The 234,459-nt window shown below is 38.6% G+C and overlaps 1 protein-coding gene across 1 annotated transcript; it reads left to right on the forward strand.

Annotated features, from left to right (window-relative positions):
* The first annotated feature begins 1,372 nt into the window (after positions 1 to 1,372).
* Positions 1,373 to 204,168, forward strand: LOC139689673 (hemocytin-like). The gene is made up of 88 exons (XM_071586862.1): positions 1,373 to 1,410; positions 1,824 to 2,014; positions 8,583 to 8,640; positions 8,747 to 8,874; positions 13,005 to 13,164; positions 15,116 to 15,243; positions 16,916 to 17,011; positions 18,604 to 18,795; positions 23,315 to 23,579; positions 25,701 to 25,858; positions 25,942 to 26,087; positions 27,688 to 27,850; positions 27,955 to 28,085; positions 34,186 to 34,351; positions 39,257 to 39,509; positions 43,379 to 43,571; positions 44,100 to 44,292; positions 44,547 to 44,635; positions 46,276 to 46,495; positions 49,119 to 49,289; positions 53,471 to 53,729; positions 56,383 to 56,533; positions 58,958 to 59,139; positions 59,227 to 59,407; positions 59,544 to 59,674; positions 59,811 to 59,931; positions 62,554 to 62,697; positions 62,783 to 62,901; positions 64,829 to 64,959; positions 67,621 to 67,749; positions 68,941 to 69,097; positions 69,201 to 69,432; positions 70,115 to 70,316; positions 73,994 to 74,045; positions 74,361 to 74,473; positions 76,829 to 76,938; positions 78,776 to 78,898; positions 82,582 to 82,731; positions 84,116 to 84,272; positions 90,199 to 90,492; positions 91,073 to 91,250; positions 91,958 to 92,142; positions 92,830 to 92,892; positions 95,750 to 95,869; positions 97,192 to 97,307; positions 102,631 to 102,822; positions 106,053 to 106,197; positions 106,500 to 106,606; positions 110,144 to 110,204; positions 114,190 to 114,344; positions 114,753 to 114,924; positions 115,936 to 116,008; positions 116,598 to 116,722; positions 126,049 to 126,245; positions 127,869 to 128,070; positions 133,351 to 133,535; positions 133,700 to 133,846; positions 137,526 to 137,673; positions 140,258 to 140,435; positions 141,799 to 141,904; positions 144,936 to 145,089; positions 147,991 to 148,530; positions 150,251 to 150,369; positions 150,454 to 150,576; positions 150,678 to 150,889; positions 151,935 to 152,176; positions 153,134 to 153,322; positions 158,493 to 158,617; positions 162,604 to 162,720; positions 162,834 to 163,035; positions 163,174 to 163,278; positions 164,957 to 165,072; positions 166,979 to 167,159; positions 167,291 to 167,400; positions 171,591 to 171,705; positions 173,670 to 173,789; positions 175,179 to 175,292; positions 176,828 to 177,085; positions 179,666 to 179,769; positions 181,903 to 182,193; positions 186,822 to 186,944; positions 188,166 to 188,324; positions 190,720 to 190,863; positions 193,991 to 194,104; positions 195,013 to 195,177; positions 199,733 to 199,847; positions 200,029 to 200,187; positions 203,480 to 204,168. The coding sequence occupies exons 1-88, from the start codon at positions 1,406 to 1,408 to the stop codon at positions 203,716 to 203,718; spliced, it is 13,854 nt and encodes a 4,617-aa protein (XP_071442963.1). The 5' UTR covers positions 1,373 to 1,405; the 3' UTR covers positions 203,719 to 204,168.
* The last annotated feature ends 30,291 nt before the right edge of the window (positions 204,169 to 234,459 follow it).

Raw genomic sequence — 234,459 nt, forward strand, 5'->3', positions numbered from 1 at the left:
GTAGGAGTGAGAAAGGTGAAATGCATGTACGATGGAGTTAAATATCAAGCTCTTCTTTGGTGCGTATGATGTATATTTCTTGGCCTTTTGAATGATTTTCATAAAGTTCTTGATGGCGGCTAGAGTTAGATAAGAGAAATCACATCAACTCCTAGAATGAAATATATGAGAGCATACAGAGGAGAGAGAACTTGCCTGCATGATGCCAACCCAATTTTCTATAACTGCTGTATACATGTATAAAATGGTATTGATTATAAGTTCCTACTGTCTGCTTATTTATGACAGTGGACGTTTTCGATATTCTAGTGGTGGCAGTGTCACCTTTAATTGCATAAATAAATGATCATTTGCAGTCCACATAGTTGAAGTCCATGTAATGAGAATGTACAATGATAGAGATTTTTCTTTGAATGTTCTGAATTGTGATTATTATATAAACTCATATATTACATCATGACATTAATTAATTTCTTATCCCTATTTTTTAATATAAAAATAATTTAGAGCCAGGATATCTGAAGAAACTAGTATGCACCTATGTGAATATAAGCATGTATACATACATATATATACTGATCTAAGACTAACCTGGTGATGATTAATATACAGATCGACTTATCTGGTTCAAAAAGACTAAGGAATATTCATCATAAAAAACTCAAGGATTAGGCTTTTATCTTGTAATGACTTCCTTCATTTAATTTGGGCATTTATTTATATCATATTTCGTATTAATATAGCATTAAAGTTGACAAAGTCAAAAATGTTTTATATTGCCACATCATTGTCGTATCTTGTAAATGAGATTTTTGGAGAATTGAACATTATTATTATTATTATTATCATCATCTTTAATTTCCACCAATTCACATACTTTTTGGGTTTATGAATTACTTTCCACCCAAATTAAAAATATACGAGCGGCAGTGATAGTGCTATCACTTCCTATTTCCTGTTTGCCGGGCTCTTTAGAATGGCCTCATTGGATATAATCATCACTTGGCGGCAGACACAGCCAGAACGAAGGATCCCCTGGCCCGCAGAAAAGTGAATCTTGCATTCTTCCTCCTCTCTTGCATGGTGCGGAGTGTATCCTCCCACCATGAGTCCTGGTGCCAGTGGGCACTCGTCTAGCCTGTGGCTGCTGCTTGTGTTCCTTGGGGCTGGAGCTCTTGGCTATGGACCGCATTCTCCAGACTCAAGGCAGCATGGGAGAAGGTGAGGGTGATTGGTGCCATCATGTTATTTGAATTTGTGCACAATAGGATAATAATTAATTGTCATTCTGCATTTGTTTATCAGGCCAATACCGGATCTAGTCGGAGCATCTGAAAAATACCTTGGCTCCTTTAATTGGGGTGGGCCTGTTTCTTCCGACAGCATTAATTTTCCTGATCAACCAATGGAGTAAGTATTTCAGTAATTTTACAAAATGAAAGCCTTGTTCATCCTATCTTTTGTAGAAATGACATGGGTCTCATCACTTTATTTTCAATGGGTCCAATTTGAGTGACTTCTTGAAGTGACAGGAAAATAAGTGATCTGAAATCATCATAATCATAGGGCTATTTTGTTTCTGCGGGTATGAACTTGGTCATGATTTTGTTTCCAATCCATAATTTGACTAAAGATAAACCTTATGTTTGTGTGCGTGTATAAATATATAAAATAGGTGTTCTCATTTCATATTTTTGGTTGTTATCAGTCCCTGTTACACGTTGAGAGTTGAACAAGGTTTTTATTGTGTATGCATACATGTCACGCAATACTGCTTTCACTTAAGGCAATTGCTAATGTGTGAATGGTTATTTATGAACCAGGGCTTCATCCAGTAATCATGGGAGAGAGATGGTTAGGCGTGAATTCAGCGGTGGCACCGATGTGTCCTTTAAGAAGAGTGGCCGGACATCATATGGGGCTTCATCTTATGGGGCACCATCGTATGGTTCCGCTGCTTCAGGGAAGTACTCGTCAAGCCATTCAAGCTCTGCTGGTCGAGGATACGTCGGTGGTAAGTACCCTTGATCATGATATATCAGTCAATACCATTGCTATCATCAGAGGCCCTCTGAACAGCCTGGAAATCTCTATGGATGTGTAGTATATTTTTTATACACTCTAAATGTATGGAATAAATGTCAGGGTAGCAGACCTTGTGTGAATCCAATCATTTGTTCTTGCTACATGCTTGGCAAGTCATCCATTCCTCTAAAATTTGAAATTTCAATGGCATTACTGTGCATTAAAGTTGTCTAGCAACTAAGATACTGGACTAAGTACTGCTATGATTCACCTTGAAAATTCAATGAGATTTTGGAAGGTTTCTGTGTCTTGATAATTCCTTGAATGGATAGAATATTCTTTCCTGAAAAATTAAAGGAAGGGATTGGATGGGGAATGAGGGACTGGTGCATGCACCACATCCTGCAAGAAAGTGGTGTGATGCGATGACCCTTGACACAAGGGCTTAAGGGATAAAGATTTTCTTCAAAATGTCTCTGAACAAAATTAATTTGATTGACGAAACAATAAATTTTTTAAAACTATTAATAGTGCCCCAACTATTCTTTCTCTTTCCCTTGCTTCTTACCACGAAGTCTCTTTCTTTAATTTAGGACTATTTATTTGAAAATAATAATGATAAAGAAATCAATAGAAAATGTTAAACCATAAAATATAATGCATGATGGTTTTTATTGACCATATCTTGATTGGGTGTTACATCACAGGGTTGCTCCCCCTTCCCTCTTGCAAAGTGCTCCAGGCCTGAGACAATGCTCTTGAATCATTTCAAGGAGGATGTGATTTCTAAAAAATGATCCCCACTATGAATGATAAGAAGTGATTTTATAAAGGTTTTTGGATACTCTGAATATGACAATGATCCAGTTGATGAGCAGCCAACAAATCTGGAAGGTTTGCAAGTAGTGTTGCAATCAGGGAGGACTTCTTGCATTAGGCCAGTAATGTTCATGCAGCAGATTTCTTGTGTTGGACACAGTTATAGGTTTAGGAGGAAAAGATCCTTTTTCCTTTTCATGAATATTTTTATGGTTATCTTCTTTATATACCCACTTTATTGGGATGTGAAGTTATTTGATTTTTATAGATATTTGAGAGCAATTACACTTGGGATAACCTATTAGTTGAATAATTTTTAGAGGCGATACAATGGAACCTTACTTAACGAACATAGTTCATTCCAGAATCTTACTTGTCACATGAAACACTTTTTAAGCCAAACAATTTTTCCCTCATTAATTAATGTAAAATCTAATAATATGTCCCATGCAGAAAAAAAGGGTTTATGTATAGAGTTTAGTAAAAAAAAAACTATTTATAGATTGTTTGCAATTGTGAGTCATCTTTTCTTCTACTGAAGAATGAGGTGACTGGAAATGCAAACTCAATTTGCAGAAAACGAATCACATTTAGCCTGCTCTTCTGAACTTGACACTACTTGAGGGTTTATGAAGTTTCTCAGTGATAAACAAGCAGGGATTTAATATTCAAATCGCTGCTTGCATTGGCACGAAATAGCAGTGTGAGAGGCCTTTCTTTGGCTTATGATGCATTCTCGTAGTAGTAGTATTTAGGGGTTGGTAGCTGAGGTCATTTGCGCCATAGGCGATGGACAGGAAAGGATGAAGGGTGAAGAGAAACCTAGTATCGGCAGTAGCCTACTCTTAGCGAAAGGCACCAAGGGGTTCCCATCTGACAGGTGGTGCACTCACTCAAAGTGCCCTCCACAAAGCACCTCAATTAGGGACTGGGACACCACTGAAAAATATTTGCTGCCGCTGGGATTCAAACCTGGGCCCTCTGGGTGGGAAGCAAGTACGTTAGCCACCGCAACATCTCGATCCCAGTGCATTCCCCTCTGCTGTTATGTGTACATATTTAGGTATCAATGGGTTTCTTGACTCTCGTGAGAATACATAACCATTGCATAGATATTCTTGTCCCTCCTTTTGAAGCATCCAGCTCCTTAATTGTACCCTTGTTCTTGAGGTGCATGCAAATCTTTGACGTCGACCTATTGTGTGTGCATTCTAGATCAGCTTCGCTCACACCTCTCAGTTTTGCTTTTCAATGATTTTACTTTTCATTTCTACTGTTATTTTTATTCCTTCATGGGTGTCTGCTTGTGACTTTTTCTTCTGGGACTTGTTTAAAACCATACCCAAAATATTTAACTTTGAAGAAATAAGTCACAAATAAAATGCCTGAAGACAAGTTTGGAAAATTGTGTGATCAGTAAGGATGCTGAGTTGCTAGTTGAGCGAGTGCTAAACGCAAACGGAAGCCACACACTCATTCCGGGAATCCCCTCAATCCCTCTCTCCTCATCACTCGTCAAGTGAGTCGTTTTTCAATAAATATTTTTGCTCATTATGCTAATTACTCACTACGCTGGTGTTCGTTAAGTGAGGTTTCACCGTAGTTGAATTTAGGCCTCCTTTTTATTTGCTAGTATTTGAAATTTTAAGGTTCTTGGGTGGTAAGAAGCTGTATTCATCAGTTAAATCCTTCATAGAAGATTGAAAACCTCCCTAGTTTGAGTCAGTTTTTTATTATTCCTGCTGTAAATATCTGGGAAACGCAAGTCATTAATTTGGAGAAAAGGTTACAGGTAACGACATTGAATGATTTTGACTTACAGGTATCTAGGTATGGTATTGCGATCAAACCCTAGAAAGTCTATATGCCATACTAAAACAGTGATGAATTAACTTAATGAGGAACCCACGCTATGTATTGCAGATATCTCTAAATGTGTTCTTTCTTCCACCACAAGTAGAATAATGTGAACAGGTATTCGAGTTGGCAAGATATTTAAACCTATTTCAAAAACCAATTGACTAAGATAATTTCAAAATTGAGTGAATGATATAAGGCATTGGAACATACCATGTACACGTATACGTACTTGATTACTCTACCTCTCTACTGCTGGAAAACCTTCTCTTTAGAAGACATTAACATTACAAAACTTCGATTTGTTCATGTACTTATTTGACAGCTGTGAGTTTCCCAAGGGGGCGATAGTAATTTTTTTGTGGTAATTTGTTTACATGGTGCACTTTTATGGGAACATTCTTGTATTGCATTCATTCATGTGAAATGTTGGAGTCATTTGTGTTTCTCAGGTTAAGAAATGAAATGAATGTTTTTGCAATTTGGCATGGTTGACATTTTCAGAGAAATTCATATTGAGGTAACAAGAAGAACATTTTGAATATTATATGAAGAGGATTACATCACAGATTCAATTGGTCATAGAAACTTAGCTGCAGCTAAATATGAAGACGGACATGTATTGTTGGAGGGGGGGATTTACAGTAGTCGTTGGTGGAAATATTTTCTCATTCATCCCCCCCCTGTAATTTAGTATACTTCACCTGAATCTCATCATCTCTGTTTTGCAGCAACACATTGCTTGTTGCTCTTTCATTCTGCTGATGTGAGACCTTTCATTTTCTATTCATTTCAATCAGGTACATATATCATTTTTACAAAAGCCCTTATTGGTGCAGCATTTTTCTAATCAATCTGGCCTTTGTTTAATGTGATTTTTGACTCATGCGGATGATATTTTTCAGTAAGACTGTGTGTAAAATTGGGGACTATGGGACACTCTCCATAGGGATTTTTTCAAATTTAGCCAATTGAGTCTATCTCAAGGACATCTCAATTTGTGGCATCCAGTTTAACATAACCACTCTGAAATACATTGTGATATTATCCCTTCTGCATCAACAGAATGCAATTTAAAGTGCATTAATTTAATAGCAACTGTAATTAGAGAAAATTCAACTCCTTCCACCTTTTTTATCTTTTCTTTTCCTTTCTAATCAGTCCACCACTCCCTCGATGGAATGCCATATGCGTACCTTAGCAGATGATAATACTGTTAATCAAATGTCTGATTATTGGGAAACCCAATTGAGCCTTTGCTAAGAGAATGATGCTTTGCAACCAGCCAAAGTGCTGTTTTACCCTGAGAAAATTCACCAATAGTGCCTCTTCATCCTCTGTTTTGGCATTCTCACTCTGCAAAATTGCATTATGAATTAAAGTATTGCATTTCTTTTGTGGGTTTTAGTTTTTTTATTCAGATATTCCCCATGAGATTAGCACCTGCCATAGATGCACAGGCGATGATGTTTCATAACAGAGCAATGCACAGTCCATGAAGGATTTGTCAAACAGTATGTAGGTATTACTGAAGAATTGCAGTGCACAGGGTGTCAGCAGCTTCCAAGCTAGCAAGGGGCAGCTTAAAATTTTATAGAGCTTAGAGGGAAAGAACCAAAAAACATTTCTATCGATCAGGAAATGATTTTAATTTTATATTTAGAATAGAAAAGCATATATAATTCAAAATACAATGAAAAATTGTACATTTGAATGCAATGCAATACAATGTGTATTTTAAAGTATAGATTCTTGTAACCAATATTAATTAATGAAAAAAATTAGAATGAATGAGTAATTAAATGACAAAAAATGGGTGAGTGTGTACATCACACTTGCCATATGTACTTTGAAATACCCGTGCATACTTCCAGAGTATTCCAGGATTCAATCATATATTTTAGTAGTATTCATTACATCCTTTAATATAAATACGTACATGTAATTATTTATAAGTATTTTATTTTGTCTGTTCTCAATTTTATTTTTCCTTTTATGTTATTTCACCATGAATTTGCCTAGGAAGCAGCTGGCCCCCTCCCCATCCCTAATTATGCCCATGGGGTGCATACTTTTAATCTTAGGTACTGCACCCACCAAGAGCCTTCGATCATTCATATCTCAGTCTTACTCCTTTTCCAAAATCATATTCAGGTGAATGGTAGAAAGTTCTTTAGATCTTATAATGGTAGCGCAGTTGTTGGATGTGAGGGGATCTATTGCTTGGGAACTCTGGTTCAGTGCCTTCAACTGACTTTATCCATAGTTCTCTGTTCCTCAAGATCTTTACTCCCTCGTCAAAGAAATAGGCATAGAAGAGAAAAACTACCATATAATGCTGATACTGAACAAAAACAGCACAGAATGGAAATTATAAATACAAAACCAGAGAAAAGCTTTGTAACACAGACCTTCAAAAGATGATATAAACTTCATATAGGCCAAGAAAGAAATACCTCAACTAGACTAAGCTCTGCATGCCTCTACTGTCTTAGGTTTTCTGGCAAATCACTCTTTCACTCAATATTTCACCTCATCTTTAACCTAAAATTTATTTTTTAGAGGACAATAACTATAGTAGAGGACATAATAATAGTATTATACATAATGTTCCTTGATAGAGCAAAAGAAAATGAACGTTAATCTAAAAACCATACCGTCCACCAACCTCTACTGGCTGACTCATCCGTGAAATGCACGATACAAATCCAATATAAATGACTGAGACATAAACTTTATTTTGAGCTAAGGCAGCTGAGACATTGACCACTCCCATTGCACCCCTACCAGTCTTAACTTGTCAGTGCTGGTGAAACATTAATACATGTCAAAATAGTTACCATTTAAAATACAAAGCTGATTATGAATCCAATTAATAAAATGGTGATTGATATTAAGATGTCCAACGTTGGGTCATTTATTTTTTTGGGCCTAATTAGGCTGGAGTGTTTGGTGTAACGTCATTCACCCTGAGCTGGACAGTTATCATTTTTTCCCTTAGTTCAACTGTGCTGTTCCATGTCCCTTCAGCAGTCACATTTGTGAAATTCCAGATAATCACCTCTTTGTTTTTTGCATGTGAATAGTTATTTTTTGATCTATTAATTATCTTCACTCATTATGAACTAACTCTGTAATTTTACTATGATGAATTTCACATTCCATGCAGTTTATGTGTGCTATGTCCTTGGTGGATGTTAAAAAAAAGGCAATACCAAGGGTTCAGCATTTAGAGAAAAAACAGGACACAAATATAGGATACAAAAATGAAGATATTTTGTAAATTCAGACATGCTCCAAATTTTATTTGTTTCTTGTATGTTAGTTATGTGTTTTAACTCTCTAAAATCTCCCCGAAATAAAGGAGGGTTTGACCTAGAGCAGTCAACTTTGAAGTCGCTTGTCCGGTGGAGATTTTTATATCAGCAAAAAATAACAAGAATTGGAGCCTAGCAAGCTCTGTTGGGGTATTATCTTTTGGCTATGCAGGCTGGCCCAAAATGCTCGGCCTGCATTTTTGATAACAGACTGGGGAAATTCTCTTTTCCAAGATCAGACCCATATTATCTGTTCATTCTCTGATGTATTTTTCCCAGGAATTGATGTTTTGGTACATCCTTTTCATTACTTCCTGCCTAAGATTATTTTAAGCATGAGTGAATACTGCTTTCATAGAAGAAAGTTAGCCTTACGAGTATTGTTTGTTATTTGAAGTATGTAATGGTTTCTGTGATCTATGCTTTGTAAAAAGAATAATGGGACTGATAGTTTTTACTAAAAAATATTTATTTTAATCAAATTGCAAACAAATTATGTGTAAAATTTATTAAAATAATGTGTCTTCTAAAAATCAGTAATGTTTATCATGAAATTGTTTTTAGGGTGTGCTTCAAAGCCAGAGCCTCCCATGAATGCTGTCCTTCGTTGTTCTATGTTCAGGTAATGAATTCGTTGCTATCTTCTTCTTAAAATGATTCCACTAATCATTTCCATGTTGCCTTGAGTGGTTCTGCATTTTGCACAATATTTTGGTTTGATTTGGCAGTGGCTGTCATGCGACGTGCCAGAAACAGCACCAGTTCCCCAACGGAGAGACGCAGCTGTATATTATTTGCAAGGACGGCAAGTGGGAAATAGAAGGGATGGAGTGGGATGTGATCCCAAGCTGTGAGCGTAAGTGAACTCCTCCCCTGTGGTGCTAGTCGCCCGTCCCTCCCTCGTCTTGCCTGCCTTTGTTCCCAGCCTCTGTGAGCCGACAGGAAAGGGCACTTCCTGTTGAGAAATGTAGCAGGTCCATCTGATAGTGAGGCTGTGATAATTCCTTTTGCTTTAATTGGTTGTTTTAGTGTTTTTTCACTCACTCTCAGGGAAATCTGGCTAATTACCAGCGCCTAGTGCAACTTTTATCTTGGCAGGATGTGAGATAACATTGAAGAAGAGATTCAATTCACACAATTAAGTTGTATTAAGTGGCAGTTAATTTGGTAATGAGAGAGAGGGAGAGCTATGTAGGATTAAAGATAATGAATGATGAGGCTGCTTACAATTTAAATTGAAATTCTAGATCTCCACCTCTCTCCTCAAAGTAACCGAGTCCCTTTATGCCCCAGTGTGCATGCCCGCGTTTCATTTTTTCCGTTTACTTCTTTATTATCAAACAATAATGATAAAATTATAAGTTTTACAAATGGAGACAAGATAACCTCTATTATAAAGTATCTCCACTTGGATGACATTAAAATCACAAATTAAAAATTTTTCAAAGTATATCTATTTTCAAATTTTCTTGGTTTATTCAGAAAGATCTTTGTTACTTAAAGTATTATCATATTAAGGGTTGTGGTAATTCATTGGGTAGAGCGCTGGACTGCTGACTGGAGGGTCCTGATTTGATTCCTGGGCATGCCTCTGGACACTCTCAGGTTTACCTGAGCTGTGTGATTTTTTGGATACCAGGACTTTCTGGGAAACCCTGGATTCCAGAGGGAAAGGATCTGGCCCTCCTTAACACTCTGATGCATGTTTTTCACATGTCTAAGGACTTATTATTGGCTAAACCTTACCCTTACTTATCAAGTCAACCTGTAGGTTGTTAACTATGAACTGTAGAGTATAAGGGTATATATTCACCAATATGTTTGTGATTTTCATCTGAAAATGACACGAAGTGTCAAAAACCCAGATTGTGGGAATAAAAATTGTGTGGCGGAAATCACAAATGTTAATTATCATTTCGCTGCAATATTGATAATTGTTGGATTGTTGTTCAGTGTGGCTGAAAAAAAATCTCCCGCAGTCTTCATGGCTCAAGACTGCCTGTTTTTGCAAAGTCAGGATGGTTTAGAGAAATTCCCTGCAGAATACTAGCCGGATCCACTTTTTCATGCTCCAAAATTTGTTTTTTCTCTGAATTCTGTAATTATCTTAGTTGTCTGGAAAGTATATTCTTTCCCTTTAAATTAGAATTTCCATAAAATGATGTGCATGTATTATATATAGTGTAACAATGCACTTAAATCCAGATATGAATTTTCATATTGGAGCAGTACATCAATTTGATTCAGTGATTGTTGCATGCAACATGTATTACTCTGAAAGAGGTCCATAGCACAATCTTCCGTCTACTACAGAGTAAAACAGTTGTCCACTATAAATCTCAAACTTCAGGACACTTAAATTATGTTCAAAGGAATGTTTTACTGTGCAATAAGGCAATTTCAAAATTATCTCAGTAAATGGTTAGATTAGTACCAGAAAATGTTTCTATTTGGTGAGTTATTGTGCCTCTCTTTTATCTGGTCATCTGCCGTGGACATTGAGGAGGACTGGGCATGGGTAGGAGTTGAAGCAATGGCTCCCTATTAGACCATTAGGTAATCCAACCATTCAACTGTCCATCCATTGGATAATTGACTCTATTCCCATCAATGCATTCAAAACAATTGATATCTAAATATTTGAAATAATCCATTATTAATTAATGTTTAAGAAAAAATTTATTTTTGTGTGTCTACAAAACAACTTTTGCGTTTGTGTGTATGTGTACAGTAGACTCTCTCAACTGGAATAACCCAAAAAAACCTATTTTACAAAACTGCTTCAATGAAGTAATTAAGAATCAGAGATTGTGTCTCTGGGAAAAAGATTTACAAAAGTTAGTTGTTGACCCATAATTTCATTCATCATGGGTGTGATGAAGATACAATACATTGGCAATCCGCATTGGTGTGCTTCCTGCATGAAAACATGTCGTAAACTGTCCATAAATTATTTTAGTGAGGAAGTTGAACACTGAAAAATTATGTGCAAATGTCAATCGTGCTCTCTTAGTTTAGCCTAGACTGTCTAGTAGGGGTGCACATATAACAATGCATCACATTATTTGTGGACACTATGCATATTGACATCCCATAGATTGCATGGAAGTTATTATAAATCGGAGAAGGTTGATACTAAAAAACAATAATCAAAAGGCAGTCACACCTAACAGTATTATTTACTGTGTATTATAGTTTGTCAATTTATTCATAGCAATGGTCACAGCAAGAAGAAATGGGTGTTGCCATTCATACACACTTAGGAGGGTTAGGTAGCTGGTTTTTAAGTTGACTAGTTCTTAATGTCAAACTTTAGAAACCCTTATGCCGATTGCAAAAGTTCCAGAAAAATCAGTTTCCTGCAGTATAGGGAGCCTGAGGTAATGTCTTTTTGTGATTTGTCAGTGCAATATGCTGGAGAAATGTTCATATCTTAAACAGTTTGCCTAGTCGAATGGTCATAAGTAACACTTGCATTCTGTTAGCAAAGAGTGCATTGTCTTTAAGTATAATGAAATAGTCCGAAAAGAGATAGCCATTATGCAATGCAAAATGTCTGCATTTTTTGTCTGGAGAGTGGATGTTTGTTAGTTTCATTGTCCGGGATAATTATTTCTCTTTCATCCCAAATAATAGAAAGTCTGCCATACCCCACCTGCCATGCCTACCATAGTCAAAAATTTAATCTCTTATCCAGATATATGGGCCGTAATTTTACATGGTCGGTCCAAACCAATTAGGGTTCAAGCTTTTCAAAAATGCAGGTATGATTGGAGATATGGAATTATAAATCTCTTATTTATTAGCTCATCAGGGCACTGTCTTTAGTGGTTGAGTTCTTTTTTGTTTGAAGAAGTGCTAATTAAAGACCATTAGGTCTATTCTAATGAATGAAGATTTATTTGCATATTTGCAAATTGATGGTTCCCACAATCTGTAAAACTCAATTCATTCCATTTTGGATTAAAAAATACCGACTTAGAATGTTTCTCTCAAAAAAGGGTTTTCTTGGCTATGGAATATCTGGACACGCTTGCTATGCATAAAATATACTAGAGTCTGCATTTCATATACTTGAGTTTTCATGATAAGAGTTAAATAAAATATAGGAAAATTAACCATTATCTAACTATTTTAATCAAATATATCAGAGAAAATAATTGGAGTTTACATCTGTATCCATAATTATGTGCTATTATCTTTTAGTTTTTGAATGTAATAAAATATTGAAGATTATTTGTAAAGCTTTGAAACAGTTTTTAAAAATCTCATGAACTGTATGTTTAAGGTCAAATATGATAATAATCTGTGTGATGGTGATCAAAGTTTTGTTTACTGTTTTCATTCTTGATAGCTTAATATATATTTACCGGAATTATCAGAATTTAGAACAAGAACTGAAAAACATGGGCATGACTTATTGCTTCTTAATTTCATTCTATTAGTCAAAACCTTTGCGTGTTACCTCAAGATATTTTCTCTTATTTTAAATTAGTTTTATGAATGCTTTATCTTTATGGAATTTAAATCAGGTTACTTGCAGTTAAATGTTCTCGTAATTTCATATTTTTTCAAACATAACATTTGTGTTTATTTATTCAATGATCATGAACTTCTCAAAGTAGAGCCTTAAATCATTAAATGCAGACAAACTTATATTCATTGTTAAATACTTGAGTGTTTGTCATCATCAAAGGATTTAGATTTTAAAAATGTATATGCATGTATTTATCATGTAAAAAAGTGGATACATACTTTATAGTGGATATATATATATATATATATATATATATATATATATATATATATATATATATATATATATATATATATATATATATGCAAAATACATGTGCATATGAAATGGGTAAATATGATTAGTTGACAAATTTGAAACCTGAAGGAATTTTAAAATTTAATGTGCTTGCATTATTAAATAGTGGAATACTTTATCTTAAATTAATCTTTTAATTGTATCCTTTTCAGCAATTTGCCTGCCTTCATGTCAGAACAATGGAATATGCATTGCCCCTAATCAGTGCAACTGTCCAAATAATTTCCGGGGTCCTCAGTGTCAGTATGAAAACAGGCCATGCCTAAATCTTCCACCATTGTCGCTTAATGCTATGAGGAAATGCAGCCCAACGTAAGTCTATACAAGCCTCTCTGGGCACCCTCAGCTCTACTCAATCTGTGTCATTTTTTTCATACCAAATCTTCCTGGGAAAACGTAATCGGCACATACCAGCATAACCATTCCTGTGTACCACACTCCCACCACAGTGTATTACAGCCCTAAATATTAGAATTAGTTACCACCATGCCTCAAGCAAGAATTCTTCCCACTTTGGGATGCTTCCAATCCCAAGGTACACCTTCTAGCATAACACTCCCTCTGATAAATGCTGGAGTGTGTCTCTATTCTAGTATCCCTCCCACCCTCCACTCAAACTCAAAACAATAGAACAGGCATATACAGGTACTATTTGGCTCCTCAATTCATGGAATAAGCCAGGAATCAATATCAGATATTAATTGCACCAATCTCCTGATATTTTAATTCCCCCTCCACCCCCAAAATCTTCCATCCCACACTTCCAAGCCTTCCCCTTCCAACTCTTCCCCTCCTAAACCTTTCCCTGTCTTCTCCTTCCATCCAGCATCCTCCTCCTCTTCTCTTGAAACCTTCTCCTCAGGTCCTTCTTTCCCCAGGAGAAGGTGGTCATGCCACCGCAGAGTTCGGAATACATATGGGTGTCCTTTTTTATGGGTTCTTCTATTTATTTGTTGGCTAATAACATCTTACTCCTTCGTTTGAATTATTTATTTAAAGGTTCTGGGTTCAGGACCTGGTCTTGGGAAATTTTGTCCACTTCTACACCCTTATACATTCCCCACCAATGGTAGGTTTATCTCTCTTGTGTCTTCCGATCCTTTTTCCTCACATCTACAACCAATTGAATATGTATTTGCCTTTTGGCAGATTTTCGTGTTTGAAAGTATATACTATATATAGTCTACACTGGATGGTTACTGGATTAAAAGATACAGAGTATATAAAAAAAAGGTGGAGAATAAAATTGTTTGAATAGCTCACAGAATGTTCTACCCACATGATATAAAATATTAAAAATCAATTTTTGCATATTTTAATCAATAAAAATTCAGAAAGTATTAAAATGACCCCACTATCCTGTATTCATATTTCCTTTATGATTCCAGGAATGATAACAACACATATTTCAAGTGATAACCGGACTGACCTGTTTTCAGAAACAATTGAACAATATATAAAATTTCTCTGTTAGTATAACTATCACTTTGAAAGCACCGACATGATTAAATATTTATCAACATAAATAAGTGTTTGGATAATGAGAGTGGTGTCTATTTATTTAGTTAGTATCTTCTTCTTTTACTGCTAGTTTTAGAAGAAGTATTGAACTCCGGTATTTTTTGTGCATAATATTATATGAGACATTCATGTAAATGCTTGCCACTCTAAGAATGCCAAAAGTGAAATTAAATTCCTGGCCTTATTTGACTTTGTGCAGCTTTGTAGCGGTGTGAAGGATGCATAAAGAGCATTTCTTTTGCTCATCGCACTGCCTTGGGATATGAATGCATGTGTAACCACTTGAATCAATTGTGTGTCTTTCAAGTGATTCAATTCAAAATGACAAAATTATTCAAACTGAAATTAGCCTGTTATTTTTGTTTTGCTGTGAAATGAAGCAGGTTATTATATGCATTAAGTAGGCAGCCATTAAAAAAAAATATATGTACTCATAGGGGATTTTAAATACGAGCAACATTTATAGGGCACCATGAGAGACATGAATGAATGAAAGTATAAAGCATCCCATATGTGAAAATTGTAATGAAAAAGTTATAGTCTAAGTATATAAATGTTAATATATATTATTGCAAAAGATATATGAAATGAAATAAATCAAAGAAAAATATTGTAATAACCATGTTACATTTTTTGGCATTGGGAAGAAGTAGCTTACTTGTCCATTCAAGTTTATGAATTATTTATTAATTAAATTGGCTTAATATGTTCTCTCACTATGCAATATATAATGTTTCTCCAGGAGTTGCACAGTCCAGTGTGCTCCAGATCATCAGTTTCCAGATGGCACCTCAATAACCAACATGATTTGTAAAGATGGCAGTTGGATTCCAAGCAGACCTGATTGGGTGTCTGTCCCAGATTGTGAAGGTAAGAGATAAATGATTGCCACTCTCCATTTATATTTTTTGTTTCTAATGTATATATGCTTTACTTTGATGTAACTTAGTTATCACAGTTAAATTCTGTGATTGTTGTTGTAACATCCTAAAGGGCTGGAGTATCTAGGAGTTATATATGAAAGTATTGAAAAGGTTGTGCATTTCACCATCAAGAGTTTTTTTGCAATGTGGTCACCGCAATATTTTATTCATTTGATGAAGGTTGGCATGCTTACATTAAATTTATTATTTGGTTCCTAGTTAAATAACCCATAGTCATTAATAAAACTGATGAAATGTATACCAAATATGTACTAGATGTACAGAGGATATGAGGGGGACCCAAAAGTAACGGGAATTTGGCTGTGATGGGGAGCGAGAGTGGGGGAAGCCTTTGTTTGGCTGGTCGTACATCAGGCTCACGCCACCTGCATCAGTATGTGCAGCGCCGACGCTGTGACTGGATCGGTCCGTCCGTGAGAGCTGTTTCAGTGAAACAAGATTTTGGTGAAAAACGTGATGGCGGATTATCAAGAGCAACGTGCTGAAGTGAAATTTTGTTTCCTGTTGGGGAAATTGGCTGCGGAAACTACTGTAATGCTCAAGACTGCTTATGGGGAAGCTACCCTAAGCAAAACCAGAGTCTACGAGTGGTTTACACGTGTTAAAAATGGTGAAAAGTCAATTGATGATCAACCCCGTTCAGGCCCCCCTTCAACATCAAGAACTGACAAAAACGTCGACAAAATCAATGCCCTCATTTGTGAAGACCGTCGCAGAACAATTGATCAACTCTGTGAGATGTCTGGAGTGTCACGGAGTCCAATTCAGAGGATTCTAGAGCAGATCTTTGGCCCACAGGTGACTGGTTCTTCCATCATGACAACACGCTGGCTCTTACCGCCCTTCCCATGATGCGGTTTTTGACAAAAAACGGCATGACGTCAATTGTCCACCCCCCTACTCACCAGATTTAGCTCCCTGCGACTTCTCTTTGTTCCACAGACTCAAAAGGGACATGAAAGGAAAGCGTTTTGATGCTGTGGAGGAAGTAAAACAGAAATCGCTAGGGGGCCTAAAGGACATCCCGATAAATGAATTTCAGAAATGTTTCAAACAATGGAAGCATTGTTGGGAGAAATGCATTGTGGTCAATGGGGAATACTTTGAAGGTGAACAAAATTTAATGTAAATATATTGAGAAATAAAGAATCTATGACAAAATTCCTGTTATTTTTGGGTCCCTCCTTATATGTTAGAAAAAATACCATTAATATGAAATACCCTAGATACTTCGTAATGGAAATTTTTAAAATTAAGTGTGCATCATTGAGAGTATTTAGTCCAAATATTGTGGCTGTATCCTTATTTCATTCATTCTTGGCACTATTCTGACTCATCAATTATAGAGAAATTGTTTTATTTTGCGTGAATGACTATATTTAATAATATTTCCTTAAGCAGTAAATAGTATTTACTTACCCTTTATGGCTTAAGGAAATATAATTTAATATAATCAGTCTTAGAAAAGGCAGTAAGTAGCCAATTTATCCTTTCCATAATTTGTGTGATCTGAATTTATCTAACCTATAAAAGTATTTAATTCTCAAATGTAAGTAATTAATTTTGATGTATGATGTTTCCTAATCATAATTTTCTAGTGGTCTGTAAGCCTCCCTGCAAGAATGGTGGCATTTGCTTGTCATACAACATGTGTCAGTGCCCAGAGGATTTTCGGGGTCCGCAGTGCCAATATGGTAAGAATACAATGCCCTTGCTCATCATACTACCTACATATTATGTGCCAGTGGAGAAAAATATTTTAGCTTAATGGTTTTATGTGTAAAGAAGGTGGGTAAACCTTTTGCCAATGTTTTTTGTGTGGCCAACAAACGTATGGAAACTTACCGCATTCCCATTTAGTGTAATGCTTAAAGATTAAATTAATTATAGTCATGCAGTTGTAGTTTTGAGATGATTTGCCACTCATATATGAAAATCATATTCATTTGAGCATTGAAATTATACTTGAAAAATCAATTGTAGAGGAATTTTGTTCCTAGGTCCTAAAGTCTGGACCTTTCAGCATTAATTACATATAACTTGTCCATATACATGGGTCATTTCTCAGGAAAATTTAATGTAGTAAAACAGTCACTGTTTGGTCATGTGCTTTTATGGTTATTATTGATTATGTTTGCATGAACTTGGCAGACCTCCTAGGAAAATAAAACAAGATGCAATAAATAATTTAAATTAGTTGTCAAAATATGCTTTTCTCTGTATCTCTAAAATATTTCATATTTCAATGTACAAGTGAGTTTCTAACCTATATCTAGCGTACCCCTCCCCAATGGGCTACACCCTTGATGTGGTGGAAGGGCTTATGTGTTCTGATGACCCCTAGTGTTGTGCTGGTGGGAGCAGCGTTAATCGCTCCTTGTAGAGTCCCCTTTACCAAAGACTAGGAGTCAGATGAAAGGTAGCCCATGCAATATTTGCACTTTAGAGAGGTGGGTGTATCAGACCCCAGTGGGGAGACTATTTCAGGTGTCACATTAAAAACGCTGTAGAGGAAGGCAATTGACCTATTACAATGACTGCCTTCATGAGGAAGCTGTTCAAGGTCTTACCAGCTAATAAGTACGCTGTTTTCCATTGAATTTGAATGATGCACCCTTGCATGCTGGAAAAATGTGTGAGAGGATTGCAGCTGAAGGTTTTCTCCTTCTCTCTCGCCCTCCCTTTTATATTAGGGATGATGTTCTCTTTATCTCGTGGAGTGATGGTCTTAAACTGGCATATTCTCATGGGATGCTCGTGGTGCCACCTCTGGGTGCAGTGGTGGCACAGCGCTCGAGGTCCACTGACCTGTTTGCTCGCTGTTGGCGGTCTCCTGTGACTGGGTTGCCCAAATGGGTCACCGCTGCTGGGACACACTCCTCCGCTGTTCCTCCTCTGCGAAAAGGTCCCCCGTGTCTTCGTACCTTACTTCTTTGTTTCTCACAAAGGACGAAATCAATTATTAATTTGATTAAAAACTTGAAAACGAAAGTGAAAGTCAAATAGGAATATATGCATACATGGCTGGTGACCTATTAACCCCCTGCCACACGCCCTTGTGGCAGCAGTGTACAATTGTTGATGGTTTTGATCGGACTTTTGTTAGATGTGTGCATGACTCAGTAATACAAGTGTACCTGTGCCTTGTGGACTGGTCGTTTGCATGTCATGAAAATGTAGGCTAAAATATTGGTAGAAAATATACCTTAACTTGAATTTGAGCTGAACATAAAGCTAATGAATAGTAGGCTGCATTTTAATCTATCTTTCTGCTATTCAATTTCAGATGCAGATGCTTGCTCTGCCCAGAAGCTGCTATTTAATGGAGCTTACAACTGCACTGCAAGTGGGATATCATTCTCATGCTCCCTCTCCTGCCCCGTGGGAATTGAATTTGAATTCCCCCCCGCCAGCATCTACACCTGCAGCTACGAAACAGGAGAGTTCTCACCTGCGCCCATTCCTCAGTGCAAATATGGTGAGTGAGGAGGGATTGGAGGGTTTAGGTGAAAGAAGCGACTATCAAGTCTCACTCTTACCCCTATAGTCTTTAAATATATAAACAAATTAATGAAAATTGTCCTAAGTCAGCTACTGCATGCACTTGAATTCCTCATCTCACTGTGACCATGATTATGAATTCTTATTCGTACATTCATTATTATTTAATGCTCTCGTATGGAAAAGAGCCTGCTCAGTAAGTTCATGTACCCCCTTATTGGAATGGAGGCTCCTTCCACTGCTGCCACCTCCCTTCCTTTTCTATGCACATCGTTTGTTTAAAAGGTATCGGGAAAGGTTTTGGAAAAATAGATTTGTTTCAGATATCGCTACAATGCCTCTTAATTCTTCAAACTATATCCCTTGATTGTCAAATCACTTTTGCCAGTGGCTTTTCCATGACTCGAAGGCTCTCTCTGTAGGTGGTTTCCAGAAGGCCCTGAAGGGTACAAGCGTGCAAGCTTCCTTGATGGCACTTAGAGTCCTATGGTGGTGCCCTTTTAGGGAGGGAGAATTTCATTTTTGGGAATGGGAAATAGTCTGCTGGTGCCAAGTTGGGACTTTAAGAGGGTTGGGGAATCGTCGCAATGCCTTTCTAGAAGGTCTTCGCGAGCAGATACTTGACTCTGCTCTTGGCTCTCCATCAAGACCTTCAGGATGAGTTGAGCACAGATCTTTCGCATCGCCAAATTTTCAGTGATAATGGTGTGCACTGTCATCTTATCAATGTCAATATACGATCTGTGATCATGGGCACACTAAAACGATGGTCTAAATTGAATCAGCACTTTACACATATGTCAGGAAAAAATTGTTACTGATGATTTTTATTCACACCTTGTAAGTCTCAGGACAATTATCTTAACATTGTTCTAGACTTTTGCTCTCTCTGGTATTATACTTGGTGTTTGCATTTGATTAACATATTCTTTTGGTTTTGATGTGGTAGTTGATTCGGGGTGTAGTAGAATGATGCTAAAATAGAGAGGAAGCCATCGCCTGTACATTTCTCTAGTAATTGGCCCGTCCGCATTGCCTTTACGCATGGAGAGGTGAGTTGGTCACTTTGAGGTCAGGAGGTGGGAAATCTGCATTTATGTGGGTTGTTCAATAAGTCCTTTGGAAATAGAGAAACTGATTTTGGGTAGTTTTTTATTTTTGACTTTATTTCTTTTTAGTTCAATATATTTTTCCCAATGTTTCTTCAGCTTTATTTGCCATCCAAAAAGTAGGAATTTGGACGGCTCTAAAAATAGGCATCTATCTGGGTTAGCAATGACCGCTTCACTGAGCGTGAATTGTTTTCCCTTGTGCCATTTTTCAAGTTGGAAATTAAAAAAGTCACGAGGGGCCAAATCTGGTGAATACAGTGGATGTTTTATTTGATAATTCAAACTTTAATTCTATAATTTTTGCCATTGAAACTGCGCAGGTGTGCACTCGTGCGCTGTCTTGATGAAAGAGAATGTTTTTTTTGGTCAATTGAGGACTTTTTCTTGATTTATTTTCTCAACTGAAGCAATAACAATGCATAATACTCTCCATTTATCATTTGTCTTCTTTGCTAGTAATTGATGTTTTGTTTGTAGTTATGTATCAATGTAGAAACTCCTAAGGATTGTGATGTAAAAGCACCAAACCAGCCTCCAAATTGATCACGCAATTGCGTTTATTCTCCCCTGAGAGCAAACGTGGCACCCATCGTGCGGTAAAAACTAAACCTTGTGATATGCCTGTGGCCTCAACTTTCTCGCAAACTTTGATTTGTTGATCACTCAAAACCACATTGTGGATTTTGTCAATCATTTCAGAGGAAGTTGCTACCCCTCAATGTCTCGAATGATGTTTGTCACCAGTGGATATATTATCACATTTAAACTAATTTACCCAAATGTAAAGAGTCGCAAACACGGGGTAGATGAGCCATGAACTTCATCCAACTTGACTGTGGTCTCTTTTGGTGTCAAACCATTTATATAGAAGTGTTAAATCACAGCACAAAACTCATTTTTTTACATTTTTCCAAATAAACTTAAGTTTGTTTTTTTAATTGATTTTGAAAATGAAACTACATGATGGATATATCTGAAACTTCAACTGAAGTCTGGCGAGAGGTGACAATTGCTAAAGGCAAATCTTTTCCGTTACTAAAAGCACTTCATCCCTTGAATTTGCCAAGGAATTATTGAACAACATACATAGCTCCTACCACATGCAGCCTAGAGGTTCATTTATAATGGAATCAGACAATGGTATACCCTAGCTGTACATTGTGTCACATTTCAGCACCCTGAATACTGATAGCTAGCTTCAGTTTCATGCAAGCTCAATTTAGGCAGTGGAATCATTGGTCAAAATTGTCTGTTGGAATGAGAACATTGGGGGGGTTTGAATGATGCCTTTCCATGCCTTCGCCCTGTGTCTTTTTTATTCTGCTCTGATTTTCAGTTGCATTCTGACTTATGCAAAGTACAAAGAATGGCTAATATTTAGTACACTAACTGATGAATGGGATATAAAAAAGTTGTTCCGTTGCCAGTGGAGGAAGGGTAAATTTTTTAGTGTTCATCTTTCTTCCACCATGCTTTAGTTAATTTACAAAACTCAAGAGCAATAAGGATCTGAGCAGTCATGTGCCAACCAACTACTACCGCTACAGTGTACTTTGTTATCAGTCATGTGCACAAATGGCTGTGCTGAAAATACCATAATTTTCGCATTATAAATTTCAAGCATAGTTTTATTTTTTAAGCGTGAAAGTTTACCAATTGTGACACCATGTGGTGCATAATTGTGATGGACCTTGCCAAACCCTCCTGCTTGCATGTCCCCATCCCCTTAGTTGATCCTCCCGGCAGGGAAAGTTTTCTCACTTTGCTGCAATTCATGTCTTTTCACATGTTTTGTTTACAGAAGATTGGATCTCTTATTTTTTAGAATCTATGTAGAGACAGTCTTCCTTTCATTATTCCTATCTTTTTCTGACTTAGCTTACAAAATACTCATGGGCTGGCCGGGTGGGTGGGTTACCAAAAAACCTCAGCAAAGGGGGTGGTCCACAAAAACTTTCCAATCATCACTACCATGAATGGTATCAAGGTAAACTTCATTGCTGTGGATCACAGTGCCATGGCATGGCTTAGAATTTTATTGTGGACGTATTAATTGCGCTAGGCAAAGAGGCTTTCACAAGGAGGAGGGAGTTGATGACAGGGGCATTGAGTAAGGATGTTAAGAAAAGACTCGTAAAAACTTTGATATGGAGCGTAGCTATGTACTTTATGTACGTTATGTATGGCGAGGAAACATGGTCGTTGAAGCAGGAGGATAGACATAGATTGGAGGCTTTTGAAATGTGGGTGTGGAGAAGAATGGAGAAGGTAAAATGGACAGAGAAGAAAACAAACGAGGAAGTACTTGGTATTTTGGGCAAAGAGAGAGGTTTGTTGGGAGAAATCCTATGGAGGCAGGAAAAGTTGGTGAAGGGGGTATTGACCGGCAGTGGGATGTGGAAGACTGTGATAGAGGGGAGAATGTTGGGCAAATGAGGAAAGGGAAGGAACAGGATAGGGATGTTGGACGGGATGAAGGGAGGAAGAAAGTACTCAGAGATGAAGAGGGACCTGATGTAAAGTAGGATGTTGTGTTTTGCTAGGGGCCACAAATTATTTAATTAGTAATTATGTCCATCCAAAAACCTACCTTAACCGGTAGATTACCTAATAATAATAATATTTCAAGGTAATATGGCTAAAATTTTTTTTAAATCTAAAACCAGAATGTTTGATGGTTGAAATGGTATAATTAATATTTTAATGAATGAATGAGGCTTTATTCCATAAATCATAACATTTTTATTTTTAGTTAATATTATGAGTAGGTACCTGTAATCCATATTGCTGTAATTGGGCTTTCTATTATTGCAGAATTTCTCAGTAAATATTTGGTTATCTGTCTTCTTTTAATTCACAGAATCAATAATTCAGAGTAGGCCTGCTTTTTTACCGCTATCATCTGCTTGATTACAGAATTAGTCACACCTCTAATGAAATGAATTGATGCACTTTTATTGTAAAAGCAAACACTAACAATGAAAGGCAAGATCAAAAGTAGAGAAGTGGCTATGCTCTTAATCTCCTTTCCTACAATGGCTGCAATGTTTTAGAGGAATTGTCACACTTATGACATGAAAATACTTGTGTAGTCTATATCATTAAAGTTATTTGATTGCTTATTTTCATTTTATTCTCTCTTTATGCAAGATTTTAGTGGATTCCACAAAAAAGTCTCCTCTCAATGCAGAATGTTAGTTTCCATAATAATAAATAATAACTCTAGGCAGAGTGCATGTGCATGAGAAATTTTAATTTAATTTTTGAAACCGGCATAAACTGTACCAATGAGCAGTGGGTATCTTGAATCCAACTACAAAATAGGACTTACTCCCATACTCTCTGTTTTAAATGGTGTATTGTTTTTGGTATACAATCACGCAGGTGCTGGGTACACTAGTCATTCTTCGTACAGCCATTCGTCGAAATTTGGAAGTAGCTCATCTTTCAGCTCAGGATATTCTTCCTCCCATGGGTTTTCCTCCAAGGATGGATTCAAGAGAACGGGTGGAATGAGCACCACGTATGGAGCGATGCCACACAGCCTGACCCCAGAGGTCATGGTCATAGAAGAGAAGAGGCCAACTTCTGGTACATGCTTCACTTGGGGTCACTCACATTACAAAACATTCGATGGGAAACTTTTTGAGTGAGTATTTGCTTTGATGATTGTTTTTTAAAAATTAATATTACTTTTTGAAATCTTTTTTACCAATCTGGAATTCTCCCACCAACTTAACTGAGGTAGAATGTGTAGCCAAACACTTTGTTTTCGTGTCAGTTTATCTGAGGAGTTGAGTCATAATGTGCTCATTTCTTTGGCGTTGCAAATTTTCATTGGTGTCATTCATCTGTAGGTTTGTGCTGAGTGGAACCCCCAAAAACACCTCTGCTGTGAAGTGTTTTACTTTAAGATATTGTTGCCATTGTCCAAAATTAAGACGTCCTTCCTTTGCACAAAACATGACAAAGATTCCAAACAAAGTTTTCTGGTTAGCAATCTTTTTTTCAGCTGAATAAATGAAATTTTGCATCCTATTAATTCATTTGTGTTATTAACGCACTCAACGAAATATTTCCAGCAGCAATGCAATAGCCCATAGCCCAGAAGCTTGTGGTAACTTTTTCAGCATTGGATGGAATTTCAATGAGAATAATGGGAAAATTCTGTTATGAATGGAAAAATGTGTTACTTGGACTTGATACGAAGAGAGCTCACAAATTGGGGTCTGCTCGAAATCACTTGCTGTATCAAGTTCTGATAATTACAAATATTGAATTAAAAATCACTTGTCCAATAATGCCTATGACTTTTCAAGGAAGTATAGCCATCAGTGCTGGCCTTTTAGATTTGATAGTTGTAATGTGATAACTTTATTTTAATAATTGTAAGGATATCAACAAGGAAACTACAAATAACAGTTATTTTACATTTTTATTGCCATGTGGATCAATCTCTGTGACCACACTAGTGTGATACGGTGAGCATGGCATGTCATTGGCTACTCCATCACATCTTGGAATGGGTTGAGATTGTAATCTGTTATTGTAAAAACTGAGCATTTAAATTTTTGGTCTTTCTTAAATTTAATTTTTGGCTTGTTGGTGCAAAATTATGAATTAATGAAAGAATTACAAAAAACTTAACTACTATGAAAAACATACTGCAGAACTTACTCATGCAATCAAATTAAAATACTATGATGTTTAATCGCTCACTTCCTGGCCATTGCTTGATGTATTCATTAATACTACCATCCGACTGAATATCTACGAACTTCTTGAATGTCATTTGCTGACTGGTGATGGCTTTGCTGACTGGTGATGGCTTTGGCAACCAAACCACACTTTTTTCTGTCCCAAGTTAAAGGCCATCAGAGCATTTTAATTGCACTGATCCACTCATTTTTGCTTCAATCTGAGGGCAACTCATTCCAGTGATATATGGGATGCACAAGGGTACTTCATTGAATCAAACCCTGTGTATGCTCAAATATATTTCAAGCTTCTAAAAAAATTCCACATGACGAAAGCTCAGGCACGTATGTGTACTCAAAGGAAATCATCACAAGCAATGTCTCTTCTCCGACACTATGTCATTTCCCAATAATCCATAGGCTATATTGCTCAGTTTCCTCTACTAAGTGTGGAGTCAACTCAAGGACTACATATTTCAAATATACACAAAGGAAATTTGTTACTATGAAATTAAATCTTTAGTCATTGGTGGTTGCCATATGGCTGCATAAAAATCAGTAACCCAGAACCATTGGCAGCCTTTTTGAATGACATTACAATTCTGCAAATTTTAGTTATCATGACTCCAGTCATCAACTCCATTTTATGAAGATATCAAAAGACTGCCAGTGTCACAATGAATGAGCATTTAGTGGTTGCAGTTCATTCATGGTAATAACTCACAATTCCTTGTCCTTTTACATGATTTAACCATTGATTTATTCATTGAATAGATGAACATGTTAGCAAATGACATGTGACAGTCCTGCTAACAGTTTATGGCGGACAAGATTGAGGAGAAGCTATTGGTTTAGGAGTTAAGAGGTTGCCCAAAAATTTGTCATTCCAGCAAATTAAGTGCATAAAGTTTGTAGTTAATTTAATATTAAATGAAATAACAGCAAGAAAAGGAATGAAATGTCCATCACGTAATACTCATCTTCATGAGAAATGCTGTAAATCAAAAGTCAATTTTGTCAAATGAATAATTTTCATTCATGAGATGTGCAATTTTTTTAATGCTATTTTTCAGCTTTACAAGTTCCTGCCTTTACACTTTGGTTCGCGATGCAGTTGATAATACTTTCAGTGTTGGTATAACTAATAATGAAGGATGCACCCAAGGCAGAGAATGCTACAGAAATGTCACAGTTTTCATTGAAGAAAAGGAATATGTCTTGGCCTTGGACAGTATGTTGACGATGATTCTTGAATTAAAAAAACTTAACTATTACCTTTGAAATACTATTGTGACGTTTTTCTTTATTATTCAGCCAAAGGAGATGCTATGATGGCATTGAATGGATTTCAGCGAATTTCTATACCAAGCACAACCAGAGAGTTTACTGTTGAAAGCATTGGGAATTTTGTTGTGCTAAGGTTACATTCCTGTGGCATTACCATCAGGTGGAACAGCAAGGTAATTTAAATCAACTTCACACTTGAATTGATCAAGTACTATATGCATTAAGACAGCCCCGATGCATGGCTGCTGGGAGATTCCAAGAGAGAGATATTAGTGCTAAGGAAGTGTGCCAGTCTGGACACTTTTTCTGTGTAGCAAAATGTTGTACGGATTTTGAAAGCTCTATGCACTCACTAAATATGTGCTATAAAATCATTAACTTAGTATTTAATTTAGTGGCTTTTAATCAGGAAAACCCATGCTAAGGGGCAATAAAACAAGGTTACATGAATTTGGTTAACATTACATGTCCTTAAATTGAAAACTATTACATACATGATGATGAATAAATATCATTTCCTTCAAGAGATAAGCATGCATTCTTCAAGTCTGTATCACACCTATAGTGGCCTTATAAGTACTCCACATGGTTTGTGTAAAAAGTATGAGGGTAAAAGTTTCAGAAAAATAGATTTATTTCATATATTGCTTCTATAACTCAAAATTCTTCAAAGTATATTCCTTGAGCATTGACACCCTTTTGCCAGCGGCTTTCTCAAAGGCTCCCGGGTAGGTGGGTGGAAGGTCCTTGAGGTCAGGCGTGCAAGCTTCTTCAAAGGATGACTTTAAAATATAACTTTGAAATAGATTACTTGATGAAGTAGTCTATTTCAACTATTTCACCACTAAACACACATGTTAGGAAAAAATTGTTACTGTACTTTGTACACAGATCTTGTATTTGGGAGGGTTTTGGACGTTCAACATTGAACCAAACTTGACCCATCCATTGAGGTTAGGAGCATTTGAATTTGGGCAAATGAGGGCCCATTGATGAGACGGACAACAAGTGGCCTATGATAGGTGACCAGGGTAACACAGTTCTAAAGTGCACGGATTTATCATTTTGAATCAGACACTAATGATGGAGTTTCAATAGATCCTGTTGGTGAATTAATTGTGCAAGATATATTTTGGACACTAGTTTATCAGTAATGGATTTAAATCATGCAATAACATTCTGGAATTTATGTACATTTCAACATTTGTTTTGATAGTTTAGTCTTGGGTCATGCAAGACCTGACCCGATAGAGAATACGAGAAACTTTTACCCAGATTATTTGTTGGGAAAGCACCAGGTCATTCTAGTTTAGCCTATTTTGTAAGAATTTCCTTAGCTATGCACTCAATTCACTTCTGCAGAGAAGCTTAGTTTCCTGTTGGCATTTAATTGCAGAATCCAAATGGAAAGACTATCTCATTCGCAGCACAAATATTATATCATAAAAAACATTAGAGCATGAAAGGTCTTTCATTTCCTAGTTTTCAGCTCAATAAGTAAACAATATTTGGAATATTTAGGAAATGGATTTTCAGCATTTTTTAAATTATTTGATATTCGTAGTTCAAAAAATACCCTGAATGTTACAACAAAATACATATCTCTTTCCATTTGATTTTTGCTGAATGCATTTTGTTAGGCCAATGTGGTGCTTGTTGCTGTGGGTTGGGTGTATGGGGATGGGGAAACTTAGCTGTGTCTAAATATGATGCTCTTCCTGTTTATTTTGTTCTTAGACATTTTTCACTTTAACATGCCAATGTCATCCCTAGGACTTCGTGCAAGTGGATGTAAATGAAAACCTGTGGAACAAAACAGCTGGATTATGTGGTCTATTTGATGGCCACTCTGACAATGACCTTCTGAAGAAAGATGGCAGTACCCCCGAAAGTCTGCTTGAATTTGTGAACAGTTGGGAAGTGGATGACCTTGAAGGTAATTTTATTGTGCACTTACCGCAAATGGAAATTAGTAAATATTGCGAATGAAGTTATCATTTATGGTTTATCATATTTGTTTTTTTTTAATTCTTTGTGCAGATCATTGTAGTGACGTGCCATCAGATTTGGATGCATGTTCAAGATCCATACAAGATGTGGATGTGGTGTCAAAAGCTGATGATTTTTGTAAAAAGTTATTAATTGATCCAAAGTTTGCAGAGTGCAGGAAGGTATGGAGTTTTAAATGATACTCTAAAAAAATGTATTATACTATGCAAGAGCAATTTTTTGCATACATACATATATATATATATATATATATATATATATATATATATATATATATATATATATATATATATATATATATATATATATATATATATATATATATATATATATATATATATATATATATATATATATATATATATATATGTATATATGTATGTATGTATATATATATATATATATTTTTTTTTTTAAGTAAATCTACCGGTTAAGGTAGGTTTTTCGATGGACACAACTACCAAACAAATATTTTATTACTCCTAACAAAACACAAAATCCATCATCCTACTCTATATCAGGTCCCTCTTCATCTCTGAGTACTTTCTTCCTCCCTTCATCCCATCCAACATCCCTATCCTGTTCCTTGCCTTTCCTCTTTTGCCCAACATTCTACCCTCTATCACAGTCTTCAACATCCCACTGCCGGTCAACACCCCCTTCATCCACTTTTCCTGCCTCCATAGGATTGCTCCCAACAAACCCCTCTCTTCGCCCACCATACCAAGTACTTCCTCATTTGTTTTCTTCTCTGCCCATTTCGCCTTCTCCTTTCTTCTCCAAACCCACATTTCAAAAGCCTCCAATCTACGTCTATCCTCCTGCTTCAATGACCACGTTTCCGCACCGTACATAGCTACGCTCCATATCAAAGTTTTTACGAGTCTTTTCTTAACATCCTTACTCAAAGTCCCCGTCATCAACTCCCTCCTCCTTGTAAAAGCCTCTTTGCCTAGCGCAATTCTTCTCCTTACGTCCCTACTACTTTGACCGTGTTGGTCCAAAACACTACCGAGATACGTAAACTGTTCTACCTGCTCTAGTTTTTGCCCTCCTATTTTAATGTTAAGCTTGGCCTTTTTCTTTCCAGAAAATCGCATAACCTTTGTTTTATTAATATTGATTCTCATCCCATACCTGTCGCACTGAATTTCCAATTCACTCAGCAATGCCTGCAGCCCCTTGGCTGACTGACAAACTAAAGCTTGGTCATCAGCAAACCTAACTGATTTTACGAATTCCCCGCCCACTTTCATTCCTACCTCGAGTTCTTCCCATGCCTCTTTAATCATTTCCTCTGCATACAGGTTGAACAGCAACGGTGATAATGGGCAACCCTGCCTTACACCCCTTCCTAACACTGCCCATCCTGACTCCCTGTTTCCCACCCGCACCCGAGCAGTCTGAGACATGTACAGGTTGCGGATTAGCCTCCTTTCCCTCCAATCTATTCCTATATTCTGCAATATACTCATTAGTTTTTCCCAATTCACTCTATTAAACGCTTTTTCGAAATCTACGAAACAGGCAAATACCTCCTGGTTGTGCTCTATATTCCTCTCGATTAATAATCTCAATACTGCAATGGCATCACGCGTACCTCTCCCCTTCCTAAACCCAAACTGATCATCCCCTAAGTAATCATTTGCCCTACTCTCTATCCTTTTGTTTATGATCCTGAGAACAACTTTAGCTGCGTGGGATATCAAACTAATTGTCCTATAGTCCTCACATGACGTGGCCTTTACCTTTTTCGGAATAGGAACTAAAACTGATCTCACAAAGTCTTCCGGCCAGATTCCCTCCTCATAAATGCTACGGATCAGCTCATATAGCCTCTTCCTCCCACATTTTCCTAAGCATTTTAAAAGTTCCACGGGAATGTTATCTACCCCAACGGCCTTATTTAGTTTCATCTCCTTTAATGCCCTTTCTATCTCATTGTCTAGTATGCCTGGACCTAAGCTGTCTTCCTCTACGTCATTTTCTTTTTCAATGTCTAACTTTGTTGGTCTGAGTTCTTTACTATACAGTTCTTCTATATACTCCTTCCATCTCTCTTGGATCTTTCCTGCGTCAACTATTACCTTACCCGCCTTATCTCTAACTGTTAGCATAGCTCTTCCTTTCTTACTTCCTGATAACGATTTAACTTTACTGTACAGCGCACCGATTTCGCCCTTCCTCTGCAGACTTTCCATATCCTCGCACTGCGTCTTCCACCATGCTTCCTTTGCTTTATTTGTAGCCCGCCTCAATTTATTGTTCAATTCTTTGTACTTTATTTTGCCTAATTCTGTATTTATATTCTTCCATTTTCGCCGCTCATCCATCTTTGTAATCATCTCATCCGTGATCCATGGTTTCCTAGTCCTTATAGCGTTAACGGTTCCAATAGTGTCTTTTGCGGCTTTAGACAACCCTTTCTTGATCATTTCCCATTTTTCTTCGATAGTACTAAGCCCTTTACCATCCTCCATGATTTTCTCTACCGCCTGTTTGTATTCCTTCCTTTTCAACCCATTTAATGCTTCTACATTCCATTTTCTAACTCGCCGCCCCTGCCTTATCTTTTTGAAACGTACGCTACATTTCATAACAACTAAATTGTGGTCTGAGTCCGCATCCGCTCCCGGGAAGCTGTGGGAATTTATCACACTGTTCCTAAACCTGTGTCTAACCAGGATATAATCTAGCTGATATCTTCCTGAGTCACCTGGCATTTTCCATGTATACCTGCGTCTTTTGTGGTGTCTAAACCAAGTGTTGGTGATGACTAACCCCTGTCTCCTGCAGAACTCAACTGCTTTCTCCCCGCGGTCATTCCTCGTGCCTAAACCGTAGTCCCCCACCTCATCACCATCTCTTCCTTTGCCTACCGTCGCATTCCAATCCCCCATCACTATCAAATGTTTCCCTGCAGGAACACACGCGATCATGTCCTCTTAACTGATCGTATATCCTATCCACCTCTTCTTCCTTATGGTTGCCCGGTGGCATGTATACCTGAATAATAACTAAGTTCGTCGGTTCTGCTTTTATCTCCACTAGTAGTATTCTATCCGTTACCTGCTCTATGTTGAATACGCTTCTTCCTACCTCTTCATTTAATACTATGGCATCCCCTCGTTGACTCTCGTCCCCACCGCTGTATATTATTCTATACTTATCACTCCAGTAATCCCCGCTATCTTTCCATCTCACCTCGCATAGACCTAAAATATCTATATTTCCCCTTTCCATCTCTCGCTTAACATTCTCCAATTTCCCTGTCCTCATCATTGTCCTAACATTCCACGTTCCTATTCTAACTAATGTGGTCTTCTTCTCCTGCATCTTCTGTCCTGCTGCTGCTGGTTTTCCCTTGCAAGGGTTTCGTGGGATGACGACCGCGGAAGCCTTGCCTCCCCCGCTGCCGGGCACGACACACGGCCGATTGGGCCGAACCCTGTGGTTGCCAGGACTCAAAATATCTCTATTGTCCATCATATTTTTCTTGGGAATGATAATTGAGGTGGTTTCCCGTTGCCTTCCTCAATAGTGTTTTTAACGTGACACCATCACTTACTGGCCGCCCCACTGGGGTCAGACGCCATTGCAGCCGCCTCACTGAGGAACAGACGCTGCGTGGACTACCTTTCGTCTGGCTCCTAACCTTCGACCTATCTGGCATGGGTGACCCTACCAGGAGCAATTTTTATTACTCCCGCCAGCACAGCTCTAGGGGTCATCGGAACGCACAAGCCCTTCCACCACGTCAAGGTTGTAGTCCGGGGAGGGCCCGGACTACAACCTTATATATATACCTTATAATATATATATATATATATATATATATATATACATATACTACCTTGATCAAAAAGTTCCCGGAATAACCACCGTGTGGCGCTCCCATCGTTCCGATTTGAGTTCTGTTTTTTTGTTAAATTGGTACATCTGTTGTTGATATTCCCTTTAAATCTTAGTGTCATAACTTGACATTTGCAAAAGTTACGGTCGGTTTTCGGTATGTCCATCAGTGCTTCCTGCGATTTTTCCATTACTTCCTCTCGGCTGCTAAAACGCGTTCCCCGTAATGGTTTTTTAACTCGATTGAACAGAAAGAAGTCACAGGGAGCCAAATCAGGTGAATTCGGTGGCTGTTGGATGGTATTTGTTGCATTTTTCGTCAAAAAATTACGAATAATGATAGCACTGTGCGACGGTGCATTATCATGGTGCAAAATCCACGAGTTTTCTGCCCACATTTCTGGTCTCTTTCGGCGAATTGCTTCACGCAAACGTCTCATAACGCCCAAATAATACTCTTTGTTTACTGTCTGGCCTTCTGGCAAAAATTCATGATGCACTACACCGTTGTAATCCATGAAAACCGTCAGCATTGCCTTCTTTTTTGACTGAAAACGACGTGGTTTTTTTGGTCTCGGCTCATTTGGTGAACGCCATTCACTTGCCTGATGTCTGGATTGCGTGTCGTACTCATAAACCCACGTCTCGTGTCCAGTAATGATCCTTTTGATGAATGTGGGATCGGATTCAGCCTCGCAAATCATGTCTTTTGCGACGTCAACACGGTCTCTTTTTTGCATGAAATTGAGGTCTTTTGGCACCAACTTTGCTGCTACACGACGGAAACCCAAATCATTAACCACAATGTCTTGGGCGGATCCATAGGCAATGTTCAAGTCCTCCGCTATTTCTCTGATGGTTAATTTGCGGTTATTGACCAACATTTCTTTTACTTTATCAATTTTTTCACCGACTTTCGATGTCGATGGTCTGCCACTGCGTTCATCATCTTCGATTGACTCACGACCACTTCTGAACCGCTCGTGCCACTGGTAAACGACCGTTTTTTTTAGAGAATCGTTGCCGAAACACTTTTCCAACATTTCCAACGTCCGTGCGCCACTAAATCCGTTTTTTACGCAAAATTTAATACAAGTTCGTTGTTGCAAATTTAAATCCATTTCTGAAATTGTAAAAAATCGCCAACACACACAGAGATAGATGTACTCTTGGCTACGTAACTTTTGCAAATGTCAAGTTATGACACTAAGATTTAAAGGGAATATCAACAACAGATGTACCAATTTAACAAAAAAAACAGAACTCAAATCGGAACGATGGGAGCGCCACACGGTGGTTATTCCGGGAACTTTTTGATCAAGGTAGTATATATATACATATATATATAATATATATATATATGTATATATATATGTGTATATATATATATATATATATATATATATATATATATATATATATATATATATATATATATATATATATATATATATATATATATATATATATATATATACATACATACATCTTCGAAATGGAACGCTCTTTGGTGATGCACAAATATATGAAAACACAGATGTAGATTTTTAAACCATAAAGACCCAAAGCAAGGACACTCACAATATGTTGTTTTGACGTGTCGACGGCTTGGCCGTTGTCTTCAGAACCATCATCTATCTGAAGACGACGGCCGAGCCATCGAAACGTCAAAACAACATATTGTGAGTGTCCTTTCTTTGTGTCTCTGTAGTTTAAAAATCTTCATCTGCGTTTATATATACATACACACACACACACAAATATACATATTCATACATATGTATACATACCAAAATACTACTATATTTACATATTATTTGGTTAAGTCAGAAGTGATGTGTAGTGACAATTCAGTGTACAGAGTTGGTGAGGAAAGTGGAAAGATGCAGATTACGAGTGGGAAAAAGTCTCCTTGACCAGGACTTGAATCACAGACCTCTTTCATTTTCTGGGCTAACGCTCTAATAATTAAACTTTCAAGGAAACATTACCCTGATTGTTTGGTCAAGAGGTGGCGCATGGGAGTTGTTTCACCCATGACCAGGGAAATGTGGTTTCTTCAACAGTTTAATTGGTAGAACATTGGCCTGGTAAGGCAAAGGTCAGTCATTCAAATCCCAGTCAAAGTGACCTTTCTCTGCTGGTAATCTGTACCATTCCACCTTCCCTACCTATCCTTGTGTTTGTCTTTTATGTGTGTTTCTATCCCGTTTCCTCATATCTATATTCATGTGAATTTATATTCTTCATTTTGTGGGATTTCGTGCTTGAATGTGTGTATGGAATAAGAATCATAAGAGATGCAATAAGGCTAGTAATTATGTATTATGTGCTTAAGAATGTGGTCCTACCTGTCATACCCTACTATGTGTTTGGCATAATTTTTGTTATAATTTTTCTTTCATTCAGCTAATGGATGTGGCTCCATATTATGGGGCATGCAGGTGGGATTACTGTGCGTGCCAGAAATTGGAACCAGCAGAATGTGGTTGCTCAACCATATCTGTGTTTGTGCAAGAATGCAGTCGTCTTGGAGTAAAAGAAATGCCAAATTGGAGGGATAAAGTCACTTGCCGTAAGTACCTCACACTTCACATTATTCTACAGACCTATTCTATGTAATAATGCAATGAAATCAATTTATATTACCTAGATCATACATAGGAGAAACTGTCACTGTAAGCGGCAAATGTGGTACAGATTTATTTGTCAAAATATTCATGAAAAAAATCCCAGTCAAATTTAATATTTTACCTTTGAAGTACGAGAGTCATTCAACAAGTTCTTGGGAAAAAATGGAAAAATACATTTTTATGGGTAATTTTTGTATTTTTCAACAAAATCTCCCAGAACTCCATACACTTTTCTCAGTATTTCTCCTAACTTCTTTAAGCTATCCAAAAATTAGGATTTCAGGAGGTTCTCAAAATAGTCATCTGTATATACTATATTCAACAGATTCTGACGAGATGTATTGGAAGTTTGTCATTATGAGGAAAACAAAATTTGCACTTTTCTGGTACCTCAAGATGGTTCGATGGACTGAAACGTGTTGTACGTTACAAATAAATCGATGGAAAAGTGCAAATTTTGTCTTTCTGATACACATCTGCGTTGTATTATTTTCCGCAGAGCCATTTTTCAAGTTTGGGAATGAAGAGTCACTGGGGGACAAATCTGGGGAATATTTTGGATGTTGTGATAGTTCAAACTTTTATTGTTTTCACTATAAAACAGTGCAGATGTGCGCCCATACATTTCCTTGATGGAAGAGATCCTTTTTCTTTGCCAAATGAGGAAGTTTTTCCTTGGTTGCTTGGCTAAACCAGTGCAATAACAACATATAATACTCTCTATTTATCGCTTGTCCTTTTTGCCTGTAACTGATATAGACGATGCATTGGTCCTCCCAAAAAATCATTTCCATCACCTTGTGAGGCGATTTCACCATCTTTGCATTCTTTGGAGCCAGATTGCTTTTAGAAACTAACTGTTTTGACTGCATCTTGCGATAGGCATCCTGTGGCCTCAACTATTTTGTAAGCTTTGATTCGTTGATGCCTCAAGAGCATAAGGTGGATTGTGTCAATCTTTTCAGAGAAAGTCACTTCACATTACAGTTCTTGTTCCACTTGTTGAATGGTTTTATTTGTCCAGATACTGGGCCTGCCACTCCACTTTTCATCTATACAGTAGTGTGGGCATCTCTGAGGAGTCAACACCGCTGCGGTCTAACCTCTCCTTCACTCATTACTGTAGGCTGTCCATAGCCTAGGCACAAGTCACAATGAATTTGGACAGCTGATGATCCTTTTGCGCACAAAAATCAAATCACAGCATACAATATGCAACTAGCGGGAGCAATGATTTTCATACACACATGTTATCCTAACTCACTGACAGGCTGACGACATCTGAATCAAAACAATAACTTCGGTGGGTTCAGAAAATTTTAATTGATGACACTCCTTCTTTACAACTTTGCTGTGACCTGGCAATATTTAAATACTAGAAAATGGCCCTTATTTGTTGATTATGCCTCATATTGTTAAATTAACAGAATGGTGATGCATTGATTGAAGTTTATATTTTGTGCTTTTGCATAAATTAATTTTACAAAATCAGTTTTAAATTAAGAAGTATGTTGAAAATTGGGGCACACATATCTTTCATACATGCATATGCATCTTAATAATATAAATATGAATAAATCATTCAATGAAATGGCAGATATCACTTGAAAAAATGCTTAAGTGACATTTTTGCTATTTTTAACAAGTATTTGATGTATTAGTATTTTTTAAAAGTTTTTTGATGATTTTTGGTATGTCATGATTCCTTAATTTCTAATATTTTACTAAATTGAGTGGAAGATGGGTGGGAATGAAAAATTCCTCATCAACACCATGTGTTATTGACCCAAGAATTGGTTAGTGGTAGAATTCCATTCTTCTGCAACCTGCCTTCATTTTGTCATAGCTCATTGCCCTGACGTCTGCCATCACCTACACCTCAGTTTAATTCACTCTTGTCCCTCCTCCACTCTACCTTTCCTTCCGTCCTCAGCAATCCATCGCAATATCATGGTGCTTCAACTTGTTTCATGACCTCCATCTATCTATCTATCCATCTATCTTCAAGTTGTTTCCCCTCTACCTCTGTGCCCTCCCTCCCTTTCAGGCATCACCCACTCTTCAAGGGGCTTACTTCTCCACGTGCCACCCTATAAATTTGATTTTAATCATTCTGGTGGAAATTGTATGATACCACACTTTCATTTCCACTGATCTCCTCTTTTCGCCTTCTCCTATTTCCTGGCTCCTAAATGTTCCTATGATAGTGAAATATCACCTTTTTGAAGCTTAGATTCCAGATTGTGAATTTTGGCTGGGAATTGAGTTACAAAATCCCAATTAATTAAATAGTTTAATGTGAATTTTGTTACCTAGTGCATAGCATTTATTCCCATGCCACTCCTTTGAATGGATATCAGTAATTCACATTTCACCTTTCCTGTGTAAACCTGTGTATCACCGCCCCACCCAAGCCATGAAATGAAAGAAATAATCTGAAATACTCAAATTGACTGAAATAATAATTTTAATGGATGTAAAAGCATTTACTTTAACATCTTTGGTTACAAACATAGAATTTTCTGCGAAAATACTGATAGTGTCATTTCCCCCCACTCTTCCCAATCCATTCCCCTTATTATGATATATGTAATCCAAAATTTGCCTCTCAGCTGAATTGACTATCTCTGATGAACAGTTTGTGGCAAGTAAATCATGAGTTGCCTTTGCCAATGGCAGAAATATTTTGTTATTTTGATTCTATTTAATTAATGGATGTTTATCAGAACCCTGTGATGACTGTTTAGAACCTCCATGGACTTCAATTTGAAAACACGTCACACCTGATGGCATGCAAGCTCATTCTCGCCCATTCACTCAATCCTTCAGATGTGTTCGGAGATGGGGACCTTGGCGTGTCACATGCGCTCATACTTTTGGGATTTACAAGATATCTCCTTTGCCAATGACCCGTCATTCACACAGAAATTACAAAACAGAAGAGGAAGGACCTAAGCTAACGCTCAATCACTCGGGTGTCTTAGACCTTTGTAAATCGCACTCACTCACTTGTTCAGGGTTAACAGGGATTCCTCCAATGCCGCTGACCAGTCAATCACGCAGATGAAAACAAAAAGATGCTATGGAAGATAGTAGGCAGTGGGGCTAGGCAAGCGCCGAGAGAAAACCTGACAGCATGTGCTTCGCTTGCCAAGCAGGCCTCTTCTTCTTCTCTTCATTAATTCCCAACCTCTTCTTCAGAGCAAAAACTTTTCCATTCCCTGAAACTCTTCCTTATCTCTTTTGACTCATTTCTCTTCCAGTGAATGTTTTGCTTCCAAATTTCTCATTTTAATATTTTCTTCATCCTTCTCTAGACTCTGAATCATACCTTCATATATTGGCATAGGTAGACTCATCAAATAGAAGCATGCTAGAGTTTGATCTAATGCCTTGGTGCCAGATTTAGCCCCCTTCCTGTTCAGACCCTCAAGTTTTGCAATATAATCTTGCACACTTACATCAGTTTTGGTTATGTTTGTTGGTTCCTTTGTGAAATTAATGCATGCATTTGCCTAGTATGAGCGAAATATACTTTGCGCTGTCACACTTGCCTATATCCCCAGAAAATTGTCGCTCATGGTTAGTAATAAAAATGATGAGACCTTTGAACTTATTTTTACTTCTCCTGGCAACATAGTCTCACTATTGAAAACAAGTGATAAATTAAGTAGTTTCAAATTGAAACTCAATAACTTTCTCTCGATGAAGTGTTGTTATTCATTGAATGAATTTTTAAATGATAAGCAGTTGTAATGCATTGTGTTCTTATTACATACTTTAATGATATGCTCTTTTTTTGTGAAGCATGTTCAGAGTGTAGAAATGTACTTATATTGTACTTTTGTTTGTGTTTGACGTCTCCTACTCCTACATGATGTGTTTGGTCAGTGGACAATAAATATATTATATTATTATAACCTGACTCAATTCTATTGGTAAACTGTTTCTGATTGAGGACTGCGCACTCATTGACCACATAATACTAATTTTATTCTTCGAACCTTGGGATATCGAACCCTTCATGTGTCCAAGACTTATTTGCTGTGATCACCTCATTACTTTCTACCAATAAATAAATATATATATATACATATATATATATATATATATATATATATATATATATATATATATATATATATATATATATATATAAACACACACATATATATATATATATATATTTATATTATTATTATATATGTTATTATATATATATGTTATATATATTATTATATATGTATTATTATATATTTATATTATATATGTGTATATATATATATATATATATATATATATATATATATATATATATATATATATATATATATATATTCATACTAGTATCAGAAAAAATTTGTTAATGGTTTTTCGGAACGAGATAACCACACATTAATAGAAAAAGCACAATAGTGGTATTTCGGAATGAGTCAAAGAGAAAAATAGACTCCTCTAAAAAGCTTCTCCTTCTTAAATAGCTGTACTATGCATGAAGTATTGAATATTAGGGAATTAACTCTATGAAATTAAAAAAAGGTATCTTTTTCTCAATTGGTTAGACTTCACCTGGATAATTCATTGAGGATTTAGGAGGCTTCAGAGAGGATCTCATTTCTGATATGGGCAAGATACCTAATCTGCCTATTTCTTAATAAATAATTGTGCCATGATTATGGAAAAACCTGGGAGTTTTCAATTATTTGCTGCATCGAAGCACAAAGAAATATTGAACTTGGACTTAAATGTGTCAGTGATGAGTACATCCATGCTGTGGGGTGTCTTCATGAGTTGTATAGTTCTTTTTCTATCGCTCATCGTAATTAGCTTTCAATATTTTTTTTTAGCCATGAAATGTGAAGATGGCAAAGTTTATTCAACATGTGGTCCCACAATTCAGCAAACTTGTGGATCGGCAGTGGAGTCGTCCTCAGTTTCCCTCTCAACCAAGTCTGTGTTTTGCGTGGAGGGATGCTTCTGCCCCGAGGGGACTTTGCTGCACAATGGAAAGTGCATCCAGCAGTCAGAGTGCCCGTGCCAACTCAGAGGCAAACAGTTCTCTCCTGGGGAGACTGTGCCGAGCGATTGCAATACATGCAGGTAAACCAGCTAAGAATAATGTAAGTTAGTTCTCCACGTACCATTTCATGTGTCATATGAATCCATTGGTGCCTGGCTAAGAGTCATACGGTAAAATTCAAACTTCCTTTGGAGAAGGAAACTACCTTTCTTTCATACAGTATTTTAACTTAATATCTTACTACATATGTTAGTCCTCCAAGTTTCATTAAAATTCAGATAGATGTCAAGTATTTTAAATAAGATCTCTTTTAAAATCCTGGTGTATGAATGGTTTTGTATCCGACGAAATATGCCATTGATAAAAGTCATGCAATTTTAAATGCTTAAGCTATATTATCTTGTTTCTACTAAAGTGAATCTTTGGTTATGTTTCCTGTTCCTCATTAAATTTTGATTCTGAATAGCGCTAGAATTAATTTATCACATCAGAGATTTGACTTTTGTTCTATATGATTTGGATGTTTTGACATTTAATTGGGAAAATAATTTTTAAAATTCTAAAATTTTTATATTTCCATTCATATAATGTGTTCTTGATTGGTATGTAAATTTATATGAATGATTAATACCTAAATTAATTATGCAAAAAATACATATTTCACAAAAATTTATTCGAGTAGGCCAATAAAATTTTATTGATTAAATGTTTTTTGAAAAACCATGTGAAATAGAATTTGTAACTAGCGAAGAAATGGACCCAAAAATGTGAATTGTATTGATTTCCTGTGGGGAGTTGGTTCTCTTTTATTCTGTGATTGTTGGATCCCATTGTATATACTTACATCAGTATAGTGCCGCAAATATTTTGCTGCGATATTTGTGTGGATGGTTGAAAACATAACTCTTATTATATTTAAAAAGCATCACCAAAGTGCCTGGTCGATTGTCCTCCTCTAGTCATATATTTTTCTTGGCATATGCATTCTTACAATATCTTTCAACTGTAATTTATTGTTACGATGGTTTCAGGCTTCTTTTTGTGCAAAATATTGTGACACATGTGATACTCATTGGTAAGAAAAAAGTACAAAAGATAGATACGAGGGTGGTCCTATAAGTACCCGGCCTGACCTAGAGGTGGCAGTAGTTGTTTGAAATATATCACTGTATTAGAAATTATGCAATCTGTAAAGCATATGTTTCAAGTTTGAAGATGCTACATCGTTTAGTATTTGTATGAAAGCCATCAATAGTGAACATTTTGAGTGAATTTATGAAAATGGAGAAAATTGGTCATCATAATATGATACAATACTTTTATTTGAATGGCCTCAGCCCAACCAAGATAAAAGCTGAACTGGATTCTACTCTGGGTGAGTCTGCTATTTTGTTTACAACAGTCAAACATTGGGTAGCAGAGTTTAAACAAGGCCGTACGAGCTGTCAACACGAACATCGCATTGGTCGACCAAATGAGGTGATGACTCCAGAAACGGTGAAGAAAATCCACAAAGAGATACTGGATGATCGTTGACTCAAAGTGCACGAGCTAGCAGACGTAGTAGCCGTTTCAAAAAGCGCGGTACATCACATTTTAACTGAAAATTTGGACATGAGAAAGCTGTGTGCAAGATGGGTGCCACGTTTGCTCACACTCGAGCGAAACCAGTGTCGTGAAGATGTCTCAATTGAGTGTTTAGCAAAGTTTCACAGCAACAAAGGAGAATGATTTTTGCACCGCTTCATAGCCATGGATGAAACATGGGTCCATCACTTCACACCGGAGACAAAAGAACAATCAAAACAATGGATTCAAAAGGGAGAACCGCCTCCAAAGAAGGCGAAGACCGTTTCATCTGCAGGCAAGGTCATGGCGTTGGTTTTTTGGGATGAGCGTGGGATAATTTTCATTGACTCTCTTGAAAAAGGAAAAAATATCAACGGCGAGTATTATGTGAACTTATTGCAATGCTTGAGCAAAGAAATAATGCAAAAACGGCCGCATTTGGCATCAAGAAGAAAGTGCTGTTTCATCAAGGCAATACACCAGCTCACAAATACGTTATTGCAATGGCCAAAATTCATGAATCCAAGTTTGAATTGCTACCTCATGCCTCACCCTATTTGCCAGATTCAGCTTCCTTGGATTATTTTCTGTTCACAAACTTGAAAAAATGGCTCCTCGGTGGTCAAAGATTTTCCAACCGTGAAAAAGTGATGTCGGCAGTTAATGGCTATTTTGAGGAGCAAGACAGCTCTTATGATAAAAAGGGTATCGAACTTATTGAACATCACTGGGGAAAGTTTATAGAGCTGAAAGGAGATTATGTTGAAAAATAAATACATTTTTTCCAAAATTTTTGCATTTTTTTTGTTGGGTCGGGTAGTACTGAGACCACCCTCGTAATTTCAATTCCTTATTATTTATCATGAACTGCACCCAATTATTTCTCATGCATGCCTTTCATGGAACTGCCTCTTGCTTTGCATTTGACAATTCAGACTCATAAGGTTGAGCCACGAGTAATTTATATTATTGCAGTCTTTGTTTCTGCTCTAGTCATGTGTCATAATAAAGCCTCCCACTGAGTAAATATGAAGTTTAATGTATCAAGGTTCACCAAGTTATTATTAATTTCATATGGAAGTGAGAATTGGTAGAAGAAATAGAAAATGAAGATAAATGATAAATGCTAGCTCTTGTCATGTTCTCTATGAAATTTAATGTTAAAAGCAATTGAATTTGAGCAAATGGCGATATGTACACTTCTCTTGTGGTAACTTGTGATAAGAATCTTCAACTAATTTCTCTTTAAATTAAAAAATTGCACAAGTACGAATAAGAAATTCCCTTTTTTCATGCTATGCCTCTATCTAGATATGATTGCTGATTCAATATCTGATTGCATTTGAAAAATTCATTTCATGAATTATTTTTTGCAGTAGCATCAATTGGTATGAACTACTTAGGTGATGGTGTAATTTCTTTAAATGGAATTAAAGAGTCACTTAATCATCTTCATGTAAATTTTTTTCCTCATTTCTCAATTTATTAGACATCATCATGTGTTGTTTTTTTGTTCCACAGTTATTATTATTAGGTAATCTACCGGTTAAGGTAGGTTTTTGGATGGACGTAATTACTAATTAAATAATTTGTGGCCCCTAGCAAAACACAACATCCTACTCTACATCAGGTCCCTCTTCATCTCTGAGTACTTTCTTCCTCCCTTCATCCCGTCCAACATCCCTATCCTGTTCCTTCCCTTTCCTCATTTGCCCAACATTTTCCCCTCAATTACAGTCTTCAACATCCCGCTGCCGGTCAATACCCCCCTCAGCCACTTTTCCTGTCTCCATAGGATTTCTCCCAACAAGCCCCTCTCTTCGCCCAACAGACCAAGTACTTCCTCATTTGTTTTCTTCTCTGTCCATTTCACCTTCTCCATTCTTCTCCACACCCACATTTCAAAAGCCTCCAGTCTACGTCTATCCTCCTGCTTCAATGACCACATTTCCGCTCCGTAGATAGCTACGCTCCAAATCAAAGTTTTTAGGAGTCTTTTCTTAACATCCTTACTCAACGTCCCCGTCATCAACTCCCTCCTCCTTGTGAAAGCTTCTTTGCCAAGCGCAATTCTTCTCCTTACGTCCTGACTACTTTGACCCTGTTGGTCCAAAACACTACGGAGATAAGTAAACTGTTCTACCTGCCTTAGTTTCTGTTCCACAGTATGCATGCACTTTTGTCTCATATACCTATTCATTTGACTGATGCTGCACTCCAATTCCATTGCTGTGTCTACCACTGTTACACTGTTTTGAGGTGCACAAGTGCAGCCAGGTCACAGAATGGCCTCCTACTGTCCTCAAAAGTTTCAGCATTGCATTTGCGCTTCCTTTTAATGACCTTGATTGTAATATCCTGATTGTCCTGCTCTTGTCAGATGCGAAGGTGGGATGTGGACGTGCACTCAGGCCAAGTGTGGAGCTAGGTGCTCTTCCATAGGTGACCCACATTATGTGACGTTTGATGGTCGACACTACAACTTCATGGGGAAGTGCTCTTATCACCTTGTCAAGGGAGACAACTACAGCATTGAAGCGGAGAATGTGGCTTGTGCTGGTTCCATCTCTGAGGTAAAGATTTTGTGCCCAAATTGAAATGATGATGGCAGTAATTATTTTTCTATTTTATTGATTGCCTTAGGTTTTATCATTTCATAAACTTCAGTCTGCAATATCCCTTATTTATCTCTTACGAACACCTCGCCTGATGAGGATGGCATTGCTGTTGAGGTGGTCTTGTGCCTCCCTCCTATTCTCTCTTATTGCCCTCGTCCTTTGATCCTTTTTCTCTGACACCTTTTGTGCATCACACATCCTGCCCCGATCTCCCTTGACACTACATCACCAACCCTGTGATCACCTTGTGTTCCTCCCAAACAGGTGCCTCTGTTACCAACACCAAACTGGTCCAGCAGGTCCTCATTGTCTGCAGATTTCTCCAGTGGGCAACCAAGCCCTTAGAGTGGCCATTTCTTGGTTTCTCGTGACTTCCCATTGACAACACCCATAATTTATCTTATCATTGATGATGTACATGTATTTTTACTTCATTGAACTGAATACCCTTGCAAATGTAAATGAGCTTTTTGTTGTCCACAGGCTATGAATTTTCCAGTATCCATTGCTTCTGGTCTCCCATCTTGTACGAAGGCATTGAAAATATTCTATGGTGGTCATGTGATCAAGCTTAAGCAGAACAGGGAGGTAATCTTAAACGGAGAAGAAATCACCGAAGTCCCTTATTCACAGGATGGTATCAACATTCGAATGGTGTCGTCATTATTTTTAATGGGTAAGGAACATTTTTCAGCATGGGTAGGTACTATTTTTAAATTCATGAGAATGCAGAGATCAACGCCATGGGAATTTGCAAATATAATTCACGTTCAGTCAAACATTGAAGACTTGCTCTCAAAAGTCTATTTGCATGACTCCAGTCAATTACACACCCCTTGTAGAAATGAATATGAAGGGATAATTTTTCAATTTGTTTGGCATATTTGTGAAGCATGAAAGTGAACTGAATTGTTTTGCACCTGCTTTCAGTGGAATTGTCTAATGGTCTTGAAGTTTGGTGGGATGGAGTGACGCGTGCCTATGTTGATGCTGCTGCAAGCCTTCAAGGACAAACCAAGGTACGAATTATCACCTTTTTAATTCTTAAAATGTGATTTTAATTGATCAAGAACATATTTTTATTTTAGAGTAAATTACTGACCGAGATAGGTTTTGGATGAACCCAGGAGTACCCCTGATACACTTTGAAGTGCCACCAGACTCAATGCTGAGCACTCATCGTGGCATTCCATCCCCCTCCTAGCAGACTCAACCCCATGTGGGCTTAGCTCCAGGGGACTTGTGCTCAAAGGACAAAGGTGGGGGATGAGAGGCAAGACAGGACACAAAATGTTGGCCTCAAAAGGCAATTTGGCAGTGCCCCTGCAGCTGTCCCCCCTTGCACCTCATTCACATAGCGCACTCACTCTCCCTGGGTCCATCCCTAACTGTACACTCGTAGCAGCTGCTACAAGAGGAAATGCAGATCTGTGGCTGGTTGAAGTGTCACAAAAGGCCAAGATTTTTCTGCTGTACCCAGGGAACACAGGAAATAGTGCTAGCATTAACTCTACTTTAACCCGCTGGCTGTTTGTGCCCACCCCTGAAATACAGTGGAGAGAGGCAGGTGTGCCTTTGGCATGGATTATGAAGTTTTCAAAGTTTGCTTGGTCATAAATACATTTTCGGAGTATGACCAATCTAACACATGGCAGTGTGATGACTTAGCAAATGTTTACATTTTTTCAAAACTCGTTTTTTGAGATGTTTAAGGAGATGTTTTTGTAACTGTCCTTTGGATTGAAACATGCTTGACTGTTTCTAGTTAACTTGCTCCCACCCACAATTGCTTAAACTGAAATTGGCTCAGGAGGGATAGTTGCCAGTAAGTTTCAAGGGAAAAAAAATCCAATATGCTTTAACACTGGCATCCCACTTTACAATAAACCATTTTGTCAACTCCACATTCTTCCTATGTCCCTTCCTTCTGTCCAGCACACCCAATCCCTCCTTCCTTCTGCTTTGCTTATCTAACCTGTTCCTGTATCTCAGTCTTCAACATACCCAATCATCTCTCAATATACTCTGCATCCATGTTTCCTGCCTTCCTCGAAAATCTCTAAACGACCTTCTCTCAGGCCTTTCTTCATTTTGTAAGATTTGTGAGTTCATGTGGACTTGGCAATAAGAAAGCTATGATAATCAACCCAAAGGATGACTTGAGGGTAGAATGCTAAGCCCAGCAGCTTGTGAAATGAACACACCAGAGTATAAAGGGGGCCAGTCCCTTATCTCCTGTGCCACTTGGGGTTTCGCAGGAAGATCTTGTACCTGGAACATCACGCAGCTTGGGCAAAGCTGAGGGTGATACCTGGCTTTGAGCCGGGGCTCTCCAGTCAGTAGCCCAGTCCTCTACCCACTGGACTACCACACCTCTACTGGATGGATAAGACACAAAACACAGAAATATTCTACTAAGGTCATAATGAAACATTTGCCATTACAGCCATTGGAGATTAATTCCTATTCTCAATTTTGCTTCTTTGTTTGTTTTTCTTTTGATTATTCTTCACATCTCTATTTCAAAAGGCTCCAATATCTGTTCATCCTGTTGGCTTAATGGTCAGGTTTTGGAGCTCTACAAAAAATTCTCCATGTCAGTTTGCACTTGTCTTTTCGGCATTCTGCATCCGTCTATGTGCTTCTTGTTTCTTTCTAGGGTCTGTGTGGTACTTTCAATCTGAACCAGAGGGATGATTTCCTAACACCAGAAGGTGACGTCGAGCAGTCTGTCACTTCTTTTGCCAACAAATGGAAAACATCTGAAAACTGTGAAGATCTCCCTGAGAAGTTTTTAGAGAGTCCATGTGATTTGAACATTCAAAAGAAGGCATTGGCAGAGAAGCACTGCAGAAAATTGAAAGGAAGCATATTTCAGTGTAAGTAACAGCTTCAAATATTACATTATTTTTACATTTATTCTTATTAATGAGATTTAAGCTTCTAGAACAATTTTCTAAATTTGGATTTTGTGATACTTAAAATTCTCGTCTGCATTCAAAAGAAATTATTGATGCATATTTCATTATAAGGAATTGTAGTGATTTATTTCATATGTGTTATTCTTCATTGTTTCATATTTGTCTGGTTTATCGTTGTGAAATCAATAAAACTGAAGTATGACCATTGCCTTTCTCTATATAGACACAAGTAAAACTACTGAGGAATATTTTCTCTAATTTATTGATGAACATGACACATGTTTCAACATTTCAGCATCAGCTTACAGGTTACTTCATTTGTCTGTATGCTGATGATGATGATGTTGAAATTTTGGAATGTGTTGTGTTTAAAAATAAATGAACATTTTTACGCGGTATTTTTATTTCTGTTATGTAGGGACAAAATGTAGCAGAGTTAAAACATCTACCGTCAAATTCCAAAGAAACTGCGAGAGATGCCGCAACAGTAACTTTTAATGAAGTCATCTGTTCCTTTAAAAGCCCCCAAAATTTCAGAGTTTAAGAGGACGCCTCGGTAGCTCTACTGGATAAGGCACTCTACCAGACATTGAGGGATCCGGGCTCGTATCCCGGTCAAGGCAAATGATTTTTACACTGTTAAATTAATGCATTGATCTACCATCAACTTTATTTCATTTTCCATTTCAAGTTTCTCACTTCCATCCCTAGGTGGCGTTTATTTTGGTCAGCTCTGAGTGGAATCAAATTTTGCATTTACCTTAGCCTTCTTTATGTTGAAACCCCTATTTGATAATAAACCCTTAATCTGCTATCCTTGTCTGATGATGCCTACACTCTTGCAAGATTATAGTCACTTTTGGAGGTCATAAAGATAAAAAAGGATAAAAGAATACCAAACATATGTAAAAAATAAGAACATAACATTCTTCTTTGCAAAGCTCCTCATCAAAAGTGACCACAAAAGTGACTTTGTAACTTTCGGTGTGACTGTGTAATTCTCCATTTTGAAAATAAAGGTTGATTTCCAAACTTGATGCTTTGGAGCAGTTGGAAATTTTGAAATGCGTCTGTTGCAAGGATGAATTTGCCGATGAAATATTTTATCCCTCCCACTCACTCCCCACTCCTAGACCTACCCACCCCTCTTCCAAGTCAACGATTGACACCGAAAGATGTTATTCTCTTTTCCTCCCAGCTATATTTTAACCTTTTTACCCCTCCACCCTCCCTTACCCTTTCTCTCTCTGACCATCTCTCCCTCCCTCAATCAGAAGGTATATATAGCAAGTTTGCTTCTAGGATGAAGACCTGATGATGATGTTCAACGTCGAAACCTTGGTCATGTTTTTAAATAAAGTGTGTGGAATTACAAAGTCAATAATTTCATTTCAATAGGTCCTACTACTTTTGGGACAGATCTTGTATGTAATGCACAAAAGTTATCAGGGACCATTCAAACCAACCTTCAATAGATAAATTACCTTTGATTGAAAAAGACCCATGAAAGATATATCTGAGGAATTTTCGAAAAGAATCAAGTAACAGCAAAACTTACCCTTTATAACCCCAGAATTATATTCTCCTGCCTTGATGCCATGGCCTGCTGGTCATACTAGTTTACAGTAAGTGTCAAAGGAGAATGCATCATAATTGATCTTTAGAATTGAATATCACTTGTTTAGATGATTATGTAATCTTCTAAAAGTGAGTCAAAAATAAAGTTACTTAATACGTCTGATGATTATTTAATCCCAGGAGCCCGAAAAATATATGATAGTCTTGTAAGAGCATGTTTTCTGAGCTGCCTCAGAGAGTCAGCGACCAGATGCGTATTAGCAAATGACACAATCACACAATGAATGAATGAGATGGTGTTTCACCTCTTGCTAAGGCCTTTGAAGTTTTAGAGATTTTATTTTTCCCATTGCCCTGCAAAGTTATGTGATCCACCTTGGGAAGGAGTTTTTTTCTTTATCCTTTTTCATCCCACTACATTCTAGTTAGCTTTAAACGAGCTTTTACATTTTACACTTAACCTCCATTGTGATAACGCTGTCATGCAAAACTGTGAATGAAGTTATGGTGACTGTTTGTTCTTACTCTCCGTGGCAAATCTTTCAATAGTACCTTTATTAAAGGTTGCCATTTACTTTCATATCTAGAATATTCACTTTTTGTTGTTAAGAGTAGTTGTGCTCACATTATTTAATAAAATAATGATAATATTTGTTAAATATGGCAGTTAATATGGGCGTTAATGCATAATATTTGGAATAATGTTATCTCGGCATTGATATTCACAATGAGTGAAAAAATGAATGTGTTGAAATCAGCTTTTCCAGAAAAAAAGACAATTCTTATTCTTTCACCTGTGTAAACCAACATGGCAAGCAAAACAGGTAAAAATACCATCATTAAAAAAAGATAAATTCAGTATTTTGCATGATCCTAATTCAATTATCAACTGTGAGCGTTTTTGAGTAATATTATCCTATAATTGACATGGAATTTTGTTGTGCTAGAATTCGTTTCTAATTGCACTTGTAAAATTTTTACATTTGCATTGTTATTATTTCAGCTTGCCACTGGTTCCTTGATCCAGAGCAGTATTATCAAGACTGCATGTATGACATGTGTTCATGTGAGGGGAAAATCAGTGCATGTCTCTGCCCCATTTTCTCTGCATATGTGAAAGAATGTGCCCGGCAAGGCATGAATCTTGACTGGCGCAAGGAAGTGAGGGAATGTGGTATGTATGTAAAAATAGATTAAGGTTTCAGTTTCCTTATTTAAGATATTTTTAATCATTTCAATGGGTTCCATTCTGAGTTATTTTTTTATTTAAGTCTGCTCATAATTTTCCTGAAGAATGATTTGTAAAACATTCATTGAGTGTTCATAACGTAAGCTGGAAGTCCTGAATGAACATTTAAATAGAAGCTCTTTTCTGTACTGAATGTTTGGGAGGCTCCTTAGCGGTCTGGGAAGAAAACCAGTCATGGAGGAAGGCTCTGGGAGAAGAGAGAGTGTTGTGGTGGGGTGGAATCGGGGGCTGGTACTCCTAGGGCCTTTGAAAGTTGATTTTACTGAGAGGAGTATGCTACCATCTTTTGGGGATTGAGGCTACCTTCTCTGCCACCGTTTGCTCAACTAATTATCTCCTTTTGGGAAGGAGGAAGTGGATGCCAGTAGTTAACATCACTAAGAGCATTGCTAAACTAATGACTTAACCTCCAATATTTAAATCATTTGAACTTTTTCCCAACCTATTCATATATATATATATATATATATATATATATATATATATATATATATATATATATATATATATATATATATGTATATATATATATATATATATATATATATATATATATATATATATATATTTTTTTTTAAATATATATATATAGTACAATACACAGTAACACACAATATAGAAACACAAAAAAAGAAGAACACTCGCTCGTTATTTCTTGATATTTTGACAGAAACACTCCATCTTCATCTGAAGATATAGAAGTAATGACTGCTGGAATTGTAGAGGTGAGGGGTGCAAGAGAAAGGGAAGAGGGCCAGGGGAAGGGGAGAACGGGAGGCGAAGGAGGGGTGAGAGGAATGGTTGGGGAGAGGAAAGGGAGAGGAGAGGCTAGAGGGGAGCGGAGATAGGCAAGGAGGGAGAGGAAGGAGGTGGAATTGACACAAAATTGGAAAATAGAACAACATGCTCACCGCAACTATTGCAACATACGAGACCCAGGTTTCAACCTACAAAGTATTGATCAAGACTTCGCAAGTCGAAACAAAGGCCACGTACACCAAAACTCATGCGGAAAAACATAGTGTCCACCCTCCGATATGCATCGCTTACACAAAGTAACAATTCTAGGCCACTCCCATCAGTGAACGACATTGAGGCCCGGATGCTGATAGGCCATGCAGGTGTAAATGAATGCCATTTCAAGAGTTTTTAATTCTATAGGGTTATCGGATGGGGGAAGGGCCGCTAGGACGGAAACATTGTAACACTGGTATATATACATATATATATATATATATATATATATATATATATATATATATATATATATATATATATATATATATATATATATACATACACACACACTCATATCCAGAGAGACGAAGATTTTCTCGTCAACATTATTACCTCAAAGGATAGCTCAAAAGCAGCTCAAAGGATATCGGTTCCACTCCATTGAAGTGGTGCAAGCGGTTACAACAAAGGCTCTCAACAGTATTCCAGAAACTGGCTCACAGTGGGCTTTTTACGAGTGGCAGACAGGCCGAACTAAGTGTATCGTTGCAGGTGAAATGCACTTTAAAGATTATTAAGTAGTTGTCATAATAACTGCAATGAATTTTGATTCTTCGAACCAGTCCCAATACTTACTGTACCGACCCTGTGTACCTTGGCAAACCAAGTCTCCTTACTCACAATCAGATAAATTTCTCAAGGCTTTAGACTGGTAATGTGAAATGTATATGAATATGCATGTAGGTACTGTTTTGTGTTTTTAACATTTTTGGTGATATGTATCTCTAAAGGTATGGAACCAATTAATGGTAAATAAAGATTGTCATCATTGTCATATTTTCAGTGCCATTTTATATAAAAGTCTCACAGGCTTATTTTAGCAAGTTATTCATTTTGTACCCTTTCATTGATTGAATTCTTTGTTCCCACTTCTGAAAAATTTCATACAGCTGAAATTACACATACTACTAGTAGGATATCTGCAGTTCACATACTCAATCAAGAGAGTGCACAAAATTTCATCATTCACAAAATCTGCACAAATCTCTTTCCCTTGCTTTCCCTATACTTAACTTCTGTGTGGCAGTAGACACTTCAAGTTAATTATCATAACTTATTGTGTTCATTTTATTTATCCTTTGAGGTAATAATGTTGATGAGAAAATCTTCATCTCTCTGGAAGCAGTCCAAAATTTCTGGCAAAATTTCCACCCACGACAGTTTGTGTTCCTCGCTCTAGTCTTTCGGCACCAGCTTCGCGCACACTTTCCTCATCGTAAGATTCTCTGTTACAATGGTGTGGACAGTTCTGACTGAAAGGCCGGTCTTCTCACTGATAAGGGTGATGGTCAAACACCTGTCAGAGTGCAAAACTTTTTCCACTTTGACCACCGGAGCATCAGTTCAAGCTGTCGTTGGGCATCCAACACGGTGCTTGTCTTCAACGAGCTCCCGGCCTTCCTTAAAAATTTTGTGCCGCCCAAAAACTCGTGTGTGGCTTAAGGCATTATCCCCTTAAGCCTGTTTAACGAGTTCAAGGGTCTCCGACGTGGATTTCCCCGGTTTAACTCAAAACTTCACAGCGTGGCGTTACTCGACGGTGTGTTACATGCTGGCGCGACGACACCACAAACAACCACACGACACAAAAATCCACCTCCTCTCATGCCCGGAGGCGACTGAACTAAAGTGCGCCTGAGTGGTGGGGGACCCCTCTACCGAGCTCTGAAAAGCTGCTCAGCCTGTTAAAAAATAATAGCTTCTATCCTGAAAATGAATTTCTGGATTTATCACTGCACATTCATTCTGACTTATGCAAATAATATATAAATATTGGTACATTGGTATGTGGACATATGTATGTATATATGATGTGTTTTTTCTAAAATTGTGTATTTTATATCTGGCTATACATTATTATTATTATTATTATTATGAAGCCTAATAATATAACAGGTTGGTTATATTTTCTGCCATTTTTTGGAATAGGTAAACTACAGATGTTCAAGGCTTTGTACTTGCTTAGGGAGAAATTTTTGGTTTAGGATCATTTGTGGGATTGATCAAGAGTACTGTCGGATGAATCCTTAGTCATGTATATGTATCTATATGTAATAAAAGTGAGCAGACAACATTGATTTACAAGTTTTGCTACTGAACAGATCATTAATGTTAGTAGAAATATTAGATGTCTCATGACTCGAGGATCACTGTTAGGTGTATCACAATCGATTGATTGTGTACCACCAAACTTAATTTATTGCTTTCTATTTGACAAATAAAATTTTATCAAATAAATTTGAGAGATAAACAATCAATAATAGTTTAATTTTTTTGTATCAGATTGGATGAAATACCCAGTCTAGTGCTTAATGTAGATCGCATAACTTCAGGTAAACCTTTCCTAATCTTCAAAAGAAATTTTGATTTTGCTAATGAAAGATTCTTCAGACAAGGTCGTTGATTTGCCATGTCAAAGTCATGTTGAGAAATGGAAAATGTGTTGTTGGTGTCAAAGTGTGAATAGAGCTGTTCTTGAATAATGGTTTCAGAGTGATGAGGAAGAGTTGGGAAAATAGATATTGAGCAATAGGTGGTTGAGTTGTCTCTTTATGTGTGAGATTGGTGGGTGCCTTGGGTGGAGGGAATGGTGCCAGAAAATGCTAGAAAATACAGAACAACTTTAAGTATATTTTTACCTGACTCCTCAAATATTATTGCTATAAAAATGCTTTTGCGTAATAATTTACCAATCCTAAAAAATATATGAGCCAACTTCAAAATTGAATATTTGTGAATATTGTTTTAACATTATATTGACAACCATTTAAAATATTTTTAAAAATAATTACTAATAATGTTGCACACTCAAATCACTTATCACATTATATTACTTTTGATTAAATTTTAATCAGCCTGTGTTAGAAATTACAATTTAAAGATAATTATTTGTGTAACTTTGAATATTATATATAAACAACTACAAAAATTATCCTGAAACATTTTGCGCTCATGATGGGTATATAAGATTTGTTTGAGGTGAATGAAGAACTGTGCAGTGATGTTTAGTAAAATCTATTGGGTCAAGGGAAAATGATTTGTTGGGCTTCTCTGTATCATACCATGGTTATATAATTTAATTTTTGCAGGTATTCACTGCCCAGGAAATCAGAAATATCAGGTTTGTGGAGACAGCTGCACCCGTTCATGTTTTGATATCTCGTCCAGGGCAGAACAGACTCCTTGCAAGAGAAGGTGTGTAGAAGGATGCAATTGCCCTGAAGGCGAAACTCTTGATTCTCGGGGTCAGTGCGTTCCGATCTCACAGTGCCCTTGCCTCCACAAGGGAATCAAGTTCGACCCAGGCCATAAAATGATAATGCCTGGAGCCAGAGAACCTGAGCTATGGTTAGTACCACCTTAGTGGAATATCTGAAACTTATCAAAAGGCATGTTTTATCTATGCAGTTAAACCTTTTTTGAGTTTAAAGACGGCTTCAACTCCAGAACTGTAGCCCTTTTGTTGACACTACCAATTTGGTCGATACAAATGTCATGCAACAAAGTCAAGATATGTGGTGCACTTAAGCCGTTCATAGGTAAATCATAGTTAACTACCATTGCCTGTAATATATATTAGCATGGACAAAAAATAATCGTCTTTACTGTTTTTAAAAAAAAATACTGTGTAAAATTTCACAATGCTTCATTCATTTCTTCTACAGCTGGTTTCATCATGTATGGCATTGTTTAGTATATTGCTTTTAAAATTACCAGCAAGGCCATAGGTATACACTTTATAGTTCGAGAAAGTGGGGATGTATGGGATTGTGGGAAGGCTGTGGGGGAAGAAGGGGGTGGTGGGTTGGGTGAAGTCATTTGTTGGGGGGTTTGGGTTGCCGGGAGTCAGCATTGGAGGAAGGTAAGCAGCAGGGAGGGGGCACAAATGTGTGGGGACACCTAGAATGGCAGAGGAGGGTATTCATTTGTTTAAATGGATAAAATGTTTATTGTGGAAAAGGATCTTCAGTTGTTCTAAACTGTCCATCACCCTGATGCCTTACTTTTCAAAATTACGTGGAGTGAGTGGTACAGATTGCTGGAGTTGTCTTCAATTGATATAATGCATGGGAACATTTGGACTGAAACTTCAAATACAAGTGGCAATGGAGTTCTCTGTATCTAACTGAGAAGTTTTTCCCTGTTTGTTTGATCTAATGTCATCAAAGCTCCCAATTTGTAATTCATAGATCCCTGATTTTTCAACTGGTTAATGATTTTCTTTACCATTTTTGATTACCCTCCGTAGATTTCTATATGAATATTTTTGCCAGAATTACAAAATCTTACCCATAGAAATTAGCAATGTAAGAGGACCCCCTCGGAAGCTAAATTGGATAAAGCACTCGACTGGAAATTGAGACATCCTGAGTTGAGTCCCTGTCAAGACAAACGATTTTTATTATCATTGTATTTTCTGTATTTTAATACATATCAGTGGATGACTCCATTAAAGTAACCATTGTAGCATCTCTCACAGTTCTTTGAACTTGATCAGGTTTAAATTTTTCATGTCAGCCCTCCGCAGAGGTCAACACACTTGCAATATTGCAAATTTCTTTTATTGTCCTGTATTTTTTGTGAATATCATTCAGAATTAAAGTATATATGTACATATATTAAAATTTCAAGGCATATACCTATTTTTTGTCCCTGACCCCAGCTTGAGAATTTTAGACGGTACTTGAGAATTGCAGATGGCAACTTAGTGTATTAATTATGAAATGTCATTGTGTAATTTATAAGTGCATTAATAGTAAATTCCTATTTCAATGCTGGGAATTTTTTGATTTTTCATTAATAAGGAAAAATGCATTTATTAGAAATTTTCAGAGCTTTTCTTATGTTATGCAATGTTCATTGTAAAGAGAATTAGTTCGTCTACTGTGACATTTAAAAATGCCAATATGTAGCAGTGTCATACAGCAATCATGTGGGATATTGTGTCACTTCTGCATGCCTCTATCCTTCAACGATCTGAAATCCTGCCAGAATTAATAATTGTATCAGTGTTTGCGGATGATTTCAAGCACAAGAGAATGTGAGATGTGATTATGAATGTTTTAAAGAAGATTAGTCATAAAAAATATTGGGTGGATATTGGTGCAAAAGATCACATGTATGCGAAATAATTATTGGAAATTAGCCAGCTCTGTGGTGATTCAGGAAGGCAGTGGGCAGTGTTTAGTATTTGGCTAATACTACTCGTCCAGATCTGTCTGGTCGTTTCCAAGCTCAGTCATTATTGCTTGGAGCTGACCATGGAGAATTGGCAACAGGAGAAATATGCTCAGTAGGGAAGCAAACAAACATTTTGCTAGTGCTTGAGGAAAAAGGGGTCACGTCAAAGTAAATGCAGGTAGTTGTGATATTTGTGAATCCTTGCCTTTTGCTTTTTAGCCCAATTGGTTTATGCCGATAATAAAACGTTTGTCAAGTGAATATTCAAGGGGGACTTTCAAACATTCACCAGAACATTAGTTTTTGGCTATTATCTTTTTTGTTATATCTTGAGACATGCTTAATTATACTCTGATAATTGCTGTAATAATTGAAATATACTTGTCACAGGAATAATACTTTCTATTGTTTTGCTTCATGCACCATAAAAATATTTAAAGCATTTAAACTACTTATTTATGTTTCACATTTCATGCTTAATACTGAGTTAAATTATTTTTATTTAATTCCTTGAGCTATCATTACTCCTACAAGCCCTGATAAATGATTATACGAAGCTGTTGGAATACTCTATAAACTTCTTTCCTTTCATGGAGGATTGTTGATCACTTCAGGTATTGATGATTGAAGCTAAATTTTGTCATATCCTCATTTTATATTAACTGATTTCTTTTGTACCTACTTATTGGAGTAAAGTGAAGTATTCAGTTTGATAGGCTAATCAGCTAGTGGATAATTCTACCTTATTTACTATACTTAGTATGTTGTGATAACCTCATGTCGTACATGCATTGTTCAAATTCGATTTCATTGGACACAGCACTTGCAGCAATGCTCTCTGGGACTGCCACTGGGCCTCAAAGCAGGATTTAAAGGACTTCCCCTCTACTGAGCAACTCAGGACCACTTGCAGTTCCACTAACAATGAAGAATTCACAGTCTGCGAATCTGCAGAACCAGTCACATGCAAAGTAAGTTTGAATTAATTCACTGTGCATCTCTTCATTATTTTACTCTTACTTCATTTATCCTTAAACAAGTGATTTCTTCAATGGACAGTCACTCTGGGAGACTTGTTATATTTATTCCTTGTATTTTTCTATTCCCATTCTTTGGTGTGTTTGGTAGCCTAGTGGGTAGAGTGTTTGACTGCATATCTCAGGGTCCTGGGTTGTAATCCTTGGTAATGTCTTTGGAACACATCATCTGAAATCAAAGCTTTGAGATTTTCCAATGAATAGGACTTGGTTAGTACAAGTGAAAGGCACTTCTCTTTGTTTTGATTTACAGGATATTCAAAAAAACTGGTTGTCCTTTACCTGCCTGCTTTGCCATTCAGTCTTGTGAAAGAGAAGAGGGGTTTTCAATATCCCAACATCCCATCACCAATCAATATATTCTGCATCCATGTTTCCTGTCCCCTTATGATATCTCCCGACAATGCCCTCTCCCCCCCCTCCATGCCTAGCACTTCCTCATTTGTTTTCCTTTCTGTCCACTTCACCTTCTTCATCCTTCTCCCCACCCACATTTAACAAAAGCCTCCAATCTACGCTTGTCATTCTACTTTGATGACCATGTTTTCGTGTTTTACAAAACCACATTCTAGATGAAAGATTTAACAAGCCTCTTCTTAACATCCTAGCTCAATGTCCCTGTCATCAACTCCCTCCCCCTTTTGAAAGCTTTTTTGCTTTGTTCAATTCTCCTAAAGCGCCTACTACTTTGACCATTTTGGTTAAAAACATTTCCAAGATATGTAAACTATTCCACCTGCTCTAGTTGTCACCCTCGTATTTGAACATTTAACTTAGCCTTACTCTTTCTGGAAAACCACATAGCCTTTGTTTCATTTAAATTAATTCTCATATCTTGTCTATTGCACTGAATTCCCAATTCACTTGTCAATGCTTCCAACCCCATGGCTGGCAGACAAACTAAAGCATAGTCATCAGCTAAACTTAGCTGATTTTATGACTTCCGCACAGGCTTTCATTCGTATCGTTAGAGCTTCAAATGCCTCTCTGACCATTTCTACCAGATATATATTGAATAACACGTTCAATAATGGGCATCCTTGTCTGCCTCCTCTTCTTAGCATTGCCCATACCAACTGCACATCCACCACTTGCACCTGAGCTGTATGAGATAGATGCAGGTTACAGATAACCTGCCTATTCCTCCAATCTACTCCTATTTTCTGCAATACATTAATTTATTCTACCCAATTTACTCCACCATATGCCTTCTTGGAATCTACATAACAGTCAAATACAGTGGAAACTCATATAATGAGAAGTAAGATTTGGTGCTTTCCCGGCGTATCTGCTTGATGAAGTTCTCTCGGGTCTTCCACCGGGTCAGGGGTTCCATGTTGGCCGACGTTTCGATGCCCGACTCGTGCATCGTCCTCAGGGATGATGATTGCCACTCGGTTTTTGGCCACCTTATATACATGCACGCTCGGACTCAGGTGACTTCCGATTGGTCCGACGAAGGGGAGCCTCCTGATTGGTCGCCGGGTCGTTGTGCTTTTCTCCTTCCATGGAACCCCTGACCTGGTGGAAGACCCGAGAGAACTTCATCAATCGTATAATGAGCATAATTTGTTCCAGAGTCATACTTGCAATGAAAAACACTCATATTGCAAAACAAACTTTCCGTTGTAAATTTATGTAAAATATTCATTACTTGCTATGAGAAAAGTCACTCAGCAAGCAAGACATTTAAAAAAATACTTTTTGCTAACTATGCAAAGTACTTGTTATGTGAGCTACTCGCTAAGCAAAGGTCCATTGTACATCCTGATTGTACTCTCTCTCCCTCTCTGTTAGTGACTTTTCGGCTCTGGCATCATTCATAGCTCTCCCCTTCCAGAACCCAAGCTTTTGATACCTATAGTAATCATTTGCCCTCCTCTCCATCCTCTTGATGATACTTGACAATGCCTTAGCTGCTCATGAAATCGCACTAATTGTTCCATTGTCCTCACAAATGAATGGCTTTATCCTTTTTTGGGATGAGAACTAAAACTTTTTTTAGAGATTAATTGTAAGTACTTGGAGAGATGACTGGTAACTAAGGCCATTTGCACCCTCACGGATTGGTTGGTAGGATGTTTAGAGAGTATTGGAAAAGCGTGGAGAGAAACCTGGCATCAGCCTTCTCTTAATGCCAGAAGTAGCATGTGTTGAAATGGATTGAATGCTAAGCATTCTATTCTTTCCAATTAAATGAATTATTTATTATCTAATGTCCATCTGTACATTTCTATATTTAATAAAAATTTATTGTTATTATACGTGTATGTTACCTGAATAAAAATATCGTTATGTTTGCTGGCAATAGACTTGGTTTGCAATGTTAATGTAAAGGTTTGCATTTAATGTTTCTAGACCATGCACAAGGCTGCACCCGCCTTCAGTCCAGCCAAATGTAAACCAGGTTGCAAGTGCAAGAGAGGCTTTGTGCTTGACACTTATAGTAAGCGGTGCATCCTACCTGCAAGCTGTCCTTGTCACCATGGAGGAAGGAGTTACTCAGAATCAGAAGTGATTCAAGAAGATTGCAACACTTGGTAATTGCAGCATAATTAAATTGTAATTGCATTCACCTTGAGATTTTGAGAATTTTCTGCATGCATGTTTTTCCTTGATCATTTAAGCACGTGTTCCACGGGGAGATGGAACTGTACAGAAAAGATATGTGCTGGTATTTGCGTGGCCTGGGGAGAGTCACACTTCAAGACATTTGACGGGAAGATCTATGATTTCCATGGCTCCTGTGATTACATGTTTGCCAAAGGAAAACTCAACAGTCATGATGCTTTTGAAGTAACAATTCAGGTAATTATCACTTATAAATAGTATGTATCTTCAAGCTAGATTTGTAAAGAAAGCTTTTTTTTTACTATCACAATTATGTGTTCAATTAGATGTTTATTTGAGATCTGCTCGTACGACTACTTACTGCCACTTTCAGAATGTACCCTGTGGATCTGGAGGGGTCACGTGCTTCAAATATGTGACTCTGAAGGTTGGCTCCAAAGATAAATTTGAATCCATTACATTTACAAAGGATAAACCATTGGCAACAGTTTCGGGACTGAAAAGGTAAAATATAACATAAATAAGTGGGTTGATGATTTGCGTGAGTACCTGAAATTATGGATGATATGTATGCAAGTATATCTTTGATTTTATGATTATAATTTGTAAGTGAATTGAAGAGCTAATTTTTCCTTTATAGAATATCTCTTCGAGAAGCAGGTCTTTTTGTGTTTGCTGAAGTATTTGATTTAGGAGTAGTGTTACAATGGGACAGAGGGACTAGACTCTACCTGAAAATTGATCCATCTTGGAAGAATAGGGTAAGTTTCTTGGTTAATAATTAACTTATATTTAAACTAAATGGAAGAAAATCCTGCAGGGAGTACTTCAAATGTCACAAAGTCATGACCATTCCCTGTATCTATATGCATAATGTGATTTTGTATGCCTGCACCAAAACCCCTTCACTGGTCAGAAATAGGGATGCTCACAAGTACGACACCAGGGGTAAGGATAATCTTCAGAATGGCATAATTGCAGAGTAGCAGCACTACAGAAAACTCCAGAAGTTTCGGGAAGACTGTTGTTTAATCGACTCTCTGAGAAGCTAGAACGAATACTCCCCCAAGGAAGTAAATTCAAATAGCGCTCAAAGACTTCTTCATAAATAATGTTTTTTATAGTATCCTAGAATGCATAGAAAGAGCCAATGCAAGGAAATCTGTTTTTTAAATCTTTAATAATCATATATTTCATGTACATTATTATTCCTATGAGTTTTTATATATGTTAATGCACCCATAAATTTAATTGAATCTTAACAAAGCCCATACAATTATGTATTGTTCTATGGCGAAAAAATCTATCTATCTGTGGATTGATGAAAAGTGAAACTCAATTAGCACATTAATGTCAATCACTTTTCCATCAACTATAGTTGAGTGCATATTCAGTGACTAATTAGTACCTAGCTCCATCTGTTGTACAATCTTACATGAAACGGTGATGTATTTTCCTCTGAAAAATTTTGAGTGTGGCAATGTTTAATGAATGATTTGGGCTGTAATCTTTTGGGTAAACAGGGAATGTTTTACTAGGAAAGGTCAAGGATTTTCACTAGGGTGTGGAATTATTGGTCGAAATTATACCCACATGTACCCCTGGCCCATTAAAAGACACATGCTGATTTTAGAGCACATTTTAGGGAAAAAAATTCATCTTATGGCCCGGCAAGTGCAGCAGTTCTTCATCAAGTCTTTCCACTTCATGAATAGCTAAATAAGTTACGGGCAGTGCAAAATTTGGGAAAGAAGCATAGTTTATCATTTTATTTTCCAGTGAAGGTCAAAAAAGGGATGTGAGAAGGCTTTAAAGATATAGGTAAGTTTGCAGGAAGAACTTACTTATTTTTGGGCCATTAATGAAAAGGTTTGATAACAGCAACTTTTTAGAATTCCAGAGGTTAGCTTAAGTTACATGATGGAAATTTGATTCAAAGCTTATTTCTGGTAATATGAGAGTAATCAATAGTGCGTACAAGTTTGGTTGGTTCATTTTAATATTATACACATGTATTGCCATCATAATGGTATCCCTGCCAAAATGTGTTTTAATTTGGCATTAATTATTGTCATAGACTGTATTTTAGCCTTTTTTCACAGCATAGATTTGTATCAGTTTTTTAGTAATTGCCTACCATTCAGTTTCACAGCTAAAATGCTAAGATAAAGTGCAAATGAGCGTTTCTTAGATGGACCTTAGGGGCTTTGCAATGCAATCACCTCTTGATATTTTCTAATGGCATCATTCATTTATTTAATTCAGTGATTTTCATGATACAAGGTCTGTCCCGAAAGTAGTATGACTTATTTTTCCCGGATAGATGGATGGATGAGCCTTGGTTTCTTCGGCGGGCTTCGAGGAATGGGAGTCTCAGGAAAGGCTGGAGACATTTGGCTCCCAGCCTTTGTGGAGTACGGATTGTTTGTTTGCAAAACCTCTTTAATGTGATGTCATTATGCTCTGTCATAAACTGGTTATTGCAACAGCACTAAGCTATCAAATTTTGCATGGAACTGGAGAAAACGAGAAAAGGGACTCATGACATGCTCAAGGCAGCTTAAGGTGATAACACCATGGGTAGATCGAGTGTTTTTAAGAGGCACAAGTTGTTTTGGGAGGATAGAGAAAATGTTGAAGATGCCGAAAGCTCAGGATGCCCTTCGACCACAAAAAGTGATGAACAACTTGCAAGAGTGAAGGCTGTGTTGGATAGGGATTGCAGATTAGGTGTTTGCATGATTTCTAAAGGACTTAGAATCCCTAAAAGTGATTTGCATCAAATTGTTAGCAAAAGCATGGGCATGAGAAAGGCGCATGTGCATAGTCGGTGCTGCAAGTGCTCTCGGACAAAGAACAAAAAGAAACTCGCCCACGCGTCTGCCAAGAGCTTCTCCGCCATGTGAGGAGTGAGGATCCAAATTTTTTAGACAATGCCCCACCAAACTTCTTCCTCTTTTCTCGCCTCAAATGCATTATGAAAAGACATCACCATGCCTCAGTGGAAGCATCACAATAGGCCATGATGAGGGAGCTTAGCAGCATTCCAGAAAGCATACATACAAGGCGTGGAAAACCCATTGGCAGCAGTGTGTGGAAGCTCATGGGTGCTATTTTGAAGATTTTTGAGTGAATGTATCAATTCTGGCAATACATTTTTTTTAATCAACTCAGTCCTACTACTCTAAGGATAGACCTTGTGTGTTGTGTCCATCATTAAATATTGTAATGGTGTCAGTGCTGTAATAATATGATGCCTATATTAGTTTTTGATCATAAGCTATGCGTTAGAAAATGGCTAATGCAATACTTATACTATTTGTTCCTGTGATTTTCTTATTTGCAAAATTACTGTAGCAAGTATGCTTCTATCCTTTATTCAGATTCGGGGACTTTGTGGAAATTACAATGATAATGAGCGTGATGATTTTCAAACTCCATCGGGTGGCATCAGTGAAGTGTCCCCTATGGTGTTTGGTGATTCGTGGAAGATGCAGGAATATTGCCCTGAATCGTTTGAAGTGAAGGTAAGATCTACACATTTGTCCATCAAATGCAATTGAGCTAAAGTTAATGTTTCATATGACTGAGCAATGCTTTATCTTTTTTCAGGACACATGTGTCACACACCCTAATAGAAAAGTTTGGGCATTGCAGAAATGTGGTGTCTTGAAGTCTGAAATCTTTCAACCTTGTCACTCAGAAGTTGCCTTGGATCCATATCTGGAGAGGTATTTGTGAAATGATTGCTTCTACTTATTTACATCATTATCAGATTTTGAATGATCGATATTTAATACTGAAGCTGTTGGTACCCCAATTTCATGCAACTTCTTCTTTATTAGTGGGAAAGAAGCAAAAATGGTGCGTTTAGACATTTAATTATATGTTTTGCACTCATGGCAGATCATCAACATCAGGTGGGAAATAAGTGATGTTTGCAATGAATATGTAATGGTTTTGGGGATATGGTAGTCCAGGAGGTAGAGTGTTGGACTACTGACCGGAGGGCCTGGGTTCGCTTCCTGGGCAAGCCTCTCTGGGCACCTTCAGCTCCACCCAAGCTGTGTGATTTTTTGGGTACCAGATCTTAATGGGAAACCATAACTGGCACATGGAAAGGAACTGGCCCCCCTACCCTGATGTGTGAATTTCTCACACGCCATTGGGCTTAGTACTGGGTGAACTCCACCATCACCTATCAAACCGACCTTCGGGTTGATTACTGTGTTTATGGTTTCATTTATCTGATGGACGAAATTTGGATGTAACCCTGTAACATCACTAGTGGGGAATAAACTCCCTGTAGAACACAACTATCTCATATCCATTCTGTTAGCTATCTCAGAGATATCTGAAATGACCATACATAACAGGTTTTTTTTTAAATTGTGCTGACCTGAATAGTTATATGCCTGTCTCTACATAGTTTCATGGCAAGAAAATCTGCAATATCTACTGTCATCTTTGGCCAGAAAAAGTATTGACTGGTATTGATTGATAAATTATTGTAGGTATGTTTTTTCCCTATGCTTATTTGTGAAATATCATGGTAAACCAAAGAGAAGTTTGATATTGGAAGGGGGCTTAAGTGTAAATTATAACACTTTCAATATATCCATGAAGAATCAGATTGTAATTTTTTGTTTTATAAATATTATGTGTTCATTAAAATGTATTTGTTAGGAAAAAAACCATAAACACAGTAATCAATCCTGGGGTTGGTTTGGTAGGTGATGGTAGAGTTCACCCAGTACTAAGCCTGATGGCATGTGATATTAACACTTAAGCATGGTAATAAGGAGGGCCAGTTCCTTTCTTTGTACCGATTATGGTTTTCCAGAAAGATCTGGTACCTGAAAAATCACAAAGCTTGGGTGCCAACAGAGGCTTGCCCGGGAATCAAAACTGGGGCTTCCCGTCCAATGCTCTGCCTTTGGACTATGCAACCCACATTTGTTAGAATAATTAATAGCATTTTAAAAGTAAATCCGTTGGCCCATTATTAGTTGCATGATTTTTGTTAGCCTCAAGGGTACAAATGGAGCCACTTGGCCCTCTTTCAATGGTTGTGGCAAGAGGCTATCTTTCAAGGACATATAATTAAATATACTTGTGGTCAAGTTAATCAATATTTGCACAAATGAGAAAAAGATCTTGCCTAATTTTTATGAAGAAGTTTTCTCATTTACTCAGGGCCACTTTAATAGTTTCAGATCATAGAGCAGAGCATGGGATCTTTTGAGGTGAGCTTGCTAAATTAGACACTTGGCGAATCATGGGGGTGTCCAATGTTTTGTTGATTATTAATTGCAGCATTAAGAAAAATCACTAATTGAATAGGGGAAATTTTGTATGGGCTAGTGGGCTGTCGAGTGCTGTGATAGTGGGGTGGTGAATATGTAGTTGGTAAGGAAGTGGAAGGAAGAGAATGGGCTTTTCAGATGGCATAATAGCAGTTAGAAGGGTCAAAGAATTGAAAAAGGATAACATTGAAAAATTTGATGCCTGACTTCTCAATTCTGATTTTCTGTACGGTTTCCTAAATGTGCATATATGCAGACATATTAGAATTTCCAGTTTTTGCTTGTTTTTATTCCTCTCATCTTTTCATAGGAACATTTTTCAATATTGAAGTAACTTATTGTTCACTCTTAGGTGCATCTTTGACACATGTGGGTGTGACATGGGTGGCGATTGTGAGTGTCTCTGCACTTCGATTGCAGCTTATGCTCATGAATGCAACATAAGAGGAGTTCCAATAAAGTGGAGGACACAGCATCTTTGCCGTAAGACTTCTCTTCCTGACCAGTTGCTGGCGCATTTTCAATTAATTTTACCATCTTCAGTTAAATAATTCTTGAGGCTTAATTTTGACCGCTCATATCAATTGACCTTTGAATTATTGTTCTTTGTTTGCATGGCAGAGTCCTCGGTAACGAGGAAAGTTTTTGCAGCATCGTTGAATGTGTGTAACACTCGTGCTAATTATGCATATTTAGATGGTGCTGTTAACATCGCCAGTTGAAATGTGAGCCCACTGCATTTCAGCAATATTAAATGATAGGTTTATTATTTCAGTAATAATAATGGCACTTGCATTTTGTTTAGTTGAGCGGTGAGATTGTTTTCACTGCAAGCTTGTTTTAACTGGATAACTTGTGTTCTTACATTATTTATATATGGGTACTTAAAAACTAGTATCACAAATATTTATTTTGGTTCATAGGTGAAATTTGGCAATAATTGGAATGATAGAATATAAAGTTTACTGATATATTCACTAAATTGTAATATTTTTACTTGAAGCAATCAGTTTGATACTGAGATAGAAATGGTGATTAACAATTGTGATTTCCACTGTACATTTTTATTCACACAATTAGGGTTCCATCACTTTGCTTCATCTTCAAGTGATGAGAGGAAAGAGGGAGAGGGGTTGGGGGGTGGGTGGGAAGTGAAGACTGATTGGTTTGGTGAAAGGGTCAGTGTACACAGGAGACAGGGAAAGGCAAGCACCACACATGATAGTTTCAGGTTCTACATTGTGACAATTCATGATCACCACTGACACCCCACACCACCTCACCAAAATCCACTTTACCACCACCGGTCTCGAACCGCAAGTGACATAGGATAACTGATAATGTCGCCCATGTGCCAAAAGCACGACAATAATTCACACGCAACCCATTTATTTAGCGAAAGAGAAGTACTGTTTTCCACATGCTCTTCTTTCAATCTTTGCTCCCTCGGCAGGGGCGTGTTCTTTGTGGCTCCAAGGGCCAGGATGGGGATGGGAAAGGGGGCGTAACATGAGCTGGAGTGCAGCCACAATAGTGAGTGATTTCTCTCCCACTCCCATCTACATTGAAGAAGAAGGAAGACCACTGGACCCCCTTCAATCTCTAGAAATAGTACTTCATACAATGAACAAGGCAACCCTAGTGAATGAACAAGGGTTTCCCTCCCACTCCCCCATGTTGTTTTCCATCCCCCTATCTATCTTTTGCAACTAACAGATCTCGATAAATTGAGCTAAAACACTACCACACTGATGGAGCACACATAATTGTGCAGCCAAATCATTCACCATCACCAAGGACATTCCTCGAATGTCTATTCTTGGCCCACTTTCCTTCCTCCTCTGCCCTAATGATCTATCATCCGAGGTATATAATTATCAATTGGTAATTATGTAAATGACATGAACCACACAATCATAGATCAAATTTGAAGCAAACAAGGCTAGAATTGAAATATTTAGTTGGATCTTCCGAAATAAATTGCATTGAACTGATTATTTTACCTGTCCAAAACTTTCTATGCTCTTTTTCATCCATGTAAGAAAATGGTCAAGTACCTTGCACTCAAGTTTAAACCCTTTTCAGATCACTTGCAGTAGTGACATGAAATCCCTTAGTGTTACCACCACTGAAACCCTTGACTGAGCAAACAGCATCAAAATTACATCCGTGTACCTAAAGAAAACTACACTCCCATATTTACCGGTTATAGATCTTAAATGGAGCCCTATGTCCCAGTATTCCACTAACTATTTACTATGCATGTTTCCTTTCCCCCATTAGATGTGGGATAATGTTCTATCATGCCACAGTGACAGAATGTTTAAGCAACAAAAAAGGGTAATGAGGACAGTTGCAGGTATCTCCAATTGAACTTCTTGTAAACCATGGTTTGTAAAATACGACATCCTGACTTTCCTTTGCATCTTAGCTTTATAAACTGTCACATTCACCAAATCTTCATTCAGTTTATTTATGTTTAACAGTAAGAATCATCACCACTATTCCAGACAACAGAGTAACATACACTGCTCAAGAAAGGAACTTTATCTCAGTGGCTATATCCCAATTCACACAACTTCTGCCATTGACAGTAAATGACCACTCCACGTCAAGGGTATCAGCATTATAACTTTATTTAAGGATAGGATAAGAACTACCTAACAAAAACTCACACTATTCTCTCAAGGAGAACATTAGATTGTATATTTTCCTGGTTTCTAAAGCTCCCAAGCAACCATTAATACTGACCTAATACATATTGAAATTGAAAAATAACCAACTTGGCTTTTCCACGTAGAAAATTTTGTGAATTCAATACTTTGTAATTATTTTGGTGACCTTTTGTTTACCAGCATGTATTCACATGGCCAATGATATAAGGCATTAGTGTATTGTGCTTTATTTATTGTATCCTCTTATGTACCATATCTGTGATAGTGAGTAACTGTGTATCTTAATTTTGACTTGCGTTATGTTTTCATATCTACAAACTTCTATGACCAATGAATTATTTCTAATATTGTAACAATCACTGCACTGAAATTTGAGGTAAAGTTATGCAGTAAAAACAATGCGCCAACTCATGAGTGATGTGGATGTTAATTTTCAGACTGAAAACAGTTTTAACTTTTTCTTTTTCAGCTATGCAATGTGATGAGTCATGCTCTCACTATAGCCCATGTGTGCAGACTTGTCCCAAGAAAACATGTGACAATCAAGTTTTCAGCAAAAAATCAACCCAACTGTGCAAAGAGGATGCATGTGTTGAAGGTTAATATTTTAGAGTGTTTAGTTATATATTGACTAGCATCCCTATATCCTTTCTTCATCATTCTTGGATCTCAATTACTCAGAGCAGTGCACTATTGTCTCTTTCTATCTTTAACATTCCTCTCTCGCCTCTGGGAGGGTTGATTCGGCCCAAAGTCCACCCACTTCAAATTCACCCAGGCGTAGCCATGCACAGTAATCACCATGCAAGTGACCAACTCCGCCAGGGGATTATAGACATGAGGTGGAGGGTTATGTCTTGGGCTGGGCCTATCTGTATTACTGCAGTAGTTCTAGGAAACTCAAAAATTGCTGCACATGATTTCTGTTGATATTCAGAGCCTGTGGGGCATGGCTTATGGAGGGAGGGGAGATGCAGATTAATTTATTTGTTTCTCTTTTATTATTATTTCATCTTTCAAAATTGTAAAATATAAGATGTGTCGTATAAAAAACAAAAAAAATATACACACATGGTTATAATGAAAAATAAATGGTTAAAGCTTGTCATACCTTGACAAAAGATATTCATTTAGGTCATAAAAACAACTCTTGATTAGAAGAGATTTTAACCTCGATTTAAGCACGTGATAAGAGTTGGTATCTTTAATGCCTGCTGGTAAATGATAATAAATTTTAATGCCAGCACAAGGGGTCCTTTTTGTAACAAAGAAGAGGAATGCTGTATTTAAATGCACCTTCTTCCTTTGGAGTTTTAGCCGTTTATCTGATAACTCTCTTTTTGCATGATGAATATTTTGTTAACTTGAAATTTGAGCCCCAAAAGATAATTGCATGACACAATTGAGATTGCAAATTACCAAAGTAGGCTGTGTTTAAAACTGCCTGATCTACAACCTTTGCTAGGTTTCTTAGGGCATAGGAAATTCTGGGAGAGTTTACTGCATAAATACCTAATATGTTTATTCCAGTTTAAGCTTTCATCAATCATTAAACCTAAAAAGCAGATAGCCCTCTTTTTGCAAATTGCAGTACACTGCCCTGCCCTCTTGGCTGAGTGGCATTGCGAATTGCTCTCTATCTTATGCAGAGCAATCAATGTAAGGGGGAAAGGCATTCAAAGCATGGCCTGTCGTCTGCTTGGAGGATGGATTGGGTGAATTTCTTTTTTATTGAACTCAGTTTTTATATTTGAGAATCAGATGTTTAAAGATGATTTTGGTTCCAAAGGATGCGAGTGGAAGCAATGTCCTGATGGGGAGGTGTACCTCAGTTTGGAAGACTTGCAGTGTGTGCCGCTCAAGTCTTGCAAAATTGAATGCTTGATAAATGGCACAAGGAGATACTCTGAAGGAGAAATAATTGAAGAGGATGCTTGCCATTCTTGGTAAGGCCACCAGTGGAAACTGAATTGAATGAAAAATTTAACAAGCGTATTTACAAAGTTTTTTTGGTTTAAATTGATTTATTTTGATTTCTCTTTTGTGTAGCTATTGCTCGCGGAATGAAATGGTATGTTCAGGAAAGCCATGCATTAAAACCACTTCATCGGCAACCACGGTAACATCACCAGTGACCACAACAACTCCTATGACAACTGTGCATGTTCAAGAGGATACGACATGTGTAACAGGCTGGAGCCCATGGTTCAGCAATGACAAACCTGTTGGTTTGAAAAAGCTGACCGATGTGGAATTGATCACTAATATTCCTAGACATGTGGTAAGGAAATATTTTTAATTGTTCTCAAATGAACAACATTTTGATCTCTTTAATATCTGGGCTCTATGGTGATGTATTCACATTGTGTGCAACAATCTTAACAAAAAAGAACTTACCCAATTTGGAAAAAATATAAAATTTGTTTAATTGAATGAATTTAAAAAGCCATTGGTTCAATTTTGGAGCCAGTCTGGCATGAAAACCCACAATATGGGGACTTAGCATTGTAAAGAGGACCAGTGTTCATTACCGTGTAGCACCTTTGGTTATTTTATACAAGTGCCCATTATATAATCCATAAGACAGCTCATGAAAATCCTGGTATTGCTGTCTAACCAGGATATTGAAATGTTTTAAAGAATCACTGCAATAATGCTGCTGGCTCACGCACTTTTGGGCAGTCTACCTAAGGCAACTGGTCCAACTTTAGTAGTCATGAATTACCTCTATTTCAAAATTTGAATGATAAATTATAAATTAATGCTTGTAAAAAAAGATAGCCAAATTTGGCATCTTAATAACATATGGTAAATGGGCTAACTATTATAACTTGATTATTATTTGATATCACAATTAGTACTAGTTTAAGGTCATTATTTTTAACCTTTTTCAATATATAACACAGTTGCACCTCATAGAATAAATGTCTATAGATATTCTGGGAATCTGCCTTTTCTTTCAGATTCAAAAAGATCAGCCTTTCTGTGAACTCAGTCATATGAAAAAAATTGAATGCCGAACCATTAAAACTCACATCAATTTCAAGGAAACTAAGCAAGATGTTGAATGCAGTCTGGAAAGAGGTCTTGTTTGTCAACCTCTAGTGAAAGGTGGAAAGCCAACACCCTGCCATGACTATGAGATTCGGGTGTATTGTGAGTGTGGTAAGTATGCTCTCATATCCCTTAGAATGTTTGATCTCATTACTTATGTCCAAATGGAGGGTTTCAATTGGAGGGCTAGATTTCAAATGTTGTCGGATTATTTCTCTCTTCACAAACAAAGGAATTACAAACACATTTAAAGTGTCAGAGACAAAAGTGTTTATGTAAAGTGATTTGAAGCTGGTATTAAATTTGATGGGATAAAGAAAGAACTGTAGTGATGATTTTAAGGGCCATCACACGTGACAGCTTTACAGACTTCTCTCTGACAAACTTTTGCATAATCTTACTTAAGATACTTAAGAACAATAATAGGAACATACTTGCACAATAAAACTTGTTGTCAGGCGTAACTTTATGGAATTTGCATAAAATATTGAAATGAAATGAAATAATTGACTTTGTAATGCCACTCACTTTATTTAAAAAAAACATGACCCAGGTTTCGATGTTGAACGTGATCATCCTAGAAGCAAACTTGGTACACATACCTTCTGATTGAGGGAGGTTGAGTCAGAGAGGGAGGTTGGAGGGGTAAAAAGGTTTCAATGTAGCTGGGAAGAAAGAGAATTACATCTTTTGGTGTCAATCGTTGACTTGGAAGAGTGGTAGGTCTCGGAGTGGGGAGTGAGAGGGATACAAAATTTCGTTGGCAAGTTCATCCTTCCAACGGACACATTTCAAAACTTCCAACTGCTCCAAAGCATCGAGCCTTTGACCTTTACTTTCAAAATGGATAATTTTTGTCACAAGGCCACTGTTGTGGTCACTTTTGATGAGGTGCTTTGCAAAGAGGGATGTTATGTTCTTATTTTTTACACATGTTTGGTGTTCTTTAATTCTTTCTTTAAATTTCCATTCTGTTTGCCCAGTATACTTTGTGTGACATTCTGAGCACTTTTATTCATACACTCCACTCCTCTTGTTTTTGGGGACTTTGTCTTTAGTGTGAGAGATCAGGTTCTTAAGGCATGAACCACTATGAAAGGCACAATTCATTTTTTCTTTAGTTAAAATTTTAATTCCATTCCAATAATGACCATTCAGCTGTGCGTATGTATCTAAACTGGGAGAGGGCTCCGTATAAGGGGCTAGTAAACAAAAAGATAGTTTGGCAATATAAACGTGGTGATAGGGAAGGGTTCCAGACCTTTTTAAGGGAAAAGTATTCGAAATGGGTAAGTGGTGGGCAGAATGTAGAAGAAATCTGGAAAACATTTAAGGGGATAATGGAGGAGGGATTAAATAAATTTGTCCCGAAAAAAATTCTTAAAGAAAATACTGATCCAGAGTTCTACAACCGCAAAATTAGATCCTTGAAGAAAAAACTGAGAGTGATTCACAAAAAACGGAACGAGAGCTCGGAATGGCTCACAATTTACAAAAAATTAGTTCGTAAATTAAGTAGAGAAAAGAAAATAGCTGAAGAAAGTTTCCTACGGAACATATTCGGGAAGGATAATGGAAATAAATTTTACAAGTACCTCCGGAGGAGGAAAGACAACAGGGAAAACATAACAGCTTTAAAAAAAGAGGATGGAACACTAATCGTTGATGATAAGGAAAAGGCTAATACGTTTAATAATTGGTATGCAAGTGTATTTAAGGTTATGGTAAATAAAAAGGATCCTGTAGATACATCTCTGAGTCAACAAGGAGGCGAAAAAATATTAAATACCAAAAGTATTAAAACGACGAGCGCAGAAATTTATAAAAAAATTATGAAAATGAGGGCAAATAAATCAAAAGGTCCAGATAGTATCTCAATTGACTTGCTTAAATTGGGTGGTAGTGTAGTTTCAAATTATAAAAATCATTTATTCAATGTTACCTTAAACAATAATGCCCTGCCAAATGCTTGGAAGGAGGCATATGTTACGTCAATTTTCAAAGGAGGAGATAAGGCACTAGTTGATAATTATAGACCGGTAAGCTTGACATCAGTTGTATGCAAGCTATTAGAAAAGATAATGGCTGATTATATCTGGGACTTGTGGGAGAGTGAGAATTGGTTGTATAGTCGCCAATACGGTTTTAGAAAAGGGCACTCTTGCGAAACTCAGCTATTAGGGTTCTGCCAAGAAATGTTCGACTCTATGGATGCGGGAATAGAGGTGGATGCTATAATAGTCGACCTGTCAAAAGCCTTTGACAAAGTTGACCACGATCGCTTAATGCTTAAGATGGGCCAATTGCCACTACACACAGATGGAAGAGTAATCTCTTGGGTCAGAAATTTCATGGAAGGTCGAACACAAAGGGTCAAATTAGGAGAAGTGTATTCTGAAAAAGCAAGGGTAACATCGGGAGTCCCACAAGGAAGCGTACTTGGCCCGCTTTTGTTTTTAATTTATATAAATGATCTCCCAATAAATATTAATTCTCAGATAAGACTTTTTGCAGACGACTGTATTATCTACAGGAAAGTCGAAAATGACAGAGACCGTGACAAACTTCAAAGGGACATTAATAAAATGGCAGATTGGGTGACAAAAAATGGGATGGATATTAATGTTAACAAATGCAAATCCATCACTTTTAGCAATAAGGAAAATGGAAACAATAGGGAATATAAATTCTCAGAAAATGTCATTCCTAGAAGTGATACTGTCAAATACTTAGGTGTATATTTAACTAAGGACTTAGGGTGGGGGCTAAATGTGGAGCACATCTTTAAGAAAGCTTTCAAAACTCTTCATTGGGTAATGAGAAACCTCAAAGGGAGCGTTAGAGCAACCAAGGAGAAGGCTTATCAGACCCTAGTAAGGCCAATTTTAGAGTACGCTTCTCTTGTATGGGACACTCATGAAGAAGGTCATATTAAAAAACTGGAAAAGGTGCAAAGAAAGGCTGCCCGATATGTACTGGGGAAGCATGGGAGGATGGAGAGTGTGTCTGACATGCTAGAAACGCTGGGCTGGGAACCTCTAGAATCTAGAAGAAAAGTAAGCAGACTTTGTGGAATGTTCCGCATTCTGAAGGGGGAGAAAGCTTGGGCAGATCTTAGGAATGAGGTGGGGAACCCAAGTTTTATAGGCAGAAATGATCACAAATTTAAGATAAAATGCCGGGCACAGAGAAAAAATAAAAAAAAATTTTCTTTTCTAAATAGAACAATTGTTGAGTGGAACACCTTACCTGCAAAAATATTCGAGCCCTTTCCTAACAGAGTGTATACTTTTAAGAATAGATGTAAGGCATATATGTAATAATTTGATTGATGTGTGGTGTATGGTATTATATGTAATAGCTTAATTTTTTTTAATTTATCTTTTTTTTTCTTGCTGATTAATGGTTGTAAATGGGATGGGGATTCACTTGTTTTGTTAAAGAGTTTTGTGTTTTGAAGTCTGGTTTTATGTACTATCTTTTGCAATTATTTGGGACTTGTGTGCCACCTGACAATGTCTATTAGCACATGTGTATTTTTAATAATAATAATAATAATAATAATTACTTTTTGAGAAATAGTCCCTAGATAGAGTATTTGTTGCCATTTGGCAGTGGGATCTTTTAAATGTTCGGGGTCGTAAATGTCACGTAAGGCTCTTTTTGTTAGCTTAGCGAGTTATGTCTGTAGTGTCTTTGTATTTCTGTGTTGATTTATTTTATAGGTTTAGTCCCATTGACTTTGGTGCTAGGCTTGCAGCTTTGGTTCAATTGTGTATGACTTGCAGGTTTGACTGAGCCCTGGTATGGTGACTCTGGTAGTGAGAATTTGTGTGAAAGGTTAACAAATGCCGTTTAATATAGTTTAATGTGAATAGATTGAATGTGAATGGAAATGGTTGGAGCCTAGATCTGGAAAGATTGAATGGGCGGATGAAATTGGAGGTGCAATGGGATGCAAATAGCCTTCTTTTGCAGTTTAAAAATACTCGGAAGAAAGGAGATGAGCCCCAGATAATGGTAGTATATGTCATACAGGAGTTAGTAGGCTCTTAGCAAAGAATTAGTGGCACGTCTTTTCTTGCTGTTTTCTTCGAAGTTCTTAAGAGGAAATATGCCAAACTTACTTGCCTGATATGTTGCCTTGCCTTGCAGTTTATATGGGTCTCTCATGTCAAGTTTGGATGGCAAGATGGCATGGATGCCAAGAAATTTTGTGGATGTGATAAATAATAAAATTTGGCTATTCACTGTTGTTGGGGGACTGGGTTTGAATGGGTCGGGACAGAAATTTATTGCGTGGAATTTTTCATTGTTCAGTTTCTATTTCCTCTGCACCAGTGTATTTTCAGCTGAATAGAGACAGTATTTTCATGATATTTTAAATATGACTGAATTGGCAGCCTTGGTACCCCTCTTATTCCATAACACTGCAATTTTTTAAAAAGAATGTTATGATCTATTGATTCAAAGGCTTTGGTTACATCTGAGAAAAGGCCAGTTATAGTGACCAGAAGTTTTGTCCACTTCTTTGTAAATCAGGGTCCCAGGGTTTTTTGACCCAGGGAATGAAAAAGATCTGTATACATACTACATACATATATAATGTGTTTTCTGATTATATTTATTTAGGACACCAATAATCATGTTTTACTGTCAATCTGTTATGGTGAGTTTTATTCTGAGGTTAATTTTTTTATAATTTTCTGGGGCTCCTTATACAATTCTAAATGCAGTATTATTTAATATACAAAAAGGGGTTACATTATTAATGTGTAAAAAATTTCTCAACGCTCCATGTTGCCCCCTCCGAAAAGCTTTGTATTCTATCCCTTCCAGATGTGTACATTTATGCTACAATTGTTCATGTTAAGCACAATCTTTCTAACTATGCAACAGATGACAGTTATCAATGTCACATGTAAGAAACCTAAAGCTCTCTTGAAAACTTAATTGTCTTAGTATTATAGCTGTTCATTTGACGTGTTCAACACCTATTCACTCGAAAAATTAGTACATCTTTATTAATATTAAAAATGCACCTACGAGGGGGGGGGGCCCAAAAGTAATGGTAATTGGGCTGTGATGGGGAGCGAGAGTGGGGGAAGCCTTTGTTCGGCCAGTCGTACGTCAGGCTCACACCACCTGCATCAGTATGCACAGCGCCATTGCTGTGACTGGATCGGTCCGTCCGTGAGAGCTGTTTCAGTGAAACAAGATTTCGGTGAAAAAAGTGATGACAGATTATCAAGAGCAACGCACTGCAGTGAAATTTTGTTTCCTGTTGGGGAAATCGGCCGCGGAAACTATTGTAATGCTCAAGACTGCTTATGGGGAAGCTGCCCTAAGCAAAACCAGAGTCTACGAGTGGTTTACAGGTTTTAAAAATGGTGAAATGTCAATTGAAGACCAACCCCGTTCAGGCCACCCTTCAACATCAAGAACTGACAAAAACGTCGACAAAATCAATGCCCTCAATCGTGACGTTTATTCCCCCGGGTCAAACTGTCAACCAGAAGTTTCACCTTGAGGTTCTGAAGAGATTGAGGGGGAGTATCCGGAAGAAAAGAGCAGATCTTTGGCACACAGGCGACTGGTTATTCTATCATGACAACGCGCCAGCTCTTACCGCCCTTCCCATGATGCGGTTTTTGACAAAAAACGGCATGACGTCAATTGTCCACCCCCCTACTCACCAGATTTAGCTCCCTGCGACTTCTCTTTGTTCCCCAGACTCAAAAGGGACATGAAAGGAAAGCGTTTTGACACATCGGAGAAGGTAAAACAAAAATCGTTAGAAGGCTTGAAGGACATCTCGATAAATGAATTTCAGAAATGTTTCAAACAATGGAAGAATCATTTGGAGAAGTGCATTGTGTTCAATGGGGAATACTTTGAAGGTGAACAAAATTCAATGTAAATATATTGGGAAATAAATAATCTATGACAAAATTCCTGTTATTTTTGGGTCCCCCCTCGTATGAATGGTGTTTTATATGTGAGGTATGGCAAGTGTTGAGCAGAAGAACAAAATTGAATCCTCAATTCATGTAATGGTTCATGAAGTCATACTTGAGCATGGAGGAATATTTTATATCTGAATGAGAAAAATAAAGTTGTGCTTTATGGAAATTTGTAACAGTGTTAAGAAAAATAGTTCTTACAGTTATCTCTATTCAAATGATATTTTTGGAGTCACATCGTGATCAAATAATTAGTTCTATGCTGTCACATGTATACTAAATGGTTTTTTTGTAGCAATGATGCTGACACTTAGAAAAAAGGCCGTAACTGTCACCTCTGATGGGTGGATTTTGTCACAGATTTATTTGGCTCTTAAAACCTTAACATAGATGTTACTGAGAACATTTCGTGCCACTCAGGGTAATAGTTTTTGAATTATTGTGTCCACAACAAATATATTACATACACGCTAATGTAAATAGCATGGAAAATGGCCAGAATGTGTTCATGAGGCTTCAAAGCATGAATTTCTGTTGAATTCCCAATGCTGTAAAGCATAAATCAGGTCTGATGACATATTTATGTCTTCACTTCAATATAAACATGCATACACTAGTAGTACAATATTTATGCCTTCACATTGATGTATTTTTTTATAGAATACGTGACTGAAGTTACTGAACCAGTTGTAACCACCACCATTACATCAATGACTGAAGTGTTTCGGGAATGTGAAGATGGCCTTGGAATGGAGTCTGGTGCAATTCTGGTAAGTAGTAGTTGTAGCAATTTATTTGTCCCAAAGGCAAAATGCACTAGTATGGAGGTGTTAGAAGGAAGCGCTAAGAAGAGACACTACAGAAATTGGCACCATTTAAGTATGAATGAAATACAATAAACAAAATAATTAAAAGAAAAAGCACTTATTTGAAGACAAAGTTATCATTAGTAGTTGGTAGTGTTTATGGAAGGCGACCGACCGCCAGGGCCATTTGCGCCATCAGGGATGGATGGGAAAGGAAGGGTGGAGAGAAACCCAGCATTGCCATTAGCCTACTCTTGTAGGAAAGGTGAAAGGCACCAAGGGGTCTGCAGTTTAACATCCTATCCGATGGACGCCGTACTCAATCAAAGTACTCTCCACAAAGCACCTCAAGTAGGGATTGGGATACCACTGAAAAATATTTGTTGTCTCGAGGATTTGAACCTGGGCACACTCTCGGTGGGATGCCTGTACCTTAGCCACCACACCATCCTGATCCCTCCACAAAGTTATTCCATGTTATATTTCATATACTCACAAATATTCTAGAGCAATTTTTTTGTCGAAGATCTTTTACATGCAGTTTGAATTTCCTCCATGCTCCAAGCATTTGATTGCAGTTGTTAGTCTGTTGATGAGTTTGAATCCTTGGTGTCTGATGGTGCTGAGGCCTCTTGATGTTCTATGGCTGTTCAACTCAATAAGTTCACATGATCTTGGGCTGCAATTATAATAATCTGATTTTTTTGCAGGAATTATAGTTTTTCTGTGTGGAAGTAACTGTTTCCATTATGTAGATGCATGGTAGTGACAAAATGCTGAGTTTGGCATATTTATTTTTATTGGGAGTTCTTAATGGAACCTTTTTCATTATTTTAAAAATTATTTTCTGCATCTGAAATATTTTTTTCACATGAATTGAGGATCCCCAAAGGTAATTCATGAGTGAGTGGAAACACCCTTGATAGGGATCCTGAAGGACATCCAGGGACGTAAATGTAGCTGAAACACACATGGCATAGCAGAGTGAGCTTGATTTTCTTGTTGGTTCTGTTACATGTTCTTCCCATGATAAATTAGAATCAAATCAAACACCTAGAAATTTATCATGATGTTCTTCCTCAATAGAAAGTCCATCTATTGTTATACTTATTGGTAACATCTTGTTCTTACGAGGGATTAAGGCCTGTATTGTAGATTGAGGGAAAGTCTTTGGTGTTCCTCCCATGCACAGATTGGAGAATGAAAGGTAGCTAACCTTGATTTATGCTTTTAGCTACAATTTGGATCATGTAATCCTTCACAAATAGCGACAATATGAGAACATGTAGTCTTATAGATGATACATTTACATTAGCAGTTGAAGTCAATTTACAATACACCCTGTAAAAGTGCTGTAGGATAGTGCTTTAAAACTATGTGAAGAATGAGCATTGAATTACCCGCATAACAGTTTTATTTAGTCTAGAATATTGTCAATTCAAAACTAATTTCTTTGGCAAAGAATTTTTTTGGTTTTCGCCAAAGCCACTTTTTTCTTCGTTTTACTCAGCATGAAAACATTAGTTGGAAAAATACTATGAAAATAATATAACAATGACACAAGGTATAAGACTCATTGCTTCATTATTATCATTGAGTGCATCTTAAGCCCTTGATGACATTCTTAAAAATGCACAAGATACAGCAGATTATCCTAAAAGGTATACGGCAAAAATTAAAAATCGCCGCAAAACCCTCAGTCAAAAGTAAATGTTTTATCAATCATGTAATCTGTATTTGTAATGCCCAAGTTTTTCATTGGAATGGCTTTTAATGTGGTAGTTCTTGTTCCATTGTTCAGGATGACCAAATCAGTGTGTCCAGCTTCAGTACTCCAGGTACCCTTGGGAACCACGCACGGCTGAATGGTGGAGGGGCCTGGGTCTCGGGCAAATCCTCAAATGCTCCACATGAATGGATTCAGGTGAGCCCTTGAAATGGCAACGTGGCCTCGCACAGGTGGGTGGGCTTCTTCCTCCTGCCGTGCTCCACTCTCCTGGGGTGGATGTTTGTTCTGCGCTGGGAGCCTGGGATCATGGCACGTGAGATTCCCAGGTGTTCTCACCAATTCCATGGACTCTCCTCCCCCTCTGAATTGATTGATACCATTTGCAATGAGGCAGTGCACATGGGAAGATTTGTTCTTATTTTTATCCTATTTATCCATTCTGTTCCATAAAATGCCTGCGGAGCACGGGGAAAAAAAGCTGGGGTTAGGAAAAACAAGTAATAATAATAGTAATCTTTTTTTAATCAAAGAGCAGTACATGCTACTAAAGGTGTCATCGAAAGAAAAACGCATAGAGACGTGCATTCATTACTGTGGTGAAGAGACACACATGCACTCTTGAGAAGTCTAGTTCAAAATATTCAGTTGAGGGATACAAGGGGTTTGAAATCAACCAATCCTCAATAATGTTTTTGAACTTATTATAGCTAGACAGTCCTGCAGCACGGGGAAGTTGGTTATGAATTTTAAGGCAAGGTTAGCCCGACTGATTGAAGGTTATGGACAATCTGCATTGGGTGATGTCTAACATATTTCTTGACCTGGTTTTATGGCTGTGTATATTGCCTCTTAATACACAGTTATTTACATTATCTTTTACATGAATTAAGTCCTGTTAAATGTGTATGTTAAAGACCGTTATCACTCTTAGCCTGGCAAATAGCGGACGACATTGATCATGATGGTCAGAGCTGGTTATAATGCTAACTGCTTCCTTTTGCAACATAAGCAGAGTTTTTGTTTCACTTGCATGTCTCCAAAGCCTTGGGCCAAACTGAGGTGACTTAGGAAAAGGCAAAGTATTCAATTCTCAAATGTTCTTCACGAACACAAAGATGGGAGGGAGTACATTATGTCAGTCAGGAATTCCCAGAAATGTGTTGTGGCCACTGGCTTCCCTGTGAGCAGCGCAATACAGTTGTCATTCCATTTGGATTAGCTGCAGGGTGAGTGGGCCACAACCAAACGAGGTGAATACAAGATGAACCATGGGAAAAACAGCTCACCCGTGTTTTCTTGTCTCATCAGGAATTTTCAGTGATGAGGAACTCTGATATTCTCCACTTTTGTTAAGTTGAGTGCTCTTATTCCATTCACCACTTTTAAGTTAAAACTCTCACATTATTGTTCAACTTGTCAATGGAAATAGAATAGGTATCACAATTTCACTTCCCGATTCCTTTCTCCCCTCCCATCTTGCCCTTCTCTTCCCTTGTTAGACGTGGATGTTTTTTATTCAAATGTCAGTGATCTGTATTTTAGATGGGTAACATTTGGGCATAATGATAAATATAAATGTATCTCAATGATGTTTACTGAGTGTACGGCAAGCAAAATATTTTTAATATATTTATACTACAGTATTGCTTAGTAATTTTTTACAATTTTATCGTATAATGATAATACATTTTATTCATCCAACGATCAAGTTGTTACAACTGTTACACGTGATGTACATAAGACACGTCAGGGGAAAGTAACGAAATACATACAATGGATACAAGACACATATCAGGCATTATCAAGAAATTCAGCAATTGAATGAAACATTTTTAATTTTAAGAACCTAACTAGACTTGACTTTAAATGCAGCCAAACTATTATGGGCCCTTAATCTCAGCTGGGAGTTTATTTTAAAGTTGAAGGCCCATAACATTTGGGCCAGCACCTGCATTTTTTGTGCATACATGTAAAATGTAAAGCTGCGCATTCTGCCTTGTAGAATATTTGTGGATGTCACAATTTTTCACATACTGAGATAGATTTCTTATTACGTGTACTGCTACATGAAAAATATAAATACATGGCACTGGCAATACAACTTTGAAATTATGTGAAGATATTGAAATTATAATTGATTTGGTATAGTTTTGTTGCGTTTATCATATTTTATTTTAATCATCATATCATATTTTGTTTCATATCTGTTGCGTCGCGGCAGTACAAATCGTCCCAGTTGTCAATCACCAGTTTTTGTTGTGATCACGATTCATCATGTTTCGCTCAAAGTCATTTTCTTTCATCCCTCATAGTTTTAACTTATGTGCAAAATGAATAGTTGTTATTACAATGCATAAATTATGCAAATAACTCCAAGCTGTACACTGTATTAATTTCAAAGCCCTAGCATATGGTCATGTTCGGGTAAAATTATTGTGGTGTGTATTCACCCCCTGCCATACACTCTGGCGGTGGCTTGCAGGGTATGTACAAATTTTGAAAAATAAAATAAAAAAAACACGAATCTTTTCCTTCTTACGAAAAGTGAAGAGTCAGGCGTGATATTGTGGAATCGAGACATAATGAAAACTTCGTTGCAATTTTCCACAGTTAAAACTTTATTGCCGACCATGGTTTCGATACACTGTATCATCTTCAGGTGAGGAAAATACAAGGAGAAGGGATATATATACAAGTTACAAGAAGGGGTGGCAGGGGAGGAGGGAGCGGGGGGGTAGGGGGGGGGGGTTGTCATAAAAAGAGAAAGGCAGGAAAAACCAATGGAACCCCCGAAGTGCGGGCAGCTCACTCTTCGTGGGGAGGAAGGGGGGGGGAAAGGTGTCGTCATGAAGGGCACTGAGGGAAGTTAATGGACAAAAGTGGGGAGGGGCAGGAGAGGAACTGAATGTCGTTAAGTAGCTCTATCTTCTGGTTTCTCCGTTGGATAATCTCTAAACTCTCGAGAGCGTCCAATTTCTTGCTCTTTTTGAATTTGTGCAACGGCTTAAATTCAAAATCCGGGGAATGGTTCTTCTCCAAAAGGTGGGTGGCAAAGATGGATGTGGTGTGGCCTAACGTATAACATTTCCGATGCTCCTTGATTCGTGTGGCGAAATTTCGTCCAGTCTGTCCCACATAAGTCGCATTACATTGGCACTTTAATTCATAAACACCACACTGTTTTTCGATGTCAAATTTATCTTTGTTTAAGCAGAGTGATTTGGATATGGAAAAAGGGGTGTAAAATGAAACACGGAATTTATCCTTGGGTAGAATGTTGGCAATTCTATAGGAAAATTGCAACGAAGTTTTCATTATATCTTTTCCTTCTTGGCAGACTGAGGGTACTAGTTCAAGTAGTTTACATTTCTGTCTCTAGTTGCACCCTGCATTGCCGTCTTATTAAAATTTTTTGCTTTGACAATTCACATTTCTGCTCTCTCTCTCTTATCTTTGTTAGTGATACATGTAAGTTGGAAAAAGAGAAAATGGTATGGGCCGTAGTAAAAATGTAGTAAATAATGGGAAAATGTTAATTCCGACAATGCAAATGCAGGGTTTCACTGTGTGTTAAGATATTATGTTTGCTGGGAAGCTTTGTAATGCATTAATGGAAATTGCTCTTTCCCTTGTCACACAAAAAATTAGATAATTTTTCTCATGTACCTAAGCCTAAAGCATTCATCACCACCTTGCAGAAGTATGTATTAAAACAGTAGAATTTCATGGACTACTATCTTGAATCATTTTTTTATATGGTCAATGGGATTGCTGAGCCTAAAGACTTCCATAAGTGCATTTCTCTTCTCAAGCCTCCATTTTGTAAGCAATGATTATTCACATTGTCCATACGCTTAAATATTCCCTATTATTTTCAGGTGGATCTTGTGCAGCAGAAGCAAGTCACTGGTGTTGTAATTCAAGGGAACCCAAGGCATAAGGAGTGGGTGACTGAATTCCAAGTTGATTGGAGCAACAACGGAATAAATTGGAATGCAATTAAAGATGAAGGACATTTATTACCGAAGGTATTACATTGTCAATATCCTATCAGCTATGCAACAGCATCTTTATTACACTTGTAATGATCTTTAAGAATCAGCTGGGTAGCCCCCCTCTGTGATTAATAAACGTGTGGTGAAACCATGGACTACTGGCAGTATTAGTTCTTCCACCCAGTGAGAAAGTAAAGTTACCTTTTGAAATACCCTCCATAGAATATAGTCCCCCCAATTATTTTGTAATAATGCCGAGGAAAGTATCGGGGGAACTACATTCATGCTCAAAAGATAAGCAATCAAAAATGTTAATACCAGTGTTTAGTTCAAGTAGTACTGAAATGCTCTCACCTGTTTATGGTATTTGCAGTTAATATCTTGTCTCATATGTTTTATTAACTCTTTGATTTTTGTTGCTTTCATTCACTCTATAGAATTATGAGCATATGTACATGACATGATAGCAAAATGTTTTGTTTAAAATGCCAAATAAGACAGGGACATTAGTTTTATTCTATTAACCAAAAAATGCATTGCATGATGTTCCTCAAGTTGAACACCTTCTTATAGATGAGAGCAGGTGTCATTAATATCATGTTTTATTGCTCTTTATGTCGGTATTTCCCAGGAATTTATAATTTCGAGTATTTTAATAGCTATTAAAAGTTTCATCATTATTTCATACATTTTTTCCTGTGGAAGTTCATGCAAGCATTTCTCCTTCTCAATTTGTAAACTATAATTATGGATATCAAACCATAAATGGTATATTATGATAAATAATTATTTAGACACTCATCCATTCCAAGTGATTGAGGAAGTCATTTATTTTACATCAAAATAGTGCAGTCATGCTTGTTTAAAATCAAATCATTAGATTTTGGTGGTTGATTTATTTATATGAATTTTATTGTCTGAAAAGAAAAAGGAATGCTATCAATATGTGGTGCTGTGATTTTGTTTTATTCACTGGCAGCAACTTTCCACTATTGATTGTGAAAAATTTTCTGAAACTGCAGGAGATGCCACAACTGTAACTTTTGATGGAGTCATCTGCTAAATGCATATTACGTATAATGGTACAATTTCAAAATGTATCCCTAACAAAGGGAATGATTTTTATTCTTTGAAATTGCTGAATTAAAATTGAACTGTTATTTATATTTATACATTTTTGTGTCTTGCAAATTTGAAAGAGATAAATGGGCATGTAGAAAGGAGGAGGAATGTGGAGTCATTATTTTTTAATAAGTGATAAAAATTCCTTTAGAATTGGATGGATATTGTGAGTATTGGGGAAATAGCTGGTGATAAGACTGTTTTTCAAACGTCCTGCAAATTTGTGTGACGTAATTGCATGACTATTTACATGATCATCAGTTCTAAGCACCAAATTTGTTCTAATACTTTTCAGGTTTTTGAAGGAAACAGTGATTCCTTGTCTGCAAAAAGAGTATTGTTTCCTCATCCGGTGTTTGCTCAGTACATCAAACTGGTTCCTATCACATTTCATAAGAGAATTGGCCTTCGCATGGATATCCTAGGTTGTGATATTAAGGGCGATTTAAGAGGTAATGCATTGCTTATTTCTTTTCATTGGAATGAATCTTTTCAAATAAATTAGCTCCTCCTTATCCCTGATCCTTATCCCTGTTGATGAAGTATTTTTGACTAAACTTTTTTTTTCATCTTTTTGTTAGAGTTCACATGTCCATTAATTATAACTTTTGTTTATTCACCCTTAAAATATTAAAGGGTGCATAAAAATTCTGGGCAAATTGAATACGTTTACTATGGCCATACTAGCAGTGGCTGAATTTTTTAATGCTTTGCTTATTACAGCGTTCAAATCATTGATAGCAATGTAGGAGAGATTTCAAAGAATCGTGCCTCATTAACCCAAAAAACACTGGAAAGGACATATCGTACTTCTTATGGCCTCATTTTGAAATGACTCCATGAAATAATATTTCTTAAGCCATAAAGGGTTTAAAAAACTATGGTAAATGTGAAAAAGAAGGGGAAAATTTGAAATTGGTGAATTCCAGGGAAAGTTAATTTTTCTTGCCAGTGATCAGACACCCACATTCAAAATATTAAGACGTTCACAATAATGCAGAGTTGGAAGGTATTTCCCGAAATGTAGGTTTACAAGACAGTTAATCCTATTGCACTGTATTTGGGAGCTTAAAAATACACGCAGAGTCATACTGGTTAACCCAAAGTGGTTTACGGGTAAGTGATTCCCTTGCCAGGGACCGGCTCTGGGCTACCTTAACCACTTACGTGTTAACAAGGAAGAGATTGAATAGGCTTTTGAAGAAGTTAAGGCAGATGCTAGGGACCTACTCTGAGCAAACAATGCACACACTCACTTGGGTATTACGGCAAAGCAGTATCAACACTTGGGAATATGAGTAGGACAAAACACTGGGAGGCCTGATGGTGTTGTCAAAACCAAAAATGGTAGAGAATAAAGTACTTCAGTAAAAAGAAGAAACAAATGAAAAATAACGGAGGAATTATTGACAAACCTATGCCACAAAAGTTGATTGACTGCCCAAGCAGGCAAGTATAAACCGTCCCGGTGAGTGAAGTCCACCCTTAACCGGTCATTGTACATAAGAAACGCATGGCATTGAAGGAAGAAAGAAGCATGGCTGAGGTGGAAGTGCGGTTTGCGAGAAAGTGAAACTTAAAACTAGGAATAAAATATGAATTCTTAATCTAACAAGAAAGGAAAGCCGACAGGGAACGGCTTTTTACAAAAAAGAAAAAAAAGTACGTCACTAACAGCACTAACTGCCCACCGGCACACTCTGACCATAGAGCGGTACAAAAAGGAAGCGGAGGCGAGGGTCGCCCATTTCCCACAGCGGGAAATTACACTTGGGCATGAGGAGCAGGTGACAGCAAGACCGTGAAGCGGATAAAATGGAAGGGAGAGATCCGTCCGGCCGTGAAGCGGCTTATTACTATGAAGAAAATTTAAAATTAAAAGACATAGTAAAGACTCATAGGCGAGTAATATCTTTAGGCAGTGTATAAGTGTGTTTCTCTCCGGGATCATAGTCCCAGATGGTTTGTAGCAGCGGATTTCCAGACGGTGCGAGGCGGGATTTAAAAGACGCGACTTGCGAGCGAATAAATTCCGCGACTGATGGGAGTTTATGTGCCGCTCGCACGTCGGCCATCTAAGTGAAACGACTCACTTGGAGTAACGACCGAACAGCTTTGTTTTGGATGGTTTCAAGGTGACGCCAGAGCGTTTTCCGGATGGCAAACACGGGGCAAGCGTACAGAAACTGCGGGTGAATGATCGACCTGTAAAGTCGCATCCTGTCGGCGTGATCCAGAGGAGAAATCACGGAGGAAAGGCAGCCGAGACGGCTCCTTGCGATCATTGCCTTCTGACGGCAAAAGTCGAGGTGCGGCTGAAAAGTGAGCTGGTTGTCTAGGACACCAAGAAATCGGTGCGGAGAAGCCCTCGGTATAATGTGTTGGTGGAAGAAAAGAGGAGCGTGGGGTGTGCGTTTTCGTCTGCGGGAAAAATGAATATGTGTGCTTTTGTCAGGATTGATTCGTATTTTCCAAGTCCTTGTCCACCGGTGCAGTTTGTCAAGGTGTGCTGTAAGTCGTCTGATGTTCGCGGAGCGTGTTCGAGATGTGGCGGCGATAGCAGTGTCATCGGCGTACATGTTAAGGGAAGTGTGAGGTGTAGGAGGCAGATCGTTGACGTACAAGTTGAATAACAGAGGGCTGATAAGAGAGCCCTGCGGCACGCCCGCCTCGGCTCTCTTTACAGAAGAGAGGGAATCATCCAACGACACGCGGAACGTACGATCGGAGAGGTAATTTCGGACGAGGAGGAGAAGGGGAGGGGGAAAGTCGAAGATATGCATTTTGTAAATGAGGCCCTTGTGCCAAACGCGGTCGAAAGCACGGGCGACGTCCAGGAAGACGGCGTCCGTCGTACGGCGAAGATTGAAGCCGTGCGAAATTTGTTCACTGAGGCGAAGGATCTGATGACACGCGGACACACGCGAACGAAAGCCAAGCTGCTCGGGACGGAGAATACCGCGGTCGCGGACGTGGGTCTCTAGGAGGGTCAGAAGGACCCTCTCGAAAATTTTCGAGACGTTTGAAAGAAGGGTAATCGGACGACTATTTCCCGGGGTGGTGGCATCTTTCCCTGGTTTCGGGAGGAGAATAACTTTCCCTGACTTCCAAGGGGAAGGAAAATGGGAGGAGAGGTAGCAGTGATTAATTAAATCTGAAAGGATGAGAGGAAAAGCGGGGACAGAGGCGGCGAGCTTGAGCTCGCGATTTGAAACATTATCAAATCCTGGCGCCTTATAGTTTGGGAGCGAGGTGAGGATAACCTTAATTTCGGCCGCAGACGTAATCAAGGGGAGGGAAGGAGGATTCGGGGGAATGTTGGAAAGGAATTTACGAATTTTCCGGTCAGCAGAAAAGCAATCCCAACGATGTTGTTCATGAAAGCACGAGATGGTCTGATGATGTTGTCAAAACCAAAAATGTTATGGAGGCGTCCAGTCAAAAGAAAAAAAACAAATGGAAAATAAAGGAAGAAGGCAAAAGTTCAAATAAAAACTAGGGAAATACAATGGTATGGTGAAAAGCGGATACGCGTATTTCGATCATGAACTCAGGGCTTTGAAGGAGAACAACCAGTGCAACACGAGGTTGAAGTGAACGGGATTGAGGAAACCTGGGGTATATATATATTGGTGAAGTGGGGGAAAGATTGATTGTTTTTCCTGATGAATGATAACATTGTGTGGTATTCCTCAAATAAGTTTTTATCATGTGATATTTCCTATTACTCACCCAATGTACGAGGGTCATCCGGAAAGTAGTACCCGTTCATGAAATAAAGACACAAAAGTAAATATTAACAAACATAAAAAATTTTATTTGAAAGAGGATACTTTAAACTACTTCTCAACATAATCTCCAAGCAAATTAAGGCATTTGTCATAACGTGTGACAAGTTTCTGTATTCCTGCTGCATAGTCCTTCGCCGCCAGCTCATTGAGATACGCGAGGGACCCATCTTGCACAAATTTTTGCATAATGCAGATGGTGTTTAACAATTTCATGAACAATTGTTCGAGAAACATTGGGAAAATGCTCACAGATGTCATCAATTGTGACGCGCCGATCGTTCCTCACGAATTCGTCAACTGAGCTCACCAGTTGGTCTGTAATGACAGACGGTCTCTCCGAACGCTCATCGTCGTGTGTGTTCCCCCTCCCCATGTTGAAGTTGCGACACCACCGCCGAACAGACGACTCGTCCATTACATTGTCTCCATACACCTCCTTTAATTGGCGATGAATATCACATGGGCGAACGTTTCTTGCATTGAGGAATTTAATCACTGCCCTCACTTCACAACTGGCGGCGTTCTCAATTTTTTTAAACATTGTAAACAATCACAGAAACAACACAGGCAATGCTAGCGTCACGCAACTTGGCTCAGAGAAGGCAGACAAGCCACTGAAGCTATCTGACCTCGTCCAGCGGCTACTCGCGTCGTCAGCACTTCATGCGGCACGAACGGGTACTACTTTCCGGATGACCCTCGTATATGTTATTATATATATATGTTATATATATTATTATATATGTATTATTATATATTTATATTATATATATGTATTATTATATATTTATATTATATATATGTATATATATATATATATATATATATATATATATATATATATATATATATATATATATATATATATATATATTCATACTAGTATCAGAAAAAATTTGTTAATGGTTTTTCGGAACGAGATAACCACACATTAATAGAAAAAGCACAATAGTGGTATTTCGGAATGAGTCAAAGAGAAAAATAGACTCCTCTAAAAAGCTTCTCCTTCTTAAATAGCCCTCGTATGATGTACCAAGAACATAGCTTTTACCTTTACAGCTTGTATCAAATCATTTTCTCTGGTGTCTAATTCCTTTTTTAAAAAGTGCTTAAGTTTGCAGATTTTTATTCTATTGGATCTCATGGATATTTATGACATGTTAACAAAGCATGATTGTTAAAATCCCCCATATATTCATGTTTTATAGAAAGGGTTTGGTTACAAACTATTGCATTGTGTTTTCTCTTTTACTGAATCAAATGAATTTAATCCCTTTATATGGATTGTAGCATTTTGCCCTTTTGGATGGCAGAGAATATTTTTTAGTAATGAATGACATTGTAGTTTGAAATTCCCATGCAAAAGTCAGTGTTAAGAATCCAGTTTTTCATTTGAAACTATTATCTTTCCTATGGTGTATTTGTATATATTAAGATGATAAACTTTCCCTCTGGCCATATTAAAAGATTTTGTTCTTTTCCACCGACGTCTCTAGAAAAGTAAATCATTTTTTAATATGGATATCAAATACTTCCATTGAGTGAACCTTGAAACCATAGAATTTGCTTCCGTCACTTGATTTCCCTAAATCATTGACTAATTATTTTTCTCAAACATCTTGAATTGAATGCAATAGTTTTCCTTTGACTTCACATGCCATGCATCTGCAATAACATAATTTTGAAACTTATTTAGTCTGGAACATTTTTATGGTCAGTTTTTTGTAGTGTTGAGGGGAGGTGACTGACTGCTGAGGTAATTTGTGCCTTTCACATTAGGTGGGTAATTTGGTGGAGTTGCCGTGTTAAGGGAATGGAGGAAGGGTAGAGAGAAACCTGACATTTGCATTAGCCTACTCCTAACAAAAGGTGCCAAGGGGTTCACAGTTTAATGTCCCATCTGATGGATGGCGTACTCACTCAAAGTGCTCTCTATGCATGTAGTACCACCCTAAATAGGGATCGGGATACTGCTGAAAAATCCTGCTACCTCCGAGATTCAAACCAGGGGCCTCAAAGGAAGGAAGTAAGGGAAGACAGTACAATAGCCACTGTACCATCCCCGCTGTGATCCCCATGGCCAGGTGCCATTAAAAAATTTTGTTACCCGGTATGACTATAGTTCCTATTTTTAATCCTGTTTGTAATTTACACAATGTGTAAAATATGGGAATAACTGAATTACATATACAATTATTCATCAATATGAAACTCACAAAAATGCCAATGGGATCTCAAAAATACCCTTAAGAAATGAAATGCGCAAGGATGTGTAATCCAAGTGATGACCATCTTCCCAGGGCACTCCATAAAATTAATATATTATGATAAAAACCCATAATAAAAGCAAAAACCCACTGTATAGAAGGGACCTTAGTGGTCTCAATTTCACCTGAATGAAGACGTTTATGTTTGTCTGTCTATCTATCCATTTTTGCCGTTCACTTGGATTATTGAGTCTTTTCTTTATAGGAGGTATGTGCTCTCTTGAGTTACCATCCCTAGAAATATCAGTTTGCATTTATTTGTGCTACCATCTTTAAGTCTTTGCTTTGGAACTCAGTCCAAAATATCTGAAAATTTGTAGGTTCTGTGATATTGACTACTGAAATGCCTGACACCACTTTGGACGGTATAACATCAGCTAGAACACCAAAGACCACCGTGTCAACCCCAACCACCAAATTTACGGAGCACTGTGATCCAGCTCACCCTAACTTTCCCCATGAAACGGATTGCCATCAGTTCTACCACTGCAGTGATACTTTGGATGGCATTGTAATGGTTCCAAAGACATGTGGGGTTCACATGATGTTCCATCCTGAAAAACTCATCTGCGATTGGCCTTACTCTGTACTTGAAGTTCGGCCTGAATGCAAAGGTAAGGGTGCTGTGCATTCTTTTTCTTCATTTCAGTTTTATATTCAGATATTCTCAATCCTTCCCTGTGGAATCTCCTTCCAACACTTGTTGTAGATCTCCACTTCTTCACCTCCATGGCCCAACTCAGTATGGCTATCAGAGAGTGCCGTGTCCCAGAATATGCTACTTTATTTTCCTTTTATTCTCATTTCATGTCCACCCTCTTTGCGGGATGATATTTTTTTCTATTCTTATGGGTTCAAAATTTTTACTGTTCGATTTATGGTTTTCTGGCATCTTGAGACTCTGAAAACGTTGGCAAAATTTCTAATTAACATAAAATTCCACAAAGCATGATTTTCTGTAGCAACAGTAAATATTATAGTCCCTGAACATACATTCTGCTGTGGTCACTTAAAAATATATTCAAGAAAATATTATATTGGGGCCACAAAAAATCTATAATCAAGGAAAAATTTTATGGATGATTTAAAAATCCATTCATGTCAAGACCTGTATTATAATTGCTTATTAAGCTGTAAAATATTCTAGCCACTCACCCAGCCCTAACATTTGATGCCTTTCCTCTTCTCGTACAGTGAAAGAAGACATTTCGGAATGTGAGGAGCGATGGACCAATTGGTTTAATGTTTCCCATCCCAATAATGGTGCTGGTGACTTTGAAACATTGGCAAATATCAGGAATGCCAATGGTGAAATCTGCCGGGGGAGCTATCTTAATGATATTGAATGCAGATTTGCAAAAGTTCATCCAAGGTATTTTTGCCTATTTGGAATGCTTGAATCATTCCCCTTGGTTGCCCCAAAACAGCAACTAATAATATTAATAGAGGATACTCCTAGGCCAATGCATTTTTAAAGGAAATGACGAACACCTGATGATTGCCATCTGTAGTCAGCAATGCAGGGGTAATAAGGAATTTGAAAGAGCAGCTACTATTTCCTCTCTGGCAATAACCCTTCTTCCGTTGGATAAGAGTTCAAATGATTGCTCCAAGTCATGAGGTTTATGTTTGGATGACAAAAGAAATTAAGTTGAGCCATAAATAAGTGCATGCTCCTTTTATGAATGCTTCACATGTGGATTGCTTTTAATTTCTATCATTTGCTAGAAGTTAATTTCATCCCCTTACTTATTCACCCCTTGATAATGGGATGAATCAAGGAATGCTTGCATTTATATAACATATACATCACAAAAATATTTCTCTTGCCCTGCAGTTTTAATTCCAAAAAATATAAGCTGAAACTGAAATTATCTGGGCCTTTTCAATTAATGCAGTTCAAATAGGTATCACAATATTAATAATTAGTTCCATGTGTTATATCTTAATTAACTTAAACATTCATTACTTTTCCATATCGTAAAAGTGCATGCGTTAAATCATTTACATAATTTGTTGTTATAAAATAGCCACATAATTATTGGTTGTGATATTTAATGCCTTGTTCATATTTCTTAGTAAATCAACGAAAAGTACTAAAAAATCAACGAAGGGTGGTGCTAAGAAAATGCCTGAATTGCTGGACTACCAATTGGCGAATCAAATCGTGACGTGTGATAAAGACATAGGATTGGTATGCAGCAATGAAGAACAGAAGTCTGGCATGTGCATGGATTATACTGTGAGATTTTTCTGTAGTTGTGGTAAGTACGCATAAGAGATTTTCATTTATGTTTGTCTTTGTTCATATTGGTTTGAAAAGAAGGAGAACTCATTTAATGGGTGAATATTACTCATTCTAATAAATGGCATGATTATCAAGTATTCTTATAAAAGTATCTTGTAATGATTATGATTAAAATATGTGATTAAATTATGAATTCAAGGATTTTGAATGTGTTCTCCATACTTTTAATTGCCATTGAGTAGATTTAAATTAATATTTGTTCTTTAAATATATTCATTGAGTAAACTTAAATGATTCCCAAACCTATTGTGTGCACCAAATTTTTCATATCCTGAGATGGGAAAATTCTATTTTTTACTCTTTAAATGGAAACATGAAAATAAACCATTTTTGATATGCTGTGCGGGAGTCTCTTTGCAGAAATAGAGACGGACCATTGATACTTGATGTTGCAAATCAAAGAAACATAAATTTCTATTTTGTAAGAACAAGTTTCATGAAGAAATATGAGAAAATATTCATGATTATTATTTATATAAAGTTTCATATTTCATCTTCATATTTATATTTTTTCTTTTTGTTCTATTTTGGTCTATAATATTAGATACATATGGCTTTGTTTTGTAATCATTGAATTGTTAAATTCTTGCTTGGAAAAGTAGAGTAGAAATGTGAATTTAAGCAAGAATTAATTTCTTTGCAGTTCCTCCAGCAGCCTCTCCCTCCACAACGCAAACTACACCTGTAACCACAACAAAACTTTCTGGTAATGAGTAAAAATTTTTAATTAATGTTTTAAAAGCTGGGGCAGTGATGCCACATGGTTAATTCTTGCCCTAAATATATGATTTAATACTGCCCATTGAATTTTCCCTGTAAGTATACAAGAGAATTTTTTTGGCTATCAAAGCAATTTGGTTTGGAATAGTCAGGTGAGTGTTTTATATACATCAAACCCTCACTAATCTGGACTCCCATTTAGTCCAGACGAAGCCTGGCCATGTACTTCATGTGACCTACAAAGGGGTCACGAGTAGCAGCTCTGCTGACTCCTGCCACAGCTTTCAAATTTCTATAGATGCAGTCGAAAATAATTATATTTCGGTCAATATTCCAGCAGCACATTTGAAATTTTCACTATTTATTTTTACATGACATACAGGGTCGCACCCAAAAGTGGTAGGACTGATTTTCTCTGGCGTGAACGGAGCGGTGGAGGGGGGTCCGCCTGGCAGGGTAAGGTGGAGGGGGCTCTTAGTAACAGACCGACACCAGCCTCAGTCGCCTGCGGGCTGTCGTTGAGTGAGGACACCATTTTTAGTGAAGCAAGTTTTTTGTCTGCGTCGAAAAACAAAATGAATCTGAATTTAGGGCAACGTTATTCCGTGAAGTTTTGTGCGAAACTCGGGAAGACGGCAACTGAGACCCTCGATATGATCAAGCAGGCTTATGGGGACACTGCCTTAAGCCGTTCCACAGTATTTGAGTGGCACAAGTTGTTTCAAGAGGGTAGGGAGCTCGTTGAAGACGACCATCGCCCCGGACGGCCGTCGACGGCAAGAACCGACACGAATGTGGACAGAGTGAGGACACTGCTGAACACAGACCGACGCTTAACCAGTGAAGAAATTGCAGACCAGTTGGGTCTGTCTGCATCCAACGTCCAACGCATTAATTCACAGGATTTGGCCATGCGCAAGGTGTGCGCCAAGATGGTGCCGAAAATCGTGCCATGGCGCGCTCGTCGTCAGACAGCTCCTGGCCAAATACGGCGTTGCCACGTTTCCGCACCCGCCCTATTCTCCCGATCTGGCACCACCGGACTTCTTCTTCTTCCCCCTGATGAAAAGACAGCTCAAGGGACGACGTTTTGACTCGATAAAAGCCGTTCAAGAGGCTTCGACGAGGGTCATCAACGGCATCTGCAAAGAGAATTTCCAGCGGGCGTCCGGGGAATGGGAGCAACGTTATACTAAGTGTGTAGCAGCTCAAGAAGCATACTTTGAAGATTATTAAGTCGATGTAAGTACATTGTCAATAAAATTCTTGTAAAAAAATCAGTCCTACCACTTTTGGGTGCGACCCTGTATAATTCACATGCTCCTTGAAGTGCTGCATGTTTTGCAGATGTGACACATTTGAAATAGGTGGCTAATTCTTTTCAGGTCTCTCTAAATTCCTAGATGTTTAATGATTATGAGACTTGATGGCAGAAAAAGCCAAAGTAACTCATTGCAATAGCAACAAATAAGAGTGGCAGTAAAAGAAAATGCAACTTTGAGAATTAAATAATTTTGGTTTGGTATCGCATCTCGCACTTTCTATTCTAAAAAAAAAAAGAAGATTAAGGTCCATCTATTCACTCTTAGGCTTGCATTAAATTTCCACAAAATGAAAAGGCATGCTCAGGAAAATATTTACTGGAAGTTGGAAGATAGCAAGAGACTGACCTCAGTTAGTTTGGGTATTAATGATTGCATGGAGTAGAAATGTGTAGCACTGACATACAAGATACAACATCACAGAAAACTTTCAAATTCATGGTTTGTATACAAAGTATCGGGAAATGTTTTGGAAAAATAGATTTATTTCACATATTGCTCCAATGCCTCAAAATTCTTCAAAGCGCATCCCTAGAGAGTCGACTTGCTTTTGCCAGAGCGGCTTTCCCATGGCTCGAAGGCTGTCTGGTAGGCCGAAGGTCCTTAAGGGTATCTGTGAAAGCTTCTTTGATGGCACTTCGGGTCCAATGGTGGTGTCCTTTGATGGATGGGGGATTTCACTTTTGGGAATAGGAAGCAGTCTGCTGGTACCAATTTGGGACTGTGAGGGGGTTGGGGAATCATCGCAGTGTCGTTGCAGAAGGTCTTCGCAAGCAGACTGACTCGACCCTGCTCTTGGTCAAAAACTTCGGGACAAGTTAAGGGCAGATCTTTTGCAATGCCAAATTTTCAATGATAATTGTGTGCACTGTCATCTTATCAATGCCAATATGATCTATGATCATGCATACACTTAATAGATGGTCTGAATTAAGCACTTCACGCACACATCAGGAAAAAAATTGTTACCGATACTTTTCATGCAAACCTTGTAATTGCATTGGGACTTCAGTTAAAATAGTGATCAGTGCCTAGAAACTTGTTGATTGAGGCAAGAGGATGATAAGCAGAGTAATTGTGTTGGTGGTTTTAGAGATGCTGGTCTGAAGAATGATGGTGCAAATAACTTGTGTGGGAAGGAAAACAAATGATGGAGTTGTGGGCATGGAAGGGGAAGAGAGAGAGGGCTAATGGGGGAAATTCAAACAAGACAGGACAAGTGGATGCAGAAGGTACTGAGAGGCAATGGGATCATGGCGATGGGTGTGGAAGATTAGAGGGAGGGTGCTGGGAAAGCAAGGTAGAAGGAAGAAAGAATGAAGGCACTTTGGAGGTATGGGAGGTAGATAGTATGGAGAGCTAAAGGATGAGTTATTGCATAATGTGGAATGGGTTTAAAGGATATTTTGTCTCTTGCTAGTAATGGCTTACAAGGGCAGTACTGCGTGTTCATCAAAAACTTAAACTAATCTGGCAGACTACAGCTAATAAAAAAGTTCACCTTTGTCAATCTATTTATAGTGTGCCCACCTGGACAAGAATGGAGGGATTGCCACATTAGATGTGATCAACTTTGTCTTCATTTTGACCATATCCTCGTCAGTCAAGGGCTCTGCCCAAGGAAGCACAGTTGTATTTCAGGTGAATTCAATTGTGTTTTACTTCTTTTTTGGATTTGATTGATATTTATTTGATGCTTTAGCTCTTTTTTATTTTGCTTAAAAATATTAGATTTGCTCAAATTTCTAGGTGTATTCAAAGAGAAAATGTTGCCTTTCATGCAATACATGCCGTTGGTTTGTGTATTCTTGAAGAAGTCGAGTCTTTGGCATCCTCATAAATGAGCACAAAGGTATTACAGACTATGTCAATACAATTGGTGATGCTCATGTTTGACTGGAAGAGAAACGGAAAGGACATTAAATGTGATCTCATTAGTTTTGTGCATAGGATGAAAACTAAAAAAGAGACAGTTTTGTTTTTGTCGCAAAGACTAGTTGCCATTAGAATCCTTTAAACATTGTTGATACCAATAAAGTATTAAGTAACATGGAAATGAAAAATAATAAAAATTTTTAAAAAATCAGTAGTTAATCCAGAAAAACAATAGCAGAAAATATATGGATGTCGTAATATAAGGATGTAGAATACATTATCACTTCTCAAATTTATCCCAAAGATTGCTTCTTTTAATTAGTAAATGGGCTTATTTTGATGATGTGGTCTGGCAGGGCATTGATTCATGATTTGATCTCGTTAAGTGTAGGTCTTCCTCAATCAGAAGGCTTTGGACACTTATGACTGTTGGTCCATTCTGCCATCCACTCATTCACATGGAGTCAAAGACCAGTGTATTGTTTATGGGAATGGATGTTCCTGATTTTCTTGGGTTCCGTGGGCTTTTCGGGTGCCACTAGAAAGTTCATGTGAACCTTCTGAAAAGGCTAAGTCCTTACATGAGATGAAAATATGAGATGTTATTTCATCATATTCTTTATGTGAAGGCCACAGACTGAGCAAGGAGTTCAGTGTTAAGTGATTTGCATATACAAGGAACACAGTTGCTCCCAAAATAGTCCCTTGGGGTACTTGCCCCAATGTTCGCATTGCTATTATTAGAGAAATACCACTGACCATGACATACATTGTATCATAACTCTATGGTATAGTGTCATTGAATCTAGGGGTCCTCCAATACCATATGCATTAAGTTCATTCTGTAAACTTTTATGATCAACATAATCAAATGCTTTGATTTCTGGCTGATCCATGGAAGTGATTTGGAATTTCCCCTGGCCATAATAAACATTTGTATCCTGTGTATATGCATGCTTTCTAATCGAATTCAGGACATTATTATTTCTGTTTATCTTTATTTGAACTTATCTTATATGCTGATAATAAGTGGCTGAAAATTAAAATGTTGTTTTTTTTTGCTATCATTGAATAATGTCCCCAACAAGGATGTGTGGATGAGTTTGAGAAGTCCTGCCCAGAGGGCATGCTGTGGAGGGACAGAGAGACTTGCCTTGGCGTTGAAGATTGCACGTGTATTTCAAGGGGAGGAGAACCAGTCAAGGTCTGTCACCAGGTCATGTGGGTGGTATTTTTTGCATTCAAGTGACCCACAGGGGGGGGCATGCATCTAGAAATTGTGACCGTGTCAGGAGAGTAGTTTGGTTAATGGTGATTTGCTCAACTACTTGGAATGAAGACTCTCGTGGAAATGCTTTACCAAGATGGGTCATATGGTTTTGTTATTTGCACCATGAGTCTAAAGAGCAAACTCTCATCTCTGGAGAACTGAAAAAGAGTGATTCCAATATGCTGAAGGAGACAATTAATGTAAATCTTCTATTTTTTCCTAAGGAACTAAAGTTGTGATTTTTTGTGAGGTCATGCAATTTTAAGTATTCAGTACCTTGGGACAGGCTTTAAAATCTAGTACGTATTCCATTTGAATTGAGGTAAACAGGGATGGAGGAGTACCTTTGGTGAGAGGGTAGAACTGCCTTATGGCCACAAAATATTAGGGTTCTAGAATACTGATGGAATAACAGCCATAGTGACTATATTTGTCTCAAACAATTCGTCTAAGACTTCTAAATTTTGAGTGCTAGCTAAGAATTTTCATCTGAAATTAATAGATATTTACAAAATTAATTGAATTTATAATTCTTTTTTCTCTTCAAAAGCTTTTAAGTCCCTTATACCATTCCTGGGGGGGGGGCATGGTAGTCCAGTGGGTTGAGCATTGGACTACTGACCATTGGACCTGGGTTTGATTCCTGAGGATGCCTCTCTGAGCACACTCAGCAGCTAAGGCACACAACCTTATGAGATATTTTGGGTGACAGATTTTTCCTGAAGCAGGTGATACAGGGAAAGGAACTGGCCCCTGTGCCATGATGTGTAAATTATGCCTGCCATTGGGCTTAGTGTTTACTGGGCTATACCCTCACATATTAAACCAACCTTTGGGTTGATAACTGAGGTTATAACATTCCTTCATTGGTTGAATTTTCAGCAAAATGAATTCACGTAACAAGCATGATGTGCAAAGGTGTGTATTGTACTGGTGCAGGATCCATGTGTTCTCTACCCACAATTTCGGTTGTGACCATCATGCATGATCATGAGTATGCTTCAATATTTCAGTGTAGAATTTTCCATTAACAGGTTGACCTGCTAGAACATATACTCATGATGAACAACTCCGCCAATGTTGGAAAAAACTGTGGGCATGGTCTTGATTTTTGAACAACTTGTGTGCTTTTCTGCTGTCAGGTAAACCAGAGTGTATCCACTATTGACACTGCATTTATGTCTCAGGCTCAAGCTCATAAATCCAGGATTACTTCCTCTTAAGTTACTTCACCTTTGAAAACATTTGGATCCTGAGTAGTGGTTATGATAGAGGCTATGACTGACAGCTAAGGTCACATGCACTGTGGTTCTAAGCAATCCTGTCATTGCAACAACTCTGCCCTTATTTTTGATCATGAGTCAAAACTTTCAGAGCAATTTTTATGCACAGTTTTTGCTGTCCAAATCTTTTAAACATTTGGACAGCGGATCAAAAGAAGACCAAATGTAAGGTCTAGAGTCACATAAATCCAAAATATAATGCAAATCATCATTGAATTTGGCCGAAAGAATTAAGATGACTCTTGGAAAACTAGTTTGGCTTCAAGAAGAGTGGAGGAATGAAGGAAACTATACTCTACCTAAGATACCAGGAGAAAAAATTTTAATATTTGGCATTCATAGACTTGTTGAAAGCCTTAGATAATTTTGAATGGAGCAAGATGTTTGAAGTGCTGGAAGAACTTGGCATGGATTATAAAGAAGAAGAATAATTTGGAGGATGTCAGAATATTTTTCATTAAACTTGATAACTGCTGGACTGAACTTAGTTTAAATAAATTAGTGTTACTGAAGAATCTTCATCTAACAAAATCTGGGCTATAAGGAAGTGGTAAAAGCATTTAAATTATCACATAACTATGTTGAATTTGAATTATGCCCTACAAACAGACTTATGACTGACCAAAATTCAAAACCTCACAGTCATCAGCGAGAAAACCGTGCGCCTTTTTCCATGGCATTCCAGGAATATAGGAATGCCACAGCCAGCGGTTGAGGTTTGTGTGGACGTAGGTGCGTGGATGGGAAGAGGGGAAGAGAAGCTGTTGTATTCCAGAACCGAGGATGGCGTGCGTAATCTTTGAGCCAGCCAACTGTGAATGGAGAATTGAGCACTATTGCCTGTGTTCACTCAGAGCAAGGCATCAGCACACTTTTTTTGATGCTACAAGCAACGGAGAAGCCACATTACTTCCTCTGCCTGCTGCTGTATATATATCATGGTGCTCTCAGCGATGATGATAGATGCAGGCGTTTATTTGCATTGTTTGCTTGAAACCTTTGGCTGAGTCCAAGAGACTAGGTTTGAAACAGGAAATTGCCCAAAGAGGGGTGGGATACAGGAGAGGAAGAAATGCCACAATGCTAACAACCATACTGGGACCAAGTCGCCAGGATTTGAATGTGAAGGATGCAATAGAAATGGAAGAGAGGACAAATAGAGAGGAATCAGACGAGGATGCCATCGTTCATCAGCACTATTCCATGTGTACATGTGGAAGGGGCACTTGAAAGAAGCAAAAGGAGTGGGTTATTCAGAAATTAAGCTGAATGGGGAATGAATTAGCATGCTTCTCTTTATGCAGTAGACATTGCATTAACAGTGGACAATCTGTGAGCATCATTGCAATGGATCACGATCTTTAGAGATATAATGTGCAGGTAATTTGAAAAAAAAAACTAAAGCCATGGTATGTGGAAGAGAGAAGATGCAGATGCAGCAGTGGGAGAGGAAAAATTAGAACAAGGGGAGTCTTGCACCTCACACCTCAGAAATAATATTGCATTGCGTGGAACAGACTTTCTTGCTACATAGTGGAACCTCGCTTAACAAGCGCCTCGGGTAGTGAGTAATTTGCATAATGAGCAAAAATATTGTGCCCAAGAATAACTCGCCTAGCAAGCGACATTTTGCACAACAAGTGACGTGGCGAGGGGGATTCCCAGAGTGATTGCACTGGCTGTTTACATTTGTGTTTAGCACAAGTTCCCCTGGCATTGTAGTGTCGCTTGTGATTGCACATTTGTCCTAACTTATGGGGTGTTATTTGTGACTTTTGGTACACAGTTCAATAATATATTATGAGTAGTTTTAAAAATGTCCCCAAAGAAAAAGCTACAAAGAAGACAGTTAAAATTTGGGTAATGATAATGCTGTCGCATTTTCAGAAAAATTTGAAGAGTCAGTAAAAACAAATCTCTCAATAGGTTTCTCACAAAAATGAATTATGAACGTATTATAAATTATAAACTTACTATTTAGAATCTTTTTTGTTTTCTACGAATCGAATTTGCATTCCCAGTGGTTTCATTTCATGATAGAAGAGAAGGTGAATGTGAACCACAATCCTGGGTAATAATATCTGGGTAATTTTCTTTGAATAAACCTTGCCCAAAATTTATTTTCTTTTGGCATGGCTTTGGCACACAGTAACATATTTTACATTACTTCATATGGAAAGAAATGATTCACCATGGGTATGTTTTTTGTTTTATGAGAAAGATGGAGCAACGAATCATGCTTGTATTGCGACGTTCCACTAAAAATTAATAATTATAATTCTATCAAAAAAGGGGCTTTGATGAATATCAAAAATAGAATAGCTCTCAAGCTAATAAGTTGTTTGTCTAAAAGAGGCGATTACCATGCTCCGCGGCAAGAAACTTAGAAACACAGAAGCTATACATGATTCATGCATGGAGTGTAGCACTAGAAAGGATCAAAGAGATATGGACCTCAAGAGGGTATGGGAGAGAGGAGCCTTTGATGCTTGAGGAGGATGCTGAGGATCAAATACAGTCTGATATAATGGGAAAAAACAAAAGGAAGTAGAGAAGTAAAAGTGGGAAAGGCAGTGTTGAGGAAGGCACTGAAGAGAGAAACCAGATCGATTGGGCAACTGCACCTTGAGAGAGACAACGGGTATGCTAAGAAGGGATGTGATAGAGGGGGAGGAAGGCCAAGGGTCAATACGACAATGAGAGAGAGGGATGTTGGCAGAAGACCAATTAGTGGACATCAAATGTAGTTCGAGCTGACTAAAGGGAAGGAGAGTGGAGGACTGCAATTAATCTATCTTCAGAATGAGATACTGATGATGGATTTTTGATAGCATTCACTCCATATGAGGGGGTTGCTGAAGTTACACGTATGGTTTATCTCACTACATGCATTCTTACAATTTCCAAATATCTGATTTGTATTTGATTAGATGTTGTTTGAAAATTATTGAATGTATATAAATGGAGTCGCTGCTTATTGTCCAGGGTGGTGAGAAGTATCTATCCATAAGCATCACTCTGTCTTTGCTTGGTCTGAAGTAGAAAAAAAAGTTGGTTAAGGAGATATGTGGACAACTAAAATTACATTTACAAATTAGTAGAACCATAGTATGATGATAGGGTTGTATTCTTCTGTATAACCTGAGGTATATTAATTTTCTGTACTCTTCAGTTGTCCACTGGGGTTTGGTATGAAGTGCAAACAAATCATCATATAAACATCTAAATGTGCCCATGCATTTCTAACACTTGGAAGAGCTTTTGAGAACCATTTTCTGGAACTGTAAAAGCACTCCAATAAGCCTTTTCATTTTTGCTCGCAGTTCATAAACCATGTACCATTTTTAAACCTGAGATTTGTAATAATGTAAAAAGAGAAAGTGTCAGAAAGTGCAGTATGGTAAATTATTTCTCAGTCTGAAGAACAAGTAAAATACATCATATGACCTCAGTTTTATATACCCTATATTTCACTAATTACAGGTAATTATACATTTTAGCATTACCTCATGTATTAACTATCTTTGCATCTATCTATTGTGTATTGTAGGGCATCCAACTCTTTGGTTGACATACATTTATTTAATTTATTTCTTAGATTAAGAATGTGAATGGCAATTAGTATTTTATTGTTTACTGTCAGTTGAGATTTTACTCTATGGTAATATTAACATTAATAGTCCCTTTAATTAATGCATGATGTTCACTCTTGAGTTAGGTTTCATACCTTTGGATAATTAAGCAAATATGTTACCTACCTGCCTTGCCATGTTAGCTGATTTGAATTAAAGGGAAGTGAATGCCTTACTTAAATCAAGAATATACCATGAAATGAACCTGTTTCATGTGTAGTAATCTCTTTAGAATAGAACTTAATGTAATAACATTTATATGAATTTTGTTACTTAAAATGTAGGGGTGTCAAAATTCAAAGATAAATTTGTGTGAGTAAAAAGATATGGTTTTCATTTCAGCCTGGAGTGATATTTTGGGAATCAAAGTGTGAAGCGTGCCAGTGCATAAATAATGAATACATTTGCGATGAATCTGCTTGCATCACCCAAGCCACTCCATCCTCCACAACGGCCACTTACTCAAGGACGGTTGCCACCGACATATACACCATGATCCCCTCTTCCCTGCGTCCTCCAGATGCTGACAGTCAGGTTGGTGTTTTGTATCATATCAAGAGAGAGGCCAATCATTAACAATAGTATTTCTTTGTGTGGATGTTTTCAAGTTGATAAATTAAATCAAAAGATGATCGATCTTTTCAACAAGTTCACTTTTTTCAATCCATGACTTGTCAATATATTTCTGGAGCCTGATACATTTAGTATGCCTCTCGTTCTCCCTTTTAAGTGAATAACATGCACCATACCTACATCAGTCTGGCTAGAATCATGTATCTAAACTTATTTTCTGTAATACTCAATCTCTAATTTGAGATAAAAGGTAATGAACAATTGTGATTTCCACTGTACTATTTTAAGTGGCACAAGCTAGGATCCAACACTTTGCTTCATCTTCTGGTGAAAATTGCATGCAGCATGTTGGCAAATACTCTTATATATATATATATATATATATATATATATATATACACACACACATATACATATATATATATACATATATATATATATATATATATATATATATATATATATATATATATATATATATATATATATATATATATATACATACATATATATACACACACATATATATATATATATATATATATATATATATATATATATATATATATATATGTATATACTCTAGTTGATGAGAGGAAGGAGGGGAAGGGTTGGGTGGGAGTTGGAAAATGGAGACTGATTGGTTGGGTGAAAAGGCCAATGTATGCAGGGGACAAGGAAAGGGAAGCACCACATATGATGGTTTCAGGTTCTACATTGTGACAAGTCATGATTGTGACACCCTGCGCCACCTCACAAAAACTCCACTTTACCACCACCGGTCTTGACCCATAAGCAGTATAGGATAACTGATTATATTGCCCATGTACTGAAACCGAGGAATAATTCAAAGTCCACTAATTCAGTTAAAGAGAAGCACTGTTTTCCATGTGTTCTTCTTTCAATATTTGATGCGTGAGCGGATGACTGGTCTGTTGGGGGATCAAGGGCAGTGGTGAGAGGTGGTTATGGGTAAGGGAGGGCCTCGAGATCTTCAGACACAGGATTCGGAAGGTGACATACCATTATGCGTCCTCTATGTGATGCACTTAAGGTTGGTGGGAAACCACGGGGAGTGGGAGGGAGACACTTGTTCCTTCACTAGGGTTGCTTTGTCCATTGTATGAAGCACTATTTCCAGAGCTTCAAGGGTGTCCAGTCGCCTTCTGTCTTCTTCAATGTGGAGGAGAGTCAGAGAGAAGTCGCTTGCGATTGTGGTTATTATCCAGCAAATGTTGTGCAAGGATTGATTGTTTTTTTCCCTTCTCTCTTAGCATTTCTTTTGTTCATTTATCCTGGTCTCGAGGCTTCTTCCAGTCTTGCCTATATAATGTGTTGGGCAGTTGTGTCAGTCATGAGTAAATAAACTCCACTTTTTCTGCATTCCAGAATTTTTCCTTCGGGGATTTTTTCTGATGTAGCATTTGTGTCCTTCATGGACAAAATTCTGCACCATTTCCTTGATTTTTATTCCACCTGAAGGGATGGGATTTCTGATAATAGTTGTTTATTTGCCAACATTAATGCAATTTTCATTTGAAGATGACACAAAGTGTTAAAACCTGGGTTGCACAAATTAAAATATTGTAGTGAAAATCATAATTGTTAATTTTCATTTCTCTCCAATATTGAAAGTTTTCACAAAGTTAAGCCTGAAACTATTCAAGGTCTGTGCAAAAAATATGAGAAAGAGTTTTCTACGCCCAATATGCTTGACTGATTGTAATCGGTGAGTTGTCGCCATCTAGTGGCATCTATGAGAAGTAAAGAATTGCCTTGCTCATGACCCTATCTCCATGTGTCCCTGCACAGCAGTGATTGTTTGAGCCTGCACATGCTTGCAGTGCACTTGCTTGTGTCGGTGAGAATGAAGTTGTGAGAGCATCAGCGAGTGTGGAATTGAATTTTGTTTTAAAAAGTTTAGAAGTTGATATTAGTGTTGGATAATGTTTTGCCATTTTGACAGAAACTTTGGGCATGCAGCATGTGGTATCCAAATTTGTACCACGAGTGTTAATGAATGAACAGAGGAAAAATCATCTTGACATCATAACAGTTTCAGGTTTAACTTTGTAGAATCCTTCATTATGAGGGTGAAAAGAAAAATTTTGGTGGAAATGTTAAGTTTCTTTTTACCCTCATAATCTCGACACCAGCCGGGAACTGCTTGGTTGTTCAAATGATGACTGAAACTTTTAATAAGCAATCATCACAGGTGACAAAACCTGGCCTTTTTTTCAGATTTTCGTTAAAAAAAAATCTTTTCTCCCGAGGTAACTGACTGGGAAAAGTTTTCCCTTCTTTCACGAAATTCTCCATGACCCAAAAAAGCTCAGATGTCGTGATTGAACGAGATGTTGATGTTGATTGTTTTCTTCAATTGGGATGGGATTATTATTCATTATGGCTATGTCCCCAAAGGACAAAGAGTGAATGAGCAGCACTATAGAGAGGTTATGAAAACTTTAACATGAGTCATGTTGCGGAAGAGACTGCTAATGTTGGAAAACAAGTCTTGATGATTTCATCACAACAACATAGCAGCGAACATATCATTGATTGGTACTGAGTTTTTGTCCAAAAGCAGCACACCAGTGATTCCTCAGCCACCCTACTCTCCAGATCTTACTCCAGTGGACTTATTGCTTTTTTGAGTCGAAATTCACCTTGAGAGAATGCCGATTTGAAACTATTGAACACATTCAACAAAATTGTACTGCAGACTTAAAGGCTAGCCCGAAGGAAGCATTCCTTCAGGCTGCATTGCGAAAGCTGGAAAAAACAATGGGGGTGTTGTATTGGTAGCCAAGGGCTATATTTTAAAGGCCATAAGTATGATTTAGGTGTGACTAATAAAATCAAGTATTTATTCAAAAGTCTCATCTTTTTTGGACAGGCTTTTTACGATTCCTCAATCTCTAAATTTATGTTATTGCAACTCCCGTACTTCTGTCATTTTTCTAGGGAATTAAAAAAAATCACTTTAATTTGGTTCCTTTCATTTGTGCTGTTTTCTGATGTTATTAAATTTTACCAGACTTTTCCTTAAAATTTTCAACTTTAAATGGTTTCTCATATTTAATTGATACTTAAGTAGATTTAATTATTGATAAATAAAGTAAATGGCATCATATGGTCATGGGAGACCATTAAAAATGTGTACAAACAATGAAGAAAAATATTCCTTGCAGATTACTGAATGCAATCAGTGGACTAATTGGTATTCTGACAGCAACCCCCGTGGGTCACATGGAGATTTTGAATCAGTCCATGCCATACTGGAGCGGAATCATTTCTGCAATCATCCCTCATCCATTGAATGTGCAACTGTAGATGGTGAGTAGATAAAATCAATTTTCTTAGCTCAACAGTCTACCCAATGGCATATGTGGACAGTTAGATGCTTAAAAGCCAATGTTGGCTGTTTTGACAGTGCCTGTCCAAAGGTCTGAAAACTAGGGGCTGGTAGGAGGAGGGTTCCTGGGCTATGGCCCCTATCCCCCCCATTCAGCGAATCTTGCAGAGATTACAAGAGTGGGCCCTGGCACTCTGCTCAGCGCATTTTGCCATCTGCTCTCTAGTTGGTACACCACTGAGCCTAGCCTATTAAATGGCAGAAAATGTCATTCCTTTTTCAGATGAAACTTCATTCAGTGATACTGGAGATGAAGTTTTTTGCAATCTGAAGGATGGACTGAAATGCTACAATTACAATAATGGAAAGAGAGGATGCAAGGATTATAAGGTTGGTGTCTATGATTATTACTATTATTACTAAATCTTTATCATCCTCAAACCAAACTGATTTTATGAATTGTCTACTGACTTGTATTCCTATGTCCAGTTCCTCCCATGTATCTTTCAACATTTCCTCGAGATATATGTTGAAAAGCAAAGGCGATAATGGACACTCCTCTCTGTCTTACCCCTCATGCCATGATCAGCACTTTCTTGTTTGTTTTCTTTTCTGTCCAATCCACTTTTCATCCTTCTCCACATCCCCGTTTCAAAAGACTCCAATCTATGCCTATCACCCTGATGACGATGTTTCCATGCCATACAAAACCATATTCCATATAAATGTTTTCACGAGGGGTCTATTAACCCAGCATCCCCGTCATCAATTCCATACTCCTTGTGAAAGCTTCATTGCTTAATGAAAGTCTTCATCTCATGTCCCTACTACATGGACTGTCTTGGTGCAGAACACATCTAAGATAGGTTAACTGTTCCACCTGCTCTAGTTTTTGAAATCCTATCACATTGCATTTCCAATGCACTCAGAAATGCTGGCAACCCTTAGGCTGACTGGCAAACTAGGGCATAAACATCCATAAACCTAACTGGTTTTATGAGTTTCCTACAGACTTTCATTCCTATCTCCAGTCCCTCCCATGTTTCTTTTACCATTTCTTCCACATATATGTTGAGAAGCATGAGTGATAGTGGGCGCATTGTCTGATCCCTCTTTTGAACATTGCCCATGGGTACTCTCCATCCACCAATGGCACCTAAGCAGTCTGAGACTTGTGAAGGTTACTGATAAGTTACCCCACCCTCCAGTCAACTCCTATTTTCTGCAATATGTACATTAATTCTACCCTCTATACTCTATCAAATGCCTTCTTGGAATCTAAATAACAAGCAAATGCTTCCTGATTGCATTCTATGTTCCTCATAATTAGTGACCTCATCACTGCCATGCATCATGTGCATTTCTCTCCAATCTACTCATCTGACGTGACAATTTAAGACTAGATGCTGTAGATGTTACATACAAGCTACATGCAATGCTACATACATGCTTGTGTAGTTCATTCTATGAGGAAATGGTCTTTGAGTCCTGTGTCACAAAAAATAATAAGAATGGAAACTCTGACATAATTATCTCAGAATATAGATCATCTTCCGGTGACTTTAGTCTCCTCATGGGGACATGAACTTTCAATTAATTCATAGTTCTCATCAAACCAACATCATTATTTTAACCAGGCATTTTAATTGTAAGTTACTTGATGATACTAAAGAAAAAGACAAGTTTCAAAGTATTCTTCTGTCTTTTAAGTTAAAATTAACTAACTTTAAACCCACCAGCATGTCAGCCACATCTAAAAGCCTTCTGGACAACATAATTATAAATATTGTCCTAGACAATGTAAAAACCAGTTTAATACGAGGGTCATCCGGAAAGTAGTACCCGTTCGTGAAATAAAGACACAAAAGTAAATATTAACAAACATAAAAAATTTTATTTGAAAGAGGATACTTTAAACTACTTCTCAACATAATCTCCAAGCAAATTAAGGCATTTGTCATAACGTGTGACAAGTTTCTGTATTCCTGCTGCATAGTCCTTCGCCGCCAGCTCATTGAGATATGCGAGGGACCCATCTTGCACAAATTTTTGCATAATGCAGATGGTGTTTAACAATTTCATGAACAATTGTTCGAGAAACATTGGGAAAATGCTCACAGATGTCATCAATTGTGACGCGCCGATCGTTCCTCACGAATTCGTCAACTGAGCTCACCAGTTGGTCTGTAATGACAGACGGTCTCCCCGAACGCTCATCGTCGTGTGTGTTCCCCCTCCCCATGTTGAAGTTGCGACACCACCGCCGAACAGACGACTCGTCCATTACATTGTCTCCATACACCTCCTTTAATTGGCGATGAATATCACATGGGCGAACGTTTCTTGCATTGAGGAATTTAATCACTGCCCTCACTTCACAACTGGCGGCGTTCTCAATTTTTTTAAACATTGTAAACAATCACAGAAACAACACAGGCAATGCTAGCGTCACGCAACTTGGCTCAGAGAAGGCAGACAAGCCACTGAAGCTATCTGACCTCGTCCAGCGGCTACTTGCGTCGTCAGCACTTCATGCGGCACGAACGGGTACTACTTTCCGGATGACCCTCGTATATTCCCACATTTATGACCATTTCCCTATGCTGCCTTTGATTTCTGCAAGTCATGAGCACAATTGTAAAACTTTATTTGTACATGACAACTCAATAGAGAACCAGAAAACTTACCTGCTTGAAAAAAACAGTCAACGTCACCTTGACATTTGTGCGTACTTGTCGAGCTATTTTTGGACTGGGGTGATGTATCAACAATCCATGGGGGTGAAGATTACCCTTTTGTTTCGATGTCATATCCATAAGCCCATGACCATTCACCTGTTGCGATCCTGGACAAGGAGGTTTCACCCTCTTCAGCTCGACCATACAGTTCCTGATAGACTTTAACCCAAATGTTGCCTCTGGTCTGCTGTCATGAGGTTAGGCATGACTTTGGCAGCAACTCGATGCATCCTCAATGTTTCAGTCAGGATGTCATAGCATGAACAAATCGAGATGTCACACTCCTCTGCAAGTCTCCTGATAGTCAAATGTTGATTTGCTCAAATGGAGTCGTTCACTTTCTTGATGTGGGGGTTATCAGCCAACAGAGATGGTTTTTCAGGACGCTCTTCGTCTTCCACTGATTGCCACCCCTTTTTGAGCTGGGTAAACCATGCATAACACGTGGTATGTTTCATAGCATCCTCACCATAAGCCTTGGTAAGCAACTCAAAAGTTTCTGTGGAGGATTTGCAGAGTTTCATGTAGAATTTCACAGAACAACACAGCTCCTTCAAAGAGCTCATTTCTATTGATCCAATGTTTTGCCACAAACACTACTTCACATAAGCGACCGTAACTAATCAACAAAGTGGTTTTAGGTGGTTATTCAGGAAGTTTCCACAGACATATTATCTCCAAGCGGATCAAAAAACGACCAACTGGAGGTATGGTATATACATATATATACACACACATATATTTAACTAAACTTTTCTCTATATATTTATTTATTTAACAACTTTTCATGGATAATATTAATTAATTTTAACTATTTCCTATTTATATTTCTTTTATTTAACCATTTCCTTTTATGATTCATTTTCATTTTAAATGTTGAAGCTAATGTCAGTTCATTTTTACTCCTTCAGTAATGCATAGAATGATGTAGATAAATAGGTGGACTTTGACTTAGACCCAAGGTTCTGTGGAATAATTCTTCTCTTAATCATACCCTTATTGATAAACTTCAAGACAATTTCTCCTGAACAGTGATATGTAATTTTGATGATGTTTTGTTGAATGCCCTCACATTGCCCCCATGTGTGGAACATTTTCAATTATTGGGGATGCTATGGGGTCTGCTAAGTCTTTGCAATAATTTTTTGTGCATTTTAATTTTTTAATTAATTTATTACTTTTATTGCAGATAAGATTATTCTGCTCATGCGAAAGCTCAACAGAATCATTTACAACATCAACAACTGTTGGTATGTCATTTAATAATCAATAATATTACATTGACTCCATTGTATCACACTTTTGGGTACAATTTATTTATTTTGTGTAATTTTATCTTGAAATGTAATTTTACTGAAGAACATTTCCATTAATATTACATTATATTCAGGAAAAAGTTTCATATTAATATCACATTTATTTGCTCAATGTCACATATATTATCTATAATTCAATTTAAAGTGAAAATAAACATTAAATGCAGTGTGTATCGTGTTGCCATAGCATGATTACACTTAGTTACAGTTTGCCCATCCTACGCATGTCACTGGTGTGTCTAGTTGGCTGCTCAGGGAATTGTGCCCAATATCCCTTATAAATGGTGGCATTTGATTATGCTGCTGTCATGTCCCAGATGAGCACAGTACTTACGTGGGTCTTTAAGGGGGAAAAGCAATTGATGAATTTGTGGAAACCTGAAGGATGTCAAATCAAGTATTGAACCAAATGCTTTCATTTTTATGTTTCAATTTGATGAAAACAAATTAAGAAATGAATTTTTGATGAAACTGGAAGACCAAAGTAAGGCAAAACTTTTGAAAGGCAATATTTCACAGACAAAATAAGTCATGACTTCAAAAATGTTCAAGACTACAAAGATATTGGAATTATCTAAATAGAGAAGAAATCACAAGCAGATTTCATAATAACTCGAGCCAGGCTTGCAATGTTTTACAAAGGTATCCAGGTGATATCCAGGCGGCACTGTTATTTTATTCCATGGAATGTTTTTTGTTGACTCTCGTGGGCAAACATCACCGGACAAAAATATGTTTAGTAGGAGCCGATGAGTGCCATTATCTCTTGCTGAATAAGCAAATATATGCCTGCCCACCCTTTATTATTACCGATTAGTTAATTCAGATTTGGTTTGTAATGATTTTTTAATGTTCTTCAGGTTACTGAAACTCAGTTCTACTTTTGGCTTCCATAATTATCCAATGAAATGACCATTACATTTGTATAACTATAAAATGCTTATGCTAACTGAACACCTGTGAATAGGATGGGCTACAACCTTGACATGATGTAAGGGCTAGTGTATTCTGATGACCGCTATACCTGTGCTTGCAGAAGCATTGATGATTTCTCCAAGTAGGGTCATCTCTCCTTCAGAGGTTGGAGAGTAGTGGTCTGAAGAAAGGTTATCCACTCAGTGTCTGTTCCTCAGTGAGTTGGAACCCTTTTTAATGATTTTGCCACATTAAAAACACTCTTGGGGAAGGTGATGGGAAACTAAATTCCTTAAATATTCCATAACTTTATGATGGATGCATTTAAGAATATGAGCCCCGGCAACTATGGAAATCAGTCCACTCGGCCTTGTGTCGTGCCTGGCTGGGGAAGAAGCAAGGTTTCTCTGGTATCACGACATAATTTCCTTGCAAAGCGGAATCAACAGCAGCAATGGTGCAGAAGCTGTAGAAGATGATGAAACCAGTTAGAATGACTTGGAGTGTTTCATCATTTTAGAGAAGAGGGAAATTATAAAATGTAAAGCAGGTGATGTAGGGAGAAATCATAGATACTTTAGGGCTGTGTGATGTGAGGGGAAAGATTAGTGGTGATCATGGGAACATTAATTTTAAGGTGATATCCAGAGGAGGAGAAGAGAAGCTGTAAGGGGAGGTAATAATATTGAACCAAAAGGTAGAAAGAAGCAGGGTTGGCATTGACCAGGTGACTGATGGAATACTAATACCTGTAGTAGAATAAAAGGTGAAAATAAACTAATTATGTCAACAAGGTATTATAGAAAGGATGGAATAGAGTATATAATCAAGTAGTGGAAATGATTGTGCATGTCTCTGGAAGGAATATTTAATATTGACCTTAGGTTGGAACATGACAGTAGGCGAAGGGTTAGGTTGGAGTGAGATAGGGGACTATGGTTTAGGAAGGAGAAATGAACGTAGGGAGAAAGCAATAGTTCTGTAGCAGATGGATTAATCATGATGACCTTTTCGTTTAAATGCCAAGTGAAGTGTAAGAGGACGCTTCAATAGCTTAACTGGCTGAAGGACTCCGCTGGACATCGATTGGGGTTTGAATCCTGATCTAAGTTAAGAGTTTTAAATAGGAGGGTGAAAACTAGAGCAGTTGGGACAGGTTACCTTTTTTGGTTGTTTTTTTGGTCAAAACAGTCAAAGTGTTTAGGAAATTAAGAGTGGAATTATCAAGGTGCGTTCATGAGGAGGATATAATAGAAGTATAGGAATTGAATAATGATGGAATAGATCAGAGTAACCCTTAATTATGTCCTGGAAGTAGTCCCGTGCTTAAGTCAAAAATGTTAGAATATAAAAATTTAGAACATTTTAAACGAAACAAACATGAAGACACCATGAGCACACAAATCCAATTTAGAAAACAACAAAGTGATATTAATGCATGCTTCAATATAAAAAAAACATTCTTTTGCTCAAATATTATTCAATTTATATTTTTAAATATTCACTAAAGAAGATTTTCAAACATCGGTTGGATTGGAATACCAAGGATGTGAAGCTGCCCCAGTTACTTGGAAATAGGGTGGGAAATACAGTATTGTTTGGTTCTGTTCTTATAGCTAAAGTAAGATTTGTAATTATTTGCAAAAACATATCAATTAAGAAGGACAGTTCAATAACATGTTTAGTTTGGTGGTGTGGTAGATTTCACACATAATAATCAACAAATAGTAGCACTTTTCCTATAGATATTATTTAAATCATGATTAGTTCCGATGCCCTACATCATCTTCAGATGAAAACTGCAGTCATGTGGCTACTTCTACTTGTATGTGTATCCTTTTTTACGGGGGAAAAACTGGGAGGGAAAAATATGTTTGGAAGAGGGAGAGGAATGGGAATTATGGCTTGAATGTAAGAAGGAAAGACAGGGTAAGGGTTAGCCGAGGATCGTGAAATTTCAAATAAAACAAAGTTCAACGGTAAAGACATTGAGCCCAAAAGAGAAGGTCGTGATCCCACTTTGGTGATTAGGAAGTGATTTCAGTGCACCATATCTCTAGCAGGAAAGGGCAACTGAAGAGCAGGGTAGATAGTGGTCACCGAGCTCAGGGGATTTAGATCCTAGGGAGTGATGGGAAGAGGGAAAAGGGTCACTACACTTAGCACACACCGGGTGGAGAAACAAAGGGTATGAGGGACATCTGAGTGTTTCACGGTCACATTATGCCCTAAGGGAAGTTGCTGGAAAGGATAGGGGAGGTAAACTGTATGTCATTAGGGAGGGGAGTGCTCTTCTTCAGCCGTTGGGCAGTTTCAAATTGTTCCAGTGCATCTAAATTATTTCCTTGATTTAGTTCAAGAAGTATTTGTAAATCAAAGTTACATGCATGGTTAGTCTGACTGACCAGTCTATCTAGTATTACTTTTAGCTCCTGATTTGGATAGTTTGAGTTTTGCTATTGATCTGAAGAAAAAATTCACATGGTTTTATTTGTTAGATATCATATTACTAAGCTGATTAGGACAGGAGTGACAATATATTTTGAAGACAGTCTGCACGAAGCAAGTGTTGGCAACTCATATAACATTTAAAGGTCAAGAACAAACAGTGAGGCCAATAATTGGCCAAGGATGGAGCCTTGAGGAACTTAACTGAAAACAGAGCCCCACCTAGTAGCATGCACATTAAATTCTTTCACTGCTTGAGGGTGATAGTTCAAATAGGAGTGGAACCAATTCAGCATGGAAAAATGGAAATTAACTTTTGTTTCCATTGGGAAAAGTTAGTTTGAGTGGCTAATTTATCGAAAGGTCTAGGGAAATGAATTAATGCAACAACTGTGTTATTCTTATATCAATGGTAGTGTGAATATCATCAGTTAATGTGCTAAGCCATGATCGTATGCTAAAGCTTTTACAAAAATCTTAATGAAAGCACTCAAATCTATGATAGACCAGAAGATAGTTCAGCCAGGAGACTCATTTTTTATGATTCTACTTTTAGAAATAACACCCAGTAAGCCAGGACCAACTACGACTCCTGTACTATGCGATGGCTGGACTCCATGGATCAATGACCACAGGAATCCCAAGGATCATCCAGGGGACCATGAGCACAAGTCACTGGATCAGTTGCACAGTGTGGGATTCTGCAAAGAGGTTAGCATTACAATTGTGATCTCTGACAATCTGACAGGCAAGTTATTTTTAAGCCTTCAGTGCTATACTTGAAACAGTTTACGTTAACTTATGAGTAATGATTTGTGATTGAGAGCTGTATTACATGTAAGGGTGTGTATGTAGTTTTTAAGTGTGTTCTTCTTAATTTCATATGATTGCGCCTGCTATGTTTCATTAGAGTGTGTATTTTCGTATATTGTTCCAATTCAAATTTATCTATGGCTTTATGACAATGTTCTATGTCACATGCCTGACTGACAGAACAATGTAATAAATGAAATTAATTGCCTGGCATAAAAATAATGTTTCAATCACAAAATCTTCCTCTGAAATGAACTTCTATTATGTCATGTTATTGGTTCATTGTCTTGGTCAATTCTTTTTCAGGGAGAAGTAACTCATATTGAATGCAGGGATACCAAAACAGATCTTCTCTACTCAGAAACATGGGATGTTGGTGTGACCTGCTCTCTCTTTGATGGTTTAATTTGCAAAAATGATGATCAAGGGAAAGGGCGGCATTGTAAAGACTACAAAATTCGGTACTTTTGCACATGTGGTGAGTACAAGTTTGTGTGTGTGTTTGCATATTGTATATATATGAGGACTACAGGACAATAAGTTTGATATCCCTCGCAGCTGAAGTGGTTCTCAGGATCATAAGCAAAAGGATTGAGATTAGGGTAAATGATTACTAAGGGGATGATGAGTTTGGGTTTAGGAAGTGGAGAGGTACGCGTGAGGCCATTGCAGTAATGAGATTATTAATCGAGAGGAATATAGAACACAACCAGGAGGTATTTGCCTGTTTCGTAGATTTCGAAAAAGCGTTTGATAGAGTGAATTGGGAAAAACTAATGAGTATATTGCAGAAAATAGGAATAGATTGGAGGGAAAGGAGGCTAATCGGCAACCTGTACATGTCTCAGACTGCTCAGGTGCGGGTGAGGAACGGGGAGTCTGGATGGGCACAGTTAGGAAGAGGTGGTGTAAGGCAGGGTTGATCTCATTACTGCAATGGCATCATGTGTACCTCTCCCCTTCCTAAACCCAAACTGATCATCCCATAAGTAATTATTTGCCCTACTCTCAATCCTTTTGTTTATGATCCAGAGAACAACTTTAGCTGCGCCAAATATCAAACTTATTGTCCTGTAGTCCTCACATGATGTAGCCTTTACCTTTTTCGGAATAGGAACTAAAACTGATCTCACAAAGTCTTCCGGCCAGATTCCTTCCTCATAGATACTTCGAATATGTCCATATACCTGTAGCCTTCCTACCCCATTTCTTAAACATTTCAGCAGTTCTGAAGGAAGTTGTCTACCCCTAAAGCCTTATTTGGTTTCATCTCCCTTATTGCCCTTTCTATCTCGTCGTCAAGTATGCCTGGACCTAAGCTATCTTCATCTAAGTCATGTACCTTTTATATGTCTAACCTTGTTGGCCTAAGTTCTTTACTAAGCAGAACTTTTTAATACCAGATATATAGCTCAAAGACTCTGTATGTGAAAAAAATGTGTACTATCTCATAGCTGTGTTAATAATTGATAAATGTTTTTCTTGGCAGGTGCAACCACTGAAAAAACTACAATTACAATTGTGCAAACAACCACATCTCCTCCTCCAGAGTGTCACCTCAGGTATGTTGTCTCTGTTCATAATTAGGGAGTTCAGCTGGAAGCAAGCAATGAGGGGTATAGTAAGGAACTTTTACTACATTTTAAGGAAGATATTCATCAATGCCATGGAGGCATCAATGTGGATATTGTCAGAAGAGTTCAGTAGAATGATGAGTGCATAGGAAATGAGCAAGGGTGCATTTAAAATACACTTATTCCACAGTCCAGCTGGAAATATTCATTGATAGAGTAGAGTGAGCTGGCAAATGACCATTTCTCAATTACATTTTTGAACCACAGTATGTTGTCCACTGAGCAGGCACTGCTTGGAATCGTGTTTAAGGATTTTATTCCCAATTTATCAGATTGATAATAGGTCTTTGACAGCCTGCTCTGTTATGATCTTGTGCCATGGGAGTAAATCAATGACTGGATAGGGTGTAGATTAAGATTTTGTTTAATGTGCTTAAGGCCTCATAGTGCAAATAGGCTGTAGATAGTTAAAATTATATTTCACATTCCTTTTTGCAATTGTATGGTCCCCTAAAATGTTAAATAACAGACAGTTGATCTTGACCCTCCTCAGCATTTGTTCTACTTAATTTTTCAGTTTTGTGCCGCTTATAAATGGCGCAGAACCACTACCTGATGAGGTATTCACGGCCAGCAGTTCTAGCAATGTGAAGCATGGCCCTCAAAGTGCAAGATTGGACTCAATTTACTCACACAAATCAGGTGATTTAAAATGTTTGTTTTTTTTATTTGCTCCCTGCTTTGATTATCCATTGTACTCTGTGCATTAATTCAGACTGGAATGGTGTGCTCACATATATGCTGGTTATTTTTTGTCTTCACTGCGATAATTTTATTATTATTGTGAAAGTAAAAAGAAGTAGGCTATGTTAACTGGTTTGAATTTGTAATTAATGGTGATTTTCAAATGGGCACCCAATCTAATTGAGACGGATGATAATCATAATAATATATTTATTTGTCCAGCAGACCCTGTGTACAGTTTTGAGAATACATGACAGGTATATAATAATAATAATAAACAATTTTTATTGCTCTGGGAGCAAAGTCCCTTGGAGCAGAATACATGTTACATGAGGTTTTGAAACCTATGTAGTGAAACAGGTTTACATAATGCATAGAATAAGGTAATTAAACCAGTCACAAAACATAATTTAACATCAGTTGAACGAAACATATAATACAATACATTCATACAAATGCAAAGAACAATAGTTAAATATTTAGCCTGATAGAACAGTAATAAGGTCATTTTGGTAGTGTGGTGGACGGATATTTAAACATGTTCCTGTTGAATTGGGATGTGTTTCTGGATAATTTTACTTTATTTGGCAAACAGTTCCATAGTTCCACAGGGTGAAATACTGAATGACTTTTCATATATAGCCGTGCGGTATTTGGGAAGATGGAATGTTTTTGTAATGCGGGTTGATCTCTTTGTCGTAAGTGAATTGAATATAAAATTTTTATATAAATGTGAAGGGGTTTTAGAATTCAGAACTTTAAATAATTGTGAGGCCTTTTGAAGCATTCTCCTCTGTTAGAGTTTTAGCCAATTCAATATTTTATAGTAAGGAGTTACACGTTCATTAAAACGCATATTAAAGATGAATCATAGACAAGAATTTTGAAGCCTTAGTAATTTTGTACTTAGCTCCTTATTCGCATCAGCGTAGACAACTGAGCAATAGTCGAGATGTGGTAATACTAACGTTTGAACAAGCTTCTGGCGTAATGTTATAGGGATTAGGTGTCTGAAATACTTCATTGTGTAAAGAGTTTTGTGAACTTTATTAGAAATGGCATTTACTTGCTCGCGCCAGGTTAAGGTTCTGCTTAGATAAACTCCTAGGCTTTTCACTGTATTTGAGTAGTCAATTTGAATATTTAAAACACTAATTTTAGGGAGATCACTTGCGAGCAGCATATGTACATTGGCGGTGCTTCCAAAGATTATCGACTTGGTCTTTTTGGGATTCAGATTTAGCCGATTTTCAGTCAGCCATTCACAGATGAGTTGGATATCCTTGTTGACCAAGTCAATGGCATGGTTGAATTCAGAGGGGTAGGACTCAAGATATATCTGTAGATCGTCAGCATAAAAGTGATGTTTACAATGAGTTATTATGGTAGCTAGTTCTTTTATAAAAATAGTAAATAATTAAGGTCCGAGAATTGACTCCTGTGGAACCCCATAGGACGGGTTGGAAAACAGATACATTCCCATCTTCATCTTTAACAGCTTGCTGACGATTAGACAGATAGGAGCGAAACCAGTGAAGGACAGAGTAAGAGAACTTGAGTTTGCTCATACGTTCCAGTAGTATGCCGTGGTCTACTGAATCAAAAGCCTTGCTAAAATCGAATTGGACTAAAACTGTTACTTTTTTTGCGTCTATGGATCTGCGTATATCATCAGTTACCTTTATCAAAGCCAACTAAGTGCTATAGAGCTTACGAAAGCCCAACTGATACTCATCGAAGAAATTATGCCGCGTAAGATGCTCCACTGTAACCGTATGAACGATTCGCTCGAGAGGTTTGGAAATAGAACAAAGAAGTGCAACAGGTCGGAAGTCAGACATTTCTTCCGGAGTTGTTATTTTCATTATCGGTTGAACTAGGGCAGATTTCCACAAGGTAGGAAATGTAGAGTAATTGAGTGAACAGTTATAGATGTCTAGTATCATAGGCATTACTGCTGGGAGAATAACATTTAGCATTCTTGCACTGATTCCATCGACGCCTGTTGAATTTGATTTTAAACTTTTCACTTGTGTCATCAGCATTTCGGGTGTATAGTGGGGGAAATAAAGCCTTCCATCGTCAAAGTCGGAGAATAATGCATGATCTAATGAAGTGAGATTATTTTGGGATTGAGTTGAATGGTTACCATCCTCGACATTATTTTCATCCTTGAAAGCAGACGTGAGAAAGTAGCAGGACATGTCAACGGGATGTAAACATATTGCATTATTCCCAAGTGTTTAAAAAGAGGTCTGCAATGTGAACAGTGAAGTTGATTACATCCGAGTCTCACTATTTTTTCCTGAACTAAAAGTACTTGATTTAATGAAGATTATGTTCCTCAGATTACAATTTCAAGAGAAGTTACTGCGTAAAACAAGCGATAATATAACATTTTTAGGGTATAAATATAAGTTATTATACCGTAGGTGATTCCTTCACCTGTTGGATATAAATCAATATTAGAAACCTATGAGGGCTGTTTAATGAAGAGTGTGCATATAATTTATAATTCACTTAATTTATTATGCAATAGTTCAGTTTTATGTTGTGGTTTCAGCCGAATGTGTATTATAAATGTAGTACGAGTTTCATTTGTTTGCCTTCTGCATTGCATCCAGTGCTTATTATTAGAGAGTCAGCAGAAAAAGTATTAATTGATACTAGAAAGATTTGGGAGAGTTGGGAAGAACACATGGAGGAGAGCCATATGGTTAGAATATTAGTCCATTAAGTGAAGATATAGAAAGAATAAAAGAATATAGATGAAGATAGCTTGATGCCAGGCACATAATAACTGCCCACAACCCATCCATGTTTGCTGGGAACCCTGGGTGTGCTGGTGTGGAATTTCTGAAAGAACTATCGAGGAGATTAAGGGAAATAGATGCTCTTTTGTTATTTAAGTCTTAACTACAGGAATTCCTTTTTGATCATCAATGCTGTACAGTTGAGGTAAAGATTTCCTTCATAAATAACTCTGGGAAAATAACCCGGTTACTGCACACTTTTACACTTACTTATATTTTTATTTTAGAGATACATGCTGGCTCTGTAATACCCACTCTGTGATGTCTGCAAAGAATACGAGGAGGCAATGTGACGTGTTCCATACTTGCTACAAGCATGCCTTATTGGAACCAATAAGCATTATTATTATTACTTGATAGTGAGATAGGAAAAGTGTTTATCACCTACAGCACAACTTAACATGCTTGCCACATTCTGGGGATCAGCATGTTTATTATTCTACCTGCTCTCATAGGATAAACAAGATTCTTTGTGTTGATATCTTTACTCTGAAAGATCTCTACCAGTAATGCACATTAATATATTTTATTGATAATTTGAATTGCCTACTCTTAAGTTAACAATGACTGAATATAGATGTTTAGGTGTTGAGGGAAACATTATAACATTCTAACTTGTTTTAGGTTTGTTTATTTTCAAAATTTAACTAATTAATTAATGATTAACATTGTAACACATTAATTCATGAGGTGATTTTTCATTCCTCAGGTCATAAAATGATAAAAGAATAGCGTAGATGCTTCTCTTGTATTAGAATGACCTTTCTCTTAATGACACCCTCCTTCATAGTTAAAACCAACCACACTCTGAGTTAATTACACCTTTAGTGTAAGTCAGCTGAATGCAGTGCTCACATATATGGTAATTATGCATTATGCAAATGAAGACAGTAGACTGTGCAATCACAGACTCCCAAAATCAACTTGAATAGTTAATATGAAAGTGATGATTTGCTTCAGGGGCTTGATACAACAGTGAGATATGAGAACTACAATAAAGATACTGTGATATTCAGGGTTTATTTGAATGGACAAAAAATTAATTCCTGCGTTATTAATTTGATAATTGAATTCTGTAGAGTGCCAATCATTTTCCAATGGCAGGAAATCTGATAAGTGGATTATCTTGGTCCAAGTATGTACAGGAGTCATTCTTCCTTTTCTCATTGACTCTCATTTCCTTCCCTCCCACCTCAGTGTATGTGGTTGATGATATTCAATCAATTATAAAGGTTTTTTTGCCATACTCACTTAATTTTTAACCTCATAACTTGCGAGGAATTTTCAAAAAGTAATAACCATTTGTTCATTAAAAAAATGTATTTGTTACTTAAATTTTTATTGACTGTTTTAGTTTTGTACAAACTTACTCGAGTTTTCTGCATAATCACCTTTTACTTCTAAGCACTTTTCATAGTGCTGCACCAACATCTGTATTCCCTCTGCGTAGAAGTTTGCCACCTGGCAATTGGACCAGTTGACAACAATGGTCTTTAGTTTCTCGTCGTCTTCAAACTGTTGTTCACCAAGCCACTCTCTCCAGTGCAAGAAGAGGAAATAGTTGCTAGGTGCAAGGCTAGGACTGTAGGGCGGAAGCGGATCAAAAAGCTCCCAAACAATCTTGAATCTTCTTGGTTTAGGCTTCAGCGTCAGGGAGGAGGACGATTCCAGACAACAGCTCCCACACCAATGATTTTGGATCACACTTCTCAGTTTGTTTGGTGTTTCACAGTACACATCAGCTGCACACTTCCACACTTATTGTGGAAGTGTAAAGTTTCTTTTTAACTCTCATCATGAAGGAATTCCACAAAGTTAAACCTGAAACTGTTATGTACGTCAGCGGTGATTGTTGCCCCATGGTTTCTTGAAATTGACCAAACGAGGTGTGTCCGAAAAGTATCCGGTCTGCGTTTTTAATTATTTTTTTTGATTGTGAGGGTGTTGTGCACTGTGAATTTGCTCCAAGAGGTCAGATGATCAACAAAGAATATTGCATTGTAGTTCTGGAAAGATTGCATGATGCCGTGAGAAGAAAACATCTGAGTCTATGGTCATCAAGTGGTGACTGGCTTCTTCACCACGATAACGCACCAGCGCATTAATCGGACCTTGTGGAGCAATTTTTGGCAAAACACAAGTTTGTACAGTTTTGCCAGCCTCCGCACAGTCCTGATGTTGCTCATGGCAACTTTTGGATGTTCCCAAAATTGAAAATGGCGCTCAAAGGAAAGTGGTTATACGATATAGAGTAATGCAAGACACGAGGGGAAGGCCATTCCAAAATCTGTGTTCAACGGCTGCTCTAAGATGTGGAAGCACCGCTGGGAGCATATGGTTCAATCAAATGGGGACTATTTTGAAGGATGCCACGGCCCGGATGACGAAAATTAGCACCAATACGGAGATATGAACGCGGGTTGGATAGCTTTTGGACATACCTCATAGTAATGTGCTTTTTGTCCCAGAAAATGGCAGCCATCATTTTCAGGGTCAAGTAAGAAGATTGCCTGAATTTTTTCAGTTTTGGTGAAGTTGAATGGCTCCACTGCTTTGAATGTCGTTTTGTTTCTGCGTTGGTGTAGGATATTAATGTCCCATCACCTGTAACCATGTGAGAAAACAAGTTATCCCTCATGTGCACATTTACAACATTGCAATGCATTAGGTGATTCTTTATAATTTCAGAATGCAATTCCGCTCCCTCCATCCCCAAAATGAACCCTGGCCATATGCAAAAAAGTGTTGCTGTAATCACAATGGAATGGGAATCAATTGCACTCATTCATGACTTGAGGAATGTAATCCATTTGCAACACCATTTAGTTTGTGATTATACTGTTGCCACGACAATGGCTTTACCCCCCCAAGGCTAAGGTCAGTGTGGGGTTGCTGGAAATTATAAGAGCGCAACCGGTGCTAGGAAATACTAATAAATCACATTTAAAATGTTTGAATAAACAGCACGTTTATTCTGTGTGCTGGGCATAACAGACCAAGGTCAATGCAGTAAGATAAAAGCCATGGCCTCATCGTGCACAAGAGGGATGAACGCTCGGCCGGAGTTGAAACGTGACTGCTTCCACGTGGGTCAAGATGCCTCCTCGTGGGTCGTGCCTAGGGTGACACCTCGCGGTACACCCCTCAATCGCACAAACAAGTGAACCACTGGAGTCAGTTTGAGAACTGCTTGGGCCAACCTCGGAAATAGGAGGAGGGAGGGAAGTGGAGGTTGTGGCATGAATCAGACCATGACCATTGCTAGAAACTAAAAGTATGAACTTACTGGTCAGGAATATTGTTGAGATATTCGCCGACCGAGTAGAACTTATTACGCTGTAGATATCTTTTTAATTTATGCCTGAATGCAGCAGTTCCCTCTGTATCCTTGATACTTTTGGGTAGTTTGTTATATAATCTGATGCCCATTTCATTGGGTCCTAATTTCAATGCTTTAGTTCTTATATTCCCATAATGGATGTCATTTCTGCCTCTGGTGTAATGATGATTATTATACTGTAGGTTATATTTGAATAAATTTCCTCATAGTATAAAATGAGTAGTACAGTTTTACTTGTAGTTTCATACAGGTGTCTTAATAAGTAGCAAGTTGAACTGAGCTTGTGGTGAAGGGCTTTTACATGAGTATCCCAAGAAATATTTGCAAAGAGAAATACCTAGAAATATGCATTCTGTCACATACTCAATTGATTGGTCATTGATTTTTACCAGCCGATCATCTGACACGTTCTTATTGCGTGTAAAGTATACTATTTTACTTTTATTTACATATAAGTCTAGAAGGTTGTCTGTACACCACTTGTTTATTGCAAGTGTGACAGACAGATTTTTCCATAAGGCTGGGGTATGTTTGTGTTGATATTATTACATTAGTGTTGTCAGCATACAACACTGGTATTATTCCATCATTATTTGGTAAGCAGTTAGGTAGGTCATTGATGTATATCAGGAAGAGGAGTGGCCCAAGGGTTGAGCCTTGTGGAACACCTTTGTTTACTTGGTATGCTCTAGATGAATACTTTGACCCATCAACTGATAACACTACTTTCTGAGTGCGATTATGAATATAGGATTCATCCAGTTGAGAGGAATTCCTCTAATTCCTATTCTATTGAGTTTAATTAGTAGTCTATTGTGGTTTACATTATCAAAAGCCGTTGACAAGTCAAAAAACATTCCAAGAGCTTTGTGTTTAGCATCTAATGAATTAAGTATGCTGTTGATTGCCTGACATATGGCAGTTGTGGTAGACCTTTCAGATCTAAATCCATGCTGAGAATTTGAAAGTAGAACGTTTCTTTTTAGGTAAGATGCTATTTGCGTACACATACGCAAATACATATGCAAATGTATTTTGGATGGCTATTGGTCTGTAGTTCTTCAAATCATTAACACATGTATGGTTTTTATAAAGGGGCGCTACTTTTGATTCTTTTAATTGGGATAGGAAAATCCCTTGTATCAAAGATTCATTACTTAAAAATAAAAGGGGTGCTTTTATGGCTTCAAAACAATGATGAACAACTTTACCAGGAATTTCATCTGGGCCAGTACTGGATTTGTTTCTGAGTAAGGAGACAATAGTTTTTAGGTTGGTTTCAGAACAGGGCTTGGCAAACATTGACAAGGGTGCATTTGCAAAAAAAGCACATTGGCTGCAGAAATAGTTGGGCAAGGAGCTGATACATAGTATTTGTTAAATTTATTAGCTAAAGGTGAATAATTAATGGCGGTGTTATTTTCAGGGCTGCAAAGTTTTGGGAGAGTGAGTTGTGGATTTTTCTTACCTCTACAGTCATTAATTATTTCCCATGCACTTTTGGACTTATTATTGGAATTAAGTAACTTATTATCATTATGAGTTCTTTTCGTGGTAGAAATCAGTTTACGGTAATACTTTTGAAGTACCTTATGGAGTAACCTTTGTTCATGATTGTTTGAGCTTTTACTGTAGATAGCAAGTTTTTTAAGGATAGTGGAGTAGTTACGGATCTCGTCTGTTAGCCATGGCTTACATTTTGTTCTATGATATATTTTATGATGTGTTACTGGAAAACACAAATCAAAATTGTGTTTGAAAATTGAATAAAAGTAATTGAAACCTTCGTCAACTGACTTAAGGTAATAGACGTTGTTCCAGTTTTGGGACTGTAGAAGGAGCAGAAAATGCTGCATATTTCCAAGAGTAAGAGACTGCCGTAGGTAAGTTTTAGCATTTAGGCTCACCATTGGTTGGTTAGTATCAATACTTATTTTCACCATGCAATGGTCTGTTATACCTAGGTCACTAACAGTTGTTACTACATTTTCTTGGTTAAGGTTGGTCACAGCAGAATCAATGAGGGTGATGGATGTGGGAGTGACTCTGGTAGGATTATTATTAAAACATTCCATGCCGTAAGTTTTGAACAGATTCAGCAATTCGGATCTGGGAGGGGAGTCAACTAAGAGATTACAGTTGAGGTCGCCGTTCAGCATGAGTATCCGGTTGTTTGCAAATAAGGAGCAAAAGAGTTGGTCCAGTTTTTTAATAAATGTATGAAAATTGCCAGTTGGTGATCTATAGATGGAAATGAGCGGAAGCAATCCCACTGAAGTTTCATGGGAACACACTGCACATTCAAAAGTTTTTTCTTCCTTCACAGGCACGTCAATTGAGTTAATAGTACCCTTTATTCTACTACGCATGAATATGGCCATGCCTCCATCTTTATATGTGGTCCGGCAGAATGAGGACTCTAGGGAGTAATTTGAGAGTGAGATAACCATTAGTTCTTCATATTTTAACCAATGCTCAGTAATACACAAAATGTCTGGTTCACACTCATTTATAGCCACTTCCAGCAGATTTACTTTGTTCCTGAGTCACTGAATATTAACTTGCTCGATTGTTAAAGGCTGGCTAACTTCGACTAACCCTTTGCGGAGGTCAGGTGGGCCTTCATAAAAAAATACCTTCTGACACAAACATGTTTCGGCCAAAAGTCAGGACTTTCGACTACATCTTTTAAGTCTTCACCAACAGATACACGAAAAGAGGTATAGGTGCCTCTAGATACTCAGCTTCAGCTGCTCAATCTCAAAGTACTTGCCAGGTATTTTGCTTGATACATACTTTTTAGCTACTTCGGTCAATCTCATTCTCTCAGAAGGAATGCTTCGGAATACATCCGTGGGTCACTTGGATTTGGTTTCTTGTGTCTGGTGATTGTGCTCAGTAAACAGAAATATATTGCAACTTCTTAATAGGTATAAAAGTGCGCAAAATTATTAATATTGCCCAAGTTGAACTGATTTCCTTTAAATTTTTATTTTATTTGTCAGATGTGTAATTCTTTAAATAATGTGTTGTTTTGAATGACCAAAATTAATGTAGTAACAGATTAGGGGTATTTCTGTTCATAGATGATAAAAATAAAGCAAATATTCTTCCCTACAATGCTTGTGTAGGTTTGGGGTGGATTCCAAGACATCAGAACAAAGATCAGTTCCTTCAAGTGGACCTTGGGAAAGTGGAACCTGTTTATGGATTAAAAATCCAGGGTAGTGCAGGACCACCTGTCATGTATGTCACCAGCTACTTTGTTCTCCATAGTGAAGATGGCCTCAAGTTCGGTTATGTGACTGATGCAGATGGGCAACCCAAGGTAATATTAATAATAATTTTATTTACCCAAGAATTTATGTGCAATAAAAATGTAGGACATGTCATAAAAGATAGAATTTCAGAGCATTCATACCTATCTTTGAAACAGAACGCTCTTTGGCAAAGCACAAGTGTATAAAAACCTTGATTAAATTTTTCAAAACACAGAAACACAAAGAAAGGACTGTCACATATGTAGTTTTGACATTTCGACAGCAATGCAATCAATATCAGAATGTCATTCTCGGGGGAAGAGCGGAAAGGATATGTGTGTTGGGGGGAGAGGTAAGGGACGAGTAGGAAACGAGCATGGGGGTGGGAGGGGATGTTATGTGGGTGGCTATTGGATGGATTCAGTGGGCTTGATTCAGACTGGGAGGTTTAGATGACTGCAGCACCCAGATATGCACCATCTCGTGGGTTCTCACCTCTATGCTACTAGTGTATTTGGGAATGGTTTCAATCACTGAAATGGAGAAGCAGTCATCGTAAGATTGGTTGTGGGAAGCAGTGTGAGTAGGGATGGGATAATTAAGGAAGGTGGGAGATTTGGTGGTATATCGGTCGGTGGTCATTCACGTGGAGGGAAATGGTGGTGGTGCATCCACCCACATATAAGGCAGGGCATAAGTTACAGGAGTGGCGGAGTGAAATATTTTTTGGGGTGCAGGAGGTGTCGGGTTGGGAGTTGGTAGTAAGGGAGGTGGCAGGTCTTAGAAAATGGCAGCATTTGCAGCATGGCTGGTTGCATGATACGGACACATCTCGCAAGTTTGATGGGTGTTTAAACAAATAATGATATAATGATATAATGATTTAAAGATGGCCGACAAGACGCCATGGATGATGCAAGCCCGGGACGACCTTCAACCTCCTGTGTTGACGACAACATTGATCGTGTGCAGTCCCTCGTCCTTACTGACCATCGAAAAACTGTCCGAATGATAGCTGATGAACTGAATATAGGAAAATCAATATGGCTTACTATTTTAACTGAACATGATGGATGGATCCTTTGCTATGACAATGCACCTGAAAATTCAGCATTGATTGTCCGTTAATTTCTGGCAAAAAGTTCAATCGCCACCCTTGACCATCCTCCTAATTCTCCAGATCTGGCCCCCTGCAACTTTTCCCTACTTCCAAAATGCAAAAATGTGATGAGGGGACATCACTGGGAAGATGTGGACACGATAAAGCATGAAACGACGATGAGAAAACCAAAAGCCCTCACTGCCGAGGACTTCCAAGGGTGTTTTGGATTGTGAAAAAGAAAATGGACTGAGTGCATAGCCTACGAATGGAGAGTACTCTGAAGGGGACAAAATCGATGTGGCCTTAATTTTGCAAAATGAAGTTTTCATGGCCTCAGTTCGCGTATTTATTGGTCAGACCTTGTATTATTATTAATAACATATGAGAGTGTGGAAGTATTTAATTCAAAGTACTATGCCATTGTCTCGTTTACTTCTATGGATCTTTTGCCAATCTTTCATGATATATATTTTTATGTTGAACAAATCCAACCTCTGGGCATATGAAGTCTGTTTTCATTTGCCAACATCCCTGCAATAATGTTAAATGCTTCATTAAATGAGGGGGTCATTTTTTTTTACTTTTATAGTTGTTCCGTGGCCCCGTGGATGGTCACTTACCCAAGGTGGAAACATTTGCCAAGCCATTTGAAGCAAGATATTTGCGCCTAAACCCAACTACTTGGAAGAATGGTATTTCTCTGCTTGTTGAAGCAATTGGATGTGGAGAGCAGCCAGTGCCCACAGCACCTGCTGCAACAACTTCGGTGATTTTGACCACAGTCATCGATGGTATGTGACAATACGAGAATTAGAATTTTTGTGTTCAATAATGAAGTGCCTCATGATACCTATGCTAATTCTTGATAGTGTTTGATCCTCTTTGTCCAATTTGTTTGATGAATACTTTCCTCCGAGGTAGTGCATTCTGATCTGCTATTTCAATCTCCTAATTTAGTTCCATGGACTTACGTTTTAAAATATTGTTTTACTAATTTGTAATTATAGTCCTTCCGTGGCTGATATATCAGTCAAATTTCTTGAAAATACCTATTTCTCCTTTGCTAGTATTTTTAAAGAGATTTGAAATACCAGCGTAAGCTGAAATTGGAATTGTTGAAGGATAAGTTATATCTTCAGGTGAAATAATTCTTTTGATGATTTATTAAAAATATGTCCTTTCTTGATGCCAAATTTCTTTTTGTAAAAATATAAAATTTTTATTCTCATGACCACCTGATAAAATGTATGTGAGTGTATTGCGATCATGGTGTGTAAGAGGGCACTAATTGCTCACATATTGTTTGCAGAATTACAATAATTAGGCTCATGGGATGTGCACAAAGGTTTTAGGGGTGAAATATATTTTGAATGTTACTATTGAGCGTAGTTTACTGGTTGAAGTTGGTTTTTGATGAATCCAATTCCTAAACTCTGCTGCACTGTTAAATCTCACCTAATCTGACGCTCCTAATCTCACAAACCTATTCTCACCTAAACTGACACTAAATAATTAATCTAAATTCTGCATTACTGCAGGACATTCTTTAACCACATGTTACTTCCTGCCCCCAACATCCAACATGGAATGTTTTACCTTTTCTTGCGTTTACTTAATTTACCCAATATTCATTCTCCCGTCTGTCACAGTCTTCAGCAGTTCATTGCGATTCAATATGCTGTGCTTCCATCTTTCATGTCTCCTTAAAATTTCTTCCTTTGAACTTTTCTACAGATTTTTATTTTAGGTACAACGCACTTCACTGACTTGTGGCATCATCAGGTACAAATTTACTTACCTTACCTTACTAACTCTACTTACTGACTTAAATTTACCTTATAATAAAAACCTAAATATTTAAATGATGGGCAATGCAGGTATACATGGAAAATGCTGGGTGACTCAGAGAGGTATCAGCTAGATTATATTCTGGTTAGACACAGGTTTAGGAACAGTGTGATGAATTCGCACAGCTTCCCGGGAGCGGATGCAGACTCTGACCACAATTTAGTTGTTATGAAATGTAGCGTCCATTTCAAAAAGATAACGCAGGGGCAGCGGGTTAGAAAATGGAATGTAGAAGCATTAAATAGTTTGAAAAGGAAGGAATACAAACAGGCGGTAGAGAAAATCATGGAGGGTTGTAAAGAGCTAAGTACTGTCGAAGAAAAATGGGAAAATATCAAGAAATGGTTATTGAAAGCCGCAAAAGACACTATTGGAACCGTTAACGCTAAAAGCACTAAGAAACCATGGATCAAGGATGAGATGATTACAAAGATGGATAATGGATGGATGGATGGAGAAAATGGAAGAATGTAAATACAGAGTTAGGCAAAATGAAGTACAAAGAATTAAACAATAAATTGAGGCGGGCAACAAATAAAGCAAAAGAAGCATGGTGGAAGACGCAGTGCGATGATATGGAACGTCTGCAGAGGAAGGGTGAAATCGGTGCGCTGTACAGCAAAGTTAAATCTTTATCGGGAAGTAAGAAAGGGAGATCTATGCTAACAGTTAGAAATAAGGCGGGTAAGGTAATAGTTGACGCAGGAAAGATCCAAGAGAGATGGAAGGAGTATATAGAAGAGCTGTATAGTAAAGAACTCAGACCAACAAAGTTAGTCATTAAAAAGGAACATGACGGAGAGGAAGATAGCTTAGGTCCAGGTATACCAGACAATGAGATAGAAAGGGCACTAAGGGAGATGAAACTAAATAAGGCCATGGGGGTGGATAACATTCCCGCGGAACTTTTAAAAGGCTTAGGAAAATGTGGGAGGAAGAGGCTATATGGGCTGATTTGTAATATCTATGAGGAAGGAATCTGGCCGGAAGACTTTGTGAGATCAGTTTTAGTTCCTATTCCGAAAAAGGGAAAGGCTACATCATGTGAGGACTACAGGACGATAAGTTTGATATCCCACGCAGCTAAAATTGTTCTCAGGATCATAAACAAAAGATAGAGAGTAGGGCAAATGATTACTTAGGGGAAGATCAGTTTGGGTTTAGGAAGGGGAGAGGTACGCGTGATGCCATTGCAGTCATGAGATTATTAATCGAGAGGAATAAAGAACACAAACAGGAGGTATTCGCCTGTTTTGTAGATTTCGAAAAAGCATTTGATAGAGTGAATTGGCAAAAACTAATGAGTATATTGAAAAAAATAGGAATAGATTGGAGGGAAAGGAGGCTAATCCGCAACCTGTACATGTCTCAGACTGCTCAGGTGCGGGTGGGGAACGGGGAGTCTGGATGGGCAGTGTTAGGAAGAGTTGTAAGGCAGGGTTGCCCATTATCACCGTTGCTGTTCAACGTGCATGTGGAAGAAATGATTAAAGAGGCATTGGAAGAACTGGAGCTAGGAATGAATGTCAGTGGGAAATTCGTAAAATCAGTTAGGTTTGCTGATGACCAAGCTTTAGTTTGTCAGTCAACCAAGGGGCTGCAAGCATTGCTTAGTGAATTGGAAATTCAGTGCGACAGGTATGGGATGAGAATCAATATTAATAAAACAAAGGTTATGCGATTTTCTAGAAAGAAAAAGGCCAAGCTTAACATTAAAATAGGAGGGCAAAAGCTAGAGCAGGTAGAACAGTTTACGTATCTCGGTAGTGTTTTGGACCAACACGGTCAAAGTAGTAGGGACGTAAGGAGAAGAATTGCTCTAGGCAAACAGGCTTTCACAAGGAGGAGGGAGTTGATGACAGGGACATTTAGTAAGGATATTAAGAAATGACTCGTAAAAACTTTGATATGGAGCGTAGCTATGTACGGTGCAGAAACGTGGTCATTGAAGCAGCAGGATAGACGTAGACTGGAGGCTTTTGAAATGTGGGTGTGGAGAAGAATGGAGAAGGTAAAATGGACAGAGAAGAAAACAAATGAAGAATTGCTTGGTATGGTGGGCGAAGAGAGGGGTTTGCTGAGAGAAATTCTATGGAGGTAGGTTTTAATCGGCAATGGGATGTTGAACACTGTGATAGAGGGGAGAATGTTAGGCAAACGAGGAAAGGGAAGGAACAGGATAGGGATGTTGGACGGGATGAAGGGAGGAAGAAGGTACCCAGAGATGAAGAGGGACCTGATGTAGAGTAGGATGTTGTGTTTTGCTAGGAGTCACAGAATATTTATTTAGGAGCTGTGTCCATCCAAAAACTTACCTTAACCGGTAGATTATCTAATAATAATAATAATAAACACCTGTGGAAAAGTACAAAGTCTTTTTAGTATGGATATTAAATACTCCCACGAACTGAAGCCTAAAAGAGTAGAATATATTCTTCCATTGACCTTCTCTCTTTCCCCACCATGCCTACTACTTCCTTGTTTCTTTTTCTTTCCATGTGTTTTACATTTTTCACCCTCTTCAACCCCTACAACTTATCGTCTCCAGGCTATGTTTATTCTCTTACCTCAATGATAAATTCCTGAGAAGTACTTAGCTACCCTCCATATTTAAGTTTGTTGTAATATCTCCTTTACATCTCACTCAAAGTTCTTGCCATCAACTCCTTTCTAAATGCTTCTTCACGTAATTCATTCCTTCTTGGAATATCATGATTACTCTCCTCACCTTCTCTTAAAAACTTTCGTGATGAGGGAACTGCTCCTGAAATTCTGCTGTCTAGTTTATGGTCCTCAAGTTGAACATTTGTGTTAGCCTTTCTGTTGCTGGATAGCCTCATTACCTTCATATTTCTCTCATTGTTTCATACCTGTACATATTACAATCATTCTGTCATGTGCTCATCAATGACGGTGATTCCTTGGCTGATTGCATTACTTAAGATTGATCCTTCACAAATCTAACTGATTTCATGCATCCACTGACTTTCACACCTTCTTTCAGCCTTTCTGATTATTGTATTTCACAAATGCTTTATTAAAATTGCCACTAAGGTATTTTTTCACCACTCAATGGATTTCACTGTAAAACAATAATTGTAATAACATAATTTTACTGTCTTCTTCAAAATATCATATTTTCAAATATATCAGAATACATTACAAATGGCTCATTAAATTATAGCATTGGCTCTTTCTATACACTCTTTGACTCAATAAAAAACATTTTTTCAAAAAAGTCTTTGGACATTTTTTTGAAAATATTTTTTTGGCAAAGTATTTCTTTTAACCCTTCAGAAACTTAAGGAAAAGGAAAGCAAATGTATATGGATTTGCAATAATAATCTTAGAGATCTCTTGTCACATTTTAATTAGGTTAATGTTTTATCTTTCCTCGATATTGCAGTTAGGGCACCTATCGGTCATTATGCTCAGTTTCCATATCCCCTTTAAAGACATATGAAGCAGTAGTAGTAGTATTTAGGGGAGGCGATAAAAACATATGAACTCCACTGTAAATAATCAGCATACTTTCATTAGGTGAAATATTTTTACATGTGTAAAATCCAAATATTATTTCTTTACAACCCTCTATCACTATTAGACAGGGTCAAGTGTTTCTGGTCAATAGAAATTCACATGTTATATCAGTTAAAAGGCAAGTTTTGTGAAAATGACCCCTGATTTCATCGAATGTAAAACTATTTCAGAAGGAAGGAATACATGATTTCATAAATCTTTAACATTATAAGCAAAGAAGAAAAAAATATGTTTGACCAGAAAGCAGCATATCCTATCATCCTGAATACCCATAACATGGGTATTTTTTCCACTTTCACGAGGTGGAAAATTGTGACCCATCTTATTTTAGAGCCCCGGTAAACCCAGTCCTGAGACTCAACGCACAAAACATGAGCATGATAATGTCATTGACTATGTTGACTGTTCACTTTGGGTAAGTTCCAATCTGTTCCGATTCTCAATCAAGTAAGTATTTTGGAGGACCAGTAATCATCAAACCCAAATATTTATGCTGCCCATTGACGTGCTTGGCTGAAACACTGTGCGTTGTGGATGCAAGCATGTATACTCGTTTCAGAGTTCATTTATAGCCACTAATGATTTTGTTTATTTGTACAAACATACTCAGTCATAGGTAATTTTCTGCTTCTATTTTTTGAAACCTCCATTACATGCCAATGGTGCCCAATTTCTCATTTCAGTTTTATGTAAAGATGAGATGGGTTTGCAAAATGGCATGATGAGTGATGAACAAGTGGACGTATCCTCCGTCCACGGCGGTGACGAGAGATTTACTGCCAAAAACATTCGCCTGAATACGCCAAAGGATTTGGATCATGGAGGAGCCTGGATGCCCAGCACTAATTCATTGCACGAATGGGTCAAGGTATTAAATTTAAACTATGTAATTTATGTGACTTGAAAAAATTAAGTGCTTTCAATTGTGATTGGCTTTTTGAAATCAGGACTTATAAGTTCTGTCGATCTTTCAATTTTAAGAGCAGATTTTGTTACAGGATTTTTAATTTCTTGTTTTGCATTTAATTCCAGTTTGACTTTTTAGAGCCAAGAAATCTCACAGGAGTAAGCACAAAGGGTCAAAGCGGTGGTGATTCTTGGGTTGAATCATACAAAGTTATGTACAGTAATGATGACAAAGCATGGAATCCAGTGCTTAATGATGATGGATCTGGGAAGGTATGCTTTATGGCTACAAGTGTGTATATTTTTGATTTGTTTGTTGACAGTTTTTATTGTTTAACATGGAGGAAACATGATTCTAAGAGTGTACGTGTAATTATATCCAGCAGCCTCATAAATGTAATGCCATACACCTTTCATTTTCCTATTTAGAATGTGGGTTCATAAACACCTCTGAGGCTGACATAATTGCTCCAGATAATGCTAGCAATGCTGCCAGGAATCACTAATTGATTTTTTCAATCATATGCCAATTAAAGAAATGCACTGTGGTAAAAGTACAAAAAAAGTATAATAATAATGGACAAATTTCAAAAGTTTTGATTACAAGACAATTTAAATTTATTGAAAATTTTGAATAAATTTATTTTATGTTTATAAGCTTACAAATTCCATTTTGAGTTATCATGTAAATGAGGTTGGTGTATTAAAAAGTTAAATCTGAATAGCACTGTAAACTTTGATGAATTTTCTTACAAATGCCTAGTAATTGACTATTACCACTCCTAATTCATCTGGGCTCATATCATTTCCTTCACTAGTTATAATCAGTCCCAACACCTGATAAAACCCCGGTGGGCTTTAATCAGGTGTTGGGACTGATTTTAACTGAGTCACACAGGGAAGTGACACGAATAGTGGCCACCAGGAAAAATCCTGGTGGCCACTATTCCCTTCAGTTCCCTGTGTGACTATAACTCACCAAAAAGAAAGCCTGGAATCTCATTCTCTAATGCCTCAAGCCCCCTCCTCCAATTTCCTTCTCCACCTGGCACATCTTTTACCCACTCACAACAATGCCTTGACCTTCAACAAAGCATTAAATGTGCCAACAAGAGGAAGAGTAGAAAGCACCAGCAAATACCATTTTTTTAAATGCGCCAACTTGAATGAAACTTTCTCTAAAGCCAAGCCACTAAGCCTCTCTTTGGAGTCTGCTACATTGCCTCCCTATCTACATCTACACCACACCCTGCAAGCCGCCACGAGGGCATGTGGCAGGGGGTATTACAGATCATCAGCCATGCATACTCATTCACAATCAGGTTACCTCTACACAAATATTAGTTTGATCATGCCCTCAAAAAACTTTAATCACATGAAAGAAAGTACTTACAAACAACACTATTCTATAACAGGATACATGTGTTAAAATCATGTTGTAGAACTGTTAAAAAGATGGGTTCATCAAATAAAAAGAATAACTTGCCGGAAGAAACGTGCAGGATATCGACAAATATATAGACTACCAATTCTAATTATTACCTACACGATTGCTGTCATATCTATTTTGATCTCTAATAGCCCAAGGAATAAAGTACATTTTAAATCTATCCATCTTACAATAAATCTCCCTGATTTTACTCCCGGATCTGATGATCTACCTAGTAAGTGGAGGCCTGTAATATGTCTTTAACATCCTCAGATAAGTAACCTGCCTCAAATTTTTGCAGTAAATTTAACCTGTATTTGAGCCAACTATAAACTAGTGTCTCTCATCTTAATTCTTCCAATAGTGTTGTTACCTTGCTACATTGTTCATAACAATTTTCACAAACCTAGCTGTTTTACATTGCACTCAATGTAGTTCCAAAATTAAACCTACTTCATTAGGATCTCATTCACTTGCAGCATACTCAAGCTGGGGCATAGCTAATATGAAATAAAAAGCTCTTAGACATCCTGATTAAAATTCCCAAGTATCCTTTTTATTAGCTATTTTGCAAATTTCACGAAAGTGTTTTCCCCCGGACATGTCCTTAGTTATAGTTTCACCCAAGTATTTTCATATTCTATATGTGTTATGTTGTTATTTATCTTCGTATGCATCAGAAACTCTATCCTCGTTCATTTCCTGTCTCAATTTTCTTTACCCTTGTCTTTTACTTCTTGAATCTCCTACCCCATCAATTGTCATCTCAATATTGATTTTCACTTACAGAACAATGAATTCAATGCCTCTGTCTAAATTGAACCCAATGATCACCATAATTATCTCCACTTAAATAATGGCCGCTTATTGTATAGCAAATGATCCATTCCCTTTCATCCATGACCATAACGCGACAATGTCTAATTCCTTAAGGAATATCTGTTCACCTCGGAAACTGAGGATGCACAGAGAAATTACTGGTCAGAAATTCTCATCCCCAGTGGTCTCCACCCAATGGCTGACCCTCATCCCAAAACAGGCAATTCTACAAAGTTTGACTTAAATACTTTTATTTTGGTTGCCCTCAAGATCCAACACATACTATGGAAACTTTACCTCATCCCATGAAAACAATCAATGCTATTTTATTTACCTCCACGTATTTCAAAACAATGCTCTCCCATCACATTCCAAGGGTCGCACAAATATGAGATTCACATTGCAATCAAAAGAGCCCAGATCCCACCTTCCTTCTCTCTCTCTTCGTAGTCACCTAAGATGGGGGTTCTACCTTCTCTGCTGCCATGCCTACGGCCTCCCTTTTCCATCCCACCAGCCATGCACCTCCAACAATGTGATTTAACATCTTTTATGCAACTGCTGCCCTACTCTTATGCAGGCGAAAGTTCTCCAACCCCTTTCCCTAGGGATAATGAACCATGGTGATTCACCACGTCATCTATTTCTCTTAAATAACCTATCCCCGAGTATGTACTCTGCTTCCATCAAGGTGAGTACTCACAAGATGACGTGTATCTTGTTAATTGATGCTTTTGAACAGCCTGGGGTCAGAGTCATGCTCTGAAGCCGTCCAGTGGCCAACACCCCACTCTCCAAATGTGTCCCTCGCTCCCCTTCTCCTCTCTCCTTCACGTGCCCCACCCCATCCTGCCCTTGCCCCAACAATAGTGTTTCCTGCCCCTAACACTGACTAATGCAGCTTGACAGCCAACAGCCTTGATGTGAGTGTCCATTTCTGTGTATCTATTTTGCCTCTGTTATCTCTTCTATGTCAAAGATTCTCATCTGATGGCCTCAGATTTCTTCAAAGGTGACTGTGACTGAAAGCCTTGGTTTGCATTAAATCATGTTTGACTGATACCCTCATTGTATAGGTTTTGTTGTTTAACAGCCTATTGCAGGGAAATTTCCACGTTTGTCCCCATTTTCCCCATCTGCGTTTAGACTTCCACTCTTATGTGTTTTCTTACCTTTCTTGGAATTTCTTGGCTTGATTTGGAATTGCTACTTTGTGGAATCAATTAGCAATGCCCTTGCTGTCATCTTGAATCCCAACTGACAAGGGGATCAAGATGGTGTGGAAGCCCCGGTTAGAATCCCAGTGGCAGCCAGTGATTTTCAGTGCTATCCCGGTTCTTACTTGGGGTGTTTTGTTGAGAGCACTTTGAGTTAGTATGCCGTTTGTGGGATGGTATGTTAAACTGCAGCAGACCTCTTGGCACCTTTCTTAAGAGTAGGCTGATGCCGATGCCAGGTTTCCCTCCAACCTTCACCCATTCCCTGAATATCCTGCTCCCACTGTACTGCCCTCCTTATACTTCTGACCTCTGCTGTCAGTCACCTTCTCTAAGAACTACCTCTACCCAAACTGACAGGGCTTTACGTCATTGTGTTCTCTGTTTCAGTTTTCTAATTGGGTTGCTTTATATGGCTCAAGTAACCCTGAATGATGTTTTTTGATGTATTTCATTTGTAACACATTGGCTTTTCTTTTTATCTAAGGTTTTCCCTGGGAATTTTGATGCCAACACAGTTCAAGAGAATTTTTTTAATCGCCCAATTCAGGCACGCTTCCTCAAAATAATGCCCCTGTTATGGCACAATAACATTGCTCTCAGGGCTGAAATCTTAGGCTGCTTCCATCCTTATCGTAAGTTAATGACTGCTTCATTTTCTCATGAAACTTTAAATTTTTATTGTGTTTTATGCATTGGCTTTTAAAGTATTTCCATTTGTTTTAATTTATTTATTCTAGTTTGTTTGTTAACCATTTAAGTGCTATTTAATATTACATAAGCACTTAACCACCACCATTGTCACATAATTTTTAATCCATTAAGTTCATTTAATAAATATAAATCAGTTTTTAAACATATTCAAAAGATTTTTTTTAGGGCTTTCAGACCTGAACTGATTATTCAATATTGTTGTAATACAAGTTTGTGTCAAATGGATTCAGAAAGAGTGGGTGTGGTTTATTTTACTTGGATGACCTGCACAAAGCAGATTCTTTTCTTTTCTGTCAGACTACTTGGAAATATTGATAATAAAAGGAGCCCATTGAAAATAAGTACCCACTGTATAGTTTTAAAAAATAGACAATGATTGAATAGTAATTTCTATCTGTTTCAATGCATTAAATTCTACACACCCCTTGTCATAGTCACCGTACAAATTGAGACCCCTTGTCCTATCTTGCCACTAATTTGAAGGAATGTACCCTATTCGCATAATACCACGCAAAGTGATTTGGACCATCTCTTCTTGCTCCCTCCCTTGCCTCACCATGCTATCTTTCACCAAGATATTTCTAAAAGAGCATAAACTGATGAAAGTAACTAGGTTCAAAGTCTTCCCTGTTTATGGGGGGACTGATTTGTTCCCAGAGAAATGAGTTGAACTGTTCTCTTATGTGCCATGCATGCAATGTTATGCAGTTGTGTATATTCATGCAGAAATAAAATACTAGAGTTCAGTAGGCCATTCCTTTCTTTGTGCATAATGTTTGATAACTTTTCTGAGTGGAACCCTATGCTTTAGCATTTTTATATCTTAGCCTTTTGGCATAAATTCTGCTTTCATATTTCCTTGTCTGTCCCAGAAAACTGCGCATATGAAATTTGGTGTTAAATTTCATATGGTCAAGCATTCTTGGATTATAAAACCTGATTACCAATTGCATAACATAACTGGCCAAGACAAACTTTTCTCAACACAATAGCTGAAATATAAAGATACTCAAGAGGAACAAACTGATGGGACTCCTTCATGTTTGAGTGGAGGAAAGTCATCATGGTAGCCCGGCCATGTCACCACCAGGTGCATGGAAGATATGAGCCAATGGTTCTTATTTCTTGGACATGCCTCATGCATGGCTGCTGGTATCAAGTGGCATTCCAGCTCTAATTCCAGCAACATGGGTCGCTCAACATTTCCTTAATAATAAATAGAATACCTGATATCCTGATATTGAAAGTAGATTTTTTTTTATTTTTTAACATAATCTTCTTACAGCTCAATACAAATTTGCGACAGATTCTGTAACTTTTTTAAGCCATTTATGAAGCAGGATTTTGGAAAGTCCTCAAAATAGGCCTCCTCCAAACAGGCCCTCAAAATCTGTGTTGGTGATGATAAATTCGTTCGTAATGAATTGTTTTCTGCCGAGCCATTTTTTCAAGTTTAGAAGTGCAGGTGTACACCATTGTATTGTCTTGATTGATGAGAATTTTTTTCTTTGCCAAATGACTATGCTTTTCTTTATTTCTTCCCTCGCCCTGTGCAGTAACAATACGTAATGCCCTCCATTTATGGTTTGTCCTTTTTGTAAGTGATTGATGCAGATAAATCTCAAATTGATGCAGATAAATCTCAAATTGATGTGGATAAATCTCAAATTGATGTGGATAAATCTCAAATTGATGTGGATAAATCTCACGTGCATCTCAAAAAACTGTGGTCATTACCTTGTCAGCTGATTGAACTGTCTTCAGAGCAAGTTTGCCATTAGGAGTCCGCTGTTTTGACTGTTCCTTTGTCTCAGGAGTGAGGTGCGTAGTGTATCCATGTTTCATCTGCAGTTATATATCGATGCGGAAACTGGTCAGGATTGCGATAAGTAAGTGTCAAACCAGCCTCTAAATTGACTACATGTTTGCATTTATTCTACACTGAGAGCAAATATGGCACTCATCTCGCATGTGTCCTCAACTATTTCATAAACTTTGATTTGTCGATCACTTGCAATCATATCATGGGTTTTGTCAATCATTTCAGAGTAAGTCACTTTCACTAGATATCCTGAATAATGTTCATCATTTGTGGATGTACGGCCACGTTTAAACTCATTTGCCCAATTGTTAACGGTCACAAACACAGGGGCAAATGTGCCAGGAACATCATCCAAATCGCCTTTGATCTCTTCCGAAGTTAAGCCTTTTAAATGAAAGTGTTTAATCACTGTGCAAAATTCATTGCTTTCCTTTTTTCTAAATAAGAAAAAGTTTGTGACTTCAATGAACTTTGAAAATGAAACAATGCAATGGATATATATCTGAAACTTTAACAGCAGTCTATTGAGAGATGAGGCTTACTAAAAACAAACCTTTGAGGGTTTAATTTGAGGATATTTCATTGAATTTTCTGATATGCAAACAGACTGCGCTTTTACTGCATATGTCTGGATAGGAAATGCATGTTTTACTATTCTACGAGTGATGTTTCCTTTCCAACAGCGCCTGTAACAACTGTCATGCCGGAAGTCACCACAACCCCTCCAGCTGAATGTAAACCATGTCCAAATCTTCCTTCAGAAGTGCTATCTGAGTGCTTGCCTTGCTCAGAGGGTCTCCTCTGGGATGGCACGGCATGCGTAAGGCGCTCTGAGTGCCAGTGTTACATCGGGCATATACCGTAAGAAATTAGAAATTAATCTGTTAGTTTTTTTATCTTTGGAGTGATTCTCTCAACCTGTGTGTTCATTAGGTTAATAATTAGCTTGTATTTTACTTGTCTTTGCATTTTGACTCAATGATGATGAAATTCTTGGATTCTATGATGAATGAAAGTGTGTATGTGTGTAGCTGCTAATTTTTTAATGGAACAATTCAATTTTCTTTGTAGTAAGTGTTAAAATCAAAATAATTTGATCATTTTCTTTCTGATCCAAGTATTTTTCATAAATTCTGACCTGAAAAATCAGAGTGTCTTTTGAGCCGGGATATATGGTAACATCTTCTTATCCTTGGACACATTTACAGTCCTAGCATTTTTTTATAGGCCACAAGCACAGTAAGACAATGAAAAAAAATTAAAACAAATGAAAAAGTATAATTATACCTAGCTAAAAAATGAAGCATCACTTCTGATATGTGTATGATAAAAAAGTAAGACAGATGTTTATTTAAAATGATTGGTAAAATGAGGTTCTCAAAAATTATAAGTTTGAAGTTAAACAATAAAATTGTTACAACAACATGTTAATTGGGAGAGAAACAGTGAAAAAATTAATGTTGGAGCGGAAGGTCAGCATCGCTGTTAGTCTAACACGCATTAAGTTTTGCAGCAGCACCACATGTGAGATGAAAGTAAACATGCTACATTGTATATACATTTACAATTTATTTGGGAATTTCCTTGGAAGTACTTTTAATGTAATATTAAAACTCTGTTTCTTATTACTGACTCAAAACATTTATTTTATCAAAATTTGCAATCAAAGCAATTCTTTTCTATACCTAATGTGGTAAATTATAGTCAGTCGCAAGCATTTTTCTGGCAAATCACCTTTGCTTACAGGCTGATTTTAGGGCATATTATGGAGTAAAAAAAGTGCTTCTTATTGACCAGGATATATGGTGTTTATAAATACTAGCCTTTTCAAGTCATTACTTGAATAATTATAAAGTGGTAAATATTGAACAATCCTTTAAATTAGTCTGACTTAATCCTCAGATGGTCATTTTAGGTCAAATGGCATGTCTTGAATCTTACAAACTGTGTAATTTTTCATCAATGACTGTGGGCTTGGGTAAATACTCTAATATCACTATTTAGTGACAAATGGATTAGTATTTATTTGCTTCAGTAGGGCACATGTTAATCTATTTATTTGCCTTGAGTACACCAACACATGGTTTCTGGAAGGTTAGGGCATTAGGGTTTATGGACATGGTTATCCAGGGACCTGAAGTCCACGGGTGCAAGATTAAGATGCTCTCTCTGCTGGGGTCATTCTTCCTCTGTTAGTCTTTTAATGCATTCCTATTCAAAATAGATATGCTGTTGGGACCATCTACAAAACTGAGGATTGCCAGCAGTGTACTTGCATGGTGGGAGGAAACCCAAGCTGCCATGAAGAGAAATGCCCCAAGTGTGAATTGGTGAGAGTCTATTCTTGTATCCAACCTCCAGCATGCACAGATCTTGTCATACCTGTAATAAGACCATTGTGTGTGACTCATTTTGACAAAAGGGATCCCTAAATTGCCAACAGATTTCACTGATGAATACTTGTTCTCAAGTATGAGTGAATGGCTGATTTACATTCCTCTTAGCGATCAAAAGATCTGGTGAATGCAGCGCATATTTATTGGAAGAATGCAATCGCAACGGTGCCGCAGATGTTTTAATGGTTCAATGCATTTTCCCCGTGTACCACTTCATCACTAACAAAGATTATGTGCACTCTTCTGAATGGTGTTTTTAGCCTGTAAAATTTTTGTTGCACAATAGCATAGAGCATAATCATTCTTTGGGAGTGCTATTTGACAATGAGGAACAGGTGAATCTCAGTGCACAGAGTAACTGTGAGAGCCACCACCAATTTCTGTCCATAATACCGGATGAATCCAAAAGGGAGGGTGCATGTCACAAAGGGCAGAAAATGTGCATGTTATTAGCATTATGCCAAAACATTCTAGCATTTTTTAAATAATACATGGAGATAAAACTTTACATTTTAATGCAATTACCCTTAATTTGTATTCAAGACAAATAGTAATCGCATTATTGACAGCATAAAATTTTATTATTTTAATCCTACTTATTTTGAAATAGCACCAACCTATTGAATCTGTAATCCCTAATCGCAGCCATAGGACTTTACTTGTACGTTGGTACTTCCTTCATTGCACAAATTATTTGAAATGTGTCTACAATGGAATGCAAAGTTATTATGGTGTTTTGTGACCTACAAACATGTAATACCATTGGATGTTGAGCTGATATGTGTCTTAGAATCAATGAGAGTGAGGAAACTCCTTTGACCGTGGGAAAAAATATGTGACATGTTTAAAAAAATTATTGCATTATTCCTGCCCCATGGACTATGACCTTGATGTAGTAGAAGGTCTTTGTGCACTCTAATGACCCCTATAGCTGTGTGGGTAGTAGTAATGATATTTGCCCCTAGTAGGGTTGTCCTTACCAAATAGGTCAAAGGGTAGGAGACAGATGAAAGGTATTCCACACAGCATCTGTTCCTCAGCTGCAAAGGCATCTAGCCCCAGTAGGGTGGCCATTTAAGTGACAGTGTCATGTTAAAAACACTATTGAGGAAGGCAATGGAAGGAAAACCACCTCAAATACTTATGCCAAGACTTTTATGATGGACACTATAATGACTATGAGTCCTCGAAACTACAGGACTCAGCCTGATGGACTGTGTGCTGAGGCCAGCAGCTGAGCAGGCAAGACCTCAGCAGTTGTCATCACACGAAAAACTTGCATGGCTGAGCTAATAGTGTCTGAAAATAATAGAAGAAGAATGAGACCCTTAATTAATTACCGTATTTTCCCATCGATAATGCGCACACAGAACTTTGTGGTTATCATGAATTTGTATAGATACTGTGTGCCCAGGGCTTCATAGTTACCTTGAATGTGTAGAGATGCCACGCATCTGTATATACATATGCATACGTGCATACGTACAGATATCCACACAGCAGTAATTAGCTTTCTAAAATTCTTCAGGTATTATTAATAACATTTTTTAAGGTATCCTGGTGAGATAGAAAATAGGTCTATATAATCACAAATATAGAAATAGAGACTTGGAATGTAAGGGCAATGCTGATGGCTAGGAAGCTGGAAAATATGAATCAAGGGATGGAGAGAGGAAATATAGACATACTTGGCCATTGCATGCTGAGACAGAAAGATAGCGGGGATTATTGGTGTGATGATGACAGAGTAAGATGTAATGGAGAGGTGGAGAATCACTATGGGGTAGCCATAGCACTGAATGAGAAAACAAGTGAATAAGAGGAACAAGTCGAAATTAGAATAGACAAGCTAGTATGAATCCAGGTACGCATGTTGGCAAGCAGTCTTATGGAGAAAGAAGTATCTCATAGTATACACACTCAGTAAGAGGAAATGATTACTCAAGTCTGGAAGAATGCAGTTGGGTGAAGGGAGAGTTGGGAGTGAGGTAGGAGAGTGTTGTTTAGGAGAAAGGAATAGCTACAGGGAGAAAACTATAGAGATTTGTAGGAGAAGTTGATTAATTATAACTAATGCCTGGTGTAAACACCACAGTAGACATAGCTGCATAAGGAAAATACTGGGAAATATGGGAAGATATCTTGAAATGTAATGAAATAATTGACTTTGTAATTCCTTACACTTTATTTAAAAAACTCGACCCAGGTTTCGACGTTGAACGTCATCATCAGGTCAGCATTCGACGTTCAACGTCGAAACCTGGGTCGTGTTTTTTAAATAAAGTGTAAGGAATTACAAAGTCAATTATTTCATTACATTTCAATATGTTATGCAAATTCCATAAAGTTATGCCTGAGACAACAAATTTTATGGGAAGATATGAGTTAGGTTATGATATTGTAGGTTAAGATTTAGGACTACCACAATAAGCTCACATAGTTTCTTGAGAGCAGATGTGAATTTGGGTCACAATTCGTTACTAATGAAGTGTGCTTTTAAATGTAAGAGAATGAAGAAGTATAAAACAATGGAATGCCTGAGACTTAACTGGGGCAAAAACGAAGGAGTACCAGGATTCAGATGATAAATTACGAGAGAGGAAGGGGGGCAGTGGAAGGAAGATGGAAATAGTTCAAAAAAGGAATAATGAAAGCAGTGGACGAAACAGTATGAAAGTTAAATGGAATAAGAGTCAGGAAGCCATGGATTACCGAGGATATGATTGGGAAGATGGATGAAAGAAGGAAATGGAAGACTGTGTTCTCCAAATTGGGAAGAGGGAAGTAAATTATTAGCATGGAGAGGAATTTGTTCTTCATGTTAGTTAACTTGTTTAAGTGTACGAGGAAGACCATTGTAATTGTCATTCCATGCAAGCTGGGGAATTGAGCAGTGCAACAAATGATTCCCAGCCCCGGCTGCGTGGTGTGCTTTCAGTGATGTCTTCCTTCCCTTTGCTCCTAGGGACTGAGAAGTGAGCTCACTCCTCAGTGTGGCTGTGTGTGCAAGCCCTGCCCCATTGGCACCAAGATATGCCCCACCTCCGGTGTCTGCATTGAGGAAGAACTGTGGTGTAATGGTATTGAAGACTGCCCTGATGATGAAAGGAATTGCGCAGGTGAGATGACCAAAAGGGGTGTGTATTTATTATTCAAAAGTACTGGTGAGATACTTGAATATTGCATGTTATGAGTGCTCTGCATTTCAGCACATAATTTTCCTTAAAGAATACATAAATACCATTCTTTCCCTGTAAGCATGGTTGCTGTCACGAAAAACCTGGTGGAAAAGAAGCTTCACTACTCACTCTAATACTGATTTCCCTCTGCCTTTGGGCACTTCTTTCACCTCAGCAACATATTCATACATTGTTTCAAACATGTTCTTCTGATCTTGAGAATTTTGATATTCCTTGTCTTGTGGATCCTCTTCTATTACATTCACCTGCACCTTTCTTGGTGTATCTGTTCCTCTCCCACTCCCTGCAATCATCCCTCACACATATCTATTTTGCCATTTGACTCTCATTCATATCATCGGCATGACCATTCTGGCATTGATCCCTTTTTCACACTTCTCTGACCTGTACATGAGAGATTAGTATCAGGGTGACCAGCCGTCCTTGAAAACCTAAAACATACCTGGAATGGGAAAAACATTTAGAAAGAAATCCTTCAAAAAACCTTGAATTGAACCGTAAAATATAAAGTTTTGGAGAATTAATTTTATTTCATCAGAAAACAGATAGCCCACATTTAGAAGAAAAATTGCTTCATGTATTTCATTGGTTTGACCTTAATGTGAATGACAATTGTAGCCATTATTTTAAGCGAGCAGCTTTCAATACATAATGTACACTTTAGAAAGGTAAATAGTTGTGCATCACAATTGTGAGTGCGTATTGAAGGAGCATTTGTACCTTAAATTGGGTTAACTGAATGCTACACCAAGGAGAAAGATGCGCATCTACCACTGCACTGCAACTGAGAAGTGCTTAGTGGGGAGTTTGATAATGCCACCACCCATGGATAAATAGTCCATGTTTGAAATGATTTCTTCAGCTACACTGTGTGCACTTACTGATAATCTCCTGTGTTATCAGGTTAGTATAGAATGTTTCCATGAGTTAATTAAAAGGCATTTCAAACTGCTATATCATTCCGTTTTTAACCATAAATATTTGTTTATTGGGAGGGTCATGGTGACTTCCTATTCAAAGCCATAGTGAGCTTGTGTGGACAGTCATTTTGTATTTATATTTCCTCAATGCTAGCAGTTAAAAATGCAAAAAGGCATCATGCCCTGGTTAACAATCATTTAGATGGTAGGAAAAAGTCAGAAGGCTCCCTCCCATATGGGACTCTAAAACTCAAATCAATGCTATCTGATTGCCACAAGCAAAATTTTTATTTGGGTTAACCATCTAAATTTTCAAATTATTTTTATCACTTAATTACCTTCTATGAATGTCTCTGTTACAGGATAAAATAATGAAATATTTTTGTATGTATATTTGGCATTGTTTGTTGGATAAGGTGCATTGGGGAAATGAGGTGGTAAAAATGGTAGCAACAAAACTAGAAAAAGAAATTGTTCTCATGGGAAACTTGGAATCGGAAACCAATTAATTCCTGGCTGGCTGCTCCTGATGGAAGTGCCAATGCCTCCAGTTTCACGGTGCAAGGTGTATTTCCTGTTGTTATACCATGCTTCCCACCATTATTACTCTTTATCTATGTTTTGCATCATAACCTCTGAATCTAAAATTACCCGTGTTGATCCAGGCATGAGCTCACTCATTGCTCCATTCGCTGCTGTGTCAGTCTTTGTGTTTCTGACAGTTCTTGAATTGCTCAGAAATCCAAAAAATATGAGCTTTTATCCCTTTCCCTTTTAAGCGATAAAAGATAATAGCATCTGGACTACGAGATTCATTGGGGGAAAGGCAGAGATGGTGTGAAATGCACTTGTCAAGTTAGTGCAAGTGAGAAACGAGACATTACTTGCATTGGTTGTGCCAAGAGCCATTTTTATAGCATCCCTGCTGTGTAGGTACTACACTATGATATGAGATTCACTTGGTAAACTTTCTTAATAATACTAATACATTTTATTTGCCCAAAGATCATATTACAAAAATACCAGGTGGTTGGCATATGTACATGATATAAGGCACATCAAAGAGGAGTACAGTGCATGCAGGCTCAATTGAGATACAAAATATAGAGTACTAAAAATTACATTTAATGTGACATAAACATACATACACACACATTAAATGTGAACCTAAGCACAAACATCCTTTCAAAATGGTGGAACATTAATATGAACTAGGCTAAGAGCCCTGTTATAAACTTAAAAGTATGGACTCAAAGATCAGGTTTTTGTTGAGATATTCATAAACCGAGTAGAACATGTTACATTGTAGATATCTCTTTATTTATGTTTGAATGCAGTAGTTCCGTTTGTATCCTTTATACTTTTGGGTTATTAGTTAAATGATGCCCATTTCCTTGGGCCCTAATTTTAATGCTTCAGTTCTAATATTGCTGTAATGGATATTGTGCCTTCCTCTGGTGTAATGATGATGGTATTAGATGCGATGGCAATTCATGAACAGGCTGATACCTCCGAAGACACAGGGATGGAGTCAGGATGGCTTCAGCACGAACTCTAATGAATTCAGAATCCATTTGGGTTGGTGCTGATTCTCTGAATTGGTGTTTGAGGATTTCTCGTGCTGATGCAATATTGTCAAGGTCTTTGGATGGGTTAATGATCATGGGTGGTGTATCTTGTAGAGTATGCAGCAGGAAGACTGCCAGCAGCAGTTAGTCATTGGTATTGGTGTTCACTTCTACCTCTCTCTCTCTCTCCCAATCCTACATCCGTGTTTCATTCTCTCTCTCTCCTATCTCACTCCCCAATTGCAGTGCAATCTAGGACATTCATTATGTGCCTGAATTGTTATCATGGCCATCATTCCTTTCTACTAATGGGAGCTCTTATGATTTTGCAGTTCCCATCCCTACCACCACGGTGTGCCCAGAGACGGAATGCCCTGCTGGATTCCACACTGAGATGAAGAGTGCGAACATCCATTTCCAAGAAATGGTGTCTAGAAAGTATGGTGGGGTGAAGGGTGGCGTTAAGGGTGGCATTAAGGGTGTTGCCAAGGGTGGTGCTAAGGGAAGAGCAGGTTATGCCGGGAAGCAGTCATCCAGGTACAGGGAGGAACCAGAGAGGATGACGACTACTTGTCCAGAATATATCTGTACCCCAAAGATGCCGACAACAACGGAGAGGCCCGTGGTGTGCCCTCCTCAGAAATGCCCCAAGGGTTATGAGCTGTCACAGGTCAGGGACGGCGTGCTGGGTGTTACCTGCCCAGAATTTGAGTGCAAGTTGGTCAAGGTGATTGAAATGCCCCCGCACAGTGAATCGGTGTGCAAAGTGAATGGGCGCAATTTTGAGACCTTTGACGGCCTGGAATATAATTATGATGTCTGCCATCACATCCTCGTAAGGGATCTCACTGATGGGAAGTGGAATGTTACAGGTTTGTTTTGGTGATTCTATTTGACATGCCCTTGACATTTAAAATATTATTAAATGTTCACTTAAGTCTGTATCATTCAATGTTCGAAATCAAGCAAGTAAAGTATCAAGGCAATATTTGATTCAGAATATGTTTTTACGGTTATTAAGTTAACATTATAAGATGAAAATAATTGTAAGGATTTCTTGTTTGCTTACATCATGCAACTGTCTCATCCTTCTCTTTATCTCTGTGCCCTTAAAAGTCAGCCTTTCACATGGATCAGTCTCAGCAGTCACAAATCAAAACTGTAGCCCTTCAAAATTGTGTATTTGCCAGGAATGCTGGCAGTTAGAAAATGTTTTCAAATGACAAAATTATGAGTTGGGTCATTTTTTGTAATCATTGGTTCATCATCTGTGGCATAGTTTCAGGCTCGCTAAAAAGAAAACCAAAAGCGAAGGTATCTAATTCCTTAATGAATCACTGAAGTTCTTTGTCTATAAAAAAACTTTTATCAGAATTTTACTCAGATTTGTTAAAAAGGTTATAAATATCTTGTGGAAAAGGAGAACAGATGGTTAGGTTTGGTCTAAATTTTTGCTAAGATTAGATTCTCAACTCTTTCAAATGAATGATTGAATAATTAAAAATGAAAGCTTATTTAATCGAATGTATTATTTTAAAAATGACTAAAGTATTCATTAAACATTGGCAAAGTTTTTCAGTTTTGATCGGCCCATTGCATAATTAAGTCATGGTGTGAACCAAGAACATTTGTTGTTCTCTAGCCCCTCAACGGTTCTAAATTCATTGGGTGGTTCACTCTTCTATACCGTTATGGTTTGGTGGAATGTAAGACCCCAGGACTTGCATCTGTTTGTAAACTCGGTAGTTTCAGGCTTAACTTCATACAAGTAGTGTATATTCAAAGAAGTGACAGATATAATATTTTTCCAAAGTGTCATTTAAACATAAGTGACCAGTTTTACTTTAATGCGTCTTTGCCAGAAGAGGCTTTATTAAGGTGACATTTGGTGATAATGTTCTTTAAGGTAAAACTGGTTTAGAAAAGTTTAAATAATAATGTGGAAAAGTACCAGGTCTGCCTTTTTTTTGGTTGCATGTGTTGTTGTAAATCAATCTTGAATATCCTCTAGCATTATCGCATTTGCCATTGTAGGCATTTTATGCATTTTTAGTGTAGATATTATTTGTGCCATAGTGTTTTCAGTTGAAAATGTCTTTCTATGCCACTGGTCATCATGAGGCTGTACTTTTCTGTAGCTTTGGCTCCTTAGCATTGTTTATTCTTAATCATTAATTTAATACTTATAATCCTCAATCAATATTGTGTGATCTAATGGATGATAAGGTTGAATTTTTGATGTCATGACGAATTGATTTAGTTACTTACTTAATGGCGCGGTAGTCTAATGAGTCAAGTGCTGGAATAGTAAACAGGGGGCCTGGGTTCAATTCCCAGTGATGCTTGCAGGCGCCCTCAGCCTCACCCATGCTGTGCCATTTCTCTAGTACCAAAACTCCTTGAGAGGCCTCGGGTGCGATACCGGGAAGGAAGGAACTGGCATCCTTTCTACCCATTGAATGTTTGAAAGTCTAATCCCACAGGGCTTGGCATTAGATGAGCCCTTCTACCTTCACCTATGAAACAAACCTTAGAGTTGATTTCTGTGATTTGGTTACTAACTAATAATATGCCCAAAAATATTTTTTGCAGTTCACAAAGATTGCAGTGAATGTCCTGTTTACGTAATAATATCCCAGGATTCTCATGTCTTGAAATTGAATAATGATTTAACTGTTGAATATGGTCATCATACCTACAAAGCTGGCCAGGTAATAAATGTTGGCAAATATGAAGTTTTGGATCTAAAATTATCTTAATGCTCACTTGTTTGTTTGTGTGGATCTTTTTGGCAGATGAAGAAAATTGGAGCCAAGCACAAGGAGTTTGTCGTTTCAAAAGTGGGAGATGCGATCAGTTTCAAGTCCCGCTATGGATTTTGGGTTCACTGGGATGGGAAAGCTGCCATTAAAGTTGGGGTGAGTATGCATTCCTTGCATGAGGTGGCCTCCAGAACACCTTGAACCGAAAACTATTGAATGAAATGCATTCCTCACCGAATAATTCCTTTGAAATGTAGGCATCTCAGAATTGGTTGAATCATGTGGATGGGCTCTGTGGTTATTACAACTATGATGCCAAGGATGACAGGAGGATGCCAGATGGGTCCGAGGCAAGGACAAACAAGGACTTTGGTGACAGTTGGTTCATCAACGGCTTCGAAGAATGTGAGACCAAAGTATGTCCGATTGAAATGCAAACCAAGGCTTGGGAAATATGCTCATTGGCCAAGTGAGTACATGCCTCTTCTTCTTTTGTGTCCGGACTGTGAGGAATACATTTGCATGCATTGCTGTCATCTTTTAAGAGTCATCTTTGCACTAACAACTTTCTTGTGCATGAGATGGAGATTGGTCAACTGATTAGAGTGGTTTCTATTTTTTTATCATCAGATAATATTTATTGTGGAAAATGCTCGTGAAAATGTTTGTTTGAATGGCATTTCTTAATCAAATGTGGTGAGGAAACTTAAAGCAACCATAGGATTGCATCTGGTGTGTTGGAATGTTAAACGATAGGGTATAAGTCCTACCATAAGTGTATTAAATAATTTGATATTCATAACTTTCCATGAAAATATGTCAGAAATCAAGAATGCATACTATAAAAAAAAATTTATTCTCCACTGACCGTACAAATCATGTAGGTATGGGATTCGTTAAATGCAAAGAAAAGTGAAAGATACAGGTACATTTTGGCACCATGAACATGCTTAAAAAAGAGCATATACATTGAATGGTGTAATTGAAACAGCAGGCATTATAACTGCTTGTCATTTAAAAATTTCATGAAATCAATTAATTGACTTTATAATTCCACACACTTTTTGTGTGGAAATACAAAGTCATTAATTTTATTTCAATATGTTATGCAAATTCCATAAATTTTCGCCGGAGACAACAAATTTTACGGAGGAATTAGTGTTGGATGCTCAAATAATTCTTTCATTGTCAAGATTTAAATTAATACCCTCTTGCAATATTACCCGATTGAATACAAGGAACTGTGTCCATTTGCAATTTAATTCTGAGTCTGTTGTCATGACACCAGCTCCAGACACTGTATGAGACCTTTTAGAAAAACTCCCTGTACATTTAATGTGCAGATGCATCTGATGTTACATTATCCAGACGCCAACAAATTCGCTACATCATATGTACATAGCTCATGTATCTTAGCATGGATATCTCAAAGGAAAATGTATGGATGTATATCATCCTATGTGTGCGTAGCCAATGCATAATTATCCTCTGTGAAACTTGTCGTCAATATTCAGGAAGAAGTCATTTTCCAAATGCAAGGATGTGGTGAACATGAATAAGTTTGAGGCGCAGTGTCTGGAGATGGCATGTAAGTGCCTGGAGGAGAAACAGAGTGAGGCCCTGAGCAAAGGCAAGGCATTGGAGTCTCACTCAGAGAAAGAATGCCATTGTGAAACTTTGCTCCATTTTGCCACCGAGTGCAAAGCTCATGACCCTTCTGTAGACATTGGTGACTGGAGAGTTGTTCATGGCTGTGGTAAGTTTGCTTAAATGGTCAGTTTAAATGAGCTACCATTATGATATCATTTTTAATTTAATTTTTCAAATTTCTGCCATCATTATTTGAATACTTGCTGGCTCTCTGCTTATTCCAATTTTATACTTGGTCATATCTCCATGTAAAAATGTATAGAAGTATATGAGGGATTTTATTTGAATAATTAAACAGGCTCAATTTCAGTTATTTATAGTTATTCTAATCATTCAAGGCTTATTCATCTAAGTTATTTTTTAAATATGAAGTTAATCACATCAAGTGACTCTTAAACATGTGTGTTTCTTTGTGCAATTTTTAATACCAAATTTCTACTTTTACAAATAAAAGCTGTGAACAGAATGTAAGTTGTATTAATCTCCCGTTTCTAATATATCTTATGTGCATCTGCTCTTTTCTGGCATGGTGGTAAATTGAATGTTTATAAACACACATGTATACAACATAGATTTGTTAGATATCAATATGTCTTTGTTCAAGTTATTTAAGATGGAAATGTATAATATTAATTAATGAACTTATTTTTTAAATTTCCATAAACAGCAGTATTTAAACAAATGAAGTGAAGTTAGAAGAAGTTGGAGTTTTTTAATTGTTCAAGCATTCCAATGTCAATGTATTTTATTTACAGACAAAGATTTATTCACAGTTTTCATTTGCTAGTTAATTCACGTATCATATAGTTGATGTTGATAATAAGATAAATGAACAAAGAATTTTTTGCAGAGTACTACAAAGTGTCTGTGCATTTGGTAATAGTGCCCAAAACCTAAAATCGAGTCATAAAATTCTATCCAAAAGTTATTTACTGATTATTAGGCAACTAGAATGAGATTTTAATCACTAAATTAATGTGTACATTTATCTTTTGGCTATTCATTATATTCAAATACCTTCACAAGTTAAAATGGAAACATTTGTATTACCAATGCATTCCAGCTGCTGAATGTCCTCCTGGTGAGGTTTATAAAGACTGTTACACAAGGCAGTGTGAGCCAAGTTGTGATAGTCTCATGGATGAAGACCCTTGCCCAACATTGGATCACACATGCTTTTCTGGTTGCTTCTGCCCTGATGGATTAGTTCGAAAAGGAAACGCATGTGTTGTTCCCACTGAGTGTAGAGACTGTGAGTATTCGTACATCATTACTTTGAATTACTTGTCCAGCACACTATGAACCATGTTGGTGCATTTTAATGGTGTTTCCATTTGGAAGTTTTTATGTGATTCATAATGAACATCTAAGGAAGATTTCCAATTCGCATATAATTACGTTTCAGTTTGATCTAACGTTAAAAGAACATAACTTGTGCAGAATTTAGTGTGTACAATTTGTTCTAAATGTATTGCTGAAAAATATTCATTTAGAGTTAATTTCAAAGTAAATTATCTGCTCTGTAAAGATTTTTATTCACAACCCAAAGGCTTCATGTATTATAAGAGCTGTCCAGGAAGGATCCATCCATATTTTAAAAAAATAGCCCACCCGCAATATTCCCCTTGGGACCTCACACACTTATCCCAGCATCCCTCTTTCACTTCTTATCAAAACAATTGACAAATTCCTTCTTTTGGAATAGTCATTAGCTGCCTCACTGCATTCTCTTTTATATTGTCAACTTAAAGAATGTCGTCATGCAGTTGCAGGGGACTTGCTCCAAGACACAAATGATGACACAGGTTTTCTAATAAAAGGTCATAACTGGAGATGAGTCAGCTGATGACCATTCCAAAAAAGGACCTTGCCGATTGTTTTGAAAAGTAGAAGAGATGCAAAGATAAATGTATGAGTAATTCCAATAAACTGCGGGACATGCTGCGACCGTAACTTTTACTGGAGTCATCCGCTAATTGTGCATTACAATGCCAACATTCCGAAGTGTAAAAATTATTTGTCTTGACTGGGATAAGGGATCGGGATTGGTGCAGTGGCTATTGTACTGGCTTCCCACCCAGAGGGCCCGGGTTCGCATCCCAGCGGTGTTGAATATTTTTCAGAGGTATCTCGATCCCTACTTGAGGTGCTTTGTGGAGGGCACTTTGAGTGAGTACGCCGTCCGTCGAATGGGACGTTAAACTGCGGACCCCTTGGCGCCTTTCGTAAAGAGTAGGCTAATGCCGACGCTGGGTTTCTCTCCACCCTTCATCCTCTCCTATCCATCCTCTATGGTGCAATTGACCTCAGCTGTCGGTCGCCTCCCCTAAAATACAACTACTTCAAAGGATTCTAAGGCCTCATTATTCTAGGTAGGCCATTTTTCTAAAAATATAGTATGGCAGTATCCTCTCCAGACAGACCTCATGTATATGTATATTTTAAGGTACAATTATGATAATTGTATTCTATTTCGTGTAATCAGTAAGGTGATCAAGAATTTTTAAGACACACTGCTATGGATACATAATTTCTTTCTAGCATCAGGATACAGTGATTTTATTTTCTGTTTCACATGGCATTTTATCATTTTTATCTTGTAGATAGTTTCAAAAAGCTAAAATTTGGTCGAAATTGAGCCTAAGATGTACTTGCATTTAAAATATTTCCAAGCTGGTCTGGGAAGAGAAGTATAGTCTCAAGAGATCTAGAAGAGGGTAAGTGAGTAATGGGAGAAGCAATGAGGGTGGTTTCCCCATTGCTCTGAGTTCATTGAGTTAATTTGTTTGATTTTTGATCATCAGTGGCAGGGTTGGTAGAAAAAGTTCACATTCTACCTACGCCATCAAGTTAGTCTGTCATTGGATGTCTTTTAGCACCTTTGCAATAATATTAACGATTTATTGACCAAGCATGCCCGTACAATGATAAAACAATACGGCAACACAACAGTTGTGATATAAATCATAGCAGCAATAATAGGCAGGGGACATGGCGGGAAAAAATGAGGAAACAAGTTTATGTAAAAAGAGTAAGGAAGTATGCACAAAAGTAGTAACATAAAGACTAGAGATATTGAGAATTAAACCAAGATATTTGACAAATTATTTCATGCATAGTATTTCAAATCACTTAGTTTTGTATTCAAATAATCAATAACACCGCAGTTATCATTGCCATCTCTCTTTGCATGATGCATTAAAAAAAACGGAATAATCAGTGCTAGCATTTTGCGATAATGTACTTCAACCCAATTTTGCGGGACCCAACATAGCACCAAAGGTGCATGAATTGCTGACTGCTATTAAATCACTGAAAAAGTTATGCTAATATTGCAGTTTTACAGTAAAAAATAGATTACGATTAATACGTAGCTAACGCCCCTGTAAAGTATGCAACGGTGTGCTTTTTCTCGGACATGTTGACGGAAATTTTCTCCGATTCAGTGTGTATGGATTTATTTTCGATAAATAAGCGCGAAGAGAATATCGTGTACTCCAAGCACATGAAATAAATAAGATTATCAATTATTTACCGAGTTTTACTCTCGAATGAGCTCTATTTGCTATCTCAATAATGCGTTGTGTTGGCCATCCATGTGACATAAGCTCACAGACGTATTTGCGACAAGTGAGTGTGCTATTGGTTGCATGAGGGACGTACAAATCAAGTGCCTATCGCAGATTTCAAACCCCGTGTGAGACAACCTACAACAAACATCTCAAGAGAACTAGAAATGCCGTATTATCCGACTTCGCTCCGTGGTGCGCATCACTGGTCCCAGAGTATTGATTCGATGGCAAAATACTTCTCAGCGGTGGGACTTGTCACTCCTAGTTCCCGCAACTATGGCCTCCTATCCTGCTTAAGTGCTGTTCTTTTAAATCCTATCTGGGAAGACAGTTTTGGAATGAAGCTAACATACAGACCCAATGGTCTCAAAGCAAACCAAGAGCACTAGTTAAACTCCCGCGGATAAACCTGATGAAATCACGAGAGCTTTGGGGGAAGGCAATCATTCGGACCAGGCTATAAATGAGAATCAAAATTTTTTCTCTCGTGGAAATACACGGGATTTTATTGCCGTTCCCGTGTGGCTCCCACTAGCAAGCAACTTCCTACGCTCCGTAATGATTCCAAGACGTCACAATGCGGCGGGCGGCAGTTGGCTCTGGAACCGAGATGCCGAACTGCATTCTCAGCACCTCGGCAGTCGAGAGTTGGGCCCTCTGAAACATTAATTAACCAGTGCTCAGTAATTAACTCTCTTCCTTTGTAATTACGCCGTCATCCTCATCAGCCGTTACAGTCGAGGTACGGAATGTATGAGATATTTTGTTTATTTCATAAAAAGCGCAGTGAATGATGCTCAAAGTGTGAGAGCCGGTATTTGAAAAATCAGTGCGCTATTTTTTCTATCTGCCAAAGTAATTGGCGATTCAATTCATGATGTTAATTAGTGCATTCGCGAGAGGACCAATTTCTTCAAATTTCATCTTTGGAGATCGTAACTTTAGCCTGTGTTTCAGAGGACTCCTGATGAGGTTTTTAACTGCGCAATTTTTTAACAAAATATTCAGTTTAAAACTTAATTATGATATGTGTGACTGTCTAGGTTAAATTTATCTTCCTATCCTATTTTAAACAGAAAAGTAAGTTTTTCAGTGGAATTATGACAGACTTGTAGTCCGTCAAAATTTCAAATGCCCCAAATTTTGCTGTGTTCTGATTGTAGCGCTATCCTATACGTTGATAGGCGTCTGTCATCTTTAGGATGTCACTGCTGTGGAAAGATATATTATGAGACTCCAAATGAATGCAAAAGGGTATCTAATCAGTGTGGTCACCAGAGTTCTTTTTTATTTATAAATGCTAAGAGTCAATGTGTTACATTTTGGAGGGAAGAGCAGGAAAATACTCTTTTGGTGGCAGGCAGTCTGGATTCAGTACCTACTTAGAGATGTTCAATTGCAGTGAGGTATTAGTTGACTGTATTGTTAAAACCAAGACTTTCTGTGTCAAAGTTGAAGACTGGTGATTCCAGGTTTCTCTCCATTCGTTCCCATTTTGTTAACCTACCACCCATATTTGATTATCATTATAAAACAAACTTGTTCACCTAACAATGCAACAGTTATGGTGAGTAGACCAGTGGTGATAAGACATCATACTTGATATTTTTAATATCTGTCTTCCTTTTTAGTCCTTCCTTTTCTGTTGCCCCTACATTGAAGCAATACAAGATTTGATAGCTCTATAGCATAGTGATTAGGAGTAAATTCAGCAATTTGGGTGCATTTATTTCCAATATGCTGTCCTTAATTGCAATGACTCATCTGGTTTCAACATAAAAATCAAATCACTGTCAAAAGAAAATATCTTGATTGTCATTTTAAAGCAAGTTGAGGTAGTAGATTTCAGTGTGGCACATTCCCAATTTTGACGCAATTCCCAAGTGTGGCATATTAATTTCCCTTGTCAAAATTCCTATAAGTTAATATGCCCCAAATAACCTAAATTTATTTGCATTTCATGCTCTTTGTGGCTTTATTGGCAGTGAGTCAAATGAGAAATGTTGAAAATGTTTGGGTATTGAAGAATGCAAAGTCTCATAAAAATAATTTCTTGTGCATAGAACACAAGAAAATTGAAAGTTCAAATCATAGCCTCGTCTAGGCAAAATACATTTATTAGAATGCTTTTGTTGTAGGTGGTATATTAATGGGTTAATGCAAATATTGCCCCTAATTTTGTCCAGAACTTTCATGCATATCTTCTAACGATCTAACCCTAATCCTTTTAATTGTAGTGTGGCTTAGCATTTTGATATCCTTTTATTGACTACTCGTTAAATTAGCTTCAATTTTGGTAGTTTTTGTATAAGTAGTGAGTCAATAAAAAATACTAGTAGTCTGCAAACCTTCATCATCTTTCATGTGAAAGAATTTTTGTGTCTTCTTTCTCTAGAAAAATGGCAATATTTTACTTTTCCTTCTCTTAAGTTAATTTGTATTTTTTTTATCCCTTTGCAATTCTACTTTTTGAATTGTGGAACTTTTTGATAAAAATTTCTCAGACCTGTGCAATACACCATGAAGCATTGGAGTACACCCATCAAAAACCACTGGGCTGTTGAATATTCAGTTTTGATGTTCCATAGTTAAATGCTATGTTGGGTTTCAGGTTCAGAAATGTTGCATAGGTGCACCATTTAGGCAGATAATCAATTTGTGGATGTGATTTTTGAACATGAAACCCTTGCATAATTTTTACATAACAATTTTGATTAAAAGACCTTCAAAGACTCTTGCGTATACCCTCTCTAGGTTTATTGAAGGGTTCCAAGTAGTTGTTGAAATTAGAATACTCATTTCATTTCGATTCTTCAACAACACTATATATTAATCGACTATTTATTGTAGGCACATGTGACTGTTTTGGAGATCCCCACTACCTTTCCTTTGATCGAGTGAATTACACTTTTAATGGAAACTGTACGTATGTGGCAGCGAGAGACATAAACCCTGCAGGAGAACATGAGTTCCAGGTAGGTTTGATATCATATATTTTATTTGCTTGAGAGGTTTTCAGTTCCTCTGTGATGGAACCAATATAGTTTTTTTTGCATAAAAAAACATGATTCTTAATCCAATTGAAATTTCTTGTAGCACTTATAATGTTACTAATACGTAAAACTGAATTATGATTATCAATATGAGTTTGGGGTGTGATTTGTGAATTGCATGCAAGTGCAAACAGCTGTGGGATTTTGAAACAAATCACCAGTGTAATACTTGGATGAAGCATACATAGTGTTGTATGGCTTAGAAACTTGGTCGTTGACACAAGATTATAGGTGAAGATTTGGAGGCTTAAGAGATATGGAGGAGAATGGAAAATATAAAATGGACAGAAAGTAAGACAAATGAAAAAGTACACTCTCTTGTGGGGGGAGAGAGAAAATTATGGAGAGAAATCAAGAGGAGGCAAGAAAAGCGGTTGCAGGGCATTTTTATTAGCGATGGAATGTTAATAATAATACATTTATTCATTCATTCAGTCAATGTGTTAAACATTATAGATTTCATCAAGTAAAAAACAGCACAGTTAATTAAGCATCAATATAAAATAAATGCAAAAAAAACTTCTCCTAGGGCAGGCAATGTGAATATTAGAAATGCATTTCATTACCATTGAGCTCTTAGAATTCAGCTGGTGAGTGGAGGGCTTTAGTTTAAAACAATGGGAATAGGGCTCCACTAAAATTCTGGCTAGAGATATCTTGCTTCAGGAGGTTGTAAGTTCATCCTGGTACAAGATCAATCTTGAGCCTATACTGTCATGACAATGACTTGGCGAGCCTGCCAAAGGCTGAATCAATATAGTCTCCTGGTATTTTGAAGACATATAGTACATCAGGCCTAGAAGAGCATTTACATAGATAACCATAAACATTTTAGGCATGTAGATATTAAAGAAGGTGCTGTTGGTATGCCTAGCTTTATAGAAAGAGGTCTGCAGGGTTCTTTCGGGGAGGAGAAAATAATAATTCTTATGGCCTTCATGTGGGGGAGAATGAATCACCGTACGTGAGGGAAGTGGTAGATCATTTTTTTTAAATATACTGCAGGTAGGACTCAATGTCCTCGGTTTTCTCAACATAAGCAAGGATTTAGAAATTTTCTTAGATATTACAAATATATGTTGGTCCCATGTTAGCTTGCCATTGATGTTAATTCATAACAACTTAACTGAATTGCTATCAGCTGAGCTAAGACCTAAGAGTGCAATGTAAAATGCTGTGTTTTATCCAATCTAGGGGCTAAATGATTAAGAGGAAACCAACTTATAGCTTGCGAGAGGGTTTTGCTTATTAAATCATTAACATATGGAGGATATTTACATATCTTTGAAAATTTTGGAATCATCTAGAAGCATTGTGATATTACAAGTTGCATTAAAAAAGAAAACATTGTTCATCACTTGGTACAGCAAGGGTGTAAGGACTGAACTTGATGATCACGGTATTTGACTGGAAGGATATCTTACCTTTTTCCATTTAATTCAACTAACTGTGTTGGATTATCAAGATAAGATTTTATCAGTTGGAGAACTCATTTGCCTGAATTCCAGTTTCCATAGTAGCTGGGAATTTGAAACCCAGTCAAAAGTTTTAATGTTGAAGGCAATGGTAGAAGGGAGAATGTTGGACATGCAAGATAGATATAGGAATGGAATAGACATCTGTTGAATGAAATGATTCCTGTGGATGTATAGCTTCCTCGGTAATCGGCAGGAAATAAAAAAAGAGCTGAAAATTTAGGGTAATTTTATTGTAAGAAGAAAGGCAAGTTTCTGTACGATTAGAAGTAGATTCCGATCATCTCATTGGAAAGGAAGTTTCAAGTTAGAGATGCTCAAGCAGAGGCAGCTCCACTTTGCTGCATGATAGGTTAGTGCCTTGATGTACTTGAAGGTGACCATTCTGCTGATGGAATTCTTCCAGCACTTGAAGATGTCCCTCAACAGAGGAATGTGTTTACTAAATTTACGCTCAAGCATAAGCTGATAAAATCGAAGTACATGCATATAATAAAGAAAGGAAAGATGGTAGTCCCTGGGGTAGAGCATTGGACAATTCACCAAAGGGCCAGGGATCGATTCCTGGGCAAGCCTCTTTGGGGACCCTCAGCCCTCCACCCAAGCGGTGTGATTTTTTGGGCACCAGATCATGGGAAACCATAACCAGCACAGGAAAAGGAACTGGCCCCCCTTATCACCCTGATGCATCACATGCCATTGGGCTTAGTACTAGATGAACTCTACCCTTCCCCATCAATACTGCCTTTGGGTTGATAACTGTGGTTGGATAAAATAGAAGCTAAATTGGAGGATATTTTCTTTGATTTGATTATTTAATTTAGAATTTTTAGAACTGATTTTGGAAATTTTTGTAACTGAAATGAACCATGTTCTATAAAAATGCAGCGGCAAATATTCCATATAGATTCTGATGTGTCTGAGCATTTGTTGAAAATCAAATTGAAAAGTAAAATGAATAATACTGAAATGTTGCCACATGAAACAGTGATTCACGTGGAAACTGATGTGTGGAGGAACAAAGGTGTTCATGCTGTAGTTTTCATAACAATCAATCAAAGTATTCTATGTACTTTAAAGGCAGATTTTTTGACAGGCACTGATGACTTTTTATTTCTACCAGTATGTGTCTTAGGAACTTCCTGTATCTTTATTGATTTCCTCATAAATTCTGCCTCTCTTCCTGCTGTCTCTACAGCCCACTCATTTCTTTCTTCTGGCCTGCTTTCCCAATGGTCTCCCTTCTTCCATCACGGCCCTCAACATCCTAACACATTTCAATATTTCCTACACCCTCCACTTCCTCTGCCTTTTTCTTATTCCCTCCCTCGCAACTTCCTCTCTTCACCCACCCATCTTAAAACCACAGCACTTGTCTTCCTCCCTCTCTCTCTCCATTCTTCACCATCCACTCATCTCAATTTCTGTGGCTCTATTAATAACTTACCTGTCTTATCTCTTATGGTGAGTATAATATTTCCCATACTCCATCCGGACCAATCTCTTCCCTTCTTATGTAGCACTTTTACTTTTCCTTTTATCTGAAATCCTTCTGCCACATCTCTTGGAACCTATTATTTTTCCCTAGTGTTAATTGTCTAGCTCTCTATTTATTCTTCATCTCGTTTCTTTGTTTATGTTCTTCCCTTTTCTTATTTTATCCATCCTCCTAATCATCCCTCCCTTGACCCATAACGTCTTAAATATTTACCATTCCCATCATTGCCTTTCTTGCTCTCTTGATCCTGTTCTCAAGCTCCACCCACTTTCCCCCCTCCATTTTCATTCACATTTTGATATTTATTATGTTTTTCATTGTACTCCATCCTATTTACTCCAGTTAAACCTTCCAGATTCCTCTTAGGAATGCTTTCTATGCCCAAACTGCTAATTCCTAAACTGTACTTTCTTTTCACATACATAATGGGACTTCTTTACTCACTTTTAGAATTTGAGGAACTGAATTCTGGTGTTTTTTCTATCATAGTGGGTTGACAGAATAAGTAAATTATGTGGGGCCAAATTTTCTTGTATCAGTCTCTTTGGAATTTGTTAAATATTTTAATATGTCATTTGTTTGAATATGTTTCTGGGAAAAATAGCTTGCATGGCCTAATTAACTCTGGGCAAGGCTGAAGAGGAATGTCCATTGTTTGCGCTCAAGTTTCAAATTAGGCATGGTTTCCTTAGTAAGGAAAAATTCACCGTATGGCTGTGATCTTAACTGTTTACTATTTAATTTGAATGGAATTTTCATGTATTATATTTTAGAAAAAAATCATGAGATATCAGAATTAAAAGAGACAGCAGTTGAGTAATCTATTGAAATTTTAAGCAAATAATGTTGCACAGGTATCATACTTATTGATTTTTTACAAAGAAAATTATTGCTATCACATTGCTTATATAACATAGTTTATATTTATAATCTAGGTTCTGGCTCAGAATAAGGAATGCTTAGACAAACCTGCTTCAACCTGCACTCATGCAATTACCATTCTCTTCAAACAACATTCTGTCCACCTTCAAAGGATTGAGGAAAATAAAGAGGTAATATATCCCAGTCATTTGTGCATCTCTGCTGATGCTCTGAAGGTAAAGATTCATGGTATTTTCCCTGCAAGAACACAGGAACTGTTTACATCATGCAATCAATGTTTCAGATTCAAGTAAGTGTTGACAAAAAGACACTGCATTCCTTCCCGTATGATGATGAATGGATTAAAGTGGAGAGGCTGGGAGATAAAGATGTGAATGTATTAATCCCACCAATACAGTTGGAGGTCTCATTTTATTTTGAGAATTTTGCTTTTGTGATTCGTCTTCCATCTCAATTGTATGTCAACAAAACTGAAGGGCTGTGTGGTAAGTGACACTAGTTGTGCATATTCATGTTGTGTGATGTCTATTAACTCAAGCTTGAATTCATAGCGTGTAATTTTAAGACTTACAATTGAAAGTTAATTAGGTCCTGCCATTTAAATGTTTTAATTGATTGGCCAGGTAACTGCAACAAAAATAAAATGGATGATATGAAAACAAGTAAAGGAGTTGTGACGGACGATGCGGATGATTTTGGATTGAGCTGGCTGGTTGATTTGCCTCCAGGTGAGTGGGCCTTCATTTTCAAAACTGTTATATGCTAGCATTTGGAATCCTAAAGTTAAAAGCAATTGGCAATTATTTATTATTATGGGAGATGCAGGGCTTCTGCAGTCACCATCGCATGAAATCCTTGCATGAAAGAATTGATTGTAACAGCAGCAGCAGATGATGCAGATGCAGAAGAGGACCAAGCCAGTTAGAATAGGGGCTTGCAGTGCTAGGATGATGTTAGGTGCGGGAAAACTAGAAAATAAATACAATGTGGGAAGTGGATAGAGGAAATACAGATATTTTATGGCTGTGCAAGGTCAGATGGAAGTACAGTGGGGATTGTTGGAGTAACAATTATAATTTACCGCCGAGGGGAAGAGAGCCAATCAGGGGTGGCAATAATATTGAGAAAAAAATGGTACGAAAAATATCGTCAATATACCGCAGGAAACTCAAAGAATATCATTAGCAGGAGTGAAAGCTGGACGAAAAACCTTGGTCAATTTTCAGGTCTACATATCAACAAACAATAACAGGGAAGTCATTAGGGTACACGGTCAATTATAGGAAACAATTGCTGGTATTCCTGGAAGGAAAGAGTTAATAGTGTGATGGGGAATTGGAATGCGATGGTAGGCAAAGGAAGAGATGGTGGTTTGGTGGGGCATTAAGGTTTAGGTACGAGGAATGAACATGGGATAAAAGCAATTGAGTTCTGCAGGAGATAGGGGATAATAATTAGGAACACTTGATTTACACACCTTGGAAGGCGTAGGTATGCATGGAAAATGCCAGGTGACTCAGAAAGGTATCAGTTAGACTATTCCACAGAAAAACCTCAGTGGGCGTAGGTTTATGTCGAAAATACTCGGGGACTTGGAGAGATATCAATTAGGCTATATTATGGTTAGGTTTTAGGCACAGATTTACATGTATAAATTTAATGCGTTATTTGTATGAATAGCATAACAATGCACCGAGTTGCCTGGAAGCTGATGTGGATTCAGATAATGATTCAGTTCTAATGGAGTGTAGCATGTGATTCATGACAGTAAAAAAGGAAGAGCAATGGATGAATCCAATGTAGAAGCATTGATCAGGGTAAAAAGAGAGGAGGAGCAGGAGGCAGTTGAAAAATTAATAAGTTGGGTCGGGGGAGTAGAAAAAATGAGGGAAAATCTCAGAAAAGGGACAGCAAAGGCTGCAAATGGAACTTTAGGAATGGTAAATAGGAAAGGACAAGAACACTAATGATGAGATGATTAAGAAGAAAGATGAGAGAAGAAAATAGAAGAATGTAAATATGGAATCGGGAAGAAGGGAGTACAAAGTGTTGAATAATAAACTGAGGCAGGCATCAATTCAATAGTGTTGATGAATCCATGCCTCTCTCTGTTGATACATAATTTTATTACTATGTAAGCTGTTACTGCTCCTCTTTACTTTTTTGTTTCCTTTTTTTAATTTATTTATTTATGGCTGTATCGCTTGTACTCAAACTCCAATTGCATTTGTATTGCGTCTGTCTGGCATATTTGCAATCTCTGTGATATGTTCCATACATGTCTCGAGCATATCTTTTAGGAGCCAATAAACATCAATATCGATCAAGACTCATGGTAATGGAATTTTTTATTCTCCTATTAATTTACCTAACCATGTGTCCATTGTTATTCATTGTGGTGTTAAGAATTGGGAGGAGAGGAAGACAAGGAATGCAAAGTGGCGGTGATCCCTGAGTGCCCTCCGTTGCCTCCAGACGATGACCCCTGTCTGCATCTGATGGACAAGGAGAAATTTGGATTGGTAGGTGGGCGCCTCCTTTCTAGTCTCTCTCCCCCCCCATTTGCTGCCCTCAATTCTTGTTGAGTGTGTGCCCTTTTATTCCTGAGAGGGAGATACAGCGGACCATCAATTTCCCAGACTCTGGTTGCCCAGGAAGCACCAACAAAAGTTTTCTGTGCCAAACCACGTAACTAATATGGATTTCATTCGAGAGATGGTTGAGGCCGATGCTTTGTGGAAATCCATCCATGTTACGCACGGTGGAAGAATGAAAGACTTTGCATTTCCATGGGAAAGAATTTATCGTTGTGGAGTAGTTTCGCTGAGTCTTCCAAAGTCCTGATGATGCTACAGTGTAGGGAAACTAGTCAACGAAATAAATTCTTTCCTGTGGAAATGCAGTCTTTCATTCTTTCTTTGTGCGTTAGATATGGATTTAGAGAAATGGTACTTAAAAATGGAGAGGCATGAGAGGTAATTGTGCTCTCTCGGTCATTTGGTCCACTCTTTACGTGATAACCTGCTGCCATCATGTTGTGTGCACTGCAGCAATAATAACACCTTGCTCATGACTTAGCTCATTGGGATACAACAGAAACGTTAAGCCTAAAATTATCAATGCCAATTTAACTTGGAAACCACCACAGCACTAATGCCAATATCAGGCAATTGGTATTCAAGTAATTTTAATTTTTAGGTGTGAAAGTGACGTTGAGAAGTGCATAGTCTTCTATTGACTAAATTTTTCATCATCACTTCTCTGCAGCCCCTGGGCTTTGGTCCATTCTTTATTCTTCTGCTTCCATTTTATTCTAATCACTAATAGGGAAAAGAGAATCATTTGTCAAACAATCGCATTTTACACATTAGAATGGATTAATTATTCTTGATTAACCATGAAGTACAAACAAATAATGGTCCCAGGAAAGCATCCATCCTGTGGATCATATCACTTTTCATCAGAACATTGGCAGCAATCAATCAAAATTTTTCTTTATAATTATCCCCTCTTCCCCTTGCATTTTAAGTGTTCAATAGAGACCTTATTTCTGATATTTTTAACCAAGTCCCTACATAATATTCGTTATTTGTCATTATTTTTCATTTGTTTCTAGCAATTAAACCATGAAAAATGTCAACGTTTGTTTAGAACCATAAAGTTAAATATTTAATCTGCACTCATGAATATTGTAAAGATCAAATTTTAGCTGTTTATGCAGTTGTCTGTTATTTCTAGTACTATATCCACTGGAGTCTTCCATGCAAGATAGTGAAGGGGTATTATAGACCCATGCATTTTCCTAAGCATAATCCTTCGAAGTAGTTTTCCCACCTCTCCCCATTAATTGATTTGATTTTGTGAGGTTTATTGTTTGATCATTTTTAACACTGGAGTCATTTTTGCTTCTTAAATGTATGTTCATTGCTTCTTAAGCAGAGATTTCATTAAGTAATAAAGACAATTTCACTAGATTGGTGTAGTGCGCATGATCTAAATCATGAGAAGTGATATCAAGTGAGTGCTGAGAGGGGAGGACATGGTCAGTGGGTTTTGTGTCGTAGGGATTTCAACATGCTCCTCTCCTTATGGATCGATAGAAATACTGGTACCTGTTGGAGAAATCTATCTTCTCTAATATTTACCTTTCTTGGCTGTAGGAATGTACATCTTTTGGTAGATTAGAAAACTTCTTTATCCCAGCGGTTTGCTGTATTTATAGAAATATAAATAGTTCACATTTGATTGCTCCACCAGGAATAGTCTAATTGTTCAATGTTGAATCAAATTTTTGTTTGCTCCGCCTTCATTGTGCCACTAAAACAAATATTGTTTCAAGTAATGATCATGAGATATTAAAAGTTGTGGTGTGGAAGGCAAATGAAATTTGTGTTAATTCTGATTGATGCTTTCTTCCATGATCATCAGTGCCATCCAGTGGTAGATCCTGAACCATTTTTAGTGTCCTGTCGTAGTGATATTTGCCATTCCACTGACAAGGAGAAGTCCTCATGTCAAAGCTTGGATGCTTACTCGAGGGAGTGCTCTCGGGAAGGCGTTTGCCTTGAATGGAAGACTCATCAGCTCTGCCCATTTGAATGCCCAGAAGGTATATTTGACCATTGGTGCCAGAAACAAGCGTATTGATTGAAGTACCCTTGCTGCATATGCATAATTGATTTGCCTCTTTTGATAGAGTTGCATGAATATAATCCTTGTTTGTGTTCTTCTCTCCCACAGGGTTGGAATACCATCAGTGTGGCACAGGATGCTTTGAAACATGTGATCTCCACAAGACTGAACTTTGCTCAATGAGTTCCATTGATGGATGCTACTGCCCAAATGGGAAGGTGGGTTGATGTCTCATTGACACACGTGATGATGCTTTCTCATTGGTTGGGAAAATTGAGGGAAAAGGATTTATGTCTTGAATTAGGGTCAGAACAGGTACCAAAAAAGTGGTCCATGAATGTCTCTCATATGTTCCTTGAGAAATATGTGAAAGATGATTTCCCAATAATGGTCAATACATGGACTTTGTGGGATGCATTTAGAAAAGTTTGTTAATTGTGGGCATAAACCTTTACAAAAAGCCTTGATTGTGAGATTAGTGACAGAATGTTGCAATGAAAGAAAAGTAAAACACAAGGAAGTACAAAAGAAAAAGTACAAAGGTGTATTTCAAATCAAATCATTCATTTTGTCCAAGGATTTGTTGTACAAATATAGAACATGTCAAAATATGATACAGTTGCAAATAGAACTTGAAGATATTCATCAACGGAGTAAAACATATATTTTAAGAGATATGAGCCAAGTATGTTCTTAAATTGGAACATTTTGTTTAGATTCCTCACATTTTCAGGTTACTTATTAAAAAGAATGTGGCCCATATTTTTATGCCTAAGTGCCGCATTTTTAGTTTAAAAAAATTCTTGGTGCAGATTTTTTGAGGTTCTGGTATTGTAAGGACTATGGCTTTCATAGCTATTGTAGCATTGCATGCTGCACTTAACGCTGATGAATTTGTTAACGTATGTGAGGGGGTACCGAAAAATAACTGGAATAGTGCTGTGGTTGGTGGAGCTATCGAGCTATGCATTTCTTCCCCTAGGCAAGCATAGCGCAACTTATCACTACAACTCTAGGAAGGCATTGCCATCTGGGAAGGCTGTATTCAGTCTCAACGATTCATTTTGTAGTTCAAAGTTTCACTTACTCCTCAGTTTTCCACATGGCGGATTTAAGCGAAGAGCACACCCCTGTGAAATGCTGCTTCCTGATTAGGAAAGATCTTTATCAATCTCCTTCTGACAAATATTTCCGATAAAAAATTCATAGATTCCCTAAAGCCAACAGATAACCTTACCCCCTCTGAGAGAGAAGCTCTCAGACGTTTAGCGTCGAACAAAAATATAATAATCATGACCGCAGACAAAGGGTCATCCGTTGTCGTACTAAACAAAAAAGACTGCAATGCTGAGGCGTTTTGCCAATTAAACGACCTTTCTTGCTATGCCCCCCTGCCCCAAGATCCAAACCCTTCATATCAAAAGGATATTCTCTCTTTTCTATCCAATTTTGGTCCCAAAGAAAGTCTCTCCCCCAAAGATATATCCACTCTTTTGGCACCTAATCCTAAGACCCCCCATTTCTATTTGCTACCCAAAATTCACAAAACCAATCATCCCAGATGCCCCATTGTCTCTAGCATCCACTCACCCACAGAATGAACCTCCGCATTGATAGACCACCACCTTCAATCAATAGCCACTTCACTCCCTTCTTACATCAAAGATTCGCACCACTTTCTGGAACGTCTACACTCAATCCCAATTCCGCACAACACGACCATTCTCATGGCCACGATAGACGTTACATCTCTCCACACCTCCATTCCCCACAAAGAAGGCTTAGAAGCCCTGCAATATTACCTCTCCCTATGATCCACACCACACACCCCATCCACAGATTTCCTCATTGAACTGAGGGAAATTGTCCTCACCAAATATGCTTTCCAATTCAACAACAAAATATATTTGCAAATAAAAGGCACTGCAATGGGCACGCGTATGGCTCCTGCATACGGCAATCTTTATATGGCTAAACTTGAACATGACTTTCTGTAACAATGGACGCAAAACTTTATCCTCTTTTATTTCCTCTCTCAACTCCTCCTTCTCCTCGGTATCTTTTACTTCTTCTATAATTATTTTAACTTCTTTATATATAATTGACTCGAATATCTTTTTCCTAGATATCGACATTCACCTCCAAAACAATACGTTTTTCACCTCAGTCCACATTAAACCAGCCGATAAGCAACAGTATCTTCATTTCGACAGCTGCCATCCACCTCACACAAAACCCTCCATCCCCTTCTCATTCTCTGTCCTTGGCTTCCGTCTCTGCAACAACACCCCCTCCCAACAGAAAGACTTGGACCAGCTACATGACTCTCTCAGAAAATGTGGGTACCCTGAAAAACTACTGAACAGTACTCCTCTCCCAAAGCCAAACCGCCCAATATGCCCTAATCTTTTCACCACTTTCTTCCCCAGAACACAAAGAAATTAAACATATAATCCGTGACCTCTTCCCAATTATTAATAAAAATCAGTCCACATCACTTTTATTCCTACATTGTCCGTCCATTTCATTTAAACACCCATTGAACTTGCGAGACAACTTCAAGTTGACAAAAGCAACTGCAAGCACCCCCTTCTCTTCCCCGCCCGATGCAACTACCCACGCTGCAAATGCTGCCATCTTCTAAGACCCTCCCCCTCCCTTATTACCAACTCCTAACCTGATGCCACCTGCACCTCAAAAAACATTATGTATCGCCTCTCCTGTTAACATCTGCCCTGCTTTCTGCATGGGCAAATGCACGACCGCACTTTCCCTCCGCATGAATAACCACCACTATTCCATCAAATCTCCCACCTTTCTAAATTATCCCATCCTTACTCACACTGCTTCCCACAACCAATCTTTTGATGACTGCTTCTCCGTTTCGGTGATTGAAATCCTTCCCAAATCTGCAAGTATAATAGAGGTGAGAACCCGCGAGATGGCGCATATCTGGGTGTCCCAGTCATTTAAACCCCCTGGGCTGAACCACGCCCACTGAATGCATTCAATAGCTGCCTACATATCCCCTCCCTCCCCTTGTCTATTTCCTATTGGTCCCTTACCTCTCCTTTCCTCACCCCTATCCCACACGTCCTCTCCACTCTTTCACGAGAAGGCCATTTTATATATATATATATATATATATATATATATATATATATATATATATATATATATATATATATATATATATATACACACATTCAAACACGAAATCCAGCCAAACGGCGAATAAATACTCATATATACAGAAACAGATATAAGGAAAAGGGATAGGAACACATATAAAGGACGAATTTGGTTAAGTCAGAATTGATGTGTAGAGACAATTGCAGAAATTCATTTCCAGAATAGAACATTTTATTTTTTAATAGATTAAACATCTTTTTCTTAAAAACTGGTTCTTTTGTTTCATATTTGATTCCATAGGGAAATTTATTATATATAATTTTTATATATCATTATATTATTCATATATCTATGAATGTTCCAAAATCATGTCAAGTTCTATGCATTTGGTCTGGGACTGCTCTTTGTTCCGAGTTACATGTATTTTAACTTATGTGGGATTAAATTAACAATATTTTGCAGTAATGTGCATAAATACAATGTTACATATTTTTTAAGACACCTACATTTTGTAAAATCTCATGTTTTTAAAAATTGCTTATAATTGAAATAATGTGATAGTATAAATTCAAAATTAGTGTTCTTTGTCAACAAAGTTCATTCTGACCCTTGTTTAGAATGAGTCGAAGTGCTTTGCTATCACCTTTTCTCCTCCAATCAAGGTATTTCTTATCTCGTGGCTGTCGTGTCACATCCAGAGTTACATCATGTAGAAATATTTCAGCTAGTGCTGTGTTATCTCAATGAGGCCCCGTTGGATGGCTCTAGCCAGGGAAGAGAGGGAGGAGGAGGCACACCTCTGGCGTAAATTGAAAAAATAAATGATTTTGCATGTGGTATTAAGAAAGGACCCCAACTAATTTTTCAAGGTTTCCTTGAAGTGTGCCTGTAGCCCCCATGACAAATTTTATTCCTATGCTCATTTGCAGTGGTTCAATATTATCCCTCATTAGGCTTGCATTTTATTGTAGATGCTATTATAATATTAATATATTTATTTGTCCTACAGACCCAGTATATTTTTCATGGCAATGGTAAGATATTTCTAGAACTCAGCTCTGACTTGAAAGTTAGTTCAGCTGTATCTTATTTATTCGGGTCAACATTTGTTTTCAAAAACTCAAATTGAATTTAATGCACTCAGTATTTTTGAAAGTACATAAGAAAATGTTTTATATCTCTGCAATCCTGGATAAACAGGAGTAGTAGTCTCCTCAATAATCTAATTCTCTGCATTTGCTCTTTTAATGCATTCTATCTCCCTTCTCTCTTTCAGGTGTGGAAGGATAAGAAGTGCATTGATGTTTCCCTCTGCAAGGCTTGTGACGAGGAGGGCCATTTCCCCGGAGATGTGTGGTATCCCAATCAGTGTGAAGAATGCTCTTGCACAGGTACGCCTTACGCCTCTACCTCCTCCTCTTATTTCATGCTCTTTCATTTGCTCACAGCAATAAGTCCTGGTGGGAGTTAAAGTGCATTTGCACCTATTTGACAGTATTTGTCCTGTTATTCTGCTCAACTGAACACTGGCAGTGCCACAGTGGCCATTATGATCATATTTGAAATTCAGGATGCGCTCTCTACCAAAGCAATTTGTACTAGTCTTTGATATTTGTGACTTTCAATAAACTCTAGTCGAACACTCACATTGGAAACTCTTTTTAGAGCTTATTTTATTATTTTTCTATTGAGAGCTTATTGTTAAGGTAATGTTAGCTGTTATTACAAGCCTACTAGCATGAAAAGTGATCATTTTGACTGCTGTTGTAAAATCGCACCAAATCATTCTTCAAAATTATGTTTTTTTCTAAAGCCTCACCTTAGTCATTGTTAGTAGTTGTTTAGTTATTATTATCAGTAATGAATGAAATTTAAACATTGTTTACTTTAACGTTTCATATTTTTGTCATTACAAGAAGATATTCCATCTTCAGTATGTAGTATTTTTCAGAATTATTCATGATGAACTGTGTGCAAGATCTGTCTGAAAAATAAATTGAATGAATCCCAGGGAAAAATGTATTGCAGATCAAAGTATAAATTCTTCAAGGGCGCCCTTGAAGAATTTTGGTAATTCGACACAGAAATGCCAGTGCCTCAATTATTTGTGGAATGCTTCCTGCAAGGCATCGGCATGAATCTTGCTCTGGCGCTTCGTCATGGCCTTTGACATTATCTAGCATTCCAAAATGGTTGCCCTTCAGGCTCCCTTTCATTCTTGGCAACACAAAGAAAAGTCTGGCGGCACTCCATCGGGGCTGTTGGTCACTTTCACAGCAGTCCAAGAGACCACACGAGATTGTTACATGAGCCACCTCCGATAGCACCTTGGGGACCATCTTGGCATACACTTTTCTCGTGACTAGATCTTGTGTACAAATGCATTGCGCTGTGGTTTTCGGAATATTGCACTCTTCTGTTTACACTCAGGCTTTGATCTGGATTGAGCATGTCTCTCATTTTTTGAACATTTCCGTCATTCTCTTTTGTTGATGGATGTCCTCATCCCCATTGTTGCCATTCCTCATTGTCAACCTCCTCTTCTCCTCCCCATTTTGTGCCACTGGAAAATTATATTTAAAATTAAAATGATTTGCCTAAAATTTTCGTACCATATATCACTGTTGATAAATAGTTTCTATTTCAATCATTTTTTTCTGAATCTATCATTCTAAGAAAAACCCTACCCCCAAATGGTTTTCAGTATCTGGATTTTAATTGTTGAAGTATTTTGCATTTGATTAATTAATTATTACTTTTTTACGTAGGTACTTAATCCTGAAATGTGTTGATACTTGATTTGAGGTAGAAAAGCAGATTTAGATGTCTCACTAAGTTGAGTAAACAAATCAAATGCTTTACAGCAGAAGATTGTACAGTTAATATTGGTAATTGAATGTTAATAAAATAAAAATTTCAAGTCTTCTAATTGGTAGTTACTTGAGTGTGCTTTGGTTTACACTTCTTTCTTGCATCACATTGCACCTGCATGTAATGTGTAGCCTGGCTTCTTGGGTTCCTCAAGTGTACAATGACTTTAAGGGACCGCCTCTACACAATAACATATTACCCACAGTACATAATAACTTTCAAAATGACCTTCCCCTATATTTAGCAGACGGCTCCATTCTCACCCTTATGGATCGATCAGATTGACTCTATTTAAATTTCATTTTTGCAATTTTCATTTCTTGAAACTGGATTTTGTTGAATCTCTAAATGATGAATGTGGCTACTCCCTTTTGAATAACCCTGATAATCTCAATTTTCAGGAATTCTATTCTGTACTACATAGCTGATGGGTGATAATTTTATTAATGACAGATACTGATTTTTCATTTTATTTTTTGCGTAGATTCATCAAAGGTTTGCAAGGTCCAAACTTGCCCCGAGGTGGAGACTGTATGTGAAAGCTCGATGACAGCAGTGAAGCAGCCAGGGGCAGAGAATGAGTGCTGCCCTAAATATTTGTGCGGTAGTTATTCTTTTATTATTTTTATTTAACCCCGTTTTCTGCTCGCCCAACTGACATTTTCTCTTTCCATATGATTTTTTAACTTTTGAACATTAATCTTCAGTCTGCTCTGCCCTTCAAGATGCAACAGTGTCAGTTTCCCTTTACTCAAGTGTTTGCGATGGAGTGCTAAGTCTAAAGGTGAATCTCTATCAAATTCTCTCATTTTTATTTGCACATGAACAGTTCTATGTAGCACCCAGTCAGGCCTATTCATATGACAGTGTCCAGATCTTCCTCTGGGAATCGTCAGAGCAGGGAGAATGATGGTATTTGTGCAATACTTAATGTTGCCTCCAGTGTGATTGAGATATGTGTGAAGCTTTGGCACAAATGAATGCCTTTATAAGAGGCATATCGTGCAACCACTTTGAAACAATCGATGTGACGAGAAGTTTTCAATTTTATCTACTAATGGTGAATGCATGAGTTTTTTAACAGAAGCTACAGAAGTACGATAGCTGCCAATGCTGTCCGACTGGTTATTTTTGCTTTGCTGAAAATGATGGTTTGGATTATTGAAATATCAAACTTAAATTCATGTTCAATTTCACTCTGACGCTGTCTGTTCTCTATTCACTTGCAATTTATTTACCTTGAGAGCTTTACTTTTCCTTACAACTATTGTTTTTTGAACTGCAAATATGTTTTGACCTTCTTTTTTTAAGCCGTTTCTCATCGGATTCATAGATTGACAACCATGTCACATAAAATTAAAGCAGCAAATTGTGTACCATTTCAACAACTTTGTGTTCAATGACTGCGGTCGGGTCTGATGCATCTGCCCAATCTAATACCAATGTGAACAAAAGAGCAAATATCAACAACTACCACAGCTTACTTTACAATATTGGATGCATAAAGTGAGTGGTAAATTCATTGTACCATGTTCGAAAATTCATGTTATTGGTGGTAACAAATGACATTCCAACTGAAAGATAATTTTGTCCTATAATGAAATTGCAGTAATTGAAATTGAAATTAACAAAGCATGGCTGCAACAATACACTCCCACTTCAGCAGCTGCACTGTGGAAAACCCTAGATCGACCTTGTGCTTAAAATTAGTGCCTTCTGGTTTTGGGGTTGATAGGTATGTTGTTTCATTTTTCTTGACTTGTGGAAATGTGTGTTTATGGAGTGACTTCACATAACATGCTCCCATTTGAAGGAAAAACGAGCACAAGGAATGAGGGACAATGAAGCGACATTAATTTAGAAGGAGGGCCAGAAAAAAACTGTTGAAATATTTGACTCTGCTGCTTTAATTGAAAACCTCACTGCTGTTAGATTCAGCCTCCTGTTGGAATCTGCTGTTTGATGCTAAAATTAACAGAGATCGTTATTCTAGTTCCAGGAACAACTCCTAGCACAGGGTGCCCGGAGCCTGTAAAACCAGAGTGTGGTTATGGACAGGAGTTGAAGATGGTGACTTCCATATCTGGGTGCAAGGAATACATATGTGGTAACTATAAACAAACCAGTAATTAGATAGTGGATTGGATATTGTAAGCAGTCAATTTTATGTAATTAGTTTCTTCTAGAGGGCATTGCAGAGTGATACCTGGCATTAGGATTCACTTCCCCTTTGACTGCTTTGAAAAAATATGTATGTATGATAGTGTGTGTTCCTCCTTTCACTGGATGCATGTGTTCCATTGACCTGTGGCATGTGGATTTAAACCCCTCACTTCCCAGTGAATCTCCCATTGGTCACTGGCGTTTGGATTAGTTTCCTTGTTTATATGTGAGTGTACACCTTCCTTATGCGCAATTTGTTTTGAACCCAGTCAATCCTTTGTATGGGATACTCTACCTGCAACTCACAATTTATAGCTGTTTAAGTGAAGGAACTTTTGAAAAATTCCACTGACTCCTTGGTGTTCAAATGCTTGTATTTTCAAATTACTATTAATAGAACATTTATGGCCATCTGAGCTCGGTCCCCATTGTTGGGCTTTGCACTCCCTGCAGCTGCATCCCCCCTATATTGCAAATAAATTAGCTCATGCAGTAGGGGTGTGAATTGCATTTTAAAATGTTAGAAATTATGATAGTAAATTATAGTTTGGTTTATCAATACTCAATAAAAAGAAATTTAAAATGCATCCCGAATATTTTGGGCTAAGTGATCCAAACAGAATTTTGCATAAATTCAAGTTCCTCAAAATGGGTGGCCATCTTGGAAAATTCACCGTGACATTACCGTGGGAGGCCGTGAGACATCTTGAGCTTCATTGATTGGCTTGATTGGTGTGCATTCCCCAAGTTGATGTGATAATGGTCTCCCCATTTTAAACAATATGAGACACTCAGCTCTGTTTAGATCAGGGGATCAAAGGAAAAGTGTTGGAAGTAGAAGGTGGCCATTTTGTTGTAGCTATACATGCATTACTTAAGCATGTAAGCTGAAAGTATTTGCTATTTTTGTGTTTTTTATTATGGTGTACATATCTTGCATTTTTGATAGTTCTTGTCGTTCATTCACTGATTTGTTAAGTAAATATAGTTTGTATTTGATTCCGTTTTTTCATTGTCAATTACATCATTTTCATTAATATCAAAGAATCTTAAAGCAACAATGTCAAGTTTTTTGCAAATTCCATGGGGTAATGAAATCCGTGGTTTGAAGGGAAGAATAAGTCCTCAGCACAAAATGAATGAGAAAGATAGCTTTTATTGAAATTGTGGGAGGGCACTTTGAATTTTGGGTGTTGATACTTTCTTATTTAATTTTGTTCAGGAGAACAAGTTTACTCAGATCTTTTGCATTGCCAAATTTTCAGTGATGTTAATGGTATGCAGTCATCTTATCAATCCCAATGCAATCTATCATCATGCACACACTTAACCAACGGTCTGAATTCAGTATTTCACGCACACATCAGCACATAACTGTTACCAACACTTTTTATGCAATCCTCATATGTAACATTGATAGTCTTAACTTTGTTTATGAGACCAACTTTAAGTGATTGGTGACTTTCCTTTGCCGTAAAGTGTGCGTTCCACTTGGGAAATGCAAGCCGCTGTCATCATGGAGCCCCGTTGAGGCAGAGGGGCTCGGGGAGGGTGAGGAGGGACCAGAGGAGTTGGAACCTGGCGTGGAGCGGTGGACGGATGAATCTGGGTGCTGCCCTCGTGTGATCGAGCGGTGCAATGTGACCCTTTGCCCTCCAAGGCCTGACTGCCCCCAGCACCACAGCGTGGAAAAGTTACCTCTTGTCGAGGGGAAGTGCTGTCCGGAGTACAGATGTTGTGAGTCTCCGTTTCTCCTAAATTTCATTCTCCTTGTTTGCACTCTTTCATCTGCACATCCGATAGAAAAAAGCCGTGAAGATACGTCCTGTGAATGGCATGGTGTTAAAACAGTGGGTGGAGCATTGGGAGACCAACCAGAGGGTCCTGGATTAAAATCCTCGATGTGCTTTAATGTGTCTGTCAGAATTCCATGGGGTGCAAGTTTCTGAGTGTGAGAAAATCAGTGGGGAACCACTTTTGGGGCAGGTCCTGACTGCTCAGCGGTGTATATATGTGAATTTTGCTTGCTACCTTGGCCTTAGTACATCTTACCTCTGTTCTCACTCATCAAACTAACCTTTGGTTTGATTCCTGTGGTATAGAGCTACCAGAAGCCAGAACAACACTTGCACATGATTTATTACCATGCATGAGTCCATTAAGATATCAATATGACACCTGTGATGCCCTGCATCCCTTATTATGTTGAGTAGTATATTTTAGAGAACAGGGATGAGAAGCATGATAGAACTGTATTCATTTCCTGGCACCAGATATCTGCCAAGCCTCACTTTGTTCTCCTTGAGAAAGGGTTTGATAGTTATTAACATCCAATTCAAACGTCATCACAAGCTTAGGTATCCATGGATAATGCCAGGAGAAACAGCTAGGTAACAGAGTAAATCATAGTTTGATATGGATTTAGGAACAGCTTCATCAGCTCATGAAGCTTCCTGTAGCAAGTGCAAATTCAGATCATAATTTAGTTGAGAACTGAAACTTAAACGGTATGCAAAGATTAGGAGATTGCTATAGAGGAATGTAGAATCTTTAACTGGAATAAAAAGAGAGTGCCTGGAAAAAATTAGCTAAATTCTACGTGAGGATATGGGAATGAAAATGAATTGGGAAAAGTAGGTAGTTCTTACTAAGGTAAGAGCGGCAAAAGGAAAAAAAGGAAAGAGCGGCAAAAGAAACAATATAAATGTTTTTTTCCATTTCTTTATGTGACTGTCATTTGCAAATATATTACTCAAGTTAAGTTTTTTATAGTTGCACAATTTTAATGTGAATTGGGTGAATTCACTCACGGGATCGAAAATTCCCCATCAGTTGACATCTCACTAGGAATACATATGATTGCTTTTTTTATGGCTGCTGGGTGATGACTATTTCAGATGCAGTAAGGGCCTAGGGGTAAGGAGGGGCTTTCTCAGGGTGATTGCACTGCCATTCACTTCTGTGCAGAGGTTGCAATCATTTATTCCAGCAAGATCAAATATGTGTCAAAAGTGCGAAGGTGCCAACGTAGAGAGGCAGGTCTCTTGGAGCAAATTCAAGCCGTTTGATTGGCATATTTATTTTCATTTGTGCATTCTAATGCAGGGCCAGGCCCTCCGCAAGCACCTTGTAGTATCACCACAAATCCCAGGGCATCCTCCAACAGGTGGTCTTTCTCTTCCCTGACTAGTGGTTCCTCTAATCTCAAGGAGATTATTTCTTTAACAGCCAATAGCTCCACATCCTCCATTTTGAGTGGTTCCTCTGTTAAATAGTAATGGCAAAAAAACAGTTTATCCAAAATGCTTACTGTAATTCTATGACTTTTTGTAACACGCAAACTATGCACCAGTTGACATGATATCTTCCAGTGGACCTTCTGCCCAATCTTGGGGATTGCTCCCTGCTGAGTGAGAATCAGAATCCATTTCCCTTGATTTTCTCGGTAGTGCTATCAAGAATTTCACACCAGCATATCCAGGGTTCTTAGCAAACCTGGATGAGTGGTAAGCAGTTATTCTAAAGTGGTGGCAACCTCTTGTGCGATACCTACGTACATCAGCATTGGTTTTCAGAGTGAATATGGCTTTGTTTTGCGGCACAAAGATTATAGTATGGAATATATACAAACAGGGAAGAGTAAGGATGTTGAATCTTCCAAAGTAAGGTCTACAGCTGCTCGCTGAATGGCATGGTGAATGGGGAAGGAGAGGGAGGGAAGTTGTTAGCGGGTGGGAGGAATGGGAGAATATGAAGCAATAAACTGTGGGCATTCTTTTGGCATTCGAATGAGTGGTTTGAAAGCAAAAATTAGATGCAATCTAGTGGGTTATGTATTATTTCCACAAAGGGGTCAGATAAGGGCCCTCTGGTCATGGAGATCAAAATAAAAATTTATGTTGGAACAAAACGGCATTGATGGTGGTGATAATCATCAGATTGACTCATGGAGGAAAATGAAAAGGCATAAAAAAATCTCATCCGGCTGGGTGTATCGAAAAGTAATAACGGGCCAGATTGGACTCCTCCAGCCAACTAGCATTAAGCTGCACGTGGAAATAGTAATTCCAAGGTATTCAAATTATCAAAGGTTAAGTTTTTGAAATTGCTAAATATATGAGTCGTATCAATGTTCCTATTTTTTTGTTTTCAGTGGGTTCAAAGTTATCAAATTTCTTTATCAAAAACTCCGATGTCATAATCTGGAGACTTTGGGGAAGAGGATGTAATTCCTAAGTGCCAAAATGGTTATGGGGATGAGTGATGAGCCCTATCTTGTCCGTCGTGATTGATCATGAGTGTCATATTAATCCACAGCACCACCTAAGGACGTCTGCATTTATGAGCATGAATACGTGGCCAGCGAGGAAGGTGGTGAGAAACTGCTCGAAGAGGGCCAAAAATTTACATCTGTAAGAAAGGTGAGTGCACTTTTGTGGTTGTCAACATTCGACATGCATTGTACCTCCCCTTGCATTTTCCTTGGTGATGCAATGTGTTGCAACGGACTCTTTCCATTTGTCTTTCTCACAAGTTGTCCCATCTTCCTACCCCCTGGTGATAAGGAACTCCATGATCCCCAACGGACTCTAACACCAAACACACCTCCTAGTTTTCCTATTGACTTAACTAATCTGCTAAATTTACATGAGGTCATTTCTGTTCAGGACTTCATCCATGCAGCACCTTAACCTCAGGTGAAGCTGATTACAGCACTGGTGAAACATTTGATTGAAAAACATCATTTATGGATGAAATCCCAAACAGAAATGTTTTCATTAATAACATTTCGTGGATGCTGTCACGAAAATTGAACCAATCTTCTGTCGATTAAATTAGCCAGCCAGGAGCCAAAATATGTGAAATCATGATGTTTAGCATTACGTAAAGAGTGCAGTATCCATATCTGAGGCAGAGGACAAACCTTTGACCTTTGTTGTTGGAAGTAGGTAAATTGCCAACCATAAAAACCCAGGCAGCATGTACATGCATGTTATGTATTTATTATGATGCCCAAAACAAGGATGTAATAATAAACTACAATAATAAGGAAAACAGCAATTCATAAAAAATCCTGGGGATCACCGCAAATGAGATGAAAAATGTTTCGAGTGTATAACCCATTTTAACCCAAATTTGATATTTTCATCCACCAGAAAAGAGCAATTCCAGAAACAGTTTAGCCCACGGAAGCAGGATAATATACTATGGATAGGAGGGGGACTTTAAATGGCTATAATACAGGGCAAAATTAGTTGTGTCAAAGGGCTTGATGAGGGAAAGAAAGAGGTGGGACAATAAAAATGTCATTGGAATGGGATGAATTTCAGTAAGAGTGCTGACGTCAGACCTCCAGCTAAAGTGCACACCCATCTCATTTAAATGACTCACGAACCTCGAGGACATCCTAAAATAAATGAGACCTTTATTGTACCCACCCCCTCTTCATTTTTTTCTGCCCATATTGCAACTTTGAACAACACCTTGCATCTCAGCGATTTTTTGGCCAAATCAAAGCATTGCACTGATAAAATTAGAATGAGCATCAAACTGACGCAGTTATCGAAAGTGCATTGGGGAAGCTCATAATTTCAGCTGGCAATGTAAAAGGTTTGTCTTTGAATAAACAGTAACATCAATATTCAGTTTCCTTCTGCCTCAGCAAATCATTACGTTGTTTTGTGATTAAATGCAACTGCACCTTGGGCTTATGTATTTTTTTTTGACGTGATGCTTACCAGCATTTTAGGTGGCAGAAGTGGCGACGATGATTCTCACTTCAATTCACAGTCAATTGAAATGGGGAGACCTGTCAATGGGTGGTCAGTGGACTGAGGGTGTGAGTTGTAAGCTTCTCCTTTTGAGTCTTTCCTTAAGAGAACATGGCACGCATCACAGATAAGCAGCTCTCAGTATTATTTTGACTAACCGACATAAATCCATTATAAATAAAATCATACCGGGACATCATTTTAAACTTTGACACATTTACAGTTAGTGCCCTAATCAAATATCCTTCTCCTTTGTGAGCCTTATTCTGTGCTGTCCATATCCCAGGCATGACCATATAATCTCACAAACCATGGCATAAAAATTTGTTTTTGATCAATTAAAAATGTTGTCTTTGGCTAACAGCAGAATGAATGCTTTCATTGCGGGCAAAATTGATTTTTTAATCGTAATTATATCTCTATCAATGCTTCAAGAGATCCTAAAGTACGTGAATGAAAATACAAGTCATTGTCTTTAGCAATTGTAAAGGAATCCATCAAGTCTTTTATCATAGAAAGACGCATTAATGTGATTTTGTTTTTGTTAATTCACATGTTGATGGGACCAAACCCTATCATTAAGGGAGTTGTGCTATTCATCTTGGCCAATCAAACATCTGGATTTTTACTTCCTTCTCTAAAATACACAGTTGTTTCCTTGGCTTTATATTATTTCACGTCAACTCAGCAAGGAATCGAGAATCAAATTAATTGAAGGGAAGAAGGTTTAAGAAGAGTGTGTGATGTTGATGTGGTTCAATTTGGGATGGTGTTTTCGCACAGGTGGGCGAGACGTGGGAAGATGGCCCCTGTCGGGAGTGCATGTGCATTGAGATGGGGCAGCGGTGGACAAAGAGTGCCAAGGGAGGGTCCTCTCGGGGGGCTAAGGGCGCCAAGGGGCACTTCAAAGCACCAAAGAAAGTCCTCAAGACGAGCTGCAGCAGCAGCATCTGCCCTTCACTTGAGGAACATCCAGACGCTGAGGAGTATCACCTGGAGCAAATCCCAGTCCCCGGAAAGTGCTGCCCTGACATTGTTAGGAAGGCCTGCCAGGATGAAGGGAAGATATATCAGGTGGGTGAGATTTTTCATGTGAAGATTAATGTGTAGGTTTCAGAGGTCTGCAAGGCTGGTATGACACCTCTGTGAATTTCCCAAATACATGATAGGCTATGGAACACCTGGCTTCATATGCACAGTGTAATACGAGCATGATCTGTTCTGTGATCTTTCTCATTAACTGAAACACTCTTTCAGTGAATCATTTTCTTCTTTCATTAATGTAATTTTAATTAAGCGCTTTAATATTTCCTTACAGTCTTCTCTAACATACTGTGTTCATTTTCTATTTGTCATTGTAAATATTTGTGTAAATCAAACAGAAATGATTGTTTGATATTCACATTGACGAGTGAAAATAATAATAATAATAATTGTATAAAGTTCATGTAAAGCTAATTTCCTTATTGCGGAGTTGGTTACGACTGTACTTGGTTACATTCTGCAGTCACAGCTACGACCTTCTCCTCATGTTATGATGCCACCTGGGATTTGGATATTCTGTTATTGAAATGCTTCAAATGTTAGCGGAACGAGTTAATGTTAAGGCATGACTTTAGGCTTCAGGGTACCATAGAAATCAAAACACAAGAGCAGTGAGCAAGGGGTGCTCCAATTACTTTATTATAGTATTTTTGTTCATTTCTGGAATATGCACTCAGTGTTCCCGCTGTAGTTCTCCTTGCCAAGGGACTTTGGTCTCATCTTCTGTTGCCAGGCACTAAAGAAGGACAGGGATTGAGCTTTGGGGGAAGGCATTGTGGTACCCTTCTTCCCCTGCACCCTTTACTTTCTCGAGAGAGCACTCGGAGGACCCTAGTGAAAAACTTGTCGACATGCATGGTTCCTGGATACGCCAGGATGCATTTTGAGTGGTGTCTCTCTGAAGGACTTAAAGAGGAGAGCAGACAGGCACCAATAGATGCGGGATAGTTTTGATTGTCTACCCTTTCTATTGTGGGTGCCCTCCACCTCCCCCCTCTCCACTAGGGGACACCAATTTTGATGGCACCATTCACGCCTCCTCCTGGGGCCTGGCCTCAGTGGCATAGTGACTTCTCTCTTTTGCTCACCTAATCCATAGAGCGAGAGAGAGCATACAATGTGAGAGCACCTTGGAAAATGTGATACCAATGGCATGGATCAGTGAGTGGCTTCTTATTTGCTTCCTTCTCCTTGAAGGAGCAGCCATGCGTAAAGTTGCTCGATGGTGTCATTCGCTGAAAGCATGAACAAAAGTTCACGTTCATGTTTCAAGGTTGAGACACTGCATCAGTGTGCTCCTTGGTCTATAAAACTTCACAATGACTGCTGATCTAGCAAAACTAAGTAATGTGCTTTGGGAACGGTGACATTTTTACTCTTTGAAACGAATAGTAGGTAAGCGATTGGACCAGCACATGTTCAAAACCTAATATTGAATCTTAAATAAACATATTTTAATTTATGTATCAGTCTGAAAGAAAGATTTGATCATCACCAGGAATTTAGCTCAAAATGGACAATATTATTTCCCTTTTTTGTTACTTGACTAACATTTCAGTAAAATATGAATATCTGATTATCATAGTATATTATTCTACTACACTATTTCAGTAAACTATTTACAAATAAATGTTTGTTAATAATCGTAGGATCTTTTAATTCAATGGTATTTGAAACAGTCTTGCAATGTGAGGTCTTGTACAGTCTGCCTCACTCTCTTATATGAATTGGTGTCCTTTGCATGCTATAATCAAGTATCATCGTTGGTATTTCTTCATTCTCTTCCTCATGGCATCAGCCATTTATAAGATGCAGAATCGTAGAACTATGACCTCATGATTAGAAATTTTCTTTTCCCCTGATGGTTTCTCTCCAGTGTAAATAGAAAATTGAAGACAGTACCCCAAGGGTCTTTCGCGCATTTTGCGAGGTCTATTCTAAAGTGAGCGCATGTAATTGGATTACACTGTGCATGACATACTCTGCCACTAAATTTCAATGGACTTTCAAGCACATCACAGTTTCTCTCAGTAAAGTTCAAGACCAAAAAATGGGTAGCTACCCGGTCAAAAATGGGCAGTCTTTTTCTGTTTATCCTTTTCATTGATTTTGTAATTCGCAAAAATGAAATAAGCATAAAACATTTGTTAGCCATAATTTTCCTGGGAACAGGGTTTTTGTCACCAGGATGCCCAGGATTTTTTGTTTTTTTGCACCTGAGCCTTTATGCAATGAAAAACAGGCTCAAATTAGTTCTTGCCTTATTCTTTTTGGGCTCATTAGCTCACCTTGGTTCTCCTGAATTGTTTTTTGTCAAGTCCCTTTTATTATTTTGGATTCAAATGAGCATGCACAGGTTCACTTCAATTGAAATTACCTCCAAAATATCTCTTTCAAGATACAGGAAAAAATGTCTGCTTCAATAGGATTATTTCCCATTCATATAAGTATGTTTTCTTCTATTCATGTTAAGCAATTGCAGGGTCTCATTACTTCAGCGCTTACTTTCCTGGGTCAATGGATAAGTACCAATGTCTTCATTTGTGCTGGAAAATTCCGTGCTATCATCATTACCCATATCATCCTAATAATCATAAATATTAAAATCACCTTATTCATCATTGTCAACAGTTGTGTTATTTCCTTAAAAAGAGATTTTCTGATGTTATCATCTGGAGATATTATCCTATTCTTACTGGCCATTGTTAACAAGAGAAGCACATGTGACCTCAAGTTGCTACTGTCAATAACCGTTATTGACCTGAGGGTAATTTGAAAAATTCTCGCAATGGAATAGAAATAAACAAGTTACCTCAGGGAAAATTTTTTATTTTTCATTGTAATCTCCCTGTACACAAATGCACTGGGTCCAGCTATGTCCCAATGCCTTGATCCCATCCCGAAAATTAGATTCCCTCAGGCCTGCACAATACAAGTCTACTTCGGCTGTTAGTTCTTTGTTTGAAGAGAATCTTCATCCCCCGAAGAAAGTTTTGAGCTTGAGGAAGAGAAGGAAATATGATGGAGCCAAATCTGGCCAATAAGGTGGGTGTGGCAACAATTTGTGGCGTATTTTGCGTATTTTTGCTGTGGCAATGGCACTTGGGTGTTGGCGTGCATTTTCTTGATGAGGGATGACTCTCTGCCTTGTCAAACCTGGCCTTTTTTTGTGTATCTTTTGCTCCAGGAGGTTAGCATAGTATTATCCCGTAATTTTTTGACCAGTGGGAAAATAATCTATCAACAGAACCCCTTTTGTGTTCCATAAAACTGAAGGCATAATTTTTCAGGGCGACTGTATTGCCTTTGCTATTTTTGGTGGTTTGAATCAACGCGTTTCCACTGTTTTCACTGCTGTTTTGTCCCTGGGGTATAGTAGTGGACCCAAGTTTCATCTGTGAGCACAAAGAGGCGCAGAAAATCTTGTTGGTTGCTCTTTAAATGGGTGGAATATTGTTCAGGAATTTCCATTTTAATGCATTTTGTGATCCTGTGTCAAGAGTGGCAGCACTCATCTAGCAGATACGAATTCCACTGAATATCCAATTCCACTGTTAACATGTGATGTGCCCATTCAGATGACATCCCCACAGCTGCAGTTATTTCTCACACTTTCCGTCGGTGATCCTCCATTCATGACCATTTCATGCCCTTTTGCAATAATTTCTAAGGTAGTGGCACATTTTTGCTGATCGCTACATGGATAATCATCTTTGAAAGCTCTCTCTTGAAAGACTATCAAAAGCTGTCGAAACCAAACGGTAACTCGTTTTTCCACTTGACAATAGTTGAATATGAAGGAACAGAGTCTCTCGGAGTGTCCTGAATGTTGGCATGAATTTCCTTTGCTTTCATAACTTTCTTTATGAAGTCTCTGTTGTTATTCTTGTGTAGTATGAAGTACTGCGCCACAAATCTCTGCCCAGAGAACTGACGCAGTACGTGTTTACTCATAAAGGGTTACCTATTACTACATGGGAAACTCTTTGTTAAAGTGCTGCCTTCTGGTGGTGATTCTGAGAACCTTTTAAACTACCCTCATTTAATAAGAAATTTGATCCCTATTGGTTTTATATTTTAATGAATGGAAAAGAATGGAAGAATTTCATTTCATACGAGAACTAAAGGGTAATAGGTATTCTTTTACTATGGAGTAAAAAATGTTGTGGTGAATGATCGCATTGGGAGATGCCCTTCATTTTCATGTTATGCTATGGTGCTTTTTAGATTAACAGATCTATATAATGTGCTCTTTGTCGTAGCATAGCTTCAAAGTCTTGGTATAACCTATAATAGATCAACAAGTCACATCTGGGAGAGACAACTGATAGTAAAAGTACTGATTAAGACAAATTCAAATTACCCTGTGATAATGTGGGAATATTAGTATGCACAAAGTGATTACATCTAGAACAGTGGAAGGCAAGCTGGAATAAAAACCCCATGGAAATGATGAGGAGCCAAAAAAAATGATTGTTGGAACCAAAAAGTGAGTGTTCTAATGATTTCTGAACCATAAACAGTATTGAAGAAAATAAAAGTGTGGAACTGGTGAATCACTGTCTTCGTTAGAGAAGGCTGATTGTGAGAGGCTGGTGAATCACCTCTTTGTAAGCCAGTGATATGAATCTCAAAGTCTTCAATTGCTCTAATTTTAGGTGGGGAAGGAGTGGTCAATCCCTGGTGAAAACTGCATATCCAGGCAATGCATCCTGTCAACTAATGCATCGTTGGTGATAAAACAGTATAAAGTACAACACTGTGTCAAAGTGTGTGAGAAGGTAGGTGCATTAATGGTACACATCTTCTTGCTGTAAAATTAGACCTGGGACTACTGAAATACCCCCCAAGGCTCTTTCTGATGTATTTACTGAGCGTTAAATTAACAAAAATGTAAAAGAAACTATTCTTGTAATATTAATTATTAAATTTTCTTCTAAGTTAGTCAAATTTACTCTACATCTGAGTAAATGCATTCATTTGTTACCCTCTTGTATTGATGTCAATTCTGGCGATTAGAATTTGAAATTTGGCATACCATTTTAATACCATTTATGTGTGGTTACTTTGTGCTAATTATTCTCACATAATTATTTGATCTACCCTAATTCGAAATGACATAATATTTAAGCTCATCTCATTGTAATTTGCCCAATATTTCTAAGATAAGTAGTTGTCATGAATCATATATGAGATTCAAAGTTATTAACGGAACCGAAATTGATTCAGGGAATGTAGGATGAACGCTTGGAAGACTTTTACTCTTTAAAAACTGGATTCTCTTTGGTTCAACCTTTAAGAATGGAGAAAAATATTAAAATAAATTGTTTCCATTGTGATGTGCTGCTGCTTTTTAAATGATGAGTCATACGTCATTTGGGACAGACCTTGTATGGCAGTAGTGAATGAAAGTCCTTGAAATGCATTCTTTTTAAGGCATTCAGGTGAGTTATATTCCTAAAAAATCATAATTAGTATCCCACCGTACTCAAGTTAATTACCAAAGATCAAAAGTTGCAGCACCATTTTAAGGGATGCTTAGCCCAAAAATAAAGTGTTACTATGCTGTTTTCAAATAATTCCACGTTGTGGGAGTACTTAGATTAAAGTTTAAGCAGACTCTTTTTTGAAAATTTAGGGTAAATTCATCAAGAAGCGGCTAAGATTCTAAAATATTTTCGCAATCACTACCTAGTATGTCTATTATACAATTAATTATGTGAAATACTTAAAAATATTAGAAAAGCATTACTTGAACTCAAATGGTTTAAATAATTGATTAAAAGAAAATGTAGTCAAGGCACTCTTCCCAAGTCCATTCATTCGATCGGCGTGCAGGAAGAGAAGTTCTTGCTTCCTCATGCTGCGCTGCGCATTGCCGTGATGAAGCGCCTCTCATAATTACATCATCGGATGTAGCCATGCTTGGGGAGCTCTGTGCTGTTTCCTCGGTAGAGAGTATTGTTTCAATGCACACATGCTCCTCTTCTCGTCCACTTAAGGGGTGGGAGTACCAAGAACCTCCGCCAGACTCTGAGGAATGCTGTGGGCAGTGCAAGCAAGTTGCCTGCATGGCTAATGGAAAACTGCATCGCGTTGGAACCAGTTGGGTGTCCAGTGATTACTGCACGACGTATTACTGCCGAGAGATAGATGGCGTTGTAAGTATCTTGTGCCGTATCTTATGTATGTAAAATGATTCACTTGAGACTCCCATGTTGAATCAATACAATTCATAGCAATGTTATTTTGAGTATGCACTTCCCTTCTTAAGCCTCAATTTTAAAAAGATCAAATGCAGTAAATAATTGGTAACATGGAATCAACTTAGTGCAGTTTCCTGCATTATCAAGACAACTTGATGGTGTAATGCGGGCTGTTTATGAATGGCAGCAGTTATTCACTCAACAAGAAAATTACATTTGAATCTTGCTTGATGAGCACCTTGCAAAACGAGTAATTTGCATAACGAGAATAAATATTGAAGAAAAAGACTGTCTTGCTTGTGACTAAGAGATTGGAAGTCCAGCTTTGTGTGTTTGCAGCATCGGTTTGTGCTCAGCACTCATTCCGAAAGCATCTCAGTGTTGCTTGTGATCACACCATTTTCCAAACTTGTGTTCAGATAGATAATTTGTGGTTTTATTGTGCAAATTTAATAAATCTTGCAAAAATGTCGCTGAAGGAAAAGCCGCAAGAAGACAGTAGTAAAAGAAAATCAAAATAAGTATGAAAAGAATGAAAAGTAAAGCCATTGAAAAGCAAGAGTGCGGTATGAGTGCAACTGATCTAGCATACACACAATCGATCTACGTCAGCAATTTGCACAAGCACCAAGGACAAAATTATGGGTATTGATGCTTCAAAGGGAGTGATAAGAATATCTAAGCAACATTTATGAATTCTCAACAATGTGGAAAGGTTTTTTCTCAAATGAAAAGCAATTATACTGTGATACTGTTAAAGAGATCATCATTTGTGAGAAGGCGTAAGTGATTTTTGCTGACCTAATTAAGATGATGCCAGGGTCATCAATGGCCAAAGAAGAATTATGTATTTGAGGGAAGCCGTGGGTGGTTCAAGAGATTTAAATGAAGAAATGGCGCCCAAGACATTGTAAGGGATGGTGAAACTGGAAGCTCTGGAGCAAAGTCTGCAGAGAACATGACTGGCGACTTCAAGAAGCTCAAGGATTCTGATGGTTACCCACTGCAGCTGGATTTTAATGGTGATGAAATGGGTCTCCTCTGGAAAAAGATGCCAAAGCAAACCCATATGACATCAGAGGAAAATGCATTGCCGCAAGCGAATGAAAGGCATCACCACTATTGTGCTGCTATTTTGTGCCAATGCAAGTGGCAATGTGAAAATTAAACCCCTGCTTGTTTACTGTTCAGCAACTCCATAGCTTTCAATGGATTGTTAAGTCCAGAAGTGCAGGCTAAATGCGATTTGTTTTCTGCAAACTGAATTTATATCCCAAGGTTGTTTCATTTCACAATAGAGTAAAAGATGAAGATGAGTCATGATCCTAAACAAGGTATGTATAATTTTCTTTGAATAAACTTTATGCATAATTTTAAAAATATTTTTGTGGCAATGCATATTTTTGTATATTATATTAATATATATGGGAAAATTGTTATTCCCAGACTTAATGCTATTATTTATTCAAATGCATCCTTAAAATTTCCACATAAGTTGAAAAGTACATTGCTCAAAGCATGGTTTCACTAATATATGCTTAACTTTTTAGCAGATTAAATATTGAATCAAGATTAATATGTGCTGATTTTACTGCAGACAATGGCGTAACATTAGTTTCTGTTTTACATTAGTATTTTTCCAATGATTTTTTGCCTTCAAGCTCTTTATTTCCATTATAAATCATTAATAATGGAAATTAATTAATGGGTTGGGATCTCTGTCAGGAATTTTGCTTTTCCTACTGTAGTCTTCCAGCTCCTCCACATGTTCATTGCTCATGACCTTTGCGCCAAATTGTCATAAATTCAGTGTACTCAAAATACGGCTAAAATTTGGGGTGCAGCTTATGTGCCAGTAATCAAAGCTATGAGTCAAAATTAGTGTCTGAAACTTCTGGTTTATATTATTATGTATTTTTTAGTACTTAGTTGCCTTTTGTCTCTTTGTGACAGAGTGAAAGAAAAATGATCCATTTAGATCCTGAAAAGTGTAACCTTGTAAGGAGGAGAGGAGCCATTCGAAAGAAACTGCGGGAGATGCCGCAACAGTAACTTTTAACGGAGTCATCCGCTAATGTGCATTTCAATGCAACAATTTCAGAGTGTTAAAATCATTCGCCTTGACTGGGATCCCAGTCAAGGCGAATGATTTTTAATCTCTGAAATTGTTGCATTGAAAGGAGAGGACCCGTTTGTATCCATGACTCATGTGGTTTTTAAACTTGCCCATGCCAAATGAAATAATTAACACCATCCAAAATAGGCAATTTTTCTGCAAATTTTAATCAAGTTCATTTACAGGAAATTTGAAAATCCAATATTTTATGAAATATTTTTTATTCCACTTCAGGTTCAAACTCAGTCAGTTGACATAACTTGTCCTCAAGAGGAAAATCTTTATGAAGATTTTAAGGTAGAAGTTCTTCCAGTTGAGGGGAGCTGCTGTAATAAAACATTCAAGGTTGCCTGCCTAGTGGGAGAACATGAACTCAAGGTAATTTATTCTAAAGTGACGAGAATACATTTTTACAGTTAAGGTGGTGTTCAAAGGAGGGAATACTCTCCATAGCATGAATTCATTTAGATTCAGAAAAGTGTTGACATGAATATTTATCATTGAAGAATCACCATACATAATTGGCTGTGGGGCATCATTTAATCACAAAAACAAGCTTTCAAAATTATGTGCCACATTTGCACTTTTTTGGATGCACTTTTTTCCCCTCAAAACACGGCTTAATTGTGTAGTCAAAATAAGAGTCGAAATTTGTATCTGAAACTTCTGGTTTATATTCATATACATATTCAGGTATTCCATCGATTTTTTTCTTTCTGGGATAGAGTGGTTTCGAATAATTCTTTCCATAATATTTTCCGTTCTGTAAGAATAATAAGTAGGGCGATATATTTTTTTTGCTTCACTCCGAAAGAGTGTAGCAAAATTCTATTAAAGTGAGTTCAGATCCAGTGATATCTAAATTTGAGGTATCCACCGAGTGTGAATGTATGTAAGTGGTATAATTTGATTAGAAATTAAACCATGTATTTTTGCATGATTTCACTTGGATGTGAATGGTGCAGATCCCAATTTCAAGCTAAGATCCCTTGGGGTGAAAGCTGGCAGTAAACCTGTATTCTTCCTTACTGTATGGACTCTTGCACAGCACTGTCGACCATATCTGACTCTTATCGGTGAGCTTATCATTCAAAATATAGGGGGGGGGGCTGAGGAGGAAGCTGCCAGAATGGCCATGAGCCTGTAGCACCCACGCGCAATTGTGAATAAGTGTAATCATCCTATTCGTGCATCAATAAAAGTGTAGAAACAGCAGGCTGTTACTTTGTTCTCAAATATTTGAGTGTTTTTTTAATTAAACATTTTGTACAAATCATCATCATGAGTCAATTTTATGCTTCATGGTTCATGGTAGATCATGGATAGAAAACGATTACCTTCAGGAAGAAGGAAGAGTTATTTAGCAGAATTGTGAATGAGTCAAAACTTCGTGGAATGTTGTGACTGGTGTACTGTCATTGAAGAAATGCGGAATTACTCATATAAAGTATTGTATGGTGGAGGAAATGCAACCGTGGATAGGTTCCAAAAGTATCAACTCTGATGTTAAGGATGTATTAATAAAAGCAGCTTCTGTATTTTTAAAATAAAGGAAATGAAATACTCTCTCACAGGGTGATACACCAATGAAGGGCGCTGAACACTGGATTTTGGCTGCAATAAGAAAAAAATTGTCCTCCACTTTGGGTTTAGATATGTACAATTTTCAAATATAATAGAGATTGGTAGCAAGGAAAAATCTATTTCATTGTTTTTATCTCTAATCTTATATCATGACAGTCAGTGATGCTGAAAAATAGCTAGGCTTAGATGGCAGTATTGTTGATGACATGATAGTATCTTGCAGTAGATTGGAATCTGAGTTACTGAATTGCTGAGGCTCTATTTTTTCACGTGGAATCATTAGTAGCTTAGTTTGTGTGCATGTTAATAAAAATTATTCATCTATTTTTATTATTGTTGCATTAGCAGATGTCGAGAGCACAGGAGTGTGCTTCAGAAATGCAGTTATAACTATGAAGAAATGTGCCATGCCACAAGGCATTTGTAAACAAAGTTAAAAAAGAAAAAAGTTGAACATTTTAAAGTATTTGCATTAATAACATAATGAGCAAAGTTAGACAATGGGCAGCAAATCTATTATCTATATAAAATATGCCAAATATTTGGGACTACATGTGCAACATACCGGCAGTTGGACTGTTCATGTATCCAGGCTATTTGCTAACCTAAGTTCTGTGTTAATTAGTTTCAATTTTCTTTGCAGTAGTGTCTCGTATTGGCGTACTGAAAACCATATATTTTTCTAATTTCCAGACCCGTGTGAAATATGGAATTGTTTTTTGGGGCTCCTTTGTGTGCATGCTGCGTAAGTTGTGTCTGTAGAAGAAAAAATTGTAAGATGTATACTATTGGAGACTTACTTGACTCCTTGCTGGCCATTATTCATTCATCAAAATGCATTAACTATGCCAAGTTTGTACATTTATCACATTGCTGCCTTGGTGAGAAACAACCTGTACAAATATTGCTTCAACAAAGACATTCATTTATATCCCACTAGAATTAGTCACGACATCCATTTACAACACCATCAAAGGAAAACATCTATGTATAATAGGCCCTTAGCTATGGGTGCAAAAATATACAATGTGTTACCCAGCCATGTAAAGAGGCCAAGTCTACATCTATTTTTAAGATAAGTTTAAAAAATTATCTAGTAATGAATTGTTACTATTCGGTGAATGATGTACTTCCATGACAATTGCAATAATCTTTATCAATAATTTATTTCATATGTATATACAACGATGATTTATTCTATGCCTAACATGTAATTGTCAGTGAATGTGAAAAATCTGACGTGCCTTATATCTTGTACAAGCAATTAGTACCTGATCTTTAGGCAAATTAATGTATTATTAATGCCTTTCATCTCAGCCACTCCAAGAGATGATCCTCCTTACAACTAATGCACCATGCTTTTGGTGCATTAATTAAATTAACTTGAGGAAGTCACTGCGGGCAACTGCTTAACTTTTAAAATACATAAAAAACTGTGAAATAGTAATGAAGAGTAATCAATAAAAGGAAGTCTCATCTGCTGCTTAGAGGTTGATTATCGTGCACATATTAATTGCAAACATGAATGTATGCAAATGCATATGCTTGGAACGGTCAACAACATGGTAGAAATAATTTAATAATGTCATTGGGATATAAATGAAAATAACTTTTAGGTGCTTCTATGTCTTTTGATCTGAGATTAAGCCTAGTTTTATGAAAGCTATGATAATATTTTGGTATTAAATTAACAATTACCATGGGATGGTGTTCAAATTATGAAACATCCAAAATGTGTAATGGATAGAGTTAAATGTATTTTTTTAGTTTCGACCCAGACAGATGACAACGTAAGAGAATTATTTTATAGAGCCTTGATATCTGAGAGATAATGCTGTGATTATATTTACATGGATAATTCATGTTAGTAATCAAGTTGATAGGGATATATATTGATCTGTTTTTGTGTACTTCATTGCAGGAAGGTGAAACATTCTTGGTAGCGAAGTGTAAGAAAATGTACTGTTCTGTTGGACCAGACAAGGAGCTCACAAAGCAGGAGATGATTGAGACATGCAACAAAGATTGCGCCAAGGTAGGCTCTTCCCGGGGTGGTCCATTGTGAATGTCATTGAGTTTTGCCTAGGTGGTGTGCCACAGTGTAGTCAGCTAGTCGGAGTCACAATTTATTCAACTAAATTTCAGCTTTCAGTTTTACTGTAAGCGCCATAAAGCGTTTTTACCCCACTGTGAAAAGAAAAAGGAGGGGAATATTACACTTGGTGTGCTGATCCCCAGGGAAGAATAATCTCTCGCCGTTGATGAGACTCACTCAAAATTGTGAGATATTCACACACTCAGTTACACTGATTGGCCCAAAGTGGTTAATGGCGAGGTATTCAGTCAGTCTGGCTATGAGCTACCACAAAACTTATTAATTACTAAGAAAAGAAAAAGGAGGGGAATACTGAGATCCCTTGCCAATGATCAGACACACATTCAAAATAGTCATCCGCTCACATTTAAACAGGGGGGGGGGGGGTGTTTCCTGAATAGGTTTCCAAGGATATTAATCCTATTGCCAGGGACCGTATTTGGAAACTTACAAATAAACACACAGTCACACTGGTTGGCCCAATGTGGTTTATGGGTAAGGTTTATTTTTCTTTAAGTTGAGTTGTTTTCATTTGATTATTTGTTTCTTTAATGGAATTTATTGTTCATTACTCTTTTTAATTGAATATTCCGAGCAAGTAGTGCAGCTTGTTTTTAATTTCTTTGATCCAATGAGTTGGTCCAGAGGATTAATCAAGTTATTCGTTCTATGGCGCTGCAGAGTGGCAAGCACCACTGCATAACACTTCTAAGTGGTCCACGTGCCGTTGGCCTGAATGTGTAACTGTTTTGCAAAGGGCTCAGAAAATGTGCGCCTCCAGTCCAGATGATGGTCCACTTTGCACATCGCTCATTGCTCATTGCTCACCGTTGCCAATTGGGTTCCAGGGCTGGGAGTACGTGGAAGCCCCGGAAGAGTCGACGCAATGCTGTGGGGAGTGCAAGCAGGTGGCCTGTGTGATGGCTGATGGTGCGCTGCGCCCGCCTGGCAGCCGGTGGGAGACGGACGATGGGTGCACCGTGCACACTTGCGAGGAGAATGGAGAAAGCCAGGTGAGCAGTGGGTTGCTGGAGCCGTGGCCTTGACACCCCCTCTTGCCTTGTATGGGTGAGGCCCGCCCATCTGGCATGGTCAGCCCAGCACGGCAGTGTCATCGCAAGGGCTGGAGGGCCCATACGGTTGCCCGGTTGAAGGAGGGAAGCTTGGTTCAAGCCTTGAAAATATTTCAATGGCATTTGGCAAGGGCTCAGTTTATTATTTTCATGAAAAATTGCCATCTGCAAGAATCTTGTTACTGTTGGTATTAAAAATCACATTATCCATATGTAGATGCCCAAATGAGGGTAGTAATTCTGTGAAAGGATGGAATAGGTGGTCTAAATTACATTTTCTACAGGACTTTGTTGTACCCACCCTCAAAGAATTGGAAGGCAATTGTCATAGGACTGCAAACTGGAGAACTGGGAAAAGTCAAGGATTTTTATGTAAGTTGGCCAGAATGAAGTGCAAAACTTGTTAAGTGTTTTATGAAGGAAGGATAAGCTACTGATGGGGACCGAAATGTTAAGGTGGCTAGCGTACTGGCTTCTCATCCAGAGGGCTCAGGTTCGAATCCTAATGACAACAGAACTTTTTCAGTGGTATCCCAATTCCTATTTGAGATGCTTTGTGGAGAGCACTTTGAGTGAGTACGCCATCCATTGTATGGGACATTAAACTGTGGACCCCTTGGCACCTTACGTTAAAGAATAGGCTAATGCCGACCCTGGGTTTCTCTTAACCCTTCCTCCATTTCCATCCATCCCTAATGGCACAAATGACCTCAGCTGTCGGTCGCCTCCCGTATTACTCTACTACTGCTAAGTTACTGGTTTTTCTTCATGTTTTAGAGTTCATTTTGCTAAATATGTGCTGGTGAAATAATGAAAATGACATAAATGGGGAATTCTTGTATGAGGCATCCCTGGTGGTGTACCTCCCTACCCCATCCCAAAGGCACTCCCATGCCCTGCAATAAATGAAGATGCAAAACATGTCCTATTTACAGAACCCAAAACCCTTCCCTCTCCCATCAGCTTATTAACTCTCTCCCACCAATTCCCTACTCCTCGTGTACCTCCAGCAATGTAGTTTACCATCTGAAGTGCCAACTATGTCCTGCCTTTTATATTGGACAATTGACCACACCCCTAAATATTAGAATCAATAACCACCGGGCCTCTTTTAAGAATTCTTCCCTGATTGAGATGTTCCCAATCCCAAAGCATGCCTCCGAACATAACACTCCCTTTGATAAATGCTCTAGTGTCTCCATTCTAGCATCCCTCCTACCCTCTACTCAAACACAAAACAATAGAACAAATCTAAAACTTAATAGGCAACATAACTTCCGTTTTGCATTTAAAAAAAGGAAGTTATGTTGCCGCACCCTGTGTGTGTAGAGTCTCTCAATAATTTCTTATCCACCTTAAATTCATCTTTCACTGTTAAATTCACCTCTTCCATTTCAGACTCCACCATCACCTTTCTTGACACAGACATCTCACTTCAAAACAACAAATTCACTACTTCAGTACACATCAAAGCCACTAACCATCAGCAATACCTACACCACACAAGCTGTCATCCTCAACACACGAAACGCTCGATTCCTAACTCTCTCTCTATCCGCGGACACCGAATTTGCAACACCACAGCCACTCTCAACAAATACCTTGCCAATCTACACCTTGCACTCCTCAAACGCGGTTACCCAGAAAAGTTGCTATGAAATAAAATCCACCGTTCCACCCGACCACACATACCACACAAAAACAAGCCCACATCTGACGCAAGGACTCAACCTTTGCACCACCTATTTCCCCGGATCACACAGACTGAAAACCCTCCTTAAAGAACTGTTTCCAATTTTACATGACAATGACACGACCTCATACTTACTACCCCAATGCCCATCTATCGCATACACACGACCCGCCAATCTCAAAAACCTTCTGAGATCCACCAACCCTTTGGCGCACCCCCGTGATAAATCTGCTCGTGTGAGTGTTTACACATACATATAACACATTTAGACACAATCTACAATGTGTGTTTCCTTTTAAGTGCTATCTATTTTATTTGTGTTCTATTGTGCAGTCCAAATGTTATACTGCTGGTGTGAGTCATTCTATATCATCAATATAAATATATATATATATATACACACACACACACACACACATTTACATATATACACATATATAAATACACACACACACACACCACATATATATATATATATATATATATATATATATATATATATATATGTATATATATATATATATATGTATATGTATATATATATATATATATATATATATATATATATATATATATATATATATATATACATATATATATATACATATATATATATATGTATATATATATATATATATATATATATATATATATATATATATATATATATATATATATATATATATATACTACCTTAATCAAAAAGTTCCCGGAATAACCACCGTGTGGCGCTCCCATCGTTCCGATTTGAGTTCTGTTTTTTTTGTTAAATTGGTACATCTGTTGTTGATATTCACTTTAAATCTTAGTGTCATAACTTGACATTTGCAAAAGTTACGGTCGGTTTTCGGTATGTCCATCAGTGCTTCCTGCGATTTTTCCATTACTTCCTCTCGGCTGCTAAAACGCGTTCCCCGTAATGGTTTTTTAACTCGATTGAACAGAAAGAAGTCACAGGGAGCCAAATCAGGTGAATTCGGTGGCTGTTGGATGGTATTTGTTGCATTTTTCGTCAAAAAATTACGAATAATGATAGCACTGTGCGACGGTGCGTGATCATGGTGCAAAATCCACGAGTTTTCTGCCCACATTCCTGGTCTCTTTCGGCGAATTGCTTCACGCAAACGTCTCATAACGCCCAAATAATACTCTTTGTTTACTGTCTGGCCTTCTGGCAAAAATTCATGATGCACTACACCGTTGTAATCCATGAAAACCGTCAGCATTGCCTACTTTTTTGACTGAAAACGACGTGGTTTTTTTGGTCTCGGCTCATTTGGTGAACGCCATTCACTTGCCTGATGTCTGGATTGCGTGTCGTACTCATAAACCCACGTCTCGTCTCCAGTAATGATCCTTTTGATGAATGTGGGATCGGATTCAGCCTCGCAAATCATGTCTTTTGCGACGTCAACACGGTCTCTTTTTTGCATGAAATTGAGGTCTTTTGGCATGCTACACGACGGAAACCCAAATCATTAACCACAATGTCTTGGGCGGATCCATAGGCAATGTTCAAGTCCTCCGCTATTTCTCTGATGGTTAATTTGCGGTTATTGACCAACATTTCTTTTACTTTATCAATTTTTTCACCGACTTTCGATGTCGATGGTCTGCCACTGCGTTCATCATCTTCGATTGACTCACGACCACTTCTGAACCGCTCGTGCCACTGGTAAACGACCGTTTTTTTTAGAGAATCGTTGCCGAAACACTTTTCCAACATTTCCAACGTCCGTGCGCCACTAAATCCGTTTTTTACGCAAAATTTAATACAAGTTCGTTGTTGCAAATTTAAATCCATTTCAGAAATTGTAAAAAATCGCCAACACACACAGAGATAGATGTACTCTTGGCTACGTAACTTTTGCAAATGTCAAGTTATGACACTAAGATTTAAAGGGAATATCAACAACAGATGTACCAATTTAACAAAAAAAACAGAACTCAAATCGGAACGATGGGAGCGCCACACGGTGGTTATTCCGGGAACTTTTTGATCAAGGTAGTATATATGTATATGTATATATATATACATATATATATACATACATATATACTATATATATACTATATATATGTATATATATATATATATATATATATATATATATATATATATATATATATATATATATATATATATACGCACACACACACATTCAAACACAAAATCCCACCAAACGGCGAACAAATACTCATTTATATAGAAACAGATTGATGGATTTTGTGTTTTGTAGGAGTAGTAAAATATTTGTTTGGTAGTTGTGTCCATCCAAAAACCTACCTTCACCGGTAGATTACCTAAAAAAATATATATATAAGGAAAAGGGTTAGGAACACACATAAAGGACGAATACAGGAGAGGTGGAGAAGGCGGAATCAAGCAGATCACGAATGCAAAATTATTTACTAGTCCGGGATTTGAACTCCTGATCTTTCCACTTCCCGGGCGGAGGCTCTTAACCACTTGAGCTATCCAGGAAACGTAATTTACATTGAGATCTGCGATGCTTTATGCCCCCTTTCCCTTATATCTGTTTCTATATAAATGAGTATTTGTCCGCCGTTTGGTGGGATTTCTTGTTTGAATGTGTATTAGGCCAATGTGGCTCGTCTCTTCTTCTGGCTATGCATGCCATGAAACGCACTGTTCTTATCCTTTATGATTTTGTATGATGAAACCAAAAAACTTGTATATTTTTATGAACTGTATTCAAGAATTGTCACTTTTTACTCATGACATGGTGTGATGAAACCTACCTGCCAATGCCATGATGCCATATTATCATTTCATTGCAGCTACAAGTTGTGAGTTCTGAAGAAAAATGTCCGGATGTTGATGACTGTCTTCCAGAAAACATTTACCAAGATAAGTGTTGCAAGAAATGCAACGTCACTGAGTCTTGCCTGCTGCGTAAGTACTTTCTCAGAACTAATATCTCATAAGACTATGTCGGTATGCTGTTGCACTGTTTTTACCAATAATAATAGCAAGCTTCTTTCATGCACATCTTTACCCATATGGAATGGGAATGGAGGGACATGAGTGGAAATAGTTATATTCCTTATTAATGCCAGTCACGTTTCCTTTCCAGCTGAAGGAGGCTGTGCAGCAGTTGAAGTAGACCCGCCGTTAACTGTTGGTTTGATTAAAGAGAGGAAGAATGCCCATGGAAACTGTATAAACACCATTCCAATACCGGGATTCCAAGAATGCAAAGGGAATTGCCAGTCATCGACATATTTTGATTTCAGTAAGTGGCTCATTGATTCATGAAAACTCAGGATTATTGGTATTTTCCATATCACCCCAGTTCTTAGTTTGAGTTTTTAGTTCTGATGTTTTCTTTGGTTGGAAAGGTATTATTCTTTCAGCATTTGCTCTGATGAGCAAAGCCTTTTGCACTTGGCCCTTTCTAGAGACTTTTGGTCCATTTCTAGGGAGCTGTGATCTATTACATACAGTTTCTGTCAGCAGTTCATTTCTGTTATGGTGATATGATGAATACTTTTTCTCCAATGGCAAAACTTTTATCCATTTGGTGGCAGTTTTCCCATCAGTTGCATCCATGGCAACAAGATTAACTTACATAGCATTCCAGATGTGCACAAACTCAAAGATGGCATGTTTCAGAAGAACGGCATTTTCTATTTACAAGCATAACATTTATTCACGCTCTAGAAGCCACTGCTCTAACTTTGGCGTTAGCAATAGTAGAATTTAAATATTTGCTTTAACCTCATCCATTGTGATACAGTGGGCATGACTACGAATACTAGTGACGTTATGGGCGTGGTATTTTGTTTTAACATCTTTTTCCTTTAAATCCCCCAGAAATGTTGGAATGCCAGAGAATACCTCGGTGGCATGACTCGCTAAAGCACTCTGTCGGGCGGAAAGGGATCTGGGTTCAAATCTCGGTCAAGCTGAATGATTTTTATGTCTTGAAATTGTTACATTATTAATAGTAGTATTGTTATTTATTTCACTTATTTATTAAACTATTTAAAAAAAACTTGAACTGTCAGCGGTTCTGACTAATTGAGAACAATTGTGGACCACTTATCTACGTAGCAAAATTTGTGACTGATTAAGGCATAGGCTTATGTAAAGGACTCCTTAGTGCGAGTAATAATTTGACCTAAAAATATTTCATGGGATCTTTTATGCTCTCTGGTGGATATTATCATCTTACACGATGTTTTGTGAGTGAAAACCTCCCTTGGAATGTTATTTCCGGGAGACATTTTGTTAATTTTGATTACAGCTCCAGTTCTAATCAGTGGACTGGAAAGTGAAGAAATGAAATGATTCACCACCTTTTGTTAAGTTGTTAGTCTTAAAGCTAATGGAAGTTATTTTTTAAATGATGCTGCAATAGCCTGTGCAGGTTGAAATGAATGGAAAGCCATTCATGAAGGGGCATGATGAACTTAATGTTATGCCAGAGCTGCAAACTAGGAAATTTGATAATTATATCTTTTGCAAAAATTTTGAAATTGTCATTTCTGAGTATGAAATGTACATTTCTGTGACTTTCTCAGTGAAGTATGATCAAGGTACATTGCACACATTTGTGGAAGATGTGAGGTAAACCTCATATGAAATGGGCTTGGGCTTTAAAGCATTGAAATGCTAGATATGTGTGGAATTTGGCCCATGTATGCATGTGCTAGACATGAGGGAACTGCTTTCTGTGAGTGCTAGCTGAAAGAGAACTTTCAACATCATTTTTTTACCATTTGTGTTTCTCTGTTTTGAAAGAGAATGGGTGTATACATCCTCACTATTTTTCACTTTTTTTCTCTGCTCAGAACAGATCGGGTAAGGCAGCTGTGCACCTATGAGCGAGAGCACCTTAATATTTATGCATCAATGGTGTGAACGTTTTGCTGCAGATATGTATATTTTAGCATAGCTCTTCTATGCTATCGACAGCCTCAAACTTTAACCCCAACCGTTCTCTGTGTGGATTTCAATGTGGTGTCATCTTATGCAAATCCCTAATGTGTCTCCTATTTAAATGCCCCGAAGTGTCATTTCTTGTGACATCAGTCCTTCTCTTTATCCCTGTTAATTTTCAGGTCTTTGGGATTTATCATCACAATCCCTGAAAGACAGTTGAAGATATTAGCTGAAAGTGTTTTTCTTGTCTTAAAGATATCTAGGAGTGAGATTGGGATGTGAGTCATAGGCGACTGGTGAAAGTAATATTCCAGTTGATGCGATGTTTCTAGATTTTAAAAAGCTTTTGATAAAGTCCCTCATTGCAAGTTACTTGCAAAGTTGGAAACTTATGGAATACACGGGAGTGTTATATGCTGCATTAGACAATTTTTAAAAAATCATGTTCAAACAGTCGTCCTGGATGGTGTATCATCCGATACTGTCAAGTTCATAACATAATACGAACCCCAGCGTATTACGGGCGGAGGGATCACGAATGTAAGATTAGAGAGATTGACTGCAAGACTGACAGGTTTAAATGGTCATTTTTTACGAGAACAGTAAGAGACCAAAATGCTTGTAATCGAAATCCCCCAGGAGCCGGCTCGACATAATAAGTATTAACCTACAAGGTAGCGACTGCGCATGGTTATACGATTATATTTATATATTTTTTTGCAGGTTCCCCTCACCTTTCCCCATCCATTTGAAAAACCCTAACTCCTTCATCCATTACCCTTTCCTCCTGGTGCTGCACCCCCTGCCACACACCTTTTTGGTGGCTTGCAGGGTATTGATGTAGATGTAGATGGGTATATAGACTCAGATCCTCCATCACCATCTTCCACTCATACCACCACAAAGCCTGCTGGAGTGCTGCTATTGCTGACTCCAGGAAAGCAGGAATTGTTGAGGAGTCCGTTTCCCAGGAACATGATGTAAACAGGGCCCTAAAGTGATGGCAGTGTCAGCAGTTGCTTGCAAAATGCCTCATCAGCAATACTCGTCCCAGTTAGACTCTCATCCCTAAATGTAGTGAAGTGAAAGGATTTTATGCCAATGCTCTCGGCAAAGGCTTCAAGAAAGGGGAGGAAACAATCTCATGCTCGGTGCTCTAATACTACTTACAGTTGTGCCAAAGATGTGATAGAATACCCTTTTAGAGGCACAGCAAAAAAGGGCCCATTCACACACACGTTTTGAATGTTCAACCCGCATCCATTTTGGCATATGAAATCCATAACTTTTTGTATAAATCAGTGGTGTGGTATTTAATCCTCAAGCAGGAGAAGAATATGTCTCCTTCCAAGTGACAGTTGTTGATAATTATTAGGATCAGCTCTTAAATGTTTCTCTCTGGTCAGAAAGTGTGGGAGACTATGGTAAGTGAATTGTTTTCCCCAGTAACTCCAACCTTGTTAAGGATTTATTTGACTTGGCAAATGAGAATTATTATTTTGTAACATTCTTCCCAGATGAAATGAGTCATTTCATTATGGTCATAACAATCACCTTGGGAAAACACTTGTGCTTAACGGCTTCTATTGTGTTTTAACTCTTGTATTTCTTGAAACTTGATTTTAAATTATCCTTTACAGATACTTTCAGTCAGCAAGGAAATTGCAAGTGCTGCCAGGCGACTAACACCAAATCAATAACTGTGGAGGTTGTGTGTGAAGATGGATATGCATATGAGAGAAAGATAAGCACTCCTACGACGTGCGAATGCAATGCCTGTGAGGGCACTGAGACCCGGGGAAGTTTGAAGAAGCCGGCAAAAGTGGGAGGTGTAAAGACTGGGCAACGCCACATACCTCTCAAGGATGCTGACGCATAGTAAACTGCAAGTTACCTGGATGTAGTAGGGGACTGTTGTGGAATTTAGTTTTTGTTGAGCCATTTTGTTTTAGTTTTTGTCCACTTCATCAAATAAGCAAACCAAAATAAAGATGTACACACAAATAGAGTAAGTAGAAGTCTTGATTGTTGTGATTATTTCTGGATACTTAACTAACCTTTTTCATTTGACATGAATTCTAATAAAGCAATAGCAGTTAGGTAAGAGTGAAGTGTAAGTATTCACCTCTCATTTGTATATGTACTTCCTCATGTTACAACATGTATATACGTATGTTAGTCACCTGGTTGGCTGTTACTGATTATGATACAGATTTACTGATAACATAAGTTGAGATTCATTGTATTCACGTTATTAATTGATAAGATACAGAATGGTTGGCTATTTAGGCTCTTCCTGACATCTGCAGTCATGATGGGTGTTACAAAACTGAGCATTTATCTATATAAATAAATATATATATATATATATATATATATATATATATAAATATAAATATAAATAAATATATATATATATATATATATATATATATATATATATATATATATATATATATATATATATAAATATGGTAATGTCACTATATTATCTTGGCTTTCGGAAAACAGTGTGTTTTTCTTGTCTTACTATGCCCCAGAGATGTTTCAAGTTGCTATTTCCCTTAAGTGAATCTTCTACCTTCTCTTGATAACTGAATGTTTATGTGCCTTTTGACTTTCAATTTGAATTGAGGTTTTATGGAAAGTAGTACATTTTAATGTGTACCTAGATTGGCATATTGTCTCTTTATATTGTGCATGGAGGAGAGCTTCAAGAAGTACAGAGCTATGTTAGCCATATCCTTCTATGTGAATCTATCCTTGATCTCTCATTGTGTCATCAATGGGGTAGTCTCCTAAAATAGTATATCCTAAATGGGGAAAATGAGGGACCTGGGTGAAAAATATGAAACCATTCCACTGGTCGGCAGAAAAAATGTATTTTTGAGAATTGACAGAGCAGAGAAAATTGGCAGTGGCAGGAAACTTAGATTATGGGGATGTAGCGAACATGATTGAATGGATCACAGATCAAATGCTCTAGGAATGTAAAAATGGGAATGGGGAGAGTGGTGTATGTAGAGTTAAACAATAAACTTATTCGAGGAACTAATAATGCTGAGGAAACGTCTGAAAGATCAATGAGGATATGGAGTAATTTAAAAGACAAAGAAAAGTAGAAGCACTTCATAAGAAGGTAAGAAAATAGGATATAGGGTGGGAAAAACTATACCCAGCATGAAAGATAAGACAGGGAAGTATAAATAGGCCCAGAAGAGGTTCAGGGTCTTTGGGCAGGATATGTTGAAGAGCCTTATGGTATAGATACAAGGCCAGCCAGTTCAGAAATGGAAAGAGAATGCAATGCAGAATGGGATAGTCTGGGTCAGGAATATGATGGCGGGACAGAAGAAGAGTTATGTTTGACCAAGGCAGTATGAATAGAAAACATCTCCACATGATTACTAAAGTGCTTCAAGAAAAATGGAAGATAGGGATTTTTTGGACTCACATTCAGTAATTATGAGGAAGGAATTTGGCCAGAAGGTTTCCTTGGGGAAGTTTTGATACTGATCCTGGAAGAGCTTTAGAGTAATAAAGAGCGCGTCGGACGCCCGAGCGCGTCAACAACAGACGAAAACATTGATGAAGTGAAGAAAATAATATTGGCCAATCGTCTAATCACCGTTAGAGAAGTTGCTGAGGACCTTAACATATAGATTGGCTCGCGCCATCCGATTTGACCAATGATTTGGGCATGACACGGGTCGCCGCGAAATCCGTACCAAAATTGAAGGAAATGGAAGGAAGAGAATGTAATGAGATGGGGATTACGGAGTAAGAACAAGGGGAGAAAGCAATATAGTTCTTCAGGAGACGGATTAATCATCACCAATGCATGGTTAAGGCACCAAAAGGCATAGGTATACATGGTAAATGACCACGGATTCAGGAAGGTATCAGTTACATCATAATGATTAGGCACAGCGCGATCAGTTCTCATAGTTTCTCGGGAGCGGACGTGGACTCTGGCCATAATTTGGTAATGGCGATGTGCAGAATCAGATTGAAAAAGGTAAAATGGAAGACTGTTTAGGAAATGGAATTTTGAAGAATTAGAAGGAGGTGCAAAATATGAGTATCAGCAGTTTTAAGAGAACATTATAAGTGAGAACAGGGAGCTGGGTACAATAGAGGAAAAATGGGAAGAAATAAAAATAAGGATACCGAAGGCTGCAAACGGAACTATAGAAATTGTTAATTGGAAAAGGACAAGGAAACCATTGATTACGGATAAAATGATCAGAAAGATTGTTGAGAGTAAGAAAAGGAAGAATGTAAATACAGAGTCGGGGAGTAGGAAGTAGAAAGAGCTACATAATTTATTCAGATGTTTAACAAATATGGCAAAAGAAGCGTGGTGGAAGACGCAGTACGAGGACATGGAAAGTTCATTGAGGAAGGGTGAAATTATTGCGCTGCACAAGAAAGTTACAATGCTATCGAGAGGAAAGAAGCTTATGTCTAGGCCTAATTGACAGTCCAAGCCTTCTCGACAATTTTAGAGGGAATGCGGCGGAGGATATCCTATAAGAGGAAGTAATCTTGCCAGAGGACCGAAGCCGAGGATGTCCAACATCCAATCCTTCACCTGCAACATTCCAAGCTGCAAAGTGGGCACACCCACTTCCCGAACCGCGTGCCACCAAATCAAATAAAAAATAATGCGGCCCGGGAGGTGCGCGGGCCGCCGGGAAAGAAAGAAGAATGGGAGCCGATGGGAAAGGGATCATAATGTCATTCACACACCTGAGTAGTTTCAATTATTTCACAATAAATACTAAAAATGTAGGAATGATTCTGTGGTAAATACGCTTTCCATTTGCTATTAAATTATATCTACATTTTTATTTTTTATGCATCCTGATTTTTTTATCTATATATCTCTCTAAAAAATTACAGGCGTTATGCAATGTAAATAAGTCCGTATGCTTATAGTATGCTTTATATTTCGTAAGCGTACGCGCTGTAAATGTCTAAGTATGACATCTATCTATGTATATCTTTTTTTATGCCCGCCTTTGATCAAAGCCATTAAAATGTTTAGCCCTTGGAAAAGGGTATTTTCTGGCCCAACATAAAAATTGCTACTATCTTGTGGGCCATATTTTATCTTTATTGAAAAAGAGTAGTAAATCACCTGAATTGAAATAAAAGTCGCTTTAATGGCTGAGCGGAGAAGACTAATGGAATAAAGAAAAATTGTATCAATAGTTTAATTCGGGTTATATGAGCCAGGCTCTAAATGAGAAACACGCCCTCCTAAAATGATGCACCATACGCGTCCATTGGTGGGCATTTTCTCGTCCTCGGTCGTTCTTTATTCGTCGGCGAATAAAATGTCGGTGAAGGTGACAACTTTGCCAAAAATCTTTGCGTTTTACGGAAGTGTAATATTTTTTTAAAGTTCGCCCCGACCCATCGTAAAGACAGCCGTCAAACGCGAGTTTTTGATGGGTCGCAACTTTCGCCGCTTTGACGACCGAGGGCGCTGCGCTGGCTCCATCCGCGACACCGCACTTAATTCCCAAGAGGGCCAAGGGTGGGTGGGTGGGGGAGAGATGGCCCAAGGAGGTCCCCCGGATTGAATCTTATTACCTGGCTGACCCTCCCTCACACCCTCAGAGGCAGCCGGAAGGGCCATCGATCAACATCCGAAGGGGGCAGCATAATCTCCCGACGGCTGAGCCGAGAAAAATAAATCAAATCAAAAGCCATTTGTTTGTCCGCCAATCATAATCGCTGTTTCCTCCGCGTGAGCGGTAGATGGGGGGAGGATCTAGGTTAAAACAGAGAGAGAGAGAGGCTTTCGTACGAGAAGATCAGCGGTGATATTATCGGGCGCTTCGGAAGCTTTTGAGGAATGATGTTGAAGGGGGATGGAAAAATGAATTGGACAGAAATGGAAAGGAACGAAGTGCTGGATGTTGTGGGGAGTTATCGGGAGGTATTCGGAGAGTGGTCTGGGAGATTGAGTGGTGGCGGGGAATGTTGAAGAGGGGAAGGGAAGGGGTGGGTGTGAGACGGAGGAGAGGAGAAGTGTGGAATCATGAGAGATGTGGATAGTCGTCTTTATTTTAGGGCGAGATTGAGACTATGGACCCTCCTCTACCACCTAACCTCTCGCCACATATTTGTCAGGGTAAACGTAAAGATAAATTTCACAAAATATACATATAAAGCAATTAATACATACGATATCTTAGGACTAATTAATAACTATAACACAATATATACAACATACGTAGAATCGAATCGAATCGAAATCTACCCTTTAATAGTCTGACTGTTAACTCTCTGAGTCACCTGGCATTTTCCAAGTACTTGTATCCTCCTTAATCGCCAGATCTCGCCCCCTGCGACTTTTTCCCATTCCCAATATGCAAAAATGTGATGAGGGGACATGACTGGGAAGATGTGAACTCAATTAAGCAAGAAACTACGAGAAAACTCAGAGGCATATCTGCCAAGAACTTCCAAGGGTGCTTTAAACAGTTGAAAAGAAGATGGAATAAGTACATAGCAACGAATGGAGAGTACATTGGAGGGGACAAAATCGATGTAGACTAAATTTTTCAAATTAAAGTTTTTATGGCCTCAGTTCGCGTATATATTGGACAGGGTAGTACACAGATTTAGGAAGGGCGCGATTAAGTCGCACAGTTCCCTGGGAGAATTGTATTCGTAATATAAGTCAGTACTAATAAACATTGTAAGTAGTAAAAATAAACTTTAACGGCACCCTTTATACAATAAAGGGTACCGTTGAATAGCCGGTAATAGACGGTACCCTTTATATAATAGAGGGCACCGTCAGATTCGAGGAAAAACTTGAGGGGCGAGGAAATGAGATGCAGAAGCATTTACCGCAATGACGATGACGGAATATCAGCAGTCAGTTGAAAAAACTATCAATGAGGCAATGAAGATGGGTACAATAGAAGAAAAATGACAACATATTAAAACGGGGATATAGAAATCCTCAAACGAAACTGTAGGGGCAGTTAATAGAAAAGAACAAGAAAAGGCGAGACAACAGGAAAACGCCGAAGAGCAAGTTTTTGTGGTCTAATTCGTAGCATTAATGAGGGAAGCATAGTGTTAAGTCTCATCCCAAGAAAGGAAACGGCAACCACATCTGAGGACTACGTATATAACGAGAGGGTTGATTTCGCACAGAATGTTTGGTCGTGATTCATACAGCTCAGAAATTAAAAACGCATTGGGTAGGACATGTTTACAGCAAATAACCACCCGAAGTAGTTTAAAATAGCTGCACAATATTTATAAGCCCTGGAGGGCAGAGTAAGAACGGCGTTTGTTTCTTAGCGTTGCAGGAGAATGATTGAAGTCGCCGATCGACGGAACATGTCGTGCCAGATTCTGTATCCCATCCACCACGTAGGCGACGGATGGGATATGTGCAGATTTGAAGTTGAAATACATGGGATGGATGATGGCATAGCTAACGTTTTAGGAAAGCCAAAAAATGCCCGGTAAACATCCAGGTTTGGAGATGCGGCCGGTGGCTCCACTTTTAAGTGGTGGAAGGCCAGCAGGACGTGCAAATTTTGTATTCCCAGCGAACGGTGACTCCTCGTTATTTCGGAGAACCGCTATCAGCCCAGCACGATTCATCAGGGCATTCGGGGAACATCTGACCGGATCAAGGAGCATTTTTTATAGGCCAAATTTAGTGTTGGGTGTTACGCAGTGATTTCGTCAATATAAGGCCCGCTAAACATATAGGGTGGAAAATTTTCCACCGGCGGGATTCAAGTAGGGGCGCGTAGCCGAAGGCCCTTGGGCCGCGGTGGCCTCAGTTGTTGCTCACCCGCTCGTTCTGTCCGCAAAAGACTCATGCGTATATTTTTATTGTTCTTTTTTTAGGATATATTCATGACATGGGCGGAGCGCAATACGAAATGCAAAGTCACCGCGGCAGGGGTCGTGCATTTGTAATGTGGACTTTTTTAATTTTGGATAATGGGACGCGCAATGGGTGAATGAGATGACGACCCGAGTGGCAGAGGGTGAACAGGCCCTCATTATCACCTCTGCTTAATCCTGTAAAAAATAGTAAATCGTGTATTTAAGGCTATGATTGCCTCATTTATTCTGTAAAACCGCAAGAAGTATGTCGCAGAATTTAGTTTTGCGATGAATAAGTCAGTAGATTCATCAACATTTGACTAATCAAATGACGGCGGGGAATTTGAAATGTGTCAAGAAGGGGGAGAACGGGGTTGTCGAAGTGGAAGTTCGCCCAGTGAGAGAGTGATAAAGAAAACTTCCGGAGTCACACAATACTGTCCGACGTAATCTCAACGGAGCGCTTTCTCGTCCAACTCATTATTATAATCTACCACATAGGATTTCCCGCATGCCTGGAGATCAGGTTTGCGGCGAAATTATGTCCCAGTATCGGCCAGTCAGCATTTCAGTTAATAAGCACATTAGTATGCAGGGCCGTATCGGGTGATTGAACGTATTTCAAGGGATAAGAAATGACGCACCTGTTTCATATTTTGAGGCATAGTAAAATGGGACTAACCTTATCATGATTTGCGATTAACTCCCTATTACCAAATTAACCAAGAAACCAAGAGATAGAATTTCAGAACACCATAATTCTCACTTATCACGGTTGATACGAAACACCACCTTCCTTAATTAACTGAATATCTCTCTCTGCTGAAGGACAAATGGTAATCGAACGCTCCCGTGGCTAAAATATTTATCATCCAGGTTGCGAAACAAAAGAGTTTTAACATCGGCACAATAGACCTGTGTGAAAGGCGCGGAAACGGGTTCGGCGCTACGGGCTGTCCCAACGACATTCCCGTCAATTGTCATACGTAAACCTGAAAAACGTAAAAGATGTATATTCTTAACTGGACTCCTCCAAGAGTATCTGCAGGGGATCGGGATTGGTGCGGTGGCTATCGTACTGGCCCATAGGGCGCGGGTTCAAATCCCGGAGGTGTTGAATATTTTTCAGAGGTATCTCTATCCCTACTTGAGGTGCTTTGTGGAGGGCGCTTTGAGTGAGTACGCCGTCCGTCGGATGGGACGTTAAGCTGCGGACCCCTTGGCGCCTTTCGTAAAGAGTAGGCTTATACCGACGCCGGGTTTCTGTCCACCCTTCATCCTTTCCTGTCCATCCCCTATGGCGAAAATGACCTCAGCTGTCGGTCGCCTCCCCTATATACTACTACTAAGAGTATCTGCAAATTCGCCTGCTGTATATCAGTTTTGAAATATATTTAACAATAGGCAACTTATCTAATATAGTAGAATTGTACGACAATGGAAAAGAATCTTTCTTCAATACGGAATCACCCAACCGGTTAGCATTTATTCATTTATCTATGTTCTGCAATATACTCAAAGAGTTTTTCCCAATTCACTCTCAAACGAATTCCCCTCCGACTTTTATTGCTACCGTCATTTCTTCCCATGCCTCTTTAATCATTTCCTCCACATAGCACAGGTAATAATGGGCAACCCTGCCTTACACCTCTTCCTAACACTGCCCATCCGGACTCCCCGTTCCCCCTCGCACCTGAGGAGTCTGAGACATGTACAGGTACGGATTAGCCTCCTTTCCCTCCAATTTATTCCTATTTTCTGCAATACACTCATAAGCTTTTCCCAATTTATTCCATCAAACGCTTTTTCGAAATCTACGAAACAGGCAAATACCTCCTGATTGTATTCTATATTTATCTCGATTAGTGATCTCATTACTGCAATGGCATCACGCGTACCTCTCCCCTTCCTAAACCCAAACTGATCATCCCCTGAGTAATCATTTGCCCTACTCTCTATCCTTCTGTTGATGATCCTGAGAAAAACTTTAGCTGCGTGGGAAATCAAACTTATTTTTCTGTAGTCCTCACATGCTCTAGCCTTTACCTTTTTTGGTATAGGAACTGACATTGATCTCACAAAGTCTTCCGGGCAGATTCCTCCCTGCTAAATGTTATGATTAGTCCATAAAAACTCTTCCTCCCACATTTTTCTAGTTCTGTGGGAATATTTTCTACCCCCACAACCTTATTTTATTTGAATGCCCGTAATGCTCTACCTATCTAAAATCAAGTATGCCTGGACCTAAGCTATCCTCATGTACGTCATTGTTTCTTCCTAGGCCTTAGCTTGCTGACCTGATGTCTTTGTCGTACAGTTGTTCCATCTCTTATTACCCGACGTATCTTTGGTGGTTATCAGGGATTTTCCCTTACCCGAAAGTGTGTTAGCCTTCTTGTATAGCGCACCAGTTTCTCCCTCTCCTTGTAAACTTTCCATATCCTCCCACTCTGTCTTCCACCACGTTTCTCTCGCTATTAGTTTCTAGCATGTTAATCATTCAATCCTTGATACTTTCTTCTTCCCCGCCATGTGCTTTCTTTTCCTTCTCTGTATATAATTCAATTTGATCGAACGTCTTGGCTCGGTGTCCATTTAACGGGCTCCCACCACGAGGGCCCCGGTTCGTGGTTTAGCCCTCACCTATTAATTACGTGGTATTACTTCTCCACTTCATCTCCAGCATTCACCCGCAGCACGGCGTCTCCAAGGATTCCATTATTATGACCTCACTTAACTTTCAACCGTCCATTTCTTCAATCTCCTTGGAGCGCCGCGAATGCCTTCACGCACTGATTCCTCGTTCGCAAGCACACCTTGCTTCTAAGCGCCTTCTTAGTTTGCGCCATGCCCTCCGCTTGGCACTTCCCTGGCGCTCCTTCCAGTCCCTGATATGCTCGCTCCTTCTGAGGTGCGCGGCGAGCGATTTCACTTGCTTTTCTCTCTACTCAACAACTGCCTGAATCCCTACTCGCCCTTTCACTGAGATCACTGTTTATAATATGAAGTCTCTTTCTCCTCAGGAGAAGAGGAGAAAGAGACTTCATATTATACATCGGCTGGCTTCATATTATATCCCGGCATCACTTCTTCATGGTTGGAGAATCTTAGACCACTGAGCCATTTTTTCAAGGTTGCGAACAGAAAATAATCCGAGGGGGCTGAATCTGACGAATGAGGTAATAATTCAAACTTTAATTCATGGATTTTGAACATTGGAATAACGGATTTGTGAGCTGGTGCATTGTCTTGATGAAACAACGCTTTCAACGCGTAGCCAAATGGGTCCGCTTTTGCCTGATTTTTTCGCGCAAACGTTGCAATAAGTTCGCCGTTGCTTGTTTTTCCTTTTTCAAGATAGCCAATGAAAATTATGCCACGCGCATCCCAAAAAACTGACGCCACGACCTTGGCTGCAGATGAAACGATCTTCGCCTTCTTTGGAGGCGGTTCTCTCTTTTGTTTGATTGTTCTTCTGTTTGTTTCTGTTTATTCTTCTGTTTCTCCTCATTGTTTTGATTGTTCTTCTGTGGCTAGTGTAAAGTAATGGACCCATGTTTCAACCATGGTTATGAAACGGCGAAAAAATTCTTCTTTGTTGCTGTGAAACTTCGCTAAACACTCAATTGAAACATCTTCACGACACAGGGTTTGCTCGAGTGTTAGCAAACGCGGCACCCATCTTGCACACAGCTTTCTCATGTCCAAATTTTCAGTTAAGATGCGATGTACCGCACTTTTTGAAACGCCTACTATGTCTACTAGCTCGCGCACTTTGAGTCGACGATCATCCAGTATCACTTTGTGGGTTTTCTTCACCGTTTCTGGAGTCATCCCCTCATTTGGTCGACCAACGCGATGCCCATCTTGACAGCTTGTACGGCCTTGTTTCAACTCTGCTTCCCAATATTTTACTCTTGTAAAAGAAGGAGCAGACTCACCCAGAGTAGAATCCAGTTCAGCTTTTATATTGGTTGGGTTAAGGCCTTTCAAATAAAAGTATTGTATCACATAACGATGACCAATTTTCTCCATTTTCATAAATTCACTCAAAATGTTCACTATTGATGGCTGCCAAGCGAATACTAAACAACGTGGCGTCTTCAAACTTGAAAAATATACTTTATAGATTGCGTACTTTCTAATACAGCGATATTTTTTAAACAACTACCGCCATCTCTAGGTCAGGCCGGGTACTTCTGGGACCACCGCCGTACACTCCGAGATTTTGAAGCCCACAAGACTTCGGAGTGTAAAAGGACGCCTCAGTAGCTAAGCTGGCTGAAGCACTCGATTGGACGTCGAGGGATCCAGGTTCGAATCCCGATCGAGGTGAATGATTTTAACATTCTGAATTTGTTGCTTTGTAAATTGATGCATTTATATTTACCAACATATTCCACCGTGGCATCGCGTGGGAGGCACGTGGGCATGGGAAGAAAAAATTCATAGCTTTATCCCAACGCTGCACGATGACTCAGGCAACGATTCCATTCGCCACCTCCGAAACTATCCGCGAAAGTTGAAGGCGATCTCTTTCCTCTCGTTCCCTCACCACGCACCCTCTGCCACCCTCCCCTCCCCCCATTTGTTTCTCGATCAGGATTGGACGCGTTGCTCGAAACGCAGGAGAAGTCATCCGCGATTGCCACATCCACGTATTTCTTCATGTTTCCTCTTCGAACCGTTTGTGTACATCGTAGAAGAAATTACAATATCCTGTTGCCAAATATCGCTGTCCAGATAAAAATTGAAGAAAATATTTATCGTCATCAACTCGTAGTCGCTGACGAAGTCCAAGGAAATCCCGCGACACGGGCGGGGTGGACGAAAACATTTCGAAATTGAAAAAAATATTGATTTGTCTTGCTCCGTCTTGATTCTTCTTGGAGATATTTCTCTTGATTCATTACGATTGGCGGAGGCGACACTGTCTCAATATTTGGAAAATATGTGTCCTTCTCCATTAAATAATAATAAGCAATGCCATTCCTTTGAAATTACCGGCATGAAAGGAATGTCAACTGGTTTTGTTCACCATGGACGTGCGCGGTGAAGTCACGAGGGCAGTGACCGAACAGGTGATCTCGGCAGGATCTGCAATTAGTGGAATTTAAAAGAAGTGGATGTTTAATTTTCCAACGGTCGCTCTCGGTGACTCATTTTTCAGCTCAGAGTCCCTGGAAACTCACTTTGGCTATCACATCGACGAAGACGTCGCCTTCGCTGTATTATGGCCCCCAAGGTTAGCGTATTTAACGGACGAGGGAGGGACACTTAGAATTAGACCATTAGACAAATACCTCGAACATCTCTCGCGATTTTGCGGATTGAATCGATCTTTTTGGTGTCGGCAAAATTCATTCAGCGATGTATTTGGTTCCTTGTCTTTGTCGGGAGTGAAGTTCGTCGATTCAATGGATGAACGCGCCTCGGGAGACGTCGCGATGTCCGAATGTCCGGTCCGCTCCATGTGAGAGAGAACCATTGCGTGGGATTTGGAATCGATGCTCTCTGAGGGTGTATTGCCCAGCCCCGTTTATTTACTAGGATTGGTGCATCGGAATAACTTGAGGCCACGGTCCGAATGCCGACATCATTCTTCCCAAATCCCCCGTATTTGATTTGGCATACGGTATTATATCTAATGCAATGCACTGAAATGCCCGACGGCTCATTTCAGTACTCCATGGATAACGCATATTTGAATCGATACATAATCACCACAATTATAGTGCATATCGATAGTCGTCATACCATCCGAATGCGCTTGATTATGACCGCCTCATACTCTGGATCGAATTGGAAAGCGTCCTATACTGCTCCATTTGTATTGATTCTTCGCTTTAAGCTTTAAGTAAATGACTCATAAAGTCATTACCTTGTTAGTACTAGAGGATTTTAAAATTTGATTTGTTAGACACCGGCATTCGCGCCCCCGGAAGCATGCGTGATGCCCTGTGGATCGCGAGATGCCGAGCACTTGCAGAGCGAGCGCAGAGAGGCCAACGAATCAATTGCGAGCTCCGGTCATTGTGCGAAGAAGGAATGACTGAGGAGCCGACGGAGGCCACAGTCGTAATCCCAAAAGCTTTCCCTCTCCACGCGAAGGAGGCTTTCTTTGCTGAATTTCGCCCTCTTGGTACTTCCGTTGTGACAAGAGTAGTGCTGTGCGCATTCTCAAGAGAACGGAGAATGCCCTGCAATCATTTTTCAGAAAAAATCTCAACACCCCGTCTAAAGAAATGCGATAAAAGAAAAGACCATCTTCTTCCGAGTTCCTCCGCGTAACTATCCTTCAATCTGAAGACGCCTCGAGGGCCGGCGGCGAAACTGTTCTCAAGAACGTCGACTCCGAACGCGGAGAAACCTGAAAGGAGATGAACGCCTTCATCGCCGCGGGAACTTCCAGACAAAAGATCAAATGTTTACCGAAGTTCCCCTTCGTCCCTTTCACTTATGTTCTCGGCAATCTCTTTTATGCTTTCGACCTGCAGGTTAATTTGGTCTCGTCGGCAGTCATTAGAATGCCTTCTGCGAATTAGCCGGAGAAGTAAATTTTTTCATTATCATTTTATTCAAATGACGACTCGGCTTATTTTTTCAATTTCTAAGGCCGTTAAGGATCTCTATTTCTTGTCATAACTCTTCATTTAATTTACTTTTAATCAACGAAATTCTTTTTAGACTTGTGATGTCAGACTAAACATTTAGTTCCAATGCTGATATATTAGTTCCCAGTTGAGGCCGTAATTAATTACTGATAATTATTTAAATTTTATTTATTTATTCGACTTTTTACAAATTTATTTTTTCAACTTTTACGGCCTTACCTCAGTTTGTATGAACTATACTCTCCCCAATCGAACGCGATGCGGTTGGAAATTCAACTTGGCAGTATATGAAATCAATACTCCCTGTATTGATAAATTACTCGTAACACTAATTAAGTATGCCCAGAGCTTCCGTCAGTTTTCATTAAAATTTGTGACCAACCCCACAATCCTCGTTTCATCACACGAAGAGACTGTTTTCTTTGGACTGGGTTAGCATTGCGACCGCATTCACAGTCGTGATCATCGCTATTAACATTGATTGACAGATCCTTTGTTCAGGTACATTTATTCTCTAATATTTTTATTACAAAATGTTCTCAATCAATGGCCGATCGAAACGGAGATTGCACTTGGGGAATTTAGTGAATGAATGAATGGGCCATCCCTCTCTCCTTCGCGGCGGCGTCGTCAGGTTCCTAGAGGGGTCTCCTGGAGGTGGGTGGCTTCATCGCAAGCCGGCACTCTCGTCGACGAAAGCCAAAGCAGTTTCTCCTAGCTCCCGCAGTCATTTTATTCCCTCGATTTCAATTCAGACTCTTCAATAAACAGCGCCAATCTCACGGGGCTGAGATGTAAAATTCAATGAGAAGTTTCATGAGTGAATCCGCTTGAGCAGAAGCCGCATTGATCGCATGAGCCACAGCTGAAGCTCGTAGCCGGAAATCACAGGCATCAACCATTCCCGTGGCGCGAGTGAATATCAAATCGTCGGTAGTGTAAGGTTCGTTGACATCAAGAGCCCTTCCTGTTTTTTGAAATAATATCGAATTATTTTTTATGCTTTCTTCTGTTTATTTTACCTTTTTGAAAAACTCGTTTGTTGTTTCTCTTCGTGTAATCATGGAGTAACAGTCGTACTGAGTCGATAAGGACGAGGACCATTTGCGTTGTGTTCGCTGACAATCTTTATGACTTACTTAAATTAATCTAAGCAGCGTAATTTTGCGTTTTTGGTATGTCGGTGTGTCAACCTTTTAAGTCAATGATTACATTACGTATTGTCGGTCAACTGAATCAGGATGTTGGAATACTTATCACAAATTGTCATTAAGCAACAAAATGACATTAATCATTGTCTTATGAACATCTGATATATCATGTTTTTCAACAGTCACAAAGGAAGTTTTTAATCCTAAGAATTATAGCTTGAAGACCAATAATCATTGAAATATAACGTTCATTATCGCTCAAGAGACCGATAATTTTCAGGGGAATACAATGGACAATTTACAGAAGTTTATGTTGGGACAAAGGAATATTAAACAAAAAACGTATCAGTGAGAACGAAGGCTTACAAATACGGTAAGTATGAATGCCTCCATACTTTAAGGGTTAAAGGTTTCACATAGCAAGAAACGCTTCTTCATACTAAAAAAATTCATATACCGGCTGGGACCGAAATCTTCTCTGATTACTGTGCATCTTATCGATGAGTATGAAAGCAGCCGACCGACTGCAAAGACAGGGAACCAGATCTAAGCGAGTGTGGAGTTTTGGCTTTTCCTCCACAAAGCCGAAACAAGACTCCCCAGGGTTCGATGTGGCCATTTGGAATGAAAAGCGCGAAATCATTACGCATTGCGTCCTTCATTATCTCCACTCACGACGCCTCCTGCGCCATCTATCAGCAGTCTCATATTAATTGAGGCATCCACTTAACAGATGAAGATAGCGCGCGTTTCGGAATGCGACACACATCGAGAGCATGAATGTGGTCATTGGAAAGATTCAAAAGAGCTGAAAGGGAGAGCAGAGCGGTTGTGGAAACTTGTCATTAGCATGTTAGTTAAGGGAAAATAATACGCAGTCATAATATAATATGTTAATTAAATTTTTATCCGAGTCCAACCTATCGTTCTCTCGACGTTTGCATCATAATTGTCCGGCGGAAAACGATACTGTTTCCCACCAATTGGCTTCAACAAACAACGCCGAACCATTAAATTTAAATACTATCGGGCAGTTGATCAATACATCCAAATCTCCCACTAATTTTCCACGTTTTCAAAGGCCTTCAAAATCTACGCTTATCCTCTTGCCTCAAAGACAAAGTTTTCGAACCACTCAGAAACCATTCTCCATATAAAATTTTTTACTAGTGTTTTCTTAACGTTTCACTTGACGTCGCTGCCATTGAAATTTTTCTATTCAATGTAATTCCTCCTTTAACGTCCCAAACCAATTTGACCATAGTCCTTCATTTCTTCAGTTGGAATTCCATAATTTTGCTTTTCACAACTTTCAATGGCAGTGCTTGGATGTACTTACCCCGGACACTATAGAGCGAGAAGAATAATCCTTGAAGAATGAAAAGTACTCGTAAACCCTTGACGCATTCCCTTCCGGGAGAAAGCCGAATGTTTTTGTCATTACTAGATCACAGAAGTTCGGGCAAAAATGCCATGCCTTTTGCGTTTAATTATTTATTAATTAATAGTTAAAGTTTACTTAGGACGAGAAGAACAAACTCAAATATCTATCCAATAAATTTAGAGGCATGCTCAGGGAAATTAAAAGGCTTTATACCTAAGTTATTTGAACAGCTACTCAGCTTTGAGACGATGACGAGAGGATTAATAGAGGGAAATAATTTAGTATTTTATGTTATTCCTCCTTTGCTCCAGCGGTAATCTACACTCAGTATATTATAGTTATTTAAATTATATATGTATGTGTTAATATATATATTTATATATACATACACACACACGTATATATAGGTATATGTATACCTATATATATGTGTGTATATATATATATATATATATATATATATATATATATATATATATATATATATATAAATTAGAGCGACTAACCAAATATTAGCGGTTGGTAGGCAAGAAAACATTCACATATCTATTCAAAGATAGGTTTAAAATTTTAAACTAGTAATTCTATTCTCCATTAATATTCAAATCTTAATTGCTTTCAAAATTTGATTCCCATAAAAAATCATAATTAAAACTTCAAACGCATTTAAAGAGACTCTAAAATATGACCCACAGAATGACTTAATGGCAGAATTGAAATGAAATGAAATTGAAATGAAATGAATTGAAATGGCAGAATTGAAAACTATTATACTCACCCCAATTTCTGAGCTCCAAAATGCTTCTATTATTATTATTATTATTAAAATACACATGTGCTGACAGACAGTGTCAGGTGGCAAAAGTCCCAAGTAATCACAAAAGATAATAGGTAAAATCAGTAATTAAACAAAAGTACACGTATTCACTCCAAGGAAAATTCAAAACACGAATCTCTTTTGCAAAGCAAGAAAATCCCCGTCTCATTTACATCAATCAATCAGCTAGAAGAAAAAAGAGATAAATTAAAAGAATAAGCTTTTTCATACAATACAATACACCACACATCAATCAAATTATTACCAATATTCCTTACATAATTTCTTAAAAGTATGCACTCTGTTAGGAAAGGCCTCGAAGAGTTTTGCAGGTAAGGTGTTCCAATCAACAATTGTTTTCATTAGAAAAGAAAATCTTTTTATTCGTTCTCTGTGCCTGGCGTTTTACCTTGAATTTGTGGTTATTTCTCCGATAAATTTGGGTTCCCCGCCTCTTTCTTAAGATCTGCCCAAGCTTTCTTCCCCTTCAGAATGCGGAACATTCCACAAAGTCTGCTTACTTTCTTTCTACTTGGTAGAGGTTCCCAGTCCAGCGTTTTTAACATGTCAGACACACTCTCCATCCTCCTATGCTTCCCCAGTACATATCGGGCAGCCCATCTTTGTACATTTTCCAGTTTTTTGATTTGTCCTTCTTCATGAGGGTCCCATACTAGAGATGCGTACTCTAAAATTGGTCTTACCAGGGTCTGATACGCCTTCTCTTTAGTTGCTCTAACGCTCCCTTTGAGGTTTATCATCACCCAATGAAGAGTTTTGAAACTTTCTTAAAAATGTACTCCACGTTTAGCCCCCATCCTAAATCCTTAGTTAAATATACGCTTAGGTATTTGCAGCTATCACTTCTAGGAATGACATTTTCTGAGAATGTATAGTCCCTATCGTTTCCATTTACCTTGTCACTAAAAGTGATGGATTTGCATTTGCTAGCATTAATATCCATCCCATTTTTCGTCACCCAATCCGCCATTTTATTAATGTCCCTTTGAAGTTTGTCAAAGTCTCTGCCATTTACAACTTTCCTGTAGATAATACAGTCATCTGCAAAAAGTCTTATCTGAGAATTAATATTTACTGGGAGATCATTTATATACGAGGGTCATCCGGAAAGTAGTACCCGTTCGCGCCGCATGAAGTGCTGACGACGCGAGTAGCCGCTGGACGAGGTCAGATAGCTTCAGTGGCTTGTCTGCCTTCTCTGAGCCAAGTTGCGTGACGCTAGCATTGCCTGTGTTGTTTCTGTGATTGTTTACAATGTTTAAAAAAATTGAGAACGCCGCCAGTTGTGAAGTGAGGGCAGTGATTAAATTCCTCAATGCAAGAAACGTTCGCCCATGTGATATTCATCGCCAATTAAAGGAGGTGTATGGAGACAATGTAATGGACGAGTCGTCTGTTCGGCGGTGGTGTCGCAACTTCAACATGGGGAGGGGGAACACACACGACGATGAGCGTTCGGGGAGACCGTCTGTCATTACAGACCAACTGGTGAGCTCAGTTGACGAATTCGTGAGGAACGATCGGCGCGTCACAATTGATGACATCTGTGAGCATTTTCCCAATGTTTCTCGAACAATTGTTCATGAAATTGTTAAACACCATCTGCATTATGCAAAAATTTGTGCAAGATGGGTCCCTCGCGTATCTCAATGAGCTGGCGGCGAAGGACTATGCAGCAGGAATACAGAAACTTGTCACACGTTATGACAAATGCCTTAATTTGCTTGGAGATTATGTTGAGAAGTAGTTTAAAGTATCCTCTTTCAAATAAAATTTTTTATGTTTGTTAATATTTACTTTTGTGTCTTTATTTCACGAACGGGTACTACTTTCCGGATGACCCTCGTATATTAAAAACAAGAGCGGGCCAAGTACGCTTCCTTGTGGGACACACGATGTTACCCTTGTTTTTTCAGAATACACTTCTCCTAATTTGACCCTTTGTGTTCGACCTTCCATGAAATATTTGACCCAAGAGATTACTCTTCGGTATTCTTCGGCTTCGGATGAGGCGACTTTGGCCGATTCTTCACCCGCGAGTCCGAAGCGTGGACACTAAGAGAAGACTGTACCGGGCGTGCGTGCTCCCAGTAATTACGTACGCATCACCGGTATGGTCTGAAGTGCCAAAGACGAATCTTGCTCGAGTCCAGGTAGTTCAGACTACTGCACTTCGGTATATATTGGGGCGGGGTCGCTACGAACCCGCCTCAAGCATGCACCGCGACGGGAATTTGGAACCGCTAGACGTTCTACTTCCGAAGGCAGCGCAGGATTTCTTCAGAAAAGCAGCGGAGTCGGACTTTACTGTTATCCGAAGAATCTCCGAGGCACAGGTCTGGCCGTGGGATCGTCACAAACGACCCATCGCTAGCCTGGACACCCCTGCATCACTTCCGCCAGGGAAGAAGCCAAGGAAGTGCTAAGAAGACTTCTCTGAAGTAATAAAGCCGCCAAGAGACTACGCAGAAGAACACAAAACGTCTTCATAGTCCCAAAGACTGGTAAGACGAATGGGACGCCTCCACAAAGAGGTAGTCACATAGGGCGACATTAAGGCACAGATGCTAGCGAGGTACCTCGAAGGCGTCTTCACTCCGAACCTAGGGAACAGTACTTCCGCGGCGATTGAGGCGGAAATCCACGACACAGGGGAAGCCAATGATGAGATTCCCGTGCCTGTCATCGAGAAAGAAGACGTCACAGCGGTTGTGCGTCACCTTCACCCAAGGGAAGCGCCTGGCATTGACGGCATTTCTAATACCGTCATCCGGGAACTTCCGAAGGCGGCAATGGCGTACCTGGCCAGTATATTTAACGGCTGCATCAGAATTTCCTTCTTCCCGTCCACCTGGAGAAGAGCAAGAATCGTCTGTCTTCCAAAGTCGCAGAAGACTGAGTTGGGCCCTGGAGACTTCCAACCCATCTCCCTTCTGGACGGCTTTGGAAAGATATTCGAAAGACTACTGAAGGGGCCGATCTGCGGCTTCATACGGGGAGAGGAAATTCTCCCAGAGGAACAGTTCGGCTTCCGCGAACGGCACTCAACAATCCATCAGCTAGCGAGGATTACAGACGTCATCACGGACGCCTTCAATAGGAGGATGGCGGTAGCCGGTGCCTTCTTTGACATAAGGAAGGCATTCGACCGCGTTTGGCACCCAGCCCTTCTGCTGAAGATGCAGCGACTCCTCTTCCCGGCATGGATCTGGCGCCTAATCAGATCCTACCTACAGGACTGGACATTCGTCACCAGATGGCTCAGGACGGACTCTGAGGTTCGACGGATACACGCTGGCGTGCCTCAGGGCTCCGTTCTTGGGCCTATGCTGTTTAATATCTACACTCATGACCACCCTAGGGATCATGGGCCTCATGGAATCCTGTCCCTATATGCAGACGACGCGGCGCTACTCTACCGCTCTTGGCAGAAGAACCTTGCTGCCGAGCGACTTCAGGAGGCCATCGATGATCTCATTAAATGGTATCGTCGATGGCGGGTTGAAAATCAATGCCGGGAAGACGAAAGCCATCGTCTTCCAAACCGGCCGAGGAGCACCACCAAACGAGCAAATGTCGGTGGATGGAGTCGTCCTTCCGTGGGAGTCTGAAGTCCTTTATCTTGGTGTGCTGATGGATCGAAAGCTCACTTTAAATCCCAGTGCGAGCGTGCCCGCACCAAGGGCTTTGCGGCGATGAGTCGACTTTGGCCGATTCTTCACCCGCGAGTCCGAAGCGTGGACACTAAGAGAAGACTGTACCGGGCGTGCGTGCTCCCAGTAATTACGTACGCATCACCGGTATGGTCTGAAGTGCCAAAGACGAGTCTTGCTCGAGTCCAGGTAGTTCAGACTACTGCACTTCGGTATATATTGGGGCGGGGTCGCTACGAACCCGCCTCAAGCATGCACCGCGACGGGAATTTGGAACCGATAGACGTTCTACTTCCGAAGGCAGCGCAGGATTTCTTCAGAAAAGCAGCGGAGTCGGACTTTACTGTTATCCGAAGAATCTCCGAGGCACAGGTCTGGCCGTGGGATCGTCACAAACGACCCATTGCTAGCCTGGACACCCCTGCATCACTTCCGCCAGGGAAGAAGCCAAGGAAGTGCTAAGAAGACTTCTCTGAAGTAATAAAGCCGCCAAGAGACTACGCAGAAGAACACAAAACGTCTTCATAGTCCCAAGGACTGGTAAGACGAATGGGACGCCTCCACAAAGAGGAAGTCACATAAGGCGAGGAAGCAGGAGGTCCTCAGATTGGACCACGAGGCAAGGCGGAGGAGCCGGGAGGTTAACCAGCCCCGAACACAGCGCACCCAAGTAATCACCTATTCCTTTATAGTTAAAGCGGTCGACCTGGTCACACCAGAGAAGGAATCACCCAGGGCCTCGAAAACGCCGGAGTGCAGGTGGCGATGTCCTGGCGCATCAAGAACCACAGGACCTCCAAGCACACCACGGTGCTGAGAGTCCTCACGGAGGATGCACACGGGGCGCGGAACCTCCTTGCCCTGAAAGGGGTCCTAATAAATGGTTCATGGTTCCATTGTGAACCCTCCCATTCCCCCCCGGCCCAACCTAGGCAGTGCCCCCGCTGTCAGGGTTTCGACCACGCGGTCGCACAGTGCAGTACGGACGCCAAATGTGGGCGATGCGGCGCGGCACACCGGTCCGTCGACTGCAGGGCGGAAGTTCTGCGCTGCGCGAACTGCGGGGGTGGCCATTATGCGGGCGCATGGCCGTGCCCCGAACGACCAACACGCCCGGTGTCGCTCACCACCGCCATCACCACGCTGCGGTGAGGTTACCATTCTCATCAGGGATGGCATACCTGCGGTGAGGATGCAGATTCCGGACGCAATGGAGGACCAAAACGAGGGGGTCCTTACGCAAATAAGGATAAGAAGGACAAAAATAAACATAGGAGTTCTCTATTCCAGGAAACTAGACAGTCTTCCCATTAAAGCCATTGAACATATAACTTCTCTCAGGCGACCTTATATCATCCTTGGCGACCTCAACGCCAGAAGCCAATCTTTCCGGGACAGCATGACCACTAGAAAAGGACAAGCACTTGAACGCTTAATACAGAAACACGACATCATTCGCCTGGATATTCCCACTACAACGTTTGTGGGTAATGGCTCTTCCTTTCCTGATCATGCGTTAGTTTCACCGGACATAGTACACCTCCTGGGCGACGTCGCGGTCGATGATTGCCATTCTCCTTTCCGCTCCGCCTTACCACAAGAATACACGCCAGATCCTACACCCGAATAAATTACGCTAAGGTAGACTCGAAGTCCTTCAATGCAAAAATTGGCCACGCAACGACTAACATTCTTCTGATAACTTCCCGATTCTTCACCTTTTACCCTGTCTCTGAGTCCGTCGGTCGTAGGCTCCTACGACCACACTAGAGATGCCCAGCCTTTCCCCGCTAGCTCGTCCCTACTCCCCGGTGCCTGAGCCCCATTTCTTATTAATGGTTAAATAAAAGACTAATTAACCGAATACTACTCGCTACTCATTTTGTGCTACGCTCCCACCAATGATGTCGCGGCCGCCAACCACGCGGCAATTCTACTTTTTCATAGTCGCAGGTTTTTTGAACACTTGAAAGGAGCATTTCGTTGCGTCCTACAATAGTTTTATACAATAAATTATATTTTTGATTTTATATTTGAAACTGCAAAACTCTGTATTACTGTAGTATCTAAAATTCCCTCATTAAATCTCTCAACAAATCTGTCGAAAGCGTATAATTTACGACTTTAAAACTAATAATGTTATTTATTAAATAATATAACTTTGGTTCCGAGTTTCCTTCTTTTATCGTGGCCTTTTTGCACAGCTGTTTCGAAACCTTCTGATGATTGAACTTCCGAGCTTTGGATGTCTTTGACTCGGGTTGAACAGAATCTTATTCTCGCTGATTTCTTCTCCCATTCCGAACCCTCACGCTATTCTTTCCCCGCCGTCACAGCCGTCAACATGTTGCAGCTTCGTAAACATTTGCACAACATTTATGTCAGACCGTTCAATTTCGGGGCAGGCCGGAAAAAAATACAAAAGACTCGAGCATTTTTGGCAAACCGAATCCCTATTACTTTGACGGGAGAGTTGAATCACGGAACGGAGGTCAAAGGGTGCGATCGAGAAAGGGCAGGGTTGGCACGCAGACGTTCACGTGGGCGAATACGGTCGGAGGGACTCTGTAAAGACCCCCGGGATTGCTAAGAGGAGTTTTAGGGCAACAGGAGAGCGTTCGTGAAGCAATGAGACGGATGTGGAAGATCATGAAAATAAGAATGGATTGGTCAAGTGCGGAAAGAATTGATTTCAGATGCCAAATTCCCCGCGAGCGACATGTGATCAGAATAAATGCAAACTACCTCACTAGGAAAAAATATTCTAAGAAGCCCAGTACGTAAGTATTATTATCATTTTATCTAACACTTGTTTCTTTGTTCTTCTAGCTATCAACTCGCCACGCATTTGTAGAGTAGGGTTTTATGCTAAAATACTGACTAATCGAAGTGCTTCTGGGTGCTCTTGAAATTACATCCATCATTCGAATTCATTTAACATATTTGTTGGTAACTGATAACCAAAAACACTTACAAGGTTTTGTATGAAAGATATCGGGAACAATTTTTTCCTGACGTGCAATGCGTGAATTGTTGAATTCAGACCGTCGGTTGATTAGTGGTCGCATGTTCGCAGATCGTATTATTGGCATTGATAAGATGGCCGTGCGCGCACCATTTAAGCACTGAAAATTAAGCGACATGAAAGATCTTTGCAAAACTCGTCCCTAAACTCTTGTCGGACGACCGAAAGTGCCCATTCAAGTGTGTCTGCTTTACGTAGACCTACTGCAACGGCACCACGACGATTACCCAACCCTCTTAAAGTCCCTACTTGGCACCAGCAGACTATTTCCTATTCCTAAAAGTGAAATTCTCCTTCCCTCAAAGGACACCACCACCATGGGGGCCGTCAAAGAAGCTTGTTTGCACGCGTAGTACCCTTAAAGACCTCCCGCCCTCCGGAAGGGAGCCTTCGAGTCGTGGAAAAGCCTCAAGGGCAGGAGTGTGTCGACGCTCTCAGCGGATGTACTCGAGGCATTGTTCGAGCAATATCCAAAATCTATTTTTTAAGCAACTTTCCCCGATACTTTTCATACAAGTCATGTAAATTTGATTGTGCATGCCTGGTGTGGCACGGTGCGGGGTATCGTATATGAAGGTGGGCGCATGGATGAAATAGGCTTAATGAGGGAAATGAGTGATGTAGAGATATATATAGAGAGAGGGGGGGAGAGAAGGGAGGACTCCATCATCTAACCTCAACTGTTCTCGACAGTGTCCGAGAGGGAATGAAATGGATGAGTGTGTCATGTTACCCATTCCTTTTGCTGATTGCATTCCCTCATTCCAGAGTCATTGTACCCATCTCTCGCCTCCGTCAAAATTCTTTCACACACGATCTTCTCTCTTTCGCAGACTCCTGGTATTTCCAAGACCGGACCGCAGCGCGAAAATAACCGGACATAAGTCGTCCATCAAACAGCGCTATAGTAAACCATCGCCTCTTCAGAGGGACGCGTTCGTCCTCTTGATTGGAGTCAATTTCGCGGCCTTCGCCCTCTGTCGTTGGCGCAAGAAGTCATATTTTCACGATTCCGAAGTCATCCTCGAATCAGTGGGGGCGGGGGCATTTCCAAAGGGAAAATCTCCCCTTTCCTGCCGTCCGCCGATCCCGTCTTCTCCTCCACACGCCGCGTGCCAACTCCAGGGTATTTATAGATAATAAAAGTCAATATTTAATAGAAAATGAGCCAGTTCCATGCTGCGATTCCTAATACCGGAGCCCTTGAGCAAGGAAACAGGCTACCACGCAGTAAACTAGAGCAGCAATTGCCTCCCCCCCCTCCGCCCCCACGTAATTCCCAACTCCTCCCCCCATTTGCTGCTCCCCTCCCCCGTCGACTCACCCCCCGGCTCTCCTCACCCTCCCGCACGCCAGGAGCAGCCCTAACCCCTTTTCTTGCCCCTCCGATGCAACTACACGCTGCATGCTCGCTCAGGGGCCCCGGCACTTCGTCGCAGTGTGTTCCCAGCCTCCGGTCGGGGAAGTTAGCGTTGCGCGCGGTGCTCTCCACGGCGCCTCGTTTGTCAGGCGCGGAGCTTTGTCTCCTTGGAGACGTTAGCCCGTCACGGGAGAAGCGACCGTCGACACGCGCCCTCCCCCCACCCCCTCATCCCCACTCCTTCCTATTTTCGCACGGAAAAGGGAATTGTGTTAGTCATCATCCTACTGGGATTGGTCGGTGCCCGAAGATGATTTAGACTGCGTGCAAAAAGACCTGTGGCGTCCGTTTCCCATGGGCTGTCTTTATCCGTGCATGGTTCGTACATTCGCTCGAGTTTGCTCTTGTCTGTGAACTTCTTGCTGTTGGTGGGTCGTTTCTTTTGCGACTGGTGTCGATTTCGGAGGAGACTCGGTCAAGAGGTCAAAAGAGTCGTGGTCGTCGCCCCCCCCCCCTGTGCCAGTGGTGCTGTCGGTCGCGGTTGCCGGGAGAGAACCAGGCGGTCCTCATCTTTGTCCCTTACAATCGCAGATATTTTGTGTGTGTGTGTGTGTTCGTGTCGTACTTAAGCGTGTGCCTGGATCCCTCCGTGATTTGAACTGCCAGTCCAGCCTGTCATCCATGATATATCTGCGTGTGTGGGGAGACTATCTGCTCTTCCCACGACCTCCAGCCCTTTCCTTGGGTCACTTGGCCATCCTGCCTCCATCGTGATTGCATGGAATTGATGCAGACATTCGGTTTGTCGATTCACGTGAAAATGCGTTTGTGCGCATAGAAGTCGGTCATGGTGTATTTCCGCAGAAACGATTGTTAAGGTTCCTTAGTCTTCTCCAATTGGCCCTGTCAGTTGCAAGCCTGTGTGACGTCATTCCTCATTGGCGGGATCGGAGTGACTCCTTCGTAACCATTAGCAACCGCCGTCAACACTGAGTCAACTGACACTCTTCTCTCTCGCCGCTGTCCTTGCCAATCATTTGTCAGAGGTCATTGTCCTGTTTTCTTCGTTTGAAGACATCTCTCATCTATTTTCGATTTCGCATTGCCCACCTGCACATCGAGGAAAATACGAGTGCTAGTTTCCGTCGAGACTTTGATTGGAATGATGTGGACACCCCTAATTGTGTGACCGTCGCACGAAAACCCTGGTTAAAAGTGCTTCGGTCTCAATGAGCTTCCCATCTATCTCCGTCGCTGTCGTCCTGACCATCATCGTTCATGCCGACCTCGCCTGCAATAGATTTGCGTGTTAAGTTGTGTACATTTCGGACTCAAATTCCGGGAGCTATTTCGTTGGTTTTTTTCTGTCAGCCACCGAATTATTGGATTTTGTCGCATTCTGCCTTTACAGTTTAACAAGGGAGTGAAAAAAGATTCCGAAACCATTTGATGCGCCGAATCTTCTCCTGCGAAAAGAAAGGCACATGCTGCCTTCCTTTTTCATTGCCCAATTAAGATAAGGCGCCTTTTGCGCTCCCCATTGGTGTGGGGTTCGGTGATAACTCTTTCAGCAGGCGGGTTAGATAACGGAGAAGGCGGAAGAGGGGCATTGATGAAGGGGACATTCTCTTTTTAAAAGGAGTAGGTTAGCCTTAGAACGGAGCTCATCCCTTCCTGCTTAATCCCCGATTCTTTTAGTCGACATTTCCTCACAGCTTCGAAGGCGTATTTTCGCGCCCGACGCTGGGTTCGCTTCCTCGTCGGCAGAATATCGGTCCGGCGACGACTCTCTCGTTGTCCCTTCGCTGACCGCGGCGTAATAGTGCGTGTGTCCCGCCTTCTTCCGTTTCTTTTTATCTCACATTTCCAGCCGAAAAGTAAAACATCTCCCTGGCTTTTCTTTGAAGGTTTCGTGTGTGTGTCATGCTATTGTCGTCGCCTTGCGAGTGAATCACTGCTTCTGTTTTCCTTTTAAGAACTTGCGTTTGATCGAGGTGTCGAAGGGACGCGTTAGGGAGGACTTAGCGAGTGTGACGAGAAAGGGTCGGTGAAGAGAAGAAGCCTCCGTTCGTGGCAAGTCAACTGCCCGCCACCTGTGACTGTGAGGGGCAGTTCTCCCGTGTTCCGGGGATCGGACCCTCCACCCGCCGCCGCCAGGAGGTGTGCGTCCCCCCGTGCCCGCGTCCGGCCTCCGAGGAAGGAAGACGCCAGCGGATCCGCCTGGAGTCACCAATAACAAAGGGTGAGTCGAAAATGCACCGTGCCATGGGGGACGGCTCAATCCATTGAACCGCCAAGTATAACGTCTCAAGCCGTCAAGTTAAATGAATGCTCTCCCTCGGATTCACCCCTGTTCGAACCCTTTCACTTCTGTAAGGAACCCTACCCTGTTCGCTACCGGTTTCGGTAGTGTCCCTTGCTTGTGTGTGGCAGATGGTGTCATACTGTCGGGCATACCCCATAAATGCCGTCCCTGTCACTACGATCAAAATAATTACTACAAAAGATCATTAATGAACGAATTTATATGATCCACAGTCCATATTTCGGCCAATATCTACACAGATAGGTACAATTCAAAATGAATGATGCTCCATTTGCGTGTAGTGTACGTAGTATTCACTCGTAGTAGTAGTAGTTTTGAGGGGAGGCGACCGACAGCTAAGGTCATTTGCGCCATAGGGGAAGGACAGGAAAGGATGAAGGGTGGAGATAAACCCGGCGTCGGCATTAGCCTTCTCTTTACGAAAGGCGCCAAGGGGTCCGCGGCTTAACGTCCCATCCGACGGACGGCGTACTCACTCAAAGTGCCCTCCACAAAGCACCTCAAGTAGGGATCGAGATACCTCTGAAAAATATTCAACACCGCCGGGATTTGAACCCGCACCCTCAGGGTGGGAAGCCAGTACGTTAGCCCCCGCACCATCTCGATCCCCGTATTCACTCGTGGTTCACATTCCGGCAGATGTGGTTTGCATTATAAAAAGCTAGTTCATTATCAGCAGCGCAGTGTATAACTAGAAATAATCCGGTTAGATTTGTATAATGAAATATAACCCCAGTAAGCATCCCAAGTTTCAACAGATTGAGATATTTGAAGGGGTTGTTATCAAATCATTATTACCAATTTTAAGTACGGGATGTCTTAATCGTATTGGTTTATTCTACTCGACGTAATCTACTACTTAGAGGTCCTCGCAGGTGTTCAGCTATAAAAATTTTTCTGAAATAATTTTTGAAAATTAGGTTTAGTATTGAACAATATTGTATTTTCTAAGCATTGCTAGAGATTTCTATATGGTAAAGTTCGTTTCGGCTCATAGATGTATGTATATTTAGGGACCGACAGCTGAGGTCATTTAGGATTAGGGATGGATTGGAAGGGTGGAGAGAAACCCGGCGTCGCCATTGGCCTACTCTCAACGAAAGGCGCCAATGGGTCCACGATTTAGCATTCCATCCGACGGAAGGCGTACTCACTCAAAGTAGGGACGCCACTGAAAACTATCTGCCATCTCCAGGATTCGAATTCGGGACCTCTGGGTGGGAAGCCAGTACGCTAACCACCGCAACACATCAACCCCCTTTATTTTATCTACCTAATGTGTTATCCTGTCTCAATTTCACCAGAGAGTGAACCAAGGAAATTAGATATTGTTTAAAATTTGTCCATTTAGGCAGTTTCGATAGAGTCTGAATTAATTAGAAGTTGTCTCCTTCCTCGGCTCCCCAGAAACCCACGCTCAGATCATCTGGCTTCAGTTCGGCGCCAAAGTCGTTAAGAGACTCATGAGATGCAATTAGTGATCCATGTTGGATCCAATTTTCTCTGTATGTGCTGCGTGGTTGCACGCTTCGGTGTGTGTTAGTTTGAAATAATCTGGGCGCTGAAATCGCGCAACATTCCCTTTACGAACAGTTCCACAAATAAGCACTCCACCGCTTCGTTGACTTTTCAAACTACCATTTGAAATTAAGCAACTGAACTTCTTGATGTTTCCATCGGTTGCCACGGTGACTCGAATCCACTCGCTCTACTGTCATTTTGAAGGTACAACGTCTCGGGCATTGACTATCAAACAAACTCTGCACCCCCCCGATAATCTCCGTTGCTGCACCCTCCTCACCCTTGCCACCAGGACCTTTTATGACTTAGTTGAAGTTGGACGTGTTCATTTAAATGAAAATGATGAAGTGACAATGATCTCACTCCATATCGCATTCTGGAAGCTGCCGCTTGTGGCAGGGGGTGTTAGATCACAAGTCTTCAGAAACTTAATGGACGATCGCTCGAGGATAACAGTTTGCAGCTAGTTATTTTTGTTTTTTTAACGTTTTTATTTTTCTGTGATCTAGGATCGTGTGAGATATTAAAGTCACTGCATTTATTGGTGCTGCAGTCTTTCAGGAATATTGTATCTCAATGGTACGATCTGTCAAATAAATGAGGGCTTTGATCATCTCTTCGGTGTTATAAATTGAATCTATAGTTTCCCGTACCTTTTCTGATGTAACTCCAGCAAGTCGCAGTCGCAAACTAGCTCAGGCCCGAAAATAGCTGCGTACACCGAGGATCGTGATGCTCTCGCCTTGATGCGGCCGATTCACCAAATGCCCGCATAACTCACGACGTCCTATTAAAACTGCCATTCCAATTACTTCGGTTGGTATGCCTGCAGCCCGAGTCGTCGCATTGTTTTCACGGAGCGAACGCGATGCACGTCTCGGATGCGACTGTGTGATCAAGTTTTTGAGTGTGGATCCTTCCGCGTGCGTCAACATTTGCGGCGAGCATCTTAAAGAGGCAGCCCGCGACTAATAGGATTTACCTTCATTAAGATTTCGACGCCGTAACGTTCAAGTTTCATCATACGAATGTTTCAACTTGAATATTCATTTTGAAAGCACTCCATTTCCACCCAGAAAGGCCTACATGCTATTAATTAATGCGCTCGGAGTTTTCCGTCAAAGGAACTGACTCGTTTTGCCGCGGCGTCTGTCGATTTCCCACCCTTGATTTCTCGCGTCCAAACTCACCTTCCCTCCGCGTCACACGTCTCAGGCTGGCACTTCGATTCCACTGGGTCGGAACCCACTTCTTTGCGGCGAGATGCTTTATTGAAACAGTATTGATTTGTTAATTATTGATATTCGATGTTTTTATAATTTACTTTCAATAGCAAATGGCCTTGGCCACGCTGTCAAGGGAATAACAATGTCACAACCACAGATATTTTATGTACCCTGCAAGCCACTGCTAGTGTGTGTGGCAGGGGGGCACCAGACTAATTTTGACCCGAATAATACCCTACCGCGGTTGGATAGTTTTGTTCTGATCCACTATCGTTCGTGGAAAAAATGGCTTCTTAAACCTATCTGTTCTACACTTGATCTCTCTTATTTTATTGACATGATCTTACCTGCCATAGTACGATGGGAGTAATATGTAGCTTTGTGTTACTCTTCAGCCCACATCTTCTTAGTTAAAAGTCAACGTACAGCCTAATTGAATCTGTAAGCGTGGCATAATTTGAATCCCATCCGGAGACATTTAATCAAGTGATGAGTTTTATTTCATTTTTTGCCATCAGATGGACGTGTGTGGGAAATTACAATCTTTGAAGTGTGAAATGCCATCGCCATCTTTAAGGAATGAGAGTTGTTGTTCAGGCATGGAGCCGTTCCTAAGGAAACCTAGCTGCTCTGAGGGAATTCGGGACAAATGACAGCCGATATTGCTCTGGGGAGGAAGGATTCGCCTTACTCATGAGGAGAGCATCGCCGCTAACAAGATGCCCTCCACCCGCGCCATTTTTGCCGGGTGTCGTCAACAGAAATGTCAACATCACATGGGTTTTTTTGACGGAGGACGGACGTTTTTTTTACAATCGCGGCATCTCCCGCAGTTTCATCCCATGGGGTTATTAATCCGAGGATTGGTTTGTAGCAGTGCTCTTCAATCTCTCTCCTCGTCTCGTACCCAACCAATATCTCTCCAAGGCTCCTTGCAAGGACTTTGCCAGCCCCTCCTTTTTACTTATCCCAGGCCTTCCTGTGTAAGTATTCCCCGTTCTGTGCATGCTTCTGTGGTCCTCCGTAATCTTTCGTGCCCCTGTCCAATCGACTGCCCACTCGCACCTCTCCTCCCTCCCTTCATCCGCGCTTTCGAGTACTTCTTCGTCTTGTCGTTCTCTCTATCCGTTTCATTCTTCTGCAGCACTTCATTTGTATCGCCAATCCAATCTTATATTTATTGGGTCGTAAATCTGGTTATCCACTGATGTTGCCGACCGTGAAATTTTCCCAAAATTCTTTTCCATTTACAGAAATGACGCAACAAATAGAATCAAGGGCGGGGTACTTATTGCAGTTTAAAGTTCTTGCGTCAGCAGGGTAATTCTGAGGTAATTCCGGATAATGGTTTGGAAAGTGTTTGGTGTTCAATTAAAAGCCCACAATCCAAATGAATGCATTTATGCGCGGTTTACAGACAGACAGTCGACAGAGACAATTCAATGCCAGAATTAGATCAACAAGTCAAAGGTTTCTTATCTCAACACAATGATCGCGACGTTATAATCGATGGAGATTTCAATATCCCATCTATTGACTAGAGCACATATAATTTTAAAACGGGCGGAAAAGACAAAGATCGCTGCGAATCGCAACTGAATTTTTTACGCTGAACTGTTTGCATCAAGTTGTTATTTCACCAACACC

The sequence above is a fragment of the Hetaerina americana genome, unplaced genomic scaffold (assembly GCF_022747635.1).
Source record: "Hetaerina americana unplaced genomic scaffold, ioHetAmer1.1.p SCAF_27, whole genome shotgun sequence".
In the NCBI taxonomy this organism is placed as follows: Eukaryota; Metazoa; Arthropoda; class Insecta; order Odonata; family Calopterygidae; genus Hetaerina; species Hetaerina americana.

What these genes read in the sequence shown, in the direction of transcription:
- LOC139689673 (XM_071586862.1), top strand. An exon ending in CTTCGTTGTTCTATGTTCAG is followed by an intron (nt 8,641 to 8,746) that starts GTAATGAATTCG and finishes TTGATTTGGCAG; the next exon opens with TGGCTGTCATGCGACGTGCC. An exon ending in GAAGCACAGTTGTATTTCAG is followed by an intron (nt 95,870 to 97,191) that starts GTGAATTCAATT and finishes GTCCCCAACAAG; the next exon opens with GATGTGTGGATGAGTTTGAG.